We start from the raw sequence: 288,358 nt of genomic DNA on the forward strand, positions 1-288,358 counted from the left end.
AATCCCTTTATTTCTAAATGGTTATGAATAAATGCGAGCCCCTGATCCAAAAGACTCTCTCTCATCCACGAAAGATTAACTGCAACAAAATCCATACCATAATGTCATATCCATAAAAAAATAAATGATAAAAGAATGGCCGCCTCTCTCTGATCATTTAAAAAAAAGGACCAAACAACAGACGCCCTAAATCTCAGTAAAATCAAGAGGTAATTGGCTCACCGACAACAACCCATGACTACCACATTCAGCAGGGAAGACACACTATTTTCTTCTTCTCTCTTTTGTAACTGGAAACGTCTATGGCATGTGTCTGGACTGGCCCTCAAGTAAATAAATCCATCGGGAACAAGCCCAGGTAAAACAGAAACAACTGGATCAAACCATGAACCATAGATGCTAAGCTCCATCCCATTTATCCACTTTGCCTCATGAACAGCTCGCACAAACACCATCTGATCACTAAAAACACTTCTTTCCATGAGTCGTAACGGCTTTAAGCTACCTGCAGACTCTCGCTCTTGCATCAACATAATTTTACATAATCTACAACTCCCGTGCATTTAAATTCTTGAAATCATTTACAGTGCCGTGTTCAATTCAAACTGTTTGTTAAACAGGTGTTGGATGAATGTTTTAAAACAAGAGATGTGTAATTTGATTGATGTCCAGCACATATTTGACTCCTAATTTGATTTATCTTCTTCATGCACGCTGCATTAAATTACTGTTGTTCATTTAATTAAAACTCTGTTTTTTTTTTCACGCGGCACTCAAAAATACACTCCCAAGAACCGCAGATTTCTCCCAGACCGCTACAAATTTCCTCAAACGGTTTCTGGGTTATATAATTGACCCACCTGGAAAAAAAACCCATGTTTTATTTTCTTCAAATTCGCTACCATTTGGGAAAATCGAGTGTGTAACGTTTGACGTTTTTCTGCTATTTACGTTTTTTCTCTGAGTTAATTTTTTTTTTTGTTCTGCACTTTATGAATTTGTTGCATTTGGCTCTAAAAATGTTTGAATCAGAGGTAGGACGATTTGCCAGCGGTAGTATGCACCATGTTAAAACACATAATTTGGTTTTAGCCTCAGGTATTCAAATGAAATCCGTGAAGTGAAATACTCTGTAAAATAGATTTCAAAGAAAGATTGTTTTCAGGTACAGTCAACAGCAAATATGGGGAATGAGCGAATCAAGAATCCAAAGAAGTTTGTGAAGCTTACAATGGAGATCATGAACTCAGCATTTTCTCTAAGTGTTGGTGACTGCAGCATGCCTTAAGCTTCTATTTTCAATCTATTTGCACAGTTTATGTAGGCCTCCATAGGTTTCAGATTTTGCTATGATTGAGAAATTTCCTATGTTGACTTTCCAAAAACGTTCCAAAACCAAAGGCTTCCTATATAAATAAGATGCACAGTTCAAATGAATGCAAATCAAATGCTTACAAAGGGATGAGAATGCACTGAAACGAAATCATGAAGAGGCCAAAACATCAAATCAATATGCAGATTTTTCTTGTTGAAGCCACAATGAAAAGCTAGGAATGGAGATAGCCATAGATTGTTTTTTCCTCTGAAATTGTGAATTTTTGTATTGCTTAGTCATTCCTGCATTTTCATTTTATTGCACTAACATCTTGACTGTAAGTTTGAAAAACAGAGTGGTATCAGCTGCGGAAACCGGTATCACAGCAACCACTTAGCTAAATAGAGATAGTTAGGCAATCTTAATGGAAATGATCATGGGGAAATAACTTTTATTGATGAAATGGATGGCATGGAGTGAAAAATGAAATGAAATGAAGTTTATTTTTTCTCTTCTCTTTTTTTTTCTTGAATCAATTGAAGTGATGAAGTTTATTTTGTCTCCTATTTTTTCTTAACAATTCTTTTTCTGATCCTCCAGATCACACAAAGTGCAAGAGGAGAGCATACTCAAGAATTATTATTTTTCTTTTTTTTTTTTACTTAACAATCCTTTTTCTGATCCTCTAGATCACACAAAGTGCAGGAGGAGAGCATACTAAGAAGTGTTAATTTTTTTAAGATGTAAGAAATAAGGTCTCCTAATTACACTTCCCCGGCAACGGCGCCAAAATGTCTAGTCAATTTAACGTCTTAAATTGCTCTACATAAATTATCAATCCGGGTATCGTAAACTGATGAAGTGTGGTGCACTATATGTGCTTAGTTAACCTTTCTCTTACTTCGTTGTTTTATAGTTTATGTTGTTTTTGGGGTTTTGTTCTTGTTGGTTTTCTAAAGTGTTTAATGCAACTAGTTCAATCAAAATAAAATGCAATAATCAAATAATGAGAGAATGACTATGAGACCCAGTATCCTTGCTGCTTCAGCAAAAGGACAAGATGATTCTATCACGTCATTAGTTCATTAAAAGGCTATGTGCATCACTAATCTACAATCAACTTGAAAGCAATTTATGTACAATAATATACATGTTAAAAAGAAAATAAAATGCAGTAATTCAAACTGTACATTAATATACATGAAAATCAGAAAAAGAAATACAAGAAATTAAAGTGACAACTATACAAGGCAGGGGCCCCCTACCACCTATGAAATCAAATGCTTAAAGGAAAATAAAGACATCAAATAAAGGACTAATGACATTGGCCCAGTATCTCTGCTGCTGATTTAAAATGAAAATGAAATGTGAAATCTAAGTGACACTACATAAAGGAGAAAAATCACACTACTTTAATCTTTTCTTAACCTTTTTGCCTTTCAGCTAGATTTATCATGTGATAACAGTTATGAACAAGTCAGCAATGTGAGTCTTAAAGCAAACTAAACCAAGCTGTATTAAGTGATATTTTGGCTCCAATAAAGTTATTTGATTATGGAAAAAGAACCATCAATAGATGAACAACTTGATATCTAAGAGCAGAAAGTAAAGTGCAAATTAAAGAAATGATACTAATGAAAATCAAACTACAGAAAAATAAAGGTCAGCAACATAGACAAGATGATCACACATGCCACTAGTCATGAAATCAAAGTAAAATTAAACACACTTGCATGAATTGAAATTGCATGAAAGAAAAATCTAATCTACCTTACATCCTACAAAGCAATATTTACAAAATGAAATCTACTCTACTTACATCCTAATATGCTCCATGACATCTACTTCACATCTCCTTCCATGTTGAGAACATCAAAGCTTTATTCAATTTCTTCAAAAGTACAAAGTACAAAAGCTTTCAAAAGCCATGGGACTAACAAGCTAAAAGGACTAAGAAAAGACTAAAGGAAAAGACTAGCAAATGAAGGAGAGAGATCTCCTATTTATACAAAAATATGAGAGCCATCTCATTAATGAGAGTCCATGAATCTCTCCCTCTACCTCTAGAGTCCTAATCAAAATAGGAACTGATAAGACACATGTTTTTTTAGAGTTACAATACAATTAGGAGATGTGACACATATCCTCATGATCCCATGATTCTTTCCAACCAAATTCGAATTTGGCCTTAGAGTGCCACATAAGGGTCTTCTAGAAGCCTCCTTTCAACCTACACATGTCAACAATCTCAACCCATTTGTTAGGTATAAGCATATGCACATTATTTTCTAATGTTTAACCACAAATTCACTTAAAAGGCTTAGAAATAATAAAGATTGGAAAAACATAAAGGTGGCCCAATGATAATGAAAGTGGGATGAATGTGGTGACATAGTAGTGAAATGGAGGTGATATAATGGACATAATAATGAGAGTATAATGCAAATGAATGACATTTTCAAGACTCAACATTATGTTATGCATGTTGCCCATACACCACATGTACCCTAGTTCAAATAATGGGAGGGGAATGAGCCCCTCCTGCATCCCCCATATGACCTTGATCATCCACCTCCATTGGGGAATTGGTGTCACTCTCTAGGATACTACTCAACTACTCGGTTCAAATATTGAAATTTTGGGGTAGCCAATTCTCAGTGAGCTCTAGGCTAGAATCTTGGCTTCCCTAATTTGAAAACAAATATGCAACTTTGTTCCCCATTCATTTTGAATGCGTTGTGATGACACAAGGAAAGGCGAGCACTAGGTTTTGAATTCTATTCACCAAAACATCAAGGTGTCAACTCTTATTGACCTTTTGAACAAGAGATCCAATGATTATTTTTTGAATCACATTCACAACCAATTATGAATCTCCATTAGCCTGTTACCTGGTATATGTTGCTTCATGAGCCAACAATAGACCTATTTCAAGAGCTTTTAATTCTGCCATGTTATTACTAGTATACCCATAGTATCCAACATAAAACCTAGAAGGATGGTTGCGATCATCACGAAATATTCCCCCATATCTAGCAGGCCCATGATTTTCTTTAGAGGCCCCATCAAAATTAAGCTTGATAAATACTTATGGAGGAAAGGTAAATGTTGTTGTAGACAAGCCAATACCACTAAGTCGTTGAGAGTCATACAATGGCACCATAGTTTGCAAGATTTCTAAGTCTCATAAAATTTGTGCTTCCTTGCCTTCCACATTCCAATCGTCTTCTGCCTACTTCTTAGTCAGTATCATTTCTTTCATATTAAGCTTCGTGTATTTCCATATGGAATCCTTTTTGTTATTTAGATTCTTGAATATGATTCTATTATTTTATTTCCATATGTTCCACAAAAGGAAACCCAAAACCAAACCATGGGCCCTAAGCACAATTATATTTTTGGAAAGAGAGGGGTGTGAAGATTCAATTGTTTCTGTTATCACTCAGGTTGTTCCCTGTCTCTTGAAGGGAATACGACCGAGGTAACCACTAACCAATCTTTTAGCTATAGATTCTAGCTAATCTGCAACCAGAGAGGGCTCTCTCTTTGTAATTTAGCTTTGTTTTGGAGTATTTTAGGATAGTTATAATGCACAGAGTTTGGTTTTTAGTTTGTTGGTTGGTGATATCAAATAGGACTAGGGTGCAAATCAAAAACAATTTACACTATTGGGCAATGGAGTCAATGATGGTGTACTGCCAAAAGTGTTTCTTGGGTAAATGGTAATGCTACAGAGCAAGATGGGCGGTCTTGGAACAATTTTCAAATATGGAAATTGATAGAATGAAGTCAGGGAATGAAAGGAAATCAAGAATATTTCATTATGCTGGTAGAGGGAAAGTGCATGAATATTATCAAGGAGCAATAAATAATTCCTAGGTAATATTCAAAGTGAAAGAATCAGTGCAAATATGAGCAACCATGAATTCATATTTATGACTAATTCTGATGAAAACATAATTAATAACAGAGATTGAACTCAGGGTGCATTTAAACAAATCCTGAGCTATTCTTCTTCTCTGTTACCAGGATTATGAGACATATATGAAATTTGCAAACATAGAAAACATATAACACAGTTTAGAACAACTTATTGATCCATAGAATGACACAGGAATTCTGTAGCAGGTCCCAGAACATCAAATCCACATCCAGACGGTCAGCAATAGTGAACTTCAATAGCTTTTGTATTAAAATAGTCTCCGAATTTACAACTCAGTCCAAAGAGAAAATCACCAACCCCAAATACATATTATGGGGAGGTATTGATATAAACAGGGAGATACAAATATCATGAAGATAAGTTCTAAAGTCATAACTTCCTTTACCAACTCTTAAGAAGAAGTAAATGAGGGAAATAAATGCTGCAGTAAATATGAATGTGCTAGCTGTCCAATTTGTCAGAGGTATTTTGACTTTCTGGGCTGAGTGAGTCAGCTGGTTGTTGTACATTCATTCTGAGTTTGCTGCCTTGATCTTGCTATGTTTCTGTATTGTTGTCCTGGCCTCATCATCAGTGTTTAGCTTCTATTAACGAGCTATAGTCACCGTTCAATTTCTGCTTTTTGTTGTTTCTACCCTTTGACAGGTGTACCGTGCCTCTGTATCTGCTGACTTGTAGCTGATCAAAAGGAAAATAAACAAAATTACCTGAGCAATATCTCCAGCATTCCTTTCCACCAATCTTCTATAGGCAACTGATGCCTTTGTATCTTTATCAGTGTTTCATCAGCTTCAGTGTATCTATAAAAGTTGGGCTGGACTTCGAAAAGGTGGTTTATCTCATGTTCAATGTAGAACATATTTTCTAGTTTGTCATAGAGACTTTGTCCAGATGGAGGCCCTGTTTCTTTTGGGGTGCTTGAGGATGTTGTAATTTGATTGGAGGCATAGTTATTTACCCTGTGGGCATATTGCTCATGTGATAGTAATCTTCCAGCACTGGTTAATAAACTGGGTAGCCCTATGCTCTGTAATGCTGCAAACTTTATTTTGAAGTCATTTATTTCTGCCTGCATTTCTTGGCATTTTCTTTCTAGAGTTTGCACAAAATTCCTTACGGTCAGCACCGTTTTCACTAGTAAGATGGTATCTATCGTGTTCCTGATACCTATTGTTGCAAACTACTCTTTGGTATGAGTTTTCAGAAATTGAATCATTCTATTGGCTTGCTCAGGCATATTTCCCAATGATGCTCTAGCCTTTTGATTTTCAAATTGAGCTAAGCCTATCAATTCCATTTGCTCATGTATAGTTTCAATTGATTGCCATTGGTCAGTAATGGATTGGCCAATTTTGGCCCACAAAATTTTCTTGACTTCAGTTAGAGTCTTATCAAGAGTAAGCTCCTTCTCCAGCTCCTTTATCCTTTTCTCCAGGGTTTTTACTTCCCTCATCTTCTCAGCTACATCCATCTTTGATTTGTCATATATTACCTCAATTTTGGCCAACTTTTCTTTGGCCTGTTTTAATTCTACCATTTGTACTTCCAGAGCCTTTATTTCTTTCATCATCTCCTCCATGCCCAGGATGGCCTCTTGCTCTGCTGCTGCTGTAGTTGTTGCTGAAAATGTTGTTGAAGTTCAGGTACCTGCTATTGGTGTTAGACAGTAGGGGGGACTATTGCGGTGATCGTAGGAGGAGCAACCATAAGACTCTGAGTTGTTTGAACTGGCTGAGAGGCCAAATCTCCCTGTCTTCCTTTCAGTGATGCCTCCAATGCGCTCTTTGTTTCTATCAGTCTTTTATGCATCCTCATGAGCAAGATTACTACATCCTCCTCTTCTTTTTGTTGTGCTACCTCTGTAGTTTGAGGATGTATTGTAGCTGGCAGCCTGAGTTGTCTTCTGAGGGCTGCTATGTCTTCTTCTTTATTTTTGATCAAGGCCTGAATGCCCTTAGGATCCTTGGGATCATGTCCCAACTCTATAATAATTTCCTCCAAGGATTTTATTCTATTATCCTTAGCCATTGAGGAGACCTTCTCTAATTCTAGTTGGGCAGAAGTATTGTGCAATGAATTTTGCAATCTATGAGCCAATAATGTTTTGTCTGCCAAGGTAGAATATACCATTTCACCGGTTTGTTTGTGTAATTCAATCTGGTCCATTGGATGGATGTCTTTGGAGAGAACTTCCTGATTGGTTCTGATATAGTCAGCAGGTGATTGTGGTTGCTGCGTTGTAGGTTTGACATGATTGAGGGTCATTTTCCCTTCCTGGATATCATAGGCTGCCATTAGCCTTTGTTGATTAGTGGGAGCCATTCTCAGCAACTGGTTGTAGAGTTGGAACCTTACTGGCTCATTTCTAGCCTTGATATCATGAATGCCTTCTTGATGTCAGAGCCCTGTCTACTCTGTTGCTTGGTGGATGTAACCTCCACACCGTGTTGTGTCTCTTTCTCTGCCTGAAAGCAGCTAGCTGATGTTTCCATACTTGGCGGAAGCTGCTGTCCATCTGGCCCCTCTGGTAATTCTTCTTCTGAATAAGGACTTAATATTTGTCTATTTTCACCTTGTTGATCTATAGATGCCCTTGTGGGTGTCTCTTCCTGCCTATCCCTTTTCTTGGCCCTTTCCTCATTAAGAGGACTCTGTAACACCAGGATTTCAGTCACCTTTGCTTGTGTTGAATGGTCTTTCCCTTGACTTTGTTCATCTGTTGAAACTGGCTGGTCTGCCATTGCCTCTTGCTGCTCGAAATGTTGTACTTCTTTTCCTTTAGATGTGTCTGATGCTGGAGCACTTTCTTGGTCAGGCTGTTGTGAAGTTGTGGCAGATGATGTGCCCACTCCAAGGTATCGAGGCAATGTGCAGAACACCAGTCCAAAAGATTCCAGGTCAACTGATTTTTCAAGGTCTTTGATTGCTTTTTCTGTTATCTCTTCTTCAGTAAGCTCTTTCACTAGTGTGCCCTCTACCCATTCTTGTTGATTGGCATATTGTTCAATTTCAAGGATTCTGTGGTGCACATACCCTGTGAGCTTGTTTTTAGCTCTTCTAAAGCTTATGAAATGTTCAGGGTCATATGGTGACCAATGGAAACTTAGTTTGAGCTTAAGTTTCTCTCTCAGAATAGTGTCAGCATCCTTCCATGCTTCTTCCCTTTTATTAAAGATGAAGGGGCCCAATTGATGTCTTATTTTAAGCTGTGCTTTTTTCCTAGCACCATAGAAGTGAGTTAAATCTCCACTATTGAATTTCCGATAGTACTCCAAAGCAAAGAGTCTCATGGGGACATATTTTCGAAATCTGTAGGGGATAATTCATAGCCATATGTCCTTATTACAGTGTGGTTTTGGTAGTTGTACCAGTCACCAATGTTGTATCCCTTTGAGAGATGTAGGATTCTCTACATTTCAGCAGTGAGGCTGGGAGGAGGATCTGTTGACAATAAGCAAGTAGCTGGATAGATAAAAAGGACAATGAACTCACAGTATGTGTATGGGGAGAAATTAACATGACGGAACACTGAGGACCAAAATATTACAGACCTTTTCTCCCCCCTAGCATCCAATTTTTTAAGGAAGACCGAGAAACTATCAGACTGATAGTACAACAACAAATGATATATATATATATGAAGTGTATTTGAACACTCTTTCTCTCTCCAAATTCATGAACTTCTCATGAATTTTGTTGGCTATGTACGTATCATAGTCATACTTGACAGCAGGGGGCTGTCCTGGGGTAAATATGGACATCAAAGCAAATGTAGTTTCATCCACAATCTCACTTGTTCTCAATCCCAGGATATAATAAATCATGTCTATGAGCATTTTTCCAGCCTCATTAAACCAGGCATGGTGATAGGGAATTTTGTATTTGGAGTGGCATTCTGGAGGCATAAACATCTTGGCAATTCGGTCAATTTCTATAGACGACAAATTTGAGGCTTGATCCAGCAATTGTTTCATGGAAAGGGGGACCAAAGGCGGAGTTCGCTTGAATTGCAGCATCTCATTTATAGGCTGAGGGGTAATGTAAAAGAGGACATTTCTGGAAGGGTCCATCACTGCCCTTTGAGAAGGCTCATAATTAGCACAACATTGATGGATGAGGTCAGGGAAGACATTAACTGAGGGCAGGTAATATATAGGCATATTAGACTCCCATATTTCAAATAGGTCAGCTTTGCTTCTGAAGTTATTCCTTATTTCACAGAAAGCCTGAAGGTGAGGCTTGTCTCCCTCCATATCCTCGATCTGAAAGTCTCTGTCAGCAAGAGGTAGCCACTCTAACTCTTTATGAGGTGCATTTAATGGTGCAATATTTAGGGCTACTGGAGCCTCCATGATTTACTGTGATTGTAGTCGGATTTGAGTCTATGTATCAACAGGAAACAAAGTCCTGACAGTGGGTTTTTTGACAGGAATGCTGCAATTTGAGCTTATATGGAAATGGCCTCTCTGGGCAAGATTCAAAGGAGAAACAAAGTCTTCAAAGTTTAGCTAGGAAGCTCAGGAAATGGTGAAAAGATGGCTTCATCTGCAGGTGTCTTCTTGAAGGTTTTACAGGCAGAAATGAGCTCAATTTCAAGTTTCAAGGGCAATTTACAGAGGGCTATAGAGTAAACAGGTTTTCTTTGGAGGCAATGGTGAGTAGTGAGTTGAAACGGAGAGGTCTAGAGGTGAAAGCATATTTCAATCACATTTAACTCTTTCGGAGATCTTTTTAACATAGAAACTTCATAAAACAGGGTTTACGGGTGACAATTGAATAAATACCTGTTTATTCGTGACTTTGCGGTGAAATGGAGTTGCAAAGTGAGCTGGGGAGTCGGGTTTGCAGGTTGAACATGCCTAGGTGATGGATTGGGACGTTGATGTCGGATTCGATGTATTTTCTCGTGCACAGACTTCGCTAATGGTTGTATAAAAAATAAACAAAAACATCACTTTCGTGAGTTTTTAACAAAAATTTTGTGTTTTTCGGAGTTTTTGGTCCTTTTTGTGCTAACGTCAGCATGACATCACCTTGTCCTATAGCATGGTACGGAGGGTAACGTGGTAGCTAATGTGGATGCGTGACGGGGTGGCCACAACGGACTGTACAGTAGCGGGGGTGATGGCGTGGTGTATGATGTGGGCGGCGGGGATGACAAGCAGTAACTGGTTTGAAATGGACTGCTTTTGGTACGAGGGTGGCTTTTGTCAGAGCGGGCCTGATGCAATAGAAATAGGCCACGCGTCCCTGCGTACGACGGCAAAAACACTTTCTATCAGGAGGTAACTTTCGTACTACGGGACAGCTCCAATGTTAATGCAAGCCGTTGGATCTGGCAGGCGCGATGCAACCGTTGACGGGAAGCGTAGGTGCCAGTGCGATACGGTGCGGGGACCTGCCCATATTTTAATATTATATAGTGTCGTGGGGGTTTAAGACTTTGGGTTTATGGGTTTTGTGGTTGCGCGGGCGGTTATGGTTATTAGTTTAACCAAATATTAAACTAACCCCAAGGTTTATATGCGCACCAAGATTTGAATGTATGGTAAGCATGGGATGGTTTAATATAAAGTTTAGGTGGGTGGTGTGAGCGTGGTTATTTTTTTAACCATAGGTTAGATAAACTCCAAAGGTTTATATTTGGAAGGGTTAATACTAAAGTCCCAAATGGACTTAATATTCCCCAAAAACTGTATTATATGGCTATAATTGCCAATGGGTAGGGATATTTAGATTTTTTGGGTTTTTATATAGTTTTTGTAAAATAGGGGTGGGGAAATAATTAAAGGAGCTATACAATAAGTTAGAATGTCAATACGAATATATTGTTAGTTTGACAACGAACTTCGGTTATCAAATGTAGTTAAACAGTTTTGCTTTGTAACGAATAAAGTTTTTTAGTTGTGTAACGGTAGTGACATGAATATATCGAATGTCATGGAGGAAATTAATCAATGGAATACACAGATATACATTTCAGTTTCGTTTCTATTTCTTGGTCTTCTCTTTCTCATTCTTGCTGTGCATTCTTTCTTTCTCTGCTCTAAAAACAAGAAGTGGTATCAGAGCTGAGTCGAATCCTGAGACCTGAAGAATCGTGCTGAGCGGCAGGTGCTGAGCGGCAGACTTCCTGAGGGCAGTGGACGCGTTGTGAGGGACGGTGTTGTTGAGAGCTTGCAGACTTCCTGAAGGCAGTGGACGCGTTGTGAGGGACGGTGTTGTTGAGAGCTTGCAGACTTCCTGAAGGCAGTGGACGCGTTGTGAGGTCCTGTGGACAGCGTTGTTGAGAGCGTGACCTGTGGACGGGCTTGAATATTGTTTCCCTGAATGGCCCTGTGGACAGCGGCGTTGCAGCAAATTCGGGTATCGTTTTACGCAAAATTTTTGTTTCCCTGAATCTGTCGGTGTTGTGAGGCTGAAAATTTTTTTTTCCCTGAATCTGTCGGTGTTGTGAGGCTGCACTCCGAGTATCGTTTTTACACAGAATTTTTTTTTTAAAGAAAAAAGGGTTTTGCAGTTTTTTTAAAAAAATTAGCAGATTGCAGATTTTTTAAAGATAGCAGGTTGCAGAATTATTTTTTTTTAAAAAGACAGCAGCAGAATTTTTTGAAGGAAGGGTTTACAGAATTATTTAAAAAAAAAAAAAAAAGACAGCAGCAGATTGAAAAGATTGGTTCAGAATTTTTTTTTTTTTTAATTTTACAGCAGAGAAGAGTGTTGTTTTTTACAAATACTGTAGAAGGAAAAGTTTGCAAGAGAACAAAAGATTTGAAACTTGTCTTTCTGTTTGAATTGGGGAAGTTATTAGTTTTTTTTTTTTTTAAAAAGACTGAAACCCTAGGAAGGAGGAAAATGGCCAAGATGTCGAATGCTAGATTCGAGGTGGAGAAATTCACCGGAAAGAGCAATTTTGCTCTTTGGAAACTGAAGGTCAAGGATCTGCTTGTGCAACAAGGGTTGCACAAGGCATTGGATGGGGTTACTAAGAAACCCACAACCATGACTACTACAGAGTGGGAGGACTTGGATGCCCGTGCTCTCAGTACCATCCGGCTATGTCTAGCGGATGAAGTTCTCTTCAACATCGTTGAAGAAACCACGGCGTCAGGTTTGTGGGGAAAACTTGAAACCCTTTATATGACAAAATCATTAACTAACAGAATTTATCTGAAACGACAATTATACAGTCTTCGAATGAAAGAAGGTTCAAGCGTTGCAGAACATTTGAATGTCTTTAATACACTAATTTGTCAATTAACAGATATGGAAGTAAAAATACAGGAAGAAGATAAAGCCATAACCTTGCTGTGTTCTCTGCCTGAATCATGGGATCACTTCGTAACCTCGATCAGCTTTAGCTCTGTTGATTCTTTGAAGTTTGAATCAGTCGTGGGAGCTCTTCTGTCTGAAGAGGTACGAAGGAAATCCAACACTGATACAACTGCATCAGAAGCCATGGTTGCTAGAGGACGCTCAAAGGAAAGAGGAGACAAACCAAGGGGAACTTCCAGGTCGAAATCGAAGGGCAAAAAGTGTAAGGCAAAATGTTGGAGCTGCGGTAAAGTTGGACACTTGAGGAAGGACTGTTGGAAACGGAAGGAATCCGAAAACCTGAAGAACGAAGCGAATCAGGCTGATTCAGGTATTGTAGACGAAGTTTTATCTGCTGAAGATTTGTGTACGATAGATGAAACTTCACCTGAATGTAATGTCTCTCATAGTTTTGATAGCTGGCTGTTAGACTCTGGTGCTTCGCATCATATGTGCCCACATAGAAACTGGTTTACTTCGTATGAAAATGTAAACGGTAGTTCTGTGTTTATGGGTAACAATATGTCATGTCAGACTGTTGGGATGGGAGATATCAGGATTAAGATGTATGATAACACAGTTAGGACATTAACTAGTGTTAGACATGTGCCTGATTTGAAGAAAAATTTAATCTCTTTGGGAGTGTTGGATTCAGATGGTTATAAGTTTACAGGTCAGAATGGCGTTTTGAAAGTCTTCAAAGGTGCCCTTGTGGTTATGAAGGCAGAGAAGGTCGGGAATCTTTACAGGTTAAAAGGAAGTACTCAGGTCGGTGAAGCAGCGGTTGCGTCGGAAAAGGAAGAAGCAGGTACTCGTCTGTGGCATCAGCGTTTGGGTCATATGAGCGAGAAAGGTCTTCACATACTGATGAAACGTAAATCTCTTCCCGGTCTGAAATCCTTGAATTTAGATTTCTGTAAACATTGTGTGTATGGGAAGCAGTGTAAACAGAGATTTAAAGTTGGTAATCATAATAGTAAAGATGTTTTAGACTACATTCATTCTGATGTGTGGGGGCCTTCCCCTGTTATGTCATATGGAGGTGCTTTGTATTTTGTAACGTTCATTGATGATTATTCTCGTAAAGTTTGGGTCTATCTGCTAAAAAGGAAAGCTGATGTATTCAATGTGTTTAAACAATTTAAAGTAATGGTAGAGAAAAGAACAGGCAAATCTATTAAATATCTAAGAACACTTCTGTTGAATTTGAACAATACTGTAAGGATGAGGGCATTGTTAGACACAAAACTGCTGTTTATACTCCTCAGCAAAATGGTGTTGCTGAGCGTATGAATCGGACTCTTATGGAAAGAGCCAGAAGCATGATCAGCAATGCTAACTTGCAAAAGGAGTTGTGGGCAGAAGCAGTATCTACTGCTTGTTATTTGGTAAACAGATCACCTTCAGTAGCAATTGATTGTAAAATTCCTGAAGAAGTCTGGACAGGTCAGTCTTGTGACTATTCTTATTTGAGGATATTTGGCTGTGATGCTTATTCTCTTATTCCTAAAAATCAGCGTTCAAAGTTAGATCCAAAGTCGAAATGTTATGTCTTTGTTGGGTATGACTATGCAGTGAAAGGATATAGGTTGTGGGATCCTACATTGCGGAAGATAGTTATCAGTAGAGATGTAACATTTGATGAATCCTCTTTGTTAAAATCAAATGTTGAAAGAATTGAACAGGAACAGGTATCGCCGAGTCAACGAGTTCAGTTGGAGGCTAGATCTTTCGGTGACAGTCGAAAGGAAGGAGAGACTTCTGGAGACAAAGGTGTTGAAGACACAAAGGAAGCCGTTGAAGCTTCTGAACCAGAGCAAGTTTCTGAACCAGTTCAGCAACCAGTCGCTCTGAGAAGGTCTACAAGGGCGAAGAAAACTCCCAAAAGGTATGAAGATTCTGCTACTTCATCTTTTGCTTTGGTTACTGAAGATGGGGAACCGTCTTGTTATCAGGAAGCGATAGATGATACAGATAGCGAGAAATGGAAAAAGGCTATGGAAGAAGAAATGGACTCCCTAGCCAAGAACAATACCTGGGATCTTGTAGAGCTTCCTGAAGGGAGAAGTGTTGTTGGGTGTAAATGGGTCTTCAAGCTGAAACGAAAAGTTGATGGTAGTATCGAGAGGTATAAGGCGAGACTGGTAGCAAAAGGGTATTCTCAGGTTGAAGGTATAGACTTTCATGAGATTTTTTCTCCAGTTGTAAAACTTGTTTCTATACGTACTGTGTTGGCACTAACTGCGTTGCTTAATCTTGAGTTAGAACAGTTAGATGTTAAAACAGCTTTTCTACATGGTGATTTGAACGAAGAGATATATATGGAACAACCAGAAGGTTTTGTACGAGGTCGCAGCAGAAGATTAGTTTGCAAGCTCAGGAAATCATTGTATGGTCTGAGGCAGTCTCCCAGACAATGGTACAAGAAGTTTGATTCCTTTATGGTGAGCCAGAACTTTATAAGAAGTGAGTATGATCATTGTGTGTACTTCAAAAGTTTCAATGGCATATTCATTATCTTAGCTTTGTATGTTGATGATATGCTTATTGCAAGCAAAAGCATGGAAGAGATCAACAGGTTAAAGGCTCAACTCTCTAGGGCGTTTGATATGAAGGATCTTGGAGCAGCAAAACATATCTTGGGCATGGAGATACACAGAGACAGGAAAAATGGTAAGCTTTGGTTATCACAGCAGAAGTATGTGGAGAAGGTACTTGAAAAGTTCTCTATGAATAATGTGAAACCTGTTAATGTTCCTTTAGCTTCCCATTTTAAGCTTTCTTCGGTTTTGAGTCCTAGAGATGATGAAGAAAAGCAGTATATGTCTCATGTACCATATGCAAATGCAGTAGGCAACTTAATGTATGCGATGGTATCTACAAGACCTGACATTTCACATGCAGTTGGAGTTGTCAGCAGATTCATGGCAAATCCAGGTAAAGAACATTGGCAAGCAGTGAAATGGGTGCTTCGATATCTAAGAGGCACAAGAGATCATTGCATCGTCTTTGGTGGTAGTGAAGGATCAGTCTGCGGATATGTAGATGCTGATTATGCAGGTGATTTGGACAAAAGAAGATCTACTACAGGTTACGTCTTTACTCTTGCAGGTGGAGCAATTAGTTGGATGTCAAAGCTTCAAGACACGGTTGCATTGTCCACTACCGAAGCTGAATATATAGCTGCTTCAGATGCCAGTAAAGAAGCAATCTGGTTAAAGGGTTTGCTCGATGAAATCGGAAGGACGCAGGAGAAAGTGAGTGTACTTTGTGACAGTCAAAGTGCTATTCACTTGGCCACAAATCCTGCCTATCACAGCAGAACCAAGCACATTGATGTGAGATATCATTTTCTGAGACATGTGATCGATGGTGGAAAAGTAGCTCTTAAAAAGGTCCACACACGAGAAAATTGTGCAGACATATTCACAAAGCCAGTTACAGTAGAGAAGTTGCGGTGGTGTTTAGCTTCTCTTGGCTTGCAGGAAAGATGATGAATGGGAAAGTTGTTGTCAAGGTGGAGTTTGTTAGTTTGACAACGAACTTCGGTTATCAAATGTAGTTAAACAGTTTTGCTTTGTAACGAATAAAGTTTTTTAGTTATGTAACGGTAGTGACATGAATATATCGAATGTCATGGAGGAAATTAATCAATGGAATACACAGATATACATTTCAGTTTCGTTTCTATTTCTTGGTCTTCTCTTTCTCATTCTTGTTGTGCGTTCTTTCTTTCTCTGCTCTAAAAACAAGATATATATGGAATGAAACTGCATGAGTAAATGCCAAGTTAATAGAGTGAAAACTTAGGCAAAGGGAAATGAGGGAGTATGGAATGATGATTTTTTTTTTACACAAGAAATGTGGCTTCTTTTCACTAAGTAAATTCAAATTTTATCTTAGCATTTCTCATAAAATGAAGTGAAATAGGACTATTGGGCAGATCCCAAGGTCCTTGAGGGGATGTTAGCAAATGATTTCTGGGGGAACGATAGGGGAATTAGTCATGCTTCCACTGTCATCCAACCAAACAACTGCCTTGGTACTTTTGTTATTGATGAGATGAGTCCTTCTTGACACGGCAAAAAGATCAAAACCTTGTTTCTGCAACCTCAAACTACCTACCCAGCCTAACACACCTAGCATTTTTTCTTCCTTTTGATTGGGTGCACTTGAACTAGCAAACCCTGAAGTTCCTCTTTTCTTTTGACTGCCCTCCTATCTAAAATTACCCTTATCTCTTCCAAGGGCCCAGATTAAGCAATTGGGATCCTTTGTTTCTCTACCTGTCTACTCATCTGCCAAGCTTGAACTATTTGGACAGATACTCCTTCTCTACTCTACAACAACAAATTTAAATATGGAGCAGTCCAGATTGAACTGTAGGGCCATCCATCAAGTGTGATAAACAACAATATTTGCACATTGTGAACTTGCACATAAGATAGCAGTGGCATTTTGACTGGCCAGTTTCCTGGTCTTTTGGTTTGGGGTTCATTTCTATTATTTTTTCTCACCAATTTACTCTTTTTTCCCTTTGATTTTTCTTTTAGGGCATACCCTCTTTACATTTTTTAATTTTCTTCTTCTATATACAAAATATGGAACCTTTGCAACATGGAAAGGATGATCATATTTGGCACTTCCACAGTCAATCATGAAAAATGAAACCTATTGGTATAGGAACCTAACAGTGGCTCCACTTGGGGATGGATTTTCGTGGTGAAAAGCTAAGAACAGCAGGTCAGATGGCCTTATTCTCAGTTGGCTGTTGTAATTCAAAACTTCCTTCTCCTAGAAACCAATGATCTGAACCTTTGTAGGCTGTGTGCACTCCTTATCAGCTGATCTGTGTGAAATTACAACTCTGCCTTTTGCTGGTTTTTTTGAGTGCTTGTCATCATCTTTATAGTTGCCAAGTATTATTCTTGATGTCTTGTGGTAAATTCAAAATCTTACACAAAAAGTAATGTAGTTCTCTGACTATTTCCTCAAAATCTGTTGCATCTTGTTCCTTATCTAATTGCTGTAAATGAAAACTGGTGGAAATACAACTATTTATTTACAATATACAGTTGTGTTATGTTGATCAAAGGGAATCAAAATAATGCTTGAGAATTCACCCATTGACTGGGCCTTCCCCAGTATCTGTGCCATCCAAACTCTTCAAAAAATAGGTGTTGTTACCTTGTACAGCCTGAATAATAAATGGTCCTTTCCAAAGAAAATCAAATTTCCCATGTTTTCCTTTATCTTCCCTCCTAGAGTCCTATCTCAGCACTTTGTTTCCTATGAATAAATCTTCAACTTTTTTTCTTTTGTCAAAGATCTTCTTGAGTTTATCTTGTAGAACCTGGGTTCTCTGATATACCTTCTATTGTCTGCTGCAAGTGAATAGTTTGATTGGTCTTTCTCTAAATATCATTAGGCTCTGCCTGTATTTCTTGCAGCAACTTGATAACACGGATTCCTAAGGAGGAGGGGAAAACAACCTCTAGACCATATACCAATTCATATGGACTTGTTCCAATGGATCTTTTGGTGGTCAATATGCCTGCCCATAGTGCATTCACACGTTTTTTATGCCAATTCCTTTTATTCTCCTCCAAGACCTTTTTGATGATGTTGATGAGGCTTTTATTGGACGACTCGGCTAGGCCATTACCTTGAGAGTAAGAGGCAGTGGAGTGGTCCAAGGTAATGTGGTACTTATGACAGAAGTTGATCATTCTTCTGGATTTGAATGCAGTAGCATTGTTTGTAATAATATTTTCTAGACAGCCAAATCTAGACAAGATGTTGGTTTCTAAGAATTGCATGATGATTGAGTCATTGGCTTTCCTACAAGGGATGGCTTCTATCCATTTGGTAAAATAGTCTATGGTAGTCAAAATCCACTTGTGTTGGCCAGAAGAGGAAGGATGAATTTCACTAATGAAGTCTAATCCACATTGTTGAAACAGTCTTTCAGTTAAAATAGGTTTGAGGGGTAATGGTAACAACTTTCTCTTGCCTTCAAAGATCTGGCATTTATGGCATGAAACTACAAACTTTTTCACATCAGGAAATAGGGAGGGCAAATTAAATCCAGCCCTTAAGATTTTATCAACTGTTTATTTCCAATACAAGTGTCCTCCATAGTCTCCAGCATGAAATTCCTTGAGGACTTTGTCAGTTTCATCTAATGTTAGGCAATTAAGCAAAATACCTTCATGATTTTTCCAAAATAAAACATTGTCTATAATACAAAACTTTGATGCCTTCATTTTCAGGAATCTCTTTTTAGTCCTGGACAACCCTGAAGGAGCTTGCAGGTTTAATAATACAAAACATATGTCAGCATAGCAAGGTGATTGTAAAAGGGCTTGATTTATCTGTGGAGTCGCCATCTCCTGTTTGTTATCCAGTTCATTGATGTCAAGGGCTTGAAAATTGGTTTCAGTCATTAGCTTGGCTAATCCTTGTCCTTTTATGAGTTTTGTAGGCTTGATTTCAATGTCATACTCTAAAATTTTGGTTATCCATTTGCCCCTCTTTCCTTCAATTCCTTCTTGAGTTAAAATATATTTAACCACAGCATTTGGAACATAGGCTATCACATGTGAGTACAAGATATAAACTCTGAAATCCTTGATGGCTTTTACAAGGGCATAAGCTTACATTTCCATGATCTGATATTTTAAGGGAGCATCTCTGAGGGCTTTGCTGAAGAAAGCAATGGGCTTCTCACACCCTTGATCATCTTTTTGCAATAAGACAGTAGCAATAGTATGCTCAGATGCAAAGGAAAAGATCATGAAATCTCTATCAAACTTGGGACTTGTGAGGACTGGTGTTTTTGTTAGGGCTGTTTTGATGTCCTAAAAGGCTTGTTTAGCTTCCATTGTCCATTTGAATTTAGAATATTTCTTCAGCATATAGTTCAATAGTCTTATCAGCTCAGCCAAATTGGGAATGAACCTTCTTAGGAAATTGACCTTTCCTAATAACGCTTGCAATTCTTTGATGTTTCTTGGATGAGGGACTTGGAGAATAGCTTGAATTCTATCCGGGTCAATTCTAATGCCATCTTTTGAAATTATATGACCTAGGAGTTTGCCTTCTTCCAGGCCAAACATTGATTTCTTTGGCTTCAATGATATGCCATATTTTTTGCAAATTAGGAACACTTGCCTTAAATGTTCTAAATGTTCTTGGTCTGATTTTGAAAACATAGTGAGATCATCAAGATATATGACTAAGAAATCATGGATCTCTTTGGCAAAGGCTATGTCCATTGCTCTTTGAAAAGTGGCCCCTACATTCTTGAGTCCAAAAGGCATTTTGACATATTTGAAGGTTTCCCAAGGTGTTGTAAAGGCAATTTTGTCTTGATCATCCAGGTGGAATACTCTGATTAAATCCTGAGAATCCATCTAGCAATGAAATCCTAGAGGCTCCCACTACCCTTTGTAGGATATGGTCCATTTTTGGTAAGGAGTAATGGTCTTTGAGAGAGACTTTGTTCAAATTTCTCAAGTCAACACACAGTCTTATCTCTCCCGTTTTCTTCCTAGTAGGCACTAGATTTGAAATCCATTCTGAGAACCTGATAGGTGCAATGATTCCAGCTTCATACATTCGTTTAACTTCCTTTTCAATCAGGGGAAGGAGGATAGGATTAACCCTTCTAAGCTTTTTTTCAAAAGGTTTTTGATTCTCTTTCAAGGGTATAGTATGTTGGATGACCGAAGTATCATAGGATTTGAGGTCCTCATAGCTCCAGGAAATGACATCTTGGAACTCCTTAAACAAGTCAATGTATTTTAACTTCTGATTAGCAGGCAATGCTTTGGAGAGTTTTACCATTTTGGGATTTTCTGTGGTTCCCATGTTGCAGTCCTCAATTTCTGCATTCAGTGGTTGCATTTTTGGCTTTTGTGGAATGTCATTTGAATCAAATATGTCCTCCAAAGGAGTTAAGCCCGTGGGAAAAAAGTTAACCTTTAGTTCAATTACTTCAGATTCTGCCTCAGTTATTTAATCAAAGTCTGTTTGCTTCAACTCTTGTAAATTTTTGTCATCAAAAGTTGTTGGATGCAAAATCACATTTGCTATTTCAGCTGATATGCTTTTCTCACTTTTGTCTATTTTTTGTTGTTCATCAATGGTGCTTGTATCAATGTTTATACTCGAGAATTCCTCTTTCAGAGTCAGGAAATTATTTATTTGTGTATCACTTTCAAAGACCTGCCAATTTTTGACATTATCTGGGACATCAAGTCTGTGTTTGATTTCAGCAGTGAAATGGTGGTTGGGCACAAATGGTATATTGCAAGTGCTAGAAAAAGTTGCCAAGTTGTGTGCATGTAAATTGTGCTTTCTAGGAATTTTGGTGAGTTGAGATTTTGAGAAGGTGTTAAGTATTTCAATGGTTGCCCCTCTATAAGCTCTCCAGCTAAGATCATTTGTAACAAAGTTTCCCTTCATCTGTTGTATAATCAAATCTGAATCCCCTAGAACTGAAACCTTGGTTGCCCCTAGACCTCTGATCAGTTTGAGTCCTAACAACATCGCTTCATACTCGGCCATATTGTTTGTGGATCTGAAATTTAACCTATATGCGTGACCTTCAGCATGGTCATTTTGCATGTTGTGTATCTAAACCCCTGCCCCTGCTCCTAATTTGTTCACAGAGCCATCAAACTCTAAGTACCATATGGTTTCTTGGTTATGATTATCTTTAAGAGTTTTAGAAGCTTGTTCAGTGGGCAGATTTGGCTCTTGTAACTCATATGATATGTCATTTTCCCTTCTTGCATCGATCACATCAACAATTTTTTGATCTTGGGCACTAGATTGTTCATTCATGATTTCTGTTTGTGCTATTTCTAGGAGTTTGACATCAATTTTGGGACACATCTCAGCATTATATAAGATGAATGAATCCATATCAGAATGCATAGAATAGATGGGGAAGTTTTGGGGTTTTTCTTGACTGCTAACCACATATTTCATTAATGTTTCCCAGTATAATCTCTTTGGCTACCAAAAGACGAAAATAGTGGCATAGGACATGTCTAGTTGCAAAGATCCTTGGAGTTTTGCACCCCAAAATCTGGACAAAAGCATACCATACTTAGGTGGGATATCAGCTACCACCACATCCATCAAGATTGTTTTGGCTGGATATTGAACTAAAGATACAAAAAGGTCTTTAATTAGGCCTAGACACCTGACCTGGATGGAATCAAATGAAAACAAGTCTTTGTAGGGTGTTGTGATGTCCAGGTCTAGTCTCTCCATCATAGATTTAGGCATTAGGTTATGGGAAGCTCCCAAATCAAACATTGCATTATGCAACACTTTTTCAAAAATGTTTAAACTCACATAGAATGGAGGAACCCCTCCATATACTGTTTTACCATTGACTTCAGGACCGAAAATTAACTCTGGTTGATCATCAAGAACATTGACTGCATCCCCAGTCTCTGGTATCTGTAGTGACCTATTGATTTGATGTTTGTACACTTCATGTTTAGCCAATTCAGAGAGAGGAATAACAATTTTCAGCTTGCCTATTTCTGTTTCTAAGTTAAAAGGTTTCTCTATCTGAATTTTTTCATTATGGACAACAGGATTTTCCTTTTCAGCTGAATTTTCATTGACCTTCTCTTGATTATGAGTGTTGTTTTGAGGTACATCTGATTTGAAATTATTTTCAAGAGGGTGATTCAAATTTTCTTTTGAAGAGTGGGATGTGAATGACTGGTTCTTTGAAGGTTGTAAGTCTGATATATCTTCCACAGTGACTTCCTTTGGGTCTGGGTCTGTTTTAGTAGAGGGTTCTATGAGGACATCTTTATCTTTTGTTTTCCTTGGATGCTTGGTATCCTTCATCTTGGCAGGTTCAGTCACATCAATGGTTCTACTTCTTAATTTGTACTGTTTATGAACCTCATAGACCACTGCATCATAGCCTTCCCTGAAATCAAATGACTCTCCTGATTTGGTTTGAAATTGGTTAAAATTATGAGCTTCTTGGTCATCTTGGGTTAAGAAGATTTGTTGTTCACTGTTTAACCCCATTAGGTTGATTTGGGTGTCCTCTACTGGCTCACTAGAGGTTGACGCCTCGACATAGTTCTCTTGAAATGGAGGTCTGATGTTCTCGTCAGGGCCAACCCTTCCAACATTTGGATTTTGATTTTTCTAAAGTTTGGGTTTCTTGCAGTGTTACTTGGTTGACCTTCCCATGATGATTTCCTTTCAATAGTTTCTACCCTATCCCCAAGTCTGTCCATACCTTTGATGATTGCATCAAGTTTTTGTTCAAATGTTGAAGGTTCTTCTTTGAAAGTTGTCCTTCTTTCAGCTCTTGGCCTATTTCGTTTAGCAATCAAGTTTGCCTCCACACTAACAGCTATATTCTACATGTCTGCTAAGCTTGGAGGGGCTCTTTCCATCAGTTGGTATGCCATGTCAGAATCAAATCAATCAGGGAATTTGATCAAGGCTAAATCAGGTGGAGGTCTAAGGTTTTGAGGAATAGCATTATAAACATTGTTGAACTTGGCACAATAGTCTTGGATAGTTTCCCATGGGCCTCTTTTCAAATTTTCATATTCTGTCAGGATGTGTAAAGGGTCTTTCCTCTTTTCCCATCTGTTTGGGAAGGACTGATAAATAACTTTTGAATCAGCTATTGAATTTGTAGCAAGTGCTCTAAACTAAATCCTCACATCACCAGTTAGACTTTGGACAAAAATCTTCATTCTCACATCATCATCATCTATTTCATATTCTCAAAATAATCTTGCATTTTCTTAGTGTGTTGTTGGACTATATAGGAGCCAGTACCATCAAAATATGTGATTTTACTCTGATAATCCTGAGGCATAGCCCTTGGATTTCCAGGTAACTGTAAAGGAGCATAAAGGTTTGCCATATTTACAAGGATAAATGGAGCAACAGGAAGAAATAGGACAGATGGAACAGCAAGGGCAGCGGTAGAAGTATGTGCATTGGATGGTGGTGTGGAGAAGGTGCTTTGAGAGGTGGATGAAGAACTTGGACAAGCAGCAGTAATGTGAGGATAGACTGACGCTTTAGCAGGAGTTTGGATATAGTTCGGCTGAACTGTTTGAAGGTTTGAATCAACAGAATGTTCTTGAGTTCCTTGTTTCCTAAGGGTCTTAGGGAACAAGTTGGGATTTTCAAAAATAGTTGGAGGATTTGGATCAGGATTTGACCTGGTGTAACGAGTTTTCTTCTTTGGAGCTAGCTTCTAAACTTATTTTTTGGTATTTTCTGGGAATGTTTTATGATCACAGTTTTTTACAATATTCTACAAGATTTTCTTCGAAATATAGGAGGCTTTTGGCTTTCCTTTGAATATGTTAAAGTAGGGAAACTGATCAAATCTTTGGACAGTTGTTTAAAGCCTAAAACTATACTGGAGATTTACTGAAGCAACTTTTATTTACTCCTGCAAATGCAAAGCAAAGACAGTTTCAATGGCTACCTGGCTAGCTTTAGGCTCCATCTGTAGCTTTAGAAAATAGACAATAGTTACAAATAGTCATTCAGATTCCCCAGTGGAGTCGCCAATGACATTATCACTCAGGTTTTTCCTTGCCTCCTGAAGGGAATATGGCCGAGGTAACCACTAACCAATCTTTTAGCTGCAGATTCTAGCCAATTTGCAACCAGAGAGGGCTCTCTCTTTGTAATTTAGCTTTGTTTTGGAGTATTTTAGGCTAGTTATAATGCACAGAGTTTGGTTTTTAGTTTGTTGGTTGGTGATATCAAATAGGACTAGGGTGCAAATCAAAAACAGTTTATACTATTGGGCAATGGAGTCAATGATGGTGTACTGCCAAAAGTGTTTCTTGGGTAAATGGTAATGCTTAGGCGGCCTTGGAACAATTTTCAAATCTGGAAATTGATGGAATGAAGTCAGGGAATGAAAGGCAATCAAGAATCTTTCATTATGCTGGTAGAGGGAAAGTGCATGAATATTATCAAGGAGAAATAAAGAATTCCTAGGTAATATTCAAAGTGAAAGAATCAATGCAAATATGAGCAACCAAGAATTAATATTTATGACTAATTCTGAAGAAAACATAATTAACAGCAGAGATTGAACTCAGGGTGCATTTAAACAAATCCTGAGCTATTCTTCTTCTCTGTTACCAGGATTATGAGACATATATGAAATTTACAAACATAGAAAACATATAACACAGTTTAGAATAACTTATTGATCCATAGAATGACACAGGAATTCTGTAGCAGGTCCCAGAACATCAAATCCACATCCAGATGGTCAACAATAGTGAACTTCAATAGATTTTGTATTAAAACAGTCTCAGAATTTACAGCTCAGTCCAGAGAGAAAATCACCAACCCCAAATACATATTATGGGGAGGTATTTATACAAACAGTGAGATAAAAAATATCATGAAGATAAGTTCTGAAGTCATAACTTCCTTTACTAACTCTTAAGAAGAAGTAAATGAGGGAAATAAATGTTGCAGAAAATATGAATGTGCTCGATGTCCAATTTTTCAGAGGTATTTCGACTTTCTGGGCTGAGTGAGTCGGCTGGTTGCTGTGCATTCATTCTGCGTTTTCTGCCTTGATGTTGCTATGTTGTTGTCTTGCTGTCTTGGCCTCGTCATTAGTGTTCGGTTTTTATTAACGAGCTATAGTCACCATTCAATTTCTTCTTTTTGTTGTTTCTATCCTTTGACAGGTGGGTCGTGCCTCTGTATCTACTGACCTGTAGCTGATCAAAAGGAAAATAAACAAAATTACCTGAGCAATATCTCCAGCATTCCTTTCCACCAATCTTATGTAGGCAACTGATGTCTTTGTATCTTTATCAGTGTTTCATCAGCTTCAGTGTATCTATAAAATTTGGGCTGGACTTGGAAAAGGTGGTTTATCTCATGTTCAATGTAGAATAGATTTTCCAGTTTTTCATAGAGACTTTGTCCAGATGGAGGCCCTGTTTCTTCTGGGGTGCTTGAGGATGCTGTAATTTGATTGGAGGCATAGTTATTTACCCTGTGGGCATATTGCTCATGTGATAGCAGTCTTCCGACGCTGGTTAATAAATTGGGTAGCCCTCTGCTCTGTAACGCTGCAAACTTTATTTTGAAGTCATTTATTTCTGCCTGCATTTCTTGGCATTTTCTTTCCAGAGTTTGCACAAAATTCCTTACGGTCAGCACCCTTTTCACTAGTAAGATGGTATCTTTCCTGTTCCTGATACCTATTGCTACCAGCTGCTCTTTGGTTTGAGTGTTCAGAAATTGAATCATTCTATTGGCTTGCTCAGGCATATTTCCTAATGATGCTCTAGCCTTTCGATTTTCAAATTGAGCTAAGCATATCAATTCCATTTGCTCATGTATAGTTTCAATTGATTGCCATTGGCCAGTAATGGATTGGCCAATTTTGACCCACAAAATTTTCTTGACTTTAGCTAGAGTCTTATCAAGAGTAAGCTCCTTCTCCAGCTCCTTTATCCTTTTCTCCATTGTTTTTACTTCCCTCGTCTCCTCGGCTACATCCATCTTTGATTTGTCATATCTTACCTCCATTTTGGATAGCTTTTCTTTGGCCTCTTTTAGTTCTGCCATCTGTACTTCCAGAGCCTTTATTTCTTTCATCATCCCCTCCATACTCAGGCTGGCCTCTTGCTCTTTTGCTGCTGTAGTTGTTTCTAAAGTTGAGGTACCTGCTATTGATGTTGGATCAGTAGGGGGGACTGTTGCGGTGACTATAGGAGGAGAAGCTATAAGACTATGAGTTGTTTGAACTGGCTGAGAGGCCAACTCTCCCTATCTTCCTTGTAGTGATGCCTCGAAGGCACACTCTGTTTCTATCAGTATTTTATGCATCCTCATGAGCAAGCTTACTGCATCCACCTCTTCTTTTTGTTGTGCTACCTCTGTAGTTTGAGTATGTATTGTAGCTGGCAGCCTGAGTTGTCTTCTGAGGGATGCTATGTCTTCTTCTTTCTTTTTGATGAAGGCCTAAATGCCCTTAGGATCCTTGGGATCATGTCCCAACTCTAAAATAATCTCCTCCAAGGATTTGATTCTATTATCCTTAGCCATTGAGGAGGCCTTCTCTAATTCTATTTGGGCAGAAGTGTTGTGCAATGAATTTTGCAATCTATGAGCCAATAATGTTTTGTCTGCCAAGGTAGAATATACCATTTCGCTATTTTGTTTGTGTAATTCAATCTGGTCCATTGGATGGATGTCTTTGGAGAGAACTTCTAGATTGGTTCTGATATAGTCAGCAGCTGGTTGTGGTTGCTGCGTTGTAGGTCTGAAATGACTGAGGGTCATTTTCCCTTCCTAGATATCATAGGCTGCCATTAGCCTTTGTTGATTAGTGGGAGAAATTCTCGGCAACTGGTTGTAGAGCTGGAACCTTACTGGCTCATTTTTGGCCTTGATATCAGTGAATGCCTTCTTGATGTCAGAGCCCTATCTGCTTTGTTTCCTGGTGGATGTAACCTCCACACCATGTTGTCTCTCTTGCTCTGGCTAAAAGGCGCTAGCTGATGTTTCCATGCTTGGGGGAACCTGCTATCCATCTGGCCCCTCTGGTAATTCTTCCTCTGAATAAGGATTTAATCTTTGTCTCTTTTCACCTTGCTGATCTATAGATGCCCCTGTGGGTGTCTCTTCCTGCCTATCCCTTTTCTTGGCCCTTTCCTCATTAAGAGGACTCTGTAACACCCGGATTTTAGTCACCTTTTCTTGTGTTGAAGGGTCTTGCCCTTGACTTTGTTCATCTGCTGAAACTGACCGGTCTGCCATTGTTTCTTGCTGCTCGAAATGTTGTTCTTCTTTTCCTTTAGATGTGTCTACTGGGGTAGCACTTTCATGGGTAGGTTGTTGTGAAGTTGTGGCAGATGATGTTCCCGCTCCAAGGTATCGAGGCAATGTGCAGAACACCTGTCCAAAAGATTACAGGTCAATTGATTTTTCAAGGTCTTTGATTGCTTTTCTTGTTATCTCTTCTTCAATAAGCTCTTCCACTAGTGTGCCCTCTACCCATTCTTGTTGATTGGCATATTGTTCAATTTCAAGGATTCTGTGGTGCACATACCCTGTGAGCTTGTTTTTAACTCTTCTAAAGCTTATGAAATGTTCAGGGTCATATGGTGACCAATGGAAACTTCGTTTGAGCTTAAGTTTCTCTCTCGGAATAGTGTCAGCATCCTTCCATGCTTCGTCCCTTTTATTAAAGATGAAGGGGCCCAATTGATGTCTTATTTTAAGCTGTGCTTTTTTCCTAGCACCATAGAAGTGAGCTAAATCTGCATTGTTGAATTGTCGATAGTACTCCAAAGCAAAGAGTCTCATGGGGAAATATTTTGGTAGTCTGTAGGGGGCTAATTCACAGCCATAAATCTTTATTACAGTGTGTCTTTGGTAGTAGTACCAGTCACAAATGTTGTATCCCTTTGAGAGATGTAGGATTCTCTGCATTTCAATAGTGAGCCTGGGAGGAGAATCTGTTGACAATAAGCAAGTAGCTGGATAGATAAAAAGGTCAATGAACTCACAGTATGTGTATGGTGAGAAATTAACATGATGGAACACTGAGGACAAAAATATTACAGACCTTCGCTCCCCCCTAACATCCAATTTTTTAAGGAAGACCAGGAAACTATCGGACTGATAGTACAACAACAAATGATATATATATGAAGTGTATTTGAACACTCTTTCTCTCTCCAAATTCATGAACTCCTCATGAATTTTGTTGGATATGTAGGTAACATAGTCATACTTGATAGCAGGGGGCTTTCCTGGGGTAAATATGGAGATCAAATAAAATACAATTTCATCCACAATCTCACTTGTTCTGAATCCCAGGATATAAGAAATGATGTCTATGAGCATTTTTCCAGCCTCATTAAACCGGGCATGGTGATAGGGAATTTTGTATTTGGAGTGGCATTCTGGAGGCATAAACATCTTGGAAATTCGGTTAATTTCTACAGAGGACAACGTTGAGGCTTGATCCAACAATTGTTTCATGGAAAGGGGGACCAAAGGCTGAGTTGGCTTGAATTGCAGCATCTCATTTATAGACTGAGGGGTAATGTAAAAGAGGACATTTCCCGAAGGGTCCATCACTGCCCTTTGAGAAGGCTCATAATTAGCACAACATTGATGGATGAGGTCAGGGTAGACATTCACTGAGGGCAGGTAATATATAGGCATATTAGACTCCCATATTAGAAATAGGTCAGCTTTGTTTCTGAAGTTGTTCCTTATTTCACAGAAACCCTGAAGGTGAGGCTTGTCTCCCTCCATATCCTCGATCTGAAAGTCTCTATCAGCAAGAGGTAGCCACTCTAACTCTTTTTGAGGTGCCTTTAATGGTGTAATATTTAGGGCTACTGGAGCCTCCATGACTTACTGTGATTGTAGTCGGATTTGAGTCTATCTCTCAACAGGAAACAGAGTCCTGACAGTGGGTTTTTTGACAGGAATGCTGCAATTTAAGCTTATATGGAAATGGCCTCTCTGGGAAAGATTCAAAGGAGAAACAAAGTCTTCAAAGTTTAGCTAGGAAGCTCAAAAAATGGTGAAAAGATCGCTTCGTCTGCAGGTGTATTCTTGAAGGTTTTACAGGCGGAAATGAGCTCAATTTCAAGTTTCAGGGGCAATTTGCAGAGGGCTATAGAGTAAACATGTTTTCTTTGGAGGCAATGGTGAGTAGTGAGTTGAAATGGGGAGGTCTATAGGTGAAAGCATATTTCAATCACACTTAGCTCTTTCGAAGATCGTTTTAACAGAGAAACTTCATAAAATAGGTTTTACGGGTGACAATTGAATAAATACCTGTTTATTCATGAATTTGCAGTCAAATGGAGTTGTAGAGTGAGCTGGGGAGTCGAGTTTGCAGGATGAACACGCCTAGGTGATGGATTGGGACGTTGATGGTGGATTCGACGTATTTTCTCATGCAGAGACTTCGCTATTGGTTGTATAAAAAATAAACAAAAACATCACTTTCGTGAGCTTTTAACGAAAATTTTGTGTTTTTCGAACTTTTTGGCGCTTTTTGTGCTGACGTCAGCATGAAGTCACCTTTTCCTATAGCATGGTACGAAGGGTAACGTGGCAGTTGATGTGGATGGGTGATGGGGTGGCCACGGCAGACTGTACAGTAGTGGGGGAATTAGCGTGGTGTATGACGTGGGCGGCGAGGAGGACAAGCGGTAACTGGTTTGCATCAGACCACTTTTGGTACGGGGGTGGTTTCTGTCAGAGCAGGCCCGATGCAATAGAAACGGGCCACACGTCCCTACGTACAGTGGCGAAACCGATTTCTATCGGGAGGTAACTTTCTTATTGCGGGGCGGCTCCAATATTAATACAGGCCGTTGGATCTGGCGGGTGCGATCCAACGGTTGATGGGAAGCGTAGGTGCTAGTGCGATACGACGTGGGGATCCACCCATATTTTAATATTATATAATGTCGCGAGGGTTTAAGACTTTGGGTTTATCGGTTTTCTGGTTGCGCGGGCGGGTATGGTTATTAGTTTAACCAAATATTAAACTAACCCCAAGGTTTATATGCGCACCAAGATTTGAATGTATGGTAAGCATGGGAGGGTTTAATATAAAGTTTAGGTGGGTGGTGTGAGCGTGGTTATTTATTTAACCAGAGGTTAGGTAAACTCCAAAGGTTTATACTCAGAAGGGTTAATACTAAAGTCCCAAATGGACTTAATATTCCCAAAAAACTATATTATATGGCTATAATTGCCAATGGGTAGGGATATTTAGATTTTTTGGGTTTTTATATAGTTTTTGTAAAATAGGGGTGGGGGAATAATTAAAGGAGCTATACAATAAGTTAGAATGTCAATATGAATATATATGGAATGAAACTACATGAGTAAATGCCAAGTTAATAGAGTGAAAGTTAGGAAAAGGGAAATGAGGGAGTATGGAATGATGATTTCTTTTTTACACAAGAAATGTGGCTTCTTTTCACTAAGTAAATTCAGAGTTTATCTTGGCATTTCTCATAAAATGAAGTGAAATAGGACTATTGTGTAGATCCCAAGGTCCTTTAGGGGATGTTAGCAAATTATTTCTGGGGGAATGATAGGGGAATTAGTCATGCTTCCACTGTCATCCAACCAAACAACTGCCTTGGTACGTGTGTTATTGATGAGATGAGTCCTTCTTGACAAGGCAAAAAGATCACAACCTTGTTTCTACAACCTTAAACTACCTACCCAACCTAACACACCTACCATTTTTTCTTCCTTTTGATTGGGTTCACTTGAACTAGCAAACACTGAAGTTCCTCTTTTCTTTTGACTGCCCTCCTATCTAAATCTACCCTTATCTCTTCCAAGGGCCCAGATTAAGTAGTTGGGATCCTTTGTTTCTCTACCTGTCTACTCATCTGCCAAGCTTGAACTGTTTGGATAGATACTCCTTCTCTACTCTACAATGGCAAATTTAAATACGGAGTGGTCTAGATTGAACTTTTGGGCCATCCATCAAGTGTGATAAACAACAATATTTACACATTGTGAACTTGACAATAAGATAGCAATGGCATTTTGACTGGCCACTTTCCTGGTCTTTTGGTTTGGGGTTCATTTATATTATTTTTTCTGACCAATTTACTCTTTTTGCCCTTTGATTTTTCTTTTAGGGCATACCCTCTTTACATTTTTTAATTTTCTTCATCTATATACAAAATATGGAACCTTTGCAACATGGAAAGGATGATCTTATTTGGGACTTCCATAGTCAATCATGAAAAATGAAACCTATTGGTATAGGAACCTAACAGTGGCTCCACTTGGGGATGGCTTTTCGTGGTGAAAATCCAAGAACAGTAGGTCAAGTGGTCTTATTCTCAGTTGGCTGTTGTAATTCAAAACTTCCTTCTCCTGGAAACCAATGATCTGAACCTTTGTAGGCTGTGTGCACTCCTTATGAGCTGATCTGTGTGAAATTACAGCTCTGTCTTTTGCTGGTTTTTCTGAGTGCTTGTCATCATCTTTATAGTTTCCAAGTCTTCTTCTTGATGTCTTGTGGTAAATTCAAAATCTTACACAAAAAGTAATGTAGTTCCCTGACTATTTCTTCAAAATCTGCTGCATCTTGTTCCTTATCTAATTGTTGTAAATGAAAACTGGTGGAAATACAACTATTTATTTACAATATACAGTTGTGTTGTTTTGATCAAAGGGAATCAAAATAATGCTTGAGCATTAGCCCATTAACTGGGCCTTCCCCAATATCTGTGCCATCCAAACTCTTCAAAAAATAGGTGTTGTTACCTTGTACAACCTGAATAAGAAATGGTCCTTTCCAAAGAAAATCAAATTTCCCATGTTTCCCTTTATCTTCCCTCCTAGAGTCCCATCTCAGCACTTTGTTTCCTATGAAGGAATCTTCACCTTTTGTTCTTTTGTCAAATATCTTCTTGAGTTTATCTTATAGAACCTGGGTTCTCTAATATACTTCTTCTCTTGTCTGCTGCAAGTGAATAGTTTGATTGATCCTTCTCTGAATATCATTAGGCTCTTCTTGTATTTCTTGCAGCAACTTGATCACATGGATTCCTAAGGAGGAGGGGAAAACAGCCTCTAGACCGTATACCAATTCATATGGACTTGTTCCAATGGATCTTTTGGTGGTCAATCTGTTTGCCCATAGTGCATTCACAATTTCTTTATGCCAATTCTTTTTATTCTCCTCAAAGACCTTTTTGATGATGTTGATGAGGCTTTTATTGGACTACTTGGCTAGGCCATTACCTTGAGAGTAATATGCTGTGGAGTGGGCCAAGGTAATGTGGTACTTATGACAGAAGTTGATCATTCTTTTGGATTTGAATGCAGCAGCATTGTCTGTAATAATCTTTTCTAGACAGCCAAATCTAGACAAGATGTTGGTTTCTAAGAATTGCATGATGATTGAGTCATTGGCTTGCCTACAAGGGATGGCTTCTATCCATTTGGTAAAATAGTCTCTGGCAATCGAGATCCACCTGTGTTGGCCAGAAGAGAAAGGATGAATTTCACCAATGAAGTCTAATCCCCATTGTTATATGGTCTTTCAGTTGAAATAGGTTTGAGGGGTAAAGGTAACAGCTTTCTCTTGCCTTCAAAGATCTGGCATTTATGGCATGAAACTATAAACTTTTTCACATCAGCAGACAGGGAGGACCATTAAACTCCAGCCCTTAGGATTTTATCAGCTGTTGATTTCCAATACAAGTGTCCTCCACAGTCTCCCGCATGAAATTCCTTGAGGACTTTGTCAATTTCATCCAATTTTAGGAAATTAAGTGAAATACCTTCATGATTTTTCCAAAATAAAACATTGTCTATAATACAAAACTTTGATGCCTTCATTTTCAGGAATCTCTTTTTAGTCGTGGACAACCCTGAAGAAGCTTGCAGGTTTAATAATACAAAACATATGTCAGCATAGCAAGGTGATTGTAAAAGGGCTTGATTTATCTGTGGAGTCGTCATCTCCTGTTCATTATCCAATTCATTGATGTCAAGGGCTTGAAAATTGGTTTCAGTCATTAGCTTGGCTAATCCTTGTCCTTTTATGAGTTTTGCAGGCTTGATTTCAATGTCATACTCTAAAATGTTGGCTATCCATTTGCCCCTCTTTCCTTCAATTCCTCCTTGAGTTAAAATATCTTTAACCACAACATTTGGAACATAGGCTATCACATGTGAGTACAAGATATAAACTCTGAAATCCTTGATGGCTTTTACAAGGGCATAAGATTGCTTTTCCATGATCTGATATTTTAAGGGAGCATCTCTGAGGGCTTTTCTGAAGAAAGCAATGGGCTTCTCACACCCTTGATCATCTTTTTGCAATAAGACAGTAGCAATAGTATGCTCAGATGTAAAGGAAAAGATCATGAAATCTCTATCAAACTTGGGACTTGTGAGGACTGGTGTTTTTGTTAGGGTTGTTTTGATGTCCTCAAAGGCTTGTTTAGCTTCCATTGTCCATTTGACTTTAGAATATTTCTTCAGCATATAGTTCAACAGTCTTATCAGCTCAGCCAAATTGGGAATGAACCTTCTTAGGAAATTGATCTTTCCTAGAAACGCTTGCAGTTCTTTGATGTTTCTTGGATGAGGGACTTGGAGAATAGCTTGAATTCTATCTGGGTCAATTCTAATGCCATATTTTTAAATTATATGACCTAGGAGTTTGCCTTCTTCCAGGCCAAACAGTGATTTCTTTGGCTCCAATGATATGCCATATTTTCTGCAAATTAGGAACACTTGCCTTAAATGTTCTAAATGTTCTTGGTCTGATTTTGAAAACCCAGTGAGATCATCAAGATATATGACTAAGAAATCATGGATCTCTTTGGCAAAGGCTATGTCCATTGCTCTTTGAAAAGTGGCCCCTACATTCTTGAGTCCAAAAGGCATTTTGACATATTTGAAGGTTCCCCAAGGTGTTGTTAAGGAAATTTTGTCTTGATCATCCGGGTGGACTAAAATCTAATTGAATCCTGAGAATCCATCTAGAAATAAGATCATAGAGGCTCCCACTACCCTTTGTAGGATATGGTCCATTTTTGGTAAGGGGTAATGGTTTTTGAGAGAGACTTTGTTCAAATTTCTCAAGTCAACACACAGTCTTATCTCTCCCATTTTCTTCCTAGTAGGCACTAGATTTGAAATCCATTCTCGGAACCTGATAGGTGCAACAATTCCAGCTTCATACATTCGTTTAACTTCCTTTTCAATCAAGGGAAGGAGGACAGGATTCACCCTTCTAAGCTTTTGTTTAAAAGGTTTTTGATTCTCTTTCAAGGGTATAGTATGTTGGATGATCGAAGTATCATAGGATTTGAGGTCCTCATAGCTCAAGGCAAATACATCTTGGAACTCCTTAAACAAGTCAATGTATTTTAACTTCCGATCAACAGGCAATGCTTTGGAGAGTTTTACCATTTTGGGATTTTCTGTGGTTTCAATGTTGCAGTCCTCAATTTCTGCATTCAGTGGTTGCATTTTTGGCTTTCTTGTAATGTCATTTGAATCAAATATGTCCTCCAAAGGAGTTAAGCCTATGGGCAGAAAGTTATCTTTTAGTTCAATTACTTCAGATTCTGCCTCAGTTATTTCATCAAAGTTTGTTTGCTTCAGCTCTTGTAAATTTTTGTCATCAAAAGTTGTTTGATGCAAAATCAGATTTGTTGTTTCAGCTGATATGCTTTGCTCACTTTTGTTTATTTTTTGTTGTTCATCAATGGTGCTTGTATCAATGTTTATACTGGAGAATTCCTCTTTCAGAGTCAAGAAATTATTTATTTGTGTATCACTTTCAAAGACCTGCCAATTTTTGACATTATCTGGGACAACAGGTCTGTGTTTGATTTCAACAATGAAATGGTGGTTGGGCTTAAACGGTAGCTTGCAAGTGCTGGCAAAAACTGCCAAGTTGTGTGCATGTAATTGTGCTTTCTAGGAATTTTGGTGAGTTGAGATTTCGAGAAGGTGTTAAGTTTTTCAATGGCTACCCCTGTGTAAGCTCTCAACCTAAGATCATTTGTAACAAAGTTTCCCTTCATCTGCTGTATAATCAAATCTGAATCCCCTAGAATTGAAACCTTGGTTTCCCCTAGACCTCTGATCAGTTTGAGTCCTAACAACAAGGCTTCATGCTCGGCCATATTTTTTGTGCATCTGAAATTTAACCTATATGCATGACCTTCAGCATGGTCATTTTTCATGTTGTGTATCCAAACCCCTGCCCCTGCTCCTAATTTGTTCACAGAGCCATCAAACTCTAAGTACCATATGATTTCTTGGTTATGATTAGCCTTAAGAGTTTTAGAAGCTTGTTCAGTGGGCAGATTTGGCTCTTGTAACTCATATGATATGTCATTTTCCCTTCTTGCATCGATCACATCAACAATTTTTTGATCTTGGGCACTAGATTGTTCATTCATGCTTTCTATCTGTGCTGTTTCTAGGAGTTTGACATTAATTTTGGGACACATCTCAACATTATATAAGATGAATGAATCCATATCAGAATGCATAGAATAGATGGGGAAGTTTTGGGGTTTTTCTTGACTACTAACCACATATTTCATTATTTTTTCCCGGTATAATCTCTTTGGCTGCCCAAAGACTGAAATAGTGGCATAGGACATGTCTAGTTGCAAAGATCCTTGGAGTTTTGCACCCCAAGGTCTGGACAAAAGCATACCATACTTAGGTGGGATATCAGCTACCACCACATCCATCAAGATTGTTTTGGCTGGATATTGAACTAAAGATACACAAAGGTCTTTAATTAGGCCTAGACACCTGACCTGGCTGGAATCAAATGAAAACAAGTCTTTGTAGGGCCTTGTGATGTCTGGGTCTAGTCTCTCCATCACATATTTAAGCATTAGGTTATGGGAAGCTCCCAAATCAAACATTTCATTATGGAGCACTTTGTCATGAATGTTTAAACTCACATAGAACGGAGGAACCCCTCCATATACTGTTTTACCATTGACTTCAGGATTGAAAATTAACTCTGGTTGATCATCAAGAACATTGACTGCATCCCTATTCTCTAGTATCTGTAGTGACCTATTGATTTGATGTCTGTACACTTCATGTTTAGCCAATTCAGAGAGAGGAATAGCGATTTTTAGCTTGCCTATTTCTGTTTCTAAGTTAAAAGGTTTATCTATCTGAATTTTTGCATTATGGATAGCAGGCTTTTCCTTTTCAGCTAAATTTTGTTGGAAATAATACTGAGAGGGGGGGTGAATCAGTATTATCAAGTTCTTTTAATAAATCTTCCTTATTTATACTTTGAATTATTTTTTGTATGTCAGTACAATAAAATAATGAGCATGAACAAGAAAAACAAATAGTGACACCAAAGAACACCAGATATAAGGTGGAAACCCAATGTGGGTGAAAACCACCTGCTGCAATATGTCTCTATCTTCTTTCAAATTAGAAACTCCTTTTACAATGATTTTGTACTGGTGCATTCCTTTACCAGTACACAGGCTGCAACCTGTAGAGAGCTACAACTTTCTCTCGTTTTCCAATCTCTTCTAGAAGGGAGCTACAACCCCCTACTTCTTTTCTTTCAAGGATCACTTTTCATAAATTTTCAAACTGGATCCATGAACATCAAATGATCGTCAAGTATGTAGGGCTATAACAAGGGTCTCTTTCACCTCTAGTTATGCTACATTAATAAGTCAATTCGGGAACACTTTCTTATTGCGAAGAGTAGCTCAATCCAAGGCTATTCGTCAGAGTAATGCTTCGTAGTACAGTGTCTAGAAAATACAAGAGTAAATGGATGCTAAGCTATAACTAATTTTCTTTTAAAAGAAAGGAATCACACCAGGGAATTTATCAGTCAAGGGTGCGGAAGCGATAACCCATCCCTCTAGAAACTGATGGAAGGAAAAATAGAGTATGGACCAAAGATCTGGGAGCTAAGCAGCGACTTGCTGACTCACTACAGCTTTCGACCTCCTCTCACACCAAAACAGTAAATGCAAGAGAATGGAACAACAAAAAGTAAAATGGAACAGCAAACGGAAAATGGAACAACAAATCTGAAATGGAACAACAGTAAATGGAACGGCAATAAATGGAACAGCAACTCAGTAAACTAGATCTCGCGAGTTAGAACTGAACTCTCATTCCGCAATCAAATAACAATCGTCGAAAGCAATTCCAATGAACCTTACTTTATGAGGAGATATTCACAAATGAATTATGGAACAACATTTATCATATATACACAACACACTTATTATAGAAATCTGATGTTTCCAAAGAACATGACTTCTGCTTCTAGATGGAATAATATTACTTTCGGGTTCCTACGAATAAGAATTCAAATGAATCCAATAGCAATATCTAATATGAAATCTCTGTAATAGAAACAATTGGCTTAAATAGTGACCTGCAATCAACTCTGAAGAAATTCATTTACACGATACAGAGTTACTTACATAAATCTCCTGAATGAAACCATTAATGAAGTAGTCATAAGAGAGCATGGAACAGCAGATGACAAAGACGTCAGATTACCAAACTATACAGAAAATCCACACAGAAACCAAATTATAATGATACAAAAGCAAGTGTCCTTCAGAGCTGGGCCCTTAGCTTCCAAGGATACACTGCCTTAGATTACTCCAGATGCAGAGATGAAATAAAGCACCAAATATTTCTTATTAATACATCAACAAAAGTACAACAAAACAAGTCTTAACGAGACTCGATGATCAAAGTTCAAACTGAGACTTAAATTTACATATATGAAAAGAGGTCCCCGAGCTTAACACTGCTGCCCCTTTTTATAAGAGAAATGGCGGAGGTATCTAGATAGCAAAAATAAGCAAGACAGTGATCCCTCAGGATCAAAGATCCTGAGGGATTCGCCAAGCCGTTACTCCTTGATTTTCCTTTCCCTGCTTCGCCGAATCGACAATTCTTCTTTCTTTCCCGGGTCGTTCTGCTTCGATCCGCTTGATCTTGTTCGCATCCGGTTTCCTCCCAAAGGGACAACAGTTACTCTTCCTTTGTCTTTTCCTTTGAAACAGTAATCCTTTGTTTCCACCCTTTTCTGCATAGAAAAATAGCAATTATCAGCGATTAAGCTTTTCATACTAATTCTCACATATTCTACTAAAAATGCTTTATCTCTTTAAATTCATTATGCCGAAAGGGTTACAATTTCTGCCGAAAAGTCACTAAATTGTTGGTCAAAAACATACCTTTCCAGAGCTCCACACACCCCCCTGCTTACCCTGTTTCATGCCCTCATGAAAACATTATAGTTGATATGCAGAGCAGTAAGAGAGTAGGCCGGAGAGGGAATCTCGTGTGGAGACCTACAACCGTGATAAGCAACCAAATCATCAAAAAACCGATTTGTTTGACCATCCGGCATTTCATACAAGGCCTGGTATCCGGGTGCAGGGTGCCAAATGATTGGACTACGAAATCGATACCCTAACCAAGATGGCCCTGCCTGCAAAATTCGCTCGCCATAAAGGTTCAAACGGCTGGCTGCCAGCTTAAAATTTTCATATCTGAATGGTTCCCTGAGCTGGATGTTTGGGTTCGAAATCTGATATCGGAATTTTGCAGCATCGGTAGCAAGGTCTTTAATAGTCAGAAAATATTCCAAATTTTGTCTGGTTAAATCCTCATGCATGGGTCCTTATGTCTCCATAACACCCGGGGTTCTCATAAGGTTCATATGTGCTCTCCATAACCGTACTGGGTCTCTAGGCTCGGCTCTCACCCACAAGTCTAGGCTATTTTCCTGTCTCTGGAAAGTGGTATAAACCCTAAGACATTTTAGCTGATTAACCCCGAAGGAAACAAAGGCTTGCAATTGTATGTCCCCAACGAAAGGGCCAGGATTTAAATCATTTTCCTGGTCTAGCACGAGGTTATGCAAGTAAAATTCACATAATAATCTTTGGACCTTTCTTCCATAATGCTTGCAACAATCTATGAAATCATTAAGGGTATTGATTTGTATAGGGGCACCTGCCCTGACAGCTTTTATCTTTAATCGTAAATATCGTTCAAGAAAAAATAAAGCATAGTTTTTAGCAGGGTCCCTACAGGCTAGAACGTCATTATACAAGGAACACACAGTGTCCATCTGCCTAACAACAATATCTAATCGACGAGTTACCTTTGCAACCTTTTCCTGCTCTTTTTGCCAGCCTTCGAAGGCTTGGCTCTCGGACTGACTAATATTCCGAAGTTGCTGCTGCAACTCTTCATATCTCTCCCGGGGGACTATTTGTTCCTTCAATCTTTCAGTTTCCTGTTGAGCTTCCTTCATCATTTTATGCAAGGTCCTTGTTTTTGGATCCTTTTTCCATAAGGCCGTAGAGGCTGGGAGTTTTACCTGAACCTTTTTGTTATGCTGCTTAGAGTTCCGAACCCGGATCACCCCTGAGGGCGGTGCCTCTGTTTGGATTTCCTTATTCTCCTTTTCTTTCTTGACATGAACAAAAGGTTGTGGTGGTTCCTCTGCTAATGGAATGGCAGTCTGTTCTTCAGTAGCAATTGGAATAGCAGTTTGTTCCTCATTATCAATTGGAACAGCAGTCTGTCCCTCAGTGGCCATTGGAACAACAGTTTGTTCCTCAGTGTCATTTGGAACAGTTGCAGGTCTTCTAATCGGGTTTCGACCAACAGTGCGAGTGTAAGTCCCTCAGCTTCTTGTTCGATGGGATTCTGCTGTAGTGGTCCTCTACCTCTTCTGTGTGGTCCTTTGTATCCTCAGACTAGCTTTCAGAATGTGAATTTTCTGTCGGATTTGGGCTATAGTGCTCAGTAGCCTCTGCTGTTTAGTCTTCAATTTCCTGATTTCCCTTGTCTCGGCAGAGGGTTTGGGCCTGGCCCTTAAATCTGCCCCTATTTCCAGCATTTCTTCTGGTGCTTCGGGAACAGATTGTTCCCGGCTGGTATCCCTTATTTCTTCCTCATGAACAGGTGGATTTTCTTCTCCTTGGTTCTCTACATGTGAATTCTCGGGTATCTCTTCCTCTGGCGGTCCATCGGGAGGACCTACTGGGCTGGAGATTTGGCCATATTCCCCCAAGATGGCTAGGATTGCGGCCAATTCTTCCTCGCCCACAGGGTCTCGCAGTGGACTGCTTTCTGGCTGTCTTACTTCCTCCTCCCGATTGTCTTGTTCAGTGACTGCCTTGGGGTGTTCAGCTTCAGAGTGCATTTATCCTTCCTTTCCTCCTTCTCCGGATTGTTCAGCCTCGTCCTCAGATTGTCCAGCATTTTCATCAGAAGGTATTTCTTCTGGTTCTGGAGGTTCGTCTGTAATCTCAATTGGTTGGCTGGTGTTCCAAATCTTTTCCAGCCTCTCTCGTATTCGAGCTAGGCGAATTGATTTCCTTGGTTTTTCTGGCTGTTCAGGTGTACAGGAAACAAGTTTTTCTGCTATCACTTCTCTGCGTTTTTCTGGTCGCTCCGGTGTATCTGAAGAATGATTTCGTTTCGAAGCGACACGTTTTCCATCTGCCACTTCTCTGCGTTTCTCTGATTGTTCTGGCGTGCTGGAGGAGGTTTCAGGTTTTGGAGGTGGTGCAACCAATCCCCCCTCAATCACTGCAATGAGCTCCTCCCAGCTGCTCTGCTGTTGACTGAGACTATGGCTCACTATCAATCGAATCAATCCATGGTGGCTAACAACTGCGTCTATGTGCTAGGCCATTTTCAGGCTTCGGGCCGCATCATGTAATAGCCAATTTAAAAGTGCAGGCATATTTACAGAACATTTTTCTTTTAAAACAGCTAACAGTTTAAGATGGCGAGGTCTTACCACGTCCTTCCTTCCTTCGCAAGTAATGTAGCTCTGTACTATCTTTGCTAGTTCGGTCCAGGGTTCTCCTAACGTAGTTGGCAGAACTCCCTTCCCTTTCACTGTCAGGCTTTGGCCTTCATCCTGAAAAATCTCTATTATCTTCTGCATTCTTTCTTTCTTCAGCGTCCATACAGGTCCGGTGGCTGGTAGGCCTGAAACTTCTGCAATTACATCGTCAGTGACCAGTATCCGTCTTTCTCTTACTGTGGAGTAGTCTTCCTGCAAGTTTTGCAGAAATTCCAATGCCACTGTCTCGTTTGGTTCTTGTAAGCGATTGAAATAATTCAGCCATCCAGCCTTTTCCAGGATCTCCCGAGCAGCAGCAGAAGCTGTCAATTCCTGGGGCTCGCTTCGGACTGCCTTACCTCCCATGGTTCTACTAAATTTTTTTAATGGAACAGCAACTGTCTGAGCTATTTTGAGATGCAGAGAAGATGATCGTCGCGAAAAAACAGAGCATGCAGTAAAAATGGATCGCGGATGGCAACTTTGCATAAAATAGAACTATCATACCGTTAAACCATGCCATTCCTTCGTACACTATCTACCCCGAATGGTGTGGTGACACGTACCCCGTGGAGTAATGAGATTACCTTCCCCCCCCCACGATGTGATAGGCTGCCCCAGCCGTCAAATAGAGGAGCAGCAGCCATCATGTTACCAGTCATAAAGAACAGCATATAAAATTACGCCATGTTTTGGATAGACAACTAAATACCGAAATCGAGGCAAAAAGGTGGATCGCGTTTTACATAAGAGCTTTCATAATATGATGCGAGGCCGGGGGATGGGACGTCTGTCACTCGTACGAAGTCCCGAGGGGTCATTGTCAGTTCCTTTGCCATGATTGGTGGTAATGAGTATTCATGCGATATGTTAATCAGGGAATAAAATATGAATTATTCATAAGATAGAAGAAATAAAGAGGTATTAATATTATCCCTGTTGGTGTAACCATTTATGACTTCGATACCATTAACAGAGCTTTGCTGCCAACAGGTGTCCATAACCTTGGCAGAGTTGTTTATTTTTCCCCCGGAACCATGATCCTGTATGTGTATAAAAATATTTTGTCAAAATACAGGCCATTATGCTGGCTTGGTAACCAGGTAACCATAATGCCATTCACTAGGAAGGCGCGAAACGTGGGCAGGCCAGCTCGTGATGAGACCCCCTGTTCCAAGGTCTGCTTAGTTAATATACCTTTGGACCATATCCCTGGTATGGTGGCCATGTTGGGAATGGCACTTCGCTTCCAACCTGATGATCATGGTAGGCTGGCTCTTGATGAGACCCCCTATCCTGCATTTGACAATAAATCACATTCATCATCATTTTTTCCTGTTTCTTTTGTTTTTCCAGTACTTTTTCTTATATATTTACACATAAGGGTGGTTCAACACTCCTTAAGAGTGGGAATGGCGGAAGAAGTCTTATCATCCCAACAGGAAAATATAAATCCTCTGTTCTTATTCTTATGTAATAATCATATTTTTTTTTTTTTTAAGGAAATCGTCATGATAAAAATAACCAACCAGGGCAATGGGAATAGCTCAATGACAACGGGGATGAGAAGTAAATATGTCCCCCCTCCTGTCCTCTTATCAATACTAGGCTCTATAAAGATAGCGATTTTATGATATCCTGCCTTCGGTGTGTTGTAACTGATGTTCATTGCATAAGTGTATAGCTGAATCTTAGAGACTGGAAAGATGATGGGTGAAAAAGCATCCTCAATATGAATCATCACTGAGACAAAGATATGACTATGGTTTTCCTTTTGAAAGAGAAGAATCCATGCAAGCAAATAGTTGGGATGCCGTTCTCCTAAGATCATGAGTGCTGTCTAAAAAAATTGTCAAATGTTGTTCCTTTTAAAAAGGAACAGCAAAAACTCACAAATGTTGTCCCTTTTTGAAAAGGAACAGCAAAAACCACACTGTTGTTCCTTTGAAAAGGAACAGAAAAACTCAAAACACTGTTCCTTTAAAAAGGAACAACAAAAACTCAAACAGCAAACCCAAAATGCTATTCCTTTTGAAAAAGGAACAACAAAAACACGAAGTGCGGTTCCTTTTGAAAAAGGAACAAAAAAAACATGAAATGTTGTTCCTTTTGAAAAAGGAACAGCAAAAAACGAAGTGCTGTTCCTTTTGAAAAAGGAACAGCAAAAACACGAAGTGCTGTTCCTTTTGAAAAATGAACAGCAAAAACACGAAGTGCTGTTCCTTTTGAAAAAGGAACAACAAAAACACGAAGTGCTGTTCCTTTTGAAAAAGGAACAGCAAAAACACGAAGTGTTGTTCCTTTTGAAAAAGGAACAGCAAAAACACAACAATGCTAAAAACACGAAAACAAGCAATTGTTGTTTCTTTTGAAAAAGGAACAGCGGGACTTCGCAACTGCTGTTCCTTTTGAAAAGGAACAGCAAAAATCCAAAAATGTTGTTCCCTCTGAAAAGGAACAGCAAAAATTCACACCTGCTATTCTTTTTGGAAAAAAAGAACAACAAAGACATAAAAACAAACCACTGCTGTTCCTTCTGGAAAAGGAACAACAAAAACTCAAAAATGTTGTTCCGTCAGAAAAAAAGGAACAACAAAAACACACTAACTGTAAAAAGCAATCTTAAGAAAGAGAGATCAAAGAAATATTAAAAAACATATATACAAGAACTTATGTACAAGTCAAAAGAATGAGTTCCTCACTGAATTGTAGGTGAGGAAGATTTTACTTCCTCTCCTAAAATTTTCATGTCAGTATCTTGACGTAGCTGATCACAGAAGGATTCCCGAGTGAGTGGCCTGCGATAGAGACGAACTCGATGGCCATTTATCTTGAATGCATATCCAAAACCATCGATTGTAATGAGAGTAAGGGTCCCATTATCATGTACTTTCTGAATTTCATATGGCCCCAGCCATCGAGTCTGCAGTTTCCCCGGGAAATCCTGAAACTGAGAGTCATATAACAGAGCCCAGTCCCCTTCGTGAAAGACTTTGTTCTTGATAAGTGCATCATGCCATTTAGCTCACTGCTGTTGAATAACTGCTGGATTCTGTAATGCGGAGAGCCGTATTTTGTCCAATTCATTAATCTGTTGTAGTCGATTGATTTGTGCCTCACTTAAATCTAGGCCAACTTCCTGTGCAGTTCGTAGGGTTTGGATTTCGAATTCTATGGGGAAAATAGGTTGTTTCCCAAATACTAATTGATAGGGCGAATAACCAGTGGTACTTCTCCAGGTGGTTCTATAGGCCCAAAGTGCTTCAGGTAGTCGGTCGGCCCAATCACGCCTATGTGAAGCAATGGTTTTTGTTAAAATTGATTCTATTACCTTATTGCTTCTCTCTACTTGCCCATTCGCCTGCGGGTGATATGGGGTAGTAATTTTGTGTTGTACGTGATAGTTGTTAAGTGTTGCAGCTAATTTGTTTCCGGCAAATTGAGGTCCTCCACCTGTAATTGTTTCTCTCGGAAGGCCATATCGTACAAACAAATGGAATAGGAACTGAACTACCGAATCTTCTGTAGCTCTAGGTAACGCTTCCGCTTCAACCCATTTAGTAACATATTCTGTGGCTACCAAGATATATGTTCTATGATTTGATGATGGGTTGATGGGTCCAACGAAGTCAAGAGCCCACCATTCAAATGGTTCAATAACCAATTGTGGCCTCAGAGGCATCTCGTCGGCTTGACCAGGTCGACCAGCTCGCTGGCAACTGTCACAGGCTTGAACGAATTTCTTCGCATCCTTAAAAATTGCAGGCTAGTAGTATCCTGTCTGCAGTACTTTATGTGCTGTTCTTTTTTCTGCAAAGTGTCCCCCGCAAGGTCCGTCATGACAGGCTTTTAAGATGTCAAAAATTTCATCTTCTCGGATACATCTCCTGATTTGCATGTCTGCACCTGTGTGGAACAGATAGCCCCCAATCCACGGAAATCGAGTGCTCTTCTGAACAATCTGCTTACGTTCATTAGGGGTTAGGTGCTTTGGGAGTTTACCTGCTGCAAGGTAATTGGCAACATCAACGTACCAGGGTGTTTGGGCAGCAACAACAAATAGGTGTTCATCCGGAAATTGGTCTTCTATTGTTGCTGCTTCAATTGGTTTTGGTATCCGTGAGAGAAAATCAGCTACAGGGTTCTCCTTGTCGGGTCTATCTTTGATTGTGATATCAAATTCCTGCAATAAGATCAACCATCTTGTTACTCTAACATTTGTTACAGGCTTATTTGCTAAATATTTAATAGCAGAATGATCTGTATATAAAACAACGGGATAGCCTGTGATATAATGTCTAAATTTATTGACAGCATGTATTACAGCAAGGAATTCTTTTTCGGTGACAATGTAATTTAATTCAGCAGGGGTTAAATTTTTGCTGATATAATAAATAGCATAAGTTTTTTTATCCTCCTCCTGTCCAAGGACTGCACCGATTGTTGTGTCTGAGGCATCAGATGAAATTTGGAATGGTAAATTCCAGTTTGGTCCTCGAAGGACTGGAGCTGTTGATACAAGTTTCTTTAAATCCTGGAAAGCGCGGTCACATTTTTCTGTCCACATGAAATCAACATTACCTGTTAGTGCATATAAAGGTGCAGCAATGTGTGAATAATGTTCTATAAATCGTCTGTAATACCCAGAAAATCCAAGAAAGCTGCGTACCTCCGTCTGAGTAGTGGGGGTGGGAATGAGCAAAAGAATCTGAATTTTAGCCGGATCTACCTGAATGCCTACTGCTGAGACGTAGTGCCCTAGAATAAGCCCTTCAGTCATCATCATATAACACTTTTCGTGGCTTAAGCAAAGTCTGGTAGCAATGCAGCGCTGTAGGACTTTTTCTAGAGTGTCTAGAGCTGGATCAAAATCATCTCCATATGGTGTAAAGTCATCCATGTAGACTTCAAGCCCATCATTTATTAAGTCTGCAAAGATGCTAAGAATGGCCCTTTGGAATGTGGCAGGGGCATTACATAGGCCAAAGGGTAAAAATCTATAAGCGAACATTCCCCAAGGACAAGTAAAGGTAGTTTTGTCCTGGTCTTCAGGGGAAATCTGAATCTGATTGTATCCGCTGAAGCCATCTAGGAAAGAAAAGAATTTCTTTCCTGCTAACGTGTCCAGTACTTGGTCTATGAATGGGAGGGGAAAATGGTCTTTTTGTGTGGCTTTTTTTAACTCCCTATAATCCACACAAATCCTCCATTTCCCATTCTTCTTGGGTACAACCACAAGTGGAGAGACCCACTTACTATCAGAAATAGGATAAATAAAATTAACATCTAAAAGCTTCTGAAGTTCTGCTTTCACAACATATTTTAGATGGGGGTTGAGTCTTCTTTGCGGTTGACGGACAGGTCTTGCATCTTTTTCTATGTAAATATGGTGGGTGCACAATTGGGGATCAATCCCTTTCATATCAGGATAGTCCCATGCAAATGCTTCTTGATATTTTCGTAACAAATGGATGAGTTTGATTTCTTGGTCTGGTGTAAGGTTGGCATTAATGTTTAGTGTTTTTCCCGGTTCAATTTCCACTACTTTACTATTAGCAACAGAAGTCACAGGTATCGTTTGGTCATGTGTATCCTTCAAGGGGTCCTCTTCCAGTTCGTTCTCGAATGCAGCTTCTATCATAAAACACTGTGCATGAGGTCTGGATTCCGTTTGACTAACGAAGTTATTGATGGCATCATCTTCTGTTTGATCTTTGAAGTCTAGAGCCTTCTGTATAGTCAATGGTGATCTGATATTGTCAGTAAGGTATGATACAGGGTGCTGGTTAGTTTTTATTGTTGTAAGACTTGGCTGTGCTGGAGGATATAGGACTAAATTTTTGATATTTGGTCCTCTGGTGATTTTCATATTCCCCTGCCGACAACCAATGTATGCATCGACAGTGGCCAGCCAGGGTCTACCTAAAATTAGAGGGTGTCCATCCAGTCGGGTTTTTGGATTAATTACCAGGAAGTCAGTCAGGTATTCCCAAGAATCTACGGAGACCATGACATCGTATAGAGTTCCTTCTGGTCGCACTACAGATCGGTCAGCCAATTCTAACAAAGTAGAAGTGGGTTCTACCGATGTAATCCCAAGCTTCTGGCACGTAGAAGTTGTCAAAATATTAATTGCAGCTCCTAAATCAACTAAAGCATTAGTCAAGTCTGTCCATAGATTTGAACAGTTACTATTGGGTTTCCCGGATCTTCATATTTAATGGGTATTCCTGATAACAAGTCAGATAAAGTACCGACTACTTGGACTCTTGGGTTAGTGGTTGGATTCCTTCTTGATTTCTTTATGCACAATTATTTTATATTTTTTGCGTATATAGGGATGTCTTGAATGGCTTGGAGGAATGAAATTCTTATGTACAGATTTTGTAACTCCCCCAGAATGTGGAAGTCTGGTTGCTGTACAGGTCGTGGTAAGACTAATCGTTCTGGGAAGGGAGGAGCGGGTTCATTTATTTGATGAGGAGTCTGCTCCTTATTTACGCTATCCTGTTGTAACGGTTGTTCTATTGGTAACTTATCTTCAATGTGCATTGTTTTATCTCCCTCTGTTTCTATTATTTGTCCAGATCTTAACTGAAGATCATTGCACTCCCTCAGTTCAGGTTCGATTTCAGTTGATTCTATGATTTGGAGAGACTGGACCGACCTATTATTGGGATTAGGATTAGGTTGGGCCAGGAGTTGCGGTCTCAGATTAGACTGGGGATTTTGTTGCAAAGCTGGCAGAGTCGGTTGAGGGAGTGGAATAGTTCCTGTTGGCTGATATGTCGATCTTGGCCAATTTGTCTGCCAGGGTGGACTTTGTGAAGTAGGGGGGGTCCATTGCGGAGGGTATGAGTTATTTTGCTAATATGGTGGAGTGTAAGGAAAATTTGGCTAACCAAATTGGCTTAGCTGATTCATCCATGGATTTGGAGAAGGAAATGGTTGTGATGACCAGTTCGGAAATGGGGGTTGAGATTGATTTTGCCACATACTATATTGTGGAGGCTGAAAAGAAGAAGTCGAGTCTGAAAACATACCTGATTGCCTTGGTTGCCATTGGCGATGCTGATTAACAAAGTATGCCGATTCCGGTTCTTCTTCTGCTTCCTTATATACTGCTTTCAATCAGGAAGTGAGGGGCAACTTTCGGTCAGGTGATCTTTTGCACAGATGGCACATGTTTGAACTGTATCCAGCGGACATTCCTTGTGGCTATGCTTTCTCCTACATCGGGGGCAGAAGATCGCCAAATTCTGTTTTGCCTCAATCTGCTTCTGTTTAGCCTGCACAAAATCAAGTTGTGTAGTTAATGTCCCCAGAATATCAGTTTTAAAGTTTTCTAATAAATTGCCAAGTTCTACACGTGTTACTCCTTCTGTTGGTGCTTTGTTATCTCTGACAAACCGATCATACTCTGCTGGTTTTATCCTTGTGCTGCCTCTCGAACTTCTGATACATAGATCAATGATGTCAGCAAAATTTTCTTGATAAATATCCCCTTTTCCCATGATATTTAATGTTTCGATCCACTGCTCTTTCATGCCTCTGATTAATGCAGTTTTTAACACATTATCAGGCAGTGGTAATGATTCATAAGGCGACCTTTGTAAATTATACTGAAAACTTTCTACATATTCTTCTAATGTTTCATTCGGTCTAGCTATCATTTGGAATATTTCATCTTTCAATTCTCTAGACCTACAGTAGTCTTGATATTTCTTTACAAAAGATTCCTTCATCTGCTCCCAGTTATTTATAACCCCACCACCTAAACCCATAAACCATCTTAAGGCTGCTCCTTTCAAAGTGGAGGGGAACAACTTTAATTTCTGGGGGTCAGTGGTGTAATCATATACCCTGCATAAGACATCAAATTCAAATAAGAATGCGTCCGGGTCTTCTGATGTTAGCCCATGAAATGTAGGAATGTGTTGAAGGGGAATTGCTTTCATAGGAGCATTTGCTGCGGAATCTACTATAGGATATTGTAATGTAGAAGTTTGATTATTGGGCTGATTCTGCGCCATCGGATCGAATATGTGCCAATAACCTTCAGGGATTTCTAAAAGGGTATTCCTAGGCTGAGAAGGTACGGTTTTGGTTGTCTTAATAGCACTTCCTTTGTCCGGAATAATGGAAGCTACTGCTATTTGAGGAGATTGAATCCCTTCAATGATTTTTACAACGCTCCCTTTATTTGGGCTTTCTAATGGATGGATTATCCTAGGAGATCTTGGTTCTTCAACTTCTCCTGTTTCCCCTTCTCCTTCACAAAGATTGCTTAGATTCCCTTCCTGCAGTCGTTCTGGAATAGAATTTTCAATTTCTTGAAAGTCCTGTTCATCAGTCTGACTATGCACCTCAACGAAGGCTACAGATGGTGATCCTGTGGCCTAAAGGGAACCAGTAGGCTGCTTGGAATTGGTTTTTCTGAATCCTACTGATGGCTGAGATTCAGTTTTCTTATAGATTTCGTCTATGAAGGTCGTTTGGCCAAGGGTTACCGGCCCTTTGGATTTTTCGGGTTTGAATGGAGGTTTGATAATTTTTTCTGGCTTTTTCTGCTTAGTCATTCATTCTATAAACTACCAAATTCTATTCAACCCACAATTCTGCCAGGAAAGCGGACGGTGGAGCAGGGCTTTTACATGCTCCGTACGCAGGTTCTTACCTTCCGTTTTTAAAATCCAACTCTCCCCTAGCAGATTCGTACACTACTCTGTAAAAGACAAATGGTTGTACTCTTTCCCCAACAACGGCGCCAAAATGTAGGGCTGTAACAAGGGTATCTTTCACCTCTAGTTATGCTACATTAATAAGTCAATCCGGGAACGCTTTGTTATTGCAAAGAGTAGCTCAATCCGAGGCTATTCGTCAGAGTAATGCTTCGTAGTATAGTGTCTAGAAAATACAAGAGTAAATGGATGCTAAGCTATAACTAATTTTCTTTTAAAAGAAAGGAATCACACCAGGCAATTTATCAGTCAAGGGTGCGGAAGCGATAACCCATCCCTCTAGAAACTGATGGAAGGAAAAATAGAGTATGGACCAAAGATCTGGGAGCTAAGCAGCGACTTGCTGACTCACTACAGCTTTCGACCTCCTCTCACACCAAAACAATAAATGCAAGAGAATGGAACAGCAGAAAGTAAAATGGAATAGCAAACGGAAAATGGAACAACAAATCTGAAATGGAACAACAGTAAATGGAACGGCAATAAATGGAACAGCAACTCAGTAAACTAGATCTCGCGAGTTAGAACTTAACTCTCATTCCGCAATCAAATAACAATCGTCAAAAGAAATTCCAATGAACCTTACTTTATGGGGAGATATTCACAAATGAATTATGGAACAACATTTATCATATATACACAACACACTTATTATAGCAATCTAATGTTTCCAAAGAACATGACTTCTGCTTCCAGATGGAATAATATTACTTTCGGGTTCCTACGAATAAGAGTTCAAATGAATCCAATAGCAATATCTAATATGAAAGCTCTGTAACAGAAACAATTGGCTTAAATAGTGACATGCAATCAACTCTGAAGAAATTCATTTACACGATACAGAGTTACTTACATAAATCTCCTGAATGAAACCATTAATGAAGTAGTCATAACATAGCATGGAACAGCAGATGACAAACACGTCAGATTACCAAACTATACAGACAATCCACACAGAAACCAAATTATAATGATACAAAAGCAAGTGTCCTTCAGAGCCGGGCCCTTAGCTTCCAAGGATACACTGCCTTAGATTACTCCAGACGCAGAGATGAAATAAAGCACCAAATCTTTGGTATTAATGCATTAACAAAAGTACAGCAAAACAAGTCTTAACGAGACTCGATGATCAAAGTTCAAACTGAGACTTAAATTTACATATATGAAAAGAGGTCCCCGAGCTTAACACTGCTGCCCCTTTTTATAAGAGAAATGGCGGAGGTATCTAGATAGCAAAAATAAGCAAGACAGCAATCCCTCAGGATCAAAGATCCTGAGGGATTCACCAAGCCGTTACTCCTTGATTTTCCTTTCCCTGCTTCGCCGAATCGACATCCTGAGGGATTCACCAAGCCGTTACTCCTTGATTTTCCTTTCCCTGCTTCGCCGAATCGACAATTCTTCTTTCTTTCCTGGGTCGTTCTGCTTCGATCCGCTTAATCTTGTTCGCATCCGGTTTCCTCCCAAAGGGACAGCAGTTACTCTTCCTTTTAAACAGTAATCCTTCGTTTCCACCCTTTTCTGCATAGAAAAATAGAAATTATCAGTGATTAAGCTTTTCATACTAATTCTCACATATTCTACTAAAAATGCTTTATCTCTTTAAATTCATTATGTCGAAAGGGTTACAATTGCTGCCGAAAAGTCACTAAATTGTTGGGCAAAAACATACCTTTCCAGAGCTCCACAAAATACAAGAAAGTCACCCAGTCAACTGCAGTAACCAGATCAATAGTAACAGTAAACTAAACCCAGAACACCTTATCAACAGAGAAAAGTCAGTCAAATAAATGCCTTAAGACACATACGCAATTTTTCTTTATCTGGATTGTGTGGCTTCGCAGTTCACCTTTCGCGTCTCTGCGTGTTATAGACATTTTTGTGCCTTACAGCATTGAGCAAGAAATGTCCATAATCCAAGGGATCCAAAGTCCCTAAAAGAGTTGTTCCTGCCCCTAAAGGAACAAGGTCAACCAATGACAGCTTCTCCCAGAGGTTCTCCACCAAAAACCACTCAGAAACAGTCAATTCAGGATCAATTCAGAAGCTCTTCTAGCTGCCTGCGTTGCAGTGCACCCCAGTACACTAGCTGGGTGCATTGCAACGCACCTAAAAGCACTACCAGGGTGCGCTGAGCGGAAAGTGACAAATGGCAAGCTCATTCAACGAGGTGGAAAGACCATGGAAGCTTCCAGAATCTTCTCCAATGACACTTGCCTCAATGAATTCGACTAATGATGAGTAAGAGGCTCTCAGCCTCCAAGTGGAAGCAAGAACTGACAGAGAGAAGCCACAAGTCAAAACATAAGCTGACTCATCCTCTCTGCTTACATCTATATATGCATCCCTCATCCAAGAGATCCAGAGGCTGGAATTTTGTACTTTGCAGAGAATTGTTGTTGGTTTGAGATTGAGATTAGTACATTGGGTGATTTATGCTTTGTTGGAGGAGAGGAAGGGATTCCTTTGCTGGGAGGTAGATGCTGGATCGGGAATCACTTGGTTGTATCTCCTCTTGGACTTTCTTATCATATCAATAAAGCTATTTGAGTTTCTCCTATATGCTTGTATATCAATGATGTTTTCTTATATTTGCATATTTAGTTTATATATGATCCTAAACTAGTTATGAATGTAAATCTATGTCTTTTGTGTAGTTTTCCTCTCTTGTGATCTTGCAGGAACTGGGTGAAGCTGGACCAGTGAAGGAGCGGGCAGTGGGAAACAAGTAAAAGAGGAGAGTGATTGGATCGACAAGCTAGCGAAAGACACAGGTTAGTTACATCCTTCTTCTCCATTTACATTTCGTAAAGAAGAATACTCAGATAGTTTTCCTTGTTTGTTGCTAAGGCACTATCACACCTTAGAGTGGGATAGGGGCATTCTGAATTGGATACTTTTCCCAACAACAAATTTGCGACTCCGCTGGGGATCATATCTTGTTAGTTTATTTGTTTTTCTATTGTCGTTCTTCTCATAAACTCAAGAGTGCCGAATCAAACTGCATTTGCCATTTACAAATGCAAAGTAGAGATCTGCTACTCTAGTCCATTCACTGGGCCTGTTTATGATCTGAACAGCTGATCCACAAGTGCTCTAACAGCCCTTTGTGATAGATCTTAGTCCTCCTTTAAATCATCCCTCTAATTACCTAATTGATAGCTTTTATCTGGCCAAAAACCGTAGATTAAACTGCAAACCGTGACCCAGAACCCAGAAACAACTCTCGTTTCTGCTTCAGCGCAGACTCTGTGAAGAGGTTCTGCATTTCAACGCAGGTCCCGAGAAGGCTACCTGCGCTGAAGTTCTATTTCTCTGTGGTGAGGGTGCGCTGATCAGCCTTTGCCTTGTGCAGCTGTGGTTCCCTGCTTCCTTTTGCTCAGTTTTATCTCTGTTTTTTGCAGCCTGTTATCAGTGTGTGTACCTATCTGAAACCCCTTTTCTTTGCCTCAATTCCACCTCGGTTGTATAAAGAAATTGTATTTGTTCTTTGTGTATTTGTTACATCATTTGCAGTTTCCCATTACAAAAGCAAACTAGTCATACTATCGCCCTTAGATCTAGACCTGTCGTAAGTGTCATTTTGATCTTAGGAGTGAGTTTGTTGCTGTTCACAGTTGATTTAGCTTTTACTTTTGTCTTTTGGTTTGAATTTATGCATTTCAAGTGTCGAAACAAGTAAATCATAAAGTGTCGTAATCGTCTTTTTGATTTCGAAAAAGGAACTTGTTTGTGTTTTTCACTTGAAATCGAATTCAAATTTGTACAACAGCTTTCTTTTTAGGCATCAATATTGAGAAAGTGAAAACAAATACATGCATATGTGCATTTGCATTTTGACAGTTTGTATGGATTGATTTAGGGAAAAGTGCATTTACAGTGTGCTCTATGCTCTTTGAGAAAAGATTGCGTCTTTCTTTTCCCCTTGTAGCTAGGATTTTCATTGTTGAAAAGATATAAAAGCTTGCTTATCATCTTTAGGCTGCATTTAGGAATTGTATCATACATCTCGTGGTGATCCCAAAAGGCAAACTTCTAAGAAAGATCAACCTAAAATAAATTGAATGAACTTAACAACGCTTTGTAACTTAACGCACAACATAGAGGTCTAGGTTAGAGACGTGTTCTGGCGTCGTAAAACCTGGTCACTGGTCGCCTCGCTGATGGTTGGGTGATTCCTCCTAAGAGACGATAAGTGCCAGTATGGATTGTGCTCCCACGTACCGTCGAGTATATATTAGGAGACCCCTATAGGCATAAAAACTTTATCCATAGGAAGCCGTGTCGGCCACCCTACTGATCGCAATGCACTGAACACAGCATTTGGGAAGATTGACCGCCCGTACCCTAAAAAGTATTTTGCGGTTTTGCAAAAAGTTTGGCACACCCTCTACCTAGAACTCCAGAGCAGTCCCTTTCGTTCCTTTTCAGACTCCTTAACGGAAAAGGTCCATCTGAGCACTTGTCACTTTAGGCTCATTAAAAATCGAAGGAGACTAGATTCATCTTTAGCTTTTTCTCGACTCTTTAAAATTGAAAAAGCAAGTTGTGTCTAAGCGTCGTTAAAATTTATTTTAAACGGAACAATCAACCCCTTTTTCCTGCGTTGTTCTTTAGCTTGAGAAAATGGAGCCCACCAACCAAGGAATTCCCCTTGGTGGAAATCCTATTCCCTTCTCCTCTTGGGGGGATGTTGGTGCGCCCCATATGGCCACATTGTCGCTTCCAGGACTGACAATTGGCCTGCTGGTCTGGCTCTTCTCAGCCAATGTCATTTAGAACACCACTATTCCTGAACAGTCGAATCAACAATTAGACGAGTCCAGAATTTCCCACCAACCTTCTACTTCCTATAATTCTTCCTCTCTTCCTTCCTCTTCGCGTGACAGAACTGGTAAAACTAAAAACCAAGTTCCTAAGGAGAAGAAGGAAAAGAAGAAGAAAGAGAAAAAGAAGAAGGAGCCAAAGGCAAATAAGGGAAAACAAGTGTCGTCCAATGAAAATCCACACACAGCACTGACCAGGCCTAAATCGGCATGTGTCATTTGCAAGGGAGACCACTTTCAGAGAGAATGTCCTTGCATCCCTCGGATACTAAGGGACTGGTCTCCCCGTTTGCACAACCCGGTGTCGTCAACCTCTGATAGCCATGTTGAAAGTACACCGTCAACTAGTGAAAGTGAAGTTCCAGGACAAAAAGGGAGAACTAGACCTCCCTGTAGACTGTCCGAAGGCAACCATGCCCTCCACCGTTGTCCCTTCTTAGATGAGGCTAAAAGAGTTTTAGAAGATCGTCCGGTTTCACCGTTACGACTTCCTCCTGGATATAAAAAACTCTTTCCAAGTCCTTCGTTAGTTGAGAATCCAGCTGGCCCGCTCAAGTGGTCGGCTGAAGCGTCTATCATTGAGGATAAACTGACTGAATCCATACCAGATGAAAGTCAAAAGGTCGAGGCGGCAGTTGACCCGGTCTTGCCTTCAGAGGAATTATCTCCGAATGATACAGTCACTGAAGAGGATAAGGATGACACCATCCAAATTCTCTTCATCAACACAGACTCCGACGAACACAGGGGCAATGCACCCATTCCTTTATCGCAGGAAGGAAGTTCATCAGAGCGATATCCGGCCGTCTACTCGGTCCCACCACCAAACAACCTAGTTGTATCCTTCGACTGGAACCAACTAGGCAGGCCCCGTTTTCCAGCAAGCATACCATTCTGAATTATCGTTCAAATATACAGAATGATCATGGCTGGCACCATCATTGATGAGGGGGCATCTATGAGTATCCTTTCCTCTATTTCTTGGAAAGCGCTTGGTTCGCCATTGCTTTTGCCTGAGATGAGAAATCTGACAGGCTTCGATAAAGGAACCAGTCGACCTTTAGGGATCCTCGCCAATGTGCCCATAACATTGAAAGGGAAGACCGTTCAAATGAACGTGATGGTCGTTCAAGGACCCTTGGATTATAACCTACTCCTTGGAAAAGACTATATATATTACATGGGAGCCATCGTCTCCTCACTCTTTAGAGTAATGTGTTTTCCGCACGAAGGAAGAGTGGTCAAGCTCGTGGACCAACTTTCATTTCCTGGATCACGCATCGCAAATAGTCATATACCATCCCTAAATGGTCTCTTCACGCAAGAAATGTCTCAACCCATGGTCCGTCCTCCCGATGAGCGCGAGTGATTCAGAAGGATATGACTGGAACCCAGGGGGCATGCGTCCTGGTCCGCTTCGGCAGGAAAACTTCGGGTATAGAGTAGGATTCCGCGGGAGAATATGACTAGTCCGTACCCCGTCCGTGATTGGAAGAGGGGTTGTTCTAGAATAAGATTCTCTTGTCAAAGTTATGTGATTTGGCGGGCGTCGTCATTCACCCTTGTTCATCTTGGTGGACATTGCCAAAGAAATGTTTTGTTTGCTGTGCAAATGAGATGATCTTTGGGTAACCTGTAAGAGGTAGTACCCTTCCTGATAAAACAAATGTTTTGTCAGCTCAAATAAAGGGTGACCCTTCCTGATAAAACAAATGTTTTGTCAGCTCGAATAGAGGGAGACCTTGAAATTCTGTTTTATACCTGGGGGCATGCAAACCTTTTGGAGTGCAAGCAAGGGGCGGCTATTTATTTTTTAAATTTTTAGGTCCTCCCTTTAAACCTGTAGGTCCAACCCTTTAAACTCGTAGGATTAGTCGTTTCCTAACTTGCATAAAGAAAGGGTTCCGGAGCAAAGCTTTGTAAGTCGCGAGCTCCATAAAAATGGAATCTTACATGAGACATTCTTTTCATATGACTGGATTGATCGAGCAGTTTTAGCGCATAGTTCATGCTCGTTAAAAAATAAACATAAGATCGAGCAAGTGTTTCAATTCGCGTTTAAGCTCATTAAAAAATGAAATATCCTCCGATAAATAACCACCGTGAATGTAACATTATCAGCCATTAAAGCCTTGGTCGTGTTTGCACCGTCACCTCCACTTGATTGTTTACCCATTTTGAGGAACAGCTGCGAAGAGTGATTTCACTAGCCATCCTTGTGACACTGCCGTGATTGGAAAATTCCAACCCTTACCTGGAATCAACTGCTACCCGTTTTATCACTCGTTCCTAAAAAACAAGTCTCCTTTAAGCTCTTTTCATCTGACTCGTAAAATATGAAAATATTGTCGAGTTTTGGCCTTCCAGCTCGTTAAAGCGACCGAAAGTGCTATCCCTCCTCTAGATTTTAGTCTTTTTGGACCTGAGGGATTTTTGCACAAAACGATCGAGCGCTTGTTTTGTTCGGCTCGTTAAAAATATTGAAAACTCATCCCTTCTGTATTGTTTTATACTTTTTCGGACTTAAGGGATTAGATGACAAAAAAGGAACTTTGGAGTTATCTTTACGTACCTTTTCAGACTCTCTAAAAATGAAAAGGACCGAGTTATCTTTGTCGTTAAACTCGTTAAAAACATTAATAGCGACAAACTTGTCTTTAGACGAGAACGAGTTTCACTATCGCTAGGCTCGTTAAAATATAGCGATGGGTTTGCCCGAAGGGAAAATTATAGAACAAGCATATGTTATCCTCCTCAAGCTTGACAAAAATAAAGAGGTACTGGTCAGAAATGACTGGGGAAAATTGGGAAGAAACTCAAAGAACTTTTATTGGTAGAAATTCGCTCTTAAACATGACACTTCCACTCTGTGCCTGAGTCGGGTTGGGTTGTTTCATTCACCGGTCACATCACCATGGTCTCGCCATACCATCCATATTTGGGGTAAATGCTACCGATCCATCACATAAGTGTCGCCGATATGTTCAAGAGAAGTCATCCAGAGAAGTCAACCGTGTCCCATCCACTACCATACATTATCCTTCATTCTTTCATGACCGCCACCCTGCACCATATATCATTAGATCGTTTTCACCTCCATCAAAATCATTTTCTCCGTTCTGTGTCACTGATGTGGGATACATTAAGGCCCTCCTTTGACGGATCGCTTCCTATCGACATCAGCTCATTATCCAAGAAGTTGATCTAGGAACAACCCCTTCAATACTTTGAAGCTTGCATGCCTCAATGGCAAGTTTCTCACTTCCGGCGACAGGTATACATCAATGACCTTCGACCGAAAGATTTTGCGTGGTGTTCGATGCCAAGTCCTTTATTCACACCACGTGAATTGTACTACAGTACCTTGAGGGTCATTATCATTATCGGTGATTCCTCTCGCGCTTGTTAATAGTTTACATCATTGACTGGTAATCAAGCGATGTCTTTCCATGTTCGACTTCAGAACATTTCTCACATGGATCGACTTGTACTTAGAGTGAAGATCGGACGAGATTGAAGACCCTGGATCTAGTTTCATCCATCCGGGCTGCGATATATATTCAGGAAAAGTAAAGACATTGACATGTACAGCATTCCAGCACAGATAATCATCCTACCAAAAGGATGATGATTTCATCAAAATCATCAGTCTACCATCAGACGATTGTCTGTTCTATGTACAGAAAACTGAATTTATAAAGCTGAGCATGAGAATGCCCGCCTCAGCTAGATCATGAAAGTAGTATGAAAAATAATCTATTGTATTGTATCTTATTACAGGTCTCCTCCCAGCATTGAAAGAACTTCGGATCCTCCTAATAAAGAATTTCACCCGATAAACGGCCTCATACTTTAGGGGGAAACTGTTATAGACATTTTTGTGCCTTACAGCATTGAGCATGAAATTTCCATAATCCAAGGGATCCAAAGTCCCTAAAAGAGTTGTTCCTGCCCCTAAAGGAGCAAGGTCAACCAATGAAAACTTCTCCCAGAAGTTCTCCACCAAAAACCACTCAGAAACAGTCAATTCATGATCAATTCAGAAGCTCTTCTAGCTGCCTGCGTTGCAGTGCACCCCAGTACACTAGCTAGGTGCGTTGCAATGCACCTAAAAGCACTACCAGGGCGCGCTGAGCGGAAAGTGACAAATGGCAAGCTCATTCAACGAGGTGGAAAGACCATGGAAGCTTCCAGAATCTTCTCCAATGACACTTGCCTCAATGAATTCGACTAATGATGAGTAAGAGGCTCTCAGCCTCCAAGTGGAAGTAAGAACTGACAGAGAGAAGCCACAAGTCAAAACATAAGCTGACTCATCCTCTCTGCTTACATCTATATATGGATCCCTCATCCAAGAGATCCAGAGGCTGGAATTTTGTACTTTGCAGAGAATTGCTGTTGGTTTGAGATTGAGATTAGTACATTGGGTGATTTATGCTTTGTTGGAGGAGAGGAAGGGATTCCTTTGCTGGGAGGTAGATGCTGGATCGGGACTCACTTGGTTGTATCTCCTCTTGGACTTTCTTATCATATCAATAAAGCTATTCAAGTTTCTCCTATATGCTTGTATATCAATGATGTTTTGTTATATTTGCATATTTAGTTTATATCTGATCCTAAACTAGCTATGAATGTAAATCTATGTCTTTTGTGTAGTTTTCCTCTCTTGTGATCTTGCAGGAACTGGGTGAAACTGGACCAGTGAAGGAGCAGGCAGCGGGAAACAAGCAAAAGAGGAGAGTGATTGGATCGACAAGCTAGCGAAAGACACAGGTTAGTTACATCCTTCTTCTCCATTTACATTTCGTAAAGAAGAATACTCAGATAGTTTTCCTTGTTTGTTGCTAAGGCACTATCACACCTTAGAGTGGGATAGGGGCATTTCGAATTGGATACTTTTCCCAACAACACTGCATATCCCCGCAGAGAGCCTTACACTGCATCGCGTACCCATGCACTATTTCTTCAATCACGCCGCGTACTACTACTGTGGCCACGCACCCTCAGATGCTATCGCGCCACGTATCTACGCACCTGCGGCTTCTGTAGCGCCACATACTTTTACTGTGCCTCCGCACCTGAACCTCTATCGCGCTGCGTACCCACACATTGCACCTTCTTCTGCTGTGCATACCCACGCACTACGTCTTCTTCTGCTCTGCGTACCCCCGCACTTGCACTGTTAATCACCTGCGAACCTCTGATTAGGGCCGAATTGGCAGTCCACCAGTGTGCCACAGATAGTCAGATGCCCAAATCTGATCATGTGCCCGAGAGATTATGCTTCATAGATTCACTTTTAACTTCTCTTTTATATAGATCAAGCTTTTAAACCGATAACCCAATATTTCAGATCTTAAGATATACAATTTGCAAAGATAAATTGGCCTTCAACCCCTTATCCACACCATGGGACAAAACCATCAATAACCAATACAAGGGATCCAAACCGGGGCTAAATTAGATCCTATACCACGGGCCAAAACCATAGAATCAAGAACGGCGGGCTAAATACCATGGGCCAAACATAAGAAACCCCACGTGAGCGTGCTTCTCTGCCTTGAAGTGAGTGAACTGGGGCTCCGCACCTCATGAACGGATAACCTGCGGGTATGTACGCACTTTATCTATGATATACCTGCGGGTCCGCAGCTTTTGTACGATGTAGCTGCGTACCTCTTATTTTCCAACATTTTGAGAGCCTAAACAGAGCATTGCCACACAAGAGAGTTGCCATCAAGTACAACACCTGTAACATAGAGCCATACCAGAATCATAATGCCAACAATCTCCCCCTTTGGACTTGATGGCAACCTCAAGATCTTCAACGTCATTCTCCCCCTTTGACATCAAGGGCAAAGGGTTATGCTCCCCCTAAGAACATGCTCCTCTGATTATAAACCAGATCTGCAAAGAAGAACCATAATCCACCAAACACCATTTATGATCATGAAAGAGATAGAGACATATTGCAGCAATATTCAAACCAGCATCCATGATCTCCTTCTGTACTTCCTCCATAATGCCAACAATGCATTATATGCTCCCCCTGAACCTGTGCCATTCGATCTTCGACCAATCTGCAACCCAGAACATGTACGCATATGCCCCATATGAGCCTTGCGTACAACCAACCATCAGAAGAGATTCAACAACAAGATGATGCATCAACAACCCCCATCTTTTGCCTGAGGTATTCAAAGGTCTCCCTGGGCAATGGTTTGGTGAGTATATCAGCAACTTGTTCCTTAGAAGGAAAATACTCCAACTTGACCTTTTCTTCAAGTACTTGTTCCTAGAGTAAATGATACTTGATCGGTATGTGCTTGGTCTTTGAATGCATGGCTGGGTTCTTTGAAATTCTGATTGCACTTGTATTATCACATAAGATGGAGATGGGTGGTATACAAGTGATTTGAAAATCCTACAAGGTCTGCATCATCCAAAGGAGTTGAGTGCAGCAAGATGCAGCAACAACATATTCCACTTCAGCTGTAGACAAGGCAATCGAACTCTGTTTCTTGCTGAACCAAGATACTAATCTCGAACCCATAAAGAATGCACGACCACTTGTGCTCTTCCTGTCATCCACGCTTCCGGCCCAATCTGCATCTGTATAAGCATGAAGTGTGAGATCTGTATCTCTAGGATACCATAAGCCATAGTTTTGAGTTCCTTGAAGATATTTGAAGATTCTCTTTATTGCCTGAAGATGAGTTTCCTTTGGATTTTCCTGAAATCTTCCAACTATTCCTACTGCATGCATTATGTCTGGTCGGGTAGACTTCCAATCATAGATATGTAGGTTGGTTGATGCACTGCTGCTGATTCATCATTTGCACTGAAGCTACATCCTGTGACCATGGGTGTACATACTGGTTTTGCATCTTCCATGCCATATTTCTTCAAAATTTGCTTGAGATACTTGGTTTGAGACAAAAAGATCCTTCCTTCTTTTTGTTGGATTTGCAAACCAAGAAAATAAGTCAGTTCTCCCAGCAAGGACATTTCGAATTCTTTCTGCATTACCGAGGCAAAGCTTTGACTCATAGCTTCTTCATTGTTGCCAAAGATAATGTCATCTACATACACAACAAGTATTAGCAATTTGTCATTTTCAACTTTTATATAAAGATTTCTATCTGCTGATCCTTTTGAAAAACCTTGTTGATGAAGATATTTGTCCAAATGATAGTACCAAGCCCTTGGAGCTTGTTTGAGACCATAGAGAGCCTTTTTCAATCTGCATACAAGATTTGGATCATTTCCAAGAATGAAACCATCTGGCTGCTCAATGTATACTTCTTCTTCCAAGTCTCCATTCAGAAAGGTTGATTTCACGTCCATTTGAAATACTTTGAAGTTTTGAAAGCTTGAGAGAGCAAGGAACATTCAGATGGCCTCAAGTCTTGCAACAGGAGCAAAAGTTTCTTCAAAATCTATTCCTTCTTGCTGTGCATACCCTTTCCAAACAAGTCTAGCCTTGTTTCTAATTACTTCTCCATTTTCATTCAATTTATTTTTGAAGACCCATTTTGTCCCTATAACATTCTTATCCTTTGGTCCAGGAACCAACTCCCAAGTGTTGTTCTTTTCGATCTGCTCAATTTCTTCATCCATTTCTTTGACCCAACATTCATCTTTGCATCCCTCTTTCACATTTTGTGGTTCAGTGGAAGAGAGTAATACCAAATAGCTTGAAGCTTCTGCAATTTTTCTTCTTGTTTGTACACCTGCTTCTTTCTGCCCCAAAATCTGAGATTTTGGATGATTCTTCTGAACATATCTGGATGGAGTCTTCTCTTCTATCCTTATCTGCTCCTCTGGTTCTTCTTGAGGTTCTTCTTCTTCATCATTCTGTCTTTGAGGGTAGTCTTCATCTTCTTCGATATCTTCATGATTTACTTGCCTAGGAATGTATCCCTTCTCATCAACCTCTACATCAACGCTGTCAACAATTCTTCCAAGTATTTTATTGTAGCACTTGTATGCTTTGTTGTGTGGAGAATATCCAAGAAGAATGGCTTCACCTGCTCTAGGTTCAAGTTTGCCAAGTTGCTCATCAGTGTTCTTAATATAGCATTTGCTCCCAAAGATTTTGAAGTGCTTTACTAAAGGAGTCTCACCATACCAGAGCTCATGAGGGGTTTGCTGTTGTTCATTCGGACATTTGTTTTGTTGAGAATAACAACCGCAGCATATGCAGCTTCACCCCAAAAAGTTGCGGGAGTTCCAGACTCATCAAGCATAGCACGAGCCATTTGTTGGACTGTTCTGTTCATTCTTTCCACCACTCCATTTTGCTGAGGAGTTCTAGCTGTAGATAATTTTCTTCTTGTCGCATGTTCTTCACAGAAATCAAAAAATTCATTTGAGGTAAACTCCCCACCTCTGTCGGATCTGAGGCACTTAATTTTGTATCCTGATTCATTTTCAACAAAGGCTTTAAAGGATTTGAATTTTTCGAATGCTTCATCTTTGTGCTTCATAAGCCCTAACCAGACAAACCTGGAGAAATCGTCAATGAATAATATCAAGTATTCTTCTCCTCAAGGTGTCCTTTTCCTGAATGGACCACATACATCTGTATGTACTAGCTCAAGAGGGATGCTAGCTGATCCTTCCTTCTCTGGAAAGTTAGTTCTGGTTTTCTTTCCAAACTGACATGATTTGCATACGGTGTTGTCTGGAATTTTGATATCTGGAAGACCGCGAACTACCTGATATTTGCATGCTTTCCTTATTTGTGAAAAGCTTAGATGCCCCAACCTCCGGTGCCATAACCAGTGTTCATCATCCTTGCTTAGATAGCATTGTTGTTGTCCTTCTTCAAATATGTATAGATTATTTGGAGTTCTTTCACCTTTGATCACTGTTTTACCTGTATCAAGATCACGAACAAGACATCCATTTGATCTAAAAATCACCTCGGTTCCTTGATCACACATCTGGCTGACACTCAGAAGATTATGCTTCAATCCATCAACATACAAAACATTTCCATCTTTGACCTTTTCTTTTAACTCGGCAGTGCCTTTTCCTTTTATAGCTGCGGGAGTATCATTTCCAAAAGAAACTTTCTTTCCCTTTTCTAAAGCAGAATATGATTCAAGTTTTTCCTTATCACCTGTCATATGCTTCGAACATCCACTGTCAATGTACCATAGATTTTCCTGTCCCTCTGCATAAAATGCTATCCCACATCTTTCTGTTTGTGGTTCCTTTATTCTCCATGTTTTGGTGCTTGAAGCTTGTTCCTTTGTCTGCTGAAACCTGCTCCTGCATTCAGAATCTTCATGACCAAAGTTATTGCAAATGGAACATTCAACTTCATTTTCAAGAGCCGAAAAGTTGTTGTATGTCCTTTTTGTAATCCCGGTCATACTTCTTTGTTTTTGAGCTTCTCTAGTCATGATTGTTTTATATGCAACACATTGAGCTACTTTGTGACCAAAGTTATGGCAAGAGAAGCATTGTCGATGGAAGAAACTTTTGCGGTTATTAAATCTTCCGGCCAAATGATTGTAATTTCTATTGTCATCCATTCTTGAAGCAAATTGAGAGGATTTTACCTGTGGCTGGTTGTAGCTTTTGTTCATCCTTAGGACGGATTGCCCCTGGTTTACCTGATAGTCTTTGTTTTTTCTTGATGTAATTCGTCCCCGCTTTACCTGGTGATCTCCATTGTGCTTTTGCTCATTCCTTCTTGCTGCATCAAGATAACTCTTTGAGGTGGATGGTTGAGAAGTTTCTCCATTATAGCCCAGACCTATCTTGTTTAGAGGAGAACGCTGTACATTGATGATCTCATCCAGAGTTTCAGATCCTTTGACAAACTTAATATTAATAGCCTTTGTTTTCTCAATCTCTTTTCTAAGACCAAAAATTTCACCTTCTAACTTTTCAAGATATTTTTCTTTTTCATCAATTTGAGATTGTAGAGTATCAATGATCATATTCTTTTCTTCTATACATGTCTTGAGTCTAGAAATTTCTTCATAAAAGCTATCCACATCTATAGCATCCATGTAGTCATCATCTTCAAAAGCCATTAAAAGTTTATAATCATTACCTTGTTCATCTTCATCACTATTTGATAGACCATCACTATCTTCATGAGTGTAGTAGCTTTTCTTATTTGCATTCTGTTTCTTGTTCCATCTAGCAGGTTCCTTTCCTTTGTCAATCTTATCCTTATGAGGACATTTCGCAGCATAATGACCTACTCTTCCACAAGCAAAACATTTAAAAGGTAACTTATCTCTGAACCTTCCAGTACCCCGTTGAAGATTTCTGACAAAATTTGATTCTTCTTCTTCTTCTGGCATGTGACTTGTTTCATAGTAGTCTCCTTTGCCTGAAGCCTTGAAAGCAGCTTCTCTCATGTCTGATGGACCCCCCTTTCTCATTTCATAAGCAGTTAGAATTCCGTGTAGCTGAGACATAGTAAGAGTTCGTAGATTTTCCTTTTCTTCTATTGCAGACACTTTAGATTCAAACTTGGGAGACAATGATATTAGAACTTTTTCAACCACAATAGCCTCTTTTATTTCTTCACCCAAGTTTTTCATGCAATTAACAATCTCTTCTACCCGAAGGAAATAGTTAGCCACACTTTCATCATTATACATTCTGAGATTCTCATACTGAATCCTGAGGGTTTGAAGTTTAGCATGGTTTACCTGTTCATCTCCTTCGTAGCTCAAGACAATCTTGTCCCATATTTCCTTTGCGGATTTATATTGCATAACCTTCACGAATTCTGTTTGAGATAAGCATCCCAGCAGAGTATTGACTGCTTTAGCATTTGTTCCATATTTCTTCTTCTCGGCTGAATCTATAGGAGTAGCTGAAGGAAAAGTGTAGCTTGTATCTATGATATCCCAAACTTCTGTACCAAGAGATTGAAGATAGGTAGTAACTCTTACCTTCCAATAATTGAAGTTTGTCCCATCAAAAATTGGTGGCCAGATTGATGCTTCCCGCTCATAATTGCTCATGATGAATGATCTTCCTTCAAGCGATCAAGCTTCTCTGAAGGACCTGCTCTGATACCAATTGTTGGAAATAATACGGAGAGGGGGGGTGAATCAGTATTATCAAGTTCTTTTAATAAATCTTCCTTATTTATACTTTGAATTATTTTTTGTATGTCAGTACCATAAAATAATGAGCATGAACAAGAAAAACAGATAGTAACACCAAAGAACACCAGATATAAGGTGGAAACCCAATGTGGGTGAAAACCACCTGCTGCAATATGTCTCTATCTTCTTTCAAATTAGAAACTCCTTTTACAATGATTTTGTACTGGTTCAGTCCTTTACCCGTATGCAGGCTGCAACCTGCAGAGAGCTACAACTTTCTCTCGTTTTCCAGTCTCTTCTGGAAGGGAGCTACAACCCCCTACTTCTTTTCTTTCAAGGATCACTTTTCATAAATTTTCAAACTGGATCCATGAACATCAAATGATCATCAAGTACAAGAAAGTCACCCAGTCAACTGCAGTAACCAGATCAATAGTAACAGTAAACTAAACCCAGAACACCTTATCAACAGAGAAAAGTCATTCAAATAAATGCCTTAAGACAGATACACAATTTTTCTTTATCTGGACTGCGTGGCTTCGCAGTTCACCTTTTGCGTCTCTGCGTATCCCCGCAGAGAGCCTTCCACTGCACTGCGTACCCACGCACTGTTTATTCAATCACGCCGTGTACTACTACTGTGGCCACGCACCCTCAGATGCTATCATGCCGCGTATCTACGCACCTGCGGCTTCTGTAGCGCCGGATACTTTTACTGTGCCTTCGCACCTGAACCTCTATCGTGCTGCATACCCACGCACTGCGCCTTCTTTTTCTATGCGTACCCATGCACTGCGCCTTCTTTTGCTGTGCGTACCCACACACTGCGTCTTCTTCTGCTCTGCGTACCCCCGCACTTGCACTGTTAATCACCTGCGAACCTCTGATTAGGGCCGAATTGGCAGTCCACCAGTGTGCCACAGATAGTCAGATGCCAAGATATGATCATGTGCCCGAGAGATCACGCTTCATAGATTCACTTTTAACTTCTCTTTTATATAGATCAAGCTTTTAAACCGATAACCCAATATTTCAAATCTTAAGATATACAATTTGCAAAGATACATTGGCCAAGTGATCTCCTTCTCTATTTATAGTCAAGCCCTTATCCACACCATGGGACAAAACCATCAATAACCAATACAAGGGATCCAAAACGGGGCTAAATTAGATCCTATACCACTGGCCAAAACAATAGAATAAAAAACGGTGGGCTAAATACCACGGGCCAAACATAAGAAACCCCACGTGAGTGCGCTTCTCTGCCTTGAAGTGAGTGAACTGGGGGTCCGCACCTCATGAACGGGTAACCTGCGAGTATGTACGCACTTTATCTGTGATATACCTACGGGTCCGCAGCTTTTGTACGGTGTACCTACGTACCTCTTATTTTCCAACATTTTGAGAGCCTGAACAGAGCATTGCCACATAAGAGAGTTGCCATCAAGTACAACACCTGTAACATAGAGCCATACCAGAATCATAATGCCAACAAATTTTCATTGACCTTCTCTTGATTATGAGTGTTTTTTTGAGGTACATCTGATTTGAAATTATTTTCAAGAGGGTGATTCAAATTTTCTTTTGAAGAATGGGATGTGAATGACTGGTTCTTTGAAGGCTGTAAGTCTGATATATCTTCCACAATGACTTCCTTTGGGTCTGGGTCTGTTTTAGTAGAGGGTTCTATCAGGACAGCTTTATCTTTTGTTTTCTTTGGCTGCTTGGTATCCTTCAGCTTGGCAATTCAGGCACATCAATGGTTCTTCTTCTTAATTTGTACTGTTTATGAACCTCATAGACCACTGCATCATAGCCTTCCCTGAAATCAAATGACTCTCCTGATTTGGTTTGAAATTGGTTAAAATTATGAGCTTCTTGGTCATCCTAGGTTAAGAAGATTTGTTGTTCACTGTTTAACCCCATTAGGTTGATTTTTGTGTCCTCTACTGGCTCAATAGAGCTTGAGGCCTCGGCATAGTTCTCTTGAAATGGAGGTCTGATGTTCTGGTCAAGGATAACCCTTCCAACATTTGGATTTTGATTTTTTATAAAGTTTGGGTTTCTTGCAGTGTTACTTGGTTGACCTTCCCATGATGATTTCCTTCCAATAGTTTCCACCCTATCCCCAAGTTTGTCCATACCTTTGATTATTGCATCATCCTTTTGTTCAAATGCTAAAGGTTCTTCTTTGAAAGTTGTCCTTCTTTCAGCTCTTGCCCTATTTCGTTTAGCAATCAGGTTTTCCTCCACACTAACAGCTATATTCTTCATGTCTGATAAGCTTTGAGGGGCTCTTTCCATCAGTTGGTATGCCATGTTAGAATCAAATCCATCAGGGAATTTGATCAAGGCTAAATCAGGTGGAGGTCTAAGGTTTTGAGGAATAGCATTATAAACATTGTTGAACCTGGCACAATAGCCTTGGACAATTTCCCGTGGGCCTCTTTTCAAATTATAATATTCTGTCAGGATGTGTAAAGGGTATTTCTTCTTTTCCCATATATTTAGGAAGGATTGATAAAGAGCTTCTGAATCAGCTATTGAATTTGTAGCAAGTACTCTAAACCAAATCCTCACATCACCAATTAGACTTTGGACAAAAATATTTATTCTCACATCATCATCATCTATTTCATAATTCTCAAAACAATCTTGCATTTTCTTAGTGTGTTGTTGGGCTGTATAGGAGCCAGTACCATCAAAATATGTGATTTTACTCTGATAATCCTGAGGCATAGCCCCTGGATTTCCAGGTGACTGTAAAGGAGCATAACGGTTTGCCATATTTACAAGGATAAATGGGGCAACAGGAAGAAATAGGACAGCTGGAATAGTAGGGACAGCGGTAGAAGTATGTGCAGTGGATGGCGGTGTGGAGAAGGTGCTTTGAGAGGTGGACGAAGAACTAGGAGAAGCAGCAATAATGTGAGGACGGACTGACGCTTTAGCAGAAGTTTGGATATAGTTCTGCTGAATTGTTTGAAGGTTTGAATCAGCAGAATTTGCTTGAGTTCCTTGTTTCCTAAGGATCTTAGGGATCAAGTTGGGATTTTCAAAAATAGTTGGAGGATCTGGATTAGGATTTGACTGGGTGTAACGAGTTTTATTTTTTGGAGCCAGCTTCTAAACTTATTTTTTGGTATTTTCAAGGAATGTTTTATGATCACTGTTTTTTACAATATTCTACAAGATTTTCTTTGAAATATAGGAGGATTTGGGATTTCCTTTGAATATGTTGAAGTAGGGATACTGATCAAATCTTTGGAACAATTGTTTAAAGCATAAAACGATACTGGAGATTGACTAAAGCAGCTTTTATTTACTCCTGTAAATGCAAAGCAAAGATAGTTTCAAAGGCTACCTGGCTAACTTCAGGCTCCATTTGTAGCTTTAGAAAATACACAGCAGTTACAAATAGTCATTCAGATTCCCTAGTGGAGTCGCCAATGATGTTATCACTCAGGTTGTTCCCTACCTCCTAAAGGGAATACGGACAAGGTAACCACTAACCAATCTTTTAGCTGCAGATTCTAGCCAATCTGCAACCAGAGAGGGCTCGCTCTTTGTAATTTAGATTTGTTTTGGAGTATTTTAGGCTAGTTATAATGCACAGAGTTTGGTTTTAGTTTGTTGGTTGGTGATATCAAATAGGACTAGGGTGCAAATCAAAAATAGTTTATACTATTGGGAAATGGAGTCAATGATGGTGTACTGCTGAAAGTGTTTCTTGGGTAAATGGTAATGCTACAAAGCAGGATAGGTGGTCTTGGAACAATTTTCAAATTTGGAAATTGATGGAATGAAGTCAGAGAATGAAAGGCAATCAAGAATCTTTCATTATGCTGGTAGAGGGAAAGTGCATGAATGTTATCAAGGAGCAATAAAGAATTCCTAAGTAATATTCAAAGTGAAAGATTCAGTGCAAATATGAGCAACCAAGAATTCATATTTATGACTAATTCTGAAGAAAACATAATTAATAGTAGAGATTGAACTCAGGGTGCATTTAAACAAATCCTGAGCTATTCTTCTTCTCTGTTACCAAGATTATGAGACATATATGAAATTTGCAAACATAGAAAACATATAACACATTTTAGAATAACTTATTGATCCATAGAATGACACAGGAATTCTGTATCAGGTCCCAGAACATCAAATCCACATCCATACGGTCAACAATAGTGAAATTCAATAGCTTTTGTGTTAAAACAGTATCAAAATTTACAGCACAGTCTAGAGAGAAAATCACCAACCCCAAATACATATTGTGGGGAGGTATTTATACAAACAGGGAGATACAAAATATTGTGAAGATAAGTTATAAAGTCATAACATCCTTTACCAAATCTTAAGAAGAAGTAAATGAGGGAAATAAATGCTGCAATAAATATGAATGTGCTAGCTATCCAATTTGTCAGAGGTAATTTGACTTTCTGGGCTGAGTGAGTCGGCTAGTTGCTGCGCATTCATTCTACGTTTGCTGCCTTGATGTTGCTATGTTGTTGTCTTATTGTCCTGGCCTCATCATCAGTGTTTAGTTTTTATTAACGAGCTATAAACCATTCAATTTCTACTTTTTTCTGTTTCTACCCTTTGACAGGTGGACCATGCCTCTGTATCTGCTGACCTGTAGCTGATCGAAAGGAAAATAAACAAAAATACTTGAGCAATATCTCCAGCATTCCTTTCCACCAATCTTCTGTAGGCAACTGATTTCTTTGTATCTTTATCAGTGTTTCATCAGCTTCAGTGTATCTATCAATGTTGGGCTGGACTTCGAAAAGGTGGTTTATCTCATGTTCAATGTAGAACAGATTTTCCAGTTTGTCATAGAAACTTTGTCCAGATGGAGGCCCTATTTCTCTGGGGTGCTTGAGGATGCTGTAATTTGATTGGAGGCATGGTTATTTACCCTGTGGGCATATTTCGCATGTGACAGCAGTCTTCCAGCACTGGTTAATAAACTGGGTAGCCCTCTGCTCTGTAATGCTGCAAGCTTTATTTTGAAGTCATTTATTTCTGCCTGCATTTCTTGGCATTTTCTTTCCAGAGTTTGCACAAAATTCCTTAGGGTCAACACCCTTTTCACTAGTAATATGGTATCTGTCGTGTTCCTGATACCTATTGCTGCCAACTGCTCTTTGGTATGAGTGTTCATAAATTGAATCATTCTATTGGCTTTCTCAGGCATATTTCCTAATGATGCGCTAGCCTTTTGATTTTCAAATTGAGATAAGCCTATCAATTCCATTTTCTCCTGTATAGTTTCAATTGATTGCCATTGATCAGTAATGGATTGGCCAATTTTGGCCCACAAAATTTTCTTGACTTTAGCTAGAGTCTTATCAAGAGTAAGATCCTTCTCCAGCTCCTTTATCCTTTTCTCCAGGGTTTTTACTTCCCTCGTCTTCTTAGCTACATCCATCTTTGATTTGTCATATCTTAACTCAATCTTGGCCAACTTTTCTTTTGCCTTTTTTAGTTCTACCATTTGTACTCCCAGAGCCTTTATTTCTTTCATCATCTCCTCCATACTCAGGTTGGCCTCTTGGTCTACTACTGCTGTAGTTGTTGCTAAAACTGCTGCTGAAGTTGAGGTACCTGCTATTAATGTTGGATCTGTAGGGGGGACTGTTGCGGTGACCATAGGAGGAGCACCTTTAATTCTCAAAAGTTCTCCAATGTACTTCTTTTTAGAAAGGAATATGGACTTCAGATGTTGAGTTACTTCAATACCAAGATAGTAATGAACATAGCCCAAATCAGTCATTTCAAAACCTTTCCTCAATTCCTTCTTTATGGATGCAATGTAGCTCTCATTGTTCCCTGTCATCAAAAGATCATATACATATACCAAAAGATATACAACTCTTTTTCCAACCTTGTTGACAAACAAAGTTGCATCATCAAGATCATAATGTTTGAAATTTAGTTTCAGAAGATGCTCAGTTAGTTTTCCATACCAACCTCGCAGTGCTTGTTTGAGGCCGTACAAGGATTTTACAAGTTTGCATACTTTATGTTCATGTCCTTTCATAAAAAATCCTTCAGGCTAGGACATAAAAACATTCTCTTTTAGATCTCCATTCAAGAAAGCAGTTTTCACATCCATTTGATGGACTCTCCAATCATTCTAAGCTGCTAGGGCAAAGAGTGTCTGGATGGTCTCCATTTTGCTATGGGGGAAAAGGTATCCTCATAATCGACCCCTTCCTTCTGTGCAAAACCTTTTGCCACAAGCCTAGATTTGTGCTTGTCAAGTGAGCCATCAACTTTATACTTGTTCTATTAGACCCACTTGCATCCAATTGGTTTGGTTCCCAATGGAGGATCAACCAACTTCCAAGTGCCATTCTTTATGAAGGCATCATACTCCTTTTGCATTGCTTCTTTCCATTCATCATAAGAAGTAGCTTCTTTGAAGGATGTTGTTTCAAAATCTGTAGACAAATTTAATTCACAATCATAAGAAACATCCATATCAACAGGTGAATCAGAGTCATCTACATCTCCTCCATTTTGTCGGGTTGAATTTCTAGTTCCTACCTTTCCAACCTCACAAGGATGAACACTTTCAAGTGTCTTTGTCAGCCACTTTGGGGGACCTTTCTGAGATGGTCTAGGCTACTTCGTTGATTGAGATGGGTCTGAATCAAGATTGAGTCTCCCAATTCTGTCAATCACATCACTCCAGGTATCATCCATTGTTGGAGTTTCATGCGGGGGAGAGAGTGCTTTAGAAGAAGATTCCACAGGTTCATCTAGTATAGGAATCCTCCCTTCAAGATGTGGAATCTGATTATCAAATTCTTGAAATGTTTTTGCATTTGTGAATATATCCAAGTGATCAAGATGTTGCTCAACAACATTGTCAGTTTTGGATGATCCAAGAAAGATTACATCTCTAGATACAACAAACTTTTTATTGACTTCATCATAAAGACGGTATGCTTTGGAGGTGTTTGAATACCCCAGGAAGATACACTTATGACTCCTTGCACCAAGTTTTTTTCTATGTACTTTTGGTATCAAGGCATAATAGGTGGAACTAAAGAAATCGAGATGCTTTACTGAAGGAATGTGTTCATACCACATTTCACAAGGAATCTTGTTTCTAATAGAATTAGATGGACATCTATACTTTACATATAAAAAACATAGAACTGCATCAGCCCAAACATCAATTTTACATTTTTGAAAAACATCATGGAGCGCACCATACTTAAGAATGTCCTATTCATTCTTTCAGTGACTCCGTTCTGTTGGGGATTATAAGGCACAATTGTTTGATGTTTAATCCCATGTTTGCGAAGATAGTTTTCAAATTCATTTGAAGTGTATTCTTTTCCATTATCAATGCGAATAGAGCCAATATGAGATTGTGCATCATTTTCAATCGATGTATGAAATTTCTTGAGTGTTTGAAAATCATCATATTTGTTCTTCAATAAGTAAACCCAACACATTTTGGTGTAGTCATCAATAAATGTCATCATTTATTTATTTCCATTTACAGAAGGAACATGCATTTGGACACATAAATCTAAATGAATGAGTTCAAGTTTTCTATGTGCTCTTGAATGTGAATCATGAAAGGACTGTTTGATATGCTTTGCTAGAATGCAAGCATCACATTGCTAAGTTTCCTAGGAATTGTAGGCAAACCAGTAAAACCATTTTTCTTCAACAAGCAAAGGTTATCATAGTTTAAGTGTCCAAATCTAGAATTCCATAATAAACTTGATGTAAATGTACCTTCTTCATAATGAGAATTGTATGAGAAATTTTGTGCACGAGTAGACGTACCCTGCAACTTGAGAAGCCTTTCTTCTTCTATCCCCATCATGACAAGTGAGTGACCTAATGCTTTTCTCACCTCAAGCTTGCCATCAAACACATGAATGGAGTGTCCTTGCTAGCGAATGTGGACCAAGGAAAACAAGTTTCTCCTTAGCTGTGGGAGATATAAAAAACATGATGCAAAATAAAGACTGGAAGACCAAGCAATTTAGGACTGATTGTACCAAGCCCTGATGGCTTGAGTTTTGATTTGTCTGCGAATTATACTGCTCCATCAACATTGTTAGTAAATTCTTCAAAAAAATCTCTTCTAAAATTCATGTGGCAAGTTGCTCCTGAATCATGCAACCAATCATTTTTCCAAGAAGAAAGTGAGGCATTAAATAAGTGTTCATTTACTCCAATATTACAGTGTGCCAAAACATAGTGAGCGGATTCATGTGCTTTACCTTTCTCTTTGTCGCTAGTTTTACCTTTGGGTTGGCTTATTTCCTACTCAATTTTGTCCCAAGGCAACTTGAATGTGGATGCATCATGTGATCCATCTCTTTTGCAGCATATGTAATGAAAATCAGACTTTTCTCCTTGAGAGTGTCTGTTCCCATGCCTATGAAATTTCTTCCTCTTCCTCTTCAACCACCTCTTCCTTTGGAAGAATCTTGAGCAAGATTCTTCTCTCTATGTGCAAGACACACAACCTATTTAGAGGACTGAGGAGATGTCTTCTTCCCAAAAGCTTTCTCTCTTTCAACAAATTTTTTCACAAGGGATTCAAAGGTAATATCTTTGAGGTTTCCATTTTCTTGCAATGACTCAAGATAGTTTGAGTAAGTGGGATAAAGTGCCTTGAGAAAAGATATTAGAGGAATGTCCAGATCAACATTAGTGACTTTGATATCATGCATAATAGATTTTACTTCTGATGCAAGAGCAAGAGGATCATCATTTTGTAATTCAAGGGTGAACAATTTAATCATTAGTTGAACAACTTCAATAGCAGAGTGTGAGTCATAGAGTTCCTTCAGTTTTTGTAAGGCTTTGAAATCATTTGAAAATGGCGAAATATGGAGACTCACCTCTTCATTTACTGATGTTGCAATCATTACATAAGCCTTGTTTTTCTTATTTTCCCAAATGGCGAATTCCCTATCCTTCCCATTGAGGACCACTCCCACAATAGATATTAATGAGTGCATTTTAAAAAACTATGAACTGTAAAAAAAATATTCCTACTGCCAATATGTAAAATATTTTCACTTCTGCACTGTAATATAAATATCTTTAAGGAAAAAAGTGCCATTCTAATCAAGAATGTAGTTCTGGTAAAAAATGAATTACTAATAAAAATGCAGTTCAGGTAAAAAAATCATCTTCCAGCATGGCTTTAAAGGACTCCATAAAATCTTCAGAGATTCTTCACAGTCTTCTCCGAAACTTTATAATACTAAGGACCAAGTACCCAAATGTTTCAGAACCAATTACTACATATTAATTCTAGTATCCTGTCTTCAGTCTTCGAAGAGGCTTTACAAAAGAAAAACAAAAAAAATACTAAATGAGTTTAAAAGACTGTACAGGCTAGACATAGGCTTGCAACATCAAAACTAAAACCATCGATCTGCTCCAATGTTTTGGGCCACAAAAAAATTCTACCTAAATGCCACAATTAAAAGCTTCAATCTCTGTTGCTTTAAGCTTAAATAATTTATCTTCAACATCAGATTCTCAAACCTCCAAGCAGAAAAACTTCAATTCAAGGCCAAAATCCCTCGTGAGGAAGGTATGCAGGCGGTATGGTGGTATGCAGAAGCAATAACAGTAATATAGTGGAGTCATGCTAGTAATGTTGAATACGTGTACCATCAACTAATTATTCATCCAAATCAGATCCATAAACGACTGTCATAGAACCATGACTATATCGGGACGAAACAAATCCTTGAAGAATCCAAAACAGCAATCGAAAACACCCTGAACCAGTGGCCATGGTAGTCGGCACGGAACAACGAGGACCTCGGTCATAGTGCACTGAACAAGGCCCATGGAGACTACGCATGACGCCAATGTAGCCCGTGGGAGCCCCGGAATGGGAAAAGGAACTGATTTTCAATGCGCGATTAGCACCTAGCGTTAATTGCGCATTGCTGGGTGAACAAGGCTAAAATGGTAGAGCCTTAAGCACTCAGTCACGTTGGGAGCCAGAGGACCATGGGCAGAGAAACAAAAAGTGCCATCATACGAAGGTGGGACCCACAACCTGGAAACTGGCGGTTTGATCTGGGTGCCCTTGAACGGTAAGAGGTTTTGGAGAAAATGGAGCGATCACACTCAGCAATCGACGCGTGGCAGCAAAGGTGAGACAAATACCACCGTGATCGGGCGTTATCAGTCAAGAAATTCAACCGCGCTCGATGTGCGTATGACGTTGGATCTGGAGGAGCCCAAATCGGATGGCTGAGATTGCGCCCGATAGACAGAAGCAGAATCAACAGGGGATTAAGTCGTGATTTAAGGGGATTTGGAATCTGTTGACCGCCACAATGGAGAAAGAAATGAATCGATGAACCGGCTGGCGTTGTTCCAATGAGGACACATGGCTACTTCCTGAGCATTCATGCTGATGCGGAACAGGGAACTCCAATCGACGTAGGAAGGAGAGGAACCGAACATGCATGGAGGTCGAATGGCTAAAGCCATGAACAAAGACAGCCGAATGGTATTGAGAGAGAGAGAGAGCGCGAAGAGTCCAAGCGAGCAAGAGAGACAGCGAACAGTGAACCCTGAGAGGAGGATTGAACACAAAGAGCAGTAAAGCCAAGCTAACCACATGCAACATCGAGCACTAGAGAGCTTCAAGAATCAAGCCTTCCCATAGAGGAATCTGTCTGGATTGAGCATCACAGAGCTGGTAGGAAGAATAAGAGTCTGTGTACTCCAAGTGGCTTGGGGAATCCAAGAACCACCCTTCCGAGCAAAATCTGCTTTAGGAGAACTCATATTGAGTCCCTGCATTGTAATTTCTCTGCTGAAAGACACAATAAAACGAGGCCACCACTAAAGCTGGACCGGAGACGTAGCCCTGGAGAATAGGGTGAACTCCTTATTAAAAATTGTTTGTGTCTTTGTGTTGCTTATTGTATTTCTCTGTTGTCTTTCTATTTATTTTCTGTGTATTTGCAATCTGATCGATCCGTTGCTCCAATAACACAAAACACACACACCAGCACATGGGTCTGTAATACCTTTTTGTTTAATAAATCTTCAACTGAGGTCACTCATAGGGTGATTATCAGATCAAGTGGTATCAAAGCTCTAGGTTGTAAGGTTGGACAATCTTGTGTTGGTTTAGCTGTGAATGCTCACTAGATCAAAGCTCAAATTAGGAGAAGGAGAGTTGGTGGAAACTAATCCTGAAATTGGGAGAGTCTATTCTCGAAAGACAATGTCAGAAGAAGGTTCTATGGGGCCAGACCCTCAATTCATAGAAATTTTCCTAGCTAAATTCCATGGTAGAAGAAATGTATAGGGACTTTAGAAAGCATAAGGGTGAAGATTCATCAGGCTCTAAGCAAGATAAAGAAGAATATGAATCTCATTCCCATGACCACTCCAAAGGAAAGGAGAAAGAATAAAGCTTTACACCTCCTAGTAGCCCTGTGCATAGTAAGAAAGCATATTTGATTAAGTTAGATGTTAAATTTGATCTACCTATATATGATGGAGAGCTAAATGTTGAAAAGTTGGACAATTGGATTAGACAAATTGATGTGTATTGCAAAGAAAAAAATATAGACTCAGACAAGAGCAAGATTCAGCTGGCAAGCCTTTGCCTATGGGGCACTGCCTTGGTTTGGTGGGTAGGTAGAAACCAAGCTGATATGAGGAAGCATGGTAAGACCATCTCTGTCTGGAGTGAATTTGTTACTGCAATCAAAAAGCATTTCTATCGATTGGCCTACATGCAATAAGGCATGATGAGTTGGCAAACTCTTAGTAGTTGAAAGGGAAAAGTGTACAAGGGTATACTCAAGAATTCCAAAAGAGAGCATTGATGTTGGGTATTTCATTAGACTCACCAGAAACTCTTTTGAAGTACATTGGTGGTCTACACATCTACATGAGGCATACCATCCTCATGTTTAATCCCACTAGTATAGATGAGGTATCTGTACAAGCTACTCATCTAGAAGCTAGAGGAAAGAATGGAAATCCAGAAGTTGGGGGTCCATCCCATCCCACTGTAAGCAAGAGCAAGGAGAAAAGAAAGCAGAAGTGGAAAGCAAGGAAGGCTAACACTGCACAGAAAGGAAAAGCCTCATGCACCCACTATAAAAAGGAGGGGCATGATGATGAGCACTGTTGGATTCTACATCCAGAGCTAAGACCTGAGAAGTCCAAGGGCAAGAAGAAGAAAACTGTTGCAACTATTCAGAAAGATTTGGGGTTAGACTCGGGAGATGAAACAATCATTGCAGCCACGAGTATAAAAGGTAAGAATTCTGAAGAATCTACTAGTAATTTCCCTCAATTTGTTATTGATGAATAACATGAGAGAAAAAGGCATGAGGTTTTCCATATTCGAGTTGTTTCCAAAAATCAAAAGATTGATACTTTGTTTGATAGTGGCTCACAAGTAAATCTGATTTCTGAAGCAACTGTAAAGAAATTGGGATTAGCAACTACACCTCATAAGAAGCCATACCCATTAGGATGGTTGAATGATAAAGCACAACTACAAGTGACTAGATAGTGCAAACTTAAGTTTTCTTTTGGGTCATCATTTGTAGATGAGGTTGAGTTAGATGTAATTCCTTTGGATATATGTGGAATTGTTTTAGGAAGTCCTTACTTGTATGATAGAAAGGCTATTTTCTATAGAGCTGAGAACAAGTATCTACTTGTTAAAGATGGAATCGAATACTTTGTAAGAGCTCATAAGCTCAAGAATAATTATACTCTCATAAACTCAGGACAGATGAAAATAATGATAAATTCATGCAAATAGTTCTTACTGATGGTTGTAAAGGAAAATAAAACTAATAAAACCAATGTATTTGAGGGCTGTAATTCTGATCAGCAAGCTGATATAGAAAAGATTGTTTCAGAGTATGATGTCTTGTTTCAAGAACCTCAAGGTCTGCCACCCAAAAAGGGAATAGTACATAATATTATTTTGTAGCAAGATGTTCCTTGCCTAACATTGGGATGTACAGGTTATCTGCTTTAGAGAATGCTGAAATCAAGAAGCAGGTGCAGGAGTTGCTCGAGAATGGTTCATCAGGCCTAGCACATCACCATGTGGGTCACCAATCGTTTTGGTGAGAAAGAAAGATGGCTCATGGAGAATGTGCATTGATTATCGATCACTAAATAAGATAACAATGAAAAATCGTTATCCCCTTCCTCACATAGATGATCTTTTAGGTCAATTGAAGGAAGCTGTTTATTTCACCAAGCTAGATTTGCATAGTGGATACCATCAGGTCAGAGTTGCAGAGAAATATGCATGGAATACTGCTTTCAAAACAAAGCAAGGATTGTATGAATGGCTGGTTATGCCTTTTGGCTTGACCAATGCCCCTGCTACTGTCATGAGATTAATGAATGATGTACTCAAACCTTTTCTTAATGATTTTGTTATTGTGTATCTAGATGACATTCTGATTTTTAGTAAAATGTGGGAAGAACATTTAAAGCATGTTAAGAAGACATTAGATGTTTTGAAAAGAGAAAAAATTTATGTTAAAATCTCCAAATGTGAATTTGGCAAAACCTCTCTAAATTATTTGGGTCATATAGTAGAGAGAGGTGAATTGAAAATAGATCCCTCTATAGTGGCAGTCATTGTAAACTGGCCTAAACCCAAGTCTGCTACAGAAGTGAGAAGCTTCTTAGGAGCAGCACAGTATTGGAGGAATTTCATTTCAAATTTTTCCTCAATTGCAGCTCCCTTACATGCTTTGACAGGATTGAACAAGGTGTTTCAGCGGGGAGGCAAATAGAAGAAAGCCTTCGACACCTTGAAAGAAAAAATTAGTACAGCACCTGTACTAGCACTGCCAAATCTACAAAGACCAGTCGAGATCCAAACTGATGCCAGTGACTATGCCATGGGAGTAGCATTGACACAGCATGGTAAACCCATATGTTATCATTCTGAGACTTTTAATCCTGCAGTAGTCAACTATCCTACCTATGGTAAAGAATTGTATGCATTAGTTCAGAGTGTGAAAAAGTGGAAACATTACTTAATGGGCAAAGAAACAATAATACATATTGATCATCAGCCACTTCAATACCTACACTCCCAAACTAAGTTGCAACAATCAAGACATTACAACTGGATGGGTTTTTTTACAACAGTTTCATTTAGTCATTAGATATAAGAAGGGCATACATAACAAGGTTGCAGACATGTTATCTAGACCCATTATAAATGCATCTACCATACTTAAGCATAATTTTATGCTACATGAAAGCTACATAGAATAGTATGCTTAGGACATGGACTTTAAAGATGTATATGCAACTTTGAGTCAAGGAAAAAGAGTAGAAGAATTGGACTATCACGTGAAGGACCGAATCTTATATCATTGTGGGAAACTATGCATTCTGCAAACTGAGAGAGCAAAGATAATTAGTGAAGCACACACTTCTCTGATATTAGGTCACTTTGGGGTAAGTAAAATAGTTGCACAGCTGCAAAGGTTCTGCTATTGGCCAAGAATGAGTGAGATAGTTTCTAGATATGTAAAGGGGTGTGCTATGTGTGCTAAAAGAAAGCCTGGAAACAAAAAACTAGGCTTGTACACTCCAGTGCCAGTTCCTTCTCACCCTTGGGAAAGCATTTCCATGGATTTCATGGGAGGACTGCCTAAATCTAGGAAGGGTCATGATTATCTATATGTTGTTGTGGATAGGTTCAGCAAAATGTGTATTTTGATAACCTGTAGTAAACAGATTAAAGCTGAACAAACTGCAAAATTATTCTTTGAACATGTATGGGTTCATTTTGGATTACCCACTTCTATTATATCTGATACAGACACCCGATTTGTGGGAAAGTTTTGGTCCAATCTGTGGGAACTAATGAACACCAAATTAAACAAAAGCATAACTTTTCATCCACAAACAGATGGCCAGATAGAAGTAGTTAATAGGACAGTGATCCAGTTACTAAGAGGATATTGCAGCAAACACCTTAAGCTTTGGGATGAACACTTGTGTTATGTGTAGCATGCTTACAATAGAGCCAAACACTCTTCTACCCAGAGATCTCCTTTTGAGACCTACTTTGGTTTCATACCAAGGTCTCCCTTAGATTTTCTCTTTGGTAAAGATACCATGGTTGATGGACACAGTGGTGTGGACAGGGCAACTAGGTTCATTGAACAGATCCAGTAGATCCACTAGGTAGTATAGGAACAACTGGAAAAGAGCCAGGCCAAGTACAAGGATAGGCATGTTAAGCATCGGATGGAGCATAGTTTTCAAGTTGGAGACCAAGTCTGGTTGTATATCAGCAAGGACAGGATGCAAGGTGAAGGAAAGAAGCTAAAGCCTATCAGGTATGGACCCTTCAAGATACTTGAGAAGATTGGTGAGAATGCTTTTTTCCTTGATCTGCCAGCTTACATGCACATCTACTCAGTCATGAACATAGATTGCTTAAGGTTGTTTGAACATTCAATGATTGAGGACCCTAAAGAGTAGAGTCAATTGCCTTATGTTGATGACCTGCTACCTGAATATCTTAATTAATTGCAGGAAGATACAGTGCTAGACTAGAAGGTATGGACGATTTATAGTGGACACGTGGAGTACCTCAAAATTGGGCTTAAAGGTTCGAAGCTGAGTAGTGCGAAGTGGATTGGGATTGGACAAGTGAGACAACAATTTCCTCACTTAGTCGATGCTTGAAGAAAAAAAACCAACTTTTGGTGGTCCAAAAGCTTTTCAGTAGGGAGGCCGTGATCCGAATCAGATCCATAAACGACTGTCATAGAACCATGACTATATCGGGATGAAACAAATCCTTGAAGAATCCAAAATAACAATCGAAAACACCCTGAACCAGTGGCCATGGAAGCCAACACGGAACGAGGAGGACCTCGGTCAGAGCACGCTATTCGAGGCCCATGGAGACTGCATAGGAGGTCGATGTAGCCCCTGGGAGCCCCGGAATGGGAAAATGAGTTGATTTTTTATGTGCGATTAGCGTAATCGTGCATCGCTGAGCGAACAGGGTTGAAATAGTAGAGCCTTAAGCACTCGGTCATGTTGGGAGCCACAGGACCGTGGGCAGAGAAACGAAAAGCGCCATCGTACGAAGGTGGGACCCACAACCTGGAAACTGGCGGTTTGATCAGGGCGCCCTTGAACGGTAAGAGGTTTTGGAGAAAACTGAGTGATCACAGTCAGCAATCGATGCGTGGCAGTGAAGGTGAGAGAAAGACCGCTGTGATCGCACATTATTGGTCGAGAAATTCAACCGCGCTCGACGTGCGTATGACGTTGGATCTGGAGGATCCCAAATTGGATGGCTGAGATTGCACCCGATAGACAGAACTAGAATTGACAGGGAATTAAGTCGCGATTTAAGGGAATTTGGAATCTGTTGACCGCCACAATGGAGAAAGAAACGAATCGATGAACTGGCTGGCGATGTTCCAATGAGGACACATGGCTACTTCCTGAGCGTTCATGCTGACACCGAATAGGGAACTCCAATCGACACAGGCAGGAGAGGAACCAAACAGGCATGGAGGTCGAATGGCTAAAGCCATGAACAGAGACAGTCGAATGGGATTTAGAGAGAGAGAGAGAGAGCGAAGAGTCCAAGTGACCAAGAGAGACAGTGAACAGTGAACCCTGAGAGGAGGATTGAGCATACAGAGTAGTAAAGCCAAGCAGAGGAGACAAAGGGCCGAGCTGACCACAAGCAGCATCGAGCACCAGAGAGCTTGAAGAATCAAGCCTTCCCATAGAGGAATCTGTCCGGATTGAGCATCAGAGTTGGCTCTTTCCACTATAGACTGAGGGTCACAGAGCTGGTAGGAAGAACAAGAGTCTGTGTACTCCAAGTGGCTTGGGAAATCCAAGAACCACCTTGCCAAGCAAAATCTGCTTCAGGAGAACTCATATTGAGTTCCTGCATTGTAATTTCTCTGCTGAAATACACAATAAAACAAGGCCACCAATGAAGCTAGACTAAAGACGTAGCCCTAGAGAATAGGGTGAACTCCTTATTAAAAATTGTTTGTGTCTTTGTGTTGCTTACTGTATTTCTCTGCTATCTTTCTATTTATTTTCTATGTATTGGCAATCTGATCAATCCATTGCTTCAATAACACAGAACACACACACCAGCACATGGGTTTGTAATACCTTTTTTTTTAATAAATCTTCAACTGAGGTCACTCATAGGGTGATTATCAGATCACTTGTTAAGAACGCGTATAACAAGAAGGGGCAATAGTAGTTGCATTAGCGGAAGGAATGGGGAGCGTGGGGGTGCACAAGCGAAGGATGAATGACCAGCAGAAACGATGAGAGCTAGCTCTCAAGTGCCAAAATGAGAATAGGGAATATTTTCAGGTGGCTTCATGCCAAGTGGCCTTCGAATTTCTGTATCCCTCCTTCTTTCAAGGGAAGTCCGGAGAAGAAGTGGACTTTACATAGGGGTTGGGGAAATGAGTGCCAAAAAGCTTGTGAAACATTGCCTATACCTATGGGCTTGATGCCTAAATTGGCTCAAATGATGGCTCAATGCCACAATTAGAGCAAGCCGCAAGAAAGGAGTGTTTTGTTGCTCTCTGTAAAATATAAAAAACATATGACAATGTCAGGCCTCAGAGGCATGGAAAAGGTGTTAGTTCTGCAAAATAGGTAGAACATAGGCAGAATAGGCAAAAAGGAGTTACAAGGGTAGGAATGCTAAAAAAATAGAGGTGGCTTTGATACCATGTCAGGCCAGGAGGTAACTCCTAGAAAATGAGATTGTTTTATTCATTTAGGTTGTTCAATATTATATACAAGAGGGAGTGATTGTTCAGTTTCATCTCTCGATGACTCTCCATTTCCTCTATTATTTATTTACACTAATTACAATTGTTCACCCAATCCCCATGATTAGGTGTCAACAGTTTTATTAAGAGTTCCAGGGTCCCTCAAACCAATACCACACCCCAATTTTGGCAGACACACCTTCTCCCAAGACTCTAGAGTCTAATTTTTGGCATGTTGATCCCCTTCCCACAATAATTTATGAAAGCTAGAAATGTTGTTCTTATATACTCCCTTGAGTGTAAGTAGATTTACAACTGATAAATCAGAATGCCTTGTATAACAACCTTAAGTAGAATAATTTGAATGGAAATATTTAACGCATTGAAGGTCTAGTTATCCAACCGCCTCGAGACCTTTTCCTTCATCTCCAACCAACATGAAACTCACAGTTAATTAGCGACAAGAGGGATGCCAAGGTATTTGGTTGGTAGGGAACCCATTTGAAATTCAATATTTCTCTCCAAATTCCTTTGCACCTAATTATTGGTATTGAATAAATACATGCTAGATGTTTCCCCCTTTATCATCATGCCATAGGCCACTTAATATTGTCACGAATTATTAATGAGTGATGGGAAAATTGTAACACTACTACAAAGTCCACTAAAATATGATGACCTAGTGTTGGACATTCAATAAAATTGTATCATGACTCCGACGGGCCTCATTTTCCAAGCTTGTCAGTAGAACTCGGTTGAATAATTGGCAAGACAAATGGCCATCAAATATCTGATTATAGCCTCTATTTGGATAAACGATGACAAGAAGATGAATACTCTATCAAGTATCTGATGCGATGTCCATCAGATAATCCACGACATCTTGCAAAACAATCCACAAATTAGACGATCAAAATCCAATGACGAGGCATCAAATAGTCGATGGGAAATATTTTAGCCTCTAGTCAGATAAATGAAAAATAATAGATGAATAGTCTGTCAGGTATCTGACCCCATGCTCACTGGGAATTCCACAAATTTGACAATAAGATTCCAATGACATGCGTCAGATAGTCGATGGACCTCTGACAGTGAACCAAAGGCCAAGTTGCACATCCCACTAGGTTTTTTGACGTGCCATTATCAAAACACCAATGGATAATATGAAGGATGTGATCTATATATGATGACCAGTTATGATCTTTGGAGGTCGCAGGATCAACGACTACCATTGTGCTTCCAATTGTTGCTCTATCTATCCGACGACCACTTCTGACCTTTGTCAGGAAGCTAACGATTTGTCTAACAACCTAGATTTTTAGCCAATCGAATAAATGGGTGAATCCAACATTTCATTTGTGTATCCGACAGATTTTGCATCAAAAATATGATAGTTAATGGACTACTAAAAAAATTGCTATTCATAGAACTAGGATTCCTAGTTTCGATAGCCAGTATCACACCAATCAAGGGGTGGTTTTTCAGGCATTCTTTTATGCCCAATACCCATCATCATGACACCATGTCGACCCAATGATGGGGCTAACACCTCCCATCAGATCGTTCAACTGCCACTCATATATCTGCATCCAATATCATCAAGTGATTGTAAATCCCTCAATCCTATGGTTGATAAGGTGCATTACCCACAAAACCGCGCACATTTCAATGCTCTTTTAACTCCCAATATGATCTGACGACCCACACTCATTCCATCCAATGGTCAATGTGTCACGTTGGATGAGAAGATGAGGCTTTTATAACGCCTTTCCGTTGAGAAATATGATCCAATGGTTGTGAGCGATGCATATCAATAACTTCCATGATATATCAGAATGTCAAGCGCGTGTGAGTTAAAGACCTTGGCGTAACGCAATATGTTATTTCTATGACCTATAATAACCGATTTGGCCAATAAATACAAAAGTTTTAATGAAAGGGTTAAATTCAGAGCTTAACTCACATTCTAATTGATCCTGCTGCATTGTCAAATCCTACGGATCGCGACAAAAATCCAAGTGAACGACCTACCCCAACTTCCACCATTAGAGAATTTTGAAATTCCTATAAGTTTTCTTAATGCCAATTCCGGATAAAGGGTTGAGTCATGACCCTTTAGGCGAAATCCTTGTCAACTTCTTGGTATTCGACCTTGTCTCCAAGTCATGTCACCTAATTAGCATGGAAAAATACTATTTATAAGCAACTCGACTTTCATTCTAGACACAAAATTTGGTATTTCATCTGAAGTACAACAAAAAGTGCAGTAAAAGAGAAAAACCTAATCTCAATGCCCAAGATTTCTCAATAGTCATTCTTTGACATAACCCATGTGCTAACTTTACAAAAGGTAACTCTTGTTTCCTTGTATTTAGAACCTAATCAATCTTTTTTGGTATTGATGGACTTGTGAATGGGAAGCATATTATATTATTCCACTCTAAAACAATGAAAATGGATGATGAATAATATATTGATTGAATCCAGATCAATATATGCAAACTTATATTGAAGATACAAAAGAGCATGTTCTTTTGATGCTCTTTTGTGTATGTGCACTTCCATATATACATTCACATGCGGGGGATACTTAAGAATCCATTTATGAAAAAAAGAGTGCATACACTATTTTATATATGCACAATTTTGTATATTGTATATATCGTCAGACCAATATCCCATATAACAAACTCAAACTCTGGGGACCAAGCATATGCTTTTAACCCCCAATTGCAATATATATTTTGTATATGCACGCATATACAAAATTTCCTTGGGCATTGCCAGGGGTTGAAATAAAATCACCTTAAGTGCTACTGCAATGTGGGATGGGCGGTGTAGGAGAAGTTGAACTCATTAATCCCAAGATATAAACAAAGAAGAGAAGTGTGAATCCCGCAATATTGTCAAAAAGTAGCTATATAGAAGTGATGCATATACAAACGTGATGAATTTTGTACAAGATGGTATGATTTCTACATTCTTTGGTATATGCACAATTTTGTATATTATGTATGCGTACATGGCTATAGAAGCCACACATGTATGGAAGAAGGATTTCATATATACACAAATGAAAGCTATATCTACTTTTGTATATCCAATTATAGTTTTGTATATGTGTCACTTCGGTATGTGCATTAATTGTTGTATATGCATCGCTTCTATATACATGTATCTCAGATATACTCTAGTACACACACACACACATATGTATAGATATATGAAAGTGTAAGAACATATATGGAAGCAATGCATATATATAGCTTCCATGAAGCACATATATGAAATCTTGGTTCTATATATATATATATATATATATATATATATATATATATCTGTGTGTGTGTGTGTGTGTACAGATATATGAAAGTGTAAGAACATATATGGAAGCAATGCATATATATAGCTTCCATGAAGCACATATATGAAATCTTGGTTCTATATATGGAAGTGGTTCATATATTGAAGTCTGGACATATATCGAGGCGGTACATATATAAAAGTGACAAATAAATGGAAGTGATTATAGCTTCCATGTGCACATATACAAAGGATTTCTTCAATCAATACCAAAAATATTGATAAGATTCTAAATACAAGGATGCAAGGGTTCGAGTGTTTAAAGTTAGAACCCGGGGTATATTAAAGAATGGCTACACATAGGATATAGATTTTAGAGCATATTTACTGTAATATTTTTCTCAAATCAATATTGGTAATCAAGTAATTCCTTGGTGTTGCATTGAACGCCCATTGATGTGGATCTTTCACTGATCAATGATCTTGGGACTTAATCTTTATGTTCTCCACATTTGTTAAAATATAACAATACAATAAATATAACTTCCTTTTACAATATAACAAATGTAAAAGATGGGATGGATTCTAAAACTAGGTATTCGTGGTATATATGGGAGACAAAGGATACACAAAACCAACCAACAAGGATAAGACTAATTTAACAATATAAATGTAATAACTAAATGCCAAAATCTTAGTAGGATCTCAAGTTATTATCGTCACATTTTCAATTATGAGCAAACCTCAATAACATTGATGAAGGGGAATCCTCATTAACACTGATGGGGGAAATCCCACGTTATTGTGGTTATTCTTTCAATTATGAGAAACTCTCATATACATTGATAGAGGGAATCTCACAACATTACTACACCATTCAGAATTATTATCAACATCATATGTGTCAACCCATATCAAACTTCATTTTTTCATTATTTCAACATTGATTATGCATGGTGAAAACATTGGAATAGTCTTACCTTTATTAGCCTTTTAAATAAATGCATATTGGTGACATATATAGAGACCTTATCTTTATGAGACCAAGGCTACACATATTGCTTATATTCAAAAAAACCCACATGTCTAACCTTAAAATTATGTTACATTATAGTGACAACAATAAAGATGGGGAGAATAAAAAGGGATAGAGAAATTAAAATGCTTTGGAAGTTAATTTGCTATATTTATTTTATGTTAAAAATAAAACACCATTCCAATTTAAAAAAGTTTTTAAAATAATTTTACTATAATATAATTTTTCTTCAATGTAAAGATTAATTTTTTAGAATAATTATTTTGTTAAAATCATTACTAAATTTTTCTTATTGAATTTGATAAATATTATTATTATTTTTTCCAATTTCAACATTATATATAACTATATATCATTAAAATCTAATATTTATCAACAAATATTTCTTAAAAATAATTTGAATTTACACTCATTTACAATTTTAAAAAAATAATAATCTTCCAATCAAACACGGGTAACTTTCATAATATGCTTTAGGTTATTTGTTCAAGGTTGTGGCTCTATGTTTGACGGACCTTGAATAATTGAAAAATAAATACATGGGAAATAATGATATTTGGCTACTGATACATGTATTTAAGAATAAATACATGGGAAACAGTGATTCCGGGCCAAATTCGAGGCCTTCTTCATGCCCTGCAAGCTAAGTGTTTACATCACTTCGATACCGCAGCGTTTACATCACTTAGATACCGAAGATCGAATACTTCGGCTCTTTGAAGCCGCTATCATGGAGAACGTCTTCGGCTCCCTGCTCATCATATCTTACACGTTGTACTGTGATAGCGGGAGCATATTTTTCGGCCATTCGAAAGTCAAGGATTTCATGTCATGGCAGCAGCGCCTGATCTCATCAACCGAAAACCCCATTGGAGAAATGGTTACAGCAGCGCCTGATCTCCGCTACCAAAAACCCCATTTGAGAAATGATTAAAAAAGATTGAAAACAGCGTTATTGATCCCAAGGATATACAGGGATTGAGCATGGGTTGGCTTGGGTGCGGCTGCAATGGGGGACGGTGCCGAAGCCGATGCACAAGAGGCTGAGTTCAGGACGAAAATGAAGCAGAAAGTTATTGGGTCCTTAATCCCTATTCAACAACCTGTTGGGAAATGGGACAAATCACATGAGGAAACGGGTAAGCATACCAAGTTCCAAACACTGTGGCTAAGAAAATTGGTCAAACAATATTTCTTTCACAAGAATTGTTAGGTATGATGGATTTCTCGCTTTTTAATAGGAAAATTTTGAAAAAATACTTTTTCTATTTTTTTTATTATATTCTTTTTAAGATTTCTAGGAAAATAAAGGTTAAGTAGTATTTACTTTTTGGTCTATGAAAATAAAGTCTCTATAATATTTTGATTTTTTTGCTTCTATAAGGAAGAAAAGTTAAAGAAATAACTAGAGCATTTGAGTACCAAAATGAACTTTATTTCTTTAGAAAAACTTGATTTCCCCACTTGACTTATCTAGGAGAGGGTATAAATGGAGTGAATATGGATTTAGAGTGACGACCCGTGTTTTGAGCGTTACGCATTAGGTGTACACATCAGACAACAACAAAATATATTCCCCATTTTTTTGGATCTCATCCCATGGAAAATGGATTTCCAACCTCCCCCTTCTCTCCTATAAATACAGTGCTACTCAATGGTGAAAGGATTGACATTTTGAGCACTTAACTTATGCCCTTATGTTGTCCAATTGGGATTGAAGGCTTGTTGCACAAAGGAGCATTGGGGATATTTGGAGTGGAGGCTTAGGGTTGTATTCTTCCTCTCTTACTTGTTAATACAATATATATTGTCTTTCTCACATGACTTGCTCATTGTTTTCATTCATTGTATTAGAGCTCCTTAATCTTCTAATTAGTATTTTCTTGAATTAAAGTATGCTTTGATCCTTTGGTTTGTCATTGTGTTGTAGGTTCTAATCTTCAGAGATTAATGTGGAACAAGAATCAAGCAGAGAAAGGATCTAAGTGGAGATCTACTCCATAAAACATGTATATCTCTTTCGAAATTTGCTAGAGAGAAATTGTATTTGTTGTTTGGTTTGTCTTATATTTGATTTGTGAATTTGGGGAGATCACTCTTTTCCACAAGAGGGATTTTTCCTCCTAATAAAGAGCAAGGAAGTTGAGGAAGGAGTCGAGCCACTAGGGAGGGTGATGTACCATATTTTAAAAGAGTGTGATGGCTCAAAAGGAAGAGGTTGCACCATATTTCAGAAGAGGGAGCTTGGTCAAGACAGGTGCATAAAAGTCAAGAGGAAGTGTCTTAGATAGCGAAAGGATTTTTTTTTCATAAGAGCAGAGAGAATTATATTGGCAGAAGTGTCCTCAGACACGTAATTTTATTAATCAGAAAAAACAATTACATAATTGATTTTCAAGAGCTTACACCCGAACAACCAAACACTCTTGCAATGAGCTATTTATAAGCTCCATGTCCTAACTACCTCTAATTATCGATCACTTACAAGTGTCCATTTACAATAAATGCTATTCAAACCAACTAGCTAACTAATCTCCTATAATAGAGCCTAAGATACGACTCATCTCGAGAGTCATATCTTGTTACAACAATATACTAATTCTAATTGTCTCTAAAATAATTAATCATTCTAGAATAATTATTAATTTAATTTCTTAAATTAATCATTATTTTATTTCAATTTTATAACCTATGATAATAAAGTATTTTTGGATCATCTAACATTCCCCCCTATGATCCAAAGATACATTACAACAGATACCAAGTTCATCCATGAACTTAGTAAATTTTATTCTGCCAATCGGTTTGGTGAAAATGTCGGAGATCTGATCTTCGGAAGGACAATAAACTGGTTGAGGACATCTTTGGCAATGAGAGACCTGATATGATGATACTTGGTGTCCACATGCTTTGTCTTTGAATGAAAAACTGGGTTCTTGGCAAGTTTGATGGCTGACTGGCTGTCAATGAACAATGATGTAGCTTCTCCCTGAGAAATGCCCAAGTCCTGCAAAATTCGGCGCAACCAAACAATTTCACATGCTGCTTCCCATGCTGAAATGTACTCTGCTTCTGCTGAAGAAGTGGCCACGATAGCTTGTTTCTTACAACTCCAAGATACTGCTGCTGACCCCATGTTCATTAAATAACCTGATGTTGATGCTCGATCATCAATACTTCCAGCAAAGTCGGCATCAGAATATCCACCAAGTACAAAATTTTTAGTCTTTGTGTAAAGAAGACCAAAATCTTTTGTTCCTTGGATATATCGAAGAACTCTTTTGGCTGCATTCCAGTGGGTGTCTCGTCGTTCCTGTAAGAGGAGATTCATGTTAATATGGACAAAGTTTTACAGGCAACTCCCAAAAAAAGGGGGAGGGTCTAGCTAAGTTTTTGAAGGATGGTTTTGTTCATTGTTTTTCTAATCTTAATATTTTTCTCGACAAGAGGGAAAGATCAATGAATTAGGCAAGTAATGAATTATGTCTTCCATTGATTTTCCTTAACAAAAATCTAATTTTGCTTAAAATTGATAACAAAATTACAATTAATGATGGTAATTTACACCAAATGGTGTTGCAAGTGTTTCGCGTCTAAAACCAAATAGCAGAGTTTGTGGGCCTTTCCCACCTAGAACAAAATATTCCCGCCACACCAAAAACATAAAACAATTACCCCTAGTTCATCAAATCAAACCAACCAGACAAACCATTATCACCATTTCAGTTGGTTTGATGAAGAAAATACACCAACCAAGTACCTAATGGTGTTAGTGGGGATGAATAAGATAATTTTACTTTTAAAACAATGTGATGATGTGTAATCTCTAGTTTTTTTTTTTTGGGTTAATAAGGTGTAAGAATGAGCCCTTCTTATTGTAGACTTACTTGACCGAATTGGGGTTCATCTCGATGCAATTGAGTTCGTAGTTTTGTACTAGAGATGTAGTTCTTGAATTCCTCTCCCTGGAGAATGGAGTAATCGTGATATGCACCATATATTATTGGTATTTCCCATAATATATAAAAATAAGAAGAGATTTAATATATTATAGAAAAATGGACTTCAAATATACATTTCCTTTGGAAGCATAACTGTAGTTACTATTGAAAAGTGTAACTAGGTTTGGTCTTCATAATGACATGTATAATTTTATGTAATTGACGTAAAGAAGAAAAATAAATTTATTTTTTTGATACTTGAATCATGGGTTTCATGATCAAGAATTATAATTTTAGATTTTATTAGGCTTGGTCATTGAGTCATAAAGTTCATAGCGTCAATGCCAAAGATTGAAGACCCATTTTGGGCATGTAATCCATTGTTACAGAAAAATTATTAGCCCTCCAAGACCTTGTCACAAGCTGCTCTTCATGTCGGCCTAAGTATGCTTCTAGAATGGGACTTCAGCACACTTACAACACAAGTCAACTTATTTTGATGGACGAATCACTATAAATAAGCAGCTCAGCCTTCATTTGTGAACAAGCAATTTGGTCAAGTAAGTCTACAATAAGAAGTGCAAAGATCACTAGGAAAGGAGCCTCATAGCCAATGAAGAGAAGGAAAGGAAGAGTGAATATATTGGTGTATTTTAGAGATAATACCTTCACAAGTGCAAAGGAGGGAAGAACTATCTATTGCAGAAAAGGTTGAAGGTCTTTTCGTTGTCCAAGAAGTTGAATTAAGGAAGAAGATAAGTAAGATTACAAGACGAATTGTAATAAGAGGTCATACCATCGAAGAAAAGGAGATCAAGGTTCAAAAGGTTAGTCAACCACACGTGCTAAGGTTTCTATAGTAGGGCCGAGAACTACAAATCTGATCCAGGGAACCAAAATATGAAGGATAGTCAAGTTATTGAAGGAAGAATATTGATCATCATTGACTAAAAAGGAGGTTGAATATACAAGGCTTCTGACTTGGCCTTGGAGAGGTCGTTTTGTCAAGGTTCTAGGTTATGGTCTTGGTATTCGTCAATTGAAGTATTTATAAGAAGAAGAATTCGTTTTGATTTTCCTCTCAAGTTGGAGAGATTTTGGCCTTGGCTCATTGCGTACATTCTATGTCTCTTATCTCTTCATTGTTTATGCTTTGGTAACTACTTGATGAAGAAGAACACTTTAATAATCTAACTGAAGAGAAGATCCTATTACAAAGAAGTAAAAATAATTCACAAGAAATTTTCATAAAAGAGAAATCTCCTAATCCTAATGCCCTAGGTTTATCAATAGTTACCCTGCAACAAATCTATGAGCTAGCACTTAGGGATTAGTCCAGTTGGGAGAATTTCTTATGGGTCGCAAAACTTTTAGATATTAGGGAATATTTTCTAGTAGGCTTCATGGAGGAAACAAAAGGTTGGGTTTGGTGGTGGATTGATACTAGGTGTTGCCTCATCCCTCAACAACTACTTTCATGAGCCATTGTAGGTGGAACTCCACTCTGGATGCCCTGAGATTGGGAGTTCTAGTAAAACCACTAATTACAAAAGCTAGAACACTCTAAGTGTAAATAGAAATATTATTTTCTATGTCCAAGAACAAAGCACAAGAAAAATCTTGCGAGGACTCGCAGGAAATTTTGCAAAAATCTAGATTTTATGCTAAAACTTAATCCCTAAAATGAAACATAGAAAAACAGAGATTGCAGCTGTTGGAGAGGTAAATCCCCTCTACGGATAGAGGCGATCCCTACTAGCCCAGCAAGGGTCTAGCAACAATCACACAATGCTGCTATGCATGTTCCTAATTACAATTAAACAAGAGGTAAAGAGCACCTACTTGGATTCCTGCACTGTCGCTTGACGAAGAGATGCTGCCTTCGCTCCTTCGCTTCGGCTGGTCACGATCCTCCGTGAATAGACACCTGCACACACGAAGAGGAAACAAACGCAAGCGTGAAATCTAGTAAAAGCAACTATACATCAGTCAGAAAAGACGTAATTCACGTTTAACCATTGCATAGACAAACGAGAATGGAACAATAGTAGCAGTCATCTATTATTAATCAAAATAAAGAAGGGTACAACCAAATGTTCTGACGTCGGTATCCTTCTCAGGAGGGGCCAGTCAGCAAGCGTCCCAAGCATTCACCTTTGGAAATGGTTCTCCCAAGACAAGAAACTCTCTCTCACACAAGCAACACAAAACAACCTTCCCTAAGCTATCAATCACTTCCACACTTAGCACACCAAATACCTATAGTAGCAGCAATCTGAGCACTATAAGCTCTACACAATCCAAGCTATTCCAAACTAGCTGCTCATGGTAATGGTGGCAGTTTATATAGGAGAAGGAGTCTCCTAAAAAGATGGAAGGATGAGCTTATCTTTGAGGGAAGTGGTTGCAAAGAGTCGAACAGACATGCCATAGAAGGGAGTCGATACTCACAAAGCCAACAACCAGGCCTGGAATAATCTGGAAGGCTGGCCGTTGGAACAAATTCGCCCAAACAGGATCAGCGCGGATTATAAGGCAACTGACGCGCTGACGTCGCGCCTCAATAACTGGGAAAGTCATGTCAACGCAACTTAATACAAGCAGAGGCGCGCTGGCGACCAGTGCGGAAAAGTCGTGTGCTTTCGCGCTGGCAGCGCACGGAATACACTAAGAGCCGCCGGTCAGCGCGGATATTTTAGAGACAGACGCGCTAATGAGGAAAACTTTGGAAAAGAGGGTTTTGGGCCAGTTCAGAAGGCATGAACTTGATTATGTGTGAATTCTTGACACAGCAGGGTAACTGACAGGGAGACAGTGACAAATTGCTGTGTAACAGATGCCCCCTAAAGCATGAAGACCGAGAGAGTGGGAGGGGTGAAATGCTTTACAACACGTTGCCGAACTGGACCACCACCAGGCAGGACCGAATATCTCTGATAATCAAGTACATGCAGTCTAGGCATGGGCGCAGCCATCCAAAAAGACATGCGAAAAGGTCTGTGGAATGGACGCAGCCATCCAACTAAAGAGACCAGAATAATGACAAGGTATGGTCGGAGCCATCCATCAAGACTCAGGTATGGGCGCAACCATCCATCGATGAGTCATGTAATGATCATCCACAAAATCGCAGCCTGGACCAAAAACAGACAGGGATCCAGGGTCTTGCGCTCCATCCCGACCCGAACGAAGTACAAGTTCAAGCGTGCGAATACATGAGTTGGAGTCGAACACGCGTGAACATCGTCTGATTACCAGTCAATAATGAAAACTGTTAACAGACGCGAGAGGTACCACCAATAATGACAATGGCCCTCAAGGTACTATAGGTACAATCCGCGGAGTGTGAATCAATGAGCTGGTGTCGAACACCCACGGAATCATTCGATCGGAGGCCAATGATGTAAACCTCGCGTCGAACACGGAGAACCTGCCATTGAGGCATGCAGGCTCTAAGGCACCTGAAGGGAGTCTCTAAGTCACCTTCCTGGATAATGAGCTGAAGTCGACAGGAAGTGACCTTGACCGAAGGTGGGCCATAATGTTTCCCACATCATCGACACGAGACAGAGGTAACATGATTTGTGTGAGATAGCAGATGAGGTTGTATTATTGCAGAGGTCAACTTCTCTTGAACATATCGGCGGCACTATAGTGGATTTGGCAGTATTTGACATCAAATGAGCAAAGGGTATGATAACGACAGCAATGAGCAGATGATAGGCCAGATAGGATAACCCAAACCCACGGAAACCAGTGAAAAGCGAGATGAGATGGTCCCACCCAGACACGAAGCAGAGGAGTGCCATGTTCAAGAGTGACATACTGCCAACACGACTATGATTACACTTCCATTTGCCCCACCATTTCTGGCAGGTACCCCGATTATTTTTGGATGACAAGCTTGACGGGGATAGCATATGCTTGAAGAGTGTCATTTTGACAATGTCCGATGTCATCAAGTGTTTAACGAGCCTGACAAAGGAAAAACTCAGCGTCTTTTCTTATTTAGAGAGCCTGAAAAGACAGCGGAAAAGGAGACTCCAGGGGGGTCCTTTTTCGTGCAGTTGTGTCTCTCGAGCCCGAAAAAGTATAAAACAATGCTCGAAAGAACCGCCCGACCATTACGATCGAGGAGTACTTTTCGTAAATAGTGCTTTCGACCTGAAAAAGTAAAAAAGCGGTCGGAAACACGTCGTTTTAGAGCCGATAACGAGTGCGAAACGACAAACACCCGGCAATCTTTTTAAGTTACACGGTCAGAAGAAGAGCTTAAAATGACCGCCTTTCATTCCTTTTAACGAGCTGGAAGGAGACTCGGCCATCTTTTCTTGTTTTGTGTCGGAAAAGAGCTCAAAGACGACAGTTCGCGATCAAGTGATGTTAAGATCATTATGATTTTCACCGTTTCGAAGGACCTGCACAACTAGAAACATACCCGCATAAATCCGTTCGACATGTTAAAAATATACTAAACATGCATAAAACAGTACAGAAGCATAAAACCCATGGTAAAAGCATGACCATAAACCCATATTTGCAAAAATTAAAGTCAATTAAGCCATTTTTACTATAAATAGAAAGGTAAATAGTCATTTTCACCATTGTTACCAAATTGAGCCGCTGAGAACGTTGTGAAGCTGTGAAGTTGACGGAGCCAGTTCTTCCTCGTGCGGACACCATTTGGCGAACGGCTTGCTCCAGGTAGGTTCCTCTTACCACGCGCCCTTTTTTGAGCATTTTTATTTGTAATTTAACGGTTGGATTGGCCCAATTGGGCAAGTTTTTGAGCCATGGGTGCGCTCTCGGTCAGCACGGGTTTCCCGCTCGGGACCGCGCTGACCGATGAAAATAACACATACCAAATTTCGGATCAGCGCGGAAAACCCGTGTTCTTCCGCGCTGACCTGAAGAAAATACAAAGGGCCGCCATTTTCAGCGTGTCTGTTTTAGAAACAGCCGCGCTGGCGCAGCTAAATATTATTTTTGATAATTTGGACGTGAAATTTTTATCTACCAGCCTTCTAATTGTTCTTATTGGCTATGTAGGGCACAATGGCCTTCCAGTGGCAAGAGAGGGCTCATGATGTTGAGGATATCGCCGCTTTTGCAAGAGCGGATTGTCGAGATGCCATGTGGGCATGTGGATTTTTAAAATTCTTCTTGACTCCACGTCTAAGAGCTCATCACGATTTACTGGAGTTCCTGATCCGGTCATGGAACCATATAGACGGTAAATTTACCATCCGTGGTAAAGATATCGAGTTTGATTTCATGGACATATATTTCTTGACCGGTTTGTCACACCGGGGTGCGAGGCCCATTCTGGAGGGGCAGCGGCCCAGCGGCGAGACTCTCGACCAACTCATGGCTCGAGTATGTCCAGAGGCTGAGAAGACGCGGAGTGGGAAGGTGTCGATCCCCACGGTGAGAGACATAGTTCTTCGCACCATCCTGTTTATGGTGACCCGGGCAGCGGGAAGCTTGACCAACCATGAGGCCTCGAAGACCCACCTCCTGCTAGCTTTTGACTGTCTACAGCCTACAGTGTTTGATTGGGCCACTGCGGTGACCAACTGCATGAAGAGGCAACTCAACAACTGTCGACGCGGAGAGTCGAAACAGTTCGGCTATGGGTCGCTTCTACTCCCACTCATTCTGGAGTGGGTACCAGTCATGCGGCTGCAGACTATAGCCGTGGATCCTCCCAGGAGTCCGCGGGAGATGCGGGCCACTCGATGGGGTCGCATCATGCCACGCGGGGGTGGTGGCCGGCCAGCTCATTGGGGAGTAGTTTTTCGAGAGTGTTTAGAGCATCAGATTGTTTTCGTTGAGGATTGGCCATACGCATGTATGGATTTCCGCAACGATCCAGACATGCCATTACCGCCGGGAGACCACTGGGATGATGGAGGTATGACACTTTGATTTTTTTTTTTTCTGATTTTTTTAATGTTTTTTGATTTTAATGTATATGTCTTAACAAATGTCGCCGTGTGCAGATGTGGGACCTGTCAGACCCGTCGGCTTAGCTCCAGAGGCACGGAGAGAGGGGCAGTGAGCTAATGTCCTTGCCTTAGTCCCTCCAGGAGTAGATACTTCGGAGACCATAGCTCGCAACCTTGAGGGGTTGCTGGAGGGCGTGCCAGACTATCAGGGAGTCGAGGAGGTTCCCATAGAGCACCAGATCCATACAGTGGGGGTGGCACCTAGGGTGCACCGCTTGTTGAGGCGGGTGGCACGAGCGGCTGTGTGCTACAGAGAGCACAACCCAGCACATTAGTCGCCTAGGTTTCTTTTTTATGCTTTGCGAGACATTTGTCTCGATGTATGGAGAACAGTGACTTTTGTATTTTGACACATACACTTATTTTTGAGCGCCTCAGTGCGCCACACGATATATATATATACATACCGATTTTTGGATGGATCTTGCTTACATATGATGATGTTTTGCTTATGTTATGCAAATGTTCAGTACAAATGTGATCTTATGTATGAATTGCACAACAGATGACCCATGTATTTTAATGTTTTTAATGCAAGCTTAAAAGCACACACCGCACGCATGCAAACTATGCTTGAGAAAATATTTACATATGCTTTACTCTATTATGCTTCCTATGTCTTCTTGTATGATGTTATCTATTTCGCAAATGTTTGTCTAATACATGATTCGCCAATGCATCAGTCAACGTGTTCAATCGTCTTGGAATATGTTGATACGTGATATAATCAAAATTCCTTTCTAACAATCGGACACATAGGTACAATCTTAGGATACGTTGGTCTCTGACGGAATATCGCCCGTTAAGTTGATGAACGACCAGCTGGGAGTCCAGGTTTACCATCATTGCTCGAATGCCGAGATCAACTGCTTCGGCTAGTAGCTCAATTACGACACTGTACTCAGCAACATTATTAGTGGTGTGACCGAGATAGACTCCTTGAAGATCTAGCAACTCTCCGTGAGGATCATAGATCGCCCATGCCGCAGAAGAAAAATTGCAGGTACTACGGCAGGCGCCATCAGCGAAACCAACATAAGGTGCACTAGACATCTGCACGAGAAGAAGAAACACAATAAGAGGGAAACATGTTTTCACACCAAAGCAGAACATGAAATCATGCACACAAAACACACTAAACACGCGTATGTACAAACTGAGTGCACGAAGTCATGCGTAATATTTTTTCAGATACAGCCCGTTGCGGGGCTTGTCAAGAGGGTTTCCTTCGTAATCAATCAACTCATATGCGCCCTTTTGTAAAACTCTTTTCACGATGTAGGTTCCTAGCCACATGGACTCGAGTTTTCCTGCCCCCAACTTATCTTTGGCTTGATCGTAGAGCAGTACTGGATCTCCCTCAACGAAGGAACGAGGATGAATATTCTGGTCAAAGTGAGCTTTGACTCTCTTCTTTTGTGCTTCAATATCCAGAGAGGCTAAACGACAAGTCTCGTCTAACCGTTCTAGGTATAGAAGCCGTTCCTCCACCGAAGTGGTGTTGGGGAGCAACTCGACAGCTAATTTCAACGAAGGAATCTCGCATTCGACGGGAAGGGTAGCCTCCAGTCCATAAACCAATTGAAATGGAGTGAAACCGGTGGCATCCTTCACGGAAGTCCGGTAGGCCCACAAAGCTGGGAACAGCATCAGATGCCAATTAGACTTGTGCGTATTGACGGTGCGTTGAAGCATAGTGATCAAAACTTTGTTCACGGCTTCAACTTGGCCGTTAGATTGTGGATAGTACGGTGTCGAACTATCTTGACGCAAGCCTAGTTGGGTCGTTAGTTCCGTCATCATGTGATTATGGAAATGCTTTCCGTGATCCGTGACGATGGCCTGAGGGACTCTGAAACATGTGATGACATGATTGAATAAAAACTGCGCCGCCGTGTAACCGTCTTCGTTTAATGTAGGCATCGCTTCGGCCCACTTGGTTAAATAATCCACGGCAATGATTATGTACCCATGCCCCCCGGCCGAATGAGGGTTACAGGATGTATAATCGATGCCCCATTTGGCAAATGGACCTACGGTGACAACGGGGTGCAGTGGTGCAACAGGTGCACGCATCTTCCAGTGGTAAACCTGGCATTCGTGACATGCTCGTACAGCAAGGATACAATCTTTGAAGATGGAAGGCCAGAAATAACTAGCACGGAGGATCTTCTGAGCGGTAGCATAGCCGGACATATGGCCGCCACAAGCGCCGGAGTGGCAGTCATTCAAAACCCGCTCAGCCTCCTCGAGAGTCAAGCAACAGTGGAGGACAGAATCAACGCCGAGACGGTACAGGGTATTGCCTGAGATACGATAAGGTTGAGCTTGGTGACGAATTCGCCGTCGAGCATCTTTCGATACATTCTGACGGAAGGAAGACGTCTGTAAATATACGATAATGTCCCCATACCATGGGTCGAGGGTGCTGATGAGAAACAGTGTTTCATCCGGGATATGCTCCTCTGAGTGAGATGGTGTAGAATGAGATGGTAAGGAACAGAGCAGTTCAGCAAAGACCAGAGATTTCTTAGACTTGGCTGTAGTGAATTCCAAGTCGAACTCTTGGAGGATTACTATCCACTTCGAGTATTTGCCCCCTAGCAGCTGACGTGACAGAATGTATGTCATGGGGTTGCAATCTGAGATCACGGTCGTTGTGCGCAACAGGATATAATGACGGAATCGTTGGACGGCACAGACAGCTGCCAATGCCAACTTCTCGACATATGCATAGCGAGTTTCCGTATCCAGAAGGTTGCGGCTAAGATAATATACAACATGCTCGGTGCCAGCATCGTCATCCTGCACTAGAACCATGCCGATGGTGGTGTCAGCGGCAGCGAGATAGAGAGTATAGTCACGGTGGTAATTCGGAGGTCTTAAGAGCGGAGCTGAGACAAGAAGGTCTTTAAGATGCTCGAAGGATTCCTGAGCGATAGCGTCCCAGCGAAAGGGCATGTCTCGCTTTAGTAACCGTGTGAAACCCTTAGCCACCTCGGCATAATTTGGAATGAATCGTCTGAGAAAATTAGCTTTACCCTGCAAGCTCTGTAATTCCTGCAGAGAGGCAGGGGGAGGAAGATTCAAAATGGCCTCGACTTTAAGGGGATCCAAACGGATGCCTTCCCGGGAGACGATGAACCCGAGCAGTCGGCCAGATTCTACGCAGAAGACACACTTGTGCGGATTGAGTCGAATACGGTAGTGTCGACAGCGGAGAAAGATTTTGCGTAAATGAGATGGATGGTCTTGACGTTTAGCTGAATGAGCTGGAAGGTCATCCAGGTAAGGTTGTACGATGTGTCGGATATCATGGAAAGCATACGACATCGCATGCTGGAAAGTGGCACCGACATTTTTAAGACCGAAAGGTAGCTTCTTATAAGCGAACGTGCCCCAAGGACAAATGAAAGCTGTCTTATGCTGGTCAGCGGGGGCTATGTTGATCTGGTTGTAACCAGAGAAGCCGTCCATAAACGAATAAATCTCGCTTCCTGCGCAATCATCAATAAGCTGATCAATAAAAGGCGTAGGAAAGTTATCTTTCGGACAGGCGCGATTAATGTCACGGTAGTCAACACAGACCCGGATAGTGCCCTGTTTTTTATTCATAGGGACGATATTGGATACCCATTCCGTGAGAGGAATGGCATAGATGAAACCAGCTCGGAGGAGCTTTTCAACTTCGGCCTTGATGGCGGCAGCCTTTCGGGGGTGCACTGGACGTAAACGTTGACGAACGAGCTTAGCGCCAAGATAAGTAGGTATTTCGTGCACCACAATACTAGGGTCGATGCCGGGCATCTCCTCGTAAGACCATGCGAAGACATCGTGGAATTCACGAAATAAAGCGGTATAAAGTTGAACTTCCTCAGGAGTGCATGTGACTCCAATGAAAATATTCTCGACAATCCCTGGTTTGACAGAGATGTCGATAGCCTGGGTTTGCGTAATGTTACCCATATTGCCTTCCGAGGACACTTGATATAACTGAACCGGTGTTTGGAGAGGCGGAGACGGGACACATGAAGCAAACCGCTCGAGACACGCGACCATTTCCGAATGTGGAGGGAGAAACGAAGAGCGATGGTGGTAATCTAACCAAGGGAGCTCCTCGAGAGACATAGTCTCAATGATAGCCTCATCGGAGGGGAATGATTCCTTCAAAGGATCCGAAGTGGCCTCATCTCCCAACCAAGGGAAGTGATCATATGAATCGGGAACGCTGCTTGAAAAAGCAGGTTCAGGAGGGGGAGCCGATGCAGCGACAATTTCGATGTAGTTGAGCTCGGCAGGACTCAACGGCATCATATCGCCCCAAGAGTCTTCCTGATTCAAGGGGGGAAGGACCCATGGATCAGAACGCACTGAAATCATATTAACAGAGGCGAGATTCGGAGGTGGGAGGGGGAAGACTCCCATTAATGAGGGATCTTTGAACAGTCCAGCACCCACACTCACTAGCGATTTGGAGGTATGCTCTACGAATGGCACATTTCCTTCAGAAGAGGAAGCAAAGAAGGACAGCTGGTCCACCGTGACGATTCTTCCTTGATGGGGGAAGCGAACGACACGGAACAAAGAGGACGCCACGGCTTGCATGGCATACGTCCAGCTTCGTCCAAGGAGGAGATTGTAAGTGAGATTCGCATCGACAACTTCAACTTCCACTTCTACGGTCTTCCCTTCTAAAGAGATGGGCAATCGCGTGAGGATACCATATGGACGGGATTCTCTTCCATCGAAAGCCTCCAGGGTCGTAGGAGACTGGCTCAGAGCAGGGGAACCGATAGCCTTCCAGCAAGCAACTGACATGATGCAGGTTGAGGCACCTTCATCAATGACTGTACGGTGGATCGTTTTGCCGTTGATGAGAACCTGTATAAGGAAAGCTACCTGATGAGGCAGTCTCTGCGTGAAACCCTCGAGATCAAAAGAAATTAAATCCGAATCTGCCGGGTCTATGCCACCAATTGCTGATAGCAGGGACTTCCTCTGGGAGGGGCAGCTCTGGAGGACTTCTAATGCGGACATAGCAGACGGAGCCTGAGCTAAGTCCTCGACAATGCTATAGTGCTGGGCAGCACGAGCATTGGGGTTATAGGATGACTTCCTGAGTATACCTTTGGGAGGGGGTCGGGGGATCGTCTCAGGGCTGGGCCGTTCAATGTGAAGGGGACCAGAACTGGATGGAGGAGTGCTGGAGGTAACCTCCGGCTCTTTCCCGGCGGGAGAAGGATAATCTTTCACTCGAGTTGAAACATGGATGGGGATCGTTCCAGCCATGAACACTTGAGAACCGAACGAGGAAGGGGTTTGAGAGGGATCTACCACCTGATGCGTCTGCTGGGACGGGAAAGGCTCTTTAAGCATAGCAGGAGGCCCTGGAGCACCTTTCAAAAGACGACTAACCTCGGAGCGCCTGGGGAAATCCTTGGTGTAGTGATCCTCCTCACAGATGAGACAAGGATACTTAGGTTTCCGTTTAGCTCCTTCCTCGGAAGAAGGCTTAGGAGGGTCCTGCTTAGGCTGTCCAGATTTATCTTTAGCCTTTCCTTTCTTTTTCCCTTTCGAGGATTTGTCCGCCGCGGTGGACTGAACGGCGTTTACCTCGGAGGTACTCCCAGAATTTGATTGGCCCTGAGGAGCGTTTTCGCTAGAGGTATTCTGCTTCTGCTTCCCAGGGTTCGCGGCCGACTTTTTCGATGGTGCATTCACAGAACCAATGACTCCATCAACAGAAGGCTTTGGTGGAGCTTTGGGCTGTCCATGCCTCGGGGCGTCTGGCAAATACTCATACAAAGTACCTGACTGAGAATATACTAAGTCGAGGTACTGAGCTCGCGCAATCGCTTGCTCTTCAGTTACACATGCTCCCATTGCGATATCTTTTGCAATTTTAGGGACAAAGGAAGTCGTGAACCAGTCGGTCAGGAGCTGATCAGGGATCCAAAACTTAATCAAGCGACGACGCCTTCTCCATTCATGTATATGATCGGAGATGTGCGTAGCCGTATCCTGTTTGAGAGACGTGAGAAGGTGGGTCCCAGTCTCGTACCGAATGGGTAACTGAAAGTGAGTCAAAAAGGCCATAGCCAATGAGTTGAAATCTTGGAACATGCCGCGATTGAGTTCGATGTACCATTTAGCAGCTGAACCAGTGAGAGTCCTCTGAAAGAGGCGTAGCCGGATAGAATCATCAAGCCATGAGTTCGATGAGCACCAAAGGTGATAAGTCATTACATGGGCCTGAGGGTCTTCACCGGCTTTGCCGTCAAACTTTGGACAGTCACCTGGTATTTTGGTTGGAACCGGTGGCCAATATGGATTATGTAAAATAGGATCATTTGTTAATTTGGACACATCAGGTAGTTCCAACGTTGCTAAGAATGGTAGCTGCGGGTTAAAGGACATTTGTGGCTGCGGATTCGAGGCGACATTAGGGTTCCACCCAGATGGTGGTTGCCCCCACGAACTTTGTCCGGATGGACCCGGCCCAAAAGGGCCTGGCGCGTAAGAATTTTGTCCCGATGGACCTGGTCCAAAAGGGCCTGGCGCATAGGGAGTTTGTCCGTAGGGGTTCTGTCCGTATGGATTCTGGCCATATGCGGACGGCTGTCCCTGTGTCTGCCCCCCAGCTCCCCATGTACCAGCAGCTTGCCCGGCAGGTGCACCATATTGGTAATTTTGATAAGGAGTGACCTGTGGTTGCTCATAATTTTGATAAGGAGCAAACTGATTTTGCCCCTGGCGTTGCTGGTAGCCATATGGTTGCTGGGCCCCATACGGAGCCTAATAGGCAGGTTGCGTTTGGTAGGGAGGTTGAGGCTATGGCCCACCTTGCATTTGATAACCCGTTTGAGTTTGAGGCCCAGAGTAATGTCCTTAAACCGGCCGGGGTTGAACCATTTGTCCCGAAGGTTGACCTGGTTGGATTTGAGATGGACCTAGTTGGCCAGCAAGATAGACTTGTTGGGCACCAGGTTGTCCATGTGCCATCCGGGTTTGTCCTTGCGGAACAGACGACTGAACTGGCTGAACAGCTGGTCGGCCCTGAGGCCGGCTAGTTGGTCCAGATAAATGAACAGGGCGGACAGCGGGTCGACCTTGTTGTATAGAAGGTTGGCCCGTCTTCCCCCCCGGATGCACAGACTGAACATAGGGCTGGGCTTGCTGTGTAGAAGGCTGCCCTCCTTGGTGCATAGGCTGAGCAGTAGGTTGGCCTTGCTGTATAGCAGGCTGCCCCCCTTGCCCAGAAGGATTCACGGGTGGAGCAGTGGGTTGGCCCTGCTGAACATAGGGTTGCCCACCCTGCCCAGAAGGATGACCAGACTGGGGAGTAGGTTGTCCCTGTTGTACATGGGGTTGCCCCCCCTGCCCATGAGGATATCCCTGCTGGACTGCTGGTTGATTTGGAGGATTATAAACTGAGCCAGTTTGTCCAGATGGGTACCCTTGCTGGAAACTGGGCTGGCCCTGTTGAATGTAAGGCTGCCCGGGTTGTCCAGTTGGGTAACCCTGCTGGGTACCAGGTTGCCCTGGATAGCCAGTAGGTTGACCTTGATATGCATACGACGGACCTCCAATGCCCGAGGGTTGTCCCTGGTAGGGTTGTCCCTGTGGGTCCCCAGATTGTCCTGGGTAAGGCGGGCCATAAAGTGGTTGCCCCTGAGGGGTTTGCACATAGAGTGGCTGGCCTTGATTGGGTGGTCCTTGGGGTGGTCCGAAAGGATCTCGGGCCCCATGAAAAATGTGAGTAGCGGGATCATATGCGATATCCAACGGTTCCTCGTTCTCTTCGAAAGGACGATGAGGAAGGACCGAAATGCTCTCGAGGTACTCACCGTTCTCATCATAGTAAAAGAGGGGACCTTCGTAATCTGGGTCCGTTATGGGTTGGCCAAAAGCATCATACGGTCCCGCTCCTGGAATGCCACCAGAAAAGGGACCAGCTTGAGGGTTTGTAGATGAGGATGCTGGTTCAGCGCTGACAACCGGAGTCGGACGTGCTACACAGACGGTAGGTCTAGTGGGAACTGAGGTAACGGGCGTGTTAAGCCCTGTCGTAAGGGGTGTACTAAGGGGCTGCGAAACAAAGGACCCGGTGGAGGCAATAAGATTAGGATCCCATATAGTCGTAGAGGTAGTTCTAGTGGCTATCCTATCCCTCACTGATTGATATCGTGGAGGGAGGGGGGAGGAGGCTGGGATCGGGGTCTCGATGTCTGTCACCACGGGCGTCTCACCGGTGCTGGAAGCTGTCTCATCCATGGGGGAAGTAGACATTGGAGACGACATACCGAGAAGGGTACGATGGGTACGAGGGGTATAATCGGGCTCCCAGATAGGATTCCAATCTTCTATGTAATCTTCGTCGCCTGGGGCACGTACGTTGATAGGCTGGATACTCGGAACAATAAGGAGAGTACCGCTTACAACTGGTACCTCTGGAGCAACAGAAGATGGAGAACCTTGACCACTTGGACCGGGAGTTGATGGGTCAGCCAGGATGACCAGACCCCTTAGAAAACCTAAAGGAGACTAACGATAAAACCCTACTCAAAACTAGCGCACACAAGATCTAAAACAGGTGATGTTATCGTGGCCAAATTAATTTTAAGACACAAGAACCAAACTTGAACTTTTCATGTTTCAGGAGTCGAGAAAAGGACGAAAAGATGACTCCAGTCTCCTTCGAATGTTTAATGAGCACGAAGTGACAAGACGCTCACAGGCACCTTTTCATTTAGAGAGTCCGAAAAGGATCAAAAGTGACTGCTCTGGAGACTCTAGGTATAAGGTTTACCAAGCAACCCGTAAAACTGCTTATACACCTTAGCAATCGTATGAGAGCCAAGGACTTTCCGTACTGCAGTCAATCTTCCCGAATGCTGTGTTCGGTGCGTTACGGTTCACAAGGCGGCAGACTCGGCTTCCTATGGATAAAGGATAAAAGCCTACTGGGGTCTCCCTATAGACGCGACGGTACGTGGGAGCACAGTCCGCGTTAGACCACTATCGAGTCACAGAAGGAGGAATCACCCAACCTAATGTGAAACAACAGTGACTATGTTTAAAGACGCCGGAACACGTCTCTAACCTAGACCTCTAGATGTTTGCGCTTAGTTCCAATGCATTTTTAGATTCATTTGGTTCATTTTACAGTTGATCTTAAGATTAAGTTTTGATTTCAGGCTCTATCGTATGTTCTCTCACAATTACCTAGATGCAAACTACATGCCAAAGAATTTCATTTTGTTCGATGAATTCTAGCTATGAAAAGGTAAAGAATATTGACCAAACAAAACAAATACAAGCAAACAAGCAACTTAATGCAGCTAAAGCGAGGAAAGGAAACTTTTTCTTTTTGAAAATGCAAATCAACGAAATGTTCTTTACCTTTTCGATTTATTTTAAGCAAAGCTACTAGTTTGATTTCCTTTCAATGGCACAAAGCATCTAAATGAATTTGGAGGAACCGGAACACCAAGCAAATTACTTAATGAAAGCACACAAAGTTCCCAAAAAACCCAACAAAAACTTCCAAATCAAAGGAAAACTAAGTTCTGCACGAGCTATGTGATCTAAGCTCGGCAAGACAAGCAAGGATTGCAAGTAAGGAGGAAGCGAAAACCACTCGGAAACACAACCCAAAACACTTCAACAATCACTGAACAAGTGCGTAAACAAATCTAAAAATGGCTGATCGAACAAGCAAACAAGATCCCTACGGAAGGCTTGACACACACACGGCCTCTAGATGTCCTAGGGATAGAGTGCGATCAATGGAGAAAAGCAAACACCCGGAGGATGAGAGTCACAACCAGTCAATTAGAGACTCAACACAATCCAGCAACCATAAAAGTAATGATGGGAACACGAACCACGCAGCGACAGCAAAGAGGAAGGTATTTGCAAAACCGAAAAGATGAGCAAAACGAAACCCTGCGGAACAAGACTTCGTAAGCAAGCAGCTCAGAGTTCAAATAGTGAAAAATAAGCCACAAACCAAGGGGAGAGAAGAGGGGAAAGTTAGAGGAATAGGTTCAGTGGGCTGATCTGGACAAAATCAAATTTTACAGGATCAGCGCGAGTGGCCTTCAGCAACTTGGCGCTGACAGGAGGGCTCCCATAACAACTTTGCGACGCCAGCATGGAAATACACGGATAAAGTGCGCTGTCTCAGAAAAACGAGGTCAGCGCGGTTATAAATAACGCAGACGCGATGACAGGAAAGACAAAGAAGCAAGCGCGCGATGTCAGCGCGGAAGCACACGTATAAAGCGCGCTGTCTCCAAAAACGAGGTCAGCGCGACTATGGATGATACAGGTGCGATGACAAAGGCAGCAGAGAAGAAGGGACGCGACGTCAGCGCGTCTGTTTTTAATTAAAGCGCGCTGAGGGCAAAAACCAAAGAAGCCAACACAAAAACTTCCCAAACCAAAGGGTAAAGACCTTTTGACAGTTAAAACACTCCTCAGATGCACCCAAAAAGTTTGCAGGCAGAGAAACAATCCCAGAATCTCGTCAAGAGAGAACAATCCGATCTCAACACAAAGATGGACTCAAGAGACAAGAAGGCTGATCCCCAGTGGAGTCGCCAAATTGTTGGAGAGGTAAATCCCCTCTACGGATAGAGGCGATCCCTACTAGCCCAGCAAGGGTCTAGCAACAATCACACAATGCTGCTATGCATGTTCCTAATTACAATTAAACAAGAGGTAAAGAGAACCTACTTGGATTCCTGCGCTGTCGTTTGACGAAGAGATGCTGCCTTCGCTCCTTCGCTTCGGCTGGTCACGATCCTCTGCGATCCCCGCGAATAGACACCTGCACACACGAAGAGGAAACAAACGCAAGCGTGAAATCTAGTAAAAGCAACTATACATCAGTCAGAAAAGACGTAATTCACATTTAACCATTGCATAGACAAACGAGAATGGAACAATAGTAGCAGTCATCTATTATTAATCAAAATAAAGAAGGGTACAACCAAATGTTCTGACGTCGGTATCCTTCTCAGGAGGGGCCAGTCAGCAAGCGTCCCAAGCATTCACCTTTGGAAATGGTTCTCCCAAGACAAGAAACTCTCTCTCACACAAGCAACACAAAACAACCTTCCCTAAGCTATCAATCACTTCCACACTTAGCACACCAAATACCTATAGTAGCAGCAATCTGAGCACTATAAGCTCTACACAATCCAAGCTATTCCAAACTAGCTGCTCATGGTAATGGTGGCAGTTTATATAGGAGAAGGAGTCTCCTAAAAAGATGGAAGGATGAGCTTATCTTTGAGGGAAGTGGTTGCAAAGAGTCGAACAGACATGCCATAGAAGGGAGTCGATACTCACAAAGCCAACAACCAGGCCTGGAATAATCTGGAAGGCTGGCTGTTGGAACAAATTCGCCCAAACAGGATCAACGCGGATTATAAGGCAACTGACGCGCTGACGTCGCGCCTCAATAACTGGGAAAGTCATGTCAGCGCGACTTAATACAAGCAGAGGCGCGCTGGCGACCAGCGCGGAAAAGTCGTGTGCTTCCGCACTGGCAGCGCACGGAATACACTAAGAGCCGCCGGTCAGCGCGGATATTTTAGAGACAGACACGCTGATGAGGAAAACTTTGGAAAAGAGGGTTTTGGGCCAGTTCAGAAGGCATGAACTTGATTATGTGTGAATTCTTGACACAGCAGGGTAACTGACAGGGAGACAGTGACAAATTGCTGTGTAACAACAGCTAGTACCTGAGATCTTTGTCAATGTCATTAATTTTGTTTCTATACACTCTAGTCTAAAAGAAGTTTAGAAAAGCCTTGCATATCGATTGATCTAATGGGTTAATAAAGAACATAAATGTATGCCAATTGGAAGAATATATGTGTGCCAAATTTTTTTACTTCCGGCCCCTCACCCTTCATACTTACTTTTCTGCGGGGAGACATAGGTATGAATCAAAGGGAATGCACTCCCAATCTCCAAGCTAACTTAATTGGATTATCTGCCTAGGGTTCTAAACCTCTACCATAAAGCCCACAAGGGTTTGATTTGCTAAAGTAGAGGGTGGCTTGTAAAAGGATTTTGCAGAGATGTTTTTCAAAGGCAAATCTAAGAGGTTGAAGATGCCCAAGGGAAAGTGAGGGGAGAAATTTGAACCAATACATGAATATAGCAGGCATGAGGGAATTACAATATAGGCCACCAACATCATAGCCATGTATGGTATGACATAGTTCACATAAAATAGTTTTGACCTCAACCTGTTATTCCGTTTTCCAAAAAGCATATGAAAACCTACTTCCTTTCCATCCACTGACCACGAAGTAGATCATGTATGGAAAATTATTCTCATGGTCAAAGTTGTTCCCATTGTGTTGACATAGTACTGGCAAATGAAAAATGCCTAAAATGGCTGGCTACACAGTGCTTGTTGCAAACGTCATAAGAAAGCCATGGCTAACATGTGTTGTGTTCTTTAGGTAGAAATTGGTCTATACCCAGAACCTAAAAGAAATGAGCGCAGCCTGCGATGAATGAGCCATGGGCCAGTGTATTTTCCAAAGAGTTTGCAGGGAAACATGACACTACAAGCAAATGGCCTTTTATCCTTGTTTTCTACTAAACATATTATGTCTCCAATGGGGAAAAAATGAGTACTAATTAAAATCTATGTTGCCAAGAATGAATGGTGCGTTCAAGGACGAGGTTTTTAAACATTCACATTCAAATTTCAAATTTCTAGTTTGCTATCAAGCACAAATTTGAATTTACATATTAATCAGAATCATGGTATATTTTTATTGTCATACTATATTCAAAATTTGCTCAAAAATGATGATAAAAGCATAATATGGTCCTAATTCCCAACAAGTTCAATAGTTATACTTTCTACTATTTCCCTACCTTTCTTTCTTTACTCGCGTTCAGGTTTCAAGCAATATTGCGAAAATTGTGCACAAAAATAACACTTAGGGTCCTAAAAATATGGGCATAAAATTGCCCACCGATAAGAAATTGACAAAAATACCACTGTACAACAAACGATGGCTTTTTTTTCCTATTCTTTTATTATTGATTCTGGTAACATGATTGAACTAAAAATGGAAACAGAATTGCTAGTTTCAAGGATTGTACTATACCTCTTCTACGTTTGGTTCGGCAGCCCTAAATCCCGCTCTGACGTTTGCAATCGCTACATATGTCAAGTAGAAACTCAAAAATCAATATTACTATATCACAGGAAGCCAATTTTTGGAGAAGGTAGCCACTAATTTCGGTTTAGGGTCCTACATACTGATTATTAAATTGCAATACATCTTAGTATGTCAACGTTTGGACAGAAAATTTAGTGGCGATGGGCCGCTTTCTATTTTTTTTTGAGTAATGATTTATATGACTGGTTTTTTTGAGTAATGATTTATGACTGGTTTTTGAGTATAAATGTTATATGGTTTGGATTTTTTATTGCAATTATCTCTCAGGAATTTATTTTTTTATAATTACTGAGTTTATGCTTTTAATACATGAAGGATATGGTAATCAAGAGGGGAGACATTTTTCCAACCTTCCAACCTCTATCAATCTATCCTATTCAAAACAAGTATTAGCTCATATTTTTTTTTTAATTTCAATTTTGATAAAATATCGTTAACTGATCATAATTGCCAATAAAACCAATGAACAATGGCAAATAACAGCTTCTGAAATAGAATTAATTACATTTTGAATCAGATTATAAAAGAGAACATGATGAAAATGACTGCAGAGAAGGATCAATGTAGTTGTAACATATCTAACACATAAAATAGTATCACATTAAACAAAAATATCCCATCAAGTATAATTACCCTTTAGTTTTCAGGCTAAAGTAGAATGCACTCATGGAAAGGGGTCAAAATGTTGCAAAGCACAATGGCTCTCCCAGTGCATGATATGATAATATCGAAACAAAATAGTGCATTTGCATAAGCAGACCAATTTTCAACCATGGGTATTGTTCTTCTTCAATGAGGGTTTAGGGGGAATTACCATACTATACATCAAGAAATCTATTAATGAAAAGACTCACATTAGGGGTTTGCAAGTGGGTTGGTCTTTGTTTCGTGTTTAGAAAACTTGTGAGATAAATATACATGAAGAAAACTTTTGATGAAAAATCTCACATTAGGGGTTTGCAAGTGAGCTGATCTCTATTTTGGGTTTAGAACACTTTTGACATAAAACCTTCTATTTTGGTTGTGTACCCACCCAATTCTTCCTTTTCTTATATTACAAGTCCAAGAAATTACATAACTACAAAAGATATAAAATGCAATCAAACTATTGACAATCCATAGCTTCCTTTAAACAAAGTTCTCTATAATAAACCTTCATATGCATGCATGTACATATCAACAATTATATAATGAGGGACCAAGAGAGAGTCGGGGTTCATCGCAATGCAATTTAGTTCGTAGTTTTGTAGTGGAGATGTAGTTCTTGAATTCCTCTCCTTGGACAATGGAGTAATTGTGATATGGACCATACATTATTGGTTTTTCCCATAATATATAAAAATAAGAAGAGATTTAATATATTATATAAAAATGGACTTCAATAAATACATTTTATTTGGAAGCATAACTGTAGTTACTATTGAAAAGTGTAACTAGGTTCGGTCTTCATAATGACGTGTAATTTTATGTAGTTTATGTATAGAAGAAAAATAAAATTATTTTTGTAATACTTGAATCATGGGTTTCAAGATCAAGAATTTTATTTTTAGATAAGTCTCCCATTGTGAGTTATTAGGCTTGGTCATCAAGTCATAAAGTTCATAGAGTCAGGGTCAAAGCTTGAAGACCCATTTTGGGCATGTAATCCATTGTTAAAGAAAATTTATTAGACCTCCAAGACCTTGTCACAAGTTTCTCTTCCTGTCAGCCTAAGGATGCTTCTAGAATGGGAAGTCAACTCACCTACAACACAAGTCAACTTATTTTGGTGGACGAATCACTATAAATAAGTAGTTCAACCTTCATTTATGAACACAAAATTTAATCAAGTAAATATGTAATAAGAAGTGCAAAGATCACTAGGAAAGGAGCCCCATAACCAGCGAAGAGAAGGAAAGGAAGAGAGAATATCTTGGTGTTGTTTATGGATATATTTTAGGGCTAGTACCTTCACAAGCGAGAAGGAGGGAAGAACTATCTACTGCAATAAAATTTGAAAGTCTTATTGCTGTGTAAGAAGTCGAATGAAGGAAGAAGATAAACAAGATTACAAGTTGAATTGTAATAAGAGGTCATACCATTGAAGTGAAGAACATCAAGTTTCAAAAGGTTGATCAATCACACATGCTAAGCTTTTTGCAATAGGGTTGAGAACTGTAGATCTGATCTAGGGAACCAAAATGTGAAGGATAGCCGAGTTATTGAAGGAAGAAGCTTGATCATCATTCACTCAAAAGGAAGTTGAATCTAGAAGGTTTATGACTTGGTATTGGAGAGGTAATTCTAACAAGGGTCTAGTTTATGGTCTTGGTATTCTGTTAGCCTCCTATACCAATAGGGTTTCATTTTTCATGATTGACAATGGAAGTGCCAAAAATGTTCATCTTTGGTGACACAAAGGTTCTATTTTTGTGAAGGAGATAGAGAGTTAAAAAATGAAAAGAGGGTATGCCTTAAAAGAATAATCAAAAGGCAAGAAAAATGAATTGGTTAGAAAAATAAAGTGAAATGAACCCCAAAGAAAGACCAGGAAAGTGGCCAACCAAAATGCCACTGCTATCTTGATATATGGCCCAACTGTGCAAGCTGGGCCATGTTATGTTTTAAATTGCCTGTTTTAGACTAGAGAAAGAGAAATCTCTCCAAACAGTTTAAAATTGGCAGATTGGTAGTTAGGTAGAGAACAAAGGCGCCCAACTGCTTAATCTGGGCCCTTGGAAGTGATAAGGGTAGTTTTAGATAGCAAGTTATTTGAAAAGAAAAAGAAAAGATCAATTGAGGGTTTGAAAGTCTAAGTGCACCTTCCCTGAAGTAACAAAAAATGCTAGGAACTAAGATGGGTAGGTAGTCAGAGGTTGCCGAAGCCTGATTTCTTTCATGAGTGAGCTTGAAAAAGAAAATTGATATCAGCAAGAACAGAATTATTGCTCAAGATTTTGATAACAAAATATAGAAGCATGTCTAACTTCCCCTCTTTCCCAGGAAATCTTTTTCTAACATCCCTCTAATAAAGCTTGGAATTCACTCAACAAGTCCTAGCATCACTTTAACTTCTCTGAAATACTAAGCCAAGGTGTTAGTTTATACCACACACAAAAAGCCACTTTTTCTGTGTAAAATCATTGCTTACTCTCATCTTCTCCTAATCTAAGTTTACTCCTCAAAAACTTAGCTCCCTATTCCCCTCTCACATCTCCAATTCATATTGACTTCTAACCTTACTATTTAACTCCCTAAGTGTTCCCCTCCCCCTACTATTATCATATTTTATACAAAAACCCAAAAATATGTACATACCCCTCCCCTTTGGGCATTATAGCCATATCTTTCAAAGTTCGGGAAGCATGAGGAAATCTTAGGCTTTCATGTGTATTTCTCCAGGCTATGTTCGGGAATTAAATTAACACCTGGTTAATTTAATAACCCTCACCCGCTATACCCCCCTTAATGATAAAATCCCTCGTTTCTTCATCACTGGTGTAAATTTTCCATAAACCCACATTTTCCATTTAACCAAAGTTTTGTTTCTGCGCGCGGTATCAAAAGAAATAATTTTTTAATAGTTGGGTCCCGCCGCTATCGCGCTGGCGGCTCGTCCTCCCGTCCGCCGTCGGATCTGGGCCCTCCCATCCGACGGTCATCGGGCATTTCGGACCCCCTCTATTATCCATCCGTTAGCGCCCGAAATCTGTCAGAGGATGACGTAGGGCCAGGGACGCATGCCCATATATTAGTGGATCGGGCGGCCTCTGACCATTACCAGGCCCGTACCAAAAGCGGTCTGATAATACCGCTTACCACTGTCGGCTTCCCGCCCTTACGTCATCGCCTACGTCATCAGACACGCCAACATCGTTTCACTGTTATCCGACATGGCCGCCACCTCATCCCTCCACGTCATCCTAGTCATGCATCGCCATGTCATCCCTGTCATACCCGGGCCCAACCAGTGACGTCACGCTGACGTCATTTGTAAAAAAGGCGCCAAATCCCATTTTTCACATATTTTCGCGCAAAATTGTGATTTTTTCGCATTTCTATTGGATGAGTGCTGTGCTTCCCTGCATGATGTTTTTACGACGTTTCTCCGCCAACTCCAAAATTCAATTCCTGAGCTACTGCCGCTGCAAATTCACCAATTCTCGACACCCTCGGCCTCACCATCACCAGGTATTTACCGTTTTCTCTGTGTAACCTGGTCTTCCTAGTTTTCTACAGTAAAAAAGTCTAAACAACTAGTCTAATTACCTACGTACTGAGCACCTGTAATTACCAAATCAACCCGAAGTTCATCTGAAGAGGGTTCCTGGTTCGAATTTACTCAATTCCCACAGCTTCTTGCGCATTTTGCAACTTAAAACCACTAGCAAACAAAGTCCACTGAAAAGGCAGCGCTCACCCCTAGCATTGGTTACTTTCACCCTCTCAACAAGCTGTTGTTCCCTGTTAGCCCAATTCACCTCCTTTTTCATCTCTGCAAGTCGTCCCATCGACAATAATCTATTGTTCACTGCTAGTTTTGCTAAACCGAAAGCATAAATTCAACTTCAAGAGAGAAATAAGCAATGGAGACCCCAGTGGCATTAGATATTACTCCCCTGAATGCCCCACATAAGAACCTGGAATGGTTGGCCCTTGCTGACCGGGATTATCAAATCAAAGAAACAGTTGAGATAAGTAACAAATATCACATACAAGCTGTTTGTGAGCTGAAGAAAAAATACATGAGTGGTGCTGATGACATAGGTATCTGGGAGTCTAACTTGCCCATTTATTCCCTTCCCCAAGTCAATGTGTTCCCAGACCTCATCCATCAGTGTTGTGAACACTATGAACCCTCTCAAAGAGTAGTTTTGGGTTCATCTGTGACTATTTTATTTCACATCACTCCTCAATCCATAAATCAGATGCTAAACTTTAAGCCAACTAAACCTCTGGTGCCCCTTTCTATGAATTTTCTACTCAAAAAAGTTGCCAAGCTACCCAGCTCAGAGGTCACAAGGATTGGCCAGTTGTTCATGAAGCCAGAATATCAGCCCCGGCAACCTCCTCCTTATCTACATGTCTAGTTCAATGAAATAGATAGACTGCTAGTGGATATGATATCTTGCATTTTGGGATTCAATACCAGTGAGTTTGTGGATGAAACAACCTTGGTAATGTTATCCATGTTCACTCCAGGGCAGCCCCCTGCTGCCCAGTATGATTATGCCACATTCATTGCTGACAAAATTCATGAGCAATTCATGAATTTGGAGAGAGAGAGGGTATTCAAGTACACCTCCTATATATATCATTTGATATTATATTATCAGCCTGACAATTTCCCTATTTTCTTAAAAAAGCTGGATGCAAAAGGAAACAGGAGGTCAGTGGTATTTTGGACACCAGTCTGTCACCATATCTCTTGCTCTCCATATAACTATTGCGAGTTTATTGATTTGTTCATCTATCTGGCCTTGTCTCTGCCGCAGAGTTCTCTTATTCCCAGACTCGCCGATGAAATGTAGAAGATCCTCCAGCTTTCAAAGAATTATAGCATTGGAGATTGGTACCTCGACCAAGACCACACAGTAATTAGAATATATGGCTGTGAGCTAGCCTCTTACAGACTGCCAAAGTATGTTCCTATGAGAATTTTTGCATTAGAATATTTTGGCCATTTGGAAATGCAGACATGATTAATTTTCATAGCAGAAATAAAAAAGCACAGCTGAAAGTCAAACTCCAACTAGGTCCATTTATCTTTAATAAATGGGAAGAAGCTTGGGGAGAAGCAGATAAGATCCTAAAAAGCCTCCAGTTGAAAACAAGCTTCTATTGGGCACCATATGACCCTAATCATTTCATAAGCCTCAGAAGAATCAAGTATAGGCTTGCTGTCTATGATCGCTTTAGTATTACACAAATTGAAAAATATGCTAACCAACTAGAGTGGAAAGAAGGCACATTAGTGGAGGACTATTCTGAAGAATAATTAGCAGAAAGAGCAATTAAAAATCTAGAAAAAGCAGTTGACTTGGAATATTTTGGACAGGTTTGGTCTCCAGCCCCTCGGCATCTTGGAGAAAGTGCCTCATCCTCCACTGTTCCCCAGCAGTCTGCCAAAGTAATTGATCAAGCAGCAAATCTAACTAAAGGAAAAGAAGTACAACAAGAGGAGTCACTTCCCAATTTGGAGCAGCAAGCAGAACAGCAAGAAGAAATGGCTAAAATGCCTGCCTCCACAGAGCAACAAACCCAAGAGCAGATCCCTCCAAGACAGGAGGTGACAGTTGAAACTACAGTCTTACAGACACCTGCAAACGAGGAAAGAACGAGGAAAAGAGATAGGCAAGAGCAAACTCCTCCTACCACTTCCACAGATTAGCAAGGTGAGAAAAGGCAAAGGCTGAATCCCTTTTCTGAGGAGGAGATGCCTGAAAGACCCACTGATACTATGCTCCCTCCTAGCATTGAAACATCAGCCAACTCCTTACAGCAAGAGCAAGAACTACAACAAGGGACAGAAGTAAGTTCTTCAAGGCAGCGCACCAAGGCAGATTCTAGCATAAAGAAACAATTTACAGACATAAAAGCAAGAAATGAGCCGGTTAGATTCTAGCTTTATAACCAGCTGCTCAAAATGGCACCAACTAATCAAGAAAGGCTTATGTCGGCCTATGATATCCAAGAAGGAAAAATGACTCTTAGTCATTTTAGGCCTACCATGCAGCAACCTCAATCAGCTGCAGACTACATCAGAACTAACTTAGAGGTCTTTGCCAAAGACATCCACCCCATGGACCAGATCGAGAAACACAAGAAAATAGGGGAGATGCTCTATTGTACATTGGCTGATAAAACTCTATTAGCACACCGTCTACAGAATTCTCTACACAACACTACTGCCCAGTTAGAACTAGAGAAGGCTTCATCTCAAGCCAAGGACAACAGAATCAATTCCTTGGAAGAAATTATTATAGAGCTAGGACATGACCCAAATGATCCTAAGGGTGTGCAGGCATTGATGAAGAAAAAATATGACAATATAGCAGCCTTGAGAAAGCAGATTAAAATACCACCTACCCATCACCCTCAGACTGAAGGGGTTGCAGAACAAAAGAAAGATCAAGATGTGGTATCTCTACTCTTGACCCTGCATAAGAGATTGGTGGAAACATAGGGCGCCCTGGAGGTGGCATTAAAGACAAAACAGGGAGAATTGCCAACTCAGCCAGCGCAGACATCTACAGCCATTGAAGATGTGCCTCCTGTAACCATTTCAACAGTTCCTCCTATTGGACAAACATCAGAGGCATTCCCTTCAGGCTCAGCACCAGCTTCAGAAGCGACAGCACCAACAACAACATCAGAACAGGTACCCAGCCTTGACATACAAAGTATGAGGAAAGAACTAGAGGCTCTTGAAGCACAGATGGCAGAACTAAAGGTAGCAAAAGAGAAATTGGCTACACTGGAAGAAAAATATGACAAGTCAAAGCAGAATATAGCTGAAAGAACAAGAGAGGTAAGGGCTCTTGAAAAAAGGATAAAGGAGTTGGAAAAAGAGCTCACTCTTGACAATACTATAAGTGATATCAAGAAAATTCTATGGGCTAACATTGGTCAATCCATTACAGATCAATGGCAGTCCATTGAAACTATCCATGAGAAAATGGATCTCCTAAACAGGGCAAAAGCAGAAGGTCAAAGAGCCCGGGCATCCTTGGGAAGTATGCCTGAAATAGCCAACAGAATGATCCAAGTGCTTAATAACTGCACCGGCCTTCAGCTAGCAGGAATGGGTATCAGAGACAGGACTGATACCATATTACTAATCAAGAGGGTGCTTACTTTGAGGAACTACGTGCAAACATTGGACAAAAGATGTCAAGAAATGGAGACAGAGGTAAATGAATTCATTGCAAAAATCATTGCATTACATAACAAAGGTCTCCCCAGCTTGGTAACTAGTGCAGGAAGGTTGTTATCACATGAAAATTATGCCAAGAGGGTTAACAATTATGCAACAAATCAAATAACAACATCTGCTAGCAGTCCAGAGGAAGCAGGGCCCCCATCTGGGCAGACTCTCTATGAGAAATTGGAGAATTTGTTTTTTATTGAGCATGAGATCAAGCACCTTTTTGAAACACCTCCAAATTACTACAAATATACTGAAGCCGATGAGACTCTGATTAAAATACAGAGACACCAATTTCCTACTGAAGATTGGTGGAGAGGCATGATAGAAACATTACTCTGAGAAATCAAATCTGGAAGAGCAGCTGAATGGAAAAAATGATGACTAGGCACCAATAGATGATTACAAGTGACGCAACCACAACAGCAGCATCGTGGCAAGACAGCAAGAAAGCCAAAACTTCCGAAATAAATGCAAATCAGTCGGCAGGCCCAGTTGGTTCCAAAGTCAAGGATCTCTGACAAAGATAAACAGTTGTTTATTAATCCTTTAATAGCAATAACTTTTTGTAGCTACTATTGGTAGAAAGTTGGTGAGAAAGTTATGAGTTCATGACTCATCTTTTAGATATTTTATGAAACATTTTTGTATATATACCCCCACGCATAACTTATTTGGGGTTGTTGATTTTTCTTCAGAAGAGCTGCACTGTAATTACAGACTTTGAATACAAGAAGCTGATGAAGTTCCTGAAATTCTGCTTTGTTTGATGCGTTATGATGAGATTGTTTGCTACTGCAGGATTCTTGCGTTATTTCGTGATACAATAAGTTTTCTAAACCGTGTCTTTATATTTTTCTTCACTCACAAACCCGCATATGTTGTATGTTTCATGGTCTTAGCATCAGAGAAAAGGAATAGTTTAGGATTTGTTTATTTAAACACCCTAAGCTCAATCTATGCGGTTAACTGTGTTTTCTTCAGAATTAGTTATGAATGTGAAATTATTAATTGCTCACATTTACACTGAATCTTTCATAGTAAATATTGTTCAGGAATTCTGAGTTGCTCCTGAGCAATATTTCATTTCCCCACCGTACCAGCATAGTGAAAGAACCTCAATTGCCTTTCATGACTGACTGTAATCCATATTTTCAAATTCAAAGGTTGTTTCATGAATGCCCATCTGGCTCTACAATATCATCATTCTCACCAAGCACCTTAAGCAACACATCATCATCGACTCCAATGCCCAATGGACTACTCTGAACATTGCATTGTAGCTGTTAGAAGATATCATCCAACCAAAACTTTAAACAAAATTCAGTGCATCATAGCTAGCCTAAAACTCCCCAAAACAAAGCTAAATCAGAAAGAAAGAGCCCTCTATGATTGCAAGTGCGCTAAAACCTGTAATCCAAAGATTGGTTAGTGGTTACCTCGGCCGTATTCCCTAGGAGTCAAAGGAAACAACCTGAGCGATAACATATTCATTAATTGAAGTATCTATAAGAATAAGAATTCATTTTTCTTTTCCTCTCATGTTGGGGAGGTTTTGGCCCTAGCTGATCGCCTGCATTTTGTGTCTCTTGTCTCTTTATTGTTTATACTTTGGTAACTATTTGATGAAGAAGAACACTATAATAATCTAACTGAAGAGAAGATCCCAATATAAAGAAGCAGTACAAGGCATTCAAAAGCAGTTTTCATAAAAGAGAAATATCCTAATCCTAATGCCCTAGATTTATCAATAGTTACCCTATAACAAATCTATGAGCTAGCACTTAGGATTTAGATCAGTTGGAAAAATTTCTTATGTTTCATCTAGCTTTTAGATATTAGGGAATATTTTCCAGCAAGCCTCATGGAGGAAATGAAAGGTTGGGTTTGGTGGTGGATTGGTACTTTTATTTGGAGGTGTTCCCTTACCCATCAGTAACTACTTTTATGAGCCATTGTACATGGAACTCCATTCTGAATGCAATGAGATTGGGGGTCCTAGTCAAACCACTAATTACAAAAGCTAGAACACTCCGAATGTAGATGCAAATATTTATTTTTATATGAGACAAGAGAAAGTCACTAGCAAAATCTTGCGAGGACTCACAAGAAATTTTGGAAAAATCTAGATTTTGTGCTAAAACTTAATCCCTAAAATGAAGCATAGAAAAAAAAGGATTGCAACTAGTACCTGAGATATTTGTCAATGTCATTAATTTTGTTTCCATGTCACTATAGACTAAAATAAGGTTGGAAGGCGCCCAAATTTTTACTTCTCGCCTCTCACCCTTCCAACGTACTCAGATACGAGGAGACATAGGTATGAATCGAAGGGCATGTGCTCCCAATCTCCAAGGTAACTTGATTGGATTATCTACCTAGGGGAGAAATTTGAACCAACACATGAATGTAGCAGGCATGGGGGTGTAACAATATATGGCATCAACATCATAGCCATGTATTGGTACTACATAGATCTCATAAAATAGTTTTTACGTCGACCTATTATTCCATTTTCCTAAAAGCATATGAAAACCTACTTCCTTTCAATCGATAGACAACGAAGTAGATCATGTATGGAAAATTATTCTCATGGTCGAAGTTGTTCCCAATGTGTTGACATAGGATTGACAAATGAAAAATGACTGAAATGGTTGCCTACACGATGCTTTCTGCAAAAATCATAAGAAAGCCATGTCCAACATGTGTTGGGTTCTTCAGGTAGAAATTGATTTATACCTAGAACCTAAAAGAAATTAGTAAATCCTACGAGGAATGAGCCATGGGCGAGTTTATTTTCCAAAGAGTTTCAAAGGAAACACAATGCTACAAGAAAATTCATTTTTATCCCTGTTTTCTCCTAAACCTATTATGTCTCCAAAAACATGGGAAAAAATGTGAATATTAATTAAATTCTATGTTGCCAAGAAACATGGGTTCGAGACAGGGAAATCACTTTTTGAAAAAAGGTACGTGGATTCATATATATATATATATATATATATATATATATATATATATATATATATATATATATATATATATATATATATATATATATATATATATATATATATATTATATATATGAATTTGTGCATTTTCCAAATTATACAAGAAAAATAAAATATTTATGATTTAAACATTAAACTTTTAAATATTTAAACGTGCACATCATTAAACATTCACATTGAAATTCCAAATTTCTAGTTTTCTATCAAGTGAAAACTGGAGTTTGCAAATTTTCCCTAGCAATGATAATAAGGGCATAATATGGTCCTAATTCCCAACAGATTCAATAGTTATACTTTCTACTATTTCCCGACCTTTATTTACTGAAAGCATTCAAGTTTCAACCAATGTTGCAAAAATTGTGCACAAAAATAACACTAAGAGTCATAAAAATATAGTCATAAAATTGCCCACCAATAAGAAATTGACGAAAATACCATTGTGCAACAAACAACGGTCTTTTTCTTTTTCTTTTTTATTTTCTTTTATTATTGATTCTGGTAACATGATTGAACTAAAAATGAAAACATAAATAGATCAATTCCCTCACTACTGAAAAACATGTTGAATTGATAGCAACTTGCCCATAATATCTACCAATTCAATTGAATGAGTTCATAATAGTGAACTTCAGCTACATTGGATTATGGACCAAACTCAATATATTAAGATGCTTCTTGAATGGAAATGATTCTCTACTAGCTCAAGAGTCAACACCAGGAACAAGGAGAAAGTGAGAGGCTGTGCAATCACCAAGCTATGCCTTGTCATTAGAGACCTGTGTGAATCACCAAAACCTGTGCCACCACACACCCAAACGCGGGGTTCAACGCACCCATTTCAACGAAAGAACCCATCATGTAAGGGAGTATCGAGCTCTTATGAGAAGAACCTAGTTCTTAAGGGTTCGTTTGGGACATCCCCGCTCCAACACCCGGTTCTTTGGGACGGGAACCAGCGACAGATTGAAGAACCCCACCTTGGGCTCATGAATCCGGGCAACATAGATTAAAATTAATAAAAATTAGAAAAAAATAAAAGTTGACTCTTTAGATGAAATTTTTATTTAGTCTCAAACTAATGTTTTAAAATATATTGTACCTGTTATCACTCATATTTTCCTTAGAAGTTATTGGAAGAAGGAAAGGATCTGAGGTAACCACAAACCAACTTTTAGACTTAGGTGCTAGCCCAACTAGTCTAGAGGGAGCTCTCTCTTTATGATTTATCTATGTTTGAAAGGATTTTAGGCTAGTATTGATGTTCAATAAGGTTGTTTTGTTTGAGAGTGGTGGAGTTCTGAAACAAATGGGCAAACTAGGCTTTTAGGCCATTGGGCTATGGAGTCAAACAGGGATAGTTCACTGGAATAAGTCAAATTGCTGAGGTAGGATTTCAACTGGCAGGATTGTTTGGTCAATTTAGTGTTGTCTAAATTGCTATCATAAATTGTCAACCCGGGGCTCGTAAGCTGATGAAGTGAAGTGTACAATATATACTTAAGCAGCCTTTCCTAGTTCTTTTTGTCATTTTTAGTTTGTGTTTGACTTATCTTCCTAATGTGATGTGATGAAGTTATAAACAAGTGAGTGAATGTGTGTGTATGTGGTGATTTCTAAATGCTTCTTGAACTTTTTAAAGAGAAAGCTTGAAAAGTGACTTGCAATGGAATTGAAACTTCAAATGAAAGCAAAGCATTAAACAAAGTGACTAATGGCACTAGTCCACTATCTATGCTGCTGATAAGAACAAAAATAGCATCTATGTTAACTCAATGGAAAGTGAAAAACACTACTTTAACTGCAAAACTTAAATGACAAATCATAACACTTCATTCTTCCTTAACATTCTGCCTCTAGCTGAAATTGTTCATGTGAAAAATAGTTAAGAAGGAATCAGTAATATGAGTCCAAAAGCTAATCAAACCAAGCTGCCACTCAATGATATTTTGGTCCAATAAAGGTTAGTCAATTATGATGAGAATACCATCAAAAGGTTAGTAAGCAACTTGTCAAAAACTTGATAAAGTAAACTAGCAATGAAACTAAGCAAGGCAAAAATCAGCAGCTAAGACAAGACAACTTCAAATACCATCAGTGATAAAAAGAAATAAAAACACACTATCCCGGGCTCCTAACACACCTGCATAAACAAACTGATCAGTTCTGAAAAGTGCTGGAAATGTAAAGGCATGAAATCAAACTGTACATTATTATACATGTTCAAAGAAATGAAAAACTGCAGAAATCAAACTATACATCATTGTACATGTGAAAATGAAAACAAAGAAAGGCAGGAAAATAAAGTTAAATGCTACTGTACATAGGTTGTGGTAGATGGGGGCCCTCCATCTACTTAACCAGTTAAATATCAGCTACACGGATAGGAGCAAAACAGTCTTCTTGATATTAAATCAGCATGTCACAAAATACAAAAGCTGTATAAAACAGTCTTTGAAACAGAGTTTTATAAACGAAGATGATTACAGCCAAAAACTAGACTTGAAGACTAACTACTAAGCGTATGAAAACGATTTATTTATAGCAGCAGAGACAAACTGTCTTCTGCATAAACTAAGCTAACAACCAACTAACTAATTAACTGTGCAAAAGACACGCAGCAACACTGTGCACTGTTTGAGGAAACGGTCATCGTGGATGATAAATCCATGGTTAGATTCTTGTCCCCTGCCGTCTTCGTGGCTCGAAGAAGATGCCAGCTGTGGTTACGTGCTTCACCTGCTCACGCAGAGCCGTGCCACCGCTCGGAACCTTGCTGTTTGACCGTGGTTACATCTGCGTTGACCGGGGGTATATATGAGCGAGTTGGCTTAGCTGATAGCACACGAACCATGTACACAGTCATACCAACCTGCCCATGTGGCCCTTTCCTTTGGAGGACACGTGGAACATAGCAAACAAGAAAATGGCTGCGGAATCTCTGATCGGCTGCGGAAACGCTGTATTAGCTGCGGAATTGCAGCACTTGTACCAAAATTCTAAACCAACAGTCAATCATTAGCACAGTCAACAAATCATGTTAAAAAGACATATAATGCAATGAATTGAACAAGTTGATGGAGGAAATGATGACAAAAGAGAGAAGTGAATAGGGAAAAGCTGTCGGGAGGATAGGTAAATGAGTGCAAGGTTGAGGCTCAACATACCCCCACTGTGAGGGTGTTGCATGTCCTCATGCAACCAAAACTTTGTCATAATATTTCAGTCCACATGTTCAGATGCCTCTGGCAAGACATCCAACCTTCTCCTTTTCCTCCTTGTTGTCAAATTTGCTCTTGGTTTCCTAACCAAGCACCTGAATTTCAAGTTAACCAAGGCTCTGCTTAATTTCTTGCATTTCCTCTTCAATTTCATGTTCTTTCTTTGCCAAATACCCAAATGAAGCATTGTGGTGTCGTGGACCATTTTGTCCACTTTGCTCTGTTGTCTCAATGCTTCGTTTTCCTGTTTGATATGGCGATTTAGGACCTCTAGCTCAAATACTTCTTGCTTCAGAGATTGAACCTGTTGTTCAAGGGGAAAGACAGTGCTAGGACCTGCAGTAGATTGTTCTAATGTTTCCAAATAATCATATGCCTCCTGCTGGACAGGGTCAATGTCAGGTATTTGTCTTGGCCTAAATTCAAATCCTTGAAAACTGCTTTCTCTCTCTTGCTGGAAAGGACTTTCCTCTCTTGGAGGACTTAGCTCAATATCTAGCCGAATTGGAGTCTTCTCAGGTGTGCCCAAATCAATGAAATGGGACTGTTTCTCTTTAGTCACACTCTTCTTCTCTATAAGTCTACTGCTTCTTCTCACTTGTAGGCTAGTACTCTTTGGCTTTTGCTGTTTTTGCTTTTTTTTCTTTTTGGAGATGGCAGTTTCATGGAGCTGAGAAAGCCTATGAGCTAATGTTTGGGTATCTTCTTCAATTGAGGGCTCAGGTGAAGGGTATGAATCTTGCAAAATGGCTTTCCCTTTATCCCTCTTTTGTCTTTTTGTTCTGCTTCCCTTTTTCTTTTCCTTTTGAACAGTTTCTTGGACAGTTTCTTGGGCAATTTCTTGAAGAGTTTCTGCAATAATCTCTTGGGCAGTTTCTTCTACAGCAGTTTCTTGGGTAACCATTTCTTTCCCTCTTCTTCTACTTCTCTTGGGTACCCTAGGGGAGCTACTAGAGGCTTCAGCTGCCTCTTGAAAATGATTTCTAACAAGGAACTTCTCCCATGTATCCTTTTTAATTTTTAACTGCTCCTCAATCAAGATTTTAATGAGTCCATGGTGGTATAAGTGGGACTCAATGTTTCCCACATGTTTCTGAACAATGGCACTCATTTTTCTTAGACTAGCTAGCAAGAAATAAGGTAGGTTGATAGCATGTTCATCCATGAAGTGCATCATGATTCTTGCATGATATACATACATGAAACCAAAACGGCCTTCACATGTTAAAAATTTCTGAACAAGCAACAGTAATGAAGTCCATTCCTCTTTAATAACACGTACAGGAATTCCCTTTGTGAAAATGGATGTATCCATACCTGGATTCTTTAGCATATTCTTCCACTCTTGATCTTCAACTGTTCGGTTTTTGAACCAGCGTTCTCCTGTCTGAGGTAAAGCGGTTGCTTAAGCCAGGCTACTCTTTGTGATGGTAAACTGTAGGTCGCCTACCTCCACGTTATTGTCCTTAAATGATCGGGCAAACGCTTTTGTAACTTCCTTGTTATATCCTTTGAATTTCTGAATAAATTTTAACCACTTGGCCTTCTGCAGGGCATCCTTTGTTTGTGGGTAACCGTCTAGAAACTTAGAACCTTCCAGCTCTGCTCTTAATAACTTGCCCATTTCAGTTACCAGCTCTCTTGCTGCTCTGACAGTGGTGTTTGAACGCTGGAGGAGAAAGCTATACGGGAAAACAATGCTCAGCAGTGGGTATTATGGCTACAACAGAATGGCCGTGATGCAATTACAAGACTGGTGGTCAGGGTTTTGAGTGGAGAGGTGAGGAAAATAGAACAGAGAATGTTTATGGTGAAACAGAGTGGTGTATGGAAATGAGAGTAGATAACAATACGAAGATGAGGTTATGCATGCGAGAAGTGGAATTATGAGTAGAGGATACAACGGCCAAATCCCTGAACGTCGGGTGGCTGCGTACACTTGGCTGTGGAAATGATCATTTGGAGAGCCATAGTACACCAGTACACGTCACATAGGTACGAGTAGTTAATGGAAGAGCAGCTCGTATTAAGTTCGAATCAACAGCAATTAGGGAACCGTTAGGAAGGTGGTGAGGTGGATTACGCAGAATCATGGACGAGGAGTGGACGGGGATCTTGTCAATCATTACATTAAGTGCCTCCTATCATGATTTGAAAACCATACATAAATGATATCAAACTGTTGGTTAAAAGTTTGGAACATACCTTCATGCATTTGCATTTCATCCCTTTGTTGATTATGGTGGCTAACCTTTGATTTGTTGCTGACTTTCTAGGTGTCCTTGCTCTTTGATGATGACAGTGCTTCTGACTAAAAAAAAATTCTTTTTGAAAACAGCGTTGTTTTATTTGCAGGAACAGAGTGTATTGGCTGCGGAATCTTGATATCAGCTGCGGAATTGGCTCCTAGCTGTGGAAATTGCAGCAACACTTTTCTGCCTGCACAAAGAGGATTAAAACAACTTGGATGAATGGAATAGTCCTGAGAGGGACTTTATTTGGTGAAAATGAGATGGAATGGAAGAAAATGAAGTGGAATGAAAATGATGAGATGGATGAGATGGATGAGATGGACAGAGAAAGAGAGAGTTTTTTTTTTTTTGGAAAATATGAAGTGTCAGGTGACCCTGATTTTCACTTCATATTTTCTGCATAAGACCGCCAATCCAAGATTGGTTTTCAGGCTTATACAAGATATTTTTTTTCCTTTTTTTTTTTCTTTTTTTTTTTTCAACTGAAAGAAACAAAGGTTAGGCTGATGGAGGAGAAGAATTCTTGTCCACTAGCCTCATTGCAGAATCTTCTTGGAACATTTTAACAAATTCCTCCCTTGAGAGTGGCTTGTGGTAGAGTTTCAATCGGTGGCCATTCACAATGAGAGGAGTCTGAAGCTCGTCAATGGTCTTCACTCGAACTGCTCCATTGTTAAAGACTTCATCAATCTCATATGGCCCAAGCCAATGAGTTTGAAATTTTCCTTTGAAGTCCTTAAACTTGGAATCAAACAATAGTGCCCAATCTCCCTTCTGAAACTTTCTTTCTTTGATGTGTCAATCATGCCACTTAGTTCTTTGGTGCTGAACTAGATCGGTCCTTAGAATTGCATCTTGTCTTATTTCATCTAGCTCATTTAGCTGGTCCATTCTGTGCTTTTGGGCTTCTGATAGGCTCATCCCCAATTGAACTGCCATCTTGAAGGTCTTGATTTGGAACTCAATGGGGATCAGGACTTCTTTCCCATAAACAAGTTCATAGGGAGAATGTCCTGTTGTGTTCCTCCATGTAGTTCTATAGGCCCATAAGGCTTCAGGAAGCCTTTCTGCCCAATCTCTTCTATAAAGATGAACAGTCTTGGTGATGATGCTTTCAAGAACTTTATTTGTAGATTCCACTTGACCATTTGCTTGCGGATGGTATGGAGTAGATGTTATGTGCTTGATTTTGTATTCCTCCATCAGCTTCTCCATCAATTTAGATGTAAATTGACTTCCCTGATCTATCAGAATTTCTCTTGGGACACCAAAACGAGTAAAAATATCCTCAAAAAGAAATTGAACAACTGAATATTCAGTGGCAGAAGGCAATGCCTTGGCTTCTACCCACTTAGTAACATAATCAGTGCAAACCAATATATACTTCTTTTGCTTAGATGGTGGATTAATAGGTCCAACGAAATCTAGAGCCCATTTCTCAAAGGGTTCGATGCATACCTGTGGCTGTAGTGGCATTTCATTTGAAGGAGTTGGTCTCCCAACTCTTTGGCAGCTGTCATACCTTCTAACATATTGCTTTGCATCTTTAAAGAGAGAAGGCCAATAATATCCTAAAGAAAGGATTTTATAGGCCGTCCTCTTGTCAGCAAAGTGTCCACCGCACGGTTCATCATGACATGCCTTAAGGATGTCAGGCATTTCATCTTCCCGAAGACATCTTCTGATCATACAATCTGGCCCTGTTTTGAACAATTCATTAGAAATCCAAGAATAATGTGAACTCTCCTGAATGATTTTCCTTTTCTCATTAGGAAATAAGTGTGGAGGTAGCTTCCCTGTAACTAAATAATTAGCAATATCTGAATACCAAGGAGTCTTGGTAGTTACTGCAAACAAGTATTCATCTGGAAACTTATCCTCTACAGGAGAATCTTCGTTAGTGTTTTGGATTCTAGACAAGAAATCAGCTACTGTGTTTTGTTTCCATGGTCTATCTAACACAGTAATGTTGAATTCTTGTAAAAGTAAAAGCCATCTTGTAACTCTGCCATTAGTAACAGGTTTGTTCATGAGATATCTAATTGCAGAGTGATCAGTATGGACAAAAGTTTCATAGCCGGTTATATAATGTCTAAACTTGTTGATTGCATGAACAACAGCTAAGAATTCTTTTTCAGTCACAGTGTAATTTAACTCAGTGGGAGTCAAATTTTTACTGGTGTAATAAATGGCATAAGGGACCAAATCCTTTTGTCCCAAGACAGCTCCTAGAGTTGTATCTGAAGCATCAGTAGAAATGTGGAAAGGGAGTTTCCAATTTGGCCCTCTCAAAATGGGTGCTTCAGATATTCTAGTCTTTAAAGTTTCAAATGCAGACTGACATTCAGGATCCCATTTGAATTCACAGTCTTTGGTAAGTAATTTGAAGAGAGGAGATACTATCTTGGTGAAGTTTTCAATAAATCTTCTATAATACCCAATAAACCCAAGAAAACTTCTAACATCATTCTGGCAATTTGGAACAGGTAACTTGGAGATAACTTCAACTTTGGATCTATCAACTTTAATTCCATCTCCTGAAATATGATGTCCTAAAACAATCCCTTCAGTAAACATCATAAAACATTTTTCATGACTTAATGAAAGATTTGTTTCTTTACATATAATTAGGACTTTTTCCAAATTTTCTAATGCTTCTTCAAATGTGTTACCATAAACTGAGAAATCATCCATGTAGACCTCTACACAATCATGAATTAGATCTGAAAAGATTCCTAGTACAACCCTTTGAAATGTAGCGGGTGCATTGCATAATCCAAAAGGAAGTACTCAGTAAGCAAAAGTTCCCCATGGACAAGTAAATGTGGTTTTGTCTTGATCTTCAGATGCTACTGAATTTGATTTTAACCACTAAAACCATCCAAAAATGAGAAATACTTTTTGCCTGCTAAAGTATCTAATACTTGATCAATAAAGGGAAAAGGAAAGTGATCCTTCAAGTTTGCTTTGTTCAATTCCCTGTAATCAATGCAAACCCTCCATTTACCATTCCTTTTAGGTACTATAACCAAGGGAGAAACCCATCGGCTATATGAAATAGGGTAAATGAAGTTTACATTGAGTAACTTCTGGAGCTCTTCTTTCACTATCTCCCTAAGGTTTGGATTCATCCTTCTTTGAGGTTGTCTGATTGGTCTATTGTTTTCCTCAATGTAGATGTGATGAATGCAAGTTTTAGGGTCAATACTTTTCATGTCGGTATACTCCCATGCAAAAGCAATAGAATGTCTTTGCAAGACTTTGGTTAGCTCTTCCTGTTGGGATTTTTCCAAGTTTTTGTTAATGTTTAATGTTTTTCCTGGAAAGATCTCAATGGCAGAACTACCAAATTCTTCCATAGAGAAAAGAGACATTTGTCTAGATGATAGACACTCTATGTCAGAATCTAACTGAAATTGTGTAGAGTCATATTCTGAAGATGGTTCAAAATTTTCTAATGTATTCAGAATTTGACTATCTTCACTAATCTCAGAAATAGTAAAGACAGGTTGTATAGTATCTTCATCATCAACCCACTCATTATCTCCTATTTCTGTAATTGCTTTCGCTGGAGGATACAGATTGAACTTCTTTGTTGAATTGCCATCAGAAATATACATATCCCCAGACCTACAACTTATGAAAGCATCAGCTGTGGCTAGCCAAGGTCTTCCTAAAATAAGAGGATGTCCTCCTAGATTGTTCTTGGGAGTTAAAATCATAAAATCAACTGGATATTCCCAAGAGTCTAGGGAGACTGGAATGTCTTCCAATACACCATCAGGTTTAATGATTGATCGATCTGCAAGTTGCAGTAAAGTAGGTGTAAAGAGAAGGTTAGGAAGTTTTAACTGGTCCATGGTCTGTCTACTCATAATGTTGATAGCAGCCCCTAAATCAATCAAAGTATTTGGTATTTCTACCCCATTGATATGTGTTTTGACAATTGGACTACCGGGATCTACATATTTCTGCATGGTAATCTTTCCCATCATAATATCTGCAATTTTTCCTACCAGGTGGATCCTTCTGGTATCTCTTGGTTTCCTTCCTGGTCTTTTAAGGCTCAACTCCTTTATTGTTTTGGCTACATTGGGAATTTCTTTAATGGCTTGTAACAAGGGAATCTTGATACAGACATTCTTCAATTCATCTAGAAAATTATAGTCAGGCAACCAAATTTGCTTTTCCACTCCTTTGTCAATTTGTAACCTTTCAGGAAAAGGAGGTGTGGCCAAAGATGTAGGTTGTTCAACTATGGGAGTTGTGGGGGTTGATTCTTTTTCTTTTTCTTTTTGAGTGTTTGGGTTTTGAAGGGATGCTTCAGAACCCTTATTAGCTTTAAGAGATTCTTCCTCAGAAATGCTTGGCTGTTGAACATTTATAGAAGGTTGATCTAGGATTCTACCTAATCTGAGTTGTACTTCATTGAGAGGAACAATCATATAGGTAGGAAATGGTTGACCTTCCATCATGTAAGCATTTTGAGGGTTCCTATTATTGGGGTTTGGCAATGGCTTAGAAGGAAGTTGATTTGACTTCTGTTAGGATTGAAGCAAGAGTTGAGAATTTTGATTTTGTGGAGAAGGTTGTTGTTGTTGAGGGAATGGCAATGATAGTTGTTGACTTTGATTTGGAAGTTGTGGAGCTTGTTGGTTCTGAAAAGATGGAGGGTATTGATAGAATTGAGCAAATCTCCCATAAGGATTTTGCATGCTTTGCATCCATGATTGAAAAGGATTTTGAGGTTGAGGCCAAGGTTGTTGCCAAGGATTCCAATTTGGTTGGGGTTGAAAATTCATAGAGTTGTTAAACCCTTGATTTTGTTGCCCCTGCCAAGGTCTCCTTGCAACAAAACAGAGAGATTCAAGTGTATTTGGATCTTCTTGAAAGACTGCTTTGAGCCCAGGGATTGAAGGACAATCCTTGGTCTCATGGTTTTCTGAGAAAATTACACATGTTTCCACAACTTGTGCTTCCAAGGGACATTCCCTTAAAGCATGTTTCTTCCTACATTTCGGGCAAAAGATGGCCAAGGCCTCGACTTCTGCTTTCTGTTTATTGTGGATCTTAAGGGTGTCTAATTGTTCACTAAGACTCCCTAAGATGTCAGTTTTGAATTCATCAAGCATATTGCCGATCTCAGCCCTACTTACTCATCCAGTTGCAGATTTATTTGCCCTGAGGAGAGAAGGATCTCTAGGCCCTTTTTGAGTTTTTGATTTGCCCCTTGAGAGATGGATACATAGCTTTGCTATATCATTGAGTGAAAGTTGAGATATATCTCCTTTCCCCATCATGTTCAGAATGTCTATCCATTCATCTCTAATGGCTTTTAGTAGGAGGGCTTTCAAGGTCTCCTCATCTAAGCTACTCATTTTTTCTCTTTTCAGGTTATATTGAAATCTTTCGAGTAAATCCTCTAAGTTCTCATCTTCTCTTTGTACCATTTTAAATACCTCATCCTTGTGATTGGTGGGCATACAATAGTCCAGGTACCTATCCAAAAATGTTTGTTTCATATCATTCCAAGACCTAATGGATTGAGTGAGTAACCCCATGAACCATTTCAAAGCTTGTCCTTTCAATGTGGAAGGGAACAATTTGAGTTTTTGAGTGTCATCCAGATAGTCATAAGTTCGACATACAACTTCAAACTCGAATAAAAATGTTTCAGGGTCCTCAATTCTTAACCTATGGAAGTTTTGGAGGACAAATGGTGATATGTTTTTCATAGTGGCTCGGGAATCCTCATCAACGATAGGAAACCCAAATGAGTTATCCCCATCTCTACTTCCTCCAATGTGACCTCTACCTCCTCCATTGTTTCCTCCTCCTCCTCCTCTACCTCTACCTCTACCACCTCCTTCCTCTGTCATAATGGTTTCCCTAGAGACTTCAGAATCTTCTAGTTCTTCTACAAAGGGTGAATGAGAAGGAATTTCTCCCTCTTATTCAGATGATTCTACTTCTTCAATTACAATTGGTCTTTCTGTAGAAGAAAGGAAAGGATCTCTTTCTGATTCAAATTCAATAAAAGGTGTGGGAGAGTCAATTCTTGCCTCTTGAATTCCAGGAATCCTAGGGCTAGGAGTGTTAGTTGGAGATGAGGGAGGTGTCTCTTGTCTATTCCTTGAAGTAGATGGACTTGTAAAAATCGAACTCTTGGCTCTAGCTAAAAACCTTCCGCTAGAATCTCTAGCTCTATGCATGTCATTTTTTTATTTTTCTTCAAGTCCGGCTAATAATTCTCTTTCTGATCTTCCAGGTCACTCTAGGTGCAAGAAGAGAGCATACTTAAGAAACTATTAAACCAATAACTTTCTCTTTTCTGATCCTCCAGATCACTCTAGGTGCAAGAGGAGAGCATACTTTGAGAGGTTATCAATTTCCCTTTCTTGAAATTTTCTTAATTTTTTTTTTTAGGAATTGGCTACCTAATTTCACTTCCCTGGCAACGGCGCCAAAATGTTTGGTCAATTTAGTGTTGTCTAAATTGCTATCATAAATTGTCAACCCGAGGCTCGTAAGCTGATGAAGTGAAGTGTACAATATATACTTAAGCAGCCTTTCCTAGTTCTTTTTGTCGTTTTTAGTTTGTGTTTGATTTATCTTCCTAATGTGATGTGATGAAGTTATAAACAAGTGAGTGAATGTGTGTGTATGTGGTGATTTCTAAATGCTTCTTGAACTTTTTAAAGAGAAAGCTTGAAAAGTGACTTGCAATGGAATTGAAACTTCAAATGAAATCAAAGCATTAAACAAAGTGACTAATGGCACTAGTCCACTATCTATGCTGCTGATAAGAACAAAAATAGCATCTATGTTAAATCAATGGAAAGTGAAAAAAACTACTTTAACTGCAAAACTTAAATGACAAATCATAACACTTCGTTCTTCCTTAACATTCTGCCTCTAGCTGAAATTGTTCATGTGAAAAATAGTTAAGAAGGAATCAGTAATATGAGTCCAAAAGCTAATCAAACCAAGCTGCCACTCAATGATATTTTGGTCCAATAAAGGTTAGTCAATTATGATGAGAAGACCATCAAAAGGTTAGTAAGCAACTTGTCAAAAACTTGATAAAGTAAACTAGCAATGAAACTAAGCAAGCAAGGTAAAAATCAGCAGCTAAGACAAGACAACTTCAAATACCATCAGTGATAAAAAGAAATAAAAACACACTATCCCGGGCTCCTAACACACCTGCATAAACAAATTGATCAGTTCTGAAAAGTGCTGGAAATGTAAAGGCATGAAATCAAACTGTACATTATTATACATGTTCAAAGAAATGAAAAACTGCAAAAATCAAACTATACATTATTGTACATGTGAAAATGAAAACAAAGAAAGGCAGGAAAATAAAGTTAAATGCTACTGTACATAGGTTGTGGCAGATGGGGGCCCTCCATCTACTCAACCAGTTAAAGATCAGCTACACGGATAGGAGCAAAACAGTCTTCTTGATATTAAATCAACATGTCACAAAATACAAAAGTTGTATAAAACAGTCTTTGAAATAGAGTTTTATAAACGAAGATGATTACAGCCAAAAACTAGACTTGAAGACTAACTACTAAGTGTATGCAAACGCTTTATTTATAGCAGCAGAGACAAACTGTCTTCTGCGTAAACTAAGCTAACAACCAGCTAACTAATTAATTGTGCAAAAGACATGCAGCAACACCGTGCACTGTTTGAGGAAACGGTCATCGTGGATGATAAATCCATGGTTAGATTCTTGTCCCCTGCCGTCTTCGTGGCTTGAAGAAGATGCCAGATGTGGTTACGTGCTTCACCTGCTCACGTAGAGCCGTGCCACCGCTTGGAACCTTGTTGTTTGACCGTGGTTACATCTGCGTTGACCGGGGGTATATATGAGCGAGTTGGCTTAGCTGATAGCACACGAACCATGTACACAGTCATACCAACCTGCCCATGTGGCCCTTTCCTTTGGAGGACACGTGGAACATAGCAAACAAGAAAATGGCTGCGGAATCTCTGATCCGCTGCGGAAACGCTGTATTAGCTGTGGAACTGCAGCACTTGTACCAAAATTTTAAACCAACAGTCAATCATTAGCACAATCAACAAATCATGTTAAAAAGACATATAATGCAATGAATTGAACAAGTTGATGGAGGAAATGATGACAAAAGAGAGAAGTGAATAGGGAAAAGCTGTTGGGAGGATAGGTAAAGGAGTGCAAGGTTGAGGCTCAACAAGGATAACAGAGTAACAACAAGCTTTGGGACTTGAATGGATGATAGTTCTGCTCAAAAAGAGAGAGAAATCAAGGATCCTCAAGTTAGGATTAGAAAGAGGAAAGGAAGAGAGGTCAACTAGCAGGGGGAAATTAAGAATCCTATACAAAGGACTTATTAGAGAAAACTATAGGGATAGAGGAGCAACTAAGAATTCCTTTATCCAGATAGTTTAGAAGAAAACATATAAATGGTAGACTGTTGATAGCATAGAGAAATAAAGCTAATTCTGATATACTTTGACTATTTTACAATTTATATTTTAGATGCATGAAAAATTGAAACATATTGAAAACACATAAAATCACAAGGATAGAATACTTATTTGCAATTATACTGCACAAGAATCTGATGAAACGCCCTCAACTTTCATTCCTTTTCCAGCAAAAATCCAGATTTGAGTACAAAAAGCTTTCTCAGCTTGATAGCATAGATTTACAGAGATGTTATAGAATCCACCCTCAATACTTCGAATGGAGAAGTATTTATGCAAAAATTATATCAAAATATCTCATAACTACATGAGATTTATTCTAGGGAATACAAAATATCTTTTACAAAAATATAGAGACATATGTAAAACTAATTGCTGTTGTCCCTTTATTCATGGAAGAGCTGGAGGTTGAAACTTGAATTTTCCTCTTGTTGTTGCTCTAGTAATTGTGTGCTGGATTCTTGGTTAGTTTTCCCTATTGATACTCTTTACCTATTCCTGATACTCTTTACCTGCTTAGCAGACTTTACCTCAGTAAGTATTTTCTATTTACCTTAGAATTACTATTGTAAATTATAGGATATCGAGCATATTGGTCCACCATTCTTCATTGGGTATCCTCATCCTGATCATTTTCTGTTGGGTCCCTATAATACTAGTAATTACCCCATTAATATTGTAGTTATACCCCTTATTTATATTGTTGTGCCCCCATTGCCCCCATATTGTTATTAATGTGCCCATAGAATCCCTATATTGTTATATTTGTGGCTTTATATTATTATTGTTAGGTCGGCTGGATTATATTGTGACTCCATAGACTCCTATATATAGAAAGGAGGTTTTTTCATTTGAACCATCGAAGAATTGTTCATTTATGTAATGTAAAGGAGGTTGCCCCCTCGAAGAGACTGAATTCTAAGGCGTTGATCTATCTTTTCTATCTTTTCTTGAGCTGGTTTCATAACATTTGGTATCAGAGCATTGGATTCTAGGGTTTCGCTGCTCCAAACAGGTCATCGTGGAATTTTCGCTATAACCTTTTTTCGGTGAAGTTTCAGAAGTCACAACAAAAACCCATTTGAGAAGAAATCGCGCTGAACCTTGGGTCCAAATTTCAGAGCTTTTTGCGTGATATTTTTGGAGATATGATCTCAGGAAGTTGGTCTTTTTGCAGACTCCTGAATTACACTCAAAACAGGTGACCTGGGGAAAATCGTCATAACTTTTTTTCTGAGCATCAGATTGAAATTTCATAAGAAGGTACAGAAAGAGAACGGATTGAAGTTTTTTTTTATATATTTTTCAGAGTCAAAGGTTGAAACAGTGACACGTGGCACTTCATACAAATTCGCTCTACGGAACTAGTCTATAATCAGGTCACTGCGGGAGATTATGCATAACTCTTTCTTGGAGAATCCAATTTGGATCAGACTAGTGGCATTGGAAAGAGGACATAGAAGGCTACTACAAGTCACAATTTCAGAACTGGATAATTCGAAATTACAGAGATACATCAGATTCAATATCGGGCTTCTACAAAGTAAAAAAAAGGTGTGTAGTTTTTATTTTTTATTTTTGCATAAGCTTGGTTAGAAGGAATTCAAAGGGCATAGTAAAGCATTATTATCGGTAACTGATGCCCCGAGGAAAGGAAATGCAGACACCTAGTAAGGAACCTAAAAGCTCTAGCATGACTCATGAAGAAGAGGAAGAAATGCTACATGATATATCAAAATTACAAGAACAAGTGCAACAAATGTCACGCTCACAAAAGCTAACAGATGCTAAGATAAATGGCATGGAATCTAAGATAAAGGGCATGGAAGCTAAGATGGATGATTTGAAGATAGGTTTGAGGACAGATTTGAAGACAGACATGGCAGATTTGAAGACATATTTGACAAATTTTCTACAAGAAATACTTACTAATGGTGAAAAGGTTGTAAAGGAAACTCATGATGTGAACAAAAGGAAAGTTAATCATGATTCTATAGACTCTAATGTTGGATCGAAGACCCACCATATTCCAAAAATCGATATGAGGAAGTTTGATGGCAAGGATCCCGCCACATGGATATTACAGATGGAGCAGTTCTTCGATCTCAATAATGTGAAAAACACACAAAAGGTACGTATGGAAATTTTATATTTGGAACCAAATCAATTTGTATGGTATCAATGGCTTTGCTCTTATAAACAATTTATCACTTGGGCAATTTTTACGGAAGAATTGATAGCACATTATGAGGATACAAAAAGCAACACTTTTTTTAGCCAATTGATAAGTCTCAAACAAAAGGGTTCAATAATGGAGCACATTGAGGAGTTCCAAAAATTGAACATAAGGGTAAAAGATATTCCAGAGGAGCATAGGATTGATGTGTTCATAGGGTATTTAAAGGATAATATCCAACATGATGTTCGACTTTGGGAACCTGATTCATTAGAGAAGCCATTCAGGTTAGCAAGAAAAATGGAAAGCAAAATTATGGCAACCAGGAAGCATACCACTCACAACTATAAAGATGGAAGTGCAGTTGCCCCTAGTCTTCCACAACCTATAAGGTTGACACCACAACAATTGGAAGAAAAAAGAGCAAAAGGGATTTGTTATAGTTGTGATAGCAAATACACTAAAGGTCATAAGTGTGCTGAGAAGAAATTATTCTACATAGATTATGAAGAGGAAGAAGAAAAGGAGCAAGAAAGGTCAAAAGAACAGGATATGCTCCAGGAACAAAGCCTAGATGAAGAACAAATAAATTCGACCATATCTTGTAATGCATTGGCGGGAATTACCACTCCTCAAACCATCAAGATAGAAGGACAAATCAAGAAGAAAAAGGTTATAGTGTTGATTGATTCAGGAAGCACCCACAATTTTATTCATTGTAGGGTAGCAAAAGAATTGAATTGCTTCCTATATCCAGCACCAGAGTGTCAAGTGATGATTGCAAATGGAGGAACAATAAATTGCTCTGGAAAGTGCCATAATATCAAGCTATCCATGGGAGAATATGTATTGATTAGCCCAATGCTTTCCATTCCAATGGGAGGTGCTAATGTTGTACTAGGAGTCCAATGGCTACAATCCTTGGGTACAATAGCTTTTAATTTTCAAGAACTTTTCATCAAATTTTCTATGGAAGGAAAGGAAGTTGAATTAAGGGGTATTGCAGGGAAACCAGGAAAGATAATCAGCTCTAATGGTATGACAAAGCTTCTAAAAAAGGAGCAAAGGGGTGTAATTGCACAATTATGTTCGCTAGATGTTTCCACATTAGAATCATCTATTTCTCCAGATCTCCAAAAAGTCTTGGACAATCATTCCAAGGTATTTGAGACTCCCAAAGGTCTCCCACCTATGCGTGATCATGATCATGCTATTCATCTGATTCCAGGAAGTGTTCCTCCAAACATCAGGCCGTACAGATATCCCTATGTCCAAAAAAGTGAAATTGAATGTATGGTTGTAGAAATGCTAGAGGCTAGTATAATTCAACCGAGTCAAAGTTCTTTCTCTGCTCCAGTAGTATTGGTGCACAAGAAGGATGGATCATGGCGCATGTGTCCGGATTATAGGGAGCTCAACAAGCTCACTATTAAAGATAAGTTCCCCATTCTTGTCATTGATGAATTATTGGATGAATTGCATGGATCAATTCACTTCACCAAGTTGGATCTTCATTCAGGATATCATCAAATCATAATGAAGATTGAAGACATTCCGAAACGACATTTAGAACTCATGAGGGTCATTATGAATTTTTGGTCATGCCTTTTGGCCTTACCAATGCACCTTCAACATTTCAAGGTTTGATGAATTCAATTTTCAAACCATTCCTTAGAAAATTTGTGTTAGTATTTTTTGATGATATACTTATCTACAGCAAGTCTTGGAAGGATCATGTTGAACATGTTGACAGGGTGCTACAACTATTGGAGGAGAAACAATTATATGCCAAAAGATCCAAATGTTTCTTTGGATTCCAGGAGGTGGAATATTTGGGTCATATTGTATCTCATGAAGGAGTTAAGGTAGACCCTACCAAAATTAAAGCCATTAAGGAATGGAAAATCCCCACATCCATAAAGCATTTGCGCGGATTTCTTGGGTTGACAGGGTATTATCGCAAGTTTGTTAAGAATTATGGGAGAATAGCAGCACCTCTAACAACATTATTGAAGAAATATTCATTTTCATGGACTCCGGAAGCAACAAAGGCCTTTGAACATCTTAAAGAGGCAATGTGCCAAGCACCGGTCTTAGCTACACCAGACTTCACAAAAACCTTTATTGTGGAATGTGATGCTTAGGGAAATGGAATTGGTGCTGTTATAATGCAAGATGAAAGACCCATTGCTTTTGAAAGTCGTCCAATCAAGGGAAAGTTTCTAAGCAAAGCTATTTATGAGAAGGAAATGTTGGCAATACTCCATGCACTTAAGAAATGGCGACCCTACCTAATGGGAAGACACTTCAAGGTAAAAACGGATCATGATAGCCTTAAATACTTTCTAGAACAAAGATTATCCTATGAAGAGCAACAAAAGTGGGTCACAAAGATGTTGGTTTATGACTTTGAAATCATCTAAAAAAAATGGAAGCAAAATGTGGTGGCAGATGCACTCTCAAGGAAGGATGAGGATGTGGAAGCATTGTTGTGCGCTATTTCTATCATCCAACCAGATTGGATAAATGAAGCAAGGGAGGAATGGAAGAATGATGAAGAAGTGTGGGCACTTATTCAAAAGCTACAACAAGATTCCAGTACGTTTGATACATTTAGCTGGAAAAATGATTCGTTATGGTACAAAGATCGCTTATACCTCTGTAAGAATTCCCAGCTAAAACAAAATATTCTTATGGAATTGCACACTTCTCCCTTAGGAGGGCACTCAATATTTTTAAAAACTTACTACAGGGTTAAGAAGGAATTTTTTTGGGATGGCCTTAAATCAGATATTCAAAAGTTTGTGGCAGAATTTTTGGTTTGCCAACAAAATAAAGTTGAAACAATTAAGACACCGGGTCTATTACAACCTTTATCCATTCCAAGCCAACGTTGGGAGGAGGTATCAATGGATTTTATCACAGGTTTACCCAAGTCTGAGGGAAAGAGTGTCATCATGGTGGTAGTTGACAGACTTACCAAGTATGCACACTTTTGTGCATTATCACATCCATTTAAATCCAGTACAGTTTCTACTGCATTTATGGAAACAATTCAAAAGCTACATGGAAACCCAAAGATTATTGTAAGTGACAGAGATCCCATTTTCACTGGAAATTTTTGGACACAATTATTTTCTTGTCTTGGTACTCAGTTAGCTCATAGCTCATCTTATCATCCTCAATCTGATGGGCAAACTGAGATAGTAAACAAATGTTTGGAAGGATATCTTCGTTGCTTTGTATATGATAAATAGACATAATGGGTCAAATGGTTGCCTCTGGCTGAATGGTGGTATAACACTTCCTTTCATACAGCAACAAAATTGACCCCATTTATGGCACTTTATGGGTATCAACCACCATCCATCACATCATATTTAAGACAAAATTCTAAGGTTCAGGCAGTGGAACATCACATCGAACATCAACAACAAGTCCTCCAACTCTTAAAGGATAACCTCGTGTTGGCACAGAATAGAATGAAACAACAGGCAGATCAACATTGCAGTGAAAGAAGTTTTGATGTAGGTGATTGGGTATTCCTACAGTTACAACCATATAAGAAAATGTCCCTCAAGCAAGCTAATAAGGATAATAAATTATCACCAAAGTATTATGGTCTGTACAAGGTGTTGCAAAAGATTGGTACTATGGCATACAAATTGGAGCTTCCTGCAGCTTCTCGATTGCACCCAGTTTTCCATGTTTCATGCTTAAAGAAGGTTATAGGCGACAAGCTCCCAGTTCAAACAATATTGCCAGAACCTGACGAGGAAGGAAAAATTATATTGGAACCGGAAGCAGTTATAGAAACAAGAACTCGACAGCTACGAAATCAATCAATTTCAGAGTACCTTATCAAGTGGAAGAACATATCCGCTGAAGATTCCACATGGGAGGATGAGAATTTTATGCAGAAGTATCCAAAACTACTCAAGCGTTGAGGACAACACTTTTTTGAAGGAGAGGGGCATGTTGGGTCCCTATAATACTAGTAATTACCCCATTACTATTGTAGTTATACCCCTTATTTATATTGTTGTGCCCCCATTGCCCCCATATTGTTATTAATGTGCCCATAGAATCCCTCTATTGTTATTTTTGTGGATTTATATTATTATTGTTAGGTCGACTGGATTATATTGTGACTCCATAGACTCCTATATATAGAAAGGAGCTTTTTTCATTTGAATCATCGAAGAATTGTTCATTTATGTAATGTAAAGGAGGTTGCCCCCTTGAAGAGGCTGAATTCTAAGGCGTTGATCTATCTTTTCTATCTTTTCTTGAGATGGTTTCATAACATTTTCCTATATATTTCATCAGCCTCATTGTGCTTTGCAAGATTGGGTTGGGCTGTGAACAAGTGTTTCACTTCACGCTCAATATAGAAAAGATTTTCTAAACCATCATACAACACTTTTCCAGTTGGTAGTGCTTTCACTGTGGAAAAGTTGGCTTGACTTTTGGTTTGCTGGTGCAGTTTACCAATGTAGTCTACCTGAGTCATCAACTTGTCATTTATGACTAGTGGGTTTGGAAGTCTTTATCCCTTAGAATGTCAAATTTTACCATGAAATCATCTATGTCCTCTTGAATACTTTGACATCTTCTTTCCAGGTTAAGCATTAATTTCCTTTTAGTAAGAACATTCTTCACTTCAAGGATAGTACCAATTCGATCCTTGATATCCCATTGTTCCAGCTATTGCCTACTTTTGCTATTCAAAGAGTTGATCAATTGAGTTGCCTTTTCAGGCTTGTCTCCCAATTCTTCCTTGGTCTTCTGTATGGCCTCAGTAGCTAGTTTAACTAATTCAATCTATTAAAAAATGATCTGAATAGAAGACCAAATATCATTAATGGAATCAATGATATTGGTCCATAAAATCTCTCTAATATCTCTTAAGGGATTTTCAAATGTTAGGTCATTCTCTAATATTTTTATTCTATCAACTGTCCTTCTATTCTTTCTCTCTTCTTCAGTGTAGTTAATATGTGATATCTCATAATTGTTCTCCAAACTAGTAGCCATTTCTTTTAATTTTTGTATCTCAATTGCTTGGATTTTCATTTCTTGCATGGATTTGATTAAGTCCTCTCTTTTCTTTGTTGAAGTTGTGTTGAGATTTTCTGTTTAAGCAAAATAGGAAAAATCTCAGCTGATGACAACAATAGGGATTCAGTTCCTAGATTAGCTCCAGGTTGTTGGGAGGGAGTTAATGCCTCCTATATTTGATGTGAGGGAGTTATGAGGATGTTAGATTCTCTATGTTATATAATAGGCAATCATTCAGATGATTTGCTAAGAGAGTGAGAGGTTTTTGTGAGGATTTCTTGATGTAATCTCCAATTTGATTAATAAATTCCTGATGCCTATGTTTGGTGGACGTAGCCCAGATTGGTTGAGTGAACCAAGTTAAAAATTGTTTCTTATGTGCTTGATTATTCTCTGTGTTTATTTAAGTTTACTGTGCACCTGTACCAACAATTGGTATCAGAGCAAGTTAGAGGTGCTGGTGAGTGGATTGCTGGCAGTTTTTCTGCGTGAAGAGTTGGAGCGCTGAGGGAGCGTGTTGCTGGAGGTGCTGCGTAAAGGTTATTTGTTTTGCTGCTGCGTGTGCGCACTGAGCACTGTAAGCCTGATTGCTACGTGGAAGCCTGAAAGGTATGATAAGAATGCGTGGAAGCTTGATTGCTGCGTGGATCGCTGTTTTTTACATATGGCTGGTGCATATTTAAATTGCTGGTGCGTATTTTTGCCGGATCACTGTTTTTACATATGGCTGGTGCATATTTAAATTGCTGGTGCGTACTTTTTGGTTAAATCGTTGGTGCATGTTTTATAACACTGCTGGTGTGCTATCTGATTGCGCTGTTTATTATTGCTGGAGCCTGTTTATTATTGCCGGATCTGAAACTGTGTTAAGAACAGTTTGAATGTGCCTCTAATCTTATACCTGAGATGATTTAATTTTTTATAAGAATCCAAGGCGCTCTCGATACAGGTGGAACTTGACTTAATTTCAAAGTTCTGAATCCATGTTTTTTTTATCGTATCGAAACGTCCTGCATTCGCTGGTTAGTTAAATATGTTTATAAACACTCTCAGCCATTGGAAAATGAGTAGAGGGAAATGAAGAAGCTGCTAATCGCATGACTCATGATTGTTGTCATCATATATTTGACTGTAGTGTGATTAAAGGAGCAATGAATTTTATTTGGAACAGCCATATTAAAGCCAATGATCTATGTGTAGGAGCCTATCCGCATTGAATTATTTAGAGATAATTCGTGGTATCTAGCCTGAAACGTCCATTTCACAGAATGCTTTTTCGTTTTTTAAATGTATTCGATAGCTAGAAAAAAATATATTGCAAGTAACGAATGCATCTGGTGTTGAGATTTTCTGCGAAACTATTTGTGGGGCAGAATTTTGCACAAATAAAAGGAAAGTTTTGTTTTAAAAGAAAAGTAATAAGTGCAAAGGGTAGTTTTTTTTTTAAAGACAAAGGTACAAAGGCATAGGCAATTTTTTTATTGCTGGTTGGATATTGGAGATTATTTTGTTTTTTGTTGATACAAATGGCAAAAACTCAAAGTGCCCGGTTTGAAATTGAGAAATTTAATGGCAAGAATAATTTTGAGATCTGGAAGGTAAAGATGCACGATCTGCTGGTTCAACAAGGTGTGGCAAAAGCACTGTTGGGGAAAAATAAAAGGCCTCCTTCCATGACGGAGGATGAATGGGATGAGATGGACGATAGAGCTCTGAGCGCAATTCGGTTGTGTCTGGCGGACGATGTTCTGTTCAACATTGTGTCAGAGAAAACCGCCGCAGGCTTGTGGTCAAAGCTTGAGAAGCTCTATATGACGAAATCTTTCACAAATCGGATTCTCCTGAAGCGGCAACTTTATGGTTTGCGGATGAAAGAAGGTACCTCAATTGCTGATCACCTGAATGTTTTTAATACCTTGTTGGTGCAATTAGACAGTCCAGATGTGAAATTTTATTCAGAGGATAAGGCAATAACTCTATTGTGTTCATTGCCTGAATCCTGGGATCACTTTGTTACTTCCATAAGCTTTAGTACATCATATATCCTTGAGTTTGATGATGTTTTTGGAGCCTTGTTGGCTGAGGAGACGAGGAAGAGGTCGAATGCAGATACCTCTACATCAGAGGTAATGATGGCCAGAGGTCGCTCACGAGAGAGACACTCCGGGGGAAAGCGTAGTGACTCTCGTTCGAAGTCCAAAGGAAAGAAGCCCAAGGTGAAGTGCTGGTATTGTGGCAAGGCTGGACATCTGAAAAAGGATTGCTGGAAGCGGAAGCAGGCTGCTAAAGAAGGCTCTTCGAGAGAAAAGAAGGAAGCCAACACCACAGATACAGGTTCAGTATCAGGTTCATGTATGAGTGATGAGGTATTGTCAGTTAATATTTCAAAACATGATCAACATTGGTTGTTAGATTCCGGGGCATCTAACCACATGTGTATTCATAAAGATTGGTTTAAGGAATATAAATCAATTAATGATGGTGTTGTGTACATGGGTAATGATGTAACATGTAAGATTGTTGGGATTGGAAGCATACAACTACAAATGTTTGATGGAACAACTAGAATATTAACTGATGTGAGGCATGTACCAGATTTACGGAAAAACTTGATTTCATTAGGAGCACTTGATTCAAATGGGTATAAAACTTTAATTCAAGGTGGAGTTATGAAAATCTATAAAGGTATCTTACTAGTGATGAAGGCTAAGAAAGTAGGAAATCTATTTCAGTTAGAAGGTAGAACTGGGTCAGATCATGTGTCTGTGTCTGAACATGACGGTAGTTCCATTCACTTATGGCATCAAAGATTGGGGCGTATGAGTGAAAGAGGATTGAAAATTTTGGCTGACCGAAAGTTACTTCCTAATCTAAGATCTGGAAAATTGGATTTTTGTAAACATTGTCTATTTGGTAAACAAAGTAAACAAAAGTTTAAAACAGGCAAACATACTAGTAAAGGAATACTTGATTATATCCATTCAGATGTGTGGGGTCCAGCTCCTACAGCTTCATATAGTGGTTCATCTTATTTTGTATCACTCATTGATGACTTTTCTAGGAAGGTTTGGGTCTACATGTTGAAAAGAAAGTCTGATGTGTTTTCAGTTTTCAAGCAGTTTAGAGCATTGGTAGAAAACAACACTGGTAGAACAATAAAATGTTTACGAACTGACAATGGTGGTGAGTTTACTTCCAAGGAGTTTGACAGCTATTGCAAGGATGCAGGGATCAAGAGGCATAAGACCACAGTTTATACTCCTCAGCAAAATGGAGTTGTTGAACGCATGAACATGACTCTTCTCGAGAGAGCAAGGAGTATGCTGAGTAACGTTGGGTTGCAGAAGGAGTTGTGGACGGAAGCGGTGGCAACAGCTTGTTATGTGATAAACCGATCTCCATCAACGGCAATAGGCTGCAAGATTTCGCAAGAGGTATGGAAAGGACACCCTTGTGACTATTCTAAACTCAAAGTGTTTGGTTGTGATGCATATGCTCTAGTGCCTAAACATCAGCGAACTAAATTAGATCTGAAATCGAAAAGGTATATCTTTGTTGGGTATGGTGATGGAACAAAGGGATATAGATTGTGGGATCCTACTACCCGCAAAATCATCATCAACAGAGATGTAAAGTTTAATGAATCCTCTCTTGTACAGTTAGATGTAGATAGAAGATTGAAACAGGATGATGTATCTGATTTCCAGCATATTCAGTTTGACAGCATTTCTAATGATAGTCATAACGACCATAGTTCAGATTCTAGTCATGAACAGGTTTTAGAATCAGATTATGAACATGTTTCAGATGGAGGACATGAACAGGTATCAGATGGCGATCATGAAGAAGTTTCTACAGATGATAGACAGCCAATTGTGGAAGCACCAGAAACATTCTTAAGGAGATCTACAAGAATCAAACGTCGTCCGAGAAGGTATGATGATCATGTTACTTCAGTTGCTTTGATCGCTAATGATGATGAACCTTTGTGTTATCAGGAAGCTGTAGAAGGTTCAAATAGTGCCAAATGGAAAGCAGCCATGAAGGAAGAAATGATGGCCTTAGGTAAGAATGGCACGTGGGATCTGGTTGAACTTCCGAAAGGCAGGAAAACTGTAGGGTGCAAATGGGTCTTCAAGTTGAAACGGGGTGTGAATGATACGGAAGACAGGTACAAAGCTCGGCTAGTTGCAAAAGGGTTTTCTCAGAAAGCTGCTATTGACTTTCATGAGATTTTTTCGCCAGTGGTTAAAACTGTTTCAATTAGAATTGTGTTAGCATTAGTGCCTTTGTTTGATTTGGAGTTGCAGCAGTTAGATGTTAAGACTGCATTTCTACATGGTGATTTAGATGAGGAAATATATATGGAATAGCCGGAAGGGTTTGTTCAGCATCGCAATGAGAAATTTTTCTGCAGGCTCAAGAAGTCATTATATGGCCTGAAGCAGTCGCCTCGGCAGTGGCATAAGAAGTTTGATTCTTTCATGTTGAGTCAGAAATATGTTAGAAGTGAATATGATCATTGTGTTTATTTCGAACAGTTGAATAATGGCATATTCATTATCTTGGTATTGTATGTTGACGATATGCTTTTAGCAAGCAAAATCATTGAAGAAATCAACAGGTTGAAGACTCAGATGGCAAGGACGTTTGATATGAAAGATCTAGGAGCCGCAAGACAGATTTTGGGCATGGAGATTTTCAGAGACAGGAGCAATGGTAAGTTGTGGCTATCACAACAAAAGTATGTTGAGAAAATACTTTTGAGGTTTGGTATGAATAATGTGAAGCCTGTGTCAGTCCTTTAGCTTCCCATTTTAAGCTTTCTTCGAGTTTATGTCCTAATACAGATGAAGAAAATGATTATATGTCTCGAATTCCATATGCCAATGTAGTAGGGTGTTTAATGTATGCGATGGTTTGTACTCGACCAGATATTTCACATGCAGTTGGGGTTGTCAGCAGGTACATGGCAAATCCAGGTAAAGAGCACTGGTCAGCAGTAAAATGGGTGCTTCGGTACTTGAGAGGCACAAGTAGTTATTGTATTTCTTACAATAAGAGTAGTGAATTTGTTTGCGGATATGTTGATTCCGATTTTGAAGGTGATTTGGATAAGAGAAGATCAACTTCAGGGTACGTCTTTACTCTTGCAGGTGGAGCTATAAGCTGGATGTCAAAGCTACAGAATATTGTTGCTTTATCCACTACTGAAGCAGAATACATTGCTGCTTCTCATGCTTGCAAAGAGGCGGTTTGGTTGAAAGGTTTGCTTGGTGAGTTTGGTAGGTTACAGGACAACATCAGGTTTCTTTTTGATAGTCAAAGTGCAATACATTTGGCTAAGAATCCAGCCTATCATAGTAAATCAAAGCATATTCCAATCAAGTAACATTTTGTAAGACAGGTTAACACTGAAAGGGGAGTTTCTCTTGAAAAGGTGCATACAAAGGAGAACTGTGCAGACATGTTCACGAAACTAGTTTTGTTGGAGAAGCTACGCTGGTGTTTGGCTTCTCTTGGCTTGCAGAAAAGATAAAATAATAATAACAGGGCATCAAGCGAATTGTTGTCAAGGTGGAGATTATTGACATTTTCTGTTTAAGTAAAATAGGAAAAATCTCAGCTGATGACAACAATAGGGATTCAGTTCCTAGATTAGCTCCAGGTTGTTGGGAGGGAGTTAATGCCTCCTATATTTGATGTGAGGGAGTTATGAGGCTGTTAGATTCTCTATGCTATATAACAGGCAATAATTCGGATGATTTGCTAAGAGAGTGAGAGGTTTTTGTGAGGATTTCTTCATGTAATCTCCAATTTGATTAATAAATTCCCGATGCTTATGTTTGGTGGACGTAGCCCAGATTGGTTGGGTGAACCACGTTAAAAACTGTCTCTTATGTGCTTGATTATTCTCTGTGTTTATTTAAGTTTACTGTGCACCTGTACCAAAAATTTGTTGCTACTTTAGAAGTACCTACTGTTGCTGTTATTGGAAGAGTTGTTGTTAGGGGAATGTTGGGTGCCAAAGATGTTGCAATAGTAGATGGCACTGCTGTAGGAACTATGGGTACTACAGTCTAAGGCATGGTTGTCAACTCACCTTGTTTAGACTGCAAAGTTTTTTCCAACACTTGCTCTGTTTCTTTCAGCTGTTCATTCAACTTAAGGATCAAGTCCATAAGTTCTTCCTCATTTTGTTTCTCAATCACTTCTGCAGTTTGTGGATGTATGAGGGGAGGGAGTTTGAGTTGTTTCATAAGTGTAGCAATGTCATCATTCTTTTTCTTTATCAAACTTTTAGCTTCTTTAACATCTTTGGGATCATGTCCCAAGTCAATCACCAGATCTTCTAGTGATTTTATCCTTGTGTCCTTACCCTGAGAAGAGGCTTTTTCCAATTGTAACTGTGTTATAGTATTCCTCAAATAATTCTGCAACTGATGTGCGATGATGGCTTTATTGGTCAATGTGGAATATACCATCTCACCCGTCTTCTTATGGAGCTCAATCTGATCAATTGGGTGGATCTCTCTAGCAAGAAATTAAAAATCTATTTTTAAATAATCTGCCATGGACTTTGCTTGTTGTACTAGTTGCTTCAAAAAGATCATCTACATTTTTATCTCTTTGATGTCAAAGGTTGACATCAACCTTGTTTGATTTGTAGGAGCCATTTTCAGATATTTGGCATAAGTTTGAGCTTTGAGCTGCTCATTCCTAGCCTTACTTTCTTTGTACTTTTCTTTAAAATCCTGGATTTGCTCTAAAACTGTCATTAGTGATGACACTTCTACACTTGCTACACTTGGCTGCCTGTTTAGTGCTTGTGTTTGAGAGGTAGATGGTGTCTCCCCTGCTAGTGTTGTCTGCACTATGTCACTTTTCCTAGCTGCTATGTCACTTTCTGTTTCTTCATATTCCTGCTCAGATAGAGGATTCGATTTCTGCCTTTTCACATATACTTGGTCCAATGGCACTGTAGAGGGAGTAGCCTCAATCCTCCTTCTTTTTTGATTCCTTTCGTCATTAAGAGGGTTTTGCAATACTGGAGGGTTGCCCATGTTTGTATCAGTTTGGGTAACTTCCTAAGAAATGCGCTGTGATCCTGAAGCTTTTCTCTGCTCTGAAGCCTTTGGTTGTCCCGATGTCTATGTACTATGCTCCTGTGTTGGTTCCTGTGAAGATTCTCCAGGCACCTATACAAAGGAATCTAGATCAAGTTTTCTTTCCAAATATTTCATAAAATTTTCTACTTCAACTTGTGTACTATCTTGTTCTATAAGTGTTCCCTCCACCTACTCATTTTTATTTGCATAATGTTCTATCTTTGGAATGCTATGATGGAAGTAGGGGGATAGCTTATGCTTTTGCCTTTCGTCACAGATGAAGCTGAGGATCATAAGGCCAGGTGAAACTCTTTTTCAATCTCATTCTCTTAAGGATTTCATCTGCCTCTTTCCCTACTCTTCCGTTGTTGCAAACAAATGGGCCTAAGTGATCCTTTATCCTTGACTGAGCTTTCTTCTTAGCTTTCATAAAGTGGATTTGATCAGAATTGATCATTTGCCTCTAGTACTCCAGGGCAAATAATCTCATGGGGATGTATTTAGGTAGTTTAAAGGGAGGCAACTCACACCCATAAATCCCGATCTCTGTATGGTTCTAGTACAAGTACTGGTCCCCAACCTTGTATTGCTTAGATAACTGAAGAATTCTCTTAATATCATCATTGATTCTAGGAGGTGGACTTCCTATCAACATAGTAGTTACTGGATGCACAAATTTATCAATAAAATGTGCGTAAGGATGAGGAGAAGAAGGAGAATAATGAAAAATGGAAGTCCATAAGATGACTGACCTAGGGTTCCCTCTGGTGTCAAGCTCTTGTACAAAGAAAGGGAATTTATCAGCTTGGTAGCAAAGGAAAATATGATACAGGATTGAAGAATATTTGAATACCCTTTCATTCTCTAATCTCATGAACTGGTCATGCATCTTATTAGCAATGAATGCATCATAGTCATATTTGCATGCAGGAGGTTGGCCAGGGGTAAAAATAGTCATGTAAGAAAAGGTCATTTCATCTACATACTCACTAGTGGTAAAACCCATAATGCAAGAAAACATGGTGACAATATCCCTGCCCAAACTAGTAAAGGCACATGCCATGTAGGGAGGGGGGTCTTTTGATTTGTATTGTTCTTCAATGAAATTCTGACTGACTTGGTTGATTTCATCATTGGACAACCTTGAAGATTTATCAAGTAAATCAACAATTGAAAGGGGAGTGAGATTCTGGCCAATTTGTAATTGTAACATTTCATTTATACACTTAGTTGTAATGGTAAAACGAAATTCTTGGTTAGGGGACATTATAGCTCTCAGATTGGGGTTGTAGTTTGCATGGCGTTGGTGGACAATGTCTGGGAAGATATGCATAGTGGGGAACTGATATTTGGGTAGGTTGGACTCCCAAAGGCCTATTTTATCAGCATTGCTCAGATAATTGTCCCAATACCTATAGTATAGCTTCAAGGGGGTTTCATCAAAAGTAAGGTCCTTAATTTGAAAATCATTATCGGCCAAGGGAAGGTAGTCCAAATCCCTGTGGGGAGTAGTGATTGGTGCAACATTTAAGGTGACAAGAGTTTCCATCCCTGGTTCTTGTGGATTCAAGGAAGGAATTTGGGGTTTTCAAGAATTTCAGATAAAACAGGTGCTTGGGGAAGTCTTGGGACTAAGAAAATAGCTTATTTGTAGTGAATTATTTGGGTTTAGAGTAATTTAGTCGATGTTCAGTAGAAAAACAGGGTTTCTGAGAAGGAAATGCAGTAAATACCTATTTTTGGTTGATTTTTGAGACAAATGGCTATAGTGAAGGCTTTGCAGGGTGCACACAGTAATCCGCAGTGGCTTGTAGTTCAGGAACTGATGGTGGTTGACTGTTGCAAGTCAATTGCTGGACTGGACGTACTCTGTGCATGCATGGAAGGCAGAAGTCGCTTTCTTGGTAAAAAAGGGAAAACAATGCATATTCTTGTTTTTATGCACAAAGTCAATGACTTTTGGTGGGTGAATGAAAACGACAGTTGGCTTTAACTACCCGATGGGACACTTTGTCGTTTAGTAGAGGTGGTAAGCGGGAGCGGTAATGGTTTTCATCGCACAACTTTTGGGAGGTTGGTGGTTTTGGCAGAGGGTCGTGCAATGCCACAAACTGAATGACATGTAGCATCGGCGAAAATTCAAAACTGCTTGCATCGCTCGGTTAACGTTGGACCCAAAGGCCTATGTGATATGGGCGAGAGCCGTTGGATGTGGTAAGGCCGATCAGACGGTAGTCGGTAGCGTGAAGTGGTGGAGAGTTAATGGAGGGGCCCAATCATAATTAAAATGACTTTAATTTTATCGGGGGTGATATGATTGGCGGAGAGGTTATTAACTAATACACGTGATTAATTAATCACTTTTTAATGCGTTGGGGGTTTGGTTCTTAATTAATCATGGTTCGATCAATTAATCCAACTTAATTAACTTTGTTATGGTTTATTTTTCAAATCATCGGGAAGGGATATTTATTTATTTTGGGATTTTTATTAATAATACGAGAAAGGGTAATTTGTTTCCGGAGTTAAATAGTAAAAATTAAAAGTTAATATGACCATGTAAAAGTAAATGCGCTAAGTAAATGTTTCTGAAAATGCATTCATCATCCAACATTATAACTTAGGCTAAAATGTGTTTGGGGGGTTTTATAAAGAACCTTTATTTTTTCCCAAGTAAAAGAGTGATTTTACCTTAGGAAAAGGATTTGAAGAGAATGAATGAATTATGAAGGGGGGTGAATTTTGATGAAGGGGTTATAACACTTATGCCTTACAAGTTATTGGGCTAAGTGTCTGGTCCCTCCAGAAGTCAGAGAAATGATCTGAGCCCTTTAACTTTCAGGTTGTTGGTGCCTTTAGTACATATGGGAAATTAGTAAAATTTAGGGAAAAAAATGAGTGAGGAAGTTAATTAGTTTGACTTTGTCCATAATGTAGATGTATTCATTGTCACCCATATCTTTAAGTGCTTTTTATGATGAAAGTATATGACTTGACATCTGGATAATCATTCATCATGCATAATTCTGCAACCAATCATCTCCTTACCCTACCTACTTATCCTACCATTTTTTCTTCTTTTATTAGGGTGCACTTAAACTGGAAAACCCTTATCAAAACCTTTTCTTTTCTTTTACAATGGTATTCTAACTAGGTCTAACCTTATTACATCCAAGGGATCAGATTAAAATGTTGAGCATCCTTTTATTCACTCTACCTATCTAGTTATCTGCCAAGATTAAACAATTTGGTCAGATCTTATTCTCTATCTCTAAGCATGAAATTGAAAACATGGAATAACCAAGATTAAAATGTTTGGTTACCATGGATTGTGGCATAAGTAACAAGTTGCACACAATATTTATTATATAAAAAGTAAAATAGCAGTGGCATTTTGGCTTGCACACTTTCATGGTCTTTTATTTTTCTTGGGGTTCATTTTCTATTTTTTCTGACCTTTTTTCATTCTTTTTGTCCTTTTATTATTTTTCTAGGACATACCCCCTTTACATTTTTTAATTTTTTTTGATTTTTTAAAAATATGGAAAACATTTGCAACAAGCAAAGGTATGTACATATTTCAGAGATAAACCAAGTTAATCATGATATATGACACCTATTGCTATAGGAATATAATAGTGGCTCCACTTGGGGATGGATTATCCTGGTCGAAGGTCAAGAAATGTAGACCAATGGCCTTTGAAATATTTTGATTGTGCTCTACAAATCTCCTTTTTCCTGTTGCTTCATTGATATTTATGATAGTGATAATCCTAAAGCTTAGGGCCTTCTCTTCGGGCTTCAACTTCAAAACTTTTACCATCCAATCAACACTGAACATTATGAAGGATATATAGTATGAACAATTGAACTTGTAAAATTAGTAAATTGGGTCAATGTAGTGTTTTAATATTCGACCATTGATAGGTCCTCCTTCAAACTCTGCACCATTCAATTCTTTAAGAAAATATGAATTATTTCCTCTGAAGGCATATATAATGTATGGTCCTTTCCACAGGAAGTCAAACTTCCCATGTTTCCCTTTGTCATCTCTTCTTTAATCCCACTTTAACACTTTGTCTCCCAGGTAGAAGTCTTCTACTTTGGTCCTTTTGTCAAAAAATTTCTTAATTTTTTCTTGCAGTACTTGGACTATGTTGTATACTTCTTCCCTGGTTTGTTGTAAATGGATAGTCTGGTTAATTCTCCTCTGTATATCATTTGGTTCCACTTGGGATTCTTTAAGTAATTTCATGGCTGGAACTCCTAAAGATGATGGGAAAACTGCCTCGATTCCATACACTAACTCATAGGGACTGGTTTCAATGGATTTCTTAGTTGTAAGCCTATCTTCCCACAAAGCATTGGTTAATTTCTTGTTCCAAGTTCTCATACGGACTTGTGCTCCCATGTACCATCGTGTATATATTGGGAGACCATAATAGGCTATATCCTTTATCCTTAGGAAGCCGTTTCTGCCACCCTATCGATCACAATGCACTGAACACAGCATTCGGGAAGATTGACTGCCGTACCGTAAAAAGTATTCTGCAGTTTTGCGATTCGTTTAGTAATCCCTCTGTCTAAATTTCCAGAGTAGTCTCTTTCGTTCCTTTTCAGACTCCTTAAAGGAAAAGATCCATCTGAGCACTTGTCACTTCAGGCTCATTAAAAATCGAAGGCAAGTAAAGTCATCTTTAGCTTTTTCTCAACTCTTAAAAATTAAAAAAACAAGTTGTGTCAAAGTGTCTAAAATTCATTTAATTCGGAATAACATTTTCACCTCTTATTTTGAGTTGATCAAATAATCTGCAATCATGGAAGAAAGTCAATCAAAACCCCATTGTTCGTGGATACCGACAATTCAACCGTCTTTGACTCTGGAAACGAAACCATTCCAAGCCAAGCGAACTCGTTTAACTGGGTCAAAGTCTCCTGGCTTGTTTCAAACATGTGTTTCAACATCCTCTGAGACTCCAATTACTTCAACCATTTTTGGTATCCCTGCCTCTACAAAATAAGTTCCTTAGTTACAAGAGGACATTGGAACTAATCCTAGTGTAATAGTAAACACTTCGATTAATAAACCAGCTCCATCTAGAGTTGATTCGGAAGGTGTTACGCCTCCAACATCTGTCGCTGCAAAATATATACCTTCTTTGGCACCAGAAATATTTTACAGACCTGACGATCTGCCTCTTCCACCCGAATTTATTGCTATAGAAGAGATTACGGAGGATCTTCCATGTAGTACTCCATTGCATTTTCGGACTAGGATCCACCTATATCCTTCTACTTCAGAAGTTAATACCCCTTCATCTACTTCAGAAGTTAATACCCCTTCATCGCAAGTTCCTGTAAAATTGCTAGGAATTCTTTTGGATAGATTCAATATGTCTGGATAACCATCGACATCTAGGACTGTGTCATCCGATACAGCGGTGGCAGAACCTCCTACCACCACTCCAACAATGTTCGCTGGTATACCATCTGTCCCAACTAGCTCTCAACCGCTAGAGGGAGTCCACTCAGGGACTATTTCAATAGTATGGTTTGTTCCTATTTGTTCGTCCAGAATAGTATCTGGAATTTCTTATGTTGAATTTCAGCAAATTGATCATTCACAATAGTATTAGTTTGGGAAGTCTGGTCTCCAAAGACCTGTTATCACCCCAAGAAACTCTCCTAGGTTGTATCTCAGATATTCTCGGGAACATTACAAACTCAACAAAATGTTGGAAATGGATGAATGAAAGGAATGATGCATATTCAAGCCAGATAACCACTTCTACTATGCTTAACTCTAGACATTAGTGAACACCTCCAGAATACAAGGATTTAGACCACCAATTACTCATAGTTTGAGGATTAGGTGAACAAGGAGAATACTGACCACACTAGCAGATGCACAAGACCATGTGAAGCAGGTTGCAACCAGTAAAGAGGTCTACAAATCTATTTCCTAATGCACAGACAGGATGACAGCTCTCTGGCACTAAGTAAACAGAAACTTGCATAACAAATTCAATGATACATACTAGACTTCAACACAGAGGTGGGATGACAACCCCTCTAATGCTAAATATCAAGATCACATGAATAAATGCATAACAGGCACAACCTAGAACAGAGTAGAAATGGAAAAGTGAGCAATTAATAGCAAAAGAAGCTTGTATTAGCTGAAAAAGAAGACCAGACGCTGCAAGTATCAAAGTAGTTACAGTCTCCAGAAGTTGAACCTTACATCAAAACTACAACCATCAACCCTAATCACATCTGTGTTCTGGATATATATAGAGGTTGATTACAAAACATGCTCTGCTATTCTATGCGTGGAGGGTCATAATTGGCCACCAACCACTTTAACTATCTAAAATGGGCCTCTGCTATGACCTTCTACTTCAATGAATGAATTTAACATTCTCTGGTACTCTGTAGTCCTCTCAGATAACTGGAGTGTCGTATGGGATGAAATTCCATAACTGTTGATTATGTTTACCTGCTTGAGGCTAATCTTTTCCTTTCTCATCCATTCTATCTCTTGAAAGAAGTTGTTGAGGAGTAATTGCTCGGAGTACTGAACACTGGCCACCTTCATCCTTTAGATGCACGACATGACCAGGGTGTGTTGACTGCGTGGTAGATGTACGAGTGGGCGGAGAATAGATATCGGCCGTTGGATCACAGAGATGGATGGCAGAGATCTCTTGGCACAGAGTATCGAGTAGAAACAGAGGAAAAATGATTGTGAGCTGTCAGATCTTGCAGATGGACGGTGGAGGTCGGCTTACAGGAGACATCAAGAGAAAACATGAACAGAAAATCATGAGCCGTTAGATCTCAAGCGGATAGATATAATGGCTATCGTGTGGATGCGATGCATGGGATTTAATGGCCGGGAAAGTGGTTTTGAGCAGTGAGTGGTATTGAATGCACCGCTTATGGGAGGAAGGTGGTAATTGTATGTGGGGTAGCGATTCCACTTAGGAGACGACACGTGGCGGATGCGACAGGAGGGAAACCAATTTCCCCACAAGTTAAAGCATGATTATTTTTCAAGGGTAGGAGGAGCAAATGTCGTCCGATCACGGTGGAGAGGATCAGACAACACGGGTTTGATCGTACGGGCTTCCGAATGATGTGACAAGAGAGGGTTTGTTAATAGTGCGTGGTCATATGATCACGGTCTTGTGGGTTTAAACTTTGTGCCCGGGGGACCTGAAGGAAAGCGGGTTTATGCTATGTTTTGAAGGAGAACAGGGAAAGCGAGGAGGTTATGGGAGTGTGAGCAGAGTGAGGGGAGCAAGGAGGATGAACGATACAGGCTTTCCTTAAAGAGTAGCACGGACGAGCCTGCACTTGACCCTCAAAATTTTCAAACATGTAGCAGAGCTAACACTGGCTCCTTCTAGGGATGAGATCCTCCCTCTAAGGTCTCAAGAACCTGTAGATCAATGTCTTTCTGATGAAAAAAAATTAGCAAAATTCCTAGTGTTCCATTGAGCATGGAGTCTGATTGAACCTACAATAAGACTGATAAAATCAAATATTTACAATTTTAAGGCCAAAAGACCTTAAATCACATAAATTTTTAGAAAACGCCCATTAACTAGGCCATCAAAAACTGTTTCCCCTCCCATACTTTTCAGCAGGAAGGTATTGTTCCCCTGGATTTGAGAAATAATAAAAGGCCCTGTCTAGAAAGCATCAAACTTCCCATGGTTTCCTCTTTTCTCTTTTAGTGCATCCCACTTCAAAACCAAGTCTCCAACCTGAAAATTATCTGTCTTTGTCTTCCTGTCAAAAAATTCCTTGATCTTTTTCTGATGTGCCACATCCTTTTCAACTAGTTGTTCTCTAATTTGATGTACCTTTGCTAAATCAGTGATCCATCTTTCCATGTTTTCTTCCTCATTACATTCATCTTGCAGGAAATTTTCCACAGGGAGAGTTAGCTGAATTGGGAACACAGCCTCAGTGCCATATACTAGCCTGAATGGAGAATTCCACATGGATCTCTTCGTGGTCACTCTATCAGCCCACAGTGCATATTTGAGCTTAGAATCCCAATTCTTTTTGTTATCCTCCAATAGCTTTTTGATTATCCTTATTAGACTTTTTTTAGATGATTCCGTTAGACCATTGCCTTGAGGGTAATATGAGCTGGAATGAACCAACTTAATGGCAATTAAATCACAAATTTCCACTAATTCTTTTTCCCTGAAGGCTATTGCATTGTATGTGACTAATTTATGTGGACAACCAAATCTGGTAAAGATATGCTCTGTTAAGAACTTGATGACCACATTATGATCAACCTTTCCGGTTGGGATCGCTTCAATCCATTTTGTAAAATAATCAGTGGCTACTAATATCCATCTTTGCTGGCCACTGGAATGTGGATTGATTTCTCCATTGAAGTCTAAGCCCCACTGCTGAAAAGGTCCATTTGCATGTATTGGTTTCAAGGGCAAGGACTTCAATTGTTGCTTTCCTTCAAATCTTTGGCACCTGTCACAAGATTTAACAAATGAAAATACATCAGAGAATAAGGTGGGCCAATAGTACCCAACTCTAAGGATATTATGAGCTGCAGTTTTCCAATAGTGGTGTCCTCTGCACATATTGGAATGAAACTGCTGCATGACTTCTATAGATTGCTATTTGTCCAAACACCTCAAAAGAAATCCATATGGATCCCTCCAATAGAGCAGATTTTCATCAATGCAATATTTAGCTGCCCTAAGGTTTATAGTTCTAGCTTGACTTGTTCTTAAGCCTAGAGATATTTCTAGCTTCAAAAAGAATTTAACTATTTCAGAATACCAATCACAAGAAGCTAGATTTTCTTCCACTGACTTCTTTCTCTCTGGTTCAACCGCTTCCTCTTCTTCATCTGTCTGACCAACTTCTGCAATTGTGCACAGGAAATCTATATCCAATGATCTGTAATTTTCTTCAGGCAATAACTTGACAAGACCCAGACCTCTGACCAGCTTGGTGGGCTTTAATTCCAGATTAAATTCAATCAACTTTGCAATCCATTTAGCCCTTCTTCCATCAGCATCAGGCTGTGTTAGGACATATTTTATTGAAGCAAAGGGTACATACGCAATTATCTTGGAATGCAAAATGTAAACTCTGAAAGCTTTCAAAGATTTGATAAGAGCATATGCTTTTTTCTCAATAATATCATACCTCAGCTCAGCATCCCTTAATGTTTTGCTAAAAAAATGCCACTGGATGTTCTGAACCTTCTTCATTGCTTGCAATAAAAATGCTGCGATGGTGTCTTCAGAAGAAAATGAAAATATATGGAACTCCTTGCTGTAATTCGGACTTATTAAAGTGGGAGCCTCCATAATAGCCTTCTTAATGGACTCAAAGGATTTTCTTGCTCAATTGGTCCACTTGATTTCCGACCCCTTCTTCAACATGGAGGTAATATGCTTCACCAATTCTACAAAATTTTGTATAAACCTCCTCACAAAATAAATCTTGCCCAGAAAGGACTGGATGTCCTTCTTTGATCATGGGACAGACATGGTCTATATTGCTTTTACTCTTTCTGGGTCAATTCGGACACATGCAGTAGAAACAATATGTCCCAACAACTTGCTTTCCTCTAAAGCAATCTGTGACCTTTTAGGATTAACTGAAATTCCAAACCTTCTGCACTTCAGGAACACTTTCCTCAAATGCTGCAAATGGTCTTGATGGCTGCTGGAGTATACTATTATGTCATCAAGGTAGATAAGGACAAATTTATCCTTCTCTCCCACAAATGCTATATCCATAGCTCTCTGAAGCATAGCTCCAACATTCATCAACCCAAAAGGCATCTTGGAATACATAAAAATGCCCTATGGAGTGGTGAATGCAGTCTTTTCTTGATCATCTAGATGCACATCAATCTGGTTATAGCCCAAAAATCCATCCAGGAAAGACATCATTTTGGCTCCTGAGATCTTCTGCAGTAAATGCTCCATCTTGGGCACAGGGCAATTGTCTTTTTTAGAGCACTTGTTCAAGTTTTTGAAATCAACACATAGATTGATTTCTCCACTTTTCTTCCTCACCACTACTAGGTTATCTACCCACTTAGAATACCTCGGAGGGACTATGATCTTGGCGACCAACAACTTTTTAATTTCATTTTCAATCAGAGGGAGGAGCATAGGATTTATTGGTCTCAGCTTCTGCTTGAAAGGGATGGTATCTTTCTCTAGAGGGATTTTATGTTGGATTATCTTCTTATCATATGTTTTCAGGTCACTATATTCCCACGAAAAGACATCATCAAATTGCTTCATTAAATTGCAATATTCAAAATTTTGGTCAGCAAACAGATGGGAAGACAGATTTATGTATCTAGGCTGACCTGGAGTCCCTGTATCATGCTTACAGACTGCAGATTGATCTTATTTTTGGGTAGCTTTATAAGGCACATCATTTTAGTCAAACAGACTTTCTAAAGGAATTATACCCTTGGGAATATGATTGCTAGGAAGCTGGACAATGCTATTTTTTCCAATTTTGTTTCTAAGCTCGGATTGGGGACTTTCTTCCAAGGTTTCATTTTCTTGGTCAATTTGCATTTTTGAAAACTCATCAATGACTTGAAGAAACCTATTTATTTCATCATCATCTTCAAAAACTTTCCAATGCTGGAAATTATCTGGCAAGGATGGCCTATATTTCATTTGGACTCCATAAACTAGTCTGGGAGGTATGGGAGGGATAAACATGCTAGCAGACACAGCAAGGGAATCAACAAGCTGATTTTTGGCTCTAGGGATATATGAAATACAAAAATTATCAAAGAAATCTTTTATTCCCCATACCTCATCTCTGTATGCTTTCAGCCTTGGGTGCTTTGCTTGAAATGTTTTGTTTACTTGCTGAATAATGAGATCACCATCTCCAAACACCTTCAGGTTCCTGATCCTCCTGTCTTTTGCTGTGTTAAGGGCCAATATTAGAGCCTCATACTCTGCTATATTTTTTGTGACTTGGAAAGCCAACTTGTAAGATAGATGTGTGCTTTCTTATTCTGGAGATACCAACACTACCCCTACTCCCGCAGTCTCCCTGGAACATGCCCCATCAAAGAACATCTCCCAAACCTGACTTCCTTGCTCTTTCTCGGCTTGATTTGTTGGTTTCTTGAGCTAAATTAAAGCCTTCTGAGATTCTTCAATTTGGAGAATACATGCTACAGATTCAATGTCCACAACATAAATCGGATGATTAAAATGATTCTTCTCATCACTCATGATGTATGCTAATTGTGCTTCTCTGTAAAATCTCCTACTTTCTCCTCCAAAAACTAGGACAGTGGCATAAGATAGATCATTATGTAATTTCCCACCTAATCTCTTAATCCATCCCCTAGACAGCAGCATGCAAAACTTGGGAGGGGCATCTGCTACCACAATATCCATCATCATACTCTTCATGGGAAACTGTTATAGATCTAACCTAGAAATGTTGTAGACCTGATATAAAAATATAAGATAATGCAAATAAACCCAGAAATAATATGAAATGATTGTTTATTGATCAAACCTTTAAGGTAGGGCAACACCATACATTCACTCCTTAAGGAAGGAGAACACTCCACAAGCCATATGCCTATTCATACAATAATCCTTGACTCTATCTCCATGTGGAGTCTCTAGCCTCTATATAGGCCTCATACATACAATACCATGGGTCATTACCATGGTTCCCTCATACCATCAAACTAATACCATGGGCCCATTACATTATTATTAACTGCTTGTGGTGCCTTACATGATATGCGTTAACCACCTTATTTATTACTATGGCCCATCTCATTATTACATTATTACCTTGGGCACCTCCCTTGGTACCCCATATTATCCCCCCTAGGTATATAACATTCCACCCCCCTAAGCATGTTTCGTCCCCGAAACATGGGTATAAAACAAATAATAAGATCTACTCAAAAGAGTAGTCCACTGGTACCATGCACGTGCACCTAGCCATCCAAGAGAAAGGTGAACCTTCGATCTCGCTGGTGCCTCGCTTGCTTGAGATGGAAGTTGACTGTGGTAGCTCTTCTGTGTGGATGTGTAGTAGGTGGATCTTCGCTCCTCTCTATCTGTCCTGCAGGAGTTGTTGTCCATGTGGCTAATTGGTTTCCATCTTGCTGGTTGTCTTGCGGGGTGATGTGGGAGATGGTATGTTGAAGTTTGAATCCACGACGGATGTTTCTTTAATTCACCCCTTACGGGAGCTTGACTGTTATCTGGTGCATTTTGTGGTGCCTGTTGTGGTGTCTTATCTTTCAATATTACTTCAACCACTGAGCCCTCCTTTGATGTATCAGCACCTATAACCTTTTTTGCTTCAGCCTCTGTTTGTGTTTGATTGTCTATCATCACTGGCTCATCATCTAATATGTCAGACCCTGGAACATCTTCTGCTTCAACCTCCTTGGACTCTACCTGTTTATTAATGGGAATATCCTGTAATGTAATTTTCTTCCTTTTATACCAGAGCTTCAGGGATTTCTTCTGTACATTAATATTGATAGTACCCACTGATTCCATCCAAGGGTATCCCAAAACAACATCGATGTTATCCATATCTGAAGCATAAAAATCACCATGAAACACATACTTATCCATAGAAAGCTTCAAATCCTTATGAATTTGAACATCCTCATCATCAACCTGTGTATTTTTAATTTGTTTTGCTGGAACTTGCAATTTTTTGCCAAGTTGACATTTATGAGATTTTGCTTGCAACTCAGATTGATAGACACAATGATTTTCTCCTTCTGAATCAATCCATGAACCTGCAATACAGAGATACTAGCGAAAAATAACCCTTTTGGTTCCTTGGTTTCCTTCTTTCCTGTAAAAATAAAATCTTTGCTAGGCTGTGTGTCTGTCTGTGTGAGCTTATACACAAGATTAGATTTACGGTCAAAGTGCTCTATAAGAGCTTTTTTGAAGCCATCCCAAGTCATCTCTCTCTCGTAAAGGAAAACACTAGTAACTTTAGTTTGTTTGTTTCTAAGATAGCTACCCGTCTTACTGGGACTAGCAGTTCTGAATAGACACTAGATTTCCCGATAACAAATATAACAAATGTAAAAGATGGGATGGATTCTAGAACCAGGTATTCGTGGTATATATGGGAGACAAAGGATACAAAAAACCAACCAACAAGGATAATACTAATTTAACAATATAAATGTAATAACTAAATACCAAAATCTTAGTAGGATCTCAAGTTATTATTGTCACATTTTCAATTATGAGCAAACCTCAATAACATTGATGAAGGGGAATCCTCATTAACAATGATGGGGGAAATCCTGTGTTATTGTGGTTATTCCTTCAGTTTTGAGAAACTCTCATATACAATGATAGAGAGAATCTCACAACATTACTACACCATTCAGAATTATAATCAACATCATATGTGTCAACCCATATTGAACTTCATTTTTGCATTATTTCAAGATTGATTATGCATGGTGAAAACATTGGAATAGCCTTACCTTTATTATCCTTTTAAATAAATGCATATTGGTGACATATATAGAGACCTTTTCTTTATGAGACCCAAGGCTACACATATTGCTTATATTCAAAACAACCCACATGTCTAACCTTAAAATTATGTTACATTATAGTGACAACAATAAAGATGGGGAGAATAAAAGGAGATAGAAAAATTAAAATGCTTTGGAAGTTACTTTGCTATATCTTTTTTTATGCTAAAAATAAAACACCATTCCAATTTAAAAAAGTTTTTAAAATAATTTTACTATAACATAGTTTTTAAAAGATCCATTTTTTAGAATAACTATTTTGTTAAAATCATTATTAAATTTTTCTTATTGAATTTGATAAATATTATAATTAATTTTTTCAATCTCAACATTATATATAACTATATATCATTAAAATCTAATATTTCTCAACAAATATTTATTTTATTAAAAATAATTTGAATTTACACTCATTTACAATTAAAAAAAAATAATAATCTTCAAATCAAACAAATGTGTAATTTTCATAATATGCTTTAGGTTATTTATTCAAGGTTGTGGCTCTATGTTTGACAGACCTTGAATAACTGAAAAATAAATACATGGGAAATAGTGATATTTGGCTATTGTTACATGTATTTAAGAATAAATACATGGGAAACAGTGATTCAGGGCCAAATTTGAGGCCTTCTTCATGCCCTGCAAGCTAAGTGTTTACATTACTTAGATACCGCAGTGTTTACATCACTTAGATACCACAGTGTTTACATCACTTAGATACCACAGATCGAATACTTCGGCTCTTTGAAGCCTCTATCATGGAGAACGTCTTCGGCTGCCTGCTCATCATATCTTACACGATGTATTGTGACACCAGGAGCATATTTTTCAGCCATTCAAAAGTGAATGGTTTCATGTCATGGAAACAGCGCCTCATCTCATCAACTGAAAACCCCATTGGAGAAATGGTTACAGCAGCGCCTGATCTCCACTACCAAAAACCCCATTTGACAAATGATTAAAAAAGATTTAAAACAATGTTATTGATCCCAAGGATATACAGGGATTGAACATGGGTTGGCTTGGGTGCTGCTGCAATGGGTGACAGTGCCCAAGCCGATGCACAAGAGGCTCAGCTCAGGACAAAAATGAAGTATAAAGTCATCGGGTCAATCCCTATTCAACAACCTGTTGGGAAATGGGACAAATCACATGAGGAAATGGGTAAGCATACCAAGTTCCAAAGAATGTGGCTCGGACCATTCCAAATCATTGAGAAAATTGGTCAATCAATATTTCTTTCACAAGAATTGTTAGGCATGATGGATTGCTTGCCTTTTAATGGGCAAATTTTGAAAAAATATTTTTCCTATTTTTTGTATCATATTCTTTTTAAGATTCTTAGGAAAGTAAAGGTTAAGTAGTATTTACTTTTTGGCTTCTCAAAATAAATTCTCTATAATGTTTTGATTTTTTGCTTCTATAAGGAGGAAAAGTTAAAGAAATAATTAGAGCATTTGAGTACCAAAATGAACCTTATTTCTTTGGAAAAACTTGACCTACCCCACTTGACTTATCTAGGAGAGAGTATAAATGGAGTGAATATGGATTTAGAGTGACGACCCATGTTTTGAGCATTTCGAATTAGGTGTACACATCAAACGACAACAAAAGTTATTCCCCATTTTTTTGGGTCTCATCCCATGGAAAATGGATCTCCAACCTCCCCCTCTCTCCTATAAATACAATGCTAGTCAATGGTGAAAGGATTGACATTTTGAGCACTTAACTTATGCCCTCACTACAACAAAACCAGCGATTAGCGTCCCTTTTTACTTCTTTTTTTGCATCTAGAGCCCATTTTTGGTGCTATTTGCATCCATTTATCAAATATGGTGCAAAACTTGACACAAAATTTGCATCAAGTTTTGCACCAAATCTTACACCAAGTTTAGCACCAGGTATTGCAATAGGTTTTGCACCACGTTTTGCACCAAATTTTATGCCAAGTTTTGTGTCATCCTTTGCACCAGGTTTTGTTCCAGGTTTTGCATCAATTTTGGCATCTATTTTTGTTTGACATACTTTTGCATCCTCATTTGCATCCACTTTTTGCACCTACACTTGCATCAACTTTTGCATCGACTTTTGCATCCTTTTTTGCATCCTTTTTTAAATCATTTTTTGCATCCATTTTTTCATCCATTTGTGCATCACTTTTGCACCACGTTTTACATCGCGTTTTTTGTCTAGTTTTGCATATAATTTTGCATCTACTTTTGTTGCATCCACTTTTCCATCTTGTTTGGCATCCATATTTACATCCTCTTTTGCATCTATTATTGTACCCACTATTGCATCTAATATTTTTGTGCCACAATTGGCGCCTATTTTGGCACCTCCTTTTGCACCCACTTTTGATTATAATTTTGCATCCATGTTTGCATCCTCATTTGCATCTAGGTTTTCATCAACTACTACATCCATTTTTGCATCCCTTTTTGTATCCAATTTTGGACCAGGATTTGCATCGGTTTTTGTGTCTCATTTTTCATCTACTTTTGCATCGACTTCTATTGCATACACTTTTGCATACAATTTTGCATCCACTGTTACACCCATTTTAAATTTCACTTTTTGCATCCCTTTTTAAATCTTCATTTGCATCATACTTTGATTCTTTTTTTTCATCTATCATTACATCCACTTTTGTTATGCCATAATTTGCACCATGTTTTGCACTCACTATTGTATCCACGTTTGCTTCCAATTTTTGCATCCATGTTCACATCCTCTTTTGCATCAAATATTGCATCTATTTTTGAATCCACTTTTGTATCAGGTTTATGCATTGGGTTTTGCATCTCGTTTTGTATCTACTTTTGCATCTACTTCCATTGTATCCATTTTTTTCATCCAATTTTGTTTTGCCTGTTGCATCAATGTTTGCTTCCACTTTTACATCCATTTTTGCATCTTATTTTGCATATTTTTTGTCTATTGTTACATCCACTTTTGTTGCACCATATCTTCCGCCTACCATTGCAACCACATTTGCTTCCACGTTTGCATCCACATTTGCATCCTCTTTTGTGTTCAAGTTTGCATCAGATATTGTGTATGTTTTTGCATCCCCTATTGTATCCACTTTTGTTTCATCCATTTTTGCATCTACTTTTGTGTCCGTTGTTGCATCCACATTTGTTTCACCACAGTTTGTGCCAAGTTTTACACCTACCATTGGACCCATGTTTGCTTCCACTTTTGCCTTCATGTTTGCATCCAAGTTTGCATTGACAACTGCATCTACTTTTGCATCCACTTTTGTGTTAGGTTTTTCATGTTGTTGTGCATCTACTTATGTTGTATCCACTTTTCATCCAATTTTACTTCTATTTTTGCCCCCATTTCTATGTTTTCTTTTGCATCCCTTTTCCAACACTCATCATATTTTCTACATTGATGATATTCCTTATGGCATTGACAATTATGAACAATTGATGACAATGTCAATAATATTGACAATGATGAAAATGAAGATGATGGCGATGACATGAATTGTGATTATGATGATAAAGACGATAGTGGTTAAAATGACATTAATGATGATGATGGCAATGATTATGATGATGATGACGCTAATGACCTTGGCGAATCTTCCCAATTTTAGATGTTGTCATTGTCATAATCATAAGCATTATCTTTGGTGTCATCATCATCATTTTCATCTAGGTCATCATCAAAAACAATAATGGCATGAATGATGATGATGATTACAACAATGTTGATAGAAATTACATTAATGATGATGATGGGGATGATAAAAATGACAATGACGATGATAATGGTGGTGATGATGATGATCATCGATCATCTCTCAAAAATAGAGTTTTTATTTCTCTTACGTATATCAATGTGTCCTAAACAACCCTTTTCTAGCACTGATCACATTTTTTGGGTTGATGATATTTCTTACAACGTCTATAATTATAAACAATTGCAAACAATGTCCATAATGATGATGATGATGGAGCTGATGATGATGGCATGAATGGTGATTATGATGATAATGTAATGATGCCAATAACTATGACAAGGATGATGGTGATGATGATGACAATGATTATGATAATGAGAATGAACAATTACTAGTTTCACTACCATCTTCTGGATACATATTACTATCATACTTTTTTAAATTTTATGTCTCTCTTGAGGTATCTTATTATAATGGTGTTGTCAACACTAGAAAGATATCTTGTTGTAATGGTGGTTCTAATGTTAGCACTAGCAAAGTTTTTGTTAAATTTTGGTTGAAAAAAATCGATTTATGCAATTATTTTGAAAATCTATGTAAAAAAGTAAATAACATCCAATTATCTTGATTGTAGTCCCATTGATTATCATGAATTCACCAGTCTGAAGACCATCTTCTACATACATATTATTATTAAACTTTTTGCATTATATCCCTCTTATATCTTGTTGTAATGGCAGTATTAGCACTAAAAAAATATCTTGTTGTAATGGTGATGTTAGTATTAGCACTAAAAAAATCACTAAATTTTGGTAAAAAAAGTTTATCTTTTATTTATTTTTAATTTGGGAAATTTTTGTTTTTAATTCTATTTTTATGCAGTAATATTTTTTTTGGTTGAATTTTGGTAGTAACTAGTTTTTGGTCGAATCATATGTATTAACCATGTTCTTTATGCTACAAGTCTAATTTTTGGGACAAAATATCTCTTTCAAATAAGTTGCAAAAGCTATTTTACATCCATTGTTGCACCTATGTTTACACCCACTTTTACATCCCTTTTTGCATCCTATTTTTCATCTTCATTTGATTCTTTTTTTTCATCTATCATTACATCTACTTTTGTTGTGACAAAATTTGTTCCATGTTTTGCACATACTGTTGTACCCACGTTTTCTTCCAATTTTGCATCCATCTTCACATCCTCTTTTGCATAAAATATTTCATCTATTTTTGCATCCACTTTTGTGTTGGGTTTTGCATCTCATTTTGTATCTTCTTTTACATGTACTTCCATTCCATCCATATTTTGCATCCAATTTTGTTTCTCATGTTGCACCCGTGTTTGTATCCACTTTTACATCCCTTATAGCATCTTGTCTTGCATCTAAGTTTGCATATTTTTTTGTGTCTATTATTACATCCACCTTTTTTGTGCTATTATTTGTGCCATATCTTATGCCTATCATTGCAACCCACATTTTCTTCCACTATTGCATCCATATTTGCATCCTCTTTTGTGTCCAAGTTTGCATCAAATATTGTTTATGTTTTTTGCATCCCATTTCGAATTTACTTTTACATCCACTTTTGATTTGTCTAGTTTTGTAACTAATTTTGTGTTCACTATTGCACCCATGTTTGGCCCATGTTTACATCCCTTTTTTCATCCAAGTTTTCCTCCTTTTTGCATTCAAGTTTGTGTCCCTTTTTTTTTACATTCATTGGAGTATCCACATTTGTTTCACCACAATTCATGCTAAGTTTTATGCCTACTATTGTGCCCATGTTTTCTTCCACTTTTTCATCCATGTTTGAGTCCTATTTTGTGTTCAAGTTTGTATGAACTATTGCGTCTACTTTTTCATCCACTTTTGTTCAATTTTTCTGTCTTGTTCTGCATCTACTTATGTTGTGTCCACTCTTCATCCAAATTTACGTCTATTTTTACCCCCATTTTTTTGTTTACTTTTGCATCCATTTTCCAACACGCATCATATCTTTTGTATTGATTATATTTCTTATGACATTGAAAATTATGAACAACTGATGACAATGTCAATAATTATAACGATGATGATAATGAAGATGATGACGATGACATGAATTGCGATTGTTATGATAATGACAATGATGATAAAGACGATGGGAGTTACAATGACAATGATGATGATGCTAATGACCTTGGCCATTCCTCCCAATTTTTAAATGTTATCATGGTAAAAATCATAATAATTATCTTTGGCGTCATCTTCCAAGTCATCATCATCTGATCATCATTATCATTATTTTCATCTTGGTCATAATCAAGAACAATAATGGCATGAATGATGATTATGATGTTCATGATGAAGATGACAAAAATTATGATAAAACTTATATTAGTTATGATGATGGGGATGATGACAATTATAATGACGATGATAATGGTAGTGATGTTGATGATCATCAATCATTTATAAAAAATAAAGTGGTTAGTTTTCTTTCATATATCATGTGTCCTAAGGTTGGTGATATTTCTTATGATACCTATAATTATGAACAATTGACGACAATATACAAAATCATGATGATGATGATGATCATGAAGAAGACATGAATGGTGATTATGATGATAATGAAATGATGACAATAATGATCACATTGATGGTTGTGATGATGGCAATAATGAAGATGATGACCCTCCCTCTAAACTAGCGAGGTACTCATAATGAGACAAAAAAGTACTCTCAAGTTGAAATATTCATATAAGAAGGGATATAGATTGATAAGCATCAATGATGATTTACATCATCATAGCCAAAATGTTCAAAATAGTAAGGCCTTGACTAACAAGTTTATCTCTCCATTAGATCAGAGCACAATGTTGGGAGGCATAAATTTGGACACCACTGCCTTTCAAGGCACTTACCCCACCAAGATGTTTACTAGGTATGTCCTCACATGATCATTTCCTAATCCACTATCATAATATTTGACACCAGAAAAGGTCAATCCTCATGACTATTCTTATCTTGGATTAATGTACTTGACTTATGGCGATTAGTCCTAGTCAATGTCCAAATTCTCAAAGAATATTGGTCCCAGATGTTTATCCAATCCACCATTATCCCTACTAGTGCCTTTACTAGGCTTACGATTGTTAATCCTAGCCATAGTACATGACACATGGATAACATGGTGTCTACCCTCACTCCCTCTCAACCAGGGAGGAAACATCCACAAGCATAAGATTTTCTCAAGAACACCCATCATTTTCGTAGAGAATAACATCATTAATTTGTTTTCATCACATGACGACTTTATGATTAAGCATTCATATATTTGTGGCAAAATATTTCCCCTTTTGTATTTGTGATGAAATACAATAAAAAAGTGAAAGCCAAAATCATTAAACATACACTATATTGATTTATCTAAGTCTAAACTCTAAGGTTGAAGTGAAAATTCATGTAAATCTTATATCTATGAGTTGTGACAAACTTATGAAAACCTTATTCCCTAAGTCCTATATATAAGAAAATGAAAAAGAAAGAAAAATAAGGGCCAATAAATGGTAACTCATGTATTCACTCCCTCTTTGGAAAATACATGAATATATACACTCCTAGTCACACTTGATCACATGTATGTGATGGTTAAATCATGAATTCTTCTTTTCTCCTTGCATTTTCACTTCATCATTTAAGCACCTAATTGAGGATCTAAGGAATTTTTGTTTCCTAAGGCTTTCAGGTCTACTCTTGGTTTACTTATGTCACACTACTGTCAATTTATGTGACAGAGTGAAATACATAAGTTTGTGGAGTTATTATAGAGGTGTATTGAGTTCATAATCGCACACACATGTATTACATCTCATTGATCCACATGTGTGGGTTGGAGACTCATTTCTTGACAACTTTAATGGAGACTACTTTGTGGCTTTAATGGTATAGCTTACAAAATATCTTGTTAAACATTTCGATTCATTCTTTCTTTTCCTCGAGACACTTATAATATTGAAGTCACTCCCAACAATCCATGGAGATGGGGAGTATAAATTACTTGTGCTAGAAATAGAATTGAGAAATAGAGGTTTTCCATTTGCGATATTGGAGTCATAGACATTGGATACATGGTAGTAGTCCTCAATGTCAATTAACTAAAATTGTATTGTCATAATGCGAAAAGAGGTAAACATATTGGTAACCTTGATGTCTTAATCATTTCAAATAATAACCATTCCACCCAAGTATCTCTAAGCATCAATCACTACTACTTGGAAATTCCTCCCCCATTTTCTAATTATATGAGGTTGAACCTCACTTAATAGTTTTGCTTCTTATATCAACATTATTTATGGGTGCTTTGCATACCATTTTTCTTTTAGGAGTTTGTTTTCGCTTACTATTGACGCCCCTCATGTTCCAAGACTATTTTCATCAAAAATTTACATAGAAAGAAAGTATAAAGTGACTAAAAAGAAACATGTCTCAAGATTTAAGTGCTTGGACAATTCCACTTCATGACTCCTACATTTCTTTAACCTGGGACCAAATGGTGAACTTGATGGCCTTAAGGGAAATTGATCAATGAAAATCTAAAAAAGAGGTAATTTTTGACTTTATCACATACAATTTAATATACTAAAAAAAATATCCATAACAATTTCATCAATCAATGAATCATTAAAAAAAATATCCAAAACAATTTCATCAAGCAAAGAATCATTGCATTCTAGAATACAATCTATCAACATTTTGGGAAAGTTTTGCTAAAACATGCTTAAAAATCAGCATATTTAATATTAATATTTAACAATAATATGGAAAATAACACATTTTTATAAATTAAATAACATATTATCAAGCCTAAAAAATGTCACTAACTGAAAACTACAAAGCATGCAACTAATGGAAGTGACCACTCAAGGCCACCACAAGACAATTAATCTATTGAGACCAAGATTAATGGGGAGAAAGATCTATAAAGGACAAAGGAAAACCTATTTTAACTTTATTGTTTTATTAGCCTGGTTCAAGATGAACATTTCAAGATATCATGAAGAACATAATTAGTTTTATTGAATTAAGAAAAGCCAAGCACATTCTATAACTTAGCAAGAAAGAGATGTATAACACCCATCTCAGCAACACGACACATGCCATTAAGTTACTTTACTATATATAATTTAAACTCCTATCATAAAATCACAAATTTAGCATGAATGGAATGTTTAAAATCCATTTTTATAAAAACAAAATATAATTTTTCTTATAGAAAAATATACCAAAAACTAAATATATTTTTCTAGAAAAAAAAATACTAAAACTAAATATATATTTAAAAAAAACTAAAACATAAGCAAACTAGAATTTGAATTTGACATTCTTGGTCACTTTCGGAAACATATGGTGGAATGTAATCTATTTATCCTCATCTTTAGCTTTTTCCTAAAAAATAAAAGCATACAAAAGTGGGAAAGAGCCATAAAGCATGGGGAAGGTTTTTCCTAAGCACAAAAGCATCTAAAAAGTGGAAAATTCCTTTTTTATATGAGGAAACATTATTCACCCAAAAGATTTTCCCCAAATTGAACTAATGAGGAATTTTGGAAATCTTCATAGCCTCCACTTTCCTATATATTAGAGGCTTGGCCATTGAAAAAATGATGGGAATTTCGTATTGTCACGCTCTTGAGATCTGTCTTGAGAGGGAGAGTTTTGGAGCTATGAGTTAGGGGAGGTGATGTTGCAACTATATCTGATTGTTGTAACTTTCCTCCAGCTCCTTTATTCATATAGATCAGTTGTTCTTCCTTCCATATGTTTCTATTCATTCTTTAATTCTTCTATTTAACTAATGTATGCATGGGTTTTTGGTTTCTATTTATTTATTCAATAATATTTATATGTTTTTTATAGTTTTGATTATTAAGATATTATGTTGTGAAGGTTGCTTTATTCTCTCTCTTATGTGTAGGACCAAGCTTTGGAGCTAGCTAGAAGCGCTTCTTGGCTATACGAAAAACTCCAAGAAGACCTGCATGCGAGGACTCACAAGAATTCATTCTCTTTTTCTTAATCTATACTCTACATCTTGATCTACTAAGAATCCTAAGCCTTAGAACAACCTTTCTCTTAATTGGTTTGTCCTAGGTTTCTGAGATAAACTGAGAGGGTTTTGTTTTCATCTAACCATGCATTAAATCCTACAGCAAAATGATATTTAGAAAATTTAATATATTTCACTATGTAAATGAACATAGTAAAATGAACCCATAGAGGTGGTCATAAATGGAAATAAAAGTAAAACTCTAAAAAAGAAGCCAAAAGTGGATTTAACCATGGATGAAAAATTGGGAGTAGAATTGGATGTTAAACTAGCCATCAAAACAATATGCAAACAATGACACAAAAAGGTTTTTAAAGTAAAATTAAAAAAGGGTGAAACACTAGACACAAAGAAGGGAACAAAATAGGGCATATGAAAGGATACCAAATTGGGTGCAAACAAGGATGCAAAAATGGACACCAAAATGAGGATGCAAAGAATGGTGTAAAATTAGGATGCAAAAAGGATGTAAGAAAAGACACAAAACAAGATGCAAAATGGGACTAAAAAATGGTGAAACCAAGGATGTCAAAGATGATGCATAACTAGATGAAAATTCCAACTAAAATCTAGGTGCAAAATGAGATGCAAATGTGGACACAAAATGTGGCAGAAAAAAGGATGCAAATTTGGAAGCCAAAAAGGATGAAAAACTAGATACCAAAAAGGATGCAAATTTGGACATAAAAAATGGTGCAAAATTGGACACAAAAGAAGAAAAAATGGTGCAAACATGGGCATAAAAATGGCTCAATTTTGGATGCAAATTGAGATGTAACATTGGATGTAAAATGATGCAACAAATCATTCAAAACTTGGTGCAAAAACAAATGAAAAAGTAGACGAAAAAATGGCTCAAAAGTGAACATAACAATAGACACAAAATGGGATGCAAAGGTGGATGCAATATATGGTTCAACATAGGATGCAAATTTAGATGCTCAAAAGGATGAAAAATTGGATGCAAGAAATGGTGTTAAAAATGATGCTAAATTGGATGCAACAAATTATGCAAAATTAAATGCAAAATATAGTGCAAAATAGGATGCAAAAAAGGGAGATAAATAAAATGCAAAAGTGGATGCAAAAAATGGTGCAAAAATGCATGCGAAATTTGGCACTAAATCAGATTCAACATATGGTGCAAAATTGGATGGAAAAGATGGTGTAAAAAAAGGTAGAAAAATTGGCACAAAAATAGATGTAAAAATAAGTACAAAATTAGAAGCAAAAGATGGCATAAGACCAGATGAAAAAATTGGCACAAATTGGATGTAAAAAAAGGCGCTAAACAAGATGTCAAAGATGGTGTAAAAATCGATGCAAATTATGACACAAAAATAGAGGCAAAGAATTCCACAAAAGAGGAAGCAAAAAATGATGCAAAAATAGATGCAAAAAAGGCACAAAACTAGAAGCAAAACCTGTTGTAAAACCAAATGAAAATCTTGGTGCAAAATATGATGCTGAAAATGATGGAAAATTTGGCGTAAAAAAGATACAAAATTTGGTGCAAAAAAGGACGCTTTAAAAATTGTACAATATAGCCAGATTTAGTGCCAGGTTGCTCATCCCAATTGAGAAAAAAATGCACTAGAATCTGGTGCTAAATCTGGCGCAAATTGCCTGTTTTGTTGTAGTGCCTTATGTTGTCCAATTGAGATTGAAGGCTTGTTGCACAATGGAGAATTGGGGATATTTGGAGTGGAGGCTTATGAAATCAAGGCATGGGTTGTATTCTTCCTCTCTTACTTGTTAATACAATATATATTGTCTTTCTCACATGACTTGCTCATTGTTTTATTCATTGTATTAGACCTCCTTAATATTCTAATTAGTATTTTCTTGAATTAAAGTATGCTTTGTGTTGTAGGTTCTAGTCTTCAGAGATTGACGTGGAATAAGAATTAAGCAGAGAAAGGATCTAAGTGGAGATCTACTCCATAAAACATGTATATCTCTTTCAAAATTTGCTAGAGAGAAATTTTATTTATTGTTTGGTTTGTCTTAGATTTGATTTGTGAATTTGGGGAGATCACTCTTTTCCACAAGAGGGATTTTTCCTCCTAATAAAGAGCAAGGAAGTTGAGGAAGGAGTAGAGCCACTAGGGAGAGTGATGTACCATATTTTAGAAAAGTGTGATGGTTCAAAAGGAAAAGGTTGCACCATATTTCAGAAGAGGGAGCTTGGTCAAGACGGGTGCATAAAAGTCGAGAGGAAGTGTCTTGGATAGTGAAAGGAAATTTTTTTCGTAAGAGCAAAGAGAAGTAGTAAGAGGAGATTCATGTTAATATGGACAAAGTTTTACAGGCAGCTCCCAAACAGAAGGGGAAAGGTCTAGCTAAGTTCTTGAAGGATGGTTTTGTTCATTGTTTTGCTAATCTCAATATTTTTCTCAACAAGATGGAAAGATCAATGAATTAGGAAAGTAATGAATTACGTCTTCCATTGATTTTCCTTAACAAGAATCTAATTTTGATTAAAATTGATAACAAAATTACAATTAATGCTGGTAACTTACACCAAATGTTGTTGCAAGTGTTTCGCGTCTAAAACCAAATAGCAGAGTTTGTGGGCCTTTCCCACCTAGAACAAAATATTCCCGCCACACCAAAAACATAAAACAATTACCCCTAGTTCATCAAATCAAACCAACCAGACAAACCATTATCACCATTTCAGTTGGTTTGATGAAGAAAATACACCAACCAAGTACCTAATGGTGTTAGTGGGGATGAATAAGATAATTTTACTTTTAAAACAATGTGATGATGTGTAATCTCTAGTTTTTTTTTTTCGGTTAATAAGGTGTAAGAATGAGCCCTTTGAGAATGTAATAAATCATCCCAACTTCCAGATCTTGCTCGATCAATTACATAACTACAAAAAATATAAAATTCAATCAAACTATTGATAATCCATAACTTCCTTTAAACAAAGTTCTCTATAATAAACCTTCATATCATACATGTACAGATCGACAACTATATAATGACAGACCAAGAGAGAGTTGGGGATAATCTCGATGCAATTGAGTTCTTAGTTTTGTAGTGGAGATGTAGTTCTTGAATTCCTCTCCCTGGAGAATGGAGTAATCGTGATATGCACCATATATTATTGGTATTTCCCATAATATATAAAAATAAGAAGAGATTCAATATATTATAGAAAAATGGACTTCAAATTTACATTTCCTTTGGAAGCATAACTGTAGTTACTGCTGAAAAGTGTAACTAGGATTGGTCTTCATAATGACATGTGTAATTTTATGTAATTGATGTAAAGAAGAAAAATAAATTATTCTTTTGATACTTGAATCATGAGTTTCATGATCAAGAATTATAATTTTAGATTTTATTAGGTTTGGTCATCGAGTCAGAAAGTTCATATATTCAATGCCAAAGTTTGAAGACCCATTTTGGGCATGTAATCCATTGTTACATAAAAATTATTAGCCCTCCAAGACCTTGTCACAAGCTGCTCTTCATGTCGGCCTAAGTATGTTTCTAGAATGGGAAGTCAGCTAACCTACAACACAAGTCGGCTTATTTTGATGGACGAATCACTATAAATAAGCAGCTCAGCCTTCAGTTGTGAACAAGCAATCTGGTCAAGTATGTCTACAATAAGAAGTGCAAAGATAACTAGGAAAGGAGCCTCATAGCCAGAGAAGAGAAGTAAAGGAAGAGTGAATATATTGGTGTATTTTAGAGATAATACCTTCACAAGTGGTCTACTGCAGAAAAGGTCGAAGGTCTTGTCGTTGTCCAAGAAGTTGAATTAAGGAAGAAGATAAGCAAGATTACAAGCTGAATTGTAATAAGATGTCATACCATCGAAGAAAAGGAGATCAAGGTTCAAAAGGTTAGTCAACCACACGTGCTAAGGTTTCTATAGTAGGGCCGAGAACTACAAATCTGATCCAGGAAACCAAAATATGAAGAGGTCATTTTGTCAAGGTTCTAGGTTATGGTCTTGGTATTCGTGAATTGAAGTATCTATAAGAAGAAAAATTTGCTTTGATTTTCCTCTCAAGTTGGAGAGGTTTTGGCCCTGGCTCATTGCCTACATTCTATGTCTCTTGTCTCTTGTCTCAAGTTGGAGAAATTCGCAAACAAGTGCAGGAGTTGCTGGATAAAGGACTGATCAGAGAAAGTTTGAGCCCTTGTGCAGTACCAACAGTACTTGCACCTAAGAAGGGTGGAGAATGGCGAATGTGTACTGATTCACAGGCTGTTAATAAAATCACAATTGGATACAGATTTCCCTTACCCAGGATGGATGACATGATGGACTGTCTTAGTGGGGCAGCTTATTTTACAAAAATAGATCTGAAGAGTGGTTATCATCAGATCAGGATTAGGGAAGGAGATGAGTGGAAGACAGCATTTAAAACCAATGAAGGACTGTACGAATGGCTGGTCATGCCATTTGGATTAAGCAATGCTCCTAGTACCTTCATGAGATTGATGAACAAGATGTTAAAGGAATTTATTGGCAAGTTCGTGATAGTTTATCTTGATGATATCTTGATTTTCAGCAGAACGAAGGGAGAGCATCTTCAGCATGTTCGAAAGGTGTTAGAGAAGTTACAGCAGAACAAACTGCTGATAAACTTGAAGAAATGCACTTTCTGCAGAAGGAACTCATTTATTTGGGGTTTGTTGTTGCAGAAAATGACATGAAGATGGACCCAGAAAAGATTGCAGAAATTATGAATTGGCCATCACCAAAGAGCTTATTTGAGGTACGCAGTTTTCACGGACTGGCCAGTTTTTACCGGAAATTTATTAGAAACTTCAGTGAAATCTGCGCACCAATGTTAGAGACCATCAAAAAGGCAAGTCAACCTTTTTGCTGGACCAAGGCAGTAGAAGACAGTTTTCAGCTTTTGAAGCAGAAGATCACGGAGAGGCCAATCTTGAGACTGCCCGATTTTAATAAACTTTTTCAGGTTCGATGTGACGCAAGTGGAACAACTATTGGCACTGTGCTCAGTCAGGAAGAGAGACCAGTGGCATTTTTTAGTGAAAAACTAAATGAGAGTCGGCAAAAATATTCCTCATATGACAAGGAATTTTATGCAGTGGTCCAAGCTTTAAAACATTGGAGACACTACCTACTGGGCAATGAATTCGTTTTGTTTTCTGATAATTCGGCATTACAATATGTAATGCAGCAGCACAAGTTAAACCATAAGCACGCCAAGTGGGTAGAATACTTGCAGAGTTTTACTTTTGTGTTAAAACACATAAGTGGGCAAGCCAACAAAGTGGCAGATGCTTTGAGCAGGAGAGCCTTGCTCTTACAGGAAAGTAGCATTCAGGTGATGGGATTCGAACATCTGAAATATTTGTATTAGACGGACACAGATTTCAAGGAAGCTTTCAAAGCCTGCCAAAATCTTGTATTGAGGAACGCAAGCCCATGGTTAGACTATAATTTACAGGAAGGATTATTGTTCCGAGGTGGGCAGTTATGTATCCCGGACTGTTCAATGAGGGAGAATATAGTACGGGAGAAGCATAGTGGTGGATTAGCGGGACATTTTGGTATCAACAAAACTTTGAAGCAACTCGGACATTTTTATTATTGGCCTAAAATGAGCAGGGATGTACAAAGATTGGTAAACAGGTGTAAAGTCTGCCAACTGTCAAAGGGACACAGTCAGAATACTGGACTTTACACACCACTACCCGTTCCAAGCAGGCCATGGGACTCGGTCAGCATTGACTTTGTTCTCGGACTGCCTAGAACACAATGGGGGTATGATTCGGTAATGGTGGTGGTAGATAGATTTTAAAAAATGGCTCATTTTATTCCTTGCCGAAAAACTAGTGACGCCACGTACGTGGCACACCTGTTTTTCACAGAAGTTGTTAGATTACATGGCCTACCCAGAACTATCATTTCAGACAGGGACGTAAAGTTCACAGGGCACTTTTGGCGCACCCTGTGGAAAAATTTGGGCACGCAATTGAATTTCAGCTTTGCGTATCATCCGCAGACTGATGGACAAACAGAGGTGGTGAACAGGAGATTGGGGAATTTATTACGGAGTTTGACTGGAGAAAATTCACGATTATGGAATCGAGCCCTTGCCCAAGAAGAATTCGCTTATAATGATTCACCCAATCATAGCACTGGATTTAGCCCATTCCAGATTTTGTATGGCATGCATCCTTGAGGAATACATGAACTGCGAGATTTGGGAAAGCTGGAACGGAGAAGCACGGATGGGGAAGATTTTGCAGAAGCAATGAGCGAGCTTCATGAAAAAGTCAAACTAAGGTTGCAGTACAACGTACAGAAATACAAGCAGCAAGCAGACTCAAAACGACGAGAGGTGCATTTTAATGTTGGAGACGAGGTCCTTACGCATCTGCACCGGGAACGGTTTCCTAGGGGCACATATAACAAATTAAAATATAAGAAAATTGGTCCATGCCAGATCCTACGAAAATTTTCAACCAACGCTTACGAGATTCAGCTGCCACCGGACATAGGCATATCACCTATTTTTAATGTGGAGGATCTGTTCCCATATAATTCCCAAGCAGAGGATGATAGTGCGGTACAGCCAGAACAGGACACCCAATTTGGAGGCAGTTCTTGGAAGAAACAGTTACCTTCGGCCCGGACCCATGAGATTGAAGGGATCCTCAGCACCCAGGTAGCCAGGAAGACGCGCAGGAAGGAATATCTGTGTTACCTCGTCAAGTGGAGAGACCGTCCAATGGAGGACAGCTCATGGCTCGACGCGGCACAGATTCAGAAGGCTGGTTATTCGGTGGAGGAACTAATGGAACGGAGCCATGAAATTCTTTTACCCCGGGAGCCTGATGCAGGAGCATCTGGTTAACAAGGCGGAGATAGGAAGAAGGTTGGCATGGTTTCTGAGAAGGACAGAGAACACAACTCGTGGAACGAACAGCATGTCTGCTTTTTTTTAATTATTTTTATTATCTGTTGTTTTTGTTTTCTGTTTAAAAACGCCTAGAGTACTGTAACGAGTTCTAATTAGAAACAGTAGTATTAGTTAGAATCATTAGTCGCTAAGAAGTTATATACTGTTGTAAATACAAACAAAGGGAAACAAGCTAGTCATGAATAAATTTCAAATATGAAATAACTGATGTAATTGACAATAGAACAACTGACAACAGTTATCCAACTGCTTGAGAAAAATGATACAAAAATGGAGGAAAGCAAGCCCATAGGGGTTTGGGAAGTGAAAGAGAAAAAGAACAGAAAGAAATATATTCATCTTGTTTTCAGTGCACAAACAGCCCCTACATGCGTCCTCAAAATAAAAACTGTACAATTCGATGTTGTGTTTATATTCTATCTTTTATGTTGCAAAACCTATTATATATTCTTGACAGACTTCAAACCGAGCGAAAGGACAAATAAACAAACGGGAGGTGACACCAACCAGCACCGGTCACGCAGTTAGAGTGGCACAGACAAATACATTTTCAAAGGTATGCAAACGAAACTATAAGGCGATTCAAAATTTTCTTTCCACATAAATTCACGGAATAAATATAATTATTAACAGTCCATCTCAGCATTACAAATTATTGCCCAACGTAGCTTCAAACCCTACCCAGTTCCCAAGCCTAGGGTTTGACAGGGTCATGAACAAAAGCCGCAGCAAGAAACTACCCACTACAGTACCCAACAAACAAACCAACAGTCCATACAAGAATCCAACCTAGTACAGCCAAAGTAAAGAACAATTCTACCCGTAAGACATTCAGAACGGCCGGAAGCCCAATGCATTCGACCCAACGAATGGCTCCACCTGCATAGGGACGAAAAGAGGAAGGGTTAGTTACTATCCCTTGAAGAAAAGCGAGAAGCTGAGAAATTGAAAGGGAACTACTGAGAGAGTGAACGAGAAATATTACCTGAAGGTGAGCCGCCATGGCAGAGCAAACCCCTCAAACGGACGAACCCTGCTCACAGAGGAGCCGAGCTATTAGTATCTAAACAAGCAGCGGAAAAGAAGTCTGGCAGAGAACGGGAGCTTACCAATTAAATTAGCAGAGAGCCGAACAGAGCAAGCCGCGCAACCCATCGAACTTGGAGGCTGACGAACCGGGACTGTAACCAAAGTTCCATTAACTTACAGTGCTCAAGTAACCATGGACTTTTGAGAGAAACGAACAGACAATACCATGACAAACATCAACGCCAGAGAAAAAACGCCAAATGACCGAGGAAATATACATATAAACAATACAGTAGCCCGAACTTACCAAAGCGACACCAGTCAGTCGAAACATACAAGCCCGGACCTGGAACAACACAACCGCAACGAAACACTTGCTACACAGTTGATCGAGTAGGGAGGGTTCACATTTTGTTTTCACCGCAGACATCACAACAGTCACAAAGAAAATCGCCAGAGACTGTAGAGCTAAGCAACTAGGTAACAATGACAATCCAAAGGGCGCGAACAAGGTAAAACCCAAGCCGAGTAACTTTCCAGGATCTCGAGGAGGGACAGTTTTCCGCCCAAAAGACCACCACAGTACATGCCATAACCCAAGGCTAAAGTATAATTACCAAAGTAGTGGCGGGACCACGTGGGCTGGCCCCATCACATAGTATATGTTTATTGTCATACTATATTCAAAATTTGTCCCAAAAATGATGATAAAGCATAATATGCTCCTAATTCCCTACCTTTCTTTCTTTACTCGCGTTCAGGTTTCAAGCCATATTGCAAAAATTTTGCACAAAAATAACACTTAGGGTCCTAAAAATATGGGCATAAAATTGCCCACCTATAAGAAATGGACAAAAATACCACTGTACAACAAACGATGGCTTTCTTTTCTATTCTTTTATTATTGATTCTGGTAAAATGATTAAACTAAAAATGGAAACAGAATTGCTAGTTTCAAGGATATTGTACTATACCTCTTCTACGTTTGGTTCGGCAGCCCTAAATCCCGTTCTAACGTTTGCAATCGCTACATATCTCAAGTAGAAACTCAAAAATCAATATTACTATATAACAGGAAGCCAATTTAAGGAGAAGGTAGCCATTAATTTCGGTTTAGGGTCCTACATACTGATTATTAAATTGCAATACATCTTAGTATGTCAACGTTTGGACAGAAAATTTAGTGGCGATGCTCCGCTTTCTATTTTTTTGAGTAATGATTTATATGACTTGTTATTGAATCATATGACTGGTTTTTTTGAGTAATGATTTATATGACTGGTTTTTGAGTATAAATGTAATATGGTTTGGATTTTTTATTGCAATTATCTCTCAGGAATATAATTTTTTATAATTACTGAGTTTATGCTTTTAATACATGAAGGATATGGTAATCAAGAGGGGAGACATTTTTCCAACCTTCCAATCTCCATCAATCTATCCTATTCGAAACAAGTATTAGCTCATTTTTTTTTTAATTTCAATTTCGATAGAATATTGGTTAACTGATCATAATTGCCAATAAAACCAATGAACAATGGCAAATAACAGCTTCTGAAATAGAATTAATTAGACGTTGAATCAGATTATAAAAGAGAACCTGATGAAAATGACTGCAGAGAAGGATCAATGTAGTTGTAACATATCTAACACAAAATAGTATCACATTAAACAAAAATATCAACATTAGACATTCAAAGTATAATTACCCTTTACTTGTCAGGCTAAAGTAGAATGCACTCATGGCAAGGGGTCAAAATGTTGCAAAGCAAAATGGTTCTCCCAGTGCATGATATGATAATATCGAAACAAAATAGTGCATTTGCATAAGCAGACCAATTTCCAACCGTGGGTATTGTTCTGCTTCAATATAAGTTCATGGGCAGTTTAGCAACCACAAACCCCAAGAATTAACATGCTATTCCAATGTTAAACTTTAAATGGAAATACCTGCAAGTATCTACCGAATATCCAGCTCATATTCTTAATATCCATTTTTTGAGGGGTATACATAATTTCTATTTCCTTGAAAAGTGTAAAAGGCAGGCAAATCAAGAGTGCAATAATTAACATGATACTAGGAATGTGAGAAAACCAATAATAAAACAACCTCACTTAACTTTTTTAAACCTGCATATTTATTTATAAAATTTGAAAAACAAACATTGATAAGTAATACATATTCGACCAAATGAAAATAAGAATAGAATAGAAGCTCATGGTGTATGTGGACCATGTGGCTTTCTCCTGCATGTGGGACATGAGACTGTATACCTAAACCATAGGAGAATGCACTGTGAATAATAAACATGATTGTATCTCAAACCTTTTACAGGCTCCTCACTTGCAAACTTCTCCTGATCATGTCTTCTTTACTTCCTCTTCAAAGTAATTGGTGGCAATAACCATGAGTTCTGGTTCAAAATTGAAGTGATACGTATTCCCCTCTAAATGGTGCAGGATCTGGCGCCAACTGAATCTGGAATTCCATATAATTTGAGTGGAGTACCCAACTTCTGTATTGTCTGGTTGGCGAAGACTCACTATGTATCGAAGTATAATCATATCTTCACCCAATTGGGATGTGGGGACAGAGTCTCCATTCACATTTTCAGGTATCCTCTCGTGCCTTATAACCCATATTCCTCGCAATTCATTATCAAATAAATCATGAAAATCAACATTTTCTGTTAAATTCTCTAATTCTGGAGGGCCGACCTGAACCCATGGATATAATAAGTCTAGAGTTTGATTGAAGTATACAGATCTCTGCAAATTCTTAACAGTCACGCTCGACACCAACTGTCGTCCAACATTTTCCCCTTCAATTCTGTTCGCGGTTTCGGGTGGTGGGTTTTGTCCAACAATACCTGCGTTTAGCTGGGACTCCACGAACCTCATAATAATGAGAACAAATCGTTTGTTCTTTACTGGATCTCTGTGTTGCTGCGCGTGGTCACGGGCATCTCTGACCCATTCATAAGCGTGTTCCATTATTTATGAATGACCCAATTCAGAGTTACACTGGTGGTTTCGGCACTCAACGAAAAATAATACGAATGACCCAATTCAGAGTTACACTTGTGTAGAGTTTTAGGGACAACGTGAAAAATAATTTGAGGATCAAAGTACGTACTGAGCATGCATATAACTTTTTGGGTGAACTAGGAAGGTGATTTTATATACATTTTGTTGTGAGCAACGAGGTTTTAAAGCCGACAATAGTCATAAAGCATTACTGCACTAATACTTACATATATCAAAGAATAGAAAGACCGACAGGCTTTTTATGATTAGTTTTTAAAGTGATTTGGAGATTGTTTCGGTGAAGGATTCATGGGTTCTTATTCTTTTCAAAAAATGCTGCCAAGATTTTGTATTCGAAATTAAAATTATTGTAATTGATAAAATTTATTGTAATTGGTAATGAAGATAGTAATCTATTATTAAGATTTCTTTTTAGGTTTATTTGGTTTTATTATTAAGTTATATATTATATTTTTTCAAAGTTGTTTTTTGAATTTATTTATTTTGAAATATGTAATTTTTGAAATTGTGTAAAAATTACTCTAGATCCAACTTAGCACCAGATTTATCAAGTCTCGATCAAATTTCTTGAGGTGCAAAACATGAGAAAATCTATTTTTTGAGTGAAACATTTGAGGAAATGTTTGTAGCTCGAGAGATTTGATGAGCTCGATAGATCCGGTGTTAAGATGGATCTAGGATGGTTTCAGTTTTGTGCGGTCATTCAAAATTTTGCTGAACATCTAATTATTTTGATCATTTTAATTATGCTCAATATGTCTAAGATTAATTTTGTCAATTTAATTTAAAATTTTCTTATTGGCTGAACATCTAATTATTTTGATCATTTTAAATATGCTAAATATGTCTAAGATTAATTTGGTCAATTTAATTTAAAATTTTCTTAGTTACGTCAGTGTGTTTAGATGCGAGAGACTCTTAGTAATAAATTTGCTTATTTGCTCAACATCTAATTATTTTGATCATTTTAAATATGCTAAATATGTTTAAGATTAATTTGGTCAATTTAATTGAAACTTTTCTTAGTTACGTTTTGATAGATAGAAAATGTGAATACTAAGAATATAGTCAATTACAAACAATCTTCATTGCAATCAATATGAAACTATTTTCTTTTATTGTTGTTATTGTCACATCTATTAGTTTTTACTAGTTGGAATCATAGACCATTCAAATATTTAACTCGAACTACTATAGTAAACAACATACCTTGTTTCTGTTGCTCTCAAATATTAATAGTAGTTTCCTCATTCTTAGATTTAATTAAAAAATGTTATAAAATTGAATTAAAAGAAAATATTTGTAAAATATTTTTATTTTGAAAAATGTTATTTTTTTGGGCATGTGGTATTGATAAGCCATGGTATTGGCCCATGGTATTGTAACAATTAAAAGCCTAGATCCATAACATGAAAATCCAAAATCTATATGGCCCATGGTGTTGATAATCCATGGTAGTAACCCATGGTATTAAAATTTTCTTCCCTCGTCTCCTTCTCTATCTTTCTCTTGAGGGTATTGGCCCATGGTATTGTAAAAAAACCTACTTAGAAGTTAATAATATCTATGGTAAATATTCATCATCAAAAAATCTTGTCATATTTACGTTTTTATCCTCTTATTAATTAAATTTATATATAGAACACATCTATATTAATTGTTACAAATATATTGATTACATAAAATATAATATTATAATATTATATCTTACCCAATATTTATAACCACCCCCACTTAACAAATAGTGGGTGTGGAGAAAAATACTCATTAAAATATAATATTATTAAATTTTACCTAATATTTCAGTTCACACCCCACCCTAAATATTAGATTCTACTCAAGCAACTACCATTATATTGAGTTTACCTTCCTAAAATTGAAAACCTGAATGCAAGGAAATATAAATTTACCTAATTATTATTATTATTACAGAAACGCCACCAAATTTACCTTTACAGGATATGCCCATATAAATTTACCTTACCAACGAAATATAAATTTACGTGATTATTATTATTATATAAATTTACCTGATTATTATTATTAGGAAACACCACCAAATTTAGGTGGTTATTATTACAGGATATGTCCATATAAATTTACCTTATTATTATTACTACAGAAACGCCATGAAGTTTAAGTGGTTATTATTACAAGATATGCCCAATTGTATCTTTCTCTTCCTTTACCTAATTTCCCTCCTTATTATTATTACAGAAATGCCACGAAATTTACCTGGTTATTATTACAGGATATGCCCATATAAATTTACTTTGATTATTATTATTACAGAAACACCGCGTGGTAATTATGTAGGATATGCCCATATACCTGATTATGCCCATATACCTGATTATTATTATTACTGAAATGCCACTTAGTTACGCAACGAAAAATAAATTTACCTAATTTTTATTATTACAGAAATGCTAGCAAATTGGCCACCAAATTTACCTGGTTATTATTATTACAGAAACGTCACCAAATTAAGTGATTATTATTATTACAGAAACGTCATGAAGTTTACCTGGTTATTATTACAAGATATGCCCAATTGTATCTTTCTCTTCCTTTACATAATTTCCCTCATTATTATTACAGAAATGCCACGAAATTTACCTGGTTATTATTACAGGATATGCCCATATAAATTTACTTGATTATTATTATTACAGAAACACCAAGTGGTAATTATCGCATGATATGCCCATATACCTGATTACTGAAATGCTGAGCAAATTGGCCACCAAATTTACCTGGTTATTATTACAGGATATGTCCATATACATTTACTTGATTATTATTATTACAGAAATGGCATGAAATTTACTTTGTTATTATTACAAGATATGCCCATATAAATTTACCTCATTATTATTATTACAGAAATGCCACAAAATTTACCTGGTTATTATTACAGGATATGCCCAATTGAATCCTTCGCTTCTTTTACTAGGATATGCCCAATTCAATCCTTCGCTTCTTTTACTAGGATATGCCCAATTGAATCCTTCGCTTCTTTTACTAGGATATGCCCAATTAAATCCTTCGCTTCTTTTACCTAATTTTCTTTGTTCTTCTTTTACTAGGATATGCCCAATTGAATCCTTCGCTTCTTTTACTAGGATATGCCCAATTCAATCCTTCGCTTCTTTTACTAGGATATGCCCAATCGCTTCTTTTACTAGGATATGCCCAATTGAATCCTTCGCTTCTTTTACTAGGATATGCCCAATTAAATCCTTCGCTTCTTTTACCTAATTTTCTTTGTTCTTCTTTTACTAGGATATGCCCAATTGAATCCTTCGCTTCTTTTAATAGGATATGCCCAATTAAATCCTTCGCTTCTTTTACCTAATTTTCTTTGTTCTTCTATGAATAATTGATCTCTTTTTACATTGTATATATATTGTTTTCAAAATTGAGTTTGTTAATATTAGCCGACACATTTATTTATTTAATTATTTTTTTTAAAGTAACGTTACACATATCTTCATCATATATATATTTTAATATTTTTTAATGTAAAATTACGTGACAACGTCTCCCTCATACATTGGTTACACATATCTTCATCATATACAATATATATTAACCAACACATATATCTTTTAATATTTTTTTAATGTAACGTGACAATATCTCCCTTCCTTATACATAGGGCTCTCTCGGCAATAAGATTGAAATAAGATTGATATAATTTTATTGTTTATTTTGAAAGAGATTTTAGAAATTATGCATAGTAGTTTAATATATATATATATATATATATATATATATATATATATAATTTCATTTAAGAATGAAAAACACTTTTTAAAGTCAATTCATATATTTTAGTAGCTCTCTATAGCTTTAAATACAATGTAAAAAACGGGTAAGGTACGATGACTAGGAATGAACCAAAAGAAGTTGGGTCGAGAACAATCAACTAGAATAATAAGTTGAAAAGACAACCAAAGCCAAGGCAATGAGAAGAAAGTCGATGAAGAAAGTCGATGATCATCAAGTTGAGAGTAGTAACATTAGTTAAAGTTGATGGAGCTAACATAAGCCGATAATCAACTGGAGTAGTCAAAAGGATCACAACTAGGCATATGTGTATAATGTATAATTGACCTAGATTGGTGGTCAAAGGGAATTGAATACAAATAAAACTAATTAGAAATATTTAGGATTTTTGAGCATTCCATGACCTTAGCCAGTGATCTTCAACCACCTGTACTAACTTGAGAAACTACAAATTAGGGTTTTATGTGCCTATAAATAGAGCATGGGTGTAAGGATGATTAGAGAGAGATGAAGAGATGACAAATATTCATGATTGGTACATATTAAGTGATGTATGAGAGCATTGGTCGTGGACCACCTTTGATGTTCATTGTAATCATGCTATAATAATTTGTTCATAATATAAGGGCAATGAAGCTCAATGGTTGGCTATGGGTTTCTAGGGTAAAATATTTGCGTATTGTGTAAATTTTTATGGTGTGCCATTATTTATTTTATGTTCTCTAATTTATCTCATGTGCATTTAAAGGTTTATGTTAATTGAGCTTCTAGTTTGGTTGGTATGTCTAGTCGACACTACATTTAGACATTTCTATCTAAAGTGTAAATTAGGTGCCTTAATTCCAACTTCTAGTATTAGAGCTCATTCTTGCTACAAACACTACAACAAATCCCTGCGATTATCTCCTTTGTTTGCTTCCAAGGACTATTTTAGTTTATTTTTCTCCAATTTTTTGAAAACGTCTGCGCTATTTATCAAGATGGAATTATTTTTGGCATTGCTTGTGTGGAACAAAAATTTTAGGCACTAATAGTGCCAAAAATAGTGCTAGAAATCATTCCAGAAATATTGTCAAAACTAGCACCAGAAATGCGCCAAAAATAACAACAGTAATAACGCTAGATTTAGTTCCCCTTTTAGCACCTAAATTAGTGCCTTGGTTAGCTCCCTTCTTAGCACTGGATTTAAGATTGGATGTCCCTAAATAGTTAATTAATAGAGGCGTTGGAGGTTAACTGGATAGGGGGTTTGAGGATTATAGGATTTAGGGATTTATCAAAAATCTCTTGAAATGCCATGGAACATCTTCCAACATGCCCATCGCCACTGTCATCCACCAATTGTGGCACAATGAGAAGTGAATTGGGCCAATCTCGAAATTTGTTCAAACTATTCTTATATGCATCAAAATTTGGCATGGTTAGACTAGACACATGCCTTGACAATATGTGAGGGATTTAAGACTCAAGGATTCTTGATGTCCCCAGATAATCTTTGAGATCATCCATGTTTGCATCAACATTCATCATGTAGTCTCATTGTCACCATTTGTCATTCCCATATATGGAGTCTTTATCAAAACTTTCTTGAAATGTCATGGAAAGTCTTCCAAAATACCCATCACCAATATCGTCCATCGATGTCGCACGGTGAGCAGTGAATGGGGCCAATGTTGAAATTTCTTTAAATTGTTCTTGTATGCGTCGATTTGACACAGTTAGAGTAGACACATGCCTTGACTATATGTGTGGGTTTTAAGACTTAAATATGCATGATGTCCTCCCATAATCTTTGATATCATCCATGATTGCATCAACATTCATCATGTAGTCTCATTGTAATCATTTCTCATTCCCATCTATGGAATCTTTGTCGAAACTCTCTTGAAATGTCATGGAATGTCTTCCAACATGCCCACCACCAATTTCATCCATCAACATCGCACGGTGAGAAGTGAATGGGGACAACATTGAAATTTCTTTAAATTTTTCATGTATGTGTAAAAATTTGACATCGTTAGACTAGGCACATGCCTTAATAGTATGTGAGGGTTTCATGACTCAAGGATGCCTGAAATCCCCACATAATCTTTGAGATCGTCAACGTTTGCATCAATGTTTATCTTGCAATCTTATTTTCCTCGTTCATCATTCCCATCTATGGAATCTTTATCAAAACTTTCTTGAAATTTCATGGAATGTCTTCCAACATGCCCATAACCAATGTTATCCACCGATATCTCATAGTAAACAGTGAATGGGTCCAACGTTGAAATTTCTTGTTTCTTTTAATTAAGTTATATATTATTTATTTTGAATGTTGTTTTGTGAACTTATTTATTTTTAAATGAGATTTTGGAAATTGTATAAAATAAGGTTGATATATTTTTATTATTTATTTTGAAAGATATTTAGAAATTATGTAGAATATCATTTTTAGTAAAAATTAACCCTTTTTTTCATTTAAGAATAAAGAAACACTCTTTAAGTTCAAGTGAAAAAATATGAGATATACCAAAACTAATTGACATAAAATACATTTGTTATATTTTAGTAGGTCTCCATATATAAGAAACATTAAATACAATGTAAAAAACCTATCTATAAGTCTTTAGACGCACTTTATTGGGTTATTCTATCAAAGTAGATAAAAAATACTTTATCAAAATTGATAACAATAACAAAAAATTAAGACCAAATAACGGTCTCTTCATTTCTCTTTATTTAGGTTTGTGTCATGATCTGCCTCTTCATCTTGTCTTGATGATGAACCACACTGGATGGTTCGAAAGGCGTTGGCAAAAATTCTCCTATGTGATTTCTACTGAAAGTTTTTTCTTATTAAAGTATGGATCACAGAATCCTAAATTCAGAAATAAATTAAGATTTAAACATTTTATCTAGTTTTTTTTGGATAATAAGTCTATTAAAATATTAATATTTTTTATTATAAAATTTTGAAAAATTAATATATATTTTTTTGCTGCTGTGCGCGCGCGCGCCCCTGACCATCGAACCCGTCTGTTGCTTGATCGATCAGCTCCATGGATCCTCCGGATCCGCCTAGTGGGGATCCGGAACTACAACAGGCTTTCTCCAAACTGGTTAAATCTCTTCCTCAGCAAAGACCAAGGCCAACAGCAACCAAGTTCGTGAAGAAATTAGATGTTTTATAGGAAGTTCATATGCCTCCAACTATCCCTCGCATGGCAGCCATCTCCTTAGCAGAGAAAGGCTTAATAGGGCAATTTACAGGACTATGGCCCTCGCCCAAAACAGTGCAAAGGTGGGTTGAACGAAACTGGGCAGACAAGACCCAAGGGAAAATATCCATCAGATTCTGTGGCAGAGGATATTTTACCTTCCACTTCGAAACTAAGGAAGACAAGGACCTAATCTTCAGAAACGGGCCTTACATCATGGATTCCAGGGGTCTCTACCTCAACAAATGGACCCCGGATTTTGATCCAGAGCTTGACATTCCAAGCGTAGTTCCAGTCTGGGTCAGGCTGCCCCATCTTCCTCTTCACTGCTGGGGTGATGATTCGGTTAAAGCAATAGGAAATGCGGTCGGAAAATACATAGATCGCAGTGAACCCAAGGATAACATGCAGGCTTGTGCGCGGATTTGTGTTGAAGTTGATCTGGGACGCGGACTACCGGAAGCAATCAAACTGAAAGTAGACGAGTGGTGCCATATCCAGCAGCTGGACTACGAACAGATACCCTTCAAATGCAAGGTATGTCACGAGTATGGCCATTTTGCAAATAGATGCCCTAGAATTATTAATGTAGAACCAGAAGAGCAAGAAGGTCAATGGGAAACTGTTAAAAGAAAAAAAGCATCTCCTCCTCTGAAACCTTCGGAATCTGAAGCCCCTGAGCCCTCTCTCCAGCAACCCATCCATCCCCATTCATCCCATCAGCACCCCTCTTCGTCCTCTCAGCAGCCCCCCCTCATCATCCCTCCTCACCTCCTCGACCCTCAGATCCTTCCATTCCTCCCTCTTCTAACCCCTTTGCGGCCCTCTCTGAGGAAGAAACCGAGCAGGACACTTCTCCATCAGATCCACATCCTCATCCCTCCCCCCCTCATACCTCACAACCTTCCCCTGACACCCCCTCTGCAAGGATTACCAGAAGTTCATCGAAGGATCATGGAGCACCCAGTGATATTCCCAAAAAACACGGGCCAAGCAGCTCCCCGATATATATCTGGGAATCAAAATTAAAGCAAACTAGACAGGCTCTTAAAGCCTGGGCAAAGAATAATTACCAGGAGCCCGAGTTGATTAAAAAGGATATCAAGAAAAATCTTGAGGAAGTGCAACAACATATCGAAGTTGTTGGTCTCTCCCAGCAAGCCAAAGAAAATGAGATAAGACTGTACTCCCAGCTGAGACAAACAATAAGGGACGAAGAGACCAAATGGAGACTAAAGTCAAGACAGTTATGGCTGCACGAGGGAGATAAAAATACATCTTATTTCCATAAGCAGGCTACAATTAGAAAGACCAGGAACACTGTGAGTACAATTAGAGATAGTGAAGGAAACAACTACGACACCCGGGACTCCATAAAAGAGGCAGCCACCAATCATTTCAAAAATATCCTTACAGAGGACAAAAGTGAGGAGGACTATTCAAGTATACTTCAATACATGACTGCTGAAGTCACTCAAGAAATGAACAGCAAGCTCACTCAAGATATAGAAGAGGAAGAAGTTCAAAAAGCAATCTGGAGTCTTCACCCAGACAAAGCTCCAGGACCTGATGGGTTTCCAATTAGTTTTTACAGAGAGTACTGGCAGCTGATCAAAAAAGACCTCCTAAAGATGATACGCTGGGCTCTTCGGAAAGGCAAACTGGGGGGATACACCAACTCAACCCATCTAGCATTAATCCCTAAAGAAAACAGACCCTCCACCTTCTCAAGATTTCGACCCATATCCTTATGCAATTCAGCATACAAAATAATCACCAAAATTCTGTCAGCAAGACTCAAGCCCCTTCTCTCCTCTTTGATCTCAGAAAACCAAGGAGGCTTTCTGCCCAATAGACACATCTCTGATTCCATCCTTCTTGTGCAAGAGGCCATTCATTCAAGCATAAGCCGAAAGGAGAAAGGATTTGTCCTAAAGCTAGATCTTGCCAACGCCTTTGATAGGGTTAGACACACCTTCCTGTTTGCAGTGCTTCATAAAATGGGATTCAATTCCTCCTTCATTAATATGATCAAAGCCTGCATTTCGAATCCTTGGATCTCCCCTCTGATCAATGGTCGACCTTGTGTTGCTTTTCAATCCTCTCGTGGCCTAAGACAAGGCTGTCCCCTGTCCCCCTACTTATTTATTCTTATGGCTGAGTCTCTTAGCAAAGCCTTGGATTACAACCGAAGAATTGGCCTAATCACTGGCATCCAGTTTGAGCAAGGTACAAAGAACATCAATCACTCCCAATTTGCAGATGATACCCTCTTGATGGGAGGAGCGTCCATAACCATAGCAAGGCGCTTAAAAAAGATTCTAGATCAATTCATGGATTATTCAGGAGGGAAAGTTAATCAGGTAAAGAGTTGCATCTATGGATGGAACGCTACTGCTAAAACCATCCACAACATTGCAAACACTCTAGGAGTCTCATACAAGCTAAATTGGAGCCACTTCACTTACCTAGGGATGTCGGTAAGCATGGGACCTATGAAAGCCGATACATGGAATGAAATCCTTGACAAAATAAAGAGAAAGATCCAACAATGGGGATCTATGTGGCTGAATCCAGCAGGACGCCTTGTTCTTCTAAAATCTGGTCTGTCCTCTCTGCCCATCTATCGTTTTTCTCTGTACCAAGCTCCAATGGCTTTCCACCAAAAAATGGAAAGAGCTCTTATACACTTTCTCTGGCAAGGAGGAAAAACAGAAAGAAAAAAGTTCAATCTGGTAAGCTGGAAGAATGTCATTCAGCCTCATGAGAGAGGAGGGCTAAAAATAAGATCTCCAAAACTGCTGAACCTAGCTCTCGGAGCTAAAATAATTTGGAGACTGATTTCAGGGGCCTCAGCTTGGTGGAAAACGGTCCTAGAGGCCAAGTATCTGAACAGCACAAGGCATCAACTCTTGGACACCAATATCCCCAATAGAGACAGCACAAAAATCTGGAAGCTCTGCAAGAAAGTCATACCATTTATGTCCCAAAACATATCAAAGGTCCCAGGAGGGGGGAGCAGCATTAATTTTTCCACTGATAGAATATTAGGACAGCAACCTATGGGATCCAACATAGAAGTAGCTCCTACCATTAGTTGGCTTAATGATAGAGGTATATGGTGCTTAGCTCAAATAACGCAATGGGGAAACCATTCTCAAACTTGGGCTGGTTGGAAACTCCCGGATTACCCTAGAGAGTTAGAAACAAGCGTTGTATCTTTCAAGAACCTTCTGCAAAGTAAAGCTCCGGTCCAAAGAGGAAAGCAAGATGGCTACCGCTGGGACCCCACGGGAACTCAATAAACAGCCAAGGCAGGGTATCAACATCTTTGCAACAGCGCCTTCCCACAGGCCATATGGAATCAATGGAAATTGGTTTGGAGAGCTGAAGCACCCCCTAAAGTCAAATTCTTTTTCTGGCTTCTCCTGAAAGGGAAGATTATAACAGCAGAAAACTTAAATAAAAGGGCCATTCTGGGTCCATCCAGGTGCCCAAACTGCTGTCAAGCTGAAGAAACAATGCAACACCTGTTCATAGACTGCCAAGTAGCAGATGATTTCTGGAGACAGATGGCCTCAATCGGGGAAGTCACATGGGAACCAAAGGCAACCATTGCAGAATCTGTCTACAATTGGAGGAAAAATTGCCCATGGAAAGGAAAAAAGAGAAAATTAACGCAAAGGATATGGCATACTATACCCTTAACCCTTGTTTGGCGCATCTGGCTGGCAAGAAACAGAAAGGTTTTTCAAGACAAAGGATGCAATACTAGAGTTATGTGTCAAAACACTAAGAATTTAGCGGTGGAAACAATTATAGTTCACACTCATGAAAAGATCGAGACCACCAATTACAGTGTTGAAGAGAGAAATTTGATTAACGGTGTACAAGGAAACAACAACAACATCTAGGCACCAAGGCAAGGAAATCCACGATTGAAGGAGGCAAGCAGCGTTTGGAAATTGAGGCTCAAGGAAGAGGAATTCGCACTCTGGCTGAGCAACTGCAATAGGTTCTATATTTTCTTTGACGGCGCCTCAAAATCAAATCCCGGCCTAGCAGGTGCAGGGGGTCTTATATGCAATGCCAATGGTGAGACTATTCTTCAGTTTGAATGGGGGTTGGGTGAGCTATCCAATAACAGGGCTGAGGGATTGGCTTTGTTCCAAGGACTCACCCAACTGCTCAAGATAGGAATTAAGAAAGTGATTATCTTCGGGGATTCAGCAATCATCATCAAGCTCATGGTGCAAAAGCGGAGCACGCCAAACACCCTTCTGCAGCAAATCAACTGTAGGATCCAAATATTTCACAACTTGCTGGAGGAGGTCCGATATTATCATATATTGCGTGGACTAAATAAAGATGCTGACAAGTACGCCAACAAGGCCTGTGAACGCTCCAAAGACATCCTCAGCTGTAATAACGTCACATCCCTCCAACCGTTACCATGAGAAATCCGCATTCAGTCAAAGCTAGGAGAATCGTAGTCAAAAGAATCCATTACTGCAGGCAAATCCACAGTGCAGGGGATAGTGTAGATAAGGCAGAAAGGACTCGCATCAGAATCCAGATTAGGAAATCAACTCGGAGCATGGGAATCAGACATCACGCAGAAGGAAATCGTCCTAAACATCAGATCCTAGATACTGGTCAGGATATGCGTTGGAAGGTGCGGTGGAACATTGGGAAGCGCAGATCTTCCCCCCATCACAGCACTCTGAAAAAGGCTTTATATGCCCCTGGTGTCCAGACTTATCTCCCCACAGGAGAAGTTCGCATTCACAGTTTCAAGAGCGGAATAGCCGCTGCTCCTCTCCAAGCAATCTGCGATAATCTCTTCAAGTTTGAGGTTATACCCTCAAGTGGCTGCTGCTTTTTCCAGAGCGGTGCTGCCACTGCGCGAAAGGAGGCTTACACCAGTAGTAAGGAAAGTCCTCAGAGGCACCGTGAGAAGAATCCGATCAGCGCCTACAACCATTTTTCAGACCCAATGGAGCGCCCAGAACAATGTTTTCATTGCAGGGACTTACAAGCTGAATTCGACGAGGTGCGTGCACAACAGCAAGCTCTGGAGGATCAGGTTCGCAGTTTGGAAACTAGGCTTGAAGACCAATGCAAAATTCTCCATGAGAAATACAGGGCTGAGATGAATCTCTTCCTGCATAGAGTTCACTCCCTGCATGAACAGTTTAGCGATTTGAGTAACAGATGCGCCCATGCTAAAGAAAAGATATCCATCCTCAAGTATATGATGGATAAAAAATTCAAAGATGCTTCATCCTCTTCTAGTGCAAAGCCAAACGAGCCAGACATGGACCCAGAAGGATATACTGCAAGGAAGATAAGTCGTATAGACATAGATTAGTCATGGGTTGTAGATGTAAATTTTGGGGTTCACAGTTTGTAAGAATCTACAGCAGTACAAGCAGTCTTAGGGGCAGTAAAACAAAAGTAAGAATCAAGGAAAGTAAATTCTTTGTAATTCCTTGGATTCAGAATGCTCAGGAAGCATCTTATGTATGGCAATCTGCCTTCTTTTTTCAGTTTAATACATAGCAACCGATCTTTGTCTAAAAAAAAAAAAGTCTATTAAAATATCTCCTTGATATGGATAAGAGATAAACTACTAGAAAATTTCCTTAAGATCCACGAGAATTGATATTTTAGATAAGATATTATTATTCATGCATTTGCTAATCAAAAGGGAATCATCAAATATTTCAATATTCTATAGACTTTTGTGAGAAGCCTGATGTTGATTAGAAGCTTTAAAGATCTATGATAGGGATTTTTCTATAACTAACAACTTCTAGAAAAGATATAATGTTGGAAGTTAGATTAGTGGCAAGATATCAATAATCACCTAAACAAAGTCATCTACTAGCAGCAAAGAGGATATTCATATACTTGAAAGGGACTATAGAATATGGGCTATGGCACACAAAAGGTAAGAACTTTACATTGAAAATGTACATAGATACAGACTGGGCCAAATGTGTCGATGGGATAAAAAGTGCAAGTTGTGGCACATTCTACTTAGGAAAGTCTATGGTTGCATGGTTAAGAAAGAAACAATCATCAAAATCTCTATCGACAACAGAGTCAGAATGCATAACAGCTATTGCTTGTTGCACACATGTGTTATGGATGAAACACTATATAAGATATGAAAGCAAATTTAAGTGAACATATATCTATTAAGTGAAAAAATACAAGTGCAATAAGTATTTCAAAAAATTTGGTGCTTCAATCAAAAACTAATAATGTCTCGATAAAGTACCACTTTCTTAGAGAAAAAGTGGCTTAGAAAACAACGAAAATGGAATCCATACCAACAAAAGAACAAATATAAAATATATTTACAAATCCACTTGCTAGAGAATCATTTGAATATCTAAGGAACAAATTAGGGATAGTTCATGTAGACTCCTCTCACTAGTTTGACTTCAAAAGAAGAGCCTAAAATACCATAGAGAATATGAAAATGAGTGTACTAGCTAAGGGGGAGACTATAGGAGTAGTAAAGAGTAAATAAGAGGAGAAAGAATCATATTATTGTGTCAATATTTTGAGGCAGTCAAGAAGAAACAAGAACAAGGACCATCCTACAATTGCAATATCAAGTCATCTTCTTGATGAATAGACAACATCAATAAGCTTCATTCTTTGATACAATTTTTTATGATATATATATATATATATATATATATATATATATATATATATATATTCATTCTTAAATGTATATAATATAACTAAACATTTACATATTGAGTCAAAACATGTTGAAGATGAGCCTAGCTCAATGTACATTATATCATTAGAATTTTCCAAAATTATTCAACTTCTGATGAATATGAATATGGTATGTATCAAAGTATATTATAACAAAACATGTATTCAACTCACATTGATATATGAAGAAAGCATACGTTGAGATATCTTAAAATATATATGAAATCTAAAGAAGAAGTGTTTCCATCAAGCCTAGAGGAGCAGGTGCTATACATATTTATATTTGATTTCTAGAAGCCTTCATCATGAAGCACCATGAGATCGACATATGAAACATATTATTTCAATTTTTATGTGAATACTTCTAGTCCAACAACTAATATATCACAATATTGGTGTAAAGGAACAGTTCATACAAATATCAATCAAGAGATCAAATTGGTTTTATGATTGCAAAAGACTCCTATTGAAGAAAACTATGAAATTGGTTCAATTATCAAAAGGCCAACATTTGATCAAACAACATTGATGCATTTCAATGCATCACTAGGATTCCTATAAATCATTCAACGTTTTTATTATAATCACAAAACAATTGAATGCTCTATTTATTGGCGATATACTTTTTACTTAACCTTATGGTACATGCATAAAGAGATGAAGTGTGCTTATCACCAATGAATAAATACCTTCAATCCATTCAACAATATTGTTTGTCAAACAAATTATTTTGTAGAGCATATGAAGATCCATAGTCTAATAAGGATTTGAGCATAGACTTAATTCATTAGGATCTAGTTGTTGAAAAAATGTAGCAAGAAAGATCAATTTGAATTTTACCTTAGTCAAATGGAGTAAATCGAATTTCCACATTAACATGACCACTTGGAGGTAGTTAACTAGTGTTACATGGATCTTGTCACTCAGTTAGCTCAGTAAATTCGAGTTAGAGGACTTGGGGATCAGTTATGCATGAGTGATTTCTAAAATTTAGAAATCTATTTTAGTTATATTAAGTTGTGTTCAATTAATTGCCCTCTAACTATTGTTGGAGTCAGTTGAAGGTTAGTGGTGGAGTGAGACAACAATCTAACTCATAGATATATTAGTTAACTGATCAATAAGTGAAAAATAGTTAGTGCATGCAAGGAATTTGAGTTCCTTAGTTGAAGTGGAGATGACAAGGAAGTGTAACATGCGCTGTATACTAGCTTGAGTGTATAGGTGTTGCATGAGGTCTGATGATCAATCCTTGGGAATTGCACAATCAATTTGGAGGAAATTCCTAAATAATAGGGGCTAATTTCCTCAAGATTTGTGTAAGGAAATAGGAGGCTAGGTGAGTTGATATTTGCCGAAGTGTTGGGCAGAGTTGTTCATTGAGTAGAGTGAATAATTATTCTTTTGCAATTTAAGCTCTGAGTTGGAGCAAGCAATTGTAATATTTTATCTATTCATTTTATTCATGAAAACATGCTTAAGGGGATTTTCCTAGTTGGGATCCCCAAGAAATCATTGTGTATTTATCGTTTTTCTTATTTCATGTCCATGCATGTTGTTATGAATTGTGAGTTCTCTCCAAGTGGAAAAATGAATTTTGGAGAAAGTGGTCATTCCCAAGGAAGAATTAAATTGACAAACCCAATTCCAAGGCAAAAAAATCACAAGAAATTCTTTCGGGCTAGAAAAGAATTATATTTTTCAAGAAAAATGTTTTTTTTTTGGGTCCAGTTAGTTGAAGAAAATTCATGGGTCAAAAATAAGTCAAATTTTGAAAGTCCTTTATCAAGGAAAAATTCATTTTTTAAACAAAAACTGAGCTTATGGACAAAGATGATTAAGTCAAAATGATTTTTTGAGGAAAAAAGGTCAAAATAATATTTCTAGACCAGGAAATAAATGGAATTATTATGGAATTCAAATTTCTTCATCAAGATCAAGGGACACGATTTATTTTTTGCATGGATCGAGCACCAAGTATTTGTTATTATCCAGGATCAATTAAAAAATGTGCAACTTCTTGGACCTGGCCATTTTCCACTTAGAGGGGGGTCTAGATCTCTCTATTTTCTATATAAGAAAGCTATTTTCTCCTCATTTGTCACTGGAATTTTGTAACCAATATTTGAGTCAAGCTCTGCTGGTTGTAATATTTTATTGATCAAGAAAGAAAAAAGTATTTGGGTTTTACTCTTGATGGTGTTCCTCTTGAATTTTCTTATGGTAATGTTTTTTGGATCATGTGCTTAATATTTTTTTTGCTGGTGCAAGAGACGATCCTTATATGGTATTAATTCAAAACTAACTTACAAATATTACACACACCCACGAACAGAGTGGGCATCAAAACATGTTGAAGCCAACCTGAGGTGCGAAAAAAAATCCAAGACCAAAATTCTACAGTTTCGGAAAAGGAGCAACCCAAGAGACGCCAATAAAAGCGAACCGAACAATTGTTAGTAATAGAACTCTATATGACTAATCTATAATTTAAACTGACGGTGGAGAAGAGCAACTGACTAGGAATGATTTTTCGACCTAAACAACCTCGCCGCACAAACAAGCTCGTTAAGAACCAACCGTAGATCTCATTCAACAAATCCAACGGCAGAAAAGAATATCGCAAGACCCTACATGCCGCCATTTAACGTGAAATCATGAAGGTTTTTGAAATGGTCCCTCTGCCACGTGTTAATCGTTGATTATGATTACTGTGAAAAAGTTGAAACCGCTTCCCACTCGCGGGGCTTACGAAAACCGCTCAGGAAACTGAAAACTTTTCATAGGAGAAAGAAAGCGTAAGTCGGGGGCGCAAAGAGTACCCTGCACCCATCCACACGACAAACCAACTTGGCAAAGATATTGTGAGAAGAGGCCTTGACTGGCCTGGTTGAAACCCTTAGAGGAAAGCCACCCACTTTGTAGCCACAGAGGCTCTGAATGAGCTTGCTTCTCTAACCAATAAACTGCTAAAGCTCTCTATTCACTGTAAAACTAAAAGAGTGCACTCCTCTACTCATATCGCTTCAGGGTTATCAATGTTACCCTCCATGGTCCTGCTTCTAAACATCAACCAATCTTCTTCGGCTTGATCATGACATTTCGCCTTAAGACTCAGTTGAGTTAGCTCATGCCAATTTGTTGCATACTTTTCCTCTGCGCAATTCACTCCTTGATTGGCCAGGAGATCCTCCAGTGCGTTGGCCGTCCTTCGAATATGTTTAAAAGTTAAGGTACGGAGGCCGAGAAGGTGGTTGTTGATCCTTTGAAAGATTTGATTGAGCCTCCAGTTATTTTAGACCTTTTCCGGTTTAGTACCCCAGCTGATCTTCTTGACTGAGTTAATGAATACTCAGAATCCACTTCAACAATCACATTGTGTCGATTATCTAGAAGCAGAAATTCTAAACAATGTTCCATGGCCAGAATTTATACCATATTGTTGGTGGCCTTTCCAGGATGACCATGGAAAATGAACAAAATATTTCCTTTTACATCCCTTAAAACTCCACCATGACTCGTTGTACCTGGGTTGCCCTTTGAGGCTCCGCCAATGTTGAACTTCAAAAATCCCTTGGGGGGAGGTTGCCAAAATCAAGCTCAGAGTCTTTAAAGACATTCTTCCCGTCCAGGTTTTGAGGAATCAAACTTTGTAATATAAGCTAGCAGAGAATCCTCCACTCAGAAGCCGAGGGAGGATTCATAGGAAGATTTCGGACAATGGAGCTCACAGTCTCTTGTAGCTGTTTTAGGATCTGATCATGAAGGAATACAGGTGGTTTTTTTTCCTTGAATATCCTGTTGTTTATTTCTTTCCATGTGTTCCAGATGATGAAGCCTGGTGTTAGAGCCCAGGTAGTGCTAAGAACTTCATTATTCGTGGAATTGCTTCTCCACTTGCTTAGGGTGTTGATGATCCTTCCAAGGTCTCTATCCTATTGTTGGAAGATGGAGGCAAACGAATCCCACAACTTGGAGGAAAAGGAGCAGTTGTTGAGAAGAAGCTCCATTCTTTCCTCTTGCATTTCACAGATCTGGCACCTGGAGGGCCCCAGAATACCTCTTTTCCTAATATTGTCCCAAGTCAAAATCTTCCTGTGTTGCACCAGCCAAGTAAAGAGTTTAATTTTCATCCAACCTTGTTGACTCCAAAGTCTTTGCCAAGCTTTATATGGAGCCTTGGAAGTCAAACCAAGGAGAATTTTTTTTGCATTTCTAAGATTAAAGGTGCCCTCATTGTTGTTGCCCCATCTTAGCTGGTCATTCCCTTCTGAAACAAGAATTTTCCTTCGATCTAACTCTTGCATTATTACTTCAACTTTGTAATTTCTAAGATCAAATTTCCTCCATTTTCTCCACTTGCCTGCATTGTTGGTCTGATCCCAGAAATCCTTAACTTTGATTAATCCTTTAGCATATGTCTCTACCTTCAGTTCCTTTAATTCTTCTTTCAACAGAATGGGTTCCTTTTTCCATCTATCGTCAGAAAACAGAGCTAAGTTTCCCTCTATAATTTCCCAGAACCCATTCTCTTGAACTAGACCTCTATTGTCCCAGGCCTTGTTCCATATGTGTGATCCCTTGATATTACCATCCATTCTTATATGATCCTCACTAGGCAAAGAACTGGCATATTTTTCTTTCCAAATTGTAGCCAACTAAGCCTTTGGTTCTTTTAGCCAACGCCACCATAATTTAGCCCCTAGATCTTTGCTTAAAATTTCAAGATCATCCACTCCCAGTGCTCCATAATTTCTAGGTTTGCAGATTTTTCCCAGGCTACCAAGGCCCATTTTTTCTTTACTACCCCCTTTCCCCAAAGAAAATTTCTTTGTATGTTTTTGATAAGCTGCAAAACTCCTTTAGGAGTTGGGAAAACTGAAAGCATAAAAACTGGGATTGATTGTAAAAAAACCTTTGTGAGCACTAGTCTGCCAGCCAGGTTTAAGTATATAACCATCCATTTTCTGATTTTGTCTTGCAGTTTGTTGATAATCGGCTCCCAGATGCTTTTGTGTAGTGGCTTAGCAGTTAGAGGTATCCCCAAATATTTTGAGGGAAGAGAATCTCTTTGAAAACCCAGAATTTTAGCAATGTTCTTTTGAATGGCAATATTAGTATTGAAGAAAAAGATCTTGGATTTGGTGAGATTAACCTCCATACCTGAAGCGTTGGCAAATTAATTTAGAATCTATTTGAATGCATGAGCTTCTTTGACTGTAGGGATGCCTTGTAGCATAGTGTCATCTACAAACTATTGATGCGTCCAAGCCTGACCCCTATCAGAGAGTTGGAGACCTTTGATCTTACCGACTTCTTTGGTATGATTGATAGATCGACCCAGTCCTTCCATCATAAGGATGAAGAGAAAGGGAGAGAGTGGGTCCCCCTATCTAAGGCCTCTAGAGGAAAGGAATGTTTTACAGGGAGAGCCATTGACCAATATAGAGAAACTTGAGGAGGTGACCAGGGCCAAGATCCATCTTACCCAGTTGTGATCAAATCCAAAAGCAATAAGTATTTTCCTGATATAGTTCTAGCATATTTTATCATAGGATTTAGCAATGTCCAATTGCATGATCATACCAGCCTTTCGGTTAATAGTCATAGAATGAACCATCTTGTGAGCTTGAACGATATTGTTGAGAATTTGCCTTCCTTCCACATAAATAGCTTGTTCCATAGAAATCAGGGATGGGAGGAGAGGTTTGAGTCTATTGGCCACCACTTTTGATATTATCTTGTAGACCACATTACATAAAGCTATTGGTCTAAACTTGTCCGGAGTTTGATCAGCCTCGGGCTTGGGGATAAGAGCAATAAAAGAAGTGTTCAGAGCTTTCAAAATAGTTTTGTTCATCCTGGAATCTTCTACCACATTTAGAATACCCTTTTTAACTATGCTCTAGCAGACTTTGAAGAAATGAACATTGAAACCGTCTGGGCCTAGTGCTTTACGATTTTTCATTTCTTTGAGCACTTCGCTAACTTCCTCCACGGTTACTGGCTTGTTGAGGTTGAAATTGTCCTCACTGGACACCAGCCTAGGAATGTGTCTTGTGAAGTTTCTGATGTAGTTCTCTCTGTTATAACAAGTTTCCTTGGCAATGCCTTGAAAGTGCTTGACCAGAGCTTTTTCTATTTCTGCATGAGAGTTGTGAAGAATGCCTCTCTCATCCTTGATCACTGAAATTCTGTTATGAGCTCGGTTCGCCATTGTGGATCTATTGAAGAAGCTAGTATTTCTTTCTCCCTCTTTGAGCCATTGAACCCTCGATTTTTGCCTCCAAAATATTTCCTCTTGTTTGCATAATTCCTCCCATTCTTGTTGGTATTTGGTGACCTGATCATTCCTGGTTTCATCAAAGCCTTCTGTGATAAGGGCTTGGTTGAGTTCCTACATCTTTCCTTCTACTGCTTTTTTGGCTGCAAGACTGTTTCCATGTTCATTCTTGTTCCATTCCTTGAGCTTAAGCTTGATGTGTTTTAGTCTTTTTTGAAGAAGGAACATTTTGGTGCCCTGAAGATTCAAATCTTCCACCCACCATTTGGCAATATTATTGTTGAAATCTGGATGAGAAAGCCAGATGTTTTCGAAGCAAAAAGGTCTATTCCTTGGAGTACCAATACTCTGCACCTCCAGTTGAATTGGCCAGTGGTCAGATCCTCCAAAGGGAAGGATTCTTGCTGAAATTTCCTTATTATTGAGCATAAGGTCTTCAGATATCATGAATCTATCCAATTTTGAAGCCACCTGAGACTCTCCTCCTCTTTTATTGTTCCAAGTAAAAATACCATTACTAGTTGTAATGTCCACTAACTTCATAATGTCTGTAAAGGACTGAAACTTCAGAGAGTCTTGACTTTGAATTCTAGTTCCACCTTTTTTCTCTGAAAGTGATTTAATCATGTTAAAATTCCCTCGCAATATCCATGGCATACCTGCATGTCTGTCCCTTAGTTCCTCTAGAGAATCAAGAAATTTTAATCTTCCTTCCAGTCTTTGGGGTCCATACACATTAGTGATTAGGTAGACTTCCTTATCTCCAACAGGCTGGATGACTACAGAAAGATAATCTTGAGATGCTTCAGCACCTAAAATTTCTATTTTCTTCAGATTCCAAAGGGTGAGTATACCTCCTGCTGTATTCTCCGCTTTGACTTCCAAAAACTCATAACTATTGAGCCACCTACTATGAATTTCTTTTAATTTTTGTATGGAACATTTGGTTTCTTGGATTAAGATCACATCTGGAGCTATTTGTTTCATTCTGTTGCTAATCAGTCTCTGTTTTTTTTACTACCAAGACCTCTAATATTCCAAGAAGTAAACTTCATTATTAAAGATTGGTAAAGGAGTAGTTGGTTAGGTCTTTCATCTTACCTGAGTCTATCATTAGTTTTCCACATTCCATTAATAACTCATTCTGCTTTTTCCTGCCTCTTTTTTTCCCTAGGTTTCTAGGTGCTAATCCCAGTATGGGTTTTGCCATTTTTACCCCTTCATTGCTCTGATTTTCCTTGCTCCTTTGCCTCTTCGGTCCTTTGTTTTGGGCTTTCCATATATATAGTTGCCAGACTTTATTGAACTCCTGTGGAGGTAAAGAATCTATCCCTTCTTTAGTTCCTTGAAATAGGAAATCTTCGAAGTCAAGATTCTCTTTCTCAAGAACAGCTTGAAGTTCTTGGTCCTTCGTTTCCATTCCACTTTGGGTCATCTAATGGTCCATTTATGTTTCTGCATCCCTCACCATCATTTCTATGTGCAAAATCTTATCTGGTGTTTGTTCCTTGTCCTCTACTTTCCCTTCTTCCATTAATTCTTCCCCCTTCGTCTGGTCTAATGTGTTATCTTATTCTTCCACTTCCAAGACTTGGAACCTGTTTTGGCTGGTTTGTTGTCCTTCAGATTTTTGTGCTTTTTCTCCCTTCTTGTTTCCTTTTCCTTTGTTTTCCATTTTCTGAAAGCTTTCGGAGTCTTTCATAGCATTAGCTTTACTCTTATTCTCTGTTTTAGTGAGAGGACAATCCCTGAATAGGTGTCCATGTTCATGACATTTGCGGCATCTGAACGGAATATGTTCATAGTCTATGGTTTGGACCCATTCTTCATCATGAACTTCCAAGATTATTTCATCTGGAAGAGCTCTAGAGAGATCCATCTCCACACATATCTGAGCAAAGGAAGTATAATTTCCCCTCCTAGTGGCTTCAGAAGCTTTAACAAACCATCCTAGATTATTTCCTATGGCTGTTAAGGATTTTTTTTGCCAATAATCAAGCAGAAGAGAATAGAGCCTTACCCAAACTAGGACTGAAGTAAAGGTCTCATGTTTTGGGACAAAATTCATGATCCACGGTTGCATATAGAGACTTGCAGCAGCAAAGAAGTATGGCCCACCTTCAAAAACTCTATCCTTGTTTTCGATGTTTGCAAAAACCACCATAAAGAAACCCGTTGAACCTAGGTGTAGGTCAATGATTCCTTTTGGTTTCTAGTGGTATCTTATCCACATTTGTAAGGCTTTTTCAATGGGCCATAAACCCACGAATTTGTAAATGATTGCATAGGTTTGCCTATATTCCCTGTGATCCTACAGAGCAGGATCATTTAACGTGACTCTAGGAGTTACTGCAGCTTTGGGCTCACATGGGCCCATGTGTGCTTTGTTTTTTGTTCCCTATTCCTTGTCTTCTTCCTCATTCTCTTTAATAATACTTTTCTCCTTGGATTCCTATCCATTTTTCTTCTCTTAACTGTTCTTATTCCTTCCCGTTGAAGGTTCTCTATCATTTTCCATAGGATTTTCCCCCCTGTTGATCACGGCTTGCTTGGAGGGAGTGGAGCTCTCTCCTTTGTGCCCCTCCATGGATCGCTGCCTCTGTAGTAACTCTGTAACCCTAGTTCCTTTTATTTTTCGCCTCCGCTCTCCGCCGAGCTCCCTCCCAATCATGTGCTTAATATTATATTGAATAAATTTTATAAATTATTATTTCTTTAGCCATTTGTTGGATCAACTATTTACATAGGTATCTTGTACTAGTTGATGGGTTTTAGAGAAACATTTAATTTGATTTATCTAGTAGGTATCTCTAGATTTTGAAAGTTATTTTGTTATCTATGCATGTATTGATCTAATAATTTTATTTTAAGTGTATAGAGACTTCAGGTATTCAAAACTTGGGGATGAGGGAAAGTCTTCAACTAGACCAACCCACTCTCAAGTTAAGAAAACACAAGATCCCATCTCATTAAATTTCATGGCTTATTTAATGATTTGATTTGCAGGGATTTTGGCTATTGCTCGCCATCAAAATTTATTTCCATCATCTATTTTGAATTTATTTGTGCATAAAAGAATAGATATTCTTATAAGAAGACATAAATCATTGTGAATATTGTAGATTATTTTTGTAATTAATTTTTATCTAACCCTGGTTCATATTTTTCATTTCTTTTGTATATAGTTGTTGGGTTTTTCATTTAATCTTCACAGATCTAAAGGAGAGATCGATTCCTAGAGGGTTTTACCTCTCACCTGGCCTAGACAAATAGGGTTTTGGCTTCATCCTTAACTATAAAAGTTGATCGTCTAGCATTTTTAAGCTCTTCCTTAAAGTTCACGGGGAATCTAGGGCCTTTCTAGCCCTCTCAAGACATTGATCTACCATTTGCACCTTGTTTTCACCTCAATGGAATTTTTTCAAGGATTCGAAGGGGTTTGAGGCATATTGAGGGGTTCAATCTACAATTTTGTGTCTTCATTCTTCAACAAAGATTTTTTCTAGGACAACTGCTAGGCTTAAAACCCTTGTCTCACATCAAAGATTGATTTTCTCAAGGGTTTGACATTCAAAATTTTGTAAATATTTTTGAATAATTACTTTTAAAATTTATATTATCAAAATCTAACTTGGGATTATGATTGCAGGCTTATAGACACATTTTCTAGCTCAAGGTTTGGATTTTTGACGAGCCCTAGGCGCAAGACTTTAGAGGTTGATGTCCTTGGCTGAAAACTAATTTAGTGTTTGATTTTATTTGAAGACTGTTTTTTTTTGTTTTTGAGGTCTCCTCTGTCAAGTTACAGGGGGTTTTATTTACTAGTTTAGGGTTTTATCAATTGGAAGTGCCTTTATGCCTAGTTACAAGGCCTAATAGCCTCACAAAGCCTAGCTGCAAGGCCTTTTTTATTGATCTGGCCTTCATTTTATTCAGGACCACTGCATTGTGATTATAGTGTTAGTCACATTCCTTTTGAAGGATTATCACACTATTTTGTGGCTAGTGTTTAGGCATTATTTCATTTGAATTATCACACATGTTTTTTAGGGTTAGCCACTTGCCTGGAAAGGCTTGTCTACCTTGTCCGTCAACCTCAAAGAGGCTAAAACCTTCTCACACCTAAAGCACATTTTAATTAGGGGTCCTAACTTTGTTTTGGGCTTGGATATTTTGGTTCATCAAAGTTTTCCCTTTAGCCCTATCCGCAGGGCCTATAGGCCTTATTTTTCCCAATTGCAATCATTTTCGAGGTTTGATTGTCATATTTCGAGCTAACATTCAATGGTTTTAGGGGCAACGTTAGTTTGTGCAAGGCTTTCGTCATTTTTTTAAAGCCAAGATGTTGACATTTAGCCTCTAGATTTGATACATCAACTTTTGGAGTAGGATTGCAAGGCATTGGAGCCTTGATTCTCCCCCGCAGTCACTTATAGCAGAGTCCCTATGTTTTTTTTCCATGTTACTAGTGTCTAGGATAGAATCTTAAATCACTAACACTACCAAACCGAGTATCACAACAAGTATACTTTGCAGAACATAATATAAACAACAATAAATCTACTAATGCACAAAATATACACAAAATTTTCACAATTTTTTACAATAACCCAACTTCGTTGTATTAATCAACCTAAATAATACAACATTCTATGGCTCGCCTACAAGGAATACTGGGCCTTAAATATCCAGTAGTACAAGATTAGAAAATAGGGAATTGGTGTCAATCCGTCGATAACCAATCTACCCTCAACAAGATACTCTGACCATCTAGCTGCGGCATGCTCTCTCAACTCCTCTCGGTCATACCCTGTACCTTCCCAATCCTTTGACTCCCAATCTGCAACACCTGCCTCTATCATTGCTCCAAGTCCATCTAGCCACTTAATCTTGACTATCCAATCTGCTAACTAGTTGTGGCTTAGTCCATCAAGAACACAATACATTGAGACTTCTATCGAGTTGTTTACAACTTTGTTTGTGAACAACTCACAACTTCCCACTACTACTTCTCACCTACTTAGGGAATTCAACTTATTATAGTCTTCCTGCCTCACTCTAATGAAGACTAACATAGGGCACGGAGGGTTTCCACCTACCACTATAATATACCCATCTCTCATAATGAACACAGGCTAGGAGGACTACCCACCTTCTACTGGAAATGTCCTTCTCCACACAAACAGTCTAGGGATACTGAAGTTGCTCCTGGATGATCAAACCATTAAACTCAACAAATACCACTCCAACAACTATTGTTTTCCATCAAATTGATGCACATTCCACTCCAACTTGGGCACTATCACGTTTCCCTCCAATAGAGCATAATATGCCCAATACAACACAAAACACTATTGTAGAATATGCCCAATGGCTAGGGCTACTAACATGCCAAGTCAGCCCTACCTGTTGGCTCTTAAAGTCCTCGACATATGTGCACACTAGGGCCATCCAATTCAAATCAAATACATAAAAACACATACCTCTGCAATTCCTTAACGGATGGTGTCACTGTTGCAAGTTTGGTGCTCTGATTAGATCTTATTGGCAAGTTGCTACAACACTCTTTTCTTCACTTCCATACCTCGTCAATCACTACGAATTCCATCCAAGCATCTCGACTCCTCTTCATTCCCAACCTAGGCTAGTAATTAGCCCTTGAGCAAGCCATCCACCTATTTGAGTAAGGAAAATAGTCCTGTGGCCTGTTCTATACCTTAGAACAACCTCTTGGCCCTACTGTTCTAATACAAATAGGCCTTGGCCCACTTATGGCTTCACTTCGAGGAATGTGTCATGTTGTTGGAGAGAGATTCCACTGAAAACTATCCCAATACACCATAAAAAGTGCCCTTAAAGGTCGTAGTTTCCTCTGCTACTCAACTCGGACCTAAAGACTCACTAAGAGACTCAAAAATAGTAGTTTAGCTCCACATCTAATCTTGTCCTCTAGTTGCGGTGCCTCAGATATATATCACATGAGAAGGATGCACTTGAATATAAAAATTACCTTACACAAACCCTCTATTTATATCTTCTTCTTGGGAAACTTTTCTTATCTACAAAATTTTCCCACCCTTAACTTCAAAAATTCATATGTCGCTTTGTAGAACTCATATTTCAATCACTAGTCATGTTGTTCCAAGTCTAACATTTTGTCTTAAGGGTCAATTCTGTATTTTGTAGGGGACCTTTACCATTGAAGCATTGAAGTTTTCCTTGTAGCAGAAAATCACTCGCTTTAGAATATTTGACTTAAGGAAGTTCCTCTAGTTTTGATCTAGGGCTGTGAGCCTTTGTCATTGTTGTCAATTTGTTGGAGGACCAGAGAGATTGAAGTTTGATCCTTTAAGAATAATTGAAGCTAGCATACGTGGGTTTGCTTCTCCTTCAAGGATATTGTTGGTTCTGTAAAGCTATCATCTTCATTATAAACTCCTAGAGTGAAGAGCATTTCAATTTTTCACGAGGATTATTCCATCTTTGTAATTCTCATTAATAAAAGATAATTTTTTCTCTCGAGGATCTTGGGCTTAGGTACATTGCCATCCTTCATCTCCTTATTTCAAAAGGAGAACTAACATACTAACTCGCATCTTCCTACTAACTTTCTCTTTTCCATTGCATTGCATCACACAATATAATTCTTTATATAAATTCTTTTCTAAATTCCATTTATACTTGATCTAAGTGTTTCTTAAATATCTTTTCTATTATCTTATTTCAATTGAAGATTAAATAGTAGTTTCATTTATCTTTTGCTAGAAATCTCATTTTCCATCTTACAAGTTGTGACAATTTTTTATATTCTTGCTTGTTGAGTAAGTAAGAACTAATAATCACACTATTTTATAATTAAACATTTGTAGTATTTCTCTAACATCTAATATCATTATTTCATTGACTTGTTTTAGAAAATTGTCATAAGTTAGTAATCTTGTTCTTTTTAAGTACATCTAATTGTGATTACAAGCATATTGGAAACTTTTCATTTGATATCACCTTGAATACTAATTTATCTAATTAAAGCATTGATACCTCATTTTTCATTTTTCATCTCAATCGCATCCTTAAAATTTACCTCCAAGACTAAGATTGGTTGAAAGAAGATTAGGACCACCTTTCATTTATAGCTTGTGAAGGATAGACCCTCTTTAGTGGTTAACATAATGACCTTGGAGTCATCAAAGCCATAATATCGGCAGTGCCAGAGACACCGGGTGGTTAGATCTCAAGCAGAGGGATCGTTAATCACGCCAAAACTTACTCCCCCTTGCTTTCTCTCCACAACTTACTCTAGATACTACCCTCAAAAGAATTAGGAGGAAGGATTCATCTAGATTAGGAATGTTAATTAAAATCAACCAAGATTTTTCACTCCACTTATTTTAGTTTTGCACTTAATCCTTCTAATTTTTTCATCTCTTGTGCCATAACTATCATTGTCGACATTATATATTCTTGGAAATATCATATTATGGTTCCGTACTCATCTTTTAACCATATTGCTCATTTTCTATGTACATTATCTTGAGCATTTACTTGAAATAACAAGTCATTTCTATTGTGAAAGTTAGTTTTTTTTTCATGTTTGATATTGTTCCATCTCTAACTTTTCTCACAACATTGTTCATATTTTATCTTGAATATCTATTTACTTGCAAGTCCCTAATTCCATTGAACATTGTAAAGGAACTGGTATGTTACATTTATATCTTGTATCTTCCTTATTGACCTCAATTTCATTTATCTCAATATACATTTCTCATAAAATCTCACTTTCTTTAATTAATAATCAAGTTACACTAATAATAATTTCCTTCCCCTTAATCTCCTAGAGTTTTGTTCCAACAAGTTTTCCTTCATTATCACCTTTATGGATTACCCCCATTGACTTAGTTAGGGGAGAGTATAATGGAGTGAATAGGGATTTAGAGTGACAACCCTGTTCTGAGCGTTATGCCTTAGGTGTACACTTCAGGAGACAAAAAAAACTATTCCCCATTTTTTTGGATCTCATCCCATGGAAAATGGATCTCCAACCTCCCCCTTCTCACCTATAAATACAATGCTACTCAATGGAGAAGGGATTGACTTTTTGAGCACTTAACTTATGCCCTTATGTCGTCTAATTGAGATTGTAGGCTTGTTGCATAAAGGAGGATTGGAGATCTTTGGAGTGGAGGCTTATGACATCAAGGCATGGGTTGTACTCTTCCTCTCTTACTTGTTAATACAATATATATTGTTTTTCTAACATGACTTGCTTATTGTTTGCATTCGTTATATTAGAGATCCTTAATCTTCTAATTAGTATATTCTTGAATTAAAGTATGATTTGATCCTTTGGTTTTTCTTTGTGTTGCAGGCTCTAATCTTCAGAGATTGAAGTGGAACAAGAATCAAGTAGAGAAAGGATCTAAGTGGATATCTACTCCATAAAACAGGTACGTCTCTTTCAAGCTTTGCTAGAGGGAAATTGTATTTATTGTTTGGTTTGTTTTATATTTAAATTGTGAATTTGGGGAGATCCCTCTTTTCAACAAGAGGGATTTTTCCTCCTAATAAAGTGTAAGGAAGTTGAGGAAGGAATTGAGCCACTCGGGAGGGTGATGTACCACATTTTAAAAAAATGTGATGGCTCAAAAGGAATAGGGAGGTTGGTCAACACAGTTGCACAAAAGTCAAGGGGAAGTGGCTTGGATAGCCAAAGGAGATTTTTTTTCATAAGAGAAGAGAGAATTGGTAAGAGGTGATTCATGTTAGTATGGACAAATGTTTACAGGTGGTACCTAAACAAAAGTGGGGAGGGTCTAGCTAATTTGTTGAAGGATGGTTTTGCTCATTGTTTTGTTAATCTCGATGTATTTCTTGACAAGCAAGAGGGAAGGATCAATGAATTAGGAAAGTAATGAATTGCGTCTTCCATTGATTTTTCATAACAACAGTCTAATTTTGCTTAAAATTGATAAAAAAGATACAATTAATGCTTGTAACTTACACCAAATGTTGTTGCAAGTGTTTCGCATATGAAACCAAAGAGCGGAGTTTGTGGGTCTTTCCCACCTAGAACAAAAAATGTTTTCCACACTAAAAACATAAAAGAATTACGCTTATTTCATCAAATCAGACCAACCAAAAAAACAATTATCACCATTTCAATTGGTTTTATGAAGAAATACGCCAGCCAAGTACCTAACGATGTTAGTGGGGATGAATAAATAATTTTCATTTTAAAATAACGTGATGATGTGTAATCTCTAGGTTTTTTTAGGGTTAATCAGGTATAGAAATGAGCCCTTTTAGAATGTAATAAACCTTCCCAACTTCCAAATCTTTCTTGATCAATTTCTGGTTGTGTACCCACCCAATTCTTCCTTTTCCTATATTACAAGTCCAAGAAATTACATAACTACAAAAAATATAAAATGCAATCAAACTATTGACAATCCATAGCTTCCTTTAAACAAAGTTCTCTATAATAAACCTTCATATGCATGCATGTACATATCAATAATTATATAATGAGGGACCAAGATAGGGTCGGGTTTCATCTCAATGCAATTTAGTTCGTAGTTTTGTAGTGGAGATGTAGTTCTTGAATTCCTCTTTGGACAATGGAGTAATTGTGATATGGACCATACATTATTGGTATTTCCCATAATATATAAAAATAAGAAGAGATTTAATATACTATATAAAAATGGACTTCAATAAATACATTTTATTTGGAAGCATAACTGTAGTTACTATTGAAAAGTGTAACTAGGTTCGGTCTTCATAATGATGTGTAATTTTACGTAGTTTATGTATAGAAGAAAAATAAAATTATTTTTGTAATACTTGAATCACTGGTTTCAAGATCAAGAATTTTATTTTTAGATAAGTCTCCCATTGTGAGTTATTAGGCTTGGTCATCAAGTCATAAAGTTCATAGAGTCAGCGTCAAAGATTGAAGACCCATTTTGGGCATGTAATCCATTGTTAAAGAAAATTTATTAGCCCTCCAAGACCTTGTCACAAGTTTCTCCTCCTGTCAGCCTAAGGATGCTTCTAGAATGGGAAGTCAACTCACCTACAACACAAGTCAACTTATTTTGGTGGACGAATCACTATAAATAAGTAGTTCAACCTTCATTTATGAACACAAAATTTAGTCAAGTAAATATGTAATAAGAAGTGCAAAGATCACTAGGAAATGAGCCCCATAACCAGCGAAGAGAAGGAAAGGAAGAGAGAATATCTTGGTGTTGTTTATGGATACATTTTAGGGCTAGTACCTTCACAAGCGAGAAGGAGGGAAGAACTATCTACTGCAATAAAGGTTGAAAGTCTTATTGGTGTCTAAGAAGTCGAATGAAGGAAGAAGATAAACAAGATTACAAGTTGAATTGTAATAAGAGGTCATACCATTGAAGTGAAGAAAATCAAGTTTCAAAAGGTTGATCAAACACACATGCTAAGCTTTTTGCAATAGGGTTGAGAACCGTAGATCTGATCTAGGGAACCAAATGAAGGATAGCCGAGTTATTGAAGGAAGAAGCTTGATCATCATTCACTCAAAAGGAAGTTGAATCTAGAAGGTTTGTGACTTGGTATTGGAGAGGTAATTCTAAAAAGGGTCTAGTTTATGGTCTTGGTATTCTGTTAGCCTCTTATACCAATAGGGTTTCATTTTTCATGATTGACAGTGGAAGTGCCAAAAATGTTCATCTTTGGTGACACAAAGGTTCTATTTTTGTGAAGGAGACAGAGAGTTAAAAAATGAAAAGAGGGTATGCCTTAAAAGAATAATCAAAAGGCAAGAAAAATGAATTGGTCAGAAAAAATAAATTGAAATGAACCCCAAAGAAAGACCAGGAAAGTGGCCAACCAAAATGCTATCTTGATATATGGCCCAACAGTGCAAGTTGGGCCATGTTATGTTTTAAATTGCCTGTTTTAGACTAGAGAAAGAGAAATCTATCCAAACAGTTTAAGATTGGCAGATTGGTAGTTAGGTAGAGAAAAAAGGCGCCCAACTGCTTAATCTGGGCCCTTGGAAGTGATAAGGGTAGTTTTAGATAGCAATTTATTTGAAAAGAAAAAGAAAAGATCAATTGAGGGTTCGCAAGTCTAAGTGCACCTTCCCTAAAGTAACAAAAAATGCTAGGAACTAAGATGGGTAGGTAGTCAGGGGTTGCCGAAGCCTGATTTCTTTCATGAGTGAGCTTGAAAAAGAAAATTGATATCAACAAGAACAGAACTATTGCTCAACATTTTTATAACAAAATATGGAAGCATGTCTAACTTCCCCTCTTTCCCAGGAAATCTTTTTGTAACATCCCTCTAATAAACCTTGGAATTCACTCAACAAGTCCTAGCATCACTTTACCTTCTGTGAAATACTAAGCCAAGGTGTTAGTTTATACCACACAAAAAAGCCACATTTTCTGTGTAAAATCATTGCTTACTCTCATCTGCTCCTAATCTAAGTTTACTCCTCAAAAACTTAGCTCCCTGTTCCCCTCTCACATCTCCAATTCATATTGACTTCTAACCTTACTATTTAACTCCCTAAGTGTTCCCCTACCCCTACTATTATCATATTTTATACAAAAACCCAAAAATATGTACATACCCCTCCCCCTTTGGGCATTATAGCCATATCTTTCAAAGTTCGGGAAGCATGAGGAAATCTTAGGCTTTCATGTGTATTTCTCCAGGCTATGTTCGGGAATTAAATTAACACCTGGTTAATTTAATAACCCTCACTCGCTATACCCCCCTTAACGATAAAATCCCTCGTTTCTTCACCACTGGTGTAAATTTTCCATAAACCCACATTTGCCATTTAACCAAAGTTTTGTTTCTGCGTGCGGTATGAAAAGAAATAATGTTTTAATAGTTGGGTCCCGCCACTATTGCGTTGGCGGCTCATCCTCCCGTCCGCCGTCGGATCTGGGCCCTCCCATCCGACGGTCATCGGGCATTTCGGACCCCCTCTACTATCGATCCGTTAGCGCCAGAAATATGTCAGAAGATGACGTAGGGCCAGGGACACGTGCCCGTATATTAGTGGATTGGGCGGCCTCTGACCATTACCAGGCCCATACCAAAAGCGGTCCGATAATACCGCTTACCACCGTCGGCTTCCCGCCCTTACGTCATCGCCTACGTCATCAGACACGCCAACTACCGTTTCACCATTATCCGACATGGCCGCCGCGTCATCCCTCCACGTCATCCTAGTCATACATCGCCATGTCATCCCTGTCATACCCGGGCCCAACCAGTGATGTCACGCTGACGTCATTTGTAAAAAAGGCGCCAAATCCCATTTTTCACATATTTTCGCGCAAAATCGTGATTTTTTCACATTTCTATTGGACGAGTGTTGTGCTTCCCTGCATGCTGTTTTTATGACATTTCTCCGCCAACTCCAAAATTCAATTCCTGAGCTACTGCCGCTGCAAATTCACCAATTCTCGACACCCTCGGCCTCACCATCACCAGGTATTTACCGTTTTCTCTGCGTAACCTGGTCTTCCTAGTTTTCTACAGTAAAAAAGTCTAAACAACTGGTCTAATTACCTGCGTACTGAGCCCCTGTAATTACCAAATCAACCCGAAGTTCATCTGAAGAGGGTTCCTGGTTCGAATTTACTCAATTCCCACAGCTTCTTGCGCATTTTGCAACTTAAAACCACTAGCAAACAAAGTCCACTGAAAAGGCAGCGCTCACCCCCAGCATTGGTTAATTTTACCCTCTCAACAAGCTGTTGTTCCCTGTTAGCCCAATTCACCTCCTTTTTCATCTTTACAAGTTGTCCCATCGACAATAATCTGATGTTCACTGCCAGTTTTGCTAAACCGAAAGCATAAATTCAACTTCAAGTGAGAAATAAGCAATGGAGACCCCAGTGGCATTAAATATTACTCCCCTGAATGCCCCACATAAGAACCTGGAATGGTTGGCCCTTGCTGACCGAGATCATCAAATCAAAGAAACAGTTGAGATAAGTACCAAATATCACATACAAATTGTTTGTGAGTTGAAGAAAAAATACATGAGTGGTGTTGATGACATAGGTATCTAGGAGTCTAACTTGCCCATTTATTACCTTCCCCAAGTCAATGTGTTCCCAGACCTCATCCATCAGTGTTGTGAACACTATGAACCCTCTCAAAGAGCAGTTTTGGGTTCATCTGGGACTATTTTATTTCACATCACTCCTCAATCCATAAATCAGATGCTAAACTTTAAGCCAACTAAACCTTTGGTGCCCCTTTCTATGAATTTTCTGCTCAAAAAAGCTGCCAAGCTGCCCAGCTCAGAGGTAACAAGGATTGGCTGGTTGTTCATGAAGCCAGAATATCAGCCCCGACAACCTCCTCCTTATCTACATGTCTGGTTCAATGAAACAGGGAGACTGCTAGTGGATATGATATCTTGCATTTTGGGATTCAATACCAGTGAGTTTGTGGATGAAACAACCTTGGTAATGTTATCCATGTTCACTCCAAGGCAGCCCCCTGCTGCCCAGTATGATTATGCCACATTCATTGCTGACAAAATTCATGAGAAAATCATGAATTTGGAGAGAGAGAGGGTATTCAAGTACACCTCCTATATATAGCATTTGATATTATACTATCAGCCTGACAGTTTCCCTATTTTCTTAAAAAAGCTGGATGCAAAAGGAAATAGGAGGTCAGTGGTATTTTGGACACCAGTCTGTCACCATATCTCTTGCTCTCCATATAACTATTGTAAGTTCATTGATTTGTTCATCTATCTGGCCTTGTCTATGCTGCAGAGTTCTCCTCTTCCCATACTCACCGATGAAATGCAGAAGATCCTCCAGCTTTCAAAGAATTATAGCATTGGAGATTGGTACCTCTACCAAGACCACACAGAAATTAGAATATATGGCTATGAGCTAGGCCCTTACAGACTGCCAAAGTATGTTCCTATGAGAATTTTTGCATTAGAATATTTCCGGCAATTTGGAAATGCAGACATGATTCATTTTCATAGCAGAAATAAAAAATCACAGCTGAAAATCAAACACCAACTGGGTCCATTTATCTTTAGTAAAAGGGAAGAAGCTTGGGGAGAAGCAAATAAGATCCTAAAAAGCCTCCAGTTGAAAGAAAGCTTCTATTGGGCACCATATGACCCTAATCATTTCATAAGCCTCAGAAGAATCAAGTATAGGCTTGTTGTCTATGATCACTTTAGTATTCCACAAATTGAAAAATATGCTAACCAACTAGAGTGGAAAGAAGGCACATTAGTGGAGGACTATTCTGAAGAAGAATTAGCAGAAAGAGAAATTAAAAATCTAGAAAAAGCAGTTGACTTGGAATATTTTGGACAGGTTTGGTCTCCATCCCCTCAACATCTTGGAGAAAGTGCCTCATCCTACACTGTTCCCCAGCAGTCTCCCAAAGTAATTGATCAAGCAGCAAATCTTACTAAAGGCAAAGAAGTACAACAAGAGGAGTCACTTCCCAATTTGGAGGAGCAAGCAGAATAGCAAGAAGAAATGGCTAAAATGCCTGCCTCCACAGAGCAGCAAACCCAAGAGCAGATCCCTCCAAGACAGGAGGTGATAGTTCAAACTACAGTCTTACAGACACCTGTAAACGAGGAAAGAACGAGGAAAAGAGATAGGCAAGAGCAAACTCCTCCTACAACTTCCACAGATTAGCAAGGTGAGAAAAGGCAAAGGCTGAATCCCTTTTCTGAGGAGGAGATGCCTGAAATACCCATTGATACTATGCTCCCTCCTAGCATTGAAACATCAGCCAGCTCCTTACAGCAAGAGCAAGAACTACAGCAAGGGACAGCAATAGGTTCTTCAAGGCAACGCACGAAGGTAGATTCTAGCATAAAGAAACAATTTACAGACATAAAAGCAAGAAATGAGCCAGTTAGATTCCTGCTTTATAACCAGCTACTCAAAATGGCACCAACTAATCAAGAAAGGCTTATGTCGGCCTATGATATCCAAGAAGGAAAAATGACTCTTAGTCATTTTATGCCTACCATGCAACAACCTCAATCAGCTGCAGACTACATCAGAACTAGCTTAGAGGTCTTTGCCAAAGACATCCACCCCATGGACCAGATCGAGCTACACAAGCAAACAGGGGAGATGCTCTATTCTACATTGGATGATAAAACTCTATTAGTACACAGTCTACAGAATTCTCTACACAACACTATTGCCCAGTTAGAACTAGAGAAGGCTTCATCTCAAGCCAAGGACAACAAAATCAAGTCCTTGGAAGAAATTATTATAGATCTAGGACATGACCCAAATGATCCTAAGGGTGTGCAGGCATTAATGAAGAAAAAAGATGAGGATATAGCAGCCTTGAGAAAGCAGATTAAAATACCACCTACCCATCACCCTCAGACTGAAGGGGTTGCAGAACAAAATAAAGATTAAAATACCACCTACTCTTGACCCTGCATAAGAGATTGGTGGAAACAGAGGGCGCCTTGGAGGTGGCATTAAAGACAAAACAGGGAGAATTGCCAACTCAGCCAGCGCAGACATCTACAGCCATTGAAGATGTGCCTCCTGTAACCATTTCAGCAGTTCCTCCTACTGGACAAACATCAGAGGCATGCCCTTCAGGCTCAGCACCAGCTTCAGAAGCGACAGCACCAACAACAACATCAGAACAGGTACCCAGCCTTGACATGCAAAGTATGAGGAAAGAACTAGAGGCTCTTGAAGCACATATGGCAGAACTAAAGGTAGCAAAAGAGAAATTGGCTACACTGGAAGAAAAATATGACAAGTCAAAGTAGAATATAGCTGAAAGAACAAGAGAGGTAAGGGCTCTTGAAAAAAGGATAAAGGAGTTGGAAAAAGAGCTCACTCTGGACAAGACTATAAGTGATATCAAGAAAATTCTATGGGCTAACATTGGTCATTCCACTACAAATCAATGGCAGTCCATTGAAACTATCCATGAGCAAATGGATCTCCTAAACAGGGCAAAAGCAGAAGGTCAAAGAGCCCAGGCATCCTTGGGAAGTATGCCTGAAATAGCCAACAGAATGATCCAAGTGCTTAATAACCGCACTGGCCTTGTCATGCAGAAAGAGTCAATTTTGTGGAAAAAGTCGACCTCCCTAGAAACTAAGGCTTTTCTAGTGACAAACAAAACAATCAAGCACTATCTTTCCCTAAATATGCATTTAAAATAAAAGCAACCAGGTGTTTAAGGCTTACCTTTAGTCCAACGTTGTTTGCAGCGGCCAAGCCTCTTCGATCCAGATGAGCTCCTCTCCTTGAAGCCTGCATACACAAACAAGCAAACGATTACATATCACCTGAATAACTCATATAATAAAACATATTCATCATAAAGACCAAGGAGTTTATGAAACAAATTATATATAACAACTTGTTGAGAAAAATGAACTTAATTTTATTAATTGGAAACAAAAGAAACCTTACAACCAACGCCTCGGTGTTGTGCAGGTCCCTCCCAGGGTCCAGCAAGATTTCTCCTCTACTTTGATCAACTCACCCACTTCCAAATGAAGCTAAGAAAGGAATGTGATCTCTCCTCTCAAGCTCTATAAGGGAGTCCTAATTTCAACAGCATCTACCCTTAGGAATGTTCAGCTTTCAACCTCCATTGCCTCTGGCCCAATGCCTGTATTTATAATGCTTTGGAGGAAGTTAAACAGGTCCACCATCAATGGGATAAGTCCCTCTTTCAAAGGGATAGCTCCCCTCTTCATGGGATAAGTTCCTCTTTCATTGGGATGCATGAACCATCTGGAGGCGCCCAATCCATGTCAAACCATCTTCTAGAATGCTCTAGAATCGATCGCAAGTAAGTTTTTTGAAGTAAAACTTGTGCCCTTTGACTTTTACAGGGGTACGCACCCACCCCTTTACAGACAGACCGTACAAGTACGCAGGTATTATGTACTTGAGGTGTGGGCCCACAGGTAAGAGTAAGAGAAAGTGCAGAACCAGAGTTATATTGATTTTTAAAGGCTTTCTCTCTTTTTTGGAGTTTGACATGAGGAGCAGAGGTATAAGACTTGCCAAGGAGGACAGTATGGTTATTGATGGAGCCATACTGACTGCAAATAGTCATGGTGACAAATTTTATAGTAACAGATTGCCCCCTAAAGTGCGAAGTCTATAGTAGATCAGGGTTTTATATCATCTAGGAAGGGTGAAGCACTTTATCATTTCGAGGATTATCTTGTGGAGAGCCCGGTCGGAACCTGCAAATATTCAACACAAAATACATATATGAGATCGTATCATCACTGAGGTACACATTCCCATACTCAGATAAAAAACTTAACTAACAAACTAACTACTGCTCTGATATAGGAATGATTTCGCAATACATCATAATCATAGACACATGTAGACATAGTATGGATGCAACCATCTGTTTATAATTAGTCTACTGTATAATGAATACAAAACTCCTCGGGGTCTGGATGGCGGAAACTAGATCCAGGGTCTTCATTTCTGCTTCCCAAAATAGTACGATTCTATCCATGCGAATAAATGAGTTGATGTCGAACATGGTAGAAACCACTTGATTACCAGTCAATGATGTAAATTGTTAACAAGTGTGAGAGAGACCACCAGTGATGTCAATGGCTCTCAAAGTACCCACTACAATCCATGAGATGTGAATGAATGTGTTGATGTCGAACATGTCACAGAATCCCTTGATCGAAGGTCATTGATGTAACCTGTCGTCAAAGGCGAGAAACCTGCCATTGAGGCATGCAGATCCCAAGGTACTGATGATTTCTAGATCATCTTTCTAGATAATGAACTGAAGTCGATAGAAAGCGATCTGTTGCAGGCAAGCCCACAACACGAAATCATAGATCAAGTTGAAGAAATGTAGCTGTAAGGACTGACTCAGGGATGGTCAAGATGGATGACAGATATTTTGCAGATGAATGGTTTATTTGCAAGACTCCTCTTGAACACATAACGACACTACAGATGGTTTGGTGACAATTGTCCCAAAGTTAATACCCGGAAACCGGCTGAAGAATTTCAATGTGGTTTGATCAACTATTAGGCAAAGGATTTCCCAACCCAGGTGAATGAAAAGTGTCGTGTTCAAGAGTGGTGATAAGGTTTTTCCGAGACAAAGTATAACAAATAGGCTCATTTTCCTCTCTTTTCCCCCACCATTTCTGGCAAGTACCTCTTTATTTTTTACAAGCTTGAGGAGGATAACATTTGCTTGATTATAAGCTCATCCTTCAGATGAGTCCAACTTAGTTTAGATTTGAACCCTAAGAAGGAGTGGTCCGTTCCTATTTGTAATCGAACAGGTCCTTTACTATGAAATTTTAACGAGTCCAGTATATGAGAAACTCGACGTTTTTCAATTTTAGAGAGTCTGAAAAACTTAAGAAGACTCCAGTGTTGACCTTTTTCGTAAATTTGTGTCTCCCAAGCCCGAAAAAGTATAAAATAATACTTGAGAGAACCACTTGATCTTTACGACCAAGGAGTACTTTCATGATTAGTGTCTCTGATCTGAAAAGTAGAAAGCGATCAAGGACACGTCGTTTTATTTCCAATATCGAATTTGAAACGACAAAAATCCGGCAATCTTTTCATGTTTTTACGGTCAGAAAAGGGTTGTAAGAGGACCGTCTTTTTAATCCTGTTTTAATGAGCTAAAAAGAAAACTCGGCAATCTTTTCACATTTTAGGAGTCAGAAAAGAGCTTAAAGATGACTCTGATGTTTTTGTTTGTAAAAAATGACAATTTTCCCTGAAAATCCTTTATCCTGCACAAAAACCAACACATTACTCATACCTGTTGAAGATAGATAAAAATACTTTGAAAAATACCTTTTCATGGTGAAAAATAAACAAATTTACCATTTATTTACCCAAAAAACCAATAAAAAGGGCTTTTACCAATTCATTTTTACCATTTTACTATTTGAGGAGAGAAAAAGGGCTTTTGGGAAGAAACTTCCCGTGGAAATTGCGGAGAATCTGACCGTTGAAATCGAACACCGTCTCTTCCAGGTAATCTACAACATCCTACTCTTCAATTTCATCCGTTTAGAATTCTTTTTTAGGCCCCAGATTTCATTTTTGGGAGGTTTTATGGTTTCAAAAACCGCCTCTCGAGGTACGCAGGCGCCACACTAGGGACCCATGGACCCCGACATTTTCTCAGTTGGAAAAATGTCAGGGGTCCGCACCCTGCCTTCAGGGACCCTGTGTACTTACGCTCTGTTCCTAAAGGCGGGGTGTGTACCCTGCGCAACGAGCTTTTAAAACCTAAATTCTCCAAAATGGACCAAATTTTTTTGATTTTATGGAATCTAATGGATGTTTCATGGCATGTAGATTGTTCACCATGCTCGATTGGTGTGAGAGAGAGCACGAAGATGTTGATTTGGCCACCATTAATCATCAACCATCAATTGATGCTTTGAAGGCATGCAACCTTTATAAATTTTGGGCCATACCTGGCATGAGGGCCCAAGTGAGCTTTCTAGAGTGGCTGGTAGAAAGATGGAACGTTCAGGACCAGTGTTTTTATACTGGAGGGCACCAGCTTGAGATGGAGCTGACAGATATCTACTTTATCACTGGTTTTCCCAAGAGAGGTGAACACTTGACTCTGTTCGGGACTAGGCCAGGTGGCCAGTCTGTCGCTAGTCTCCGACTAGAGTGGTGTAACACTCAGTCTCAGGAGAAGGGGATAGAGATAAAAACTATATCCCGTCCTGAACTTATGGTGATTGCCTTTACAGTTACCAGACTTTGCGGGGCTGTCGCTTTACACATTGCCACTGGATCCCAGATGCGAATGGCAATTGATTGCTATCGAGGTACAATTTTCAACTAGTGTGATGTTGTGTTAGCCAATGTAAAAGGCCAACTGACCAGAGCAAAAAACGGACAGCTAAAGACCTTTGGTTATGGGGCTTTAGTTGTGAGTTTTGGCTTAGAGAGGGTTCCGATGCTGATCCCACAGCAGCTCACTATTGAGAATGGGCTTCCTCGAGAGCCCAAATTGATGCGATGGGTTGCGGTTATGGCCCATCATCCTGATGAGAGGATGAAGGTTGTCTGATTTACTCAGGAGTACTTTGGCTGGTTAGAAAACCAGGTCTTTGCTATACAGGATTTTCCTTATGCCGGAGTTGATTTTCGTGGAGATCCGGACATGGTTCTTCCACCGGGAGAACAATGGGATGATACAGGTAACTTCATTTTTCACAAGTTTTTTAAACTATCTATTATTTTTGTTTGTTTTATATCGTCTCAAAACTGATAGTAATAATTTTCAAAATGCAGATGTAGGCCCACGACGCCCAGCCAATCTCCGGCCTTACGAGAGGAGACTACCAGCTGCAGCGGCACCGGCCCCACAGGACGAGGCCACAGACTTTGGCTGAGTTGGAAAGTGACCTGGAGCGTCTTACAGCAGATATACCTGAGACTACCATAGATGATATTCCAATCAGGCTTGAGCACTATGTAGTCGGGGTCCCAGGACCTTTTAGGAGGTTCTTGTGTAGGGTGGCCCGTACAATGGTGTCATATAGAGATCATCACCAGTGATTGGATGGTCATTTTGTAGACACATGTGACATTTTGGTTTTTTGTACTTATCATTTTTGCCGATCATAAGGTGTTTTTCAACCTATGATCGAAGACGATGTATTTTTTGACACACTCCTATATATATATACCATTATTACCAGCTTATCTTGTAAATCATGTTATGGAATGGTTTTAAATTTACATGTATGATTATTGCAAATGTCTATTTAACATTCGAGAAGCAATTGCATCTGCTAATGTATTCAAAGACCTTGGAATATGCTGATATTCAATATAATCAAACTCACGTTCCAAGAGACGCACTCTCAAAAATAACCTTAATAACACTGGATTTCTAATGGCATACACTCTATTAAGCTGTAATACAACGAGTTCAGAATCTAACCTCACTATCACACTCCGAATCCCAAATGAAATAGATTCAGACAATAACTCAATCACTGCACTGTATTCGGCAATGTTGTTCGTTGTTTGACCGAGGCTCACCCCATGCATAGATACTAACTCGTCAGAGGTGAAAAGATAACCCAAGCTGCGGAAGAGATATTCCGTGTACTACGACAAGCACCATCAGTGAAACCAATGTATGTTTGGAGAGGCATCGACATCTGCGACATCAAGAGTAAAACCAAGATAAGCAGAAATAACGATGAAAACACACTCTCTAAGCTAAGCACACTGTCTAAACTAACAAACACACTAGCTAGAAAGAAAAACTAACCTAACTAAAAATCTCCATACCCATTCTTTTAAGCATAATACCTCTTCAAGTAAAGACCATTTCTGGGTTTACCTAAAGAGTCCTCGTCAATGTCTACCAACTCATAGGCCCCTTTTGCTAGCTTTCGCTTGACAATATAGGGCCCATGCCACATAGGAACGAATTTTCCAACACCTAATTTATCATTAGCTTGATCATATAATAACACTAGGTCTCCTTCCGAAAAATTTCGAGGGGTCACATTTTGATCATACTGAGCTTTCATACGTTTTGCGTGAGTCTCGATCGCCAATGCAGCATCACGTCGATTCTCATCTAATTGAGCTAAGTATAATAAATGCTTTTCCTCTTCGGAAGTAGCTGGAAGTAACTCGATGGCCATTTGCAGTGACGGGATTTCACATTCAATGGGTAGCACAGCTTCCAAACCATAAACTAGTTGGAAAGGAGTGAACCCTGTTGATGTTTTCACTGAGGTTTGGTAGGCCCAAAGCGCTGAAAATAACATGTTATGCCAATTAGACTGATGAATACCAATGATTCGTCGGATCATGATAACTAAAACTCTGTTGATGGACTCAACCAGACCATTCGCTTGTGGATAATAAGGAGTTGAGCTATCGTGACACAAACGAAGTTGGCGTGTAAGTTCTGTCATCATAACGTTTTGAAAATGACGTCCATGATCAATGATTATCGCTTGTGGGACACAAAACCTAGCAATTATATGATTGAACACGAAAATTGTAGTTGTCTTGCCGTCTGCCTCGAATGTAGGCATCGCCCCTGCCCACTTAGTAAAATAATCTACCACAAGGATGATATACGCATGCCCCCCGGCCGAGTGAGGGTTACATGTAATAAAATCGATACCCCATTTGGCAAAAGGACCAACGACAATTATAGGGTGGAGAGGATCAGGTGGAGCGCGCATCTTTCGATCAAACACTTGACAGTTGTGGCATTTTCGGACCACAGTAATACAATCTTTAAACAAGGACGGCCAGAAGTAGCCAGCGCGCAATATCTTTTGGGTTGTGGCATACCCAGACATATGACCGCCACATGCTCCAGAGTGACAGTCATTTAGAACCCTTTCAGCCTCTTCGTGAGTTAAGCAACGTCGAAAAATAGAGTCCGCCCCACGGCGAAAAAGAGTATCTCCAAAGATTTTGAATTGTTGGGATTGAAATCGTATTTTTCGACGTTCAAACTTTGAAAGCTCTCGCCGAAAGGATTGGGTCTAGAGATAAACGATGATATCTCCATACCACGGATCTAAAGTGTTGATTAGAAACGAAGATTCGTCCGCAATGGGCTCCTCTGCCACAGTTTCCGTGTTAGCACGCGGGAAGTCACACATTAACTCTACAAAAACTAAAGATTTCTTAGACTTAGATTTCTCAAACTCCAAGTCGAACTCCTGCAGGATAACGATCCATTTAGAGTACTTGCCCCATAGCAATTGTTTGGTCAAAATGTAGATCATAGGGTTGCAATCCAAAATGACTGTAGTTTTACGTAGTAAAATGTAGTGACGAAAACGTTGGACAGCTTGAACGGCTGCCAATGCCAATTTCTCCACATGTGAGTATTTTAGCTCAGTTGGATTTAACGTTCGACTAAGGTAATATATCACATGTTCCGTTCCGAATTCATCTTCCTGAACTAAGACCATCCCAATGGTGGAATGAGTGGCGGCGAGGTACAAGATGTAATCCTGGTTGTAGTTGGGAGGATGCTGTTATCACAAAATCAAACACTGAAGGCTGCCAATCAGCAAGATTCTGTGTAACTATTTCAAACCAGGCTTTGGACTAAGGCTTAGCCTCCTTAGTCTGAGAGGGCTCTCTCACAGATTATGAATATTGACTAATGACAAGAAACGATGGCTAACTCTTATAAGACACATGAAAAATAAGCTGGCTGGACAATATTGAACTGATTCCCATTGGGCTTATGGAGTCTCTCATATCTCAGCAAACAAAAACATTATCTTTTCATAGAAATCAGGGCACTTTACATCTATATGTTCAAACATAACTTTGAAACCACAATTTGTCAAGGCATACAGGAAGTCAGAGCATGATTCATGAGTTCTGAGTGATTATGCATTAACCAAACTGTAAAAGAACCTTAAAGAAATAATACCATCACACATTTGAACAAAAAGATCCATTTTGAATCCTGAGAAGAAAACACAGTCATTTGCATTACTGAAATTTGTTTATACATAAACCAAAAACAGTCTTCTCCAAAACATCCAACCCTCATTACATCAAAGTCTGATCTATATATAGAGATATAACCTTAACCACTATGAGCTTCCTCCTCCAGCATGAGGGGAGCTCGAAGACTATTACTAATTACCCTTATCTATCAATTAACTAATTCATTAAATACATCAAGTGCTGACTGTAATTACAAAGAGTGCTAATTAACTACATATCTAATTCTATCTTCCTCGTATCATGATCCTTCTTTGCTCTTGGACACCTGTCTCCTTTCAGTTTGGCCGAGATAACTGAGAAGTGGATGCAATGAACAAGGCTAGCATCGGATACTGAATGCGCTGATGGTTCATTGATCATAAGAACAAACCCCTGTTTTTCCGGTCCTTGTCTCCCACCATCCTTCGAAAGTTAAGCAACATGTTCCCAGCTCTTTAATACCCCAAAATTTATGAGCATCACCATATTTCAGCTGTGTTGGAGGCTTCGTTAATGGACGTGTGTATAAACCAAAACAATACTCCTCGTATGCCATTTCTGCCACACCCTAACTGGTCATAAAGTACCTTTATAAAAGTTTTAACTTGAGACAAAATATTTCACCTTTACAAAAAGGCACACTTGTCATTATCTGAATGGCTAGGATAGCCTCATGTGGTCTCCCTTATGCTCCTTAGGCGTTTCCTTCAAAAATTTGCTGATCTTACCATTAAACTGTTTGTCTTCATCCAAAAACAACACCTACAGAAGTTTCGTAGCGCGCTACGAAACTGCTGTTTTTGCTAAAACAGACTGTATTTGCAGTAAGGAAATTTTTGCTTGAACTTCTAATTTTTTAAAACTTATTTATAGGTGGCAGAGACCTATATATCTTCAAAACAATGGAGCTTTAACAAAATTTGCCAAAATTTAGAAAATGACCTCTCTCACCATCAATGAGCAGCTAGTTAACCTAGCTGTGCTTTTAAACTTGCAATCTCCCTCCTCAGGGCTTTGTTTTCAGCTCTTAGAGTCATGTTCATTTTTCTGATGAATTTAGCTTGTTTAATAGCTAGAACTGTCCATGTATACACATCAGCCACTGAATCCACTTGACTCACTAGGTTTTTACTACCCTTTAACACAGCTCTTCGATAGTTGGCATACCTGACTGCACGCTCTCTAATGACATTCTTTGCTTTGGTAATTTCATCTTTTGCTGTCCCCACTTGATTCTTTATGGCTATAACATTTCCTCCTTGGGAAATAATAACTTTTCTGTTCTTGTCTTTATGCTTGACTGCCTCCACTGTTTTGGACAATACTTCAATTACCTCTGTTCTGGGCATCTTTACAACTTTCTCTCCTTTATGCACTTTCTCAGCTTCTCTAACTTGTTTTCTTGTAACTGGCCTTCGTGGTTTGAAAATAAACTCCTCACTAGGTTCATCAAACCTTAGTCTCTTCGAAGCTTTGGATTTCTTAGTGCTCTTCGGTGAAGATTTAGTCAAATCAATATGCATGGGTTCAACATGCACCGGTTCTACCTGCTCAAACTCAACGGCCTCAAGCAAATCATTTAAGTTGGCCCTTGATATTGGACTTTCCTCAACAGCTACTGATTTTTCCTTTTCTTTGCTTAATTGACTCCTTGTTTTAACTCTTGATACTCTTTCAGACCCACTTGATCCAGTTACATCTTTCTTGTGCTTAACCTTTTCCTTTGATGATGGCTGAGGTGGCTCTTTAAGAACTAAGGGCTTTACTGGTTTTTTCAACTGAGACTTGGTTTTCTTTTTATCCCTAGCCTCTTTTCTAAGCTCAGCTATTGTAGGTTCTTCCACTGATTCTTCTCTTTCTCTAACCGGCTGTGGGGTGAGGCCTGTCTTACTCTGGAAACCAGCCATATAGATGAAAGAATTCCAATCCCTACCAATCTTCTGAAGACCATCCAGCACTAACAGTTTGACTAGACCATGGTGAAATAATGATGTCTCGCAGTCATCCTTCCTTAATTGAACTTTATCACACATTTTGCTGAGACTACGAATCAAGTAAAATGGAATATCTATAGAGGATTTACCAGTAAAATGCAATAACAACTTAAAGTGATAGGAGTAAACCTTGTTATATCTACCCTCACAGGTTAAATACTTTTGAATACTAGTAAGCAGAAGGGCATAATGTTCTTTAACATAATTTCTAGGTATAGCCTTTGTTAAAGCCTCATTCACATATGCCTCTTTAAGAAATTCTTTGCAGGGGTTCAAATCAAATTTAAAGTTCTTAAACCACTCCTGCCCTCCTCTTGGAATTTCAGTTACATTAGCAATTGCCTCTGGAGATACTTGAAATTCTAACATAGATACTTTAGAATTTAAACCTGTAAAGTTCAAGGCAAACTCTTTTGTTACCTCAACATGGCCACCTTGCAGCTTCTCACAGAAATTCCAACAGCCAGCATCCTTGAAAGCTTTCCTAACACCTTCATCTCTTAATGCAAGGTCCAATCCTTCAGGCTCTGTTCTGTGATATCTTCCAGACCGATGCTCCTTCCTCTCCATTCCACTTTCGAAAACTTTTGCACAGAGAATCACCACCAGCTTCAACTCAAATGGCAAATTCAAAAAATTTAGAACGCGGGCTCGCTTGAAAAAGAAACTTGGGCTCGTTTGAACTCGGGCTCATTTGCAATTCAAATATCTTATCACACAAGCTGGCCACTTTATGCATCATTTACAAACATCATAAAACATTCATGCATGACAAAACCGTTAAAATGATTTTTATGTGCATGCCTATGGATCTATTGGTGGAGTGATGGATCATAAGTGTTTGGGAGGTACGCCAACTGACAATAACCGGACAGAGACAATGACTCATCCCCAGATGTGACCCTTTAGGAATCTGCGCTGTAAAATGCTCGAAACTGCGATTTCGTAGCACAGATAGTCATAAATTAGCAAAATGCGCTGCAAAATGGCTGGATGCTGACACGCTGCGAAAAGGCTAAAACATCATTGCGCTGCAAAATCAACCAATAAGACTGCGCTGCGAAAATATGGAAAGGACCAGTGACATGCACAAGATAAGACATGGCTTATGCAATCATGATGGAGGATAACCAATAGTATTAGATAATGATTCACATCAAGACCCTTTATAAACATGACCCCTAAGTAAGAAACATAGGACAAAACCCGTTTGACACCAATTTTTGACAGTGAACTTTGGACAAAAATTATATACATATGGCTATAGTTCTAGGTGATAACAGTGGCTCCACTTGGGATAGTGTGCTCCTGTAGTACACTAAGAACTCGTAGAACCAGTGCTTTGTCCATTTTATAAAACAAACACACAACTGACAAGCATTCCTTTCTAGCTTTGTGGGCCTTCTCCTCGGGCTAAAGCTTTTCTGTTCAGCTTGTCATTTATTTTTAACAAGAAAACTTCATAAAACGGTTATATACAATGCTCATGAGATACTTGGCAGACTTTCACTGATTGTAATGCTTTAAGAACCTGCCATTAACAGGCCCTCCAGCATATGGTGTTCCATCAACTTCCTGCAGAATGTAAGTGTTGTTTCCATGGAAAGCAGAAATCTGAAATGGCCCTTTCCACAAATTTTCAAATTTGCCGTGTTTACCTTTCTCTTCAATTCTGGCTTCCCATTTTAGGACTTTATCATTAATCTGAAATATGACCTCTTTGATCTTCTTGTCAAAATCTCTCTTGACTCTATTCTGGTTTTGTTGATGGTCTTCAAACACCTCATTCCTTTTCTCCTGCAAAGCTATCAACTGATTAATCCTTTGTTGTATGGCATTTGGTTCCTCCTCTAATCCCTGAATTAGTTTCATAACTGGTACCCCAAGAGATGTTGGGAAAATTGCCTCTGCTCCATACACAAGTTCATATGGTGATGTTCCAATGGACCTCTTTGTGCAAATTCGATCAGCCCACAAGGCATACTTCAGCTTTAAGTGCCAAGCCTTTTTATTATCCTGCAGCAGCTTCTTAATAATTCTCACAAGACTCTTGTTTGAACTCTCAGCCAAGCCATTTCCCTGTGGATAGTAAGCAGTGGAATGACCAAGGGAAATATGGTACTGATGACAAAAATTTATCATTCTTTTGGACTTAAAAGCCTGAGCATTGTCTGTGATAATCTTGAGTGGACAACCAAACCTTGATAAGATGTTATTTTCTAAAAAGGAAATAATCACTGCATCATTTGCTTGCCTGGTAGGTATTGCCTCTATCCACTTTGTAAAATAATCAGTGGCTGTGAGAATCCAGCGATGCTGTCCTGAGGAAGGAGGATGTATTTCCCCTATAAAATCTAATCCCCACTGCTGGAAGGGTGCCTCAACATAGATAGGAACCAATGGCAATGGCATGAGCTTTCTTCTTCCTTCAAATACTTGACATTCATGGCATGCTGTTGTCTTTTTATAAATGTCCCTGAACATAGTTGGCCAAAAATATCCAGCTCTCAAAACTTTATTTGCAGTGGCTTTCCAATAGTGATGGCCTCCACAATCTCCCTTATGAAATTCATCAACTACCTTATCAGCTTCTTCCTCAATGAGACAATTCAGCAAAATTCCCCCTGCATCCTTCCAAAATAAATTTTGCTCATATACAAAATATCTTAGGGACTTCAACTTGGTGAACCGAGCCTTATATTTGGAAAGGGTATCAGGGGCTCTATTATACTGCAAGACAAATGCCACATCCTTATACCATTCTGATGTCAAAAACTTTTCATTGATTTGGACCAATTCTTCTTCATTCTCAGAAATTTCTGATATTTATGTGCTAAAATTGATACCAATACAGTCCAGATTTGACTGAGTTAGCAACTTTGCTAAGCCTTGACCCTTCACCAACTTGGTGGGCCTGATCTCAATGTCATACTCCAAGAGCTTTGCTATCCATTTCCCTCTTTTTCCATCAGGGTCAGCTTGTGTAAGAATATCTTTTATTACAGTGCTTGGCACATATGCAACAATATGAGAGTGCAACACATAAATTCTGAAATCTTTTATAGCTTTTACCAATGCATATGCTTGCTTCTCTAGAATATTGTATTTCAACTCAGCATTAGCCAATGTCTTGCTAAAGAAAGAAATGGGTTGTTCAGTACCTTGACTTCCTTTCTGCAGTAAAACTCCAGCAATTGTGTCTTCAGAAGCAAATGTGAAAATCAGGAACTCCTTGGTAAAATCCGGGCTGATGAGGACTGGTGCTTGAGTAAGTGCTTTCTTGATCTCTTCAAATGACTTCTTTGCTTCAGCTGTCCACTTAAAATCTGCTCCTTTCCTTAGCATCTTTGTTATATGTTTGACTACTTCAGCAAAGTTAGGAATGAATCTTCTAACAAAATTAACCTTACCAAGAAAGGATTGAACCTCTTTCTTACTCCTTGGCAAATCTAGCCTTTGAATAGCACTGACCCTATTAGGATCAATCCTAATTCCTTCTTCAGAAATAATATGTCCAAGCAACTTGCCACAAGTTAAAGCAAAGATACTTTTGGTTGGGTTTAAGGAAATACCAAACCTCCTGCACTTTAGCAAGATCCTTTCAAGGTGCTTTAAGTGGTCTTCTTCCCTTTTTGAAAAGACTGTGATATCATCAAGATATACCACCACTGATTTATCTCTTTCTTCAGCAAAAGCAATGTCCATAGCCCTTTGGAAAGTCGCCCCTGCATTCATGAGACCAAAAGGCATCTTTGCATACATAAATGTGCCCCATGGTGTAGTGAAAGTTGTCTTCTCCTGATCATCTGGATGAACAAGGATCTGATTATACCCTGAGAAACCATCCAGCATAGACATTCTCTGGGAACCAACAATATTTTGCAAAATAAGATCCATTTTAGGAAGAGGGTAATTATCTTTCAGTGAAGCCTTGTTTAAGTTCCTGAAATCTATGCAAATTCTGATCTCCCCATTCTTTTTCCTAACTGGTACCAAATTAGCAAGCCAGTTTGAGCATCTGATTGGAACAATAATTTTTGCATCAAAAAGCTTTTTCACCTCCTTTTCAATCAGTGGCATCAGAAGGGGATTAATCCTTCTTAATTTCTGCTTAAAAGGCTTCTCATTTTGCTTAATTGGGATGGTGTGTTGTATAATTGAAGAATCATACTGCTTCAAATCAGCATAGCTCCATGCAAAAACATCAATAAATTTCTTCATCATTTCAACATATTTGACCTTCATATCTGCTGATAAAAACTTTGAAATCTTGACTAACTTGGGCACAACTGAATCACCTAAATTACAGCTTTCTATTTCTTCTTCATTAGCTTGCAATCTTGGTGCTTTAAACACATCATTCTGATCAAATAACTTTTCCAGTGGAATGAGGCCTTTAGGGATTAGGTTGTTTTGCAGCTGCAACACTTCAGATTTGTCCCTTGTCTCTGCTAACATATTTTGCTGATCTATTTGATTATGCTCAAACTCCTCTTTCAACTCAAGAAAATTTCTTACCTGCTGATCATCTTCAAATACTTGCCAATTTATGATATTATCTGGGATGACTGGTCTATGGTGAACCTTCACTTCATAGCTATCAGAAGAATGCTTGGGAATAATAAAAAGACTGGCTGCAACAGCAAGAGAATTTTCTTCAGTTGGACTATTGATCCAAATCCCAACTCCTGCGCCTTCTTTTCCTGCTGCTCCATCAAAGTATAGGGACCAGTAATTAGTGATGTCTCTTTCATTTCCTTGTTGTACCTCCTGACACTGATTTTCTACATGCTCATCTTGTGATTCTTTTCCAACTGATTCATTGAAAAGAATAGCTGATCCAAGGCCTGTATCACAAGAGTAAATAGGAAAATTCTGAGGCTTGTCCTTGCTGCTTACCATATATGCCATCCTTGTTTCACGATACAACCTCCTTTCTTCACCAAACACTGGAATGGTAGCATATGTCAGATCCATTTGAATGGTACCCTTGATTTTTGCAGCCCATGACCTTGAAAGAAGCATCCCAAACTTAGGTGGAATGTCTGCAACAACAATGTCCATGACAGTTGTTTTTGCTGGGATTTGTGTGAGTGCTACAACAACATCTTTTATCAACCCAATGCAATGAACTCTCTTTGAATCAAAAGAAAATAAATCTTTATATAGTCTAGTTACTTCTAATCCCATTCTTTCCATGATTACCTTAGGCATGAGGTTATGTGATGCCCCTAAATCCAGCATAGCATTATGTAGAGTCATATCATGGATATTAATGCTTATATAAAAAGGAGGGAACTCATCACTTTGTTCATCTTCAAGTCTTGGTCCTAAACAGATAATAGGATTGTCCTCTTGCACACTTAGAATATCAGCCCCTCCTGGTGGAGAATTAAGCATTTCCACAATCTTGCTTCTATATTTGTCTACTTTCAGAATTTCATTAAATGGGACTGATATTTTGATTTTTGCAATCTCATTTTCTATATTAAAAACAGAACTAGACCTTTCAATTTCTCTAGGAAGTGCAGGGTTTTGAATATCCTTTTTATCGATAGAAGAATCACCTTTACCATCAATCTGCTTTGACTTTTCCTTTTTGTCTTCGACTGCTTTTGAAACATTTTTCTTGGGCTGCGCTTTATTTACTGTGATAGGGACATCTCGGTTTCTGAGATTATACTGCTTCTGAATTTCAAATATAGCATGCTGATAACCTTTTAAGAAATCAGAAGGTTCCTCTTCTACCTTTACCAAACTAGACTCATCATGTTCCTCTTTTGTTAAGAAAATTTCTGAGTCTTCTTCACCAAAGCAATGAATAGACTCCTCAGGTACCTCAGGATCTTCCTCTTCATCCACCATGTTTTGTTGGAAAGGAGGTCTCACTGGAGGATCTGCTTGCTGATTTCTATTTTCCCTTGGCCTTTGCTGATTTTGAGGCCTTCTAAATTGAGGGTTCCTGAACCGAGGTTCTTGTTGTGCTTGAGGAGCAGCAGCATTCCCAAGTGCTAATTGATCCATCAACTTCTCCATGGTTTTCATCATGGTTTCAAACTTGTCTTCTTGAGCAGAGGTAGAAGGTTTCTCCTCTTCTTTTATCTTAGCCTTTGCCATCTTTGACTTCTTAGCAGCTAGCATATTCCCCTCTACCTTAACTGCATCATTCTGCATGTCAGCAAGAGTAGCAGACTCTCTTTCTCTGAGTAAAAGAGAGAAATCTGAATCAAATGACTCAGCATATCTTAACTGTGCCAAGGCTCCAGGAGGCTTCAAATGTGCTGGAATGGAATTATATACTTTATTAAACCTCTTAGAAAAATTTTGGACAGTTTCATCTGGAGCTCTTCTTAAACTATTATATTCATTGAGGGCTTGAACAGGATTGGTCCTATTTCCCCATTTTCTCAGAAAACTATCTTCAAACTCAAGCCAACTATGTATGCTACCAGCTCCAAGGGCTTTAAACCATTTTCGGACTTCCCCAATAAAGGTTTGAGCAAACAGTCTTAACTTTACATCTTCATCATCTACTTCTTCCCTATCAACAAAGTCATTGAATCTATCCACATGTTCCTCAGCTGAAATTTCATCATCTCCTTCCCATGTTGGAATCCTAGCAGCATATTTACTAGGAAGATCATGCAAAACAGCAGGGAGAGCTAGAGGAGCATACCTAGCAGGTACAACCATAATGAAAGGAGGAGCAGGGGTAACAAGAACTGTGTGACTAGGGGGACCAGAACTAATATGAGATGTTGTCTGAGGACTTTCTGGACTGGCCGAGACAGAGGATAAAGTATGAGTACGGAAAGGGCTATTGGGACTTTGTAAGCCACTGACAAAAGAACTCCAATTTGGGAGAGGTAAACCAGTTTTGGATTTAAGTAAGACTTCAAAAGGGTCAAGCTCTTTAAGCTGCTTCAAATCCTCTTTCTCTAATAACAATTCAGAAGTAACAATTTCCCAAAACTCTTCTTTATCTCTTTGTGACACTAAAGATGAAGTATCAATACCTTTCTTTTGTAGATCCAAAATAATACCAATAAGCTCCTCTTCGTTTTCACACCTCAACAACACTTCTTGGATTTTATCATCAACAATTTTATCTTCAGGACTTCTAGAAAACTCAAGAAACAAAGACTTTGAAATATTTGAAGTACCTGGTATATCATAAAATCTTTGTTTACTCCTTGAGATGATATTAGGATTTTCCACAGGACTAGGTGGGTTTGGGTCAGGATTACTCCTTGTATACCTTCCTCTCAAAGCCACCTTTCAAACTTTAAAATTCATGGAGTCACCAAGGTAGAATGCAGCCTCGAAAACCTTTTTGAACTCCTGCTACCTTCAGAAATTCAATCTTATAACTATGGGAATGAGTAATCTTCAGGCTCCTGGCAGACGCACCAAAATGTTATCACAAAATCAAACACTGAAGGCTGCCAATCAGCAAGATTCTGTGTAACTATTTCAAACCGGGCTTTGGACTAAGGCTTAGCCTCCTTAGTCTGAGAGGGCTCTCTCACAGATTATGAATATTGACTAATGACAAGAAAAGATGGCTAACTCTTATAAGACACATGAAAAATAAGTTGGCTGGACAATATTGAACTGATTCCCATTGGGCTTATGGAGTCTCTCATATCTCAGCAAACAAAAACACTATCTTTTCATAGAAATCAGGGCACTTTACATCTATATGTTCAAACATAACTTTGAAACCACAATTTGTCAAGGCATACAGGAAGTCAGAGCATGATTCATGAGTTCTGAGTGATTATGCATTAACCAAACTATAAAAGAACCTTAAAGAAAGAATACCATCACACATTTGAACAAAAAGATCCATTGTGAATCCTGAGAAGAAAACACAGTCATTTGCATTATTGAAATTTGTTTATACATAAACCAAAAACAGTCTTCTCCAAAACATCCAACCCTCATTACACCAAAGTCTGATCTATATATAGAGATATAACCTTAACCACTATGAGCTTCCTCCTCCAGCATGAGGGGAGCTAGAAGACTATTACTAATTACCCTTATCTATCAATTAACTAATTCATTAAATACATCAAGTGTTGACTGTAATTACAAAGAGTGCTAATTAACTACATATCTAATTCTATCTTCCTCGTATCATGATCCTTCTTTGCTCTTGGACACTTGTCTCCTTTCAGTTTGGCCGAGATAACTGAGAGGTGGATGCAATGAACAAGGCTAGCATCGGATATTGAATGCGCTGATGGTTCATTGATCATAAGAACAAACCCCTGTTTTTCCGGTCCTTGTCTCCCACCATCCTTCGAAAGTTAAGCAACATGTTCCCAGCTCTTTAATACCCCAAAATTTATGAGCATCACCATATTTCAGCTGTGTTGGAGGCTTCGTTAATCGACATGTGTATAAACCAAAACAATACTCCTCGTATGCCATTTCTGCCACACCCTAACTGGTCATAAAGTACCTTTATAAAAGTTTTAACTTGAGACAAAATATTTCACCTTTACAAAAAGGCACACTTGTCATTATCTGAATGGCTAGGATAGCCTCATGTGGTCTCCCTTATGCTCCTTAGGTGTTTCCTTCAAAAATTTGCTGATCTTACCATTAAACTGTTTGTCTTCATCCAAAAACAGCACCTACAGCAGTTTCGTAGCGCGCTACGAAACTGCTGTTTTTGCTAAAACAGAGTGTATTTGCAGTAAGGAAATTTTTGCTTGAACTTCTAATTTTTTAAAACTTCTTTATAGGTGGCAGAGACCTATATGTCTTCAAAACAATGGAGCTTTAACAAAATTTGCCAAAATTTAGAAAATGACGTCTCTCACCATCAATGAGCAGCTAGTTAACCTAGCTGTGCTTTTAAACTTGCAATCTCCCTCCTCAGGGCTTTGTTTTCAGCTCTTAGAGTCATGTTCATTTTTCTGATGAATTTAGCTTGTTTAATAGCTGGAACTGTCCATGCATACACATCAGCCACTGAATCCACTTGACTCACTAGGTTTTTACTACCCTTTAACACAGCTCTTCGATAGTTGGCATACCTGACTGCACGCTCTCTAATGACATTCTTTGCTTTGGCAATTTCATCTTTTGCTGTCCCCGCTTGATTCTTTATGGCTATAACATTTCCTCCTTGGGAAATAATAACTTTTCTGTTCTTGTCTTTATGCTTGACTGCCTCCACTATTTTGGACAATACTTCAATTACCTCTGTTCTGGGCATCTTTACAACTTTCTCTCCTTTATGCACTTTCTCAGCTTCTCTAACTTGTTTTCTTATAACTGGCCTTCGTGGTTTGAAAATAAACTCCTCACTAGGTTCATCAAACCTTAGTCTCTTCGAAGCTTTGGATTTCTTAGTGCTCTCCGGTGATGATTTAGTCAAATCAATATGCATGGGTTCAACATGCACCGATTCTACCTGCTCAAACTCAATGGCCTCAAGCAAATCATTTAAGCTGGCCCTTGATATTGGACTTTCCTCAACAGCTACTGATTTGCCCTTTTCTTTGCTTAATTGACTCCTTGTTTTAACTCTTGATACTCTTTCAGACCCACTTGATCCAGGTACATCTTTCTTGTGCTTAACCTTTTCCTTTGATGATGGCTGAGGTGGCTCTTTAAGAACCAAGGGCTTTACTGGTTTTTTCAACTGAGACTTGGTTTTCTTTTTATCCCTAGCCTCTTTTCTGAGCTCATCTATTGTAGGTTCTTCCACTGATTCTTCTCTTTCTCTAACCGGCTATGGGGTGAGGCCTGTCTTACTCTGGAAACCAGCCATATAGATGAAAGAATTCCAATCCCTACCAATCTTCTGAAGACCATCCAGCACTAACAGTTTGACTAGACCATGGTGAAATAATGATGTCTCGCAGTCATCCTTCCTTAATTGAACTTTATCACACATTTTGTTGAGACTACGAATCAAGTAAAATGGAATATCTATAGAGGCTTTACCAGTAAAATGCAATAACAACTTAAAGTGATAGGAGTAAACCTTGTTATATCTACCTTCACAGGTTAAATACTTTTGAATACCAGTAAGCAGAAGGGCATAGTGTTCTTTAACATAATTTCTAGGTATAGCCTTTGTTAAATCCTCATTCACATATGCCTCTTTAAGAAATTCTTTGTAGAGGTTCAAATCAAATTTAAAGTTCTTAAACCACTCCTGCCCTCCTCTTGGAATTTCAGTTACATTAGCAATTGCCTCTGGAGATACTTGAAATTCTAACATAGATACTTTAGAATTTAAACATGTAAAGTTCAAGGCAAACTCTTTTGTTACCTCAGCATGGCCACCTTGCAGCTTCTCACAGAAATTCCAACAGCCAGCATCCTTGAAAGCTTTCCTAACACCTTCATCTCTTAATGCAAGGTCCAATCCTTCAGGCTCTGTTCTGTGACATCTTCCAGACCGATGCTCCTTCCTCTCCATTCCACTTTCGAAAACTTTTGCACAGAGAATCACCACCAGCTTCAACTCAAATGGCAAATTCAAAAAATTTAGAACGCAGGCTCGCTTGAAAAAGAAACTCGGGCTCGTTTGAACTCGGGCTCATTTGCAATTCAAATATCTTATCACACAAGCTGGCCACTTTATGCATCATTTACAAACATCATAAAACATTCATGCATGACAAAACCGTTAGAATGATTTTTATGTGCATGCCTATGGATCTATTGGTGGAGTGATGGATCATAAGTGTTTGGGAGGTACGCCAACTGACAATAACCGGACGGAGACAATGACTCATCCCCAGATGTGACCCTTTAGGAATCTGCGCTGCAAAATGCCCGAAACTGCGATTTCGTAGCGCAGATAGTCATAAATTAGCGAAACGCACTGCAAAATGGCTGGATGTTGACACGCTGTGAAAAGGCTAAAACATCATTGCGCTGCAAAATCAACCAATAAGACTGCGCTGCGAAAATACGGAAAGGACCAGTGACATGCACAAGATAAGACATGGCTTATGCAATCATGATGGAGGATAACCAATAGTATTAGATAATGATTCACATCAAGACCCTTTATAAACATGACCCCTAAGTAAGAAACATAGGACAAAACCCGTTTGGCACCAATTTTTGACAGTGAACTTTGGACAAAAATTATATACATATGGCTGTAGTTCTAGGTGATAACAGTGGCTCCACTTGGGATAGTGTGCTCCTGTAGTACACTAAGAACTCGTAGAACCAGTGCTTTGTCCATTTTATAAAACAAACACACAACTGAGAAGAAGGAGAATAATGAAAAATGGAAGTCCATAAGATGACTGACCTAGGGTTCCCTCTGGTGTCAAGCTCTTGTACAGAGAAAGGGAATTTATCAGCTTGGTAGCAAAGGAAAAGATGATACAAGACTGAAGAATATTTGAATACCCTTTCATTCTCTAATCTCATGAACTAGTCATGCATTGTATTAGAAATGAATGCAGCATAGTCATATTTGCATGCAGGAGGTTGGCCAGGGGTAAAAATAGTCATGTAAGAAAAGGCCATTTCATCTACATACTCACTAGTGGTAAAACCCATAATGCAAGAAAACACGGTGACAATATCCCTGCCCAAACTAGTAAAGGCACATGCCATGTAGGGAGGGGGGTCTTTTGATTTGTATTGTTCTTCAATGAAATTCTAACTGACTTGGTTGATTTCATCACTGGACAACCTTGAAGATTTATCAAGTAAATCAACAATTGAAAGGGGAGTGAGATTCTGGCTGATTTGTAATTGCAACATTTCATTTATACACTCAGTTGTAATGGTAAAACGAAATTCTTGGTTAGGGGACATTATAGCTCTCATATTGGGGTTGTAGTTTGCATGGCATTGGTGGACAATGTCTGGGAAGATATGGATAGTGGGGAACTGATATTTGGGGAGGTTGGACTCCCAAAGGCCTATTTTATCAGCATTGCTCAGATAATTGTCCCAATACTTGTAGTATAGCTTCAAGGGGGTTTCATCAAAAGTAAGGTCCTTAATTTGAAAATCGTTATCGTCCAAGGGAAGGTAGTCCAAATCCCTGTGGGGAGTAGTGATTGGTGCAACATTTAAGGTGGCAAGAGTTTTCGTCCTTGGTTCTTGTGGATTCAAGGAAGGAATTTGGAGTTTTCAAGAATTTCAGATAAAATAGGTGCTTGGGGAAGTCTTGGGACTAAGAAAATAGCTTAATTGTAGTGAATTATTTGGGTTTAAAGTAATTTAGTGGATGTTCAGTACAAAAACAAGGTTTCTGAGAAGGAAATGCAGTAAATACCTATTTTTGGTTGATTTTCGAGACAAATGGCTATAGTGAAGGCTTTGCAGGGTGCGCACAGTAATCCGCAGTGGCTTGTAGTTCAGAAACTGATGGTGGTTGACTGTTGCAAGTCAATTGCTGGACTGGACGTACTCTGTGCATGCATGGAAGGCAGAAATCGCTTTCTTGGTAAAAAAGGGAAAAAAATGCATAGTCTTGTTTTTATGCACAAAGTCAATGACTTTTGGTGGGTGAATGAAAACGACAGTTGGCTTTAACTACCCGATGGGACACGTTTTTGTTTAGTAGAGGTGGTAAGCGAGAGAGGTAATAGTTTTCATCGCACAACTTTTGGGAGGTTGGTGGTTTTGGCAGAGGGTCGTGCGATGCCACAAGCTGAATGACATGTAGCATCGGCGAAAAGTCAAAACCGCTTGCATCGCTCGATTAACGTTCGACCCAAAGGCCTATGTGATATGGGCGAGAACCGTTGGATGTGGTAAGGCCGACCGGATGGTAGTCGGTAGCGGGAAGTGGTGGAGAGTTAATGCAGGGGCCCAATCATAATTAAAATGACTTTAATTTTATCGGGGGTGATATGATTGGCGGAGAGGCTATTAACTAATACACGTGATTAATTAATCACTTTTAATGCGTTGGGGGTTTGGTTCTTAATTAATCATGGTTCAATCAATTAATCCAACTTAATTAACTTTGTTATGGTTTATTTTTCAAACCATCGGGAAGGGATATTTATTTATTTTGGGATTTTTATTAATAATACGAGAAAGGGTAATTTGTTTCGAGAGTTAAATAATAAAATTAAAAGTTAATATGACCATGTAAAAGTAAATGCACTAAGTAAATGTTTCTGAAAATACATTCATCATCCAACATTATAACTTAGGCTAAAATGTGTTTGGGGGTTTTTTATAAAGAACCTTTATTTTTCCTAAGTAAAAGAGTGATTTTACCTTAGGAAAAGGATTTGAAGAGAATGAATGAATTATGAAGGGGGGTGAATTTTGATGAAGGGGTTATAACACTCAGGCCTTACAAGTTATTGGGCTGAGGGTCTGGTCCCTCTAGAAGTCAGAGAAATGATCTGAGCCCCTTTAACTTTCAGGTTGTTGGTGCCTTTAGTACATATGGGAAATTAGTAAAATTTAGGGAAAAAATGAGTGAGGAAGTTAATTAGTTTTACTTTGTCCATAATGTAAATGTATTCGTTGTCACCCATATCTTTAAGTGCTTTTGATGATGAAAGTATATGACTTGACATCTGGATAATCATTCATCATGCATAATTCTGCAACCAATCATCTACTTACCCTACCTACTTATCCTACCATTTTTTCTTCTTTTATTAGGGTGCACTTAAACTGGAAAACCCTTATCAAAACCTTTTCTTTTCTTTTACAATGGTATTCTAACTAGGTCTAACCTTATTACATCCAAGGGATCAGATTAAACTGTTGAGCATCCTTTTATTCACTTTACCTATCTAGTTATCTGCCAAGATTAAACAATTTGGTCAGATCTTATTCTCTATCTCTAAGCATGAAATTGAAAACATGGAATAACCAAGATTAAAATGTTTGGTTACCATGGATTGTGGCATAAGTAACAAGTTGCACACAATCTTTATTATATAAAAAGTAAAATAGCAGTGGCATTTTGGCTTGCACACTTTCATGGTCTTTTATTTTTCTTGGGGTTCATTTTCTATTTTTTCTGACCTTTTTTCATTCTTTTTGTCCTTTTATTATTTTTCTAGGACATACCCCCTTTACATTTTTTAATATTTTTTTGATTTTTTACAAATATGGAAAACATTTGCAACAAGCAAAGGTATGTACATATTTCAGAGATTAACCAAGTTAATCATGATATATGACACCTATTGGTATAGGAATATAATAGTGGCTCCACTTGGGGATGGATTATCCTGGTCGAAGGTCAAGAAATGTAGACCAATGGCCTTTGAAATATTTTGATTGTGCTCTACAAATCTCCTTTTTCCTGCTGCTTCATTGATATTTATGATAGTGATAATCCTAAAGCTTAGGGCCTTCTCTTCGGGCTTCAACTTCAAAACTTTTACCATCCAATCAACACTGAACATTATGAAGGATATATAGTATGAACAACTGAACTTGTAAAATTAGTAAATTGGGTCAATGTAGTGTTTTAACATTCGACCATTGATAGGTCCTCCTTCAAACTCTACACCATTCAATTCTTTAAGAAAATATGAATTATTTCCTCTGAAGGCATATATAATGTATGGTCCTTTCCACATGAAGTCAAACTTCCCATGTTTCCCTTTGTCCTCTCTTCTTTAATCCCACTTTAACACTTTGTCTCCCAGGTAGAAGTCTTCTACTTTGGTCCTTTTGTCGAAAATTTTCTTAATTTTTTCTTGCAGTACTTGGACTATGTTGTATACTTCTTCCCTGGTTTGTTGTAAATGGATATTTTGGTTAATTCTCATCTGTATATCATTTGGTTCCACTTGGGCTTCTTGAAGTAATTTCATGGCTGGAACTCCTAAAGATGAGGGGAAAACTGCCTCGATTCCATACACTAACTCATAGGGACTGGTTTCAATGGATTTCTTAGTTGTAAGCCTATCTTCCCACAAAGCATTGGTTAATTTCTTGTTCCAAGTTTTCATACGGACTTGTGCTCCCACATACCATCGCGTATATATTGGAAGACCATAATAGGCTATATCCTTTATCCTTAGGAAGCCGTGTCTGCCACCCTATCGATCACAATGCACTGAACACAGCATTTGCGAAGATTGACTGCCGTACCGTAAAAAGTATTCTGCAGTTTTGCGATTCGTTTAGTAATCCCTCTGTCTAAATTTCCAGAGTAGTATCTTTCGTTCCTTTTCAGACTCCTTAAAGGAAAAGATCCATCTGAGCACTTGTCACTTCAGGCTCATCAAAAATCGAAGGCAAGTAAAGTCATCTTTAGCTTTTTCTCACTCTTAAAAATTGAAAAAACAAGTTGTGTCGAAGCGTCTAAAATTCATTTAATTCGGAATAACATTTTCACCTCTTATTTTGAGTTGATCAAATAATCCGCAATCATGGAAGAAATTCAATCAAAACCCCATTGTCCGTGGAGACTGACGAGTCAACCGTCTTTGACTCTGAAAACGAAACCATTCCAAGCCAAGCGAACTCGTTTAACTGGGTCAAAGTCTCCTAGTTTGTTTGAAACATGTGTTTCAACATCCTCTGAGACTCCAATTACTCCAACCATTTCTGGTATCCCTGCCTCTACAAAATAAGTTTCGCAGTTACAAGAGGACATTGGAACTAATCCTCGTGTAATAGTAAACACTTCGATTACTAAACCAGCTCCATCTAGAGTTGATTCGGAAGGTGTTACCCCTCCAGCATCTGTCGCTGCAGAATCTATACCTTCTTTGGCACCATAAATATTTTACAGACCTGACGGTCTGCCTCTTCCACTCGAATTGATTACTATAGAAGAGATTACGGAGGATCTTCCATGTAGTACTCCATTGCATTTTCGGACTAGGATCCACCTATATCCTTCTACTTCAGAAGTTAATACCCCTTCATCTACTTCAGAAGTTAATACCCCTTCATCGCAAGTTCCTGTAAAATTGGTAGGAATTCTTTTGGATAGATTCAATATGTCTGGATGACCATCGACATCTAGGACTGTGTCATCCGATACAGCGGTGGCAGAACCTCCTACCACCACTCCAACAATGTTCACTGGTATACCATCTGTCCCAACTAGCTCTCAACCGCTAGAGGGAGTCCGCTCAGGGACTGTTTCAATAGTATGGTTTGTTCCTGTTTGTTCGTCCATAATAGTATCTGGAATTCCTTGTGTTGAATTTCAGCAAATTGATCGTTCACAATAGTATTAGTTTGGGAAGTCTGGTCTCCAAAGACCTGTTATCACCCCAAGACACTCTCCTAGGTTGTATCTCAGATATGCTCGGGAACATTACAAACTCAAAAAAATGTTGGAAATGGATGAATGGAAGGAATGATGCATATTCAAGCCAGATAACCACTTCTACTATGCTTAACTCTAGACATTGGTGAACACCTCTAGACTACAAGGATTTAGACCACCAATTACTCACAGTTTGAGGATTAGGTGAACATGGAGAATACTGACCACACTAGCAGATGCACAAGACCATGTGAAGCAGGTTGCAACCAGTAAAGAGGTCTACAAATCTATTTCCTAATGCACAGACAGGATGACAGCTCTCTGGCACTAAGTAAACAGAAACTTGCATAACGAATTCAATGATACATACTAGACTTCAACACAGAGGTGGGATGACAACCCCTCTAATGCTAAATATCAAGATCACATGAATAAATGCATAACAGGCACAACCTAGAACAGAGTAGAAATGGAAAAGTGAGCAATTAATAGCAAAAGAAGCTTGTATTAGCTAAAAACAAAGACCAGACGCTGCAAGTATCAAAGTAGTTATAGTCTCCAGAAGTTGAACCTTACATAAAAACTACAACCATCAACCCTAATCACATCTGTGTTCTGGATATATATAGAGGTTGATTACAAAACATGCTCTGCTATTCTATGCGTGGAGGGTCATAATTGGCCACCAAGCACTTTAACTATCTAAAATGGGCCTCTTTTATGACCTTCTACTTCAATGAATGAATTTAACATTCTCTGGTACTCTGTAGTCCTCTCAGGTAACTGGAGTGTCGTATGGGATGGAATTCCATAACTGTTGATAATTTTGACCTGCTCGAGGCTGATCTTTTCCTTTCTCATCCATTCTATCTCTTCAAAGAGGTTGTTGAGGAGTAATTGCTCGGAGTACTGAACACTGGCCACCTTCGTCCTTTAGATGCATGGCATGACCAGGGTGTGTTGACTGCGTGGTAGATGTACGAGTGGGCGGAGAATAGATATCGGTTGTTGGATCGCAGAGATGGATGGCAGAGATCTCTTAGCACAGAGTATCGGGCGGAAACAGAGGAAAAATGATTGTGAGCCGCCAGATCTTGCAGATGGACGGTGGAGGTCGGCTTACAGGAGACGTCAAGAGAAAACATGAACAAAAAATCATGAGTCGTTAGATCTCAGGCGGATAGATCTAATGGCTATCCTGTGGACGAGATGCATGGGATTTAATGGCCGGGAAAGTGGTTTTGAGCAGCGGGTTGTATTGAATGCACCGCTTATGGGAGGAAGGCGGTAATTGTACGTGGGGTAGCGATTCCACTTAGGAGACGACACGTGGCGGATGCGACAGGAGGGAAACCACTTTCCCCATCGGTTAAAGCATGATTATTTTGCAATGGTAGGAGAAAATGTCATCCGATCACGGTGGATAGGATCAGACGACACGGGTTTGATCGTACGGGCTTCCGAATGATGTGACAAGAGAGAGCTTGTGAATAGTGCGTGGTCATACGATCACAGTCTTGTGGGTTTAAACTTTGTGCCCAGGGGACCTGAAGGAAAGCGGGTTTATGCTATGTTTTGAAGGAGAATAGGGAAAGCGAGGAGGTTATGGGAGTGTGAGCAGAGTGAGGGGAGCAAGGAGGATGAATGATACAGGCTTTCCTTGAAGAGCAGCACGGACGGGCCTGCATTTGACCCTCAAAATGTTCAAACATGTAGCAGAGCTAACATTGGCTCCTTCTAGGGATGAGATCCTCCCTGTGAGGTCTCAAGAACCTGTAGATCAATGTATTTCTGATGAAAAAAAATTAGCAAAGTTCCTAGTGTTCCATTGAGCATGGAGTCTGACTGAACCTACACTAAGACTGATAAAATCAAATATTTACAATTTTAAGGCCAAAAGACCTTAAATCACATAAATTTTTAGAAAACGCCCATTAACTAGGCCATCAAAAACTGTTTCCCCTCCCATAATTTTCAGTAGGAAGGTATTGTTCCCTTGGATTTGAGAAATAATAAAAGGCCCTGTCTAGAAAGAATCAAACTTCCCATGGTTTCCTCTTTTCTCTTTTAGTGCATCCCACTTCAAAACCAAGTCTCCAACCTGAAAATTATCTATCTTTGTCTTCCTGTCAAAAATTTCCTTGATCTTTTTCTGATGTGCTGCATCCTTTTCAACCAGTTGTTCTCTGATTTGATGTACCTTTGCTAAATCAGTGATCCTTCTTTCCATGTCTTCTTCCTCATTACATTCATCTTGTAGGAACGTTTCCACAGGGAGAGTTAGCTGAATTGGGAACACAGCCTCAGTGCCATATACTAGCCTGAATGGAGAATTCCACATGGATCTCTTCGTGGTAACTCTATCAGCCCATAGTGCATATTTGAGCTTAGAATCCCAATTCTTTTTGATATCCTTCAATAGCTTTTTGATTATCCTTATTAGATTTTTATTAGAGGATTCTGCTAGACCATTGCCTTGAGGGTAATATGAGCTGGAATGAACCAACTTAATGGCAATTAAATCACACATTTCCACTAATTCTTTTTCCCTGAAGGCTATTGCATTTTCTGTGACTAATTTATGTGGACAACCAAATCTGGTAAAGATATGCTCTTTTAAGAACTTGATGACCACATTGTGATCAGCCTTTCTGGTTGGGATTTCTTCAATCCATTTTGTAAAATAATCAGTGGCTACTAATATCCATCTTTGCTAGCCACTGGAATGTGGATTGATTTCTCCAATGAAGTCTAAGCCCCACTGCTGAAAAGATCCATTTGCATGTATTGGTTTCAAGGGCAATGACTTCAATTGCTGCTTTCCTTCAAATCTTTGGCACCTGTCACAAGATTTAACAAATGAAAATACATCAGAGAATAAGGTGGGCCAATAGTACCCAGATCTAAGGATATTATGAGCTATAGTTTTCCAATAGTGGTGTCCTCTGCACATGTTGGAATGAAACTGCTGCATGACTTCTATAGATTGCTCTTTGTCCAAACAACTCAAAAGAAATCTAGATGGATCCCTCCAATAGAGCAGATTTTCATCAATGCAATATTTAGCTGCCCTAAGGTTTATAGTTCTAGCTTCAACAAGAATTTAACTATTTCAGAATACCAATCACAAGAAGCTAGATTTTCTTCCACTGACTTCTTTCTCTTTGGTTCAGCAGCTTCCTCTTCTTCATCTGTCTAACCAACTTCTGCAATTGTACACAGGAAATCTATATCCAATTATCTGCAATTTTCTTCAGGCAATAACTTGACAAGACCCAGACCTCTGACCAGCTTGGTGGGCTTTAATTCTAGATTAAATTCAATCAACTTTGCAATCCATTTAGCCCTTCTTCCATCAGCATCAGGCTGTGTTAGGACATATTTTATTGAAGCAAAGGGTACATACACAATTATCTTGGAATGCAAAATGTAAACTCTGAAAGCTTTCAAAGATTTGATAAGAGCATATGCTTGTTTCTCAATAATATCATACCTCAGCTCAGCATCCCTTAATGTTTTGCTAAAAAATGCCACTTGATGTTCTAAACCTTCTTCACTGCTTGCAATAAAACTGTTGCAATGGTGTCTTCAGAAGAAAATGAAAATATATGGAACTCCTTGCTGTAATTCGGACTTATTAAAGTGGGAGCCTCCATAATAGCCTTCTTAATGGACTCAAAGGATTTTCTTGCTCAATTGGTCCACTTGATTTCTGACCCCTTCTTCAACATGGAGGTAATATGCTTCACCAATTCTACAAAAGTTGGTATAAACCTCCTCACAAAATAAATCTTGCCCAGAAAGGACTGGATTTCCTTCTTTGATCTTGGGAAAGACAGGGTCTATATTGCTTTTACTCTTTCTGGGTCAATTCGGACACATGCAGCAGAAACAATATGTCCCAACAACTTGCCTTCCTCTAAAGCAATCTGTGACATTTTAGGATTAACTGAAACTCCAAACCTTCTGCACTTCAGGAACACTTTCCTCAAATGCTGCAAATGGTCTTGATGGCTGTTGGAGTATACTATTATGTCATCAAGGTAGATAAGGACAAATTTATCCTTCTCCCCCACAAATGCTATATCCATAGCTCTCTGAAATGTAGCTCCAACATTCATCAACCCAAAATGCATCTTGGAATACATAAAAATGCCCTAAGGAGTGGTGAATGCAGTCTTTTCTTGATCATCTAGATGCACATCAATCTGGTTATAGCCAAAAAATCCATCCAGGAAAGACATCATTTTGGCTCCTGAGACCTTCTGCAGTAAATGCTCCATCTTGGGTAGAGGGTAATTGTCTTTTTTAGAGCACTTGTTCAAGTTTTTGAAATCAACACATAGACTAATTTCTCCACTTTTCTTCCTCACCACTACTAGGTTATCTACCCACTTAGAATACCTAAGAGGGACTATGATCTTGGCGACCAACATCTTTTTAATTTCTTTTTCAATCAGAGGGAGGAGCATAGGATTTATTGGTCTCAGCTTCTGCTTGAAAGGGATGGTATCTTTCTCTAGAGGGATTTTATGTTGGATTATCTTCTTATCATATGTTTTCAGGTCACTATATTCCCAGGCAAAGACATCAGTAAATTGCTTCATTAAATTGCAATATTCAAAATTTTGGTCAGCAGACAGATGGGAAGACAGATTTATGTATCTAGGCTGACCTGGAGTCCCTATATCATGCTTACAGACTGCAGATTGATCTTACTTTTGGGTAGCTTTATAAGGCACATCATTTTGGTCAAACAACCTTTCTAAAGGAATTAAACCCTTGGGAATATGATTGGGGACTTTCTTCCAAGGCTTCATTTTCTTGGTCAATTTGCATTTTTGAAAACTCATCAATGACTTGCAGAAACCTATTTATTTCATCATCATCTTTAAAAACTTTCCAATGCTGGAAATTATCTCGCAAGGATGGCCTATATTTCATTTGGACTCCATAAACTAGTCTGGGAGGTATGGGAGGCATAAACATGCTAGCAGACACAACAAGGGAATCAGCAAGCTAATTTTTGTCTCTAGGTATATTTGAAATACAAAAATTATCAAAGAAATCTTTTATTCCCCATACCTCATCTCTGTATGCTTTCAGCCTTGGGTGCTTTTCTTGAAATGTTCTATTTACTTGCTGAATAATCAGATCACCATCTCCAAACACCTTCAGGTTCCTTATCCCTCTGTCTTTTGCTGTGTTAAGGGCCAATATTAGAGCCTCATACTCTGCTATATTTTTTGTGATTTGGAAAGCCAACTTGTAATACAGATGTCTGCTTTCTTATTCTGGAGATACCAGCACTACCCCTACTCCCGCAGTCTCCCTGGAACATCCCCCATCAAAGAACATCTCCCAAACCTGACTTCCTTGCTCTTTCTCGGCCTGATTTGTTGGTTTCTTGAGCTACATTAAAGCCTTCTGAGATTCTTCAATTTGGAGAATACATGCTACAAAGTCAATGTCCACAACATAAATCAGATGATTAAAATGATTCTTCTCATCACTGATGATGTATTCCAACTGTGCTTCTCTGTAAAATCTCCTGCTTTCTCCTCCAAAAACTAGGACGGTGGCATAAGATAGATCATTCTGTAATGTCCCACCTAATCTCTTAATCCATCCCCTCGAAAACAACATGCAAAACTTGGGAGGGACATCTGCCACCACAATATCCATCATCATACTCTTCATGGGCAGCTGTTATAGATCTAACCTAGAAATGTTATAGATCTGATATAAAAATATAAGATAATGCAAATAAACCCAGAAATAATATGAAATAATTCTTTATTGATCAAACCCTTAAGGTAGGGCAACACCATACATTCACTCCTTAAGGAAGGAGAGCACTCCACAAGCCATATGCCTATTCATACAATAATCCTTGACTCTCTCTCCATGTGGATTCTCTAGCCTCTATATAGGCCTCATACATACAATACCATGGGTCATTACCATGGTTCCCTCACACCATCAAACTAATACCATGGGCCCATTACATTATTATTAACTACTTGTGGTCCCTTACATGATATGGGTTAACCACCTTATTTATTACTATGGCCCATCTCATTATTACATTATTACCTTGGGTACCTCCCTTGGTACCCCATATTATCCCCCCTGGGTATATAACATTCCACCCCCCTAAGCATGTTTCGTCCCCGAAACATGGGAAAAAAAATAATAATAAGATCTACTCAAAAGAGTAGTCCACTGGTACCATGCACGTGCACCTAGCCATCCAAGAGAAAGGTGAACCTTCGATCTCGCTAGTGCCTTGCTTGCTTGAGATGGAAGTTGACTATGGTAGCTCTTCTGTGTGGATGTGTAGTAGGTGGATCTTCGCTCCTCTCTATCTGTCCTGCAGGGGTTGTTGTCCATGTGGCTAATTGGTTGCCATCTTGCTGGTTGTCTTGCGGGGTGATGTGGGTGATGGTATGTTGAAGTTTGAATCCATGATGGATTTTTCTTTAATTCACCCATTACGGGAGCCTGACTGTTATCTGGTGCATTTTGTGGTGCCTGTTGTGGTGTCTTATCTTTCAATATTACTTCAACCACTGAGCCCTCCTTTGATGTATCAGCACCTATAACCTTTTCTACTTCAGCCTCTGTTTGTGTTTGATTGTCTATCATCACTGGCTCATCATCTAATATGTCAGACCCTGGAACATCTTCTGCTTCAGCCTCCTTGGACTCTACCTGTTTATTAATGGAAATATCCTGTAATGTAATGTTCTTCCTTTTATACCAGAGCTTCAGGAATTTCTTCTATACATTAATATTGATAGTACCCACTGATTCCATCCAAGGGTATCCCAAAACAACATCCATGTTATCCATATCTGAAGCATAAAAATCACCATGAAACACATACTTATTCATAGAAAGCTTCAAATCCTTATGAATTTGAACATCCTCATCATCAACCTGTGTATTTTTAATTTGTTTTGCTGGAACTTGCAATTTTTTTGCCAAGTTGAAATTTATGAGATTTTGCTTGCAACTCGGATTGATAGACACAATGATTTTCTCCTTCTGAATCAATCCATGGACCTGCAATACAGAGATACCAACGAAAAATAACCCTTTTGGTTCCTTGGTTTCCTTCTTTCCTGTAAAAATAAAATCTTTGCTAGGGTGTGTGTCTGTCTATGTGAGCTTATCCACAAGATTAGATTTACGGTCAAAGTGCTCTATAAGAGATTTTTTGAAGGCATCCCAAGTCATCTCTCTGCTTATTTCTCATCTCTCTCTCGTAAAGGAAAACACAAGTAACTTTAGTTTGTTTGTTTCTAAGATAGCTACCCATCTTAGTGGGACTAGCAGTTCTGAATAGACACTAGATTTCCCAATAACAAATATAACAAATGTAAAAGATGGGATGGATTCTAAAACCAGGTATTCGTGGTATATATGGGAGACAAAGGATACAAAAATCCAACCAACAAGGATAATACTAATTTAACAATATAAATGTAATAACTAAATACCAAAATCTTAGTAGGATCTCAAGTTATTATTGTCACATTTTCAATTATGAGCAAACCTCAATAACATTGATGAAGGGGAATCCTCATTAACAATGATGGGGGAAATCCCGTGTTATTGTGGTTATTCCTTCCGTTTTGAGAAACTCTCATATACAATGATAGAGAGAATCTCACAACATTACTACACCATTCGGAATTATAATCAACATCGTATGTGTCAACCCATATTGAACTTCATTTTTGCATTATTTCAACATTGATTATGCATGGTGAAAACATTGGAATAGTCTTACCTTTATTAGCCTTTTAAATAAATGCATATTGGTGACATATATAGAGACCTTGTCTTTATGAGACCTAAGGCTACACATATTGCTTATATTCAAAACAACCCACATGTCTAACCTTAAAATTATGTTACATTATAGTGACAACAATAAAGATGGTGAGAATAAAAGGAGATAGAAAAATTAAAATTCTTTGGAAGTTAATTTGCTATATCTTTTTTTATGCTAAAAATAAAACACCATTCCAATTTAAAAAAGATTTTAAAATAATTTTACTATAACATAGTTTTTAAAAGATCAATTTTTTAGAATAACTATTTTGTTAAAATCATTATTAAATTTTTCTTATTGAATTTGATAAATATTATTATTAATTTTTTCAATCTCAACATTATATATAACTATATATCGTTAAAATCTAATATTTATCAACACATATTTATTTTCTTAAAAATAATTTGAATTTACACTCATTTACAATTAAAAAAAAATAATAATCTTCAAATCAAACAAATGTGTAATTTTCATAATATGCTTTAGGTTATTTATTCAAGGTTGTGGCTCTATGTTTGACAGACCTTGAATAATTGAAAAATAAATACATGGGAAATAGTGATATTTGGCTATTGTTACATGTATTTAAGAATAAATACATGGGAAACAGTGATTCAGGGCCAAAGTTGAGGCCTTCTTCATGCCCTGCAAGCTAAGTGTTTACATCACTTAGATACCGCAGTGTTTACATCACTTGGATACCGCAGTGTTTACATCACTTAGATACCGCAGATCGAATACTTCGGCTCTTTGAAGCCGCTATCATGGAGAACGTCTTCGGCTGCCTGCTCATCATATCTTACACGATGTACTGTGACACAGGGAGAATATTTTTCAGCCATTCAAAAGTCAATGGTTTCATGTCATGGAAATAGCGCCTGATCTCATCAACTGAAAACCCCATTGGAGAAATGGTTACAACAGCGCCTGATCTCCACTACCAAAAACCCCATTTGACAAATGATTAAAAAAGATTTAAAACAATGTTATTGATCCCAAGGATATACAGGGATTGAGCATGGGTTGGCTTGCGTGCTGCTGCAATGGGTGACAGTGCCCAAGCTGATGCGCAAGAGGCTCAGCTCAGGACGAAAATGAAGTAGAAAGTCATTGGGTCAATCCCTATTCAACAACCTGTTGGGAAATGGGACAAATCACATGAGGAAACGGGTAAGCATACCAAGTTCCAAAGACTGTGGCTCGGACCATTCCAAATCATTGAGAAAATTGGTCAATCAATATTTCTTTCACAAGAATTGTTAGGTATGATGGATTCCTTGCCTTTTAATATGCAAATTTTGAAAAAATACTTTTCCTATTTTTTGTATCATATTCTTTTTAAGATTCTTAGGAAAGTAAAGGTTAAGTAGTATTTACTTTTTGGCTTCTCAAAATAAAGTCTCTATAATATTTTTATTTTTTGCTTCTATAAGGAGGAAAAGTTAAAGAAATAATTAGAGCATTTGAGTACCAAAATGAACCTTATTTCTTTGGAAAAACTTGACCTACCCCACTTGACTTATCTAGGAGAGAGTATAAATGGAGTGAATATGGATTTAGAGTGACGACCCATGTTTTGAGCATTTCGCATTAGGTGTACACATCAAACGACAAAAAAAGCTATTCCCCATTTTTTTGGGTCTCATCCCATGGAAAATGGATCTCCAACCTCCCCCTCTCTCCTATAAATACAATGCTACTCAATGGTGAAAGGATTGACATTTTGAGCACTTAACTTATGCCCTTATGTTGTCCAATTGAGATTGAAGGCTTGTTGCACAATGGAGAATTGGGGATATTTGGAGTGGAGGCTTATGAAATCAAGGCATGGGTTGTATTCTTCCTCTCTTACTTGTTAATACAATATATATTGTCTTTCTCACATGACTTGCTCATTGTTTTATTCATTGTATTAGACCTCCTTAATATTCTAATTAGTATTTTCTTGAATTAAAGTATGCTTTGATCCTTTGGTTTGTCATTGTGTTGTAGGTTCTAATCTTCAGAGATTGACGTGGAACAAGAATTAAGCAGAGAAAGGATCTAAGTGGAGATCTACTCCATAAAACATGTATATCTCTTTCAAAATTTGCTAGAGAGAAATTTTATTTATTGTTTGGTTTGTCTTAGATTTGATTTGTGAATTTGGGGAGATCACTCTTTTCCACAAGAGGGATTTTTCCTCCTAAAAAAGAGCAAGGAAGTTGAGGAAGGAGTAGATCCACTAGGGAGGGTTATGTACCATATTTTAGAAAAGTGTGATGGTTCAAAAGGAAAAGGTTGCACCATATTTCAGAAGAGGGAGCTTGGTCAAGACAGGTGCATAAAAGTCGAGAGGAAGTGTCTTGGATAGTGAAAGGAATTTTTTTTTCATAAGAGCAAAGAGAAGTAGTAAGAGGAGATTCATGTTAATCTGGACAAAGTTTTACAGGCAGCTCCCAAACAGAAGGGGGAAGGTCTAGCTAAGTTCTTGAAGGATGGTTTTCTTCATTGTTTTGCTAATCTCAATATTTTTCTCAACAAGAGGGAAATATCAATGAATTAGGAAAGTAATGAATTACATCTTCCATTGATTTTCCTTAACAAGAATCTAATTTTGCTTAAAATTGATAACAAAATTACAATTAATGCTGGTAACTTACACCAAATATTGTTGCAAGTGTTTTGCATCTAAAACCAAATAGCGGAGTTTGTGGGCCTTTCCCACCTAGAACAAAAAATACCTACCACACCAAAAACATAAAACAATTACCCCTAGTTCATCAAATCAAACCAACCAGACAAACCATTATCACAATTTCAATTGGTTTGATGAAGAAAATACACCAACCAAGTACCTAATGGTGTCAGTGGGGATGAATAAGATAATTTTAATTTTAAAACAATGTGATGATGTGTAATCTCTAGTTTTTTTTTGGGTTAATAAGGTGTAAGAATGAGCCCTTTGAGAATGTAATAAATCTTCCCAACTTCCAGATCTTGCTCGATCAATTACATAACTACAAAAAATATAAAATGAAATCAAACTATTGATAAGCCATAACTTCCTTTAAACAAAGTTCTCTGTTGGGTTTGGTGGTGGATTGGTACTTTTAGCTGGAGGTGCTGCCTCATCTGTCAACGACTACTTTCATGAGCCATTGTAGGTGGAACTCCACTCTAGATGCCCTCAGATTGGGAGTTCTAGTAAAACCACTAATTACAAAAGCTAGAACAGTCTAAGTGTACATAGAAATATTATTTTCTATGTCCAAGAGCAAAGAACTAGAAAAATCTTTCGAGGACTCGTAGGAAATTTTGCAAAAATCTAGATTTTATGCTAAAACTTAATCCCTAAAATGAAGCATAGAAAAACATAGATTGCAGCTAGTACCTGAGATCTTTGTCAATGTCATTAATTTTGTTTCTGTCACTCTAGTCTAAAAGAAGTTTGGAAAAGCCTTGCATATCAATTGATCTAATGGGTTAATAAAGAACATAAAGGTATGCCAACTGGAAGAATATATGTGTTAAAAAGTTTTACTTCCGGCCTCTCACCCTTCATACTTACTTGTCTACGGGGAGACATAGGTATGAATCGAAGGGCATGCATTCCCAATCTCCAAGGTAACTTAATTGGATTATCTGCCCAGGGTTCTAAACCTATACCATAAAGCCCACAAGGGTTTGAATTGCTAAAGTACGGGGTTGCTTGTAAAAGGATTTTGCGGAAATATTTTTCCAAGGCAAATCTAAGAGGTTGAAGATGCCCAAGGGAAAGTGAGGGGAGAAAGTTGAACCAATACATGAATGTAGCAGGCATGAGAGCATTACAATATAGGCCACCAAAATCATAGCCATGTATCGGTACTACATAGATCACATAAAATAGTTTTGACCTCAACCTGTTATTCCATTTTCCCAAAAGCATATGAAAACCTACTTCCTTTCCATTGAGAGACCACGAAGTAGATCATGTATGGAAGAATATTCTCATGGTCGAAGTTGTTCCCACTGTGTTGAAATAGTACTGGCAAATGAAAAATTCATGAAATGGCTGGCTACATAGTGCTTGTTGCAAACGTCATAAGAAAGCCATGGCTAACATGTGTTGTGTTCTTTAGGTAGAAATTGATCTATACCCAGAACCTAAAAGAAATGAGCATAGCCTGCGATGAATGAGCCATGGGCCAGTGTATTTTCCAAAGAGTTTGCAAGGAAACACAACACTACAAGCAAATGGCTTTTTATCCTTGCTTTCTACTAAACATATTATGTCTCCAACCGGAAAAAGTGAATATTAATTAAAATCTATGTTGCCAAGAATGATGGGTTCAACTACGAGGTTTTTAAACATTCACATTGAAATTTCAAATTTCTTATTTGCTATTAAGCGCAAATTAGAATTTGCATATTAATAAGAACCATGGTATATGTTTATTATCATACTATATTCAAAATTTGTCCCAAAAATGATGATAAAGCATAATATGGTCCTAATTCCCTACCTTTCTTTCTTTACTCGCGTTCAGGTTTCAAGCCATATTGCAAAAATTGTGCACAAAAATAACACTTAGGGTCCTAAAAATATGGGCATAAAATTGCCCACCTATAAGAAATGGACAAAAATACCACTGTACAAAAAACGATGGCTTTTTTTTCTATTCTTTTATTATTGATTCTGGTAAAATGATTGAACTAAAAATGGAAATAGAATTGCTAGTCTCAAGGATATTGTACTATACCTCTTCTACGTTTGGTTCGGCAGCCCTAAATCCCATTCTAACGTTTGCAATCGCTACATATCTCAAGTAGAAACTCAAAAATCAATATTACTATATAACAGGAAGCCAATTTAAGGAGAAGGTAGCCATTAATTTCGGTTTAGGGTCCTACATACTGATTATTAAATTGCAATACATCTTAGTATGTCAACGTTTGGACAGAAAATTTAGTGGCGATGCTCCACTTTCTATTTTTTTGAGTAATGATTTATATGACTTGTTATTGAATCATATGACTGGTTTTTTTGAGTAATGATTTATATGACTGGTTTTTGAGTATAAATGTTATATGGTTTGGATTTTTTATAGATAAAATGTGAAAATAATTGAAAAGAAAGAGTTGTAGCTCTCAGGTGTGGCCTGCACCTGGAGACTACACTCATCAAACTTGAGAGATCACTCTCGTCCACTCTATATATCAATTAATCAAAGATTACATCAATAAATACAATACTAGGAAATAGGAAGTTGCACCCAAACCCCATAACTATAGGAACTAATCCTAAACTAGGGAGAAAGTTACAACAACGTAACTATTTTCTCCATTAATATCAAAAGAATATTAATTATTCTCAACTCCCCCCCTTAATGGAGAAAGGGTTCTCCTGAACTCCTAGCATCTTTCTAAACAATTCAAATTTCACTCGTGCAAGAGGCTTTGTAAAAATATCAGCCACATTGTCACAAGTCTTACAATATTCGACAACAATTTCTTTTGACTGTATTTTTTCTCTAACAAAGTGAAACTGGGTGTCTATGTGTTTGGTGTTTTTATGAAACATTGGATTGTATGCTAATTTGATAGCGCTCTGGTTGTCGCTTTTGATAGAAGTGGGTTGCTTCTGTTCTTTCCTTGCATCGTTAAGAAGTCTCCTCAACTAGATTGCTTCACATGTTGCTGCACACAATGCTTGATATTCAGCTTCACATGACGACAAAGCTACAGTACTTTGTTTCTTGTTGCTCCATGCAATTACCCCGGAACCTATGTTAAATGCATAACCTGTGATGGACCTCCGATCATCCAGGTTACCTGCCCAGTCTGAGTCTGAAAAACCTGCTAGAGTAACATCAGATACATCAGTGTATAAAATACCAAAATGAACAGTACCACAAAGATACCTCAACACGCTTTTTGCTGCTGTCCAGTGACTTTCACGCGGTTTTGACATGAATTGGCTTAATGCACTAACTGAGTATGCCAAGTCAGGTCTGGTTGTTGTAAGATATATCAGGCTACCAACCAGTTGTCTGTACATTGTGGCATCTACCTCCTTAGTGCCATCATCACTGCTCAATTTCAGATTTTGCTGCAAAGGTGTCACTGCTGATCTACACCGATCCATCCCAAACTTTTCCAACAGATTTCTAGCATACTTCCCTTGGGTAAGAAAAGTTTTCCCAGTATCTTTGAATACTTCTAATCCCAGACAATAGTTAAGGCTTCCGAGATTTTTCATCTCAAAAACTTGTGCCATGAGTATTTTGATTCCTCTGATTAAGTCATCTGCATTTCCTGTTAGAATCATATCATCCACATATAGAGAAATAAAAATAATCTGCCGCTGATCATTGTACTTGGTATACAAATTTAGGTCATTTAAACTTCTATGGAAACCATACTCTATAAAGAAAGAATCAACCTTTTCGTACCAAGACCTAGGTGCTTGCTTTAAACCATATAAAGCCTTTTTCAATCTCCAAACAAGATGTTCCTGCCCCTGTTTTACATATCCTTCTGGTTGTACTAAGTAAATTTCTTCTTTTAAATCACCATTTAAAAATGTAGATTTAACATCAAGCTGGTGTAATTCCCAATTACATTTAGTAGCTAAATAAATAAGCATTCTAATTATATTTAGCTTTGCTACAGGTGCAAAAGTATCATCAAAATCTATACCTTCTTGCTGTGAGTATCCTTTTGCAACCAACCTAGCTTTTAACTTATCTATACTTCCGTCTGCATTCATTTTTGGTTTAAACAACCACTTGCATCCTATGGGTGCTTTATTCTTAGGCAGCTCAACTAAATCCCATGTATTATTTCTAAGAATTGATTCCATCTCCTCATTCATTGCAGCTCTCCATTCCTCAAATTGACTAGCTTCTTTGTAATTAGAGGGTTCTACAATGTTCAAAACTTTTGACATCAAAGCATAGTTTCTCAATTTCAATGGTAATTGAGTCTTCCTACCTGACCTTCTTGGTAGGGGACTTACCTCAAATTTGTTTTCTTCTGCAATAATTGGGCCTGCTCTTTCACCTTCTTGTTGTTCTTCTTCATTCTCTTCTTTCTGCTCCTGTTCCTGCTCCCTTTCATCCTCGCTGATTTCCTCCAACAGCAATGGAATGTGCCAATCATCTCCAACATTAGCTTTCCTTTCCTGTACCTGTTCATGAAAGACTACATCTCTAATTGCAAATGTCTTACGAGACTCAGGATTGAACAGTTTGTATGCTTTAAACTCTGTGCCATAACCAACAAAGATGCATTTGACTGCCTTAGGGTCTAGTTTCTTTCTATCAGCTTTGGGTACATGTGCAAATTCCTTTGACCCAAAGACTCTTAAGTGATTTACTGCTAGTTTAAATCCATAGAAGGCTTCAAAAGGGGTTTTGAAGCCAAGAAACCTAGTAGGACTTCTATTTTTCAAATATACAGCAGTATTTATCGCTTCTGCCCAAAAAATATTAGATAGACCTTTACCTTGCAGCATGCTCCTTGCGCATTCCACCAGGGTTTTGTTTTTACGCTCTGCAACTCCGTTTTGCTGTGGTGTGTGCGGCACTGTATACTGCTGAACAATCCCGTGAGATTTGCAGTATTTCATGAATTCCTTTGATTTGTATTCTCCTCCTTGATCAGATCGGAGAATTTTAATACTTTTTCCAAACTTTCTTTCCACCAAGGTTTTGAAATCTATAAAACATTGGAAAGTCTGACTTTTCTTGTTTAAAAAATAAACCCATGAGTACCTAGTGCAGTCATCAGTAAACAACAAAAAATAGTATGCTCCCCCTAGCGACCTTGTCTGCATGGGACCACATACAAAAGTGTGCACTAGCTCTAAGATTTATGTTTGTCTCCTCCTATCATGCACAGGGAACTGTTCTCTGTGCATCTTTCCTAAAGCACAACCTTCACAGTTTAACTGAATGTTACGAAAGATGGGGAGAACTTGGACCATACCTTTCTTCTGTAACAACATGAGATCCTGCAGATTCAGATGACCAAACCTCTGATGCCAGAGTTGTTCAGCTGTCGACTCTCCTGCAACCATGGCTTGCTTAGATATACTTTTTGCATCCAATCTGTATAGGCTTCCAACTCGCATGCCTGCTGCAACAATTTCATTCCTGCAATCCTTTATCACACAGTGAGTCTTGAAGAATTCGACATGCATATCTTGATCAACCATCATGGATACAGATATCAGGTTTTTCTTTATTCCAGGTACATATAAAACATTTGAAAGGTGACTAATTTTTCCATTTGGTAACTTAATTGAAATCACCCCATGACCTTTAATCTGATATCCATTATCGTCCCCTAGATATATTTTTGATCCATTTATAATTTCTTCAAGACTGTCGAAAAATTCTTTATTACCTGTCATGTGAGAGGATGCTCCGGAATCGACATACTAGATGTCATCTTCATTTGATGCAGAAAGGGCACAGTCGACTGTGAACAGTCGAAATTCATGACTGAAGCCTTCTTCTTCAACAAAATATCCTTTGTGTTTTGGATTTACCTGTCTCCTCCTTGCCTCATCAGCCTGCTTCTTATAATAACAATCTCTCTATATATGACCCTTCTTTCCACAATAAAAGCATTTCTTTTCAGAATGATTTGCAAGCATACCTTTATGACAGTGATTTTTATGTGTTGTTCCTCCTTTCTGGACTAATTGCTGCTGTGACTGCTTCCCTTTGGATAGTCGTCGTTTTGCCACCAGCGCAAGATCGTCACTTTGGGGGTTCAGATTCAGATTCTACCGTCGCTCTTCCTCTTGCTGCAAGATCGCAGTGAGATAATCAAAAGTGGGTGTTTTCTCCCTTGCCGAGACTCCAGTGATGAAGGTTTGGAAATCATCACGCATCCTATTCATTGTAATTGCAACAAGATCTTCATCAGCCACCGCCACTCCAATGGCCACCAATCCATCTTTAACATCCTTAATTCGCGCGACAAATGTAGTAGCAGACTCCCTTTCGTCCATCCTCATTGAAAATAGCTTGCTTTTCAGAGCCAAAACTTTGTTTGTATTCTGGGTTTCATACAGACTCTTGATTTTCGTCCAAATCTCTGCGGACGTTTTACAGTCTCTGATGTGTGCAATGACATTGTCTTTCACAGACATCTTTAACAGGACTTTGGCCTTGTTTTCTCATTTTTCCCAGTCTTCCTTCTGCGTGCTCGCAGTCGGCTTCTGCTCATCGCCTGTCACTATAGTCCAAGCATTCGCACCTTCGAGCAGGGTCTGGATCTTAAACTTCCAATTCGTGAAGTTAGACCCGTTGAGTTTACCAGACTCGTTAAGGTAAGATTCCATCGTATTACTCATTGTGAATCTTCTTAACAGCAACAACAACAAAAAAACAATACCTGTCAGATTGATCCGTCATCTCTGCCACCGATCTGCAGTGTCTGGCACTCCCGCTCCAATGAGCAAATTCGGCACTCCAACACAGCCGAAACAATGATCTGATCACAATTGATCCGATCCACCTCTCCCAGATTGATCTGCCACTTCGCCAATCCTGCTCTCCCTGTAAATCGCCAAACGAAGTTGAGGTTTCCTGCAGATCTCCTCTGGCGCTTTCCCAATCTGTCTCTCCCGGACGGATCTACAACTCCGCCAATCTGCACCATTTGCAGACCGCCAAACGAAGTTCACGCTATTCACAGATCCCCTTAGCGCTACCCCTTGGTAAAATCCCGCGCTAATCGGGCTTTTTGGCACTTTGGCGCAGTTTATTCCTCAATAACCGCGCTAATTCCTCTATTGGCGCGACTGTCAGCGCAAAATCCGCGCCAATCCGTGAAAAATCCGTGCCAAAACTTTCGAGTCCGAGCCAGGTGTTCTGCAGTCCACCTGCTCAATTTTCGAGCATAGAGCTCTTGTGTACACACATCCACAAAGGCACTTCAAGCCACACAGGCTATTCCAGCCACAAAGGCAAGCTAGCTACTACAGGCACTTCAGCCTCACAGGTGACAAAAGATCAGGCTCACTCAATCTGAGCTCTGATACCAAGATAAAATGTGAACATAATTGAAAAAAAAGAGTTGTAGCTCTAGTGTATAGGTGTTGCATGAGGTCTGATGATCAATCCTTGGGAATTGCACAATCAATTTGGAGGAAATTCCTAAATAATAGGGGCTAATTTCCTCAAGATTTGTGTAAGGAAATAGGAGGCTAGGTGAGCTGATATTTGTCGAAGTGTTGGGCAGAGTTGTTCATTGAGTAGAGTGAATAATTATTCTTTTGCAATTTAAGCTCTGAGTTGGAGCAAGCAATTGTAATATTTTATCTATTCATTTTATTCATGAAAACATGCTTAAGGGGGTTTTCCCAGTTGGGATCCCCAAGAAATCATTGTGTATTTATGGTTTTTCTTATTTCATTTCCATGCATGTTCTTATGAATTGTGAGTTCTCTCCAAGTGGAAAAATGAATTTTGGAGAAAGTGGTCATTCCCAAGGAAGAATTAAATTGACAAACCCAATTCCAAGGCAAAAAAATCACAAGAAATTCTTGCGGGCTAGAAAAGAATTATATTTTTCAAGAAAAATGTTTTTTTTTTGGGTCTAGTTAGTTGAAGAAAATTCATGGGTCCAAAATAAGTCAAATTTTGAAAGTCCTTTATCAAGGAAAAATTCATTTTTTAAACAAAAACTGAGCTTATGGACAAAGATGATTAAGTCAAAATGATTTTTTGAGGAAAAAAGGTCAAAATAATATTTCTAGACCAGGAAAAAAATGGAATTATTATGGAATTCAAATTTCTTCATCAAGATCAAGGGACACGATTTATTTTTGGCATGGATCAAGCACCAAGTAGTTGTTATTATCCAGGATCAATTAAAAAATGTGCAACTTCTTGGACCTAGCCATTTTCCACTTAGAGGGGGATCTAGATCTCTCTATTTTCTATATAAGAAAGCTATTTTCTCCTCATTTGTCACTGGAATTTTGTAACCAAGATTTGAGTCAAGCTCTGTTGGTTGTAATACTTTATTGATCAAGAAAGAAAAAAGTATTTGGGTTTTAATCTTGATGGTGTTCCTCTTGAATTTTCTTATGGTAATGTTTTTTGGATCATGTGCTTAATATTTTTTTTGTTGGTGCAAGAGATGATCCTTCTATGGTATTAATTCAAAACTAACCTACAAATATTACACACACCCACAAACAGAGTGGGCATAAAAACATGGTGAAGCCAAGAGCAGCTGACTAGGAATGATTGTTCGACCTAAACAACCTGGCCGCACAAACAAGCTCGTTAAGAACCGACCGTAGATCTCATTCAAAAAATCCAACGGCAGAAAAGAATATCGCAAGACCCTACATGCCACCATTTAACATGCAATCACGAAGGTTTTTCAAATGGTCCCTCTTCCACGTGTTAATCGCTGATTGTGATTGCTGCAAAAAAGTTGAAACTGCTTCCCACTCGCGGGGCTTACGAAAACCGCTCAGGAAACTGAAAACTTTTCAGAGGAGAAAGAAAGTGTAAGTCGGGGGCGCCAAGAGTACCCTGCACCCATCCACACGACAAACCAGCTTGGCAAAGATATTGTGAGAAGAGGCCTTGACTAGCCTGGTTGAAACCCTTAGAGGAAAGCCACCCGCTTTGTAGCCACAAAGGCTCTGAATGAGCTTGATTCTCCAACCAATAAACCGCCAAAGCTCTCTATTCACTGTAAAACTAAAAGAGTGCACTCCTCTACTCATATCGCTTCAGGGTTATCAGTGTTACCCTCCATGGTCCTGCTTCTAAACATCAACCAATCTTCTTCGGCTCGATCATGACATTTCGCCTTAAGACTCAGTTGAGTTAGCTCATGCCAATTCGTTGCAAACTTTTCCTCTGCGCAATTCACTCCTTGATTGGCCAGGAGATCCTCCAGCTTGTTGGTCGTCCTTCGAACATGTTTAAAAGTTAAGGTACGGAGGCCGAGAAGGTGGTTGTTGATCCTTTGAAAGATTTGATTGAGCCTCCAGTTCTTTTAGACCTTTTCCGGTTTAGTACCCCAGCTGATCTTCTTGACTGAGTTAATGATTAACTCAGAGTCCACTTTAACAATCACATTGTGTTGATTATCTAGAAGCAAAAATTCTAAACAATGTTCCATGGCCATAATTTATACCATATTGTTGGTGGCCTTTCCAAGATGACCATGGAAAATGAACAAAATATTCCCTTTTTCATCCCTTAAAACTCCACCATGACTCGTTATACCCGGGTTGCCCTTTGAGGCTCCGTCAATGTTGAACTTCAAAAATCCCTTGGGTGGAGGTTGCCAAAAATCAAGCTCAGAGACTTTAAAGAGATTCTTCCCATCCAGGTTTTGAGGAATCAAACTTTGTAATCTAAGCTAGCAGAGAATCCTCCACTCAGAAGCCGAGGGAGGATTCATAGGAATATTTCGGACAATGGAGCTCACAGTCTCTTGTAGCTGTTTTAGGATCTGATCATGAAGGAATATGGGTGGTTTTTTTCCTTGAATATCCTGTTGTTTATTTCTTTCCATGTGTTCCAGATGATGAAGCCTGGTGTTAGAGCCCAGGCAGTGCTAAGAACTTCGTTATTCGTGGAATTGCTTCTCCACTTGCTTAGGGTGTTGATGATGCTTCCAAGGTCTCTATCCGATCGTTGGAATATGGAGGCAAAAGAATCCGACAACTTGGAGGAAAAGGAGCAGTTGTTGAGAAGATGTTCCATTCTTTCCTCTTGCATTTCACAGATCTGGCACCTGGAGGGCCCCAGAATACCTAATTTCCTAATATTGTCCCAAGTCAAAATCTTCCTGTGTTGCACCAGCCAAGTAAAGAGTTTAATTTTCATCCAACCTTGTTGACTCCAAAGTCTTTGCCAAGCTTTATCTGGAGCCTTGGAAGTCAAACCAAGGAGAATTTTTTTTGCATCCCTAAGATTAAAGGTGCCCTCATTGTTGTTGCCCCATCTTAGCTGGTCATTCCCTTCTGAAACAAGAATTTTCCTTCGATCTAACTCTTGCATTATTACTTCAACTTTGTAATTTCTAAGATCAAATTTCCTCCATTTTCTCCACTTGCTTGCATTGTTCGTCCGATCCCAGAAATCCTTAACTTTGATTAATCCTTTAGCATATGTCTCTACCTTCAGTTCCTTTAATTCTTCTTTCAACAGAATGGGTTCCTGTTGCCATCTATCGTCCCAAAACAGAGCTAAGTTTCCCTCTCTAATTTCCCAGAAGCCGTTCTCTTGAACTAGACCTCTATTGTCCCAGGCCTTGTTCCATATGTGTGATCCCTTGATATTACCATCCATTCTTATATGATCCTCACTAGGCCAAGAACTGGCATATTTTTCTTTCCAAATTGTAGCCAACTGAGCCTTTTGTTCTTTTAGCCAACTCCACCATAATTTAGCCCCTAGATCTTTGCTTAAAATTTCAGGATCATCCACTCCCAGTCCTCCATAATTTCTAGGTTTGTAGATTTTTCCCGGGCTACCAAGGCCCATTTTTTCTTTACTACCCCCTTTCCCCAAAGAAAATTTCTTTGTATGTTTTTGATAAGCTGCAAAACTCCTTTAGGAGTTGGGAAAACTTAAAGCATAAAAACTGGGATTGATTGTAAAACATCCTTTGTGAGCACTAGTCTGCCAGCCAGGTTTAAGTATATAACCATCCATTTTCTGATTTTGTCTTGCAGTTTGTTGATAATCGGCTCCCAGATGCTTTTGTGTAGTGGCTTAGCAGTTAGAGGTATCCCCAAATATTTTGAGGGAAGAGAATCTCTTTGAAAGCCCAGAATTTTAGCAATGTTCTTTTGAATGGCAATATTAGTATTGAAGAAAAATATCTTGGATTTGGTGAGAGTAACCTCCATACTTGAAGCGTTGGAAAATTCATTTAGAATCTGTTTGAATGCATGAGCTTCTTTGACTGTAGGGATGCCTTGTAGCATGGTGTCATCTACAAACTATTGATGCGTCCAAGCCTGACCCCTATCAGAGAGTTGGAGACCTTTGATCTTACCGACTTCTTTGGCATGATTGATAGATCGACCCAGTCCTTCCATCATAACGATGAAGAGAAAGGGAGAGAGTGGGTCCCCCTATCTAAGGCCTCTAGAGGAAAAGAATGTTTTAGAGGGAGAGCCATTGACCAATATAGAGAAACTTGAGGAGGTGACCAGGGCCAAGATCCATTTTACCCAGTTGTGATCAAATCCAAAAGCAATCAGTATTTTCCTGATATAGTTCTAGCTTAGTTTATCATAGGCTTTAGCAATGTCCAATTGCATGATCATACCAGCCTTTCGGTTGATAGTCAGAGAATGAACCACCTTGTGAGCTTGAATGATATTGTTGAGAATTTTCCTTCCTTCCACATAAATAGCTTGTTCCATAGAAATCAGGGATGGGAGGAGAGGTTTGAGTCTATTGGCCACCACTTTTGATATTATCTTGTAGACCACATTACATAAAGCTATTGGTATAAACTTGTCCGGAGTTTGAGCAGCCTCGGGCTTGGGGATAAGAGCAATGAAAGAAGTGTTCAGAGCTTTCAAAATAGTTTTATTCATCCTAGAATCTTCTACCACATTTAGAATATCCTTTTTAACTATGCTCTAGCAGAATTTGAAGAAATCAACATTGAAACCGTCTGGGCCTAGTGCTTTACGATTTTTCATTTCTTTGAGCACTTCGTTAACTTCCTCCACGGTTACTGGCTTGTTGAGGTTGAAATTGTCCTCACTGGACACCAGCCTAGGAATGTGTCTTGTGAAGTTTCTGATGGATTTCTCTCTGTTATAACAAGTTTCCTTGGCAATGCCTTGAAAGTGCTTGACCAGAGCTTTTTCTATTTCTGCATGAGAGTTGTGAAGAATGGCTCTCTCATACTTGATCACTGAAATTCTGTTATGAGCTCGGTTCGCCATGCTGGATCTATGGAATAATATAGTATTTCTTTCTCCCTCTTTGAGCCATTGAACCCTTGATTTTTGCCTCCAAAATATTTCCTCTTGTTTGCATAATTCCTCCGATTCTTCTTGGTATTTGGTGACCTGATCATTCCTGGTTTCATCAAAGCCTTCTGTGATAAGGGCTTGGTTGAGTTCGTGCATCTTTCCTTCTACTGCTTTTTTGGCTGCAAAACTATTGCCATGTTCATTCTTGTTCCATTCCTTGAGCTTAAGCTTGATGTGTTTTAGTCCTTTTTGAACAAGGAACATTCTGGTGCCCTGAAGATTCAAATCTTCCACCCACGATTTGGCAATATTATTGTTATAATCTGGATGAGAAAGCCAGATGCTTTCGAAGCAAAACGGTCTATTCCTTGGAGTACCAATACTCTGCACCTCCAGTTGAATCGGCCAGTGGTCAGATCCTCCAAAGGGAAGGATTCTTGCTGAAATTTCCTTATTATTGAGCATAAGGTCTTCAGATATCATGAATCTATCCAATTTTGAAGCCACCTGAGACTCTCCTCCTCTTTTATTGTTCCAAGTAAAAATACCATTACTAGTTGTAATGTCCACTAAGTTCATAATGTTTGTAAACGATTGAAACTTCAGAGAGTCTTGACTTTGAATTCTAGTTCCACCTTTTTTCTCTGAAAGTGATTTAATCATGTTAAAATTCCCTCGCAATATCCATGGCATACCTGCATGTCTGTCCCTTAGTTCCTCTAGAGAATCAAGAAAATTTAATTTTCCTTCCAGTCTTTGGGGTCCATACACATTGGTGATTAGGTAGACTTCCTTATCTCCAACAGGCTGGATGACTACAGAAAGATAATCTTGAGATGCTTCAGCACCTAAAATTTCTATTTTCTTCCGATTCCAAAGGGTGAGTATACCTCCTGCTATATTCTCCGCTTTGACTTCCAAAAACTCATAACTATTGATCCACTTGCTATGAATTTCTTTTAATTTGTGTATGGAACATTTGGTTTCTTGGATGAAGATCACATCTGTAGCTATTTGTTTCATTCTATTGCTAATCAGTCTTTGTTTTCTTTTACTACCAAGACCTCTAATATTCCAAGAAGTAAACTTCATTATTAAAGATTGGTAAAGGAGTAGTTGGTTAGGTCTTTCATCTTACCTGAGGCTATCATTAGTTTTCCACATTCCATTAATAACTCGTTCTGCTTTTTCCTGCCTCTTTTTTTCCCTGGGTTTCTAGGTGCTAATCCCAGTATGGGTTTTGCCATTTTTACCCCTTCATTGCTTTGCTTTTCCATGCTCCTTTGCCTCTTCAGTCCTTTGTTTTTGGTTTTCCATATATATAGTTGCTAGACATTATTGAACTCCTATGGAGGTAAAGAATCTATCTCTTCTTTAGTTCCTTGAAATAGGAAATCTTCCAAGTCAAGATTCTCTTTCTCAAGAATAGCCTGAAGTTCTTGGTCCTCCGTTTCCATCTCACTTTGGGTCATCTCATGGACCATTTATGTTTCTGCATCGCTCACCATCATTTCTATGTGCAGAATCTTATCCGGTGTTTGTTCCTTGTCCTCTAGTTTCCCTTCTTCCATTAATTCTTCCCCCTTCGTCTGGTCTGCTGTGTTATCTTCTTCTTCCACTTCCAAGACTTGGAACCTGTTTTGGCTGGTTTGTTGTCCTTCAGATTTTTGTGCTTTTGTTCCCTTCTTGTTTCATTTTCCTTTTTTTTCCATTTTTTGAAAGCTTTCGGAGTCTTTCATAGCATTAGCTTTACTCTTATTCTCTGTTTTAGTGAGAGGACAATCCCTGAATAGGTGTCCATGTTCATGACATTTTCGACATCTGAACGGAATATGTTCACAGTCTATGGTTTGGACCCATTCTTCATCATGAACTTCCAAGATTATCTCATCTGGAAGAGCTCCAGAGAGATCCATCTCCACACAGATCTGAGCAAAGGAAGTATACTTTCCCCTCCTAGTGGCTTCAGAAGCCTTAGCAAACCATCCTAGCTTATTTCCTATGGCTGTTAAGGATTTTGTTTGCCAATAATCAAGCAAAAGAGAATAGAGCCTTACCCAAACTGGGACTGAAGTAAAGGTCTCATGTTCTGGGACAAAATTCATGATCCACGGTTGCATATAGAGCCCTGCAGCAGCAAAGAAGTATGGCCCACCTTCAAAAACTCTATCCTTGTTTTCGATGTTTGCAAAAACCAACATAAAGAAACCCGTTGAACCTAGGTGTAGGTCAATGATTCGTTTTGGTTTCTAGTGGTATCTTATCCACATTTGTAAGGCTTTTTCAATGGGCCATAAACCCGTGAATTTGTAAATGATTGCATAGGTTTGCATATATTCCCTGTGCTCCTATAGAGCAGGATCATTTAACGTGACTCTAGGAGTTACTGCAGCTTTGGGCTTACATGGGCCCATGTGTGCTTTGTTTTTTGTTCCCTATTCCTTTTCTTCTTCCTCATTCTCTTTAATAATACTTTTCTCCTTGGATTCCTATCCATTTTGCTCCTCTTTGCTGTTCTTATTCCTTCCCGTTGAAGGTTCTCTATCATTTTCCATAGGATTTTTTCTCCTGTTGATCACGGCTTGCTTGAAGGAGGGAGTGGAGCTCCCTCCTTTGCACCCCTCCATGGATCGCTGCCTCTGTAGTAACTCTGTAACCCTAGTTCTTTTTATTTTTCGCCTCCGCTCTCCGCCGAGCTCCCTCCCAATCATGTGCTTAATATTATATTGAATAAATTTTATAAATTATTATTTCTTTAGCCATTTGTTGGATCAACTATTTACACACGTATCCTGTATTAGTTGATGGGTTTTAGAGAAACATTTAATTTGATTTATCTAGCAGGTATCTCTAGATTTTGAAAGTTATTTTGTTATCTATGCATGTATTGATCTAATAATTTGATTTTAAGTGTATAGAGACTTCAAGTATTCAAAACTTGGGGATGAGGGAAAGTCTTCAACTAGACCAACCTACTCTTAAGTTAAGAAAACACAAGAGCCCATCAGATTAAATTTCATGGCTTATTTAATGATTTGATTTGCAGGGATTTTGGCTATTGCTTGCCATAAAAATTTATTTCCATCATCTATTTTGAATTTATTTGTGCATAAAAGAATAGATATGCTTATAAGAAGACATAAATCATTGTGAATATTGTAGATTATTTTTGTAATTAATTTTTATCTAACCCTGGTTCATATTTTTCATTTCTTTTGTATATAGTTGTTGGGTTTTTCATTTAATCTTCGCAAATCTAAAGGAGAGATTGATTCCTAGAGGGTTTTAGCCCTCACCTGGCCTAGAAAAATAGGGTTTTGGCTTCATCCTTAACTATAAAAGTTGATCGTCTAGCATTTTTAAGCTCTTCCTTAAAGTTCACGGGGAATCTAGGGCCTTTCTAGCCCTCTCAAGACATTGATCTACCATTTGCACCTTGTTTTCACCTCAATGGAATTTTCTCAAGGAGTCGAATGGGTTTGGGGCATATTGAGGGGTTCGATCTACAATCTTTTGTCTTCATTATTCAACAAAGATTTTTTCTAGGACAACTGCTAGGTTGAAAACCCTTGTCTCACATCAAAGATTGATTTTCTCAAGGGTTTGACATTCAAAATTTTGTAAATATTTTTGAATAATTACTTTTAAAATTTATATTATCAAAATCTAACTTGGGATTATGATTGCAGGCTTATAGACACATTTTCTAGCTCAAGATTTGGATTTTTGACGAGCCCTAGCCGCAAGACTTTAGAGGTTGATGTCCTTGGCTGAAAACTAATTTAGTGTTTGATTTTATTTGAAGACTGATTTTTTTGGGTTTTGAGGTCTCCTCTGTCAAGTTACAGGGGGTTTTATTTACTAGTTTAGGGTTTTATCAATTGGAAGTGCCTTTATGCCTAGTTACAAGGCCTAATAGCCTCACAAAGCCTAGCTGCCAGGCCTTTTTTATTGATCTGGCCTTCATTTTATTCAGGACCACTGCATTGTGATTATCGTGTTAGTCACATTCCATTTGAAGGATTATCACACTATTTTGTGGCTAGTGTTTAGGCCTTCTTTCATTTGAATTATCACACATGTTTTTTAGGGTTAGCCACTTGCCTAGAAAGACTTGTCTACCTTTTCCATGAGCCTCAAAGAGGCTAAAACCTTCTCACACCTAAAGCACATTTTAATTAGGGGTCCTAACTTTGTTTTGGGCTTGGATATTTTGGTTCATCAAAGTTTTCCCTTTAGCCCTATCCGTAGGGCCTATAGGCCTTATTTTTCCCAATTGTAATCATTTTCGAGGTTTGATTGTCATATTTCGAGTTAACATTCAATGGTTTTAGGGGCAACGTTATTTTTTGCAAGGCTTTCGTCATTTTCTTAAAACCAAGGTGTTGACATTTAGCCTCTAGAATTGATACATCAACCTTTGGAGTAGGATTTCAAGGCATTGGAGCCTTGATTCTCCCCCACAGTCACCTATAGCAGAGTTCCTATCTTTTTTTTCCATGTTACTAGTGTCTAGGATAGAATCTTAAATCACTAACACTACCAAACCATGTATCACAACAAGTCTACTTTGCACAACAAAATATAAACAACAATAAATCTACTAATGCACAAAATATACACAATTTTTTCACAATTTTTTACAATAACCCAACTTCGTTGTATTAATCAACCTAAATAATACAACAGTCTATGGCTCCCCTACAAGGAATACTGGCCCTTAAATATCCAGTAGTACAAGATTAGAAAATAGGGAATTGGTGTCAATCCGTCGATAACCAATCTACCCTCAACAAGATACTCTGACCATTTAGCTGCGGCATGATCTCTCAACTCCTCTCAGTCATACCCTGTACCTTCCCAATCCTTTGACTCCCAATCTGCAACACCTACCTCTATCATTTCTCCAAGTCCATCTAGCCACTTAATCTTGACTATCCAATCTGCTAACTAGTTGTGCCTTAGTCCATCAAGAACACAATACATTGAGACTTCTATCGAGTTGTTTACAAATTTGTTTGTGAACAACTTACAACTTCCCACTACTACTTCTCACCTACTTAGGGAATTCAACTGATTATAGTCTTCCTGCCTCACTCTAATGAAGACTAACATAGGGCATGGAGGGTTTCCACCTACCACTATAATACACCCATCTCTCATAATGAACACAGGCTAGGAGGACTACCCACCTTCTACTGGAAATGTCCTTCTCCACACAAAAATTCTAGGGATACTGAAGCTGCTCCTGGCTTATTAAACCATTAAACTCAACAAATACCACTCCAACAACTATTTTTGTCCATCAAATTGATGCACATTCCACTCCAACTTGGGCACTATCACGTTTCCCTCCAATAGAGCATAATATGCCCAATACAACACAAAACACCATTGTAGAATATGCCCAATGGTTAGGGCTACTAACATGCCAAGTCAGCCCTACCTCTTGGCTCTTAAAGTCCTCGAAATATGTGCACACTAGGACAATCAAATTCAAATCAAATACATAAAAACACATACCTTTGCAATTCCTTAACGGATGGTGTCACTGTTGCAAGTTTGGTGCTCTGATTAGATATTATTGGCAAGTTGCTACAACACTCTTTTCATCACTTCCATACCTCATCAATCACTACGGATTCCCTCCAAGCATCTTGACTCCTCTTCGTTCCCAACCTAGGCTAGTAATTAGCCCTTGAGCAAGCCATCCACCTATTTGAGTAAGGAAAATAGGCCCGTGGCCTGTTCTATAAGTTAGAACAACCTCTTGGCCCTACTGTTCTAATACAAATAGGCCTTGGCCCACTTATGGCTTCACTTCGAGGAATGTGTCATGTTGTTGGAGAGAGATTCCACTGAAAACTAGCCCAATACACCATAAAAGGTGCCCTTAAAGGTCGTAGTTTCCTCTGCTACTCAACTCGGACCTAAAGACTCACTCAGAGACTCAAAAATAGTAGTTTAGCTCCACACCTAATCTTGTCCTCTAGTTGCGGTGCCTCATATATATATCACATGAGAAGGATGCACTTGAATATAAAAATTACCATACACAAACCCTCTATTTATATCTTCTTCTTGGGAAACTTTTCTTATCTAGAAAATTTTCCCACCCTTAACTTCAAAAATTCATATGTCGCTTTGTAGAACTCATATTTCAATCACTAGTTATGTTGTTCCAAGTCTAACATTTTGTCTTAAGGGTCAATTCTCTATTTTGTAGGGGACCTTTACCATTGAAGCATTGAAGTTTTCCTTGTAGCAGAAAATCACTCGCTTTAGAATATTTGACTTAAGGAAGTTCCTCTAGTTTTGATCTAGGGCTGTGAGCCTTTGTCATTGTTGTCAATTTGTTGGAGGACCAAAGAGATTGAAGTTTTATCCTTTAAGAATAATTGAAGCTAGCATACGTGGGTTTTCTTCTCCTTCAAGGATATTGTTGGTTCTGTAAAGCTATCATCTTCATTATAAACTCCTAGAGTGAAGAGCATTTCAATTTGTCGCGAGGATTATTCCATCTTTGTAATTCTCATTAATAAAAGATAATTTTTTTCTCTCGAGGATCTTGGGGCTTAGGTACATTTCCATCCTTCATCTTCTTATTTCAAAAGGAGAACTAACATACTAACTCGCATATTCCTACTAACTTTCTCTTTTCCATTGCATTGCATCACACAATATAATTCTTTATATAAATTCTTTTCTAACTTCCATTTATACTTGATCTAAGTGTTTCTTAAATATCTTTTCTATTATCTTATTTCAATTGAATATTAAATAGTAGTTCCATTTATCTTTTGCTAGAAATCTCATTTTCCATCTTACAAGTTGTGACATTTTTTTATATTCTTGCTTGTTGAGTAAGTAAGAACTAATAATCACACTATTTTATAATAAAACATTTGTAGTTTTTCTCTAACATCTAATATCATTATTTCATTGACTTGTTTTAGAAACTTATCATAAGTCAGTAATCTTGTTCTTTTTAAGTACATCTAATTGTGATTACAAGCATATTGGAAACTTTTCATTCGATAGCACCTTGAATACTAATTTCTCTAATTAATGCATTGATACCTCATTTTTCATTTTGCATCTCAATTGCATCCTTAAAATTTACCTCCAAGACTAAGATTGGTTGAAAGAAGATTAGGACCACCTTTCATTATAGCTTGTGAAGGATAGACCCTCTTTAGTGGTTAACATAATGACCTTGCATTCATCAAAGCCATAATATCGGCAGTGCCAGAGACACCGGGTGGTTAGATCTCAAGCAGAGGGATCGTTAATCACGCCACAACTTACTCCCCCTTGCTTTCTCTCCACAACTTACTCTAGATACTACCCTCAAAAGAATTAGGAGGAAGGATTCATCTAGATTAGGAATGTTAATTAAAATCAACCAAGATTTTTCACTCCACTTACTTTAGTTTTGCACTTCATCCTTCTAATTTTTTCATCTCCTGTGCCATAACTATCATTGTCGACATTATATATTCTTGGAAATATCATATTATGGTTCCGCACTTATCTTTTAACCATATTGCTCATTGTCTATATACATTGTCTTGAGCATTTACTTGAAATAACAAGCCATTTCTATTGTGAAAGTTATTTTTTTTTCATATTTGATATTGTTCCATCTCTAACTTTTCTCACAACATTGTTCATATTTTATCTTGAATATCTATTTACTTGCAAGTCTCTAAATTTCCATTGAACATTGTAAAGGAACTGGTATGTTAGATTTATATCTTGTATCTTCCTTATTGACCTCAATTTCATTTATCTTAATATACATTTCTCATAAAATCTCACTTTCTTTAATTAATAATCAAGTTACACTAATAATAATTTCCTTCCCCTTAATCTCCTAGAGTTTTGTTCCAACAAGTTTTCCTTCATTATCACCTTTAGGGACTACCCCCCTTGACTTAGTTAGGAGAGAGTATAATGGAGTGAATAGGGATTTAGAGTGACAACCATGTTCTGAGCGTTATGCCTTAGGTGTACACTTCAGGAGAGAAAAAAAACTATTCCCCATTTTTTTTGGATCTCATCCCATGGAAAATGGATCTCCAACCTCCCCCTTCTCTCCTATAAATACAATGCTACTCAATGGAGAAGGGATTGAAATTTTGAGCACTTAACTTATGCCCTTATGTCGTCTAATTGAGATTGTAGGCTTGTTCCATAAAGGAGGATTGGAGTGGAGGCTTATGACATCAAGGCATGGGTTGTACTCTTCCTCTCTTCTTTTTTTTTCTGAATAAGGCTAATTCTTTTATAGTACATAAAGGTCAAAAATTACATCAGAGTTACAACAAGGCCATGGCCTTGTAAATCCTGCCCAGAAATTGACAGTTTGCCCAGATTTACACCTTCCAAAATTGAACACAGTCAAAATTTGGATTACTATCTTCTGTTGTGTCTTCTCCTAAGACTCGAAATAGTGACTCTAAACAGTAAGTAATAGGGACATGCTGAGATAGACAAACAGGGTGATGATGAGCACTGCTTAAACATGGACTGACTGACATATAGACCCATACTGCCGACACATAGACATACAGACCCATACTGCCGAACTGATACATAAACACAGGATTCAAAGATAGAGTGATGCTCCTGCGGCCTAGGCTGCCGAGAGCGAACTGCTTGACTTGATCATTCATCATCCGTGATGTAGAGTGCTTCCTCAACTCAGCACCCAAATTGCAGAGAATCGTCAGAATCAAAGAGAGGGACCACCGCATTGGAAGCGAGACCCTGAATAGGCTCGCTTGGACCCGCAAGAGCTGTTGGAGTAGCTAAGGGGGAGCTTTCCCTAACAGGGCGTTGCAGGTCAATTATAGGCACTTTCCCTTGAACTTGAGGTGGGTTTTCCAGAGTTGCATCTGCCTGATCTCTGAAAATATCATAATGCTCAAAAGTTACAGAGACAATAAAAGTAGAATTGGCGAGTGTGCAGGGTATTCGATACCTGACCGTAGGATGTGCCTCATGTCCACAATCAATTATACGTTCGCTCCCCAGCCCTCTGCCTCGTTCGGCTCTATTACCATGGAGGTGCTGCTGCTTAGACGTAACTTCGACGGAGGAGGAAGGAGAAATGGGGGCAGGCCTCTGAGTGGTAGCCCGTCTGCAAGAGCCTCCGCGTCTACTGCAAATTCTCAGTCTCTCACCCCGCATTGTTGGATAAAGAAGAGCCCGCTTGCAGAAACCCGGAGAGGAGGGATTAATTAGGATGGGGGCCACCGAATTTGGCTCACAACGCCTGGGAATTGCTCTCAAGCTTGTGATAGTCCTTGAATTGGCCACAGAGCATGAATTCCCTTGCTCATTCCCCCACTCCACCGAGTAATGCGCCAGTGTTGCAGCGGAATGCCAAACGATTGCAGAAGAATGCGCAAGTGTAGCAAGAGCTCCCGGTTTATTAATCGCCATCGCACAGTTAGCCAGGAGAAGAATTATGGAAGACAAGACCAGCATTAATGCCCTCGTTGGTATTCCAGCATGCGAGCCTCTCTTACATCCCGCGAGGTACTACATGTCACACCTGGGCTGACCCCTGCCCATGTGACTCCCCATCTGTCCGCCGCTCACCTTAAGCACCCGCATCTGGGAGGGAGAGATATTTCTGCACCAAAGAAATGCAGTCCTTTTTGAGTTGGTCATCATCTACCATATCAAGTGAACCTGAGAAGTATGGAATTAGCTGAGATACATCCTGGTTAGCCAGTCTGTCTGCTACTTGGTTAGCTATCCTTCTTACATGTTGGAAGGCTATGCTTAGGGGATTTTGTAGCTTTTCCTCTAGTGATTCCATCCTGCTCAGCAATCTCCAGCTTGATGCGACCTTGACAGCTGAAGAACCTGCCTGTATTCTTTTTGCAGCAGTTATAAGAATAAGAGAGTCTCCTTCAACCTCCAGAGGGAAGAAATGTTTTTGTTATGCTATGTAGATGTCTTCCCAGAGTCCTTCCGGTTCTGCTGCGTTGTTAGTATCTTTGCCAATTGATCCATAGAATATATGCAGTATTGCTCCCGTGTGGCTTCTGAAGATTCCTCCAAAGCCCGTAGGCCCGGGATTTCCTTTGGCAGCCCCATCAAAATTCAGCTTGTAGGAGTTGTTTGCCGGAGGGGACCAGCTTGCTGGAGAGGTGGTACTAATTGTGGGACGGGTGCTGACCTTTGCTAAAAAGGAGAGGTCCAAATTCCATTCTTTCATAATTTTGCATTCCTTTGGAGAGTCTGGCAGATCTGTAGCAGTCCAGGTTCTGATAGCAATAGTTTCTTGTAGATTTTTTTTGAAGATGAGCCACAGAGCATCTATTGACCTGAAGGTTTTATTGAAGATTCTATAGTTTCTTTCCTTCCAGAGAATCCAGTATAGAAATCCTGGTATTAGACTCCATAGAGAATTGAGAAGCGGGCTCTTAACAGGGTTCTTAGTCCATTTCCTTATATTTTCTGTTACATCCTCCATCCTTGCTTCCGATCTCATGTTGCATTTTTCAACTTTCTTCCAGAGTTTCGTAGCTAGCTGACATGTTTCCATTAAATGACTGATGGTCTCAGAGTGGAGATTACAATTTGGGCATCTTGATGGCCCAATGAATCCGCGCTTTAACAGGTTGTCCCAAGTGAGTATGCGCCTTTTACTAAGAAGCCATAAGAAAGTTGAAATTTTGGGCCATAGTCCTGGTTGCTAGACTTTTTCCCATATTCAGTCCTTCTCTATCTGGATTTCTGAATAGCGCAATTGGTGAGCTTCTTTAGTGGTGAATGTTACTTTGGGTGTGTGACCCCATCTTAATCGGTCCTGCTGGTTGGAGTAGCGGATTCTTCTGTAGATAAGTTCTTGATCTATGTCAGAGTACATTTCTCCCTACCAGTCCATCCGCTAGAGGCTAGCCTACTTCCAGATTCGGAAGTCATGATTTGAGGATTGTTGCCAGAATTGATGAATGCAAGTAAGGTTCGCCTGCTGCATCTGCATTTGCCAAAGAGGCTTTTGAAATAAAGTTTCCAGCTTTGGGAGTTGCTGCCATGAATCCTCCCAGAACCTTGCCGTCGTACCTGAGTGAATTTCCCAGAAACTGTGCTCTTGAATGAACTTGCTATGGAGCTTTGCAGTGTTCCATATTGGTGATCCTTGGGTTGTGGAACTGATTCTGATAAGATCTTTCCATTGACTACCCGAGGCATATTTTGCTTGCCATAGTCTGGCCCATGGTGAGTGTGGCTTGGAGATCCAATTCCACCACATTCGTGCTCCCATTGTATTATTTCTTTGAAGAGGATCTCGCAAGCCTAGACCGCCTTCTGATTTGATTTTGCAGATTTCTTTCCAGTTAACAAGAGCCCATTTTCTGTTCAAGCCAGAGGAACCCCATAGGAAGTTGAGTTGAAGTTTGCGAATGGTTTTAAGGACCCATTTTGGAGCTACCATAATGGAAAAGAGATACAAAGGCATTGCCTGTAAGACCAATTTAATTAAGACCAGTCTGCCGGCCATGTTTAGAGCACGAAAATTCCATGATGAAATCTTTGATTCTAATTTATCTAGTAGAGTCTTCTAGGAGGCATGTTTGACGACAGAGTCCGCAAGGGGTACCCCTAGGTATTTTGATGGAAGCTTGGATATGGTATACCCCAGAATTCTGGCAATGTTTCTTTGCGTGGGGGGGGGGTGTTGAAGAAGAAGAGATGAGACTTCAAGGCATTGATGAAAGTGCCTGATGCTTCGAAGAAGAGGGAAAGCAGGGATTTGAAGACAGAGGCCTCTTGTGATGAAGGATGACCAAATAACATAGTGTCGTCAACAAACTGTTGATGGGACTGAGGAGGAAGACCATGTATAGAGATTCCTTTTAGAGCTTGGGAGGAAACATCGGATTTGAGAAGCCTACTGAGCCCTTTTGCCATTAGAACAAAGAGGAAAGGTGAGAGAGGATCCCCCTGTCTGATGCCCCGAGAGGGGCGAAAGGGAGAGGAGGGAGAGCCATTCAGCAGGACGGAGATGCTGGGAGAGGAAATAAGGTTCATGATCCATCTGGTCCAAGTAGAACTGAAACCAAAAGCCAATAGCATTTTTTGAATGTAATTCCAACTGAGTTTGTCAAAAGCTTTAGAGAGATCCAGTTTTAGTAACATACCTGGTTTTTTTAGAAGCTTTAATGAGTGAATCACATCATTTGATAGAATTATTCCATCCATGATCTGCCGTCCTTTTACATATCCTGTTTGTTCTGGAGAAATGAGTAGTGGAAGGAGAGGTTTGAGCCTATTCGCTATGACCTTTGAGATGAGCTTGTAGATTACATTGCATAGCGCTATTGGTCTATAATTTTAAGGCTTTCTCGGTTCTTAACCTTTTGGAACCAATGCTATGAAGGTTGTATTGAGGGCAGGGAGAATCCAATGCATAATTCTTGATTCCTCCACTAGTTCCCATACTTCAGCTTTGATGAGCTCCCAAAATTCATGGAAGAAATTGGCTGTGAAGCCGTCCGACCCGAGAGCCTTGCCATATTTAAGTTGGTCCATAGCTTCTTCAACTTCCTTTAGTGATGTAGGTTGAAGCAGTTTGTTGTTGTGGTCCTCCGTTATGATTCGAGGAATGTGTTGCGTGATAGTTCTGATTGCCTCATCTCTGTTACCTGTGGGCTCCCTGAGGATATCTTGAAAGTAGCCTGTGAACTACTTCTCCATATCTTTGTGTGCTTCTACTCTTTCCCCTTGTTGATTTTTTATGAAAGTGATGTTATTGTGCATACGCCTTTGGATGGCTGTTTTATGGAAGAATTTGGTATTCTTCTCCCCTTCTTTTAGCCAGCTGATTCTGGATTTTTGACGCCAGAGAATTTCCTCTTATTGCTTGCATTCTTCTATTTGATTCCAAAGGATTTGCTCCTGTTGTGTCTGTTCCTCTGTTCTGCCTTCTCGGATGAAAGATTGTTGAAGTGCTTCCATTTGCTTTTCCAGCCTCTGGTGATTCTCCTGTATGTTTCCAAAATGTGTGGGATTCCAGCCCTTAACGACTTGTTTTAAGTTTTTCAACTTTTGTTGGAATTGATACATTTTAGCCCCCTCTGGTGGGATAAAAGATTTCCATGCTTCTTCTACCACTGTCTTGAAGTTTGGATTTGTAAGCTAGAAGGCTTCGAATCAGAAGGGTTGATTGCAGCGAGTACCAGGCCTAGACCATTGTAACATAATTGGCGAGTGGTCAGATCCTCCTTGGGGTACGATTGACGCATTGAAGTCCCCGCCCAAATGAATTGCATTGTTCGACAGGAAGAACCTATCGAGCTTGGAGGCGATATGATGAATGCCCCTGCGCTTATTAGTCCAAGTAAAAATTCCATTGGAGGTTGGAATGTCCATAAGTTGATTATTCTGAATGAATTCTCTGAGGCCATTGTTGTCACTCTCTAGCCTGGTTCTTCCTCATGTTTTCTCTTCCATCGATTTTATGATATTGTAGTCTCCTCTGCTGATACAGAGGGGGAACTGCCTGTTCTCATTTAGAATAGAGATTGTTTCCAGCAGATCTAGTTTTTGCTGAATATTTTGCAGAAAATACACATTTGAGAGATGACTGTGGATGTTGGTGCCGATGAGGTGGAAGGACGCTTGAATGAGGTGATGGGTGGCATGGAAGTCATATAGTGAAAGAGTTTGCGGATTCCACAGTATGGCTAGTCCACCTGAGGCCCCTGAGGCGCCAACTGAAATTGAGCTGCTACCTGCCCAAATCTTATTTCGAATTCTATCAATAGTTGTGTTGCTACTTTTTGCCTCTTGAAGAAAAACTATGGATGGTTTTTCTTGTTGAATCAGGTTTTTGATCATCCGGTGTTTTGAGGGGCTGTTGAGTCCTCTCACATTCCAGGAGATGAGCTTCATGGAAACTGAGGTTTGGGTTTATAAAACTTTGTCAACTTAGGGAATCGCCCCGATTACACAAGTATTTCTCCCACTATTATGGTCCTCTGAAGGTCTGCCTTACGTCCCCTTTTCTTGGTTTCTTTGAGATTTTTTTTCCATCCTAAGGGCTTCCTCCTTGTATACCAAGACTTTTATTGTGCTGCACTTTGGTCAAGACTCCTTTAAGCCTGTCTATTTGCCAAGGGGGAATGGAGTTAAATTCGTTTTGTTTGCAGGCCGTTTCATGTTTGAAGATATTAAGACCCTCTAGGATAATATTCTTTGGATCTTCCTCCATGATGATAGGGGAGCTCTGATCGTCCTCATCTGCAGCTTCCTGTAGACTTAGAGCAAGAGCTGCATCTAGATCCATGGCTGAAGCTTGCTGCTTGAAATCTAGAACATATTTCCCCTTGTCTGAGGGTAAGGGGCTAAGATCTGAAACCATTTTTGTATTATCCGCCGTTTGTTGAGGTGAGGGGCGAGAAGAAAATGGATTAGAGGACTGCATGGGGGCTAAGGGATGGAGGGAAGATGAAGGCAGAGTAATATTTGTTAAACTCACATGGACAGGAAAACATTAGGAAAGATAAATCAGTGAGTTCAATTTTTATTAACAAAAGATGTACATTTATAGTACAATATGGGACTCTTGGGATTCAGATCCCAAGGTCTCTTGGACTGCTTAGTCTTTTCGGCTTCCACACTAACCCTTTAGGATTAGGTGTCCAACATTCCCCCCCTTAATCCGAAGGGTTATGTATGAGTCCAAGAAGAGAGCTGTAATACAAAATGTGCAAAAAATGCATGGCAGCACTAGGCTGAATGTGCTCTATGAAATGTTGGTAAAAAAGGGCGGTGGTTTAAGGATGACCACCAACACTGGAACGCTTAGTGCAGTTCCCGGAACTCTTCCAAAACTGGCAAGAAACTGAAGTTTTCTGCTAGAGGAAGTGTTCTCAATCTGTGATGGTTTAAGGCTGACCAACAACTCTGGAATGCTTAATGCAATTCCTGGAACTCTTCCAATACTGGCAAGAAGCTGGTGTCTTCTGCTAGAGGAAGTGTTCTCAATCTGTGATGGTTTAAGGATGACCAACAACTCTGTAATTCCTGGAATTCTTCCAAAACTGGCAAGAAGCTGAAGTCTCCTGCTAGAGGAAGTGTTCTCAATCTGTGTTCACGGGCATCTTTGTCTCTGGCTACAACTCTGAAACTGGTGTGGCAGGTTGTGGCTCAGGCTCGCTTGATGTGACTTTGAATCTTGTAGATGACCATCATTTCCCCCCCTGTCAGATACAAGGTGAGAAGATGGAGAAAACTCAACTGCAAGACTGTTCAATACTCTGGAACAAGTTCTGACATGTGTTTGGAATATCTTCTTGGCTGTTGATGCCCATTGCCAAGAAGCGATCCATCCAAGATGAATCTTTGTTCCTTCAGGACGTTTATTTCTGAAGCATCTGTGTGAAGAATGGCTAGTTTTATGACAGTGCTCACATGGATGAAGATCAAAACAGTGATCTTTCAGATGGCCAACTCGATCACAGTGTTGGCATTTTACAATTTGTTGTTGTTGTTGCTGCAGTGGAAGAGGAGTAGAATCTGGAACAGCTGAAGCTGAACTGTCATGAGGAGAAGGTGAACTGTCATAAATGAATCCAGCACTCTGAAATTGAATGGGCTTGGCATAGTCTGGAATATGAAAGGACAAGTCCTTGTCATATCCAAGACCAGTTTTGTGCTTGTTGTGGACAAGCTGTTCCCAAGGTCTCATGATGGGCTTGGGAAGTGCAGACTGAACCTCTGCATCTGCATGTAACTTTGCTGCTTTATCTGAATGAACTGTAACATTATTGACTTGCTGTTTATGGGAGTCTGCTTCATTGTTCTGAACAGAAACAGGTTCAGAATGATGACTCCACTGGTGTAATTCTTCCTGCTGTAGCTTTGTTTCAAGCTGCAAAAACTCAATATTCTCATGTGCAGTTTGCAGAGAGGTTTGGATGTCAAAGAGAGTTTCTTTGTTAACTTTGACCATCTCATCAACAGTGGAATGAATTAGGATATTCAACAACTTTAATGCATCTTCAAGTCTGGCCATTTTTCTTCAATGTCACTTAAAAACACAACCGAGGCAACAGCAACAGAAAAATAATATTGTACTCTTACTACAAGATATTGTAAGGGCTTATCAAGTGGCAACAATGTCGCGAAAATGGTTGATGGAGCAGGACCTGTTACCAAGTTAAACTACAATAAACATTTCTCGTCAAGCTACAATAAACATTGGTACAATTTGGGCACATGGTAAATCAACAGTCCACAGTTTGTTTCAAGAATGAACTGGAGCATAACATCACCAATGCAAAAAAATATATAAATGTGAAGATGAGCGTTGTCCTCAACTTCAAACTTCAGAGCATCTAGCTGCTATGGAAATCATGCAAAATCTCTACAAGAAACTGCTCCAAAATCTCTGGTATACACACTGCCAGAAAACTTCAACTCAGTGTTTACTTTAGCAACAGAGGTTCGACACTTTGTGCTATTTAATGGATAACAATAGACTTCACTGGAATTGGAATTTCAGTCCCAGAATGCCAAAAACTCAGATAACAATAGACTTCACTGGAATTTCAGTCCCAGAATACTTTGTCTTTATGGAAACCACGCACAGCTCCCTTTCAAACATGTCTAGCATCTGGCATGATGAGATTTATCATACTCAGACATATGTTGCCCTTCCTACACAGACTTATTGCTTGGATCGAGCCATACCCATTACACAGGCTCTGTCACTACTGTAAGCGATTAATAGCATTAACAAATGGCTTATATATATATGCTTTGTCTCTACATTGTCTGGTCGCTACAAGAAATACAATGATTTGGCTCTAAATGCACAGGTATTAACAGCTATCTCGATGCCCAACTAAGAATTTTCCAGCAACCTTCCGCTGCGCCACTAAACTCAGTCCCTTAAACGACAACGTTCAGTCAGAGCACATGGAAATGACTGTGGTTCAGATGCCATAAATCGGACTAGGACCTGCAGGTGGTCGTGACTCTGAAATAGAAGAACTCGTCTCCCTTTTGAGCTAATAATTCAACCTCATGAAAAGGATAATTTCTTCTTGCAAGATAAATTCGGTTGCTATGAGGGACTGTCTCAACAGTGTTCAAGAAATGTGCCTCAAAATTCACGAATTTGATCTCAAATCTGGAATGTTTGATTGAGAATGAGATATATGCTCAGAATTTCTCTGTGGATAACTTGGCCCAGGAGATAAAGAGAGAGTGGCTTCAATCTAAATAATTTTGACTGCCATACAATGAAAATCGCTTTCATAATATGCGTGGAACCTTAATCTATCCACAAAGAAAATATGCCCAGGTATCTTGTGCGTGAAAGCAGGTATCTTGTGCGTGAAATTTAGAGAGAGACACGCCGCAAAAGAACCAGCTTACAATCACAATCCCCACGGCCCTACGTTGAGGAAGATCGATCCTCCCAAGAGCAATTCAATTCGAGCCACTGAAAGCAATTGGAACTCGGCTTCTTTTAAGAACTCGGTCCCCTGCTTTTAATTCGTTCCTCTACCAGCGATGCGGCTTCTGCTCTGGAAGAGAATGGCATTCGGCCTCTCAACTGAAGCATTCGCACAACAATCTCGGATCCTTAACTCTTTGAAGAAATGGGCACCCAATCCACGCCCTTAGCCTGGTTTCAACCAGAGGCCACACCCGGTGTAGGGATCCCCCTCCTCTGTGAACTGGAACCTTCGCGCTATGGCAAGTCTGTAGTCAAAGATTACATCTCCCTTCTCTGTGAATGGAAACCCGTTTTCTGAGCCATAGTTGTTCTAAGACGACAAGAGTTATAACACGTTGGATGGATACCAAATTATTGAAGACCTTCTGTCATGACTAAGTCGGAAAAGCATGCAACCCGCATGGAACTCTCGCAGGTTACAGAGGAAAGAAACGCTCTCGGGAAAATGCCAAGTGAACTCTAGAGTGGGAAGAGGGGAAGGTTAGGTACCTTCAAACCGCGCGTTTTAATGATACCAATCGATTGCTAGCTGGAGCTGGAGAGTCATCGACCTAATCTCGGATTTCAAGATTTGGAGGGCCAGGCGTTGATTCTTTCTGCGCCAGGCAGAGGCAGAGCAGCGCAGGCCAGACAGAACATAGGGGCGCAGGACAGAGCAGAGAATGAAACGCATGACAGAGGCAGCGCTCAGGTATGGGCAGCTCAGACACAGAATTATGGGCAGAGGTGCAGGACTGACATTCACATAACAGGCCACAGAAAAACAAGCGGCTCTGATACCATGTTAAACTCACATGGACAGGAAAACATTAGGAAAGATAAATCAGTGAGTTCAATTTTTATTAACAAAAGATGTACATTTATAGTACAATACGGGACTCTTGGGATTCAGATCCCAAGGTCTCTTGGACTGCTTAGTCTTTTCGGCTTCCACACTAACCCTTTAGGATTAGGTGTCCAACAATATTCTCCAGGGGATTAGAGCTAGGTAGCTCCTGCGGATCCTGGGAAGCAAGCGGAGAGAATCTGTTCTGGGAATCCAATTTGGCGGCAATATCAGGGACTGCCTAGCTTTTCTTGGCATGCCTACGGCGATTAGGAATTTTGGTGAAGCCTTCAGAGTCTTTGATGGTTTCATTGGAAGAGGCTTTAGACTGCAGGTTTAGAGGACAGTATCAGAAGAGGTGTCCATGCTCATGGCATTTATGGCAGCTGTACTCTTCCTCTCTTACTTGTTAATACAATATATATTGTTTTTCTAAAATGACTTTCCTATTGTTTGCATTCGTTATATTAGAGATCCTTAATCTTCTAATTAGTATTTTCTTAAATTAAAGTATGATTTGATCCTTTGGTTTTTCTTTGTGTTGCAGGCTCTAATCTTCAGAGATTGAAGTGGAACAAGAATCAAGTAGCGAAAGGATCTAAGTGGATATCTACTCCATAAAACAGGTACGTCTCTTTCAAGCTTTGCTAGTGGCTTAGATAGCCAAAGGAGATTTTTTTTCATAAGAGAAGAGAGAATTGATAAGAGGTGATTCATGTTAATATGGACAAATTTTTACAGGTGGTACCTAAACAAAAGTGGGGAGGGTCTAGCTAATTTGTTGAAGGATGGTTTTGCTCATTGTTTTGTTAATCTCGATGTATTTCTTGACAAGCAAGAGGAAAGGATCAATGAATTAGGAAAGTAATGAATTGCATCTTCTATTGATTT

The sequence above is a fragment of the Pinus tabuliformis genome, chromosome 9 (genome assembly GCF_031772625.1).
Source record: "Pinus tabuliformis cultivar Carrire ecotype Pingquan chromosome 9, CPIR1, whole genome shotgun sequence".
NCBI classification, from domain to species: domain Eukaryota; kingdom Viridiplantae; phylum Streptophyta; class Pinopsida; order Pinales; family Pinaceae; genus Pinus; species Pinus tabuliformis.